Below are 208180 nucleotides of genomic sequence, written 5' to 3'. Positions count from 1 at the left end.
TTAAAAATCGGGATTTTAAAATATGAGTTTATTAGGATAGAGCAGGAATTTGTGATAAACTACTTTCAGACCACTGAAGATGGGAAGAAACTTCCCAGCAGCAGGTTCACTTGCAACTGCAGCTTTGGGTAAGGGGTTTCTTTAGGAAGGTCTTGCTGGCCAGAGTTTACAGCAAGGCAGTGGAATACAGGGATCACAGGCTGATCTGGCATTACATTCCCTGTCCTCCTCAAAGGTGCTGTAAGAAAATGTAGCAGAACAGGATATGCTATTTAAACTCACAGCAGTAGCAGCAATAAAATGTTTAAAAGTCCCCACGAACCAGCTTCTTAATATCCTGTCAATGCCTTTTGTTGTCTCACAGCCCTGCTGTAACCGAAGGGAGCACTCAGAGAGATGTGGATTTCCACAGCAAGGCCGGCCAAAGGCGTGTTCTCCCCCGGCCAAACCCCACCTCCTCCTTGCAGTTCATCACCCCCCAGCTGTGCTGATACAGCACTTTATTATTGACATCATTTTCAGACATTCCCTTCAGGAATGCAGGTGAGGGCTCAGCCCCACACTCCTGGTGGCCAAGCGAGGCGGGTGGGATGGGATGGGATGGGATGGGATGGGATGGGATGGGATGGGATGGGATGGGATGGGATGGGATGGGATGGGATGGGGTGGGATGATGGGATGGGATGGGATGGGATGGGATGGGATGGGATGAGATGCAGGGATGGGATGGGATGGGATGCAGGGATGGGATGGGATGGGATGGGATGGGATGGGATGGGATGGGATGGGATGGGATGGGACAGGATGGGATGGGATGGGACGGGATGGGATGGGGTGGGGTGGGATGCAGGGATGGGATGGGACGGGATGGGATGGGATGGGATGGGATGCAGGGATGGGATGGGATGGGATGCAGGGATGGGATGGGATGGGATGGGATGCAGGGATGGGATGGGATGGGATGGGATGGGATGGGATGGGATGCAGGGATGGGATGGGATGGGATGCAGGGATGGGATGGGATGGGATGGGATGGGATGGGATGGGATGGGATGGGATGGGACGGGATGGGATGGGATGGGATGGGACGGGATGGGATGGGATGCAGGGATGGAATGGGATGGGATGGGATGGGATGGGATGCAGGGATGGGATGGGATGGGATGCAGGGATGGGACGGGATGGGATGGGATGGGATGGGACGGGATGGGATGGGATGCAGGGATGGAATGGGATGGGATGGGATGGGACGGGATGGGATGGGACGGGATGGGATGGGATGGGATGGGATGGGATGGGATGGGATGGGATGGGACAGGATGGGATGCAGGGATGGGATGGGACAGGATGGGATGCAGGGCTGGGATGGGATGGGACAGGATGGGATGGGATGGGATGCAGGGATGGAATGGGATGGGATGGGATGGGATGGGATGGGATGGGATGGGATGGGATGGGATGGGATGCAGGGATGGGATGGGATGGGATGGGATGCAGGGATGGGATGGGATGGGACGGGATGGGATGGGATGGGATGGGATGCAGGGATGGGATGGGATGGGATGGGATGCAGGGATGGGATGGGATGGGATGCAGGGATGGGACGGGATGGGATGGGATGGGATGGGACGGGATGGGATGGGATGCAGGGATGGGATGGGATGGGATGGGATGCAGGGATGGGATGGGACAGGATGGGATGCAGGGCTGGGATGGGATGGGACAGGATGGGATGGGATGGGACAGGATGGGATGCAGGGATGGGATGGGACAGGATGGGACAGGATGGGATGGGATGGGATGGGATGGGATGGGATGGGATGGGATGGGATGGGATGGGATGGGATGGGATGGGATGGGATGGGATGGGATGTGCAGCTGGGACTCCTCAGGCTGGGCTTGCTGCTGTGCCAGGCTGCTGTGCAGTGACCCAGGTCTCACTGTGAGCAGCCTGGTGTCCTGCTCACTGCATGGGAAGGAGTGTGTGTGCTTTCCCAAGGAGCTGGGTGCATAGTGAATTCCCGAGGTTACTGGTGGCACAGCACTCCTTGGGAGAATGTGCTAATTTGAATGTTTGCCTCACAGTATGTAGGAGTTGGAGTCAATGCTGGGAAATGTAAAACTTGTGACACACTGTGATAATGGGGGCATTTAACACAGACCATTGAGAAATCATAGTGAGGGGAATCAAACAAGAAAAACTATGTGAGGAGACTTTTCATGAGTTTTTATTTTCCTTTTGTTCTTCTTTAGAGGGTGAATGGATGGGAATGCTGGCTCAATTTATGGCTTGTAAGATACAATTTTAACAGTGATCTTACTAAAAGATTGTTGAACCTCATTTTGCCTGAGTAACCAAAAATTGACTTCCATTTGCATGCTTGTGCAGAAGTTTGTGCTAGGTAGAAGCAGAGCATTTATGGTCTCCAGATGGCAGCTGTTTTGATATATGAAGGTCACATCTTTTTAGATCCATTTGTTTTGTATCCATAGACAAACTGGTTGAGATTTGGGGCTGCTTGGAATCAGAATGAATGGATAATGAATAATGGAACCTCAGTTTCCATGCAGGAAAAGTAGTCTGTGAGCTACTATGGATACACCTGTTGATCAACAGATTGGCCAATGCCAGCAAGCACTTTTTAAATCAGGAAAACAAAGGCATACCTGGGGACACATGCTATTAAAATTACTATCAAAGGGAGAAAGGAAGTAACTTCACAAGGAGAATACTGATAAATTTATTCTTCCCAACAAAAACTGTGGAGATAAGCCCCTTAACAACTTTCTTTTTCTGCTTCTCTTTGTATTAATTTTCTCTTTCTTAGTTGAAAATTTAGGGGAACATTTAATCTCTTACAAATTATATAGAATTGTATGCCTATTTGTCTAGTTCCTTTCATCAGCAAGGGTAGAAAGAACTTTTTGTCAGTTATGTCATTAATCCTGGGCTTCTAGGCTTGATTTGACTATTGTGAATAGAGTAACTTCCAGAATCTGTTTGAAAATGTGCATATCCATGCTTTTTTTGAGCAGAAAAGTTGCTCACCATTCTGACAAATGGTGTGCCTAACACCCAGCTTCAATCTCACAGGTGGAACATGGGGACCTAAAATGACAGAATCAAAGCCCAGGAAAAAAGAGCAGAACAAGGCTGGATTCTCAGAACTGACTAACGATAAGAGGGGCCTAGAAGAAGATCTGGCTTTCAGCTAGCTTTGTGTGCCTAACCTCTGAAGATTTAGAAACATTTAAGATGTCTCAAACCTGAGCCAAAATTATCTTCAGTCTGAAGTTTGCTCATTGACTGCTCTCTTCTCTTTGGGCTGGTGCCTTCATTTGTCCCACAGGTCCTCTCACAATGCATTTCCCCGTCGTGCCTGTGGTCCTTTCATCTCGCCTCATTTCCTGAGAGCGCTTAACTGCTTGGTATTCCTTTCTTTCTCCTAATTTGAGAGTTCAAAGTATGGATTTGTAGCAAATTATTCCTGATGAGTGGTTTCATTAAAAGAACAGAAGGGAAAATTTTCTGAAAACTTTCTCTGCTGAAAAGGGGAGGGATAGGGAAATAAAGTACAGCCTCACACAATGCTGAGAACTTCCCAGAACTGTAATGCATTGTTTTCTGTACAGTTAAGTGCATGGACATGCTGCTGCACCTTGTCTTTGCTGAAATTAAGATGAGCTCTACTACTAAACACAGTGCCCTTCCCTTTTCACAGAGGGGATTTTCCAGGGGTAACAGTGGTTCACTACAAATGGGACAATTTCTCCACAAAGATCATAGACATAGAGCCAGAATTTTAGTGCATCTCAAGCCTAGGAGATTCATTAAGAGATTATTTGTACAAGAAAATGTAATATTTTAATGCATTTTAGTTGTTGAGCATAAGGTACAGTTTCTTCCAAGACAACTGGGGAATTGTAGCTGTACACCAATCAATAAACACAGTGGGACTTCCTCAGCCTGTGATGCCATCAGCCATTATCCTGATGAAAAACATGTATTCTTGTGATTTTCAAATTATGATTTAGAGAGGGTCAGGTTAATTCTACTGTATCAAGAAGGTAAGAGTAAACTGGGAGACCCTGGGGTGTATAAAGCTTAGAAGAAAGGAGAGAACCTATCTGTCACTGGGTCAGCCTCTCAGAGGTCTGTTAATAATGGATTTTCATGAGTTAACCTTCTATCCTGTCCTTTTCAAAATGCTGTCATGTAACATGAGTTATGTGCTACCAGATAATTTTCCTAAAGTGGTTGCAGTGCACACCAGAGATAGTTGTGCTCTTTGTCTGGACTATCATTTTAGAACACACTTTAACTACATCTTCTGTAGGATATAGCCACTCTGGGGATCTTTTAGAGGCACAATTCACGGCAGTCAAACCATTTCTGATGTGTAGTCATGCAAAGTGAAATAAAACAAGGTGAGACTGAAGGCGTCAGTCGACTTTAAATGTATCCGAATCCTTTCTCCCAGGAGAAGGCAAAAGGCAGTGGCTCTGACCTTGCTGTGGCTTGTACAACACTTACAACGCTGATTAACACTTGTTCACGTTCTGCCTGATTTCAGTGGAAATTCCACGGGGCTTCTGGGGATTCTGGAAGCGCCAGATGAGGAATTCATGGAGGGTTACCCGCTACAAGGAAAGCACAGCAGGCTCAGGCAGCATTGCCTCAGCACAGGAGCACAGCAGGAGCCAGCCTGGCTTTGGCTACAGCCCTGTGCTTTGTACTCCCCTGAAGGGCACAGTAGGCACCTGAACCCTTTGGGGCCAAGCAGGGCCTGATTCTGGTTTCCCATATTTTGCAAAAGTCCTCAAGAAATGGAAATTAGGCAATGGAGGCAGCACGAGCTCAGCACCCCAGCCCAGCACCAAGAGCCTGGGCAGGTTCTTGAGGTGTTTTCCCATCTAACCCTGGAATGTGATGCACTTTAGGCTGGAGACAGGCGCCCTGCTGCTCCACCCAGGGAGATTTTCCAGCATGCAAAAGTGCCTAATGAGCTCTGGAGCCCAGGACGAAGGTGCTCACTGAATTAAATCATCTTTGGGACTATGCAGTGTAGAGAGTAAATACTGTACATCACCATCTGAGAGGCTGGCTCCTAACTTCAATTTAATCCCTATTTAGACTGCTTGAGTCTTTATGTTCTCATCCATAAAATGGATTTAACAGCATTTTCCTGCCTTTCAAGGCAGCTGGGTAAGCACGCAAAGATATGTGCCTTAGCACTAATGAGCTCTTATGAGTACTGTAAATGAGAATCATCTAGATTAAAATGATACAGGGGCTTTTCTTTATTTTGCTGAAAATAACTGAATCTCTAAGGTCACTTATGAGTTTTTTTTTTTCTGTGGAAATCTTTAAATTTTGTGTAGGAAAGAGGAGGGCCAGAATCTATCAAATATAAAGGTGCATGCATAAATATGCATAAAGCAGTCCAGCATGAAAATGTTGGAAGTACTGTATAAATTTTTGTTTTGTTTTATTTTATATTTTAATTTTTTCACGGTAAGAAGTGTCTAGCAGAGTCAGCTGCCCTTGGGAGAGATCTGATGCCTGAGATTGCTGTCTTTGGGCTTTGGATTCCAAAGGTGATGGAATAGTTCCACAGAAACAGAAGGTTGAATGAGGGAAGGAAAAAAAAAAAGGATTGTGGTTTGTACACAAATTATTTCATCCAAATCCACCAATTATTACACTATGATATGTGCTTGTAGACTCTGACTAGTGTGAAACATGGCAATATCTACTTTTTGGGCAGAATGTATTTGTTGTTCAGAAGAAGGGGCAAACATGAGTTTGAGCTGCACATGCAGAAGCAGAGGTACAGAGAAACCTTTCACACCTGCTTTGCCTTTTGCCTTTTACTTGTGTGTAGAATTCCTGTACTTGTGAATGGTTAAAGGAATAAATTCTTCATTTGTGGCAGGATTAGAAAGCCCTAACTCCAAGAAAGAAAGGAATATCATGGTGTAAAATGACTTGAAGTTTAAATTGTTGCTTAGGCTTAAATCCAATGGGCTTAATTGCTTGAAATTAGAAAATGAAAATAGTGCTCTCTTTTCTTCCATTGGTTTTTGGTTTGGTTTCTTTTTGTTTTGTTGTTGTTGTTTTGGGGGTTGTTTGTTTTTTCCTCAGGTGTTGGAAACAAGATCTTTTGGAGCATCCTCTGCTATTTATCACAAAACCATCTGCAGAGCTGAAACATGAGATGTGCAAGGCAAAATTAATAAAGATTGTCGTTCTTTCTGGTTTGCCTCTTCCTCCAGGATTTCCGAGGTGCCCTTGCAGCCACACCAACCATGTGTGATTACAGTGAGTATGATTATGTCTGGATGCTTAGCACCAATTTCCAGGCTGAAGACCATGATTTTGTTGTGTATTATTTATAAAGTTCCTGCTAGGCCTAATGCTTGCTTCAGGAGAGATCACTGATGAATATTTGAGCTGAACCTGTCTCATACCACCTAACAACTTTATCAGCACACTGTCCACAGTAATCCTGAACACACTTCCCACCAGGGTAAATTTTAACTGCTCCATTACTTTCTCAGAAAACTGGTCTCCCTTTTTGGTAAATACCTTCTGATACCTTGGACTGAATGTACACCTGAAAAGAGGGTCAGGGTCTCCTGAATGCAGTTGAATGTTGTTTCACCACCAGCATTTCACTCTGGAAACTTTGGACTCTTTTCAGTTTTCCAAGTCAGCAATTGGATCATATTTATTTAGAGCTGGCTGTGCAAATGTATTGATTTGTAGCCTGTTATTGTTTTGTGCCTTGTATTTATGTGGCTCTAATGGACTGAAAGTGTTTCAAAACTGAAGAGGATTAAAATATAGAGCTTTTTCTCTGGGTAAGTGTAGGGAATATTATAACTTGAAATCTGTTATAAAATGTGATTTTACAGCATTTATATACCGTTATTTTAAAGCTAGAGATACTGTGCCATCCAGTAATTGAGTACAAAGCCATGAAAATAGTAGAAAGAAATGAAGGTACAGAGAGGAAACAATGAAGCTGGCAACACAAACCCTTGTCAAATGTGAGGAATGAGCTTTGAAACCAGCTCTGACTTTGCCTCAGCACCACTTGCTTGGTGGAATAATCTCACCCCCCCCAGCCAGATGTCACCATATGGCCAGTGACAACTTTCAATTAAAGGCCTATGGTGTTTATCATCTCCTTTTACATATGGATAAAAAGCAGCTCTGTGACCTGCCCATTGCGCCCAAGAGGAGAGTGCTCCTTCTTTAAAAGATGTGTGTGCCAAGGCTCATTCCCATCTGGGTGCTGTAAGTTCCCGAGCCCAGTTTAGGTGTTTTGAACCTTTGTCCAGGCACTGCCAGCTCTGAATGGAGCCTGCATCTCCAGCAGTCCCTGGGTACTGAGGGTGGGCTTTGGGGAAGCTTAGGGCTCAAGTCAGTGCTGAAAATGTCACTGTGCTCTTGATTTGAGCCTCAGAGCTGCTTTGGCTGCCCACTTCTGCAAGGGGCATTGTCAGAGCATGGCCACACAAATGTGAATGTTGTGTCATGCATCTCAACTACAGAGCAAGGAGCCCTCTCATTGTGAGAGCACCACTCACACTTATCAAGGGGTCCTGGCACCCTTCACAATGAGGGATAGATGTTAATGATCCAATCAGCTGCTCATCCTTGAGATTGCATAATGATTATCCAACAAATTTGATGATTGGAGTTACTATGTGTTTTAAGCTAACTTTAATGCATGGCTGGGCTTTCCCAGTAATCCTACACAGTATCCAAGGCACCATTCAGCGGCTTCTTGCAAATCCCTGCAAAGCAATTACTGTCCTTTCTACATATTCAGGAATTGTCAGTTTCAGGTGCAATTAAAGTAAAATTGCTTTCAGTAGGTACTTGACTATGATGACTTTTGCTGGTCATAATTCTCTCTGCACTATGTTGCTTCTTCAGATAAAAATTATATTTCTCTTGTGCCCTGGAATCTCAAGCTCATTTTTGACCCAAAGTATCCTCAGAGAGTTGTAAAACTAAGATGTTATAACTACACATTACCTAGTAATGAACATTGTGAGAGTCAGGCCAGGAAGATGAAGACAAGAGGTATGAATTAATGTTTTAATAATCTTCCTCAGATCGGTTCAAGTCATACAGGCAAGGATCCCAGTAAGTGCTGCTGAGCAATGCAGCTGCTCCAGTGTGCTCTGATATTGCTGTGTAACTCTCCCAGGAGATGGTGCTCAGTGTCTGCAGAGACAGATGGTCACCCAGCCACCAACAGAGCTTTGACCTTGTCCCAGCACCATGGTGCAACTGTGCACTTTGGACAGAGCTGCTGCTTGCAGTGGCACAGCTTTTGCTGGAGGCATAGGAAACTCATTAATTTGTTTTTACTTCTTTTTAATCCTAGGTTAGGCAAGACATCATTTTTTACTGGTCCAGGGCATCCACCATTTTTATAGTGGGAAGCAAAGAGCTGCTCCATTTCAGACTAGCGCAAGGTTTGAATCGAAACACAGCTGTGAATCATGCCTCTTGGTTCTGCAGGGCTGGGACAGGAAACCTGTGGAAGCAGTGTCTCCCACTGCACCGTGCTGGTGCTCCTTCCCCAGCACAGGAGCCAACCAGCAGGAGACATTTTGCAGACCTGCACAGTGCCAGCCTTCCCACACACCCGTGTGCGCTGCCAGGCCACATCTGCTGGGATCTGTCCATGGTTGAAATAACCACAGCAGTGTCTTGTTCTTGCATTTTAGAATACAAAGAATTTCCAAAGACAAGGCAAAACCTCTGTTTTAACATCTCAAAGCAGAAGCCCCAAACACTACAGAGCTATATCCTAAAGAAATAGGTTTAATAGGTTAAGAGGCTGTCTTCTGGCACTGTGCAAGGTGTTGGGTTTGCCTGAATCATTCCTTGAACACAGCTTTTCTCTGAGAAAAAAAAAACCTTGTCTGGCTTTAAAGATTTTGTTCAATGGTGGAGAACACAGTACAAATCTTGCTTACTTGTTGCTATGTTTACTTACATTCTCTGTTAAAAATACAACACTTCTCTATGCTGAACTGGTCTAGATTTAACAGCCAGCCAGCCTTGTTAAAGCTTTGTCTATGGATGGAAAACTTTCTAGTTGTTTTCTAATTTTCTGTTCCTTGTTAAGTTCCCACAGTCAGTGTTCATGACAGTACACAGTGGGTTTGTGATGAGATTGCACAGTTAGGGATGTGCTATTAGCCATGCTTTTCACAGACACTTAGCATCACCCTTTTGGCTCTTCTTGGAACCATCTCCAATTCTGCAGCACCAGTTTGATAAGATTTACTGAAAAAGGACAGTACAGACCCAGATGGCTTCCCACCCAGTGCATATTCAGAAGTGGCAACACCTCCATGTGTGTTACTATAAATACAGCAACAAACACTTAAAATGATTTAATCTGATATTTTTAAGTACCTGTCTGCTGTGAGATGGGTGCAGTGCCACAGAGGTAGTGCTCAGAAAAGCCAGTATGCCTGAGCTGACCCTATTCCTCCATTTGGTTGGTCCAGAAAACATGGTTCAGTACAAAAGGGAGTACATTTGCAGTCACTGTGCCAGATACAGCTTTCTCAGATAGCAGTGAACCAAAAAATTGGGAACAGGGGGAAGTTATTAGAGAAACTGTTAGCAGTGCAGCCTCCTTTGTTTTCTTTAATACACCCTCTTGATCTGTTCTGTGCTCAGAGCCACCTTGCAGTTTGTCAGGCAGCACAAGTGCAGCTCCTGGTTGTTGGGTGTTTAGAAGAGTCAGTTAACCAATAAAACCCTGGGCCAAGCTCCCAACGAGCATCTGGCTCTGCTTGTCTGGATGTGTCTGTGAGTAATGCCAAGCTACAGGAAAGCCAAGCCAGTATTCAGACATCAGTTTTTTGGAAATGGGAATTGTTGTGTTATTTATCTTCTGTATTAATGGAGAGGGCCTGGCTTTTGTTTTTTAACCTTGTTGTTTCAATGCCAGAACTGTAGAAATATAACCCAAGTTAAAACAATAGCTCTTAAAAGATGTGATATTTTCTTTCATCCCCTGTTTAGTAAGCAGCCTTGGCAATGTCATTTCATAAAAAGAACTGCAAAGTCACAAGGTCCAGAAATACAATAATTCCAGGAATGACAAAAAAAATGACCTGCTTTGTCTTTTTATTGACTAAAACTGTGGTGAAAAAGGCCATTCTGCATCCTCAGCTGTAACTAGTTAATTACTTTCTGTTGTTTTTTGTAGATGTTTCTAACCAACATTAAGTAAAATGTACATTGTGGAGCAAACCATCCATACAGTATATGCCATAATTACTGTTTAGCAATTTCACACTAGCAAAAATTTATTAAAACTTCACGACTCATTAATAGTAAGTGATCATAATCGCTTAATAGAAAAGGAAACTCAGCTAATGATAGAAGTGCTGATTAATGTTTTTGACCTTAAAACAGGAAGTCAAGTGAAATTAATGTCACTGGGTGTTGAAAGTTAAGTTATTGTCAGGTGTAGATAGCCTCTAATCAAAAGAGAAATCCCACAGCTTCACAAATTTGGTGTTCTTCATTGCTTTTTCTATAATCTGTGGCATTTCAAAAAATCTCACTGCCACATTTCAAGTAGCACAATTGACCCATCTATTACTAAAGTCAGTTTAAAAAAGGAAGTTACACACATACACACACACACACATATATATATATAGCCACTTCAGAATGAGATCTTACAGAAATACTTAACACACTGACCATACTTAACCAAGCAGTATTAATGTAGCTATTTATCTCTTTATTTTGGCCAAGAGTATTCCTTCTATGAGCTCAGGTTAAATATTTTTGAAGAGAATAACAGCCCAGCTGACCAGTGAGTTGCCCCATCACACATCAGCTGCTTGGGTGCCGCTGGAGCTGACAGGAGGGCTGTCCTTGCAGCCAGCTGTGTGCCTGGGAAGCATCTCAGCTTTGCATCTGGCTGCTCCTGATGCCCACTGGGGCTGCTGCAAGTGGTGGCATTTGGGATGCAGCAGGCACAGGACTGCACCAGTGGCCAGCCCCAGGCCAGGTTAATGTGGCAGTGGAATATCTGTGCAAGGGTCCCAATCCCTGAGGCAACTCAGGTACTGGGTTGTAAATGGAAATGACTTCTACTTCAGCTGTAAGTATTATTTTTTATGTGTGCTCTTTTTTCATTTTTCGAAATGAGAGCTTATGTGAAAGCAGGATTCCCCAGGACATGCTTGTTTTTACGTATGTCACAGCCCTGCATGCAACATTTCAAGATGAAGGGTGTGGAGCCTCTCAGACATTGGCCTAATCTGTCCCAGTTTAAAGGCTGAATGGAGGCGCCTCAGCCTTTCCCCTGAGAAGAAATTCTTTCCAGATGCTAACTCAGGTTGTGAGCACTCTAAAACTCAGTTTGAGTAACCTTCCCTAGATTATTCAACAATTCAGCTCCCATGATGGGCAGACAGGGAGGGACAGTTTCTTCCAAGTATGAGCACAAACCTGGCTACTGTTAGTGAGCTTTATGTTCCTTTGACATCAGTCAAAGTCACAGAGGGAAGGACAATCCCTTTCTAATAATGTCACTCAATATTTAGCCTACCTACATTTGTATTAATAATAAAGCCCTCAGGCAGTGGGTTATGTGCAGCCATTGATTTGCTCAAAACAGCACTGAAATATTGACAAATACTGTTTTGGAGACGAATAAAAGCTAAACTGTATTTGTATCCACCAGATTCTGACCTCTGACAAACAAGCAAATGGAACTGCACAGCCAGGTTAATGCTACCTTTGAGCCTCTCCAAACCAGAATGAAGCCAGCAGTGGATTGGTAAATGCAGATTTATTTTTACATTTTTGTTTTTATAATTTATATCTGTGTGTGCACTTTGTGGGAGACTTTCCAACTGCTTCTCTTGAAGATTTTCGTGTTACCATCTCTTTTGAAAGCAAGAGGGATGTGGCACACTTGCAAACCTGCAGATAAATACCATCTGTTTAGTTAACTTCTCTGAGAATATTGTGTATGGAATGTTGTTCTTTTTTAAAAACATATATACAAGAGCAATTCAGAGATTTGAATTGCACGTCCTTCCAAAATAATTGACTACAAGACTTTATTTTATAATGCTACAAAAGATAAATGCATTTTTTATTAAAGACTCTGTAAACTACACTTTCTACCTCAGAGAAAAGATTTTCTATCATCCTCTTTGGGGGAAAAAAACAACAACAACCAATCCAAAAAGCCTTCTGCACAATAACTATGGAGAAACATTTCCCAGTCCCTATTTTGGCTTTTTCCTCACTGTTGCTCTGCAGTTTTCTGTAATTAATACAGATAAAAAATTTTGATGACGCAGAATAAGGGGGCATAATTTGTATTCAGAGCCAAAAAAGACACGCATCTCACCCAAACAACTGATTTATTGTAACCAAAAAAATGTTTCAGGAAATCGTACTTCTGTCTCTGAACACAAACCAGAACTCAGCATGAAGCAGACAATAACAGAGACAGGGTTTTTTGCCAACATGCAGGAGCAGTACAAGCGTCAGGGCAGGCTCATTGCTTGGGCAGAGGGTTTTGGAGAGCCCTAGGAGCATGCCTGGGAAATGGTCAGGATCCCCTCCCAAAATCCCTTCCCTGTGCAGCTTAGAACTCTGCTAAATTAATGGCACACTGGAAATGCATCTCCAAGAAAACTCCAGCTGGGAAGGTGTCAGATTTGCCCCTCTATCCTGTCCATTTTTGTCCATGCCTGCTTTGAAGATGCCAAACTATTCATCTGCTTACCAGGGCGTCATTTAAAATGTCTCTGCCCATTAAACTGAAATTATTTCGTAAAAGCCATGTAAAGTAGATAACCCCACTATCCAGGCATCACTAGACCTTACAAACACACCTAAAGGAAGTCAGCCAAAGTGTGATGAGCACTGTTTTACACATGGCAGTCAGGACAGTGCAGAGAGAACTCAGTTTTTTCTTGAGGATGCTGGTGCCCTCTGTCATGACAGGAGATGAATGCTATGAGGGGTCATTCTTCATAAACAGCATAACCTCCACATGTGGAACAAGGGCAGTGTAATGCAATGTCTGTGCACCTTCTAGGCAGTCCCTTGGCACTAACTTGCCCAGCCTTTGTCCAGGAAAAGTAGCCCTAACTGCCATGATCTGTCAGCCCACAGGGAAATTGCCAAAGGCAGCCTACGTGTGAACAATTAAAAGTAAAAACCCCGCCAGCCCTAGAAACAAAACACAGCCTAAAAATCATACCCACAGATGAGGCACACTGAAGAATCCATCTGGTCGTGCACAGTTGGCTGCTTAGTGATGTCAAAAGCAGCTTGGTTTCATTTGTCCCAGGAGAGGCTGCTCAGCAAGTCTGTCATGGAGCTGTACCTCATGAGTGGAGGCTTCGCTGCTGTTCCTCCATCCTCATCCTCCTTTTTCACCGCTCTGGAGCTGTGGCAGCACAAAGAATGAGGGAAAGGTAGAAGGAAAGTCCCAATGCTAACTCATACTGGCAAACATTTTGATTGCTTTTGTGCACCATGCTCTCCAAACAGGTTTTGAAATGGTTAAATGTTTGGAAGATGGCACTGCAGGAGCTGAAGAACCTGGACCACTTTCTCCACAGGAACTAATAGCAGCAGAATGACTCCTAAATCCAAGAAACCTCAATAGCTGGCCCAGGGAGCCAAGCTGAGTGTTGGATACTGCCAAACAGAATGCGCTGCCTTCCCCTCCCACCTCCTGAAACACAGATCATCTGGGTAGCAAACGGTGCCAGGACAGCTAAACATCTCCTACTTGCATCACCCCTGCAACTCCAGACCCTCCTGGAGCTGCCAAAGCACGATGATGATGATTTAGCTGGAAAAGTGTTTTCGGCCCTTGTGGAGCAGACCTTTAACCTTGGATTTTGTGCATCTCTACCACTCCCATCTCTCCTTCTCGCACCCTGCCCCCAGACCTTGCTTCTCTCTCTGAGTAGCAGCAATTTAAACTCTCTGGTCTTAAAATGGTGGGAGGCTCTGGCCCTCTGCAGAGCAGCAGCTTTTACATGGGTGAGTGTGATTGCTCTTTGCTCATAATATATTCATTTGTTAAATATCAGTTTGGATACGAGTACATGCTGAAATAATTTTCCTGGTTTTCAGTCACCAACATGAGGCAAGGCATCCTGAAAGCTTTGTTCATCTACCTTCCCTTTCCTCTCCCAGCACACTCTGCATTTCCTAAAATATCCTCCCGCTAGAGCTTTTGTCTTCAAAGCCTCTGCAGCTCTTCTGCTGCTGCCATTGTGTGGGAATGGGAGCGAGCCCTTTCTCTCTGGCCTGGCAGGAGGAAGGGCTGGGATGGGTGTGGAGCTGTCTGTGCGTGCCAGAGAGTGAACAAGCATGAATGGGGCCAGCTGGCCCCGCTCCTGCCCGTCCCTCCATCATCTCCATCTGATGCTGCCTGCTCATTGTCATTTTGCAGGCCACATTCACTAACACAAAGAGACTAGGGAGCGAGCAAATGAACAGATATTTAAAGGGGAAAAGCTTTATTTCTTATTTTCTTAGATCATGGTAGACTGCAAAACAACAGGGAAAAATGAGATCAACTTTGTTGTCCTGTTTTTTGCCAGTTAAGCTTCCTTTTTTTTTTTTTTTTAATAATAAATCAGAACAGAAGAAAAACAACCAGGAAATTGTTCTCACAAAAACATGCTTTTTAATAAAAAAAAGAGAAGAATGTTTATTGAGAGGGATTTTTTTCTGGATATGTACAATACTAATGCAGGAGGATTATGCTAACAGAAAACGCCAAACATCATGGATTGACTTCCAAAGTGTGGACAGTCCAAAGAGCAACGTCCTCAGAGCAAGTAATTCAACAGGAACAAGTGAACAGTGGTTTTTGGGGTTTTTTTTACAACAAATTACCAGCCATTATGACTGAGGACCTGACACAGAATAACCTGCAGTGAGATGTACAGAAATCCCTAAGACGACACAGAAGTTGCACAAGAAGGTAACTGTTTGTGTAAGAATTTCCTCCAGAAAATGGAAGCAAGTTCTAGACAGTTTTGGAAAAAGACAAAGAGAAAAAATAGGTGGAAAAAAGTGCAGGAAAATGCTAACATTGGATATCCTCAGATCACAGTGAATGCCAGTCCTCCTTGGTCAAAATGCTACCTGTTACCTTTATCTTCACCTGTAACCTTTATAATAATGATGTAAGAAAAATTATTTTGTGAGCCTTCTCCTGCTATTTCCTTTCTGCTGCAGCTCTCGTCAACTTGTAGCTTACACAAAAAGTGCAAAATTCAACCCACCCTCAAGTGGAAGACACATGCACCTTCCCAGTCAGAGCAGCGCTAATCACAGCTAATCACTTCAGTACTAGGTAATGCTGCACAAAACCTCACACAAACCCTGTCAGGGCAAACTCAGCAGCAATAATTCTGGGGGAGGGAGAACATGGAGATCAATAACTGCCACAAGTCAAGCTTCCCACATGTTGGAGTGCTTTGAAGCAATTTCTCCCACTGACTGCACTTGGGATTTATTTTTTGTTCTTATCCAGAAACAATGTAGGCTACTGGGAAGAGGTAAGAGGTTGATTTTATGCAGCACTTCCCAGAAAAGCAGCAATATAAAAATCAAGACCATATTTTTCTTTGAATTTTTGCCTCTTCTTAGTTTTCTTTTTAAGAAATGTATGACTCATCTCAGTCTGGGTTGTGCACTCCTGACTGCCAGACACAATCCCCTTGTGAGGCTTTGTTCCACCTCTAATAACCCTTGCAAACATTCCTTCTGTCCTAACTTTCACTTAAAGGTTAAAGCCTTTGTCTCACTCCCAAGCAGGCAGAGGATGTCATTGCTAATAACCAGGTCTGGGGATGTGAGAGGGAGATCCTGTGCTCCCAGCATTTAGGTTGCATGCTCCCAAAAGAATTGCTTGACTTCTCAGAAGGGGGAACAGTTTCCATGGGCTAATCCACAAAGTCAAAGAAAAAATCCATGATTTCTCTGTTTTATCCTCAGTGGGACGCACATTTCTCTCTCAGCAGTGTGCTTTCTGCAGTATCTCCTGCTAAAATAAATGGTGGTTCCCTAAACAGTAATTTTTGCATCTTCAGGCTTTCTCCTGTTTCTCCAGCTTCCTTCTGTCATATATATCCTATTCCATATATATCCTATTGCATAAACATTACCATGAGAGGACAATATAGTTTTAATCTTATTTTGAAAATTACTCCAGAGTTTCAGTAGATGTGCTGGCTTCTGTGCTTGGAGGAGTTTACATCTCCCTGTGGCTCACTACATCCGTGGGGTTCAGCCTTTGTAGCATTTAAGCTTTGACCTAAGGACAAGTGCAGAGGCCAAAAATCAACTCCCTACTCAGCTGAGGAGCTGCAGCTAGCAAGCCTGCCATGACTGATTTGTCAGCATGTAGCTCTGACAGGTTTGTTAGTGGGGGATAAACCACCCCAGCTGGACAGGCCTGAGCGACGGAGCACACACAAAGGCTTTGGAGGAAAGAGGTTTGTAAGAAGTCAAATATTTTGGTATTCTGAAAGGAGGAATTTGAGGAAAATTTACCTTAAATCTATGACTTATTTTCTTCTGGATTCTAGGAAGTTCTCCTTTTGGCAGATTAAAAACCAGTGCAAAAGAATGATAATGTTGGAATCACTACCAGCAGGTGAATGGGGGCAAAGATTTGGGTGTTTTAATCTAGGCAACAATTATCTCTAATCCTGTGCATGGCAACAGCTATTGGCACTGAATAAGGTAAAACAATAGAAACTGGTTTAAACTCTGGTTAAATGTGCTCAGAGAACTGCTGTGAATAGTCTAGATAGTAGTAGTTTAGTACCCATTTAGAATATCACAGTCTATCTTGGTAAGAAATGCTACTGAGAAATTTGTTGACTCTGTGCTCCTTTAAAATTCAGGTAATTTTTGGGCCACATCTTGAATTTGTTGCTCATGTTTTTATGAATGATAAAAACCAGATGGAACATGTTGTAGGAGTTGCAGGAATTAGCTTCTGACTATTGAGGAGCCCACATCTAATATGCATCTATTAAGTATAAACATTGCCTGGAGGCAAACATGAGAAGAGAACATGAAGCAAGGTGTATAAAATTCAAGATAATATTGAGTCAAAAATGAGAATTTATCATCCCCCCTGATTTTACCTTAAGAACAGAGCCATCAAAATTTCCCACAGAGAATTCTTACTCTTGTAAGAATTTACTACTTAGTGAGACTTTATCCATTTGACTGAAATTCCAACTGGAAAATACATTAGAAGTATTTAAATATTTCTAATAGCTTGCAAAGAGCTTGAAAGTTTTCAATCCTATTCAGTACCAAACTAAATTTTAAATTCCATCTGGGGAATAACAACATAATGTTTTAGATTATTCAAGTCAAACCAGTGCTAAAGAGATAAAACGGGAACTTTCAATTTTCTCCCTGTTAAAGGTGTTCTTAGTTCAGTGGAGACATATTCCTGATCACATCTTTTTCTTCTCAAAAGTGAAGGCTGTAATTAAAAAAGAAAACCAGAAAATCAGCGCTGAGGCAAATTTATAAACTTGAATACTGTGGAGTTGGACAAAATGACCTTCCAAAGTTAAAGAGAAGCTGAAACAGCCAATAATTGAAATGTCACAGGAGGAACTGGCTGCTGAGAAAAAGCAAATATTTAAAGATGAGAAATATTTAACAAGTCACTGGATTAATTTCTCTGCCAAGTTCATCAGAACCAAATATATTTCTATTTGATGTCAGGGACATCAGGTACAATCTGACTAACCTTATGGGCATAAAACAATCCCAGAGGCCTCCTTAGCCCAGAACAGTTTTAATGCAGAATGCAGAATGCAGAACAGTTTAATGCAGAAAGAAATAATGTCATAAATTGAACATATTTTTCAGTGAGGTAGATGCACCTTGGTATTGAAGACAAAGAAAGTTATAATTGTATGAATAACTGCTTGTGCTTCCATCTTTTACTGCTTGCTCTGAAGGAGCTGCTGCTGCAGCAGAATCCAGCTCTTTTATTAGAACCTAAGTATGAGATACTCCTGTCACTTGACATACATAAGATTTATGTCCCTTCAGGGAGCTGTTCCGAGTTTTGCTCTTCTACTTCACTGGTTTCTCACCATCTTTACTCCATGGAAATATCATAGTCATTAGCCAACAATTGAAAATTTTAATTAACTTGAGATTTCAAGGTGATTCCTGCTTTGTTTTCTTGATCTCCAGCCTCGTGGCACAGGCTTTGCAAACGTAGATACTTTCATGTTTTCAGTCTACCGATTTGAACTGCAACAAATTGTGACCACTCATGTTCAAAAGGCTGGGTCTCTAGAGGGACGTAATTTCACTGGGGGGAAACAAACAAACAAACAAACAAACAAAACCCCAAAAAACAAAAAAAAAAAAAAAACCCACAAAACCTGGGAACAGGTCTCCAGACAAGAGTCTGTCTAGGCATGCTTTGAAATGATTAAGAATTCCAGCTCCTCCTAATTCTTCTTACTGACACGGTAGGAATGAAGCTGCTCAATGGGAAGTGGCCAGTGCCCTGGTGGAGACAGATGGACAGACGGACAGCTGCTGCTCAGGGTCAGCACCTCAGCCCCATCCTCCTGAAGGAGCTGGATCTCAGGGAGCCTGGTCAGTGAAGGAAGGGCTGCACCCCTCACCACTGACCAAGGCCCTGCATGGTCACTCCCTGGGGCTGCCGCCTGCTGGAGGTGCCGCCACCCACGCTGGGACAAGGAAACCCTCAGCTGCTGCTATTCCTGCTATTATCCGTGCAAATATCTGAAAGGTTCACCTTCAGGAACAGCTTGTGGAATGAAGAGTTACGCTGACTACTGCAAAACCTCAGCCATGCATTTCAGTTCAGTCTCAATTTTACCTCTGTGTGCACTACTTTCAAAAAGAAGCATAAACACGCTGTTAATAATACTGATGACAGTGTCTGTTCCAGTACAAGATGATTTGGATGTGTTTATGGTAGCCCATGGTTTAATTTACACACAACTGAACTGGTGAGATTTACAACTGGAACAGTAGATCATCTCTAGGTACCTCTTTATTTGGACAGTCCCTATATTACTGTTATATGGATAAAATTAATCTTTTAAAGGGCTGTATAAAGTCCAGGCTAGGCTTGTTCATTAGGCACTCAACACATGATATTTTAGTGACTGAAAGGGGAAAAAAAATTAAACAATTTGCATAATTCAATACTGTAGCATGTGACTTCATAGACAAGGTCACCATGCTAAACTGACATCATCCACACCACATGCAACTTTGAAAAATCCTCCAATATTTGCATGATGATGCCCGTAAAGTGTCAGACTCATAAGGGTATTTTTTACTTTCTGCCTGTTTAATAAGCAATTTAATTTTTTACACTATGACTTCAGTATATTTTTAATTTACAGGACAAAAAGCTTAAGTGCCCTGTTGAGCTTTTTTGGCTACCTGTAAAAACCACCACTTTTTCCTCTACTACATATAAATTTAATTTCCAAAGGAAACTCTCACTGACTCAGATAACCAGCAGGTTTTTTTTGTAATTAGAAGATTAATAGGTTGTTATTTACAGTATAAGTGATCAATAGTTTTTACTCTGGATCAGGCAGTGTTAAAGCTCTAATAATCGGTATTAAATGCAAGAGAGATACTGCAACCAAAGCAAACATTAAAAAATCTTCAAAAAATATATACTATACTGGGAGATTATTAAAATTCCCGATACTGGCTAAAATGTTTAATGTGCTGAATACAAATGGTATTTCAGAGAAAGATTTGTGGATCAAAGATGGATTTAATAATCATAATGTTTAGGAATTTGTTTTGAAAATATTTTTAATTGGATAATGTCAGACTTCTGAATTAAAATGCTGTGTTCATTAGCATTTCAATAGGTTATACTATCAACTCCTTTTGACATAAAAGAATTTGATTCATTTTAAAAATCATGAATCTCATGATCTTTTTTCTGCTGCCACTAGTTTTCAGTAATTTGATTATCTTCTACAAGAAGAGCAACAGGAACCACATGGGCTTTGCTGGTAATGATGGTCTATATATCTCTTCTCCGAAAGCAGCTCTGCTGCCTTTGAAAGTAATTTGCAGTTTCTTATCAACACAGAATTAAAAAGTAATATTGTCTAATTTGTTATGTTCAGTGGCACAGAGTATTGTAGAATTCTATCACATGCAAATCGCTTTGAAACCTGTGTTATGTGACCATAATCAAGAGTACATAAATGAATTTCAAAATTTATGAAAGTGTTTATTATTAGCCAAGAAAAATCTCAAAAGACGAACTCGTCAATAGGTTTAATAGTCTCTTAGCAAGATGTGTATTTTGCACACTCAAACCTCAGTGCAGTTAATAAAATAGTAATTTGTACTTTATAGTTGTATTGCAAATAACTGGTCTGGACATTTCAGTGCAGGACAGGGCATAATTGTGTAAGTCTCAGAGTGAATCTGTACATTCAACATGATGAACTCCTTGCTTGCAGAAGTTATCTTCTACTTCCAAGAGGAACCAAAACTGATTACTGTTGATCACTTAGACATAACTGCTTGTAACAGTCAACAAGCCATCACAGTAAGGTATAAAGACAGCCCTTAGGAGAAATGCTGCCTATCTGATGACATTTAAAGCTTTAAAGGATTCCTTCTAGATACTGCAGGAAATCATCATGAGCCAGCGCAGGCTGCCAGTGCCACTGAGTGGAACCAAGCCATTAAATCATGTCTACTGGTAACACTGCCATCCAAACCATTATATTAATTTATGGATCTGGTCTTGCAAACAGTTCATCGTGTCAGCAATGCCACAGTCTGTGGTAGGAACTACCAGGGTGAGAAAAGCCTATCACATGGGTACATGTGCAGGATGCTGCCTTGCGGTTGGATCAACCATCCTTCTGTGTTGGTTTTAGCAGTTCTAAGAAATAAAAACGGTTTAAATGATATCCTACTACCTCTTGTCCCTCTACAATGTTTTGATAAGAGAAGTAAGGCATGAAGTTCCTGTAGCTGTTTGATTTGACATTATCAGGTATGTATAAACAGATGATGATGTTTTAGCAGAGCAAATAAATTGTATGTCATTTTTTTATTAAACAAAGAGTATAATAACTGGACTATATTATCACAATGGAAGCATAGAAGACCATAGACTGTACAGCTGAAACCCTGTAGCAATATTTGTTCCTCATATTTAAAGAAATGTATCTTTATCAAGCTTTCACAATGGCTGCATCTTGCTAATGTAAAGAATCTTCACTCTTGTTAAGGCTAGATGATTATAATTAAAAGATAAATGTACTGTTAGGAGGTTCTACGCCACACTCTATGAGAATTGAACTGAAAGACATACATTATACCTGTATGTGAATTAGAATGGCTTCTCAGCAGGGAACGCAGAATCACTTACAGTACGTAAACATTTAAAGAGGAAAATGCTAACACACTGAAAGAGTTTAACATCAGTAGCGATTTATCAAATGAAGGAGTTTCATAAAGTCCACTCTCTGGGAGAACATTCACCATTAGACAAAAGCCTGGCATCCTTGATAGTCTGAAGTTCAATCAATTTGAAAACCAAAACCATTCAATGAGATAAACAAGATTTTAAGAAAACCATCATCTTCTTTCTCAGGTAAAAGCCAGAATTAAAATAATAATTATTAAAATAATCCAACCAGGTCGCTTTACAGGCAAATTTACACACTGTCTCTTTAAAACACAGCATGCCCAAAAGCCTTTTGGGTTTGGAATGTAGCACTGCACCAAGTATTTCACAAAGCCTCTAAATATCACAAGAAGCTTTTTTTAGAGAGAAAAAAAAAAAATAAAATTCCAGCTGACTGAGACTGTTCTAGCAGGAGTGCCTCAGCTTAGCTCCCAGACCTGGAATTTCAGATAAACAACAGAGGACAGCAAACAGATTTATTTTTTGGGGGGGATTTTTTTTTTTTTTAACACTTTTGTCCTTTTGTAATGCAGCTACAAGACGACTGATGAGCTTAGGGACAAAGAGAGTGAGAGTGCAAGTGCCATCAGGGTGAGCTGTGTGCTTAGGTAGGAGCTGGTGGGAATGGCCAGGGAATTCTCCGCGGATATGTGACTGGTGGAGACGCCCGCTGTGTTGTCCTTCCCCAGAGCGTTCTGCAAGACACAACACCTTCCTTGGTCACCAGCACAGCATTTGCATGGCAAAGCATTTCAGTTCTACTTCATGAAACTCGTCCTTTGTTTGCCCATGTCCCACCCTCCACTGATACCTGCACATCAATCTCATAAATGGAATGATAAAAAGGGCGTTAAAACAGATGTCGCAATGACAGTATTTTGAAATTAGTTAACACCAGTACTGCACACTTCAAAAAAGAGAAGAATATTTAAATATTCTTACTTTAGCAAAGGTTCCATGCGTAAAAGTACGGAGTTTTGTTTTTAGGGATCTGTGTTTATCATGCCAGTTTATTTTATAACAGCAAAAGCAAGACCCTCTAGAGAAACTGCACCTTCTCTACAGTCAACAGAACAAATTTGTTTGACAAGTTAACAATAACAATAAATAAAATTTAATCCATGGGTGCAGATTATTAAGTAAGTAACCTTGCTAGGTGCAGTGGTGTTTACTATGGGATCTGCCTAAACACGTACCATACAGGTACTGAAATATCAAATCAGCAGAGAACACTTTGAGCCCAGCTCTGAACTTCTAAGTGAGATCATTCTTTAATGCATTACGATATCCAAACACAACAAAACTGACAAGACAAGTGTGAGGTAGCCCATGATAATCCTGACAGACTCAGAATGTCTTTTCTTATGGGGAGGCACCTGTGCTGTGAAATATCCAAGATCCACACTTACCTCATTAAGACAGAGCTCTGTATCTACAGATTCATTGGATTTTCGCTTCTTCTGTGCCTATGAAAAAATACAAATTTTATTCCCAGTACAATTTATACTTCCAGCAGCACAAAGCACTTAGATAAATTTGCATCAGTTGTCATAATCCTATAATCTTGACAACGATTTGCACATTATTAGCAAATAAACTCCAAATGTAACTGCATGTTTTCCAATAACATTCACATTCTCATTTGAATTTAGAGCAAAATTTCCAACAGTCAACTAAGGGTACTTAGTAATTACAATGATGAGTGCCATCAGCTGCAGAGAACATGTTATCTCTTCTATGGCCCCTTAAAAATGCTGCTGGACATTCATGAGAAGAAATGAAATGTGACAGTTAATAATGACCATAATACTACTGCATATTAACAAATAATCTATGATATACCTCATTTTTAGGAAAATATACAACACAGGAGTATTTTATCCTTAATGATGCTTGTAATTTTCCCAAATATTATGATAAAAATATAAATATTATTTTAATATGTGCCATGGTTGCCAGAGAATCTCCTCTACAAAGCTGCAAAAAGAACACTGACTCAAGCAAGAAGCATTTCAGGTGACATCATCCACACTGGAAGCAGCAGCCTGCACTCTGTCCAGCAGCAGGAGGTGTGTAATATTTCCACTCCTCAAGTGAACAAGTCTGGGCTGGGTGTGTTCTGCTTTTCTACAAGGGCAGTTCCAATCCCCAAGGTGCGGAAGGTGCTCTTAATAAACAATGCTGTGGCTGACTTGAGCACTTCAGTGATTCTCAGTATCAGTTCTTTTGTAAATTCCAGAAACAAACCAAGCACCCTTTTATGGCAGGTAACTGAGCTGAAGTAAATCAGTTCTTGTAAGAGAAGACATGGGTTTAGAAAACTCCTGACTGCACTGGGCATGTCTGGTGCCTCCACCTGGAAGTTTAGTGGGACCTACAACTTATTTCCTGCAAAAAAACAAAGGTGTGAATCTCAGAGTGCTGCTTTCATTTTGCAGTGCAGAATCTCACTGGTTTAGGCAGTGATGGCCTGGACTAAAGCAGATGGGAGAAGTGCTGAGCAGTCTGATTTTATGCCCTCAAAAATTCAGTTCCACGTACTGATATTTATTTCATATCTGAGAGCCACTGGTTCTGCCAATGGATACAAAACAGTCTTTGACCTAACTACTGATTTTAGAATTCAAATGAAGGAACTGAAGTTCATATTAGGAAGCACATCCTCTGCTTTTGATGATACATAACGCATTACAGACAACTGAAAAAGTGAAACAGCTGGGATTTAAGAGAAAGCTTAGCTATAGTAATAATACATACTGAATACATGTTGATAGTGTTTGTATATGATAAAATAATAGCTCAATTTACTAACAAACATCCTCTGTAAAATTTCCTTCTCACATACCCTCTCTACTAATTAGCACCATTAAAGTGGTTATGGGAAGCATAAATTTACCTGTCTAAATGGAAAAAGAAATGCCTGGAAGTAAATTTACAACAAAAAGAAGCATCACAGTGAAGCCCTCATGCTGTGTTTGTAGAGGACAGGAAACTTCTTTTAAGGGCAACTGGGTACCTTTCAACTCCTAAATGCTGGCTTCAAGGAGACAGGTAAAGAAGGATAAACTAGATTTAAATCCTGATTTTCCTATGTCCATAAGACCCATACTACCTTGAATTGGAATGTGAGGCTTCAGATAAAGCCTCTGGATCAGAGGTTCAGATCCTGAAGGTGTAGGCTGTAAGGATCATACAAGCCTCTTATTTCTCAGTTGGTCACTTGTTGCTAACTTTCCTATTCCCATGTGTTTGTTTATTTGAAACACTGCTTACACCTGCTGTGGATTGACAGCACTGTGCTAACTACAGGTCTACACCTGGTAGTTGGTCTTAACACCAAAGTCAGAATTTATATGCCTTTTTTACTGTGTTTATCAAATGAGTGAAGAGAAAAACATCATTATTTTTCCTATATGCAGTAAAGTCTTCCTTTACTTCATTCAGCCTGAAAAGAATAAGTGCAGATATCTACCTTTGAGAACACTATTTTAAGGGTAAAATCAACAGCTAAAAAAAAAAATCACCATAAAAGCCCCTTTTCAATCATTTTGATAAACATTGTCTGGTTTTCATTTCGAAGGTGATACTTCTCTTGCATCCATGTACTTATTGGAGACATTGTAACATCAACAACACTTATTCACATGCATCCTCTATTAAAATGTCCTCCTCTCTTAGCACTGAAAAGCAATTTTAATAATCAGACAGGCTTTTCCCTTATCAAAACAGAAAGGACAGTATCTTCTATTTAAAAATACAACAAAAATGCAACCTTTTATTGGGAGGAAGGCAAACAGAAAGAAAAAACTGTCATTCTGAGGATGAGATGAGACATTATATGCCAAGTTTCAAATTGGAAGAGTACATTTTTAGTGTTGAGTTATAAACCTGTGAGAATGGGTTATAATGGAAATACTGGCATAGGCTGCATTACTGGAATACAACAGAGCACCACTAAATCACAAATAATGGGATAAAAACCCAAACCTACTTGTTGAAGAGAGTGCTTTAGTGAATGTCCTTTACTTAAAACCAAAGGGGAAAATTCTTCCTGTCTTGGGCAGAAATAGCTCTACACCAAGCTGAATTCTTTCTTTGTGCTACAGTGAGTGAACACCTTACCAGAGATTAAAAATAAAATCAGAGCTTAGAGGTTATGCTGGTAGCCCTGGTGGAAACAGACCCAGACTGGGAGATGTGGACTTGAATTAAAGAGGATACCCTCTGCAGCCAGATATTTACTTTCTAACATCTTCCACTATCCTAAAAATTTAAACAAGAGAAATGAGTGTCCATCACGTACAGCTGCAGACAATTCTGGAATAACTGCACCACCAGTTAGTTTGGGAATTGAGAGTTGTTCATTATGCAAGATGCCAAAGATTCATTGCCAATCCCATCTCAGGTACCCAGCTTGCCTACCACGCAGGCAAGAAGGTGTTTTCAAATGTTCTGGAAGTACCTAACTCCACAGGAGTAAGGGAGCACACACAAGTGGCTAAGTAGTCTGTATTCAAATTTGTATTCTTTAAAAATTTTAATATACAGCTGTTTATCTGATGATAAACAACTTTATATTAAAATAAATCTATGGGGACTCCATCATTAAATAAAAAAACAAGCAGGGCTGGGCTGATAAAAATGATGATTTTAAAAAAACGGTGAAGGAAAATCAGCTTAAAATAAGTGGCTAACGAAGATGTATGAGTTCTTTTCTACTGAGGAAAAATAGCATTTGCTAATGACTTACTTAATGACACACTGAGCTGTGACATATCTCAGTCTGTAAAACAAAGTTACATAAATGGGCTGACACTTACTCCAGCTTTGCAGGGAATTGTAATTCATTAATGTGAGCTACTCTGGCAAAGCTGCATCCATACAGCCAACAGGCTTGACCTCACTTAAGCTTTTATGTTTTCTAAAAATGAATACCCCCTCTTCCCAGAGAATCTCCTCACTGCAGCAGCACATCTCAAGCAATAGATGGTATTTAGAGATAATTGTATTTAAGCACCTCCTGATGAGCTTCAGTATCATGTCTGCTAGTCACATATAAGCCTTATTTTGATCTCAAAACCCTTAGCTTTCAGTATTAGAACAAAAATACTGGACTTGGTCAGGGGCTGGCAGAGTAACCAACAGTATGTCCAGGAAAAAAACCCAAATCTCATTATGAGAAGCAAAATTTTACTTCTTTCCTAGAAAGAGAGTTACATCAGGATTAGCAAATGACCCACTAGTTTTCTGAAAAGGGAAAGAAATATTGCTTATAGAGACATTTCTCCTTCAGAAGACTCTGTGGACCTCCATGTTTCCTTCTGGTCCTAGATGAGTTTAGTTGTATGCCCCTAATTCTTTTGCCCTGCACCTAATAATTATCATAAGATCCTCCTAAAACAACTCCCTGCCTTCCATCTCCCAAATCCCTCTGGGTCTGCGCTCTGCAGACACTACAGCCCAGAAATGCAATCTTGCAATTATGCATCCAGCTTTGCAAATCCCAGCACTGCATGGTTAATGAAAGCACTAAACACTGCAGCAGTGCCTCACCAGGAGTCACACGCACACTCAGGGCTTGTCACCCAGCAGGATTTTTATATGTTCACTACAGCATCAATTTCTGTTCCCCAAAGCAAGGAAAAGTTCTGACTGGGGATGTCTCCAAATGGAGGTGAGCTTTCATGGGAGGGAGGGAAGGGAAGGAGAGGGATGTACAGGGAGCTGAATGCATTGCTCTGAATGCAAACATGCACAGAGTGAGCACCCAAATTCAGAACCCAGCCCCTTCCTTTACCTATTTATGAGCTTTATGGAACGTATTGCTTGGACAGGGAGAGGCAACAGAAGCATCATAGGTAGGTAGGCTGTTTATTCAGCTAATTTTAATGAGTAAGCCCCTGTCCTCTCCTGAAATCCTGGTTAGTTATGCCAATATTAACAAGCCTTTCTGAAGAAGAGGGACAAATCTCCCAGAATGCATCCTTCAAATGACCACACTTCTAAAGTAGCCATAACAAATGAGTGTTTGTTCTTTTTGTTCTTCTCCCGTGTTGATTAGAGAGATTTACTATGCAACTAACCTGCTTTCCCCAACAGCAGGACACAAACAATAAGCAGAGAAATACACAGACAGTAAAAATGCAATCAGTTTAACTCTTCTGTGCTCACTAAGTGGATGGTTCATCTATCACAAGTGACAACAGTATTTTCTTATTAGCACAGGAGTACTCTGCCACACTGGAATATAATTACTTTGTACGAGAAAGATAAGAAAAGTGTGGGTCAGAGACACAGGCTAGTGAAATAAAGCTCCAATTCAGCACAGGGTAATTCTGAAACCCATACCATCCAGCCAGAGTGCAGAGCTATTTAAGCTATAAAAACAAGCAGCTCTGCACTGTCCTATAACAAAGCAGCCAGATCTTCTGTCTGCTTTGTTTTTGGTTTTTTTTTTCCTCTCTGCTGAATCAACCCTCAAGATACAAGCTCGGGGCATGAAATTATCAGTTGTCATTCTGCATAAAAGCACTGCAGTTCTGTCATGACACTGTGGAGAGAAGAAAGTATCTTCTAGAAACAAGCATCATGAAGACATTACTGGCACTATGCTCCAGAGCTACACAGATAACACCCAGCACAGAAAAGAAGCAAATCACAAGATTTTCAGCTGAGACACATTAAGTTAAGTAAACAAAGCATCCCCTGGTGCCCAAATATGCACTGGGAAAAAACACACTGAGGGGATTTCCAGAGCATTTCCCTTATCCCTCAACATTAATAAATTCTTGCTGGATTTGAGGACTTAAACATGAGAAACAATAAACAGAGAGCAACCTTAAAGCAGGGCAGTTTCTTTTCTGGCCAGGAAAGAGAAGATCTATAGGAATCCTCTGGAAGAGGGGCAAAGGTAGGTCCTTGTTGTGCTAAATCCAGCTCTGCAGTCAGCAGAGAGGGAGAAGCACCCAGTCCCTCTGGACAGGGCCAGGTGGGCTGGGAACAGCATCTCCTGCCCAGACTGCAGAGGAACAACAGCTCAAACCAGCTCTGGTCTCACAGACACTGCAGACCCTTGGGGCTACTGACAGATGCAGATGGAAACACACACAGCAGCAGACACCAGTTCAGAAATCTAAGAAATGGGCAGAAGAGTTGATAAAGTCTGATATGGATAGAGGGAAAACTCCCTTCAACTTCTTCAATTTGCAAATTTTTAGAAAATTTGATTGAAGGGGTAAGAATTGGAAGTAATCATCCCAAAATGGGCTGAAAAGAGTTTGGAAGGAAGGAAAGATGACCTATATTATATTAATTATTACTAGACCATTCCAAGATCCTTATGTTAATAAACATGAGACCTCATTAAGCTCCATCTCTCACTGCACTTATTTGGCTGGGATAACATGACACTGAAATTGCCTAACAGCAATCTTAAAGGTTTTATAAAAAACAGATCCTATCAAAAACACCAAACTGATCAAACAGCTTACAAGGACCAGACATGGAGATCTTCAAATATTTATTTCAAGCAATTAGTTTCCCAGTGAGCACAGCACAAAATATGACACCCAGCCAAGACAACTGAACTGACTTACCTTTCATGGCAGTACAGTAACTTGCTAACAATTTTGTTTTCTTGTTCAGTCATTCATTTAGCTGAGTAAAATTAATTTCTATAGTCCCAGATTCTTCCTTCCTATTTTTAGGGGATATTATGCAATTCTCCTAATATGCTCTTTTTATGGATTTGCTGCAAGCAAATATTTTTGCATTAAGAAAGGCAGAGAAGGGAACAGAATACTAAAAAGCAGAGACTGAATAAGTTTTATTAGGTTAATCTCTCAACATCTCAGGCTGCCTAGGTTGTTGTGTTTTTTCTCTAGTTATAAAACTAAACATCCATGTAATCCAAAGGTGAGTTGTTTTGGATTTTATTACTAAAATGAATTTCTCTAGTGATTCACCACAGAGATCAACCCAGTGCCGTGGACAGCAGGTACTGGTAGCATCTGGCTGCTGCACAGTGAAGAGCACCTGAAGAAAAACAGCAGGAACACAAAGCCATTGTAGTCGCAGTTAGAAGGGGGGAATTTTGAGGGAAGGTAAACTAGAGATCCCACAACACTTCTCCAGGCTGGAGCATGTGGCCCCGCGTGTCTGAATATCAGAACAAAGCTGTTCAGCTTGGCAGCAGGTGAAGTTGCTGCCTCCTGGATTAGCCATGGTGCCCTGGAGTGTGGTGGGAGCAGCCCTGAGCAGCTTTCAGCCAGGGCTACTGCAGGAGCACAGCAGCTCTGTGCTCATGAGCCTTGGGAAGAGGCTCCAAACCCCTGCAGGGCTTCTGCAACACCTCCAGGAGTGCCTGGGCAGGGGCTCCAGAACAGGCAGAATTCCCTGTGCCTGCTGCTGGCTGGAGAGCTTCCCTCCCTGCAATCACACCCCAGGACAGGCTGCAGCCAGGACTCTGCTGAGGGAGCTTCCACAGCCAAGAGCAGAGCTGCAGGAGGGATGCTCAGCAAGGATGCTCAGCGATGGCTCAGCCTTTGAGGCTCCCAGTTGGAGCTGCGGGACGTGAAGGGATGGAGCAAACAAGGGAGGTGAAGGGATGGAGCAAACAAGGCAGGTGAAGGGATGGAGCAAACAAGGGAGGTGAAGGGATGGAGCAAACAAGGCAGGTGAAGGGATGGAGCAAACAAGGCAGGTGAAGGGATGGAGCAAACAAGGGAGGTGAAGGGATGGAGCAAACAAGGCAGGTGAAGGGATGGAGCAAACAAGGCAGGTGAAGGGATGGAGCAAACAAGGCAGGTGAAGGGATGGAGCAAACAAGGGAGGTGAAGGGATGGAGCAAACAAGGTCAGGCACTGCCTCTGTGCCCTGGCAGGAGCAGGGCTGCTGCTCTGGGGTTCTGCAGCTGGAAGGGAAGATCGGGCAAGCTTGCCTGAACACCAGGCTGAGCCTCAGCACGACAGGAAGCTTCCCTTCGTGCCATGCCAAGCCTGAGCAGCCAGCATTACTGCTGCTTTTCTGAGCACTGCCCTCACTCATAAATTTTAAAAGGGAAGGCAAGGGAATGACCATGAGCATCTGCTTTTTGTTAAGTGCATCAAAATGTTCAGGACTTTCTGTTAACAATACGTGTGTGCACGTGTGCATTGTGAGTACTGGCATGGTTACACACACACAGAGACAAAAAACACTGAAAGCCTTAAAAGGGTGAAAACACTTCAGGTAAAGAGTGACTCTTCCTGCAGTTACAGAGAGGCAAAGGCTACAATGAAGTAACAGTGAAGAAGCCTTGCACAAAAAGGTAAAATAAACCAGTTATCTGAGCACCCACCGTGCTGTGTCCATCCCTCCCTCCCTTTGTTTAGTTTGCACATTTCAAGCCCAACATATGAATTCCCACAGTTATGTGGTGGTGCACCCAAGTCCCACTAAATCACAGCATGATTCAGAGGGTAGTTCTTTTCTTTTAAAATAATCCACTCTTGAACAGCTGTGATTTGGATTAATTAGCGAATTTTGCATTTTTGGCACTATCTGCTCTCCAGAAGTGCCACTGAAATAAAAAATTAAAGCATTCACTCTCTTCTCTAATCCTGTAGCTGAATTTTGCAGGTGCACAGATGCATCCTTAGAACTGGCAGGGCTGCAACTGTAGTGAACTTGCTGCAGTACTTGTCTCAGTTCCTTTCTAGCACTGACAATACTATTTAGAATAAAAATATGTAATTCTTTTTTTAATTGTGGAATCAAATCTAGCAAGGCGAGTATTTTAAAAAAAACCCAGGTTATGGTGTATTGTGGCTTTGATAGGTAGCTATTCCTCAAGAATTTAGCTAGAACCATACACATAACATGAAAATTTTACCCAAATAATTAATGTTTTAGATCTTTTTTAATATGAAATATAAGACAACTTCAAGCATAGCTGCTAGCAATGTCTATGACAACCTATTTTTATTTTCATTAGAATAAAACCCTTCAGACGTCTGCAGAAAGGTGTTCAAATTCACTACTATCATCCCTGTTTAATAATTCTGGAGGCATTTTAATTTCTAAAAAAAAAGTGAATTAGTATCATACAATTTGGATTACTAGCATTTTATTTTCTAAGCCAAGCGTGTTTTTCAACAGATTTAAGTCATGACTGAAAAAAAAAAATCCAACTGGTCTCATTCACAGATCTCCATTAGCTAAGCTAGACCTTCGTTTGTCCTGTCAGCTTCCTAAATGTTATTAAAAGGCCCCTGCAAAATGGATCTTAAAACTCAATACTTGTGAAAGACTTTGATGGAGCATCCAACATTCATTCTCCCCCTGCTGAAGTGAGGGAAAGAAAAATCACCCCTTCTCAGAAATACTATCAGTGAAACCCTGACAGTAATTCTCTTTAATGGGTTATCCTACAGTGGACCATACTTTAATGGATGGTATTAGAGTGGCCTTCCTCATATCCCTGATTTACACATGAATGATGCTCTCACAAACAGCCACACTGTAATTAATGAGCTATTCAGAAAAGCACAGAAACTCCTGTAAGAGATCTCTGCAGAACCTTGGCATTGTTTGAAAGGTGCCTTATTTTTACTGCCCACCACACCAACAGGAATTTCTCCACTTGCCAGGCAGTACCAACTGGAAATCAAAAGCAACTTCCTAATTTCATCTGCATATCTGGCCTGAAATTTGAAAAGTAAGAAGCACAGAGGATTTTTTTCCATCACTGAAAAAATTTTCTTACACACAAAAAAGTAGTGTGAATGTTAGATGTTTAACAATTATAACCCCACTAAAACAAAACTGTGCCTATAATGACCAGATTATGCAAATGATTACCAGATTATGTAAAATTGTATTCACGGGATATAATCCTTCTTTGTTTCATCACACAAGTTCTTCACAGAAGGCTCAAGTTTTTGTTTACATTTAATAAACTGGAAAATAAAAACAGATGAATGCTAATAATGTCAGTAATGCAGATCAACATCACTTGGGGTATATTTTGAAACGTTTCCATACTAAGCTGGAAGTAGCTTTAGAAGCTTAGTTGTGACTAGTCTGCCTACTTTTTGAAGAATTAAATTGTGGTAGACTGGATAGTTCAGGGGATTATTAATGGGACATACAGACTGAAATTCCAAGGTAGCTTGTTTAATCTAGCTCAGGTCAATACTGACAAGCAGTTTGGAAATAAGGAGGTGGTTCTGAAGCACTTCTTCTCTAAACAGGACAGGTTCAATGCACAAAAGTGGCACTAATTTGCACCTCAGGCAGTGCACCTCATTAGAGACTGGGGAATTAATGGGGTATAGGTTTATAATATCACAAAGCATGCAGAATGTTTTCCTATGCCCTTCATTTCTTTTCTGTGAGATGAGCTGCTGTGTCAAAAAGGGACAGTCCCACTCTAGCCTCAGATTTTTCTAAATTTGCTACAAACACTACAAGAAAAATCTTGAAGGTGCCTTGTGCTACCAAATTTTAATATCCTTTGGTGGAATGCAAGAGATAGAGATTATATGATTTCACCTAGAAAAACATTTTAGGAATGCTGTCTGAAGAGAATCTCAACTGATGATTGTTGGCAGCAAATATTTCCCTGAATGTATAATGGTTTTATTAATAGTTCTGGACAGAGCTAAAGTAGAAAACAGAGCAAGTGAGGGGTGGTTTTTTGTGATCTACCTACTGAGATGCATCTAATACCTCACTAGCATCAGCTTTGTCTTCCTAGCAAGTTTCAGTGACAATACAAGCATTAAGAAAAAGTACACCGGTGCGTGTGTCAACCACAGCAGCAGTCTGGCTTCTTGTGTTACTCCTACCTACAGATCAGAGGGTGGAAAGTCACAGGATGCCAGCACTGCTGGAAACAAGGGATGGGTGTGATGCAGACAGTACCTTCTGTACATTCACATTTGCTGCTGTATCTGGACACCAGTGCTGATTCTGCACCCTTGAGCTGTCCCAGTCAGAAGTGAATCAAGTGGGCTGAAATGCCACGTTCAGTGGCCAAGACAGGCCAAGGCTCTCTAGTGACTGAGAGCAGCATCCTCAGGAGGGATTTGGGCTATCTGTGCTGCTCCCATTCAGTGGCTGCAGCACACATGCCACGGCTGAGCTGCTGGGCACAGATGGATGGAGCTCACTCCAGCAGGCTCTGCACAGAACAAGGGGCAGCAGATGATGAGCAGGGGCCTGCAGAGCACATGTGAGCAGATGTGTCTCGCTGGCATGGACATGATGCGGAGCTGAAGCTTTGCCATTTGCTCTCTCTAAATGTCCATGGAACACCAGGGTCCAGTCCCCTGTTACAGGGACAGAAGCCAGGCCAACTGGCATTTAAGGGACTGTGCCTGTGACAGGGACCCTCTTCAGCTCCCAGAGAGCAAAGCTCTCTCTCTCACTGAGGGCACTTTCCAAAGAGCTGCACTGGCACTAAATATAACATGAGCCACCAGCCTGAAGGTGAAAAGCCTCTGCCTAATTAATTATTCCTAAGTATTCTCATTAAGCTGTTCTCTGGGTATACACAGACTGTGTTTTTTATCTAAACCTGTTTAGTTGTGCCTATAAAAATCTGAATTTCTTCTCTGCATATGCCCATGACTGAGTCCTTAGGAGTAATCAGGAAACCTTAATCAAAATTAACAGGAACTCTTGATGAGAGCAGGATTCTGCAAACAGTTACAAGAATTTCTCAAAGTTCAAAACCAATATGAAAAAAGGGATAATTATTTTCCACTGCATTTGCATTTGGATTCTGAAACTGTATACAAGCAGCTAGATCTCTGCAGGAACAGACCCCAAAATTCACCCTGAGGACCAGACAATGGCAGTGCATATGTGACTGAGGTGTGCAGAACAGCAACACAGAAATCACCACAGACCAGGCAAGATACATGCAACTGTTAATGTACTACTTTTCCTACTGCAGGTAAGCCTTCATAAAAACCATACTGAATACCATCAGAACATTTCTGATCAAATCATCTTTTTTACATTTGTGAAGGCACAAATTTAGGAACGAGTTTTCACAGATTCTGGTAACTGCTTTGCTTTTGTCTGTGCACACCTGATTTATACACCCATTTATCCAACTCTGCACAAATTAGGTACTTAGGGCTGCAGGCAGCTTTTTAGAGCCTGCCTGGTACATGCCCTACCTGCCGCACATATAAAAAATTCAAATGCACACATTTCAAATCTGAGGATGAATTCAGAACATCCAAATGTTTAGGGTCATGTGGTAATGCGTAACTTGCCTTGAATCAGAGGTGTCTTGAGGCTTCTGAAAATGTCAGTCTGGAAAACTATAGCACCATGTAATGCAGTATTTAATAAATTACTGCCTGAATTCCTGATTCTGTTTTAAGAAAGACATGAGGGAGGATAATCCTATAATTCTTTAGGAAGCATGCTGAGTGAACCTATGAAAAATATTCTGTGTTATGCACACCAGTCTGTTTCCCCGTGACTCACAAACAGAGCTAAACACGCAGGAGGGCTTAACCTGAGGTGGGATTATTGGGCCAAGTTCACTGATTGGAACAGGATTTGGTGTGAAATAGTCAGGCTCTCCTCCAAAGTACTGACTAAAATAAACATTTTGCACTCCTATTGATTTTGACAGCAAGGAGCTCAAATGGGTGACAGTGTCTCATGTTCTGGAACTCAACAGCAAATTGAAAAATGCTGTAGAGTAGGTGGTTTGATGCAACATAAAGATCTATTATTTAGGCAAAACAGCTGATTAGGAGTCATGGGCATAAAAAAGAGGAGATAAAGGGTGTGATTTATTCCCAGTATTCGATTAGTAATGTACAGTGAAGACTGGAAGTAAAATGGGCAGAAAGGGTAAAAGCAGAACAAAAATTTCTCTTCAGCTGTTTTGTTGTAATTAATTATTTTTTATTAAGAGTATAGATTAGTCAATTTTGTTAAAAGATTGTGTTTAATTTTCTGTCCTATAAACTTGGTTTGATTACTTGAAAAATTAATGAATGCTATAGAAAAGGTTCCAAATTTTAGCTCTTCAACATTGTACTATTTTTGCAGCTATGCTGTCTCCTCAGCAATGTATGGGTTAGAATGATTACTTATTATTGCACTAAAATTTCCACTGGTGGTAACACAGAATAAACTATTCCTAAAAAGTCTTCTTTATTATTCCTGAAATTATTTTGATCATATCTGCCACATGGCAACTGAGAGTCTGGGTAGTTTATTTTTTAAGAATGTTAAGTCTCTGGGTTACACAGAAATATCAAAGAATGGTGTGCATACATGTAAGGGGTAATGGATAATTACAATGTACACTTAAGGATAATTGCAATATACACAACGGTGGAGTTATTCCCTTTTTACAAGTGTATAAACAAAAGCAGAATTTGATTAGGTCGTGTGATTGCCTCTTTAAAATCAAATTACTTTATATGCATAAACATACTTCAGGTGCTTGGGTTTGCTGTTGGCAGAGGAAGGCAATGCATCCTCCTTAATCAAGGATAAGGAAGCAGGGTTGATTCAGACATTTCACCCAAATCAGAATGCAAACTTACTCCAATCCCAGCTGCACCCCAGTGTGGCCACAACCCCCTGTGCCCTTCTCCACTGTGTCCCTTCCCCTAGGGCAGCCCAGCCCAGCATAGAGACTACTGCAGGGTTACACAGCCTCAACACCCTTCCAGCTCAGTCTGGCACAGATTTTGGTGGATTTTTTTCCCCTGAATCTGCATTTAGCCATTAAATCATGAAAGGAAATACAGAAAAATAATATAAATAAGTTTCATAGCGAATTAAGTCTATGAGGCAGCTGAGTGTCCAAACATTACAGAATGGATCTGCAAGAAGAGAGGATAAAACAACCCAAACCACAAGGAAAACAAACAAATAAACACCACACAAAACAAAAAACAACAAAACAAACAAATCAAACAAACTAACAAAAACAGACAGGAAAAGGATCTAATGAAGACTAATGGCTAACTGGAAGTGAGGTTTCAGATGTTTCAGGTGAGCATAAGACCATGAATTCCAATCGACACTTTTCTGTAGGTTTACACAAACTGTGACCAACCACTTGTCCTAAGAAAGAGCACAGGTTTGCTGTGCTGTAGGAAACAGATAGCTCATCTATAGAAACAACGTTCTGATCACCAAGACAGTGTCCAGTAGTGTCTGTAAGGCTTCAAGAGCCACCAAGGGTGACAGTAAATGAGAAAATTACAGCACAATGTGAATGTAGTTCTCATCTGTGAGCTCTTCTCTACCCACTCACATACCCAGGAGTCACAGAAATCTCAGGGAAAAACACTTTTGGGAAAAAACTCTGGGGCAGGCAGCCCCACACCCCTGTTCCAGGATCCAGGAACATTTCTCCCACTTCTGGGGATTTCAGGGAACCAGAGACAAGGCAAACCCCTTGACCCTGCACCAGGATTGTGCACAACTCATCAGGTCCCTCTGTTAGTGAGCCTTCCCCTCCAGGGAATGAGGAGTTTGTACAACAAATTGCTGCCCTGCTCCCCTAAATTCTCACCCCCTCTGCACCATCCCCCTCGAAGAGAGAGAAAGCAGGTAATTCATAAAACTCTGCATCTGTGACTAAAATCCTCCATTACCCAGAATTATTCAGCCTCCACACTGTCATTTGTCCTAAGCCATCATACTACAAAACAAAATTGTCAATACCACTTCAATGAAAGTGTTTAGAAGTACATTTCAATTACAGAAGTCTTGTGAGATCCTTCTGCTTACCTAGGAAAGAACAATTATTTGCAAAAATGGCAGAACTGATAAAGATTTTATGTGTAAATTTTGATCAATTCTGGCAACTGCCGAGCTATTTTCATACCTTAGCAAGAAACATCTCTCTATTGACAACTGTATTCATTATCTCATATATTTGTATCTGATAAAGCCTTTTACTTTGGTTTTCCTCATGAATCTTTGTGGATACATTTTTCTGAGGATAACCTAATGCATTAAAATAGTTTATAATAGTGAAGTATTTACTGGTTCTGAATCACTCAAATACACTATGTGGTTTTCAGAACAAGTAGAGGCTATAAGGTGATAGTTGCACTGAAGTTAACAGCAATTAATTGGGTTTTTAAGGCCAAGACTACTTTTTCATTAGGAGTTTCTGGGATAACTAGTATGATTTTGGTGTATAATAAGGACTGCTTGAGAGCTATTTCTGTAGGAAAAAAAAAAAAAAAGAATTCAAGATTTCAAGGCTTCTACTCTTGATTTCTGTTCCATTAAAAACCTGGTGGAAAAATTCCTTTTGCCTACTCTTGCTTGGGAACAGGGTCAGCCTGCTGGCATAACCAGAGCTTCTTTCACTCCAGCAAGCAGAGATGGGAGCAGAGCCATGACTAAAACCTAATATTTGCTAATAGCAAACAATATGTCTTAAACAAAGCACTTTGTCAGGTCCCATAAAGGCACAATATATTCTGAACTCTACTTCCAAAGACAATATGATTAAACATGTACCATCACAATGCAATGACCTAGAATTTTTACTGGTGGTAGTTATGCCTTAAAATTAATTTATAATACTGTACTCCTTTTTATGGCTGTTTTTTGCAGACTGTAGTGAGCTATCTGTTTTAAAAGGGAAATACCTGATGGACTAGGGATTTGATTGAGAACTAGAGTTGGCTGACATTAGGAATACCGTCAATATGATGAAGAATCACATAAAGTAATAACAAGGGCTATGAATAGTCTGATTTGGCTTATCTGATGAGATCCAATTTTCAGATTCTGGTTTATTCTAGTACTTTGTATTTCTGTTGTATTCTTCTAAGAGGATACTCATGTATAACACAGAAACAACTGTAGCTTAGGGGAACACTGCAAATGCAAATCTGGTTTTAGTAGCAATAATTTCCAAAATTCTTTCTGGGGATTAAAACTATAATCTCTCAAAAAAATTTTCAATTTTCTGTAGAAGTGTGCAGTGCATTTTCACAAAGCTGTATTTTTTAAAGTCGTTAAATTGGTTTTTAGTAACCTCACACTCATTTTCAATTGAACAATTATTAAACTATAAAACAAAATTGCACAATTCCTAAAAATGTAGTCTGGAGTTTTACAGTCTGCTATAAAGTGCTGTATTATTATAATACACTAAAGACGCTCAGACTATTAAAACTTTTTTTTTTAAATGAACCATAAAATATTTTATCATTGATGAAATAGTTCTGGAGTATTATGCTCTTCAGCAGTATACATGCACAATATTTTGGTCTCATGAAAAGCATGCTAATCAGAAACCCACAGTTTAAACTGTAATTCTAATATGCAACATAAACCATGTCACTGTCTTTCAGGAAGAGTTTATTACATCCAACTTCAAGCATTAAAAATCAGAGTATTGATCATTAAATATAAGGTCCAGTCTTACAGAGAGATCTCCATGCCAAAGAGACTGAGTGTTAAGCACTGGTGATAACAACAGAGATGTGATTACTTTCCTGTTGTAAAGCTTTAGCCTTTATTTCACTCCACAAATCATAACTGATCTTGTAAGGGGGCCTGATGTTCAACTCAGAAGTTCAACCATGCCGGGTAAATGAGAACAATTTTTTCCTGACTACTGATGGCTGATGTCTCACAGCAGCACTGATGTGTCTGAGCTGTTGGGTTGGATCCTTGGCCACATCCCCTCACTGCTCCTCTCTGCTCAAAAGGGAGGCAAAGGACTCCCCTGCACTTAGACATTCATCAGCTGTATGAAGCACATCTTTAACTTCAGCAGGATTTCAGCAAACTTGAAAACAACCTATCTTGTGTGGTCCTGCAATTCTTTGGCAAAGAGGGTGAAAAGCTCAGTCTTGCTCTGAGTGGGAGCACCCACACGACCATACCATGAACACACAACCATGTGCATGCACATTTGTCACTGTCATATTTTCTGAAAAATTTCTTTGCCCAGGATTTTGCTCCTGGGAAGCTGCGAAGCCTCAGAGAAAAATGAAAACAATAATTATCTGATTTGCTTCTCCTGTGTTTTGCTACTTTGGAATGTGTTTGGACATTGTTTACCAATGGGTGATTTTGTTTCATTGGTTTCTGCTGTGAATTGTTTTTACTTAATGACCAATCAATGCCAAGCTGCGTCAAGGCTTTGGAAAGAGTAATGAGTTTTCTTTAGTATCTTTCTAGCCTTCTGTCTGTATCCTTTTTGTATTCTTTAGTATAGTTTAGTTTAGTATTCTTTACTATAATATAGATCATAAAATAATAAATTAGCCTTCTAAGAGCATGGAGTCAGATGCATCACTCCTTCCTGCCATGGGGCACCCCACAAACACAACACACATTCCCTGCAAACCAGCCTGTGGCACTGGGATCCACGGCAAGGCAGCTGGGCTGGGGCTGCTTTCCTGCCAGGAAACACCAGGATTTCCACACAGACTGAAAACCCCAACGTGTCTCCACAATGTTCCCCTCACCTCCTCTGGATCTGGCAAGAGTCATGCAGTAAACGACCACAGTCTCAGGGAATTGTACATCCACACTTTCTGAGCACCCACTCCAGCATGGTGCTGAAGAAAACAAGGATTAACCTCCCTGAAACCAATGAAATCAATGGACAAAGCAGTATCTGTTGTGGCAAAACAGAACTTCATTTAGTGCTCCCTGAATTAGAAGTGTAAGATTAAAGATGAAACTTTAAGTTAGCCCTGGCTGTCAGATCTTAATCTGTATACACAAAGCACTCAAGACTTCTTTAGGTACAAGGGACTTGCCACTAAAGCAAATTAAAGACATTGCTTTTTTTACAGAAAAGCTGCCAATAAGTGTTCTCTAAATCACTCTTACCAGCAGGCTGACCCCATTATGTCAGCTAATCCTGGAAATACTGGAGGTAGATTTAAATCTTTTCATAGAAAACATTAGGTCTTTTTTTTTTTTTCTTATTTCTTTTGGTTCTGGCACAGCACTGGGAGTTTTATATTGTTGTCCATCTTTTGCCCCAGACTGTGTCTTTCTGTGTAGTTGGCATGCCCAGAGGAAGAGGTCCAAGCAGGACGTTCCCAAGGGATGGAGCAGGCAGGGCATTTGGAAAAATCGGCGCTTGAGTATCACAAAAAGTTCACAGGTTGTGTGAGGGATGGGGGAAAGAGGGTGCCAGGTGTATGGGTGAGTTAACAGTGGTGCTCAGGGGATAACAAGCTTTGTCTCCACCCCAGTGCTCCATCTCAGCAGCTGTGCCATTCCCTCACCCACACACTGCCTGTGCTTCCAGCTCATGCTCACCCACCACCCAATTACCAGCCCCTGGAGATCCACACCTGCTGTGTCCTGATCCTCAGAATGCTGCACTGGAGCTTTTAACCCTCTCCAAACATCTACACAATGCTTTGAATAATGGCATTTAGCACCTGGGAAGCAACATTGAGCAGTTAGAGAGGGTACTTAACCCACCAGATGAGCAGCTCCCTGCACAGTGCTGCAGGTCTGCACAGACAGATCTACAGGGCAAAAGCAGAGTCATTTTCAGTCTCAGTCACACTCAATTCCTGCTCTCCTCAGAGCAATGTGAGCCTTCTCTCCTGTTTTTGTCCTAGGATTCACCATTAGAAGTATTTTTTTTTTAATCACAAGTAGTACACACAAATTTGTGGAAGAGCAGCTTGCTTTATGGCCCACATCTGCTAAAAACACCCACTAATCTTGCATGCCAATAGAAAGAATTGATATATTTAAGTATCCAGATTTCTCTTTCCCAATGTTCCTCACAAGATGTTTGATATTTTCAATTTCTATCTCATAGTTTTTAAATTTTGCTGCTGAGAGCACAACAACATCTACATACTGGACTTGTCTTCAGTCCAAAGGGTCATGGATCTCAATTACATCTCCCCGTTGCTACATGCTTCAAAAGCACAAAAATCTTAATTTCTCTTTGAATGCTGGCTATCCAAAGCAAAAGCAAGACATAATAAATATGAAAAAACAAAGTATAGAGCTAGCTAGCAAGACTTTGATGCATATATTTACTTAAATGTCCTTAAACATCTTGACTTCTACAATTTTTGTCTTTTCCAAAACATCCTTTAAAATATTATAAAAACCCAGTGTGGGAGTCTGAGTTTTTTATTTATCTCTGCAATGACCCCGGAGCAACTGGTCCAGTCTATCACTTGAGGTTCATTTCATTATCATCCTTCAGTGCTACCCATCTCTCCTAAATGGAAAGGCAGCATTTTTTTGAAGAATACATGGTGTGAGTACACATCCAAACTCATTCTTTTGTCCCTTTCAAATAATCCAACACGATGGTTCAGGCAGAGGGGGTAGAACATGAGACTGGAAGACCAGAACCATTTTTTGACTGGCATGCTGAATGCAAGTTATGACTGAAAATGAAAGATTAACATATATGTTAGTTAAATAGAAAACATCAGAGTGAAGCCACCAGGAAAATAAACTATAGGGTTGGCAATTACTTAGTAAAATCTGCCTGTATAAGGAACATGCTGCTGGGATTCATCTTCCTTTTTGTTCACAATACTTTATGTCATTTTTATATGGTGCTGAGGATTCTTTGCAAGATGTCAAGCACTTCAAATATACTTAAATTTAGCATTTCATATAAACCTAGCTACTATTTACTGTGTTTAGCAAATTCTGTTAGAAGTCAGGTTCGTAAAAAGAGTTTAAAGGATTCTTGGATAAATCAAGCATCTTCCTGGCAAAGATAGAATGCTGATTTAATTGAGGGAAAGAAAAAAAAAGAGTATCTCAAACAATCCATGCATATGTAAACATATAGCAAGCAGATATCAGAAATGAACATTTTGCTGTATCAATCTGAAATAAGACAATACCCCATAATAGAATGAATTGCAAATTCTCATAGCAATGGTAAGTTCAAATGAAGAACAACTTCTAAGCAGCATCACTTAAATAAACATTATTTTAAATTCCAAATCTTCAACAGGTTTTTTGAAGTAAATACTGAGTACAGGTAAACAAAATTATCTCATATTTTCTTCAAGCATCCACCACCTTTCAGATTCCCAGGTTTGCTTGTGCAGGGGAACACAGCACAGCAACAAAACCAGCGGTGCACTCCTGCTCCTCACATGACCATTCTGAACAATTCATAGAGAAATGTATCAAAAATTGCTCAGTCAGTGGTGCTCCTGGCAGATTGGGTTAGTGCCCTGTATTCTCCAGCCCCGGGAGGTTGGTATTGCTCATTTCTGTGCCATATTACATTAATCAATCACTTCCTGCGCTTTCTTCCCTTGCTGTATTTCTTTCACTGGCAATTTATACTAATCAATCACTTCCTGCTCTTTCTTCCTTGGCTGTATTTTTTAACCCACTAACTAGAATATGCAGCCCTGTTGCATCTCAATGACCAGTTCCTTAGCCCTCCTCTGCCATTGTCGTTTTGTGCTGAGACTGGTGCTTGTAATTTGACTTTTCACAGCGTTCAGGCTATACTGCCTTTTAGAAACCTTTCAGCTCAGCTGCTAAGCACATAAAAAAGCTTTTGGCTGCACTAGTTCATGTTTTGAAAACACTACAAAGGCATATTTTCATGGGAGGAGAGACTTGGAATGAATACCCTTCTCCAAGTGCAATATGAATACCAGTTCTTTTATAAAATTTGCATTAGGGTTTAAGTCTCACATGCAAAGTGGCACCATACTGTCCAAAAAACATAGGTTTCTTTTTAAAAAAATTGTGGGCTTGTTTTGGCTCTGTTTTTAAGTTACTTTTTGAAAAATGCATTAAAATATTAGAGCTTTATTCTTTGTGTTTCAGTTCTGACAGAAGGAAGTGGTAGGCATAGAATATTGTGCTTCACAGGAATAAAACTGCTTGGTTCACATAACTTCAGTGACATTTTAGTGCAGACTTTATCTACAGTTTCTACCAAACACCCGAGATCATTTATTTAAAGGAACCTTATTTCCCTACCAACCTTTATTTCTTGTGCCAAGTACTTTGGCGGGGGGGTACCCTTGAAGTTATTGCACAGCTTTAAACCAGAGCTGATAAACTCATGTGGGATGTCACTTCAAAATGCCACAGTAACAGGAGGAAGGACAGGGAAGAATTTAAGTAATTTTCAAAACACAAGAACATCTATTCAGGCCTAAGGAACATTTGCAAATTCAAGTGAATCCAATGGGATTTGTGATCACTTGCCATTTCTTCAGTTCTTTATTTATTATGTGTACTTTGGTAGCATCTGGAGGCCTGACTCTACAGGGGGCTGTACAAACACTGAAGGAAAATGTGATCTCTCCCATAACACAACTTTTTAATATAACATGAAGTGACTCAATATCCCATCAAGGTCCTGTTCTAAATGCAAGATATTCCAAGTTTCAGGTTTAAAAGACTGTTTCTTTCAGCATATCCTATTTGTTTAAATGACTATTGCAAATAGCAATATATGCCTCCAACTGTCTCTTTTATCAATAACTTACAAAGCTTAAATAATAATGAATGCATCGATGCGAAAAAAAGAATTAAAACAGAAGGGCCTAAACTCAGCACCCTCTATCATTAACCCCCTGTACTTTGTGACTCTGAAATGTCCCTCATGTTGATACAGATACAATTTTCCAATGCAAAATAGATGCAGGAACTGGAAAAGGATGAAGGAGAGAGAGCGGTGCAGGAAAAAATTAAGAAGCAAAACATACTTCTCAGAAGTAAAATATTTCTGGTTCAGTGGACATGGAACTATTTAATATTAGGAAAACAAAGTGGTTTTTTTTATAGGAAGTGAAAAATCAATGCTTTAACAGTGAAATCCAGAGACACAGAAAAAATTATCTTAATACCAGCTGAGACCTTAAAGCTTGGACACTTATATTTGTGTCACATAGCAATTTTCCTTCTGTAAAGACAAAAATAAACAGGACAAGCTGATCTATCCCTGCTTGACCTAATTTTGTATTTAAACCACCAGAAATTTTTACAGCCCGATTCCAATCCGGTCTAAGGATGTTTTCATTTTACATTTCCTACTGACTTCTTCCTGCCTTGATTCTGCTTGTCTTCTCCTGCCCAAGTCCTTCAGTCTTTCAAAGAGCTGCAAAAACTGTCTTCAGCAAGTGGTGAGCCTCTAAATCCAGGATCAATGATCCACTATCAATAGCCTAATTTAAGTGTCAAAGAAAGTCACTGCAGCCATTGCCCAAAATCACATCATGACCTCAACCTCAGTTCAGCAGAGTGCCAGATTCAAAAGTTTATCTTTGTCCAGCTTCTTCAACGCGTAGGCTGCAGCACCATATGTTCTATAATATCCAGACCTACTCAGCCAAAAAACCTTCTTGAGTTTAATACCAATAACATAAGAAAGAAGGCAGCAGGACATGCTAGCTCACATTAAGGGTTCTCTCTGAATTAGGAGTACTCAAGGGATTAATTTAATCTGACACATGCTGGCAGGATTTGGAGAGTGCCACATTCATATTCAAACCTGTGATAAGAAATTAAATACCATCCCCTGTTTCTGAGACAGAGAGGCAATAAAGTCCACTTTGAGACATGCAAGTTCCTGATTTAAAATAAGAGTGTCTGACAGCTCACAACATATGCAGCTTGCAGCTACACCATGGGAATAAACAGATATTCCAGTTTAGGCAGGCATCTAGTTAGGCAGTGTGAGACTCCTCGACAGGTGCCTATGAAAAACTTTCATTTATGCACAACAAGAAGTACAAAACCCTCTTACCTGCAGGTTTGCACATGCTGGTGAATCATTGTGGGAGGGTATTTCGTTGTTGGTGGTCTCTGACCCTGTGTTTCTCAGTCTGGAAGCTGTCGTGGTTGTGGCTGTAGTGGTCTGTACTGGTAAGATTGGCTGCCAGACATTCACATCAGTGCCATTGCCAAAGGCCTGAATTGCATTTTCTGTGAAAATAAATTACAGGCAATTTTCTATTTCTAGAAAAAAAAAAAAAAAAAAAAAAAGGCAAAAGGCAGAACTGAGTTGTTTTTTATTGCTGTTATTATTATTATTACATTTTAAATGTGTATTTGTAGAAACTCGATTTTATGCTGAGAAATTTGTCTTATATTTGAACCTATCAGAAACATGAATGGAAAATCTGGGGGGGTCACATAATTATTTGGTGCAGCCTCTTCTTTGTAATGTTTCCAGTAATTCTTGACAGAAGTTTTAAGATTTACCATAATCATATTTGTTACCATTCCAAAGACTCAAAAATTTACTTTCAACATTTAAAATACAGTTTGAATGTCATGTCCTAATTCAGGCAAGTGAAGCTACAGAGCAAACTAAAAACAGAGAACTGGATAAATATTTATTTCTACAGCTTGTTGTAGTAAAACTAATATGCCTATAACTACAAAATAGTTTAACTAAGGCAATCTTTTCCTTACCATTTTCAATCAAAATCTGCATAATTGGGTGAGGAAAACATGGTTAAACTAAAACTTTAGAATATAAAAGTTAAAAAGCTTATCACAGTTTCACAGGATTAAAGAGTGTGTTTATAGCAAGAGTAAATTGGTTGGAGTTTTTTTTTATAAACAAATAGAAAAACAGTTCTTAATCAGGTCTTTGGGGATTCAACAAGGATTTGGGGATTTCTTATTTCAAATTCTTTGTACAAGAAATCAAACAATTTCACTGGGGACTAATATGTGGAAGTTATTAACACTTCTTCTCAGTGCCATTCCTTGCCTTATAAAATAATTTACATGTAATTTTCTTCTGAAAAAGATGTATTTTATTCTGATATTAGTTCTCAGAACTTCAAGATGCAAAGAGAAGAACTTGTAAAAAGCACCAGAATGAGCTGCATTAATGGAGACAAAGTGGGAAGAGGGATATGATAAGTTTTCTTGTGTTTCCATGAATAAGGCAATAGAAAAAGCAGTATTCCCTAAAATCACAGTAACTCTTTGTTTCCACTGTTGCAAGAATGGCCACAGAAATACCTGCAAGCTTTCCAGTTTTCAAAGTAACAAGTGGCCTTTACAATTAGTCTTCAGTTATTTCATACAATCATACTTGATGATCCTTATGACTCTCTTCCAACTTGAAATATTTTATGATTCTATGACAGAATCACAGAATTGTTTGGGTTTAAGGAACCTTTCAAGGTCTTCTAGTCCAGCCCCACTGCAATGAGCAGCTTCAACTAGATCATTGTTGTAAATGCTCCAAATAACAGGTTTGTTTTCCATTTTCAAGGGGAAATATATTGAAAAACAGACTAGCAAGAAATTCCTAGTTTCTTCCTACTGTGGAAAAAGAAGTTATTGCGTTGTATAAAAGAAGTGGGAAGGATTTTAATGACATATTCTCCAGGCAGTGGAAGGCTCACTAATGAAAATAAGAATTTTTAAAAATTTCTATTCTATGTGAAAGGCAAAACTTTGTAGAAAATCCAGAAACACCTTTAATTTCTCCCTGAAGAAGACATTACCTTGCAGCTAGGATGACATAATTTGTCTCCCAGTAACCTCCAATGTCTTTGATTTGTCTTCATTAAAGCTTTTGTACTGATGGCAAAAAAAAGGACAAGGAATCGCTCTGTCTTTATGTTCCAAAAGGAACCTGCAACACTCTAGAAATTAATGCATTCACAAATGAATAAAATCTGAGCTGCTGCAATAGATATAAATGGCAACTGCCATTAGGCCTGAAGGTCTGATGGCATATTGTTAAATTTTACCCCTCATAAAGTTTGAACTCTTTTCTCTTTTTCTTTTGTTAAATGAACTTGAGTAATTGATTCATTCTTCCGAAGCTTAATAAATAGTGTATCCCAGAGCAACTCAGGTTTCTATGCACAGAGCTCCCTGTGCCTTCACTGCAATTCTCCTCTTGAGAAGCTACCAGTGGGAATTTTCAGTCCCTCAAGTAAAATACTGAGCCCTGCCCCAGCATCAGCTCAAGTCTGTAGGGCTGGATGGGTCACTCTGGACCACTGAGATCATTTACTGTGTTGGAGAGGAGCAATAATATCTGCTTCTTTGCATAAGCTGATGAACTATGACTTTTAAAACTACTTTCGCCCTCAAAACTCCTTCTGGAAGCCTATTTCTTAACTTTGGCCTGATGGTTAAATTTTTCCCATTTCAAGCCTAAATATGTATGGCCAATATCTCCCTTTTTGATCTTATGCCAACATTGTCCTGCAGGTGAAGTAATCCCTTCTCCTCCTTGGGTTTGCCCTGCTAATGCAATTTCAGAGGACAATCATGTATCCTTTCAAGTTCTGTTCTGCTAGGCTAGGGAAGCCAAGCTCTTTTGGTCTCCTCATTTATCTGAAATTAAAACTCTGATGCACACTCCACATCATCCAATTATGCTGCTCCAGGCAGACAGGAAATTTGAAAAGAGAACCTGCCAAAATTGACTCCACTGAGCCATTCTGAAATTTATAACAGTCCCTAATTTGGAAGTGAATCCGACAGAAAAAAAAAAAAAATCAATAATTTAACAAAATCTTTACAATAGTTTCTATCCAGGCTTGTGTTAAAACCAGGCATCTGAGATCCAATATCCTAAAAAAAATGAAGTTGGCTGTAAATTGCAAGTACAATCCAATTTATACTTACTCACGGCAAATCCTTCATATCCTAAACTACAAGTCTTTTTTATATGAAGTTATTAAATTATACAGAAACTCCTCAGGTGCTGCAATTCCATAGTAAAGATGCTGCCTGACTGTTAGGCTCCAAATATGACCTGTGATGTAAACATATTTCAATATCATACAACTTGGGGTTTTGGTATTATTTTTCCAAGATCTCCTCATGTTTGAAATCATGGCCACAAACCACAGCATCAGGCATATTTGCTCATTCTTTTAATTTTTACACCTACAACAAAACCCCGCTCGACAAAGTGCAAAGTGACGGCCTCGATGCGTCGTAACACGCTTAAGCAGCAAAGGAATTCCAGAAAACACTCTGCAAACACACTGAAAGACACCTAATTTTGTACTCACTAAGGCATGTGTTGTCCTGGAAGAAATTGAGAAATTTCTTGCACTCCTCCTCGTCGTTGCCGCTGTTGCTGCAGTCGCACCACGGGGCCACGCTGAGGCTGCTGGAGTCAATGTAGTTCGGGGTCATGACGGTGCCTGGCACAGAGTGAAGCACAGCACTGTCAGCAACCTCTGCACTGGGTCAGGGTACCAGCTGTGGGTTTCTCTGGGTCTGGACTGAAGGCACTTGAGAGGGTAGTTCATGTTCAGACTCAAATGTTTATTATTTGTTATCAGTAAAACAGTCTCACTACTGTGAGTTAGCAGCTTTTCTTTAGAAGGCACAAAATGGCCAACAATCTCTTGTTACAAGGTCTTTTAAGACTAAACTATCCAATTAAGAACTGACACCTAGATTATTTTCCCTTTTAACCCAATAATTGATCCCACAGAGCTGAGATGGGGACTTTTCTGCCCAATTACAGAGTGCCACCCAAACCCATGAAGAAGGAAGGAGCACGAAGAAGAAACCCAGGACAACACCCTGTGCCCTTCATCTCCCTTCCATCCACAACATACTAAAAATCCCAAAACCTAAATTCCTCACCAAGTGATACACCTACACTGCTCCCTATAATCTATTGCACACTTTTGTGGATTCTAGTCTATCTTGCTAGGAAATTTTCTCCATGAATGGTGGTCAAAGTCAGTGCTCCCCTGGGGGTCAGGGCACCCCAGAGCAGACAGGGAAATATTCCCGCTGCTCTGGGTTTCACAGCACTGGAACATTCCTTCCACCCTAAGATGGCAAACAACCCTTGGGAAGTCATGCATTTGGGGCTGGATTCACCACACAGACCCACAGCAGGGCTCTGACCCACACATTTGACAGCTCCTGGCTCCTCAGCCTCTGACACCCAGCCCTGTGCTGCACTTCACACCCTCTGCTGTTTGACTGCAATCACTTTAGGGGCTGTAACATGATTCACACATTGAAGACACATTTCTTCCCTCCAAAAAGGATTCCCACAGAGAGCTGCATCTGCAGAACTGACAGGTAGAAAACCGTGGCAGAGGGAGGGACGGGCTGGGAGAAGGTGAGCTCCTCTTTGAAAGGCTCTGCTGCCAAATCAAACACATGTGGACTGTCCTTAGAGCTGCACTTAAAAATCTTCTAGGGTTTTCCTTTCTCACCTGTGTTTTTTCTCATTTTAATTCTAACTGCAAATAAATGGCTAAAATGGTACCAGACCTGTGCTTCCTCCTTGACTCTGCAGCCAGACTGGAAAAACACTTTTGAAATGCATGAGTAAGGAGAATGCTGGTGATGCTGAGGGGAGCCCTGGCACATCCTGGAGCAGTGTTAACCCAGGACGCTCATGAGGGACCTGCCAGCAGAGTGGGTTAGGGTGATAACAAAGCAAAAATCAGCATGCATGAAAAGGTACAGCAGATTCTTTGCTGGTAATAAATTATTATTAATCTTGCTGTTTCACTACTTCTTCAGAGAAGTGGTTATTTCCTAAAAATTGTCAGCAACTTTCCAACCACAGGGCCATTCTAACTCTGTTACAAACTCTTGGGTAAATATTCTTCCATTTATATGCCAGTGAAATACAACCAAAAATTAAATTAAATTAAATTAAACCAAAGCAGGCATTTTGTGTCCTGAAAGATGTACAGCAAGCGCTCATCACTCATCTGGGTCAGGGAACCTCTGTATGATGAGCACTTGCTGAAGCCAGTAGTGTCACTGAATGCATTACCCCAGCAGGTCAGATATTTCAAACTGTCCTAAGAATTGAGAAGTTTCAATCTTTATTTTATTTGTCTGACCAAAACAGAAAAATTAAATAAAAAGGGGAAGGTATTCCAGACCTGAACAGCTGCCAGCTGCTTCAGGGAACATGTTCCTCACTGGATAATTTGCAATCCTAGGACAGGTCATATATTGTGAGGAAATGTGATCACATCTCCTCAAAACTGACATCAAAGTAGTCATTAAGAAGATGGAATAGATGAAGGACAAATGTTAGAGACCCAGAGTGTACACGAGGAGAGAAAATTTGGTCCACAGGTCCAGGGTCCAACAGTCTGCAATAACAGACGGGAAAGGGCTATCAAACATAAGCTAAAAAAAGGAACATTAGAAATAGCACAAATCACAGAGTGATGTCTAATAGCCTTTCAGTCACCAGGCAGTGCTGGGAAATGAACAAATCAACATGCAAACTGCCTCATATGTGACATGGGAGACAAAGGACAACAGGCACTAGGGCTGGCCTGGGGAAGGCAGTAATGGATGGATGGATGGGAAAATGAATGTGGTCCCTTTGTGAGATTCACAAAAAGCATCTTTTCTCTCGTTTTGGGATGTTCTTAAATTTGACTACAATCCCATACCTTTGGCTTCCTGCAGCTTTTAACAGATAGTTGCACTAATAATTGCTTGAATCCTACATGAGATTGGTACATGAGTAAACAGCATGGTTCAAAATTCATTAAGTGGAAATAGAGAATTTAGTAAAATAGGCAAATTTAATTTGCATTGTTAATGAAAACTGGACAGTAGATAAATAAGAAGAGGGATTATGTTAAATTAAAATAAAACACATTAAAATGTCTCTCCCTCATCCATGTGGTGGTTCAGAACATTATTTCAGCCTTGCAACATGATCTGAAAAGAAGTGTGAGAAAGAGAAAATCAAGAGGATTTTGCAAATGGAAAGAAAATAGTAGGCTGAAAAAAATTCTAATTAGCAAATGCTTAGTGAAGGGTTGAAAAAACAAAAAGGTACTGAGGAAATTAAAAAGGTCACTGAGGTAAGACTTTCTTATCACAAAGAGGTAACAAGGTAATTAAAATGGGTTAAGACAGGGGTTAAAAGTGTAACAGATACCAAGGTACAATTAGGGTTGATGAATACAGGAAAGACAGGACAAGGAAAGTGTGTACACAGCACACAAACTGTGCATCCAGCAAAAACAGAGTGGCTGAAAGAGCAGCTAGTAGAAAATCAGTCTGTCATTTAAACCTGGGGGCAGATGTGAAGCCAAGCAGATTATATGCTTGCTTTCCTGGGGTGGATTTCCTTTTTTCCCTGTGACGTGTGTGCCTTTCCCTTCCCCCACTCTCCACTAGCTGGCATCTTGGAAATCCTGCTGACGGACACTAAGGGATCAGAGAAACCATGGTCAAACAGGACATGATTGGTTTTCTGAGCTCTAGGTGTCAAACAGCTCTGGGATGTCTCAAAGGTCAGCAGTGAGACCTCCACAATTTAGACAAAAGCAGAGCTGGCCTCCACACAGCCCAGACATTGCCCAAATTAGGGTGAATTAGCAAGGAGATGGATGGTGAGTCCAGGAGAAGGGACAATGGGCTGAAGTTTCTTTGGCCTAAAGCAAGTCCAGCTTATTCACATAAACTCTCATGGAATTCCTGGGAATAACAGGGAACTTGGATGGATTTTGCTCAAGACAAGGGAAAATGTGTCAGAAAGCAAATGCTAAAGCAGATCTTGAAGTTAGCACTTAGAGCAAATCTTAATTCATATGGGAGTGCAGAAGGTTCCAGATGGCTTAGCCAGGCTGTAACCAAAGCACTGACTCAAATGTGGCTAATCACAGTCTCCTTTTACATTGATTATTTTTTATATTTTTCTGATAAATAAAAAAATATATTAACTTATCCCTATACTACAACAAGGAGCCCAAAGCAATGAATTGAGTTTTTCAACTTCCTGTAAAGTGCACACATCTTTAAAATTATATACATAGCACCCTGATGCAAATATTCAAGCAGCTTCTACAGACTATTCTCCATTTTGTTAATAAAGCACCTCATACAAAAGCTGTGACTGGCTCTATTTCCATTTAGAGTCATTAATTTTAGGTGGGATTCCACTAATTTCAGTGAAGTCAACCCTCATTTACATCCCTGTATTTGAGGAAAGATTCACATTCACTGTAACTTCCATAGAGAAGCTTCAGTTTCCTGATCAAACTCTGTGGAGGTGCAATTTTTGCTCCATTTAATGAAATGGCTAAATGAAATAATATTTTATTTTAATGAACAATAGTTTATCTTAATTAAATTGAGATCCTGAAGGTCTGATGGACGAATGGATCTGCAGCATCTTCTTACCCACAGTCTAACTCTTCTTCTTGTGTTCTGTATCTATTACTCAGACATTTGAAAGATTGTACTGCTGATTTCTGCCTTACTCTACTTTCACAGCAGATTCATATCAGAAGCAGGAATTTACTGCTTCAGCACAAAAAACGTTTTGGTAATTTCTTGATTTAGCAGAATTATTACTAAGAAGCAAAAACTCTCATAATACCAGTCAGTTCCTCCTTTGCAAGTCTCCAGGGGGCAGCAGGAAGGAAGAAAAATGTGCATTTTTCCCTTTGAAAAGCAGATCTCCTTTTGATTTGAACTCCTTAGGCCCCCATTCCACATTTCTGATGTGTGATGGCGTTTTGCAGCATGGTCACCCCCAGTAACACAAGAACACCTCACCAAGAGGAACTGGGTCATTTTGGGGATTAAACTGAAAAATGAAACCAACAAAATGGCCAGCAAAACTCTCAGGGTCCAGCAAGAACTTGGCAAGAACTTAGCCAGAAGTATCTGTGAGTAGCAGTTACTCCTTGCCAGCAGCCAGACTTCTTAATCTCATTGACAAGATCACATTTCAAGGCTATTCAATTCTCCGTTTCAGAGTCAAATGACAGTCTGTCATAACTGCTCAGATGTTATAGCCTTTGCATACTGTCTTAATCTCTTCAGTGGTAGAAGAATATCCTTTGAAGCCATCACATCTCATTTTCCCCATTGCCACATGGGCTTACCTCACTTGTTAGCTGCTAGAGTAATAAGAATGGTAACAAGAAGCCACTGAAGATAGCTTTCAGTCATTTTTCAGCAAACCCAACCTATTCTAGAAATATTTTCATTTCGATCTTATCTCCAGAGACATTTATTTAACAGCAGGATCAGCTTCAGGGCCTCAGCTGGCACCCTCATGCCCAACAGAAGGGGATATTGCTGCACTGCAGCAGGTGCAGGCTGCAAGCTTAAAACCATTTTATCTGGTGGCCTTTCAAATTTATTTGTTTCAGAGTTTTGACACTCACTTATTATTTATTGCCCAACTATGATATTTCTACCACACATTCAGCTTCTTGACATGATCTCTTTCTTTCAGGAATCAAATGCTGAGGGTAGCATGTGGAATCTGGCTTCCATAAAGGCATCCTTGTGCTTGCTGACACTCAGGAAGGTGACAACAAACAAAAATAACTACGCTGGGGAGGGAAGAGGATTTCAGATTTGGTCTCAGCTCATCTCACTGACAGGCATCTCTGAAAACACTTAAGAGTGGACAGAAGGGTATCATGGAAAGAATAGCTGCTGGAATTGATAAAAGGCTGGATTGATCTATTGTTTCATATCTCATATTCAGGTACCTTTCTCTGAAGGTGTTTACCCAAACTTGTGATGACAGCTGTAATATCAACCAAGCTGCACTTCCACTTGTTAAATTCCTACTCTTCACTCCTGTCTACATTCAACCCTCTAAATAAGCTTTACCTTTTAAGCTTGCATTTATTTCAAATTCAAGCACCTTTCTCCCCTTACCTTCCATCCTTAATTTTCTTGCCATGTACAAGCTTACCCCAAGAATCTCTGTAAGGCAAAGCAGGGCTGCTCCATGCAGGTGCAGAAACTGGCCTGGTGTCATATCATACATTATTATATTCCAGCTTTTATTTCGCACAGGCCTTCCAAATGCAGTTTGGGGTTTTTTTCTCATGAGCAAGCCCCCACCCTTCCCTGCCCTCTTACCAATGAGCCCCGAGTAAGCGAGCAGGCAGTCAGCATAGTTCTCCTTCAGACAGCCACTAACAGAGCGTGACTCGGGCTGGCAGTTTGTGAAGAAATCTGCAAGGCGAGATCTGCAACGGGAAGAAAAATGTGTATCTTTAAAAGTCAAGCCTGAAGGCATTCTTACCTTTTACACACTCTGTTTTTTGGACAAGGCTTAATATTCTTTAACTTAAATGCATATTGGACACATTTCAGCTATTGAGAGTCTCTTTCTAAGACACATCTCTTTCCAGAATCTGTTTTTGAAGTCAGAACAAAAAAGCGTAACAAAACAGTAAAAAAGGAACAGAACAACAGGGAAATGCCTGCCCTTGACTAAAAGAAATGCTCTGCATTTTCATGCCAAGAAAAAAAGACAAAGACTGATTTTATCATATGAGGAGTCATTTTGCCTGGATCTGAACTCTAACTGGAGTCTTTTATTCAGAGCACAGTTTCTGCTGTTTTACTGATTACACAAAGCTGCATGTTTGTGCTCACGGAGCAAGCAAGGCTCTTCCTGCAGGCCTGGAAGCAGGACCTGCTTTGGTGGAGTTCCACGTTCCCAGAGTGGGCTCACCCTGCCCTGGCCTGGCCTGCAGCAGGCAGGACCAGCTGGCACAGGCCCCTCACGCCCAGAGCCACAGAGATCTGTTTGTTCTTGTAAAACCTGCATTTATCCAAACTCCAGAGTACTGGCTCCAGGGCTGAGGTGAAAGCAAAGTGTGCTCTGCATGGAGTTCTGCTGCTGAGTGGCCACTTTATCCTCACTCACCTCAGCCAGCCCACGGCCAAGGAGGGGAGAGCACTGATCCCATGCAGGAGGTGCTTTAAGACCAGGAGTGAAGCTGTATTATGATCAATTGATCACTACCCTGTTGAAAATTAAAAGGACCAACAGGATCTCTTCTAAATTTGTGGTTTAAAGACCACATAATGCTCCCATTCAGGTCTCTAAAATTTGCAAGGCATTGATGAGGTGGGTCAAGGTCACGCATCCTACAGTCACTCCCCTGCCCATCTTAGCCTTATAATCCTGGAGTAATGACTTTTGTTTATTCACAAAGTTTTATTTATTCTTTCATCTATGAAGAAAAATCACCTCCCTACTTCAATCTTCTCTTCTGTGAAATAGGTATAAAAATGTTCTTTTGCATCTGACAACCCACAGTAATGTCTCAGGATAAGATGCTTAATCTTTGCAAAGCCCTCTCAAAATCAGAATAGTACGATCTGTGAATTTTCATTACTGCTCCAGCATTATGCAGATTTGCAATATAAATGCTCTTTTTCACTTTTGCAGCAACCTCACAAAAGTTAGCAGAAACAAGTGATTTGCAAGTGATTTACTTTATTTGTTTACATGCTCCAGAGACTAATTATCTTTGTTTGCTTTATTGTTTTACCTACCCCAGAATGGGACTGGATACACATCATTAATTGGCCTGAAAGTAACGATGGGCAAACATCAAAAGGTTCAGAGGCTTAGTTTGAGAAAGCATCCTATAAATAAACTCCATGCAACCTATACCTGAATTTATGAGAGCTGTTCTCATGGCCTTATTTTAGTTCCATCTCTCTCTAATTCTACTGACACCAGCAAACCCATGGTTGCCTTCAAGCCACAGTCAACCCTAAGCTTTTCACTCCCTCTCTTGCCTTATTTAACCACTTAACCTTGAGATGGAAATTTGTACCTAGTTGCCTTTATTAGCTTTAAGAAGTCAACCTCTCTAGCAAACATTCATATATACATACATACATATACACACATATATATGTGTGTGTGTGTGTATGTGTGTGTACACACACACACACACACACACACACACACATACATATATTTATATAAACACACACATATATATATATTTCTAAATTTACATGAAATTCCTACTTAGCTGGTGAATAAATACTGTACCTGCCAGGAGACAGGCTGAGAGGAAATGGGTCTCAATATATGAAAAGAGATAAACGGCAGCGCCATGAAGAAAATCTGGGAAAGGAAACCCTCTGTCACTGCAGTGATTCCTCTCCCAGTCAGTAATTAAGATAGTGGCTCAAATCCAGCTTTTGGATCAATTGGGAACAAAGAGAGTTGACAGTTTCCAAGGATTTTTCTAATTCTACTAATACCTGGATGAAGTCAGGTTTAGAACAGAATAGAGCCTATTACATCTATCTAGTATGAAAAACCTCTGCCATGGTAGAAAGGGCAAGCCTTCTGCATAGTAGCTCCTCAGATCTAAATTTCATTATTTATGTGACCACAAATAAATCTTTTTGGCAATGGATTATACAATCGGCATCTTGGTAATCCTGAAAACACTTCTTGCAATCATTTCATCCTTCTTGAATGTCCAGTTCTCCCTTAGGTTATTAGGTGCACTGGTCCAGAGATCATTTAATACATTCCTCTTCTCTAAATGTTTTTAAGGACTGATAACCATGGAATAAACCCAGTCATTTACTACTTAGCCTGCCTAAAGAACTTATTTGTTGAATACCCAAAAGGAGGCTAAAGACAGCTCTGCTGATCTCTTTTGCATACACCTTGATTTCCATGTGAATTTCTGAAGAACTTTTGTGGTCATAAAAAGTAATGATGTGACAACATTGCACATTTAAGTTTTCATAAGTGAAACACAGTTCAGAGCATTGCTGGACATTCTCACACAACCCTTCCCTAGCCAGTCATCCAAACTTCACACAACCCAAGCTCTCACCCTCTCCTGGGCTGTTAACTACACCTAATACTTATGAGGATTCATTTGCACTGGAGATGAATTTAAGGCCAGAAATAAAAGCAGAGACCTCCATCTGCCATAAAATACTGCAATACTTTCAGTGAAGATCTGCTGATTAACACCCACTGAAGATCTACCCCCAAACACTTCCAGCAGACTGGCAGTGATGGAAGTGTGCCCATCAGTGAGCACCAAAACAGTGGTACTGCTATTTATCCAGAGAGAAAGACAAATTAGCCTAATGAGAACCATTAATCCTAAAGGATTGCACATGAATATTAAGAAGTGTTTGGGTAAAAGAGACAATTCTTTTACGGATGCAGAACCAGAGCAATCTGATAATAGCAGTCCTATCAAAAAATAAGCACTGTGTTGAATTAGTGCTCCTTCAGCAGGAGACAACCTGTAGGTGGCAACTTCAGAGCTCCTAACCTATGACTGAGCAGTTTTGTTACCCAGAGAACAAACAGAATTTGCCACATGTACCTTCAAATGTGCACAGTTTTACATGTGTGGTGTACACAGATGTATCTGTCACTGCTGGAGAGAGACAGTTTTATATTGTTCATACCATGTAACAGGACCACATCTAAAAGGAACTATTAATTTATTTTTCTGACACAAAATCCTCATTGTGTACAGCCACATCTATTATGTGATCTCTTTTCTTTGCATAAATAAATGGTACTGCTCAGAAATCTTCCTCCCAGGAAGAGGAAAAAACAAAACAACAACAAAAAGTCATCTCTTTGTAGGGCAAAAACCCCACAAATTAAATTAGTCTTATCTTACCCCTGGAAAACCTGAAGATGTTCTGGGAAGCTTATTTTAAATATTTTGTATACCACTAGCTGGAAAAGTAAGAATAATCCCATCAGCAAATTCAAAGAAAATCTGCTCAAACAACAAACAGCCTTTCTGAAAAGAAGAGAAAAAATCCCAAACCTGCTATTCTCTAATGCTTTGTATTAGAACCAGTAAAATAATTTGTAACAGTTAAAAATACAAAGGAAGCAAAGTTAATTTGCTCTCCTTATGATAGTGGCTCTTCAAATACTCAGTTGGATAATTCAAAACTTTCACATTTGCTTACAAATAAGCTTTTTTAATAGCACTATTGTATTGAATCTGCATATAATTTTTGAAGCAATTTAGTTTTATATTAGCAAAACCCGTTGCATAGGCAACATTGATTAAGTTTTCACTACTTTTTGTTCTCAAGGTTCTGCAAAAGTTCTTTGATGTCCTGAAGTTATCTTTGATATTTATCAGTTCTCCCTCTTTAAGGTTGGTCAATTCTGCTTTAGCATTGGTGCAATATTTAAGAGTATGATAAGAACTGTGAAGTTGCAGAAAGTTTTTAAAATTTTTAGTTTGGATCTGGTGCAAATTAATGACCTACCAGAAAGCAACACTCTGAACCAGATTCCTCCTCAAGAAGCACCAACCTCACTGGGGTGGCAGGGGTTGATTTCTCTTCTTTTTTTCTCTCTGACTGTATTGTTGGTATACAAGGGCTGAGCCCTGAGGAGAAAAACCTCTCTCCTGGTGATGTTCACACCAAGCAAGACACTGAACTCAGGCCTCCTGCTGCTGCCCACACACAGGTTGTGATGTCCAAGTGAATGGTTACAGCCACCTGCCCTGTTAGGAATGCAGAGAGCTCCCGTGCCCACCTCAGGGATGTCAGGTGAGCTCTGGACATGCTCACTGCCACCTCTCCTTGCACTGCTGCTGGTGTTTGGGCACCTATTTATAGCAGTAACATAAAGAGAAGGTAAATGCCAGAGCTGAGAGGCTGAGGTGACTACACTAATTAGTCAGAGCTGCTCGAGCGTCTAGACACCATTTGGCAGTGCAGTCACGTAAGGGAAGTGCTGCATCAATATTCAAAACAGAAAAGAGGTATAAATCTCACACTGAAAAAAGCCAGACTAAGTCAATGAATGTGTGTCATGGTGATGAATGGCACCATTACAGAAAAAAACAACAAGTCAAAATACTTGTTCTTCTTTCGTGGGGGTCAACTGCAGTGTCCTGCTCTGGCTACAAGTCACTCCCCTATAGCTGGAGTGGTGCTGCTCCTCCTGGGATGCAAGAGCTGGTTACAAGGGTTGGTACGTGGCCAAACTAATGGCTTCATTGTTGGAGGAGCATTTCATTTTCTCTTTCTTTCATAAACAGTGAGAAAATGAGGCAAAGGCCACATAAGCAACTCTATCAAGCAGGGGGATGAAAAAAGCCTCAGAAGAACTCCATAACGAGAGATTACTCTCTCTGCACATAGTAAAGTAGTTTTGACCCATCTTTTTTTCATTAAAGAACACTAGAGCTGTGCAATAATAATAAATCTTACACCTCCTTAGCTATCTAAACACACTGTTGAGTACCTGTGAGCAACTACAAATTTTAACATTTTTATTTAAGAGGTCACTTTCCCATGTATTTATTAAACAGCAACCCCACTAAATTTTTCCAGTGCAAAGGCTGGTTTGTGTTTGGCTGCTACCCTCCTTCTCAAACAATGACAGAGCCCAGGCCCTGAGTCACTGATGCTCCTGTCCTGCCCAGCCATGGGCCCCAGGGAGCCAGCTCTGCCCACGGGCTGATGTCCCATCCTGTCCCCAGGGAGATGTCCCACTCCCAAGCTGGGCTGATGAGATGAACCCAACCTAAAAGGTTCTGTCCTGCTTGTCCCTGGAGCCCCCAGGAAGTCCCCATCCCATGCTGAATCCTGACATCCAGCTCAGCCTTTGTACCTTCTGGGGAGTGGGAAGGTTAAAAAAGTAAATTTCTCCTGGCAAACCATTTGCCTCCCAAGACCTGAGTACTGAAGGCAGTTTCTCTCACATGAGCTGATCCAAATCTTTTCCAACACTGGCAGAAACCATCACAGGATTTTAGATCCCAAATACCAGCTACTAACTGAAATAAGCTGATTTTTATCTGGTTTTGCTGCTGTTTTGTTATTTTAAATGTCTGGAAGCCTAAACCCAAGCAAATATTTGATTCTGGGTTCAGCTTGCCTCTCAAAACTGTGTTGTACATCTGGAAGCAAAACATGGACAATGCCCAATTACAGAGAGGCAGCCTGTTTGGACTGTGGGATAACCAGACTCAGGAACAAACACCAGGGACCACCCAAGACTCACTGAGATGCCGTCCAGCAGCAGCAGGGCTCGCTCAGAGCATCAGGCACAGGCACAAAGCCACCAGGGCTGGTCCCCCCAGGGGAGCACCCACACTCCTCCCAGCTCTCTGCCCCTACCATGTCCCCTCCACATTTGCCAGCATTTATGTCACTGCTCAGGGTTTTTGTTTACCAGGGGCCTCCTGGACATTCAACGCCCCAGAAAACGGAGATCTAACTCTTCGAAATTCAGTCATGCAAAATGAAAAGCATTTCCACCTATGCATGTCTGTATTTTAAAATTAAAAGTACAAACATTGTATTCTTTCTATTCTTCTATTAGATAATCAATACCCTACATTCATGTTCCTTTACTACACTTTGTGGAAAGCAAAATAAAATAAGTTCTATACCATTTTCTGTTAATATTGTCCTTTCCCTTTGCTCCTATCATCTGGTGGAGACCAGTTAGATCTTTTTACACAGTATCTGCTACAGAAAATCAAAAGAACTTAACAAAACACTAATGCCATAGTTTATCAATGTTAATTAAATCCTCTAAGCGACTCAAGATCATGCATGAGAGTAATTTTAATTTAATATATTAGGTCTCCTTTGGGTTTAAGGGAAACTACTAAGCTCAAATGTGATTCTAAACAAGTATGATTTATTTGAAATTGAGTTATATAAATATTTATATACTACTGACCTTTTGTGTAATAAAACCGATTTTGAAAAATATGGTGAAAATCTTGGGCACAAGGTAATGCAATAAGGAATTAGAACAGTGATTCTCAGATGCTGTGACACAAAACAGAATTTTCTCTTTCTGTTTGCAAAAAAAAAAAAATTACCTCACATCATTTTTTAGAGGCCTGTTGGAGAGAACATCTGGAAAACATTCCACAGGAAATCAAACCTATATTAAATATGTTTTGCAGGGCTCTGTTTCCTTGCATCGACCTTAAGCATTCATAATGCGTTTCTGTCTTCCCAGCTGCAAAGAAAACACTTCTGTCAGAGCCCTCTACAGAATGACAGGCTGAATTGTCAGCCAGTGATTTTATCAGGGGATGCTGCTAAGATTTCTATTTAGTCTACCTGTGTCTGTACCAAAGCTTTCCAATAACATGAACAAACCCACCAGCTGCTTTCCAGCTATCATGTTGTTTGTTTAATTTCCTTTATGCTGTTTAATTTGAAGCTTCTAAATAAAAATGACTGGCGTTTTTAAAGATGCCCAAGCCTCAGTGTCTCCTGACAGGATGTTACTCAGGAAAGAACTGCTTTATGGGGAGAGCTGTTCTCACTTCATTAGCTGGGCGAGCAGAATAGTCTGAATTACAGGCTGCTAACCTAAGAAAATCACTGTCACTCTCAAGAAGCAAGCCAAGGAAAAGCAGTGCCACTGCAAGTCCTTGAGCGTGGCATGGACGCCTCAGTGTTTATGAATAACTATACTGTGAGTGCACACTGAAAGGATGTGCTCCCAAGTACCTGAGAAAGACATCCATGGCAATAATGTTCCCTGCAACCACTTGAATAAACCATAATAGACTGTTACTAGCTCAAGCATGAAACTGGTGGGAGTTTGGAGATGGAAAATAATCTAAAAAGTACAATACAAGTTCTCTCCTCACCAGAAAAGTTTCTGTTGGTAGATGTAGCGGAACATCAGGTTTCCTGGGGTTATGCAGGGATGCTCTTTGCCTCTGAAATCTCTCAGTGGTGTGTGTGGTGACATTCCTGAAGGAAACAACTCTGTGTCCCCCTGTCAGAGGGGTGGATCAGGGAGAGAAAGAGTGCCCAGAGTGTCCCTGCACTCAGCTGAGCAGGGACTGTGGGCAGCCAGCATGGCTGAAACCCATCCTGGAGCTACTCTAAATACTGCTCTGCTCTTGGAGTAAGACAACAAATATGAAATCAGAAATACAGAAGATAAAAGCAGAGTAGAGTCTTTTTTATGTGCATCCATTTTTTCATGCACAAAACAGCCCCACCAAACAGCAAGTCAAGAAGTTCTGGCAGCAGCAAGCCAAGAGAGCATTGAGCTTATTCAACATGTTTTACTTGCTTTTAGAAGTAATATGGGTATATAATGATAGTACAGGAACACTGATTTGTAGTGTAAAATTGCAAAACAAACCATTTTTATCAGTACTGGATTAAGAACTTTTTTTTTTTTACTCCACTCAAAAAAACATGAACACACAAGGCAGATAAAAAAAGTGAGGCCAGGAGTTGACAGCCTGTGATACACCCAGACATATACAGAGGTTGTTCTGAAACAAACTGTTCATTCTGAAAAATATTTTGCAATGCTGCATGATGGCCAGTTACTGAGATGCACTTCCAGCCCTTCATAATGACTAATTGGCAAAGGGAGCATCATAACTGAGAGGACAACCACTGTGACTTATGCTTGAACTGGAACAAAAGAAAGTGAACTAAATATTCAAATAATAATATTCAAATAAAGCTTGAATTTCACAGATTCTTAGTAGTATGTGCTTTACAATAAAAAAGCCTCCTTTAATGGTTTACAGAATGTGCATGGAAAAAAATTAATGTAACACAAACATCTTTTGATGTAAGGTCATATCTCAATAACCTTAGACAAGGGTCACAGTCAGCTCACTCAGAAAATCTATCATCAACAGTAAACACACACCAGAAACACACCCCTTCTGTGTCACTTGTTTTAAAGCCAGCAGATCATTAAAGCATAGGAAACAAGCACAGGAAACAACCAGCACCTCTGCTGAGAAGTCTTTGCAGGCACTGCCACATTTACATCTCGCTTCCACTTAGAGGAGTTACGCCACTAACACTGTAGTGATTATTAACATAATTAAAGCAATGTAATTTCTATTCAGTAAACATGAGAATGCTCAAATTTGAAGATATGCATGTGGCTGTCACTTGCTCTGTTGAGAAACAAAGTTTTATTTTTAGCTCCAGTGCTTACATTTTCTTGCAGCTATTTTAACAGATGAACTGTCACCAGAAATATTCTCTCACTGGGCCCTGATGTAGAATGATATAAATAACCTTTACAAAGTCCAGCATAACGGAATGGTAAAATCAGTTTACATTCTCCTAATTAGCACTGCCTGAAGATTTACCTACACAGAACAGGAAGAGCCAAAATCACCCCTGGAATAAATCCACTGAAGTCACTGATGTCAGAGGAAGTACACTGGGAATGGACTTGATAGAATAGATCTGTTATTTACATTAAACACAGAGCAGCTTCTTGCCTGTAGCATATACATGGCTTGAGGTAAATGAAAAAAGCATTTTGATTTATTAAAGAAAATGCTATTGTATGATATATACACCCTTTCTTGCCTCAGAAACAGCAAGTTAGCCAAATGTGTCTGGGTGTACATGACAGATCTTCTCTACACTTTTCTACATCTAATAGATCAGGGGGTAGAAACTACTCATCAAACCAGTGGATGCTAAACTCCTTTCTACAGAAGTCTCTCAACTAACAACACAAAAAGTCAGCAGTAGCAGTACTCCTGGTGGAACCCCATCCAGCAAAGCAATTAAGTGCTTGCATAACTGTAAGGACATGAGTAGCTTCAAATTTAGATCTCTATTAAAATTTAATGCCAAATTTAACTGTCTTGGATTTCAAGATTTTTGACTAAACACGTGCGAAACTGCTTAATTAGCATAAGTAGTTTAATCTCTCCCCCCTGCCCCGATAAACGAACAAAACAAAATGGCCCTGCTGTAACCCCCACCCTGGCTCATGTTCCTAAGTCTGTAGTCTTCTTATTTCTTAAATTATACAGGAAGCTTTTCTTTTCCACTTAAATTAATAAAATAAGGGTTTTCACACAAAATGAACACTCAGGGGAGTGCTCCTTATTGTTCTCCACAGCTACCTGAGGAGGCTGTAGCAAGGTCTTGTTCCAAGTAACAAGTGACAGGGTGAGATGAAATGGCCTCACGTTGTGCCAGAGAAGGTTTAGATTGGGTATGAGGAAAATCTTCTTCACAGAATGAGTTTTCAAGCCTTGGAACAGCTGCCAAGGGAAGTGGTGGAGCCACCATGCCTTGGAAATGGTTAATAGACCTGTAGATGTGGCACTTGGGGACATGGTTTATGCTGGGCTTGGCAGTGTTGGGTTTATGGCTGGACTTGATGCTCTTAATGGTTTTCTCCAACCTAAACAATTCTCTGAAGGATTTAGATACAAGTGCCCCAAGTTTTTGGAGCTGAAATGGCCACAAGTACCTCACTCAGCTCACTGAGTCATTTTCCTAGAAAGAGACTGACATGGAAGCAGGGTATCTAAATAGAGCCAATAAAACCTGAATCACTGACATCCAAGTTTATTTTCTGATTGTTGCATGCTCAGACACACACTCTTTATTCCACTCCTTCAGCCCTGCAGAGAGGTAATATGGAATATTCAGTGCCACAGGTTATTTTTAACCTGATCAGCAGAGGATCTACCAGACTGCAGGGAGGCTGCCTGGAGAGTTTGAGCTTGCCTGACAAGGGACCTCAGCGTAAAATCCTGTCTAGTTACTGCTTCTTGGAGCATGAACTCTCTTCACTGCTACAGCACAAAGCCAAGCAAAGTTGGGTGCACGACTGAAGCTGAGCCGTTTTTCTAATTACTGCATCCTCGTGTCTCTCCTGCTTTTGGAGGAATGTCAATCACCCAGCCAGCTTTTAATCTGCAAGCCCCTCCTAGGCTGACCAGAGAGAGAATAAATGAGGGCCAGCCAAGCAGATCTGGGCACTGCAGAATGAGATCCATGCACACTTCAGAAGGGACAAAGCAGTCTTGTTTTGCAGGATGTTTGGATTTTTCTGATTCCAAAGGGATTTATGGATACCTTATAAGGAGGAACTGCTTGATTCATTTTGAGTTTTATTCAGATGGAAGAAATTTGGAGTTACCTTTGTTTCTGAGGGGGAAGGGACAGCAATATTATGTCTATTTGCTCTGCTAACAGAAGACATCAAAGTAATGAATCATGTAAAGAAAGGGAAGAAAATAATACAATACTGCAGTATTTTCTATCTTTACTTTGCCTTTCTTGAAAGGTTTTCGCTTATTTTGCAGAGACTGCATTAATATTTTTTTCCAGGCTAGCAGTTCCACACACACATATTCTACAACGCCATCAAGTTTCCCCTGCAGAATACTCCAGCTTCTTTCCCACCTCCCCTCAGACCCCATTTTCTTGAATTTTCTGAACTGTCACCATGCCTCACTATTAGTTCATTAAAATTAATGAACACCTGTTTTGTCTTTCCTTTTCCACTTAAATAACTAAACCTCCAGAAACACAGACATATATGCATACATTTACATGCCTGTATATACATATATGTATAAAAATCACTCTCCAAATTCAGGCTGTGTGAGGTGAGCTTGTGGGCATGGGCCAAAAAGCAGATTTACAATATTTTCTGCACCACTTAGTACTCTAGAGACACAGGAACTCTCCTGAGTGCAGGTGCAGAGAGTTCAGGCTCACCCTACTGCACTGCAAGCATCCTACACCTTCTGCAGGGTGAATCAGGTTTTGCACCCAGTCCCTGACTCAGTCTCCAAACACACAATGCAGGCACACCCTGCACTTCTCTAGAAATCAAGAGTGTCCTTTTCTTCATGTCCTTAACAGCATTACACAAACTACACTGTGGCCCTGGTTCTGCATAACCACAGCAAAGGAGCTGCCAGAGTGCCCCAAGTGCCAAATCGATATAAATGCCCCAGAGGGACTCAGACCCAGTTCTGTTATCCCAAAGTGAGCAATGCTACTGTGTCCTTCATAAAAACACCCACCAAGTGCCCTTTTAACATGCAAAACCAGAGCCAGGCTGAGAGTGAGCGCTCAGGCTTTTATCTGACCAGCTGAATTGTCACCAAGATCAGCTCCAAGGCTCAGAAAGGGAGGCAGCACCTCTGTTTTCCCTCTCATTTGCTGAATTACAGATGATCACTGGACCGTGGCAGGATACTGAGGGAGGAAAAGCACAACATGCAGAGAAGCAGGTGAGGAGAGGAGGCACCCTAAGTGGCTGTAATGGAATTCAAACGTGTCACAGAGGCGCTGAAAGTCAGATAATTGCAGCAAGATCTGGGAAGAGGAGATGAAAGGAGACTAAGCAAGGGGACGAGGTAGGAGGGGCAAAAGCAATGGGAAAAAAGTGAGAAAAATGAAGGAGAAGTATAAGGAATAGAAAATGTGAAGAAAAGGGCAAATTTCTTTTTCACCTCTTCCATCTCCTCCTGCACATCCATCCAGTGCACTGCTCCCTGTTAATCCTGGAACTGAGGACTGTTCCCTCCTGGAGCAATTCTGAAGCAGGACAAAAAGGGTTGCCTGCACATCTATAACATCTCACCACACACCTGTCTGTAGTGCAGAAGCACAAGGGTGCAGACAGGGTTTGCACTCAGCAGTAGCTTCTGCTGCAGGAGCAGTGCACAGGACTCACAGAGCGGCCACTTTCACCAACAGGTCCCAGGTGTAAAGCACCTGCAGATTTTCACATGCCTCACACAAAAGGAGCACAGTCACAGTAACTCCCTCTCCACAGTAAATTACCATTAAAAGTGTTCAATAGAGTATCACAAAGGAAAATTATTTCCTTGGCAAGTTTCTGATGTTTTTAGGAAGCGCAGCAAGCAGATGAGCTTCTGTTCTAACATTTCCAGTGGATGAATTCTTCTCTGCACTGACAACAATGTTTGCATATCCCCACAGAATGCTCTGGTACCTGCAGATCAGACATCCTGCATGCAGAGCTGAATGGGTGGCTGCAACAAAATTAAGATTGGATAGGACAGGTAACCAAAAACTGGTCAACAAGTAAGAACACACCAATGAAAGCACATTTATAAAGATTTGACTCTCTGAACACACAGTGCTGGAAACATTTCTCACTGTATTTTCAAGGAGATGACCCAGGTACTAGAACCTAATTGAATATTTCATTATTATCCTTCCCCTACCCCACATGAAGAAGTTATTTAAACATGTTAAGCATATTTTCCTATTTTTTTCTAGTGTCAAACAGCTGCAGAGAGCAATATGTACCTTTTTCAGAATTAAGGCAAAAAAATTAAGAAGACAACTGTCTTCTGAAATTAGTTAAGAACTACTTTAGGGCTATTTGAGCTTCAAAATGGACCTCAATGATCTGACCAGTCATTTGGAGTATAATTATTGTGAAGGACAAGAAACATGCTCCCAACAGTTTCTTTTATTAGGAAAAAGATGCTGCCCTTCTTTTCTGATCTTTGCAGCACATGAATGGATTGACAGCATTATTTCAATAAATAATGTGTCTGTATCATTATCATTCTGGTCAGTGTCTTCTAAACATATCCAAGAAAAAATCCCAAGTATGCAAATTCAAGACACAGGTTATTAAAAAGACCAAACTAATGACTCACGCTTTCATTACTCAAGCAAAATGGTATTTGCAGTACTGTCAAATGTGATAGTGGCAAATATGAAGCACCCTGCCCTGCATTTACAGCAGGATGATATTCTTAAAACATGCCAGTCAGCTTTCTGAAGAGTAATTGTCAGCTGAAGTGATCAGATCACAAAGTTCTTTAGAGGTTTTTGCTATTCCAGGACATCACTGGTGAAAGTTTTTGATGGGACACTGACTTTTCTTAGAAGATTTGTTTATGCTCACAACAGAAAAGAACTCTAATGGCTTCTTCTTTGGTTTCTTTTTTTGCTTTTCTCCTCACTGAGCATTGACAGACATGCCTGAGAGACTACAATTGTTTCAAAGCTGGATAAGGACGGGGTACAAGAAGAGGCAGCAAACAAATGACAATGAAAGTGAACCATTCAGCATTCTGATGAAGTTGAAAATTAGGACTGTTTACATAAGTCAGAACTTATTTGCATTTCCTGACATTTCAGGTCTCTTTATCCCTCGATTGAGAATTTCTTATGTAACAGATTAATGAATTGAATAAAGAAATAATAAAAAAGCAAAGCAAAGCATCCTGCCATGTTAGTGGTGCCTGTGGTTTGGCCACATTGTTTCCCTGCTCTTAACTCTGCTTCAAGAACAGATTTGGTGATATGTACACCAGCATAAAGCTTTTAAAGAGTGTTCAAAACTGAATGTTTAAATACTTTACACAGTCCCAGCTGATGTTTTATACAGAGTACAGGCAGATTCAAATCTTGCATTTCTGAGTAAGCAGCATTCATAAACCATTTTATGAACATATTTTCAGAAAACCTTTAGAACCTGCACCCCTTGTTCATAATACCCCTAGTATTACAAAAAGGCTTTAATAGGTGTAATAGGCATGCAAATAATAGTTTCTAAATTACCTGGTTTCACAGTAGGCAGACCATATATTCAAATTATTCTGCCATTTAGATACTCTCTCTGATTTCAAAATGAAATAGAAGTTATCAGAGTCAGAATCACACACCTACTGACTACTGCTTTTAGTTATTCTAAACATATCTGGAATTACTATAAGGACTGATATTCATCAGTGCCCGAAGTTACAACAGCAAGGACATCTCCCATTTCTTTCCTGCCCTGCCCAAGTCCCTGTTTTCCTGCAGGACAAGGGGAACAAATCTCACCAATTTCCTCTAAGTGCACAAGTCACAGAGACAAAATGTCTTTCATTGCCTGATAGGCTGGGACAGCTTTGGTGCCAATTCCTCCTCTCCATGACAGCAGGGAGGGAAGGTATCAAACCACCAGCAGTTTAGAGAGCCCAGGAGGCTGTAACACAACGTGAGGGGACTCTCAGACAGGCACCAAGCTGGATTTACCTCCACAGGACTTAAATGAGTCTGCCCACACTGAGCCTGCCCTACATCTTGCAGGGATTTGCCCACCCATTCCCTTTACCAGTGCTGCTCCTCACCCTCACAGCCAGGTCTCACTGAGCCTTGGAAGAGCCAAAACTTTTTAATTTTGATGTTCTAAAGCAAAGGAAGCCACTATTCATTTACAAATAAATCCATTTTCATATCAGTGCTGGCTGCAACTTCAGGCAGAGATTTTACCAAGCTTTCCCCAGCAATGTTGCAATGGAGAAAGAGCAACACCAGACTCATGAAGTTAAATTAAACAAAATGCCATAAAAAACTTAACTGCTGAGACAACATTAGATCAAAGCTGACCAAAGAAAAACACAGCCATGAGAGAAGTAATAGCATTAATTTAACAAGTTAATTCCAGAATACTATAACCCAAATAACAGGGAGAAGTCTCTCTATAAAATCATCTCTCCAATTTCACTGGCAGTTTGGCAGAAAACACAGTAAATTCTACTAATTAATAGGACCTGTGTATAGGGAAGGCAACACATAGAAGCAAAAATATACTAATGGAGCAACATGGAAATAAAAAATTAATTGTTCCAAGGCTACACATACTCAGCTTTCATAACCTGCAGCAGCATCAGCAATCAAGGTGCTGAATGCAAGTCAGACTGCTCTGATTTACGTCTGCTCCTGTTGTGGCCAGCAGGAAATGTGTCTCCAGATTCCCCCAAAGCCATGGAGGACAGGACACTGCTCACCTCTGAACAACACTCAGGCACTGAAGTGCTACCGCAAAAAGCTTCAAACCAGCAGTGGAAATCTCATAAACAAACCTCAAAGTAAGTATTTTACCAAGCATAAGTAAGCACTTATTAAGATTTAGATCTTATCTTCAGTGTCCTTGACATTTTACAATAGTGTTTATCTCCCTTGTTTGCTAATTCACAGAATTGGATAATCTACAAGAAATTTACACATTAGAAACGAGCAGGATTCATTCTCAGGCACGACTTCATAAATATGACATTAGCACAACAATGCTCTAATATAAACATACACAATGCTAAGTAGGAGCAAAGCATTTCCTGAGAGCAGAGGAGGCCCATCTGCCACTGAGTAAGCTCTGTGTGAGAACCTGCAGGGACCCCAGGAGGGGAAAGGACCCAGCTTGTCCCGTGGAGCAGGGCTCTGCACTGCCAGAACACCCAGGGAAAGAGGCTGGGAATCAGGTCAGTGAATCAATGACCCCCCAGTTGTATTAGCCCAGCACTCTGCTCAGGGCAGGGGAGATGAGACAATTTCAAAGCTAAACAGCTCTATGAAGACGGTGGGATTCTGTCTACAATGTGGACTCCTTTTTTTCCCAATGAATTAAAAACACGTGAGTAGTATGTGCATTGTGACTATTTATAAAGTCCAACATGAAGCTTGTATTCCCAATTATTAGTACTCACGTGGGCAATGAAAATAAATCCCATTGTAATAAAAATTCTATTTTTACCTGGTCACTAATGGGACATAAAAATTATACTGAGACATTATTTCATAGAGACACACAATGTTTCCAACAAAAACCTGTAAAAATTAAACTGGGGGTTTAAAGACTCCTCCATAAAGCGAGGGAGTAGCTGTGACCACTTTTGGAGAAGGCACACACTGTAAGCAAATGAGGGCTTTTGTTACTCTGTTAAGGATGTCAGAGGCATTTGCTTTTTTCCCCTGACTCATCCCTTTCCTTCGTGGGCACTCCGACCCTTAGCCCTGGCAAATCCATCAGCACCACCAAGTTCTCCCTGGTACCTCATTAATCACTCCCCTGCCGCGCGCCACCTTACCTGCAGATGTAATTCTTCTTGCAGGATTCTTGCAAATTCAGGCAGTTTGGCTTCTCCCTGTCCTCATAGGAGCACACGGGAACGATGGTCTGGCGCCTCCTCTCCGTGCAGGCCACGTCTCGGCAGGAGCAGAAGAGCATCCCGTAGCTGTGCTTCGGAGGCACCTTGTCGAAGAACAGCCGCAGCGCCTTGTGGCATTTCCTCTTGTTGCAGATCTCGTTGGACGTGCTGCTGGTGCAGGGGGTGATGTAAGCAGATCTGAACCTCTTGCAGGTGTCATTTAGGTTGCAAGCTTTGGCTGCATCCAAGCAATTGTTCCCCTTTGAGAGTACTGGCTCCACTGGAAAAAGCAACACAACAGCAGTGAGAAAGGCGTCGCGTTTGCACTTCGCGGTTATTTCACTGTTAACGAGACCCTCAATACATTTACTTGTTGCATACAAAGCTTTCAGTACCAGGAACGGGGACCAGTCCTTCTGGTTCTTGGGGTAATGGTTGAACAAATGAACAAGAGCATGGGCATGTTGTGAGGGCAGAATAAATGACACTCTGGGCAAGCTTTACTTCATCCTCTTCACAGCAGACATGCAGGGTGAGTACTGGGTTAAGACCTGGTCTCACTAAACAGCTCTTTCTCAAAAAGCACACATCAGGCATATGAACACAGTGAGAACATGGCCTTCTAACTCTGGTCTTGTAAAGCTCTGGCATTTCCCAGTTCTTTCCCTTGAATAAGGTCAATGACATGCCGTGCCTACCCCAGGTGACATCATCTAAAATTAATCCGTGTACAGTGCACAAAGTAAAGAAGACATGCCCTGTGCTACATTTTTTGAGGTCTGAGGACAGCCCACCCAAACAGGAAGAAAATCAGGTGCAGCCTCATGTCTGGGAGCTCTCTAAGGCCACCCACAAGTTCCATACTTAGGTAAAATATGGTTATAAGATCTATAAATGCCACCTGAAAACCCTGGAAAATTTATGAACTTTACAAGGTTTGAAGAAATCGGCATAAAATTAAAAGTGACTGTGAAAGAAACATTTTAAAACAAGGATGTCCCTTTCTCACACACATACACACTACAAGAAATTATAGTAAAAATTAAACTCAGATATAAGTTAAGGCTATAATTACACATTTAATTTCTCAATACATTACCCAGATATTAAAACCTAATAGATGGTTTGCTTGAAAACTAAGGCAACTGGCATCAGATTGCAAAATTCAATTAAGAATAATTGTAATGCTGCTTTGGATGTTAGGAATGCCAACATCAGAGATCCAAGAAAATACATTAATTTCCCACTGCTACAGAATTTGCAAGCTGAACAAAACATTTTGCAAATATCTGAAATCTGCTGTAACCTCTTGGGGGGACTGGCCAAAGATAAAACATTCTAAATTATCTAAAGCTCTAAATTGGTCTTACAGAAAGCTTTATTTCCCTAGATCTTTCACCTTTACCCAGAAACTCAGCCCAGGGTCCTCCTACAACTCACTGCCACTCATCTTTTTCTCTTTTTCCTCAGCAGTAAAGTATGGAGCAGCGTGGCTGAGATGCTGCACTGAGGTGCTGCATTTGTTGGAACACACTGCGCCCAAGATGGGCCTTGGCTCCTTGCACACACTTCCCATTATTCAAACAGATCACCTGCAAGTGTCCCATGCATCTTACCTACCCCAAAATAACACAGAGCTAAGGAGCATTAGATTTGTGTTTCACTCTAGCAACGTGCTGTTACTGTGTTCAGTGTGTTTGTACATTTAACTTTTGTAATTTAACAACCACACTCCAAGTCCTTCCCAGTCTCAGCTGCTTGCACAACAAAATGGCAACTTTTGCATCTTATCTTCATAAATTACAAAACTGTAAATATGCAACATTTGACTATAAATTAAGAGCCCAGCATTTCTTTTAATAGCAGCCTATAACAGATTATGCAACACCAGATGCAGAAGAGACACCCAAAACACAACCCTCTCATAAAATTATAACATTTTTATATAAAATGTTGTACTACATTAGCATACAACTATAATATTAACTATGAACTCTCAAAGTTTTTTTTTATACAGTATATAGAATTATATGTTTAGTACAAATATAATTACTATGTAATCTGCAGGGCATATAATTATGCAATATATGAATAGTATATGCTAATTACTATGTGATTGCAGAGTAATTACATGGTTATTTGTGCCTGGGAGTCAACTGCTGAATTCCAGTATTTAAAACAAAATTCTGTGGAACAGCTCCGAATGGGGTACTGCAATATGAACAGACTTCAGCTTACAGTATTCATATATGCTGCTACAGAATTAAAAAGCACTGTGAATACAAGCATCTCAAAAATCAGAAGGGACAGGTTAATCAATCTTTTTTAAAAGGCAGAACGTAAGCCAAGTCACTGACAGTGCAAACAGCAGTGAGAGTTATCTTGGGTGAAAGTTGAATTAGGTGCAAAGTCTTCAGAAACTATAGTTATGCATATTCATACCTGTCATTCAATTTATATCTGCCCAACACTCGCATTTCTCTACACATCAACTCTGAATACAGACTGGTTTGGGGGGTTTTGCTTTTTAAACCAGCCCTGGCTGTATTGTGCCCCTTGCCTTTTCTATTTTGATATATATGTCTCTAACTATTGTTTCTGGCATACTTGTAACATTATACAAATTATTTTTATCTTTTAAAAGCAAGAATAAATGTAGAAGAGGTGCATCGACTGCATCTGAATTAAACCAGATTGTCTAAACCAACTCTTCTCATTAATACCAACTTCTCTTAAGCTTTTAAATCACATTTGAATGAAGAATTGACAGTCTACAACATATTTAATGCTTTATTTCTATTGCAAAAAAGCAGAATTATTCCCAAGTCCTGGGGTAACTACAAACAGTTAACAACACTGGGAGTGTTCCTGAGGATTACTTATGCAGCAGTAATTTATAAGGTCAAAATTTCACCCAGCTTCTGTTCTGCACAGCTTAAATTATTAAGACAGGCAGGAGTTTGGCTCTTACCAGGTACTGACTACTTTAAAAGCAAATGGATCTTATCCAGAGCTACTTTTCATGCCAGAATCCTTTGAGAAAGGTTTGTGTAAGGAGATCTTTTTTCAGTTCTGCCCTCTCTTGGGGCATTAGGATACGGATTGGGGGCAGTCAGCGCAGGAGCCTGAGACCAGTCAAGATTTCTCTGCACCACCATTTCCCAGCTCAGAGCTTCCTCTCTCCCAAACCCACTTTGCCTGGCCCATTCTGGAAATCTCTGCCAAACCACAGAGCCCTCCACTCGTGCCAAACCAGCAGAGAACCTGTGGGCAGTCACTTCACAGGAGGATGAGTGGTGCCTGCTGGCTGTGAGCGAGGCGCTGGGTCCTGTCTGCAGCACAGGGCCAGGAGAGCTGAGCTGGAGGCACCAGGACGCTGCTGCTGCCTCCCAGCAGGAGCCTCCATCAGCACTGGGGATGCTGCCCTGATGGGGGCAGGCAGAGGGATGGCAGAGCCCAGCAGAGCCAGGAGCTGAGCCTTGGTGGGACAGCAGCAGCGTTGGGATGCCCAAACCCCCTGTCCCAGCAGGCAGCTCACACAAACTGGGGCAGGACCAGCGGGCACTGACACTGACCTGCCTTCAGCTGCACCCCCAGCCCTCCTACTGCACATGGAGCACATGTGGCACCTTTTCTGACCAATTCTACTGGTGAAAAAGCTGGCCTTGGACTGCAGTGCAACCACTTTGATGTTTGCCACCTCCTGCATCATTCCATCCTGGCCCAACACTGCAAGAGCTGCAGCAGTCCTGGACTCCATCTCCCACAGACCACAGAAAAAAAGAGAGCCAAAAAGCCTCATCTTTTATCCAGAGGTGCTCCTCAAGTCTTAACAAGGCGTCCTCTACCCTGTTTGATCTTCCTCATGCTTCACCCTCTTTCACAGCCTCTTCATCTTTTATTTTCCTGGCACCTCCATTTCTATTTCATTTCTACCTCCTGTCTCGCAGACATCTTTTTATGAAAAATCCTTTCCTTTGGATTTTTTCTTCCTGAGAAGCTGAGAGGCCTCAGGAACAAAATGTAAACAATGATTTTCTGCTGCTGTGGAATGCAACAGGTGGATCTTTGATTGGCCCATCTTGGATGTTTATAATTAATGGTCAATCACAGCCCAGCAGGCTTGGACAGAGTCTGAGACAGCTGCCTTTGTTATAATTCTTTCCTTTTCTATTCTATTCTTCGCTAGCCTTCTGATGAAACTTTTTCTTCTATTCTTTTAGTATAGTTTTAATGTAATATATATCATAAAATAATAAATCAAGCCTTCTGAAACATGGAGTCAGATCCTTGTCTCTTCCCTCAACATAAGACCCCTGTGAACACCATCTCACTCCTGTGTCTCCTCAACTCCTGCTAACCAACCCCATGATACTCAAAAAAGGATTCTCAATGGGTACTGGGAGATTCTTAATTCTGCTCCCACCAGACAGAAGGAGCACAAGGAATATTAGTTGTTCTGTAAGACTCTTATTAAGCAGCAAAATGGACGTTTAGTTTTCAATTTTCTTACAGCATATAAAAACCAATTTACTGAGGTTGTCATTAAAATTACCATTACTTTTTGGAAGTAATTAGCATTAGTAGGTTTTCTAGTGGATATAGTGAAGGGAATGCTGTAAAGAGAGCAATAAATGCTAATGTGATGGAAGGCAAAATTGCAAAGTGATAGAGGTGACCACATGGATATGGGCCTACTCCAACACAGGTGCAGAATATGGCATACAGGAACCAAAACCTGACCAAAATTAAGAAGAGGGCCTTGATCCCACTTAAACAAAAATACTGCCGTGGGGTTCACCAAAGTACTTTGGCTTTGTAAGAAGAGCAGATTAAAAAGTAAGGAAAGCATAGGAAAAATTGTTATCTGGGTTAAAATAAACTACTGTTTTCCTCAATACACTATTTCTAATCCCAAATGGAAGAAAAAAAAAGTCATCCCCAAAAATCCTGAGACTGATAGTGTTATTCTGAAGTTCTCTTCTGCTTAGCATTTACTAAACAGCTGGCCTAATTCAAACCTTTTCCATAATCTTAAAAAGCAGGTGACTTAGTTTTTAAATTAAAGCTAATATATTATCAGCTGTGACCAGAGCTTTCAGAATACTACCACTAGGTGACAAAGATGAGACTGCTGCCTGTGAAAGGTACAACCAAAGCTACAGCAGCAGAAAGATCTATACAGAAAAAAACCTGCCCAAAATGAGACTTCAGCTTCCAAAAACCAAAGCTGTAACATTTTACATTCCTGGTAAGTCATTAAGTTGTTGATCACACAAATTGCCTAGATCTCTAGAATTCTCTTCTGAATAACCCCATAAACTTACTGGAGGAGGTAAACAGTGTCTCTTGTCCAAGCCATTTAGAGATTGGGAACAATCGCTTAGCATGAACCAACAGGCATGATTTGGAAGAGTTCGTCTACCATGTTATGTTTGGAAGTGTTCAGCTGCTGTGTTATGCACAACTGCTGTGTCTGAAGCCTTTCCCAACACACCCTGGCCTTTGTTTCTGCGAGACTCCACTGGTGAATCATCAGCTGGGATCCTGCAGACTTTGGTTCAACGCCTTCCGTGGAATGAGAGACTCAGAAACACTGTTCTCATTTCCCAGAAGGGCTCTCAAACCATCTCACTTCAGAGCGTTCTCAACAAGGAAATGGCGCATATTGCAAAACAAAGAGGGAGCAAGATGCTTCAGCCCAAGAATGAGAGCTCTCACTGGGAGGCAGACTGCTGGCTGCTGGCCTGCGCCCAGGAAGGAGAGTTTCGTCTCTTACAGGAGCAACGACTGGAAACCTTCCCTGAAGAAGACTCTACAAGCCTGCAGAGGCATGATCCCACTTGCACTCCCTACTTCTAATCCCTTCCAAAAATCCATAACCCTTTCTATAGCACACCCCCTTGCCTTCCTTCCAGACCAAGGTACTGCCAAACCCCCAGGAAGGGTACCCTCCCAGGCTTTCTGAAATCCTGCAGAGATGAGCAGAGAGCAAAGACACTTGCTCAAGGACTGTTCTGATCCCTTCCTTAGTGGCTGAAGCACCAGGACCCCTTGTGCTGGGTGCCCATGACATTTCTGTCTGCTCCCAGGAGCACACCCTGACTGCTGTGTGGGCAGATGCTCAGTCTGGCTCCTCCAGCCCAAAGCCTTCCAACAAAGCTCACCTTCTGTATTTCCAGACACCTTTCACCAGACCAGGTTGCTCAAACTTCATCCAACCTGGCCTTGAATATTTCCAGGCATTGGCAATCTGCAGACTGTTCCAGTGCCTTGCCACCCTCACAGTAAAGAGTTTCTTTTTCCTTTTGTTATTTGTTTGCTTGTTGTTAAAACTGTTTTCTCTGTGTATCTTATAAAGATTCTGAGCTTCCTCTAAGGATTTTAGGTATCACCTCAAAGAAGAAGCTTCTAACTTTCAGGTGGATACATTTATCTCTTGATCTGTCCTGGAAGTTTAATTCTACTAATGGGGCCACATTCTCTAAATGCTGCATTTTTTATTGCCCAAGTTCACCACTTGATCTGGGCTCTAATACTCGACAGAGCTCTTGCCTATATTTTGACTTAGATTCTGCTTTAGTTAACCGTTACCTACTGCATTTCACAGACACTGCAAATAAAGGTTGCAGTGAAACTGCAATTCGTAAGCTGCACATGTATTGATTAAAAAGAGGAAAATTATATCTTACTATTTCCTTTAACACTTAAATTCTTTACTGGGGAGGAATGGAGAAAAGCTGAGCAGAAAACTCCAAGGTGGCTGAGCCCTGTGGGTTAGCTGAGGGACAACTGCTCAAATTACAACTTATGTAAGAGGAAAGTCTTATAAACCCACAGTGATCTGCTTTAAATTTTAGTTCCACAAGGGCAGAGATGGAGAGGAAACCTTGCTCCCCAGTGTTAACATACACTGCTGAAATTCTGTCCTCACTCACAAATACCCTGATCTATCACCTTTCATTTCTGTTACAAATCTCATGAAAGGTTATGCCAGGGTCCCTAATTTTCCACATGGCACTGAGGACAGCAGTTCTACATTACATTTATGCTAGCGCAGTCATTTTGCTCACTGCAGCTATTCTGAATTTTCAATAATTTAAGTTATGAATTTGGCTCTTTAAAGCTACCATTACTTCTGTCCAAAGTATCTCACTTAGGAGGCAGAACCACATTAATAAAGCCAGAGACTTGCTAAACAAAGAAACTACAGTTGTTGCATCTGATCCAGCCACTGTTTCTCACATTACTGCACCAATGATTTCAGTTCTACCCTAAAGAGTTTTAGGGTGTAAAGATCATTTTAACCTATCTACACTACACTAACACCAGGGATGGATTATGCATGACTGGGGCCATGTACAGCATACAATTTTTTTTTGTGAGGGATTCAGTCATTCCACACACAATTCATGCTCTGTGCTGAGTGAGAGGCTGGGTTTGTGATGTGGAAGGCTATCAGCACAGTTTCAGCTGAGTTCTTCTAATTAATTTCCCCTTAAAAATAGAGTGCAAACGTGTTACTGCATATGCTCTCGTCTTCTACAGTTCAGTATTTTATTATTAGCTAAATACTAAGTCAACAGAATTAGGAAAGAACCAGAAGACACAGAAATAGAGAATAAACCTGTGAAAACATTCAAACCTACACGGTTGCCATGAGAAGTGATTTACTGCTCACAAGTTCTCAAGACACAGTGAGGGACTGTTTTGCCAAAGTCATGCCAATTTACAGGGCAACTTTCAGCATTTCTTTTTATTACTACAGAATTGAATTCACAACTTGTTTCCTCTTTTCCTCAGACTTGATTAATTACCATGTTAACATAACTACTATTCTCCTGCTTATAATGGGCTCCCTCTAAAGTGCTGCCCCAGCAAAATAAGCCAGGAGAAAGCTTTGAGCTCTTTGCTCTAGCACTGCAATCCTTTCTAATCTCACTATTTTTCAAATTTATGTTCCATTCCAATAAAGCTTGTGTGAATATCACAGCAAATCAGATAATACAAGGTTATGACCCTTGTAATTGATCCTTCAAGGTTCTTTTTGCCTTTTTTTTCCAGTTGACGTGGTAAAACCCACATTTAGCTGTGCTTGTTGACACTTGAGAATTCACTTTGTTGGTCATATACTCTGTTTCAGAGAGATCACATTACATAATGATGTATTTCTAGTGCCTCATTTCTTCTATACCTACAAGCCCATTAAGCTGTAAGCAAACCTCCCATGGGGCTGTAAGACTGCAAGTATCAAGGGGGCAATGCTCCCATCCTGTTCAGAGGGAGCATGGCTGGAAGAGTGTATTATGTGGGGACACAGGGTTAAACATTAGCTACTACTTAAATAATTTCAAATAAATAAAAGCAGTTTAAAATAAAAAGTTAAATTTCCATTTATAGAAAAATACAAATTTAAATGAACACAGACCATGTATCCCAGCAGTAGGAATCAGTTTTCTGGAGCAATGGTTTCTGTATCACATGACCACTGGAATAAAGTGATTAATTGGACTGTCTCAGTAAATGCAATCATTACACTTTTAATTAACCTTTTCAACCTCTTACACCTTTTCGTTTTGTTATGCATTAGATTTTTACAGTTTTCCAGTTATTATGCCTGACTACACTTAAAACAATATGGAGCTCAGTTAGAAAGATAAGAAAAACAATTGAAACAGCTCTTACTGCTCGTAACAAGAAAATACCACTGATAGTGTCATCATCAGAGCAGTCATAAATCAGGTGGAGGACAGACATTCTGAACTCTGTGGCTGCGTTCCCACCTAATTTTTGTTTTGGCAGCACACTGTTATTTAATGACTCTGGCTACCAGGAAACTAGCTTTTGAAAATCCTTCCTCAACCTAGTTATAATTACTCCATATAAATCATACAATGATCAATTATAATAATCTTAGCTTCATCCATTATTTAAACTTAGAGTTTGAATCTACACAGCAGGAGTGCAGGAAATTCCAAAGTCCCTTCTCTGCTCGCTCACAACTGCTTTACTCCTGAAGCCTTGCCAGCCACAGCAAAGGGGCCAGATATGCTCTTATCTATGACATCCAAACCTGAAACAACCACAGATTCCAGACAAGCAATGATTTCTGGCTTGGTCTTTGGCTTGGCTTTTTCTAACCACACTATCCTACACTTGGTGAAACTAAATTCAACATGAGATTTTGCTTTCTTTACATTGGTGGACCAGAATCAGAGGAGTTCTGCAATTACATGTACTGACTGCACAAAATATTCTTACTTTGAAATGGCCTAGGTCTTCCTCACATGGATGCATACAGACACATTTGTACACACATATATATGTACAAGAATGTTTCAGTACTATTTGGTTTCATGTGTCATTTCACAAGAGCTTGAGAAAAAATCCAAATGTTTGTGTCTCATTTAAGGCTGATCCTAAGATACTTGAACTCAGTGTAATATAAACATTAAGTCTGATGGAAGGAGGAAAAAAAACTTAAGAAGAAACAAACTTTCATGAAGGATCAAGCAAAACGTCCAAACCTTCTTTCTGAAAAACTTCAGAACTTTAACTGGATTTTGAAATACTAACAAGAATTTTTAGAACTATTTAATAAACTGGCTATATGGTTTTGATCTTGCAAAATATTACCGAATTGTTACTAATTTTCTGCATCTTGTCCTAATTCAGTCTCAGCCATACTATTTGCTATGAATGCAAAGACAGTGCCTGTTTTGAGGTTCAACATTTTTTCATTTCCAACACATATTTTAATGTTTCAACTACATGCCAAGAATTTCTTCACCAATAGAGGTATACTTTTATGTACCTCTCAGCTAAGTCTGCCCAAAGCCCCCCAGATTTTGCAGCATTTAGGCTGAAGCAGAGAAAGGAGATGACAAGGAAGGAAACCTTGTCAGGGCAGAAAGGAAATTCTAGAAATACAAGGTCATACATGTGATAAAGCAAGTATTCATATCTGATATCAGAATCACATGGTTTTTCAGTAACTCCACAGCCTCTCTGAACAGCTATTCAGTATTCCCAATGCATCCCATTAAAATTTTTTCATGGTATGTTATCAAGCACTTTCTGCAACATAATTCCCCTGTTTTCTTCCTAAATTTACTCTTTTCCTCTTAACAATGGCTTTTTAATTTCTTGAAGACTCTCATTCTCCCATTTCGTGTCTTTTAAGTTAGTACCCCTCATATTCTTTCTTCACAACCCAAACACATTTTCTGGAAATCCAAACTCGTTCTATTGATTCGCAGATTTGGGAAAGAAAAAAAACAAAACAAGAGGTTGCAAAAAAAAACCAAAAAAAAAACAACAACAACAAAAAAAAACCACCCCAAATCATTGACCAAGAATTTCTGTACAAGTTGTACGCAGGAGATTGCTACAGACAGACAAAACCTGTTAATTCAAGAGTTGCTGAAGCATAGCTTACTCCAGCCTCGAGCAATAGCAGTGTAGGTAGGGATGGTTTGCACACATTGACTGCCTGCTGCAGGAGTATATATTAGCTTATCTTTGACAGCAGCTTGCTCTTGATGGCTATAACCTGAAAAAAAAAAGTCAAAGTATATAAAACCTTAGTAGAAAAAGTATCCTGCTTATTCTGCAGTGTCCCTCTTTCAGAAGGAAACTGAGAAAGGACAGTGGGCTGGAGAGGTGACTGTGAACCCAGTCTGACAAGAGCAGCTGATGGGATAACTCAGAGAACACTTACAGGCTGAGAAAGGGAAAGATCTGTCCAGAATAACAAGAGGAAATCTCCACTGTTCCCAGATGGGAGAATCACAGATGTCTCACTGGTCATGACAAAAGTCCACCAGCACAAGAGAGAGAAGAGGCTAAAGCCCAGTGAAAGCAGCAGTGACAGACACAGGGCAGATGCTCAGCTAGTGACAGCAGCAGCAGCAGGGGTGGGGCAGAGGGTGCCATCATGGCATGGAGAGAGCAATAGAGACAGAGAACAGTAAAACCCACAGCAGCTGGGGAGGCACCGGCTCAGCCCCCCTTCCCCTGCTGCCAGTGAAAACCATTCGGGGCAATTATCTGGCCCATCGACCAAACAATGTGAGCCTCATTCCATTAATCCACCACCAGCTGCTCCTCTTTTCCCTATCAGTTGGTCCCAGTGAAATCCTGTTGAATACAAATAAATTCACCACAGTGTGAAGAGGACAGCAGTGCTAACTTTTTGTTGATGGATTTGGTTATGTGAGTTTCAGTCACTCCATCTGAGGTCCCACTCTGAGCCCAGAGCCAGTGACAGGGAGACGTGTGCACTGGGGCAGGTGTACCTAATGGATCAAGGGAAACAAGATACTTTGGAAATAAGTCACTTCAATGATACTGCCCTGGAGAGTTAATAATGGTTATGATGGTCCCCATCCTACTGTGCGCCCAGAAGATAAACCAGTACAAAAGGAAGGTATCAGCTGTGTATATGTCACTTACCTACAGTGCAACTGGGGGTTTGTTAACCTGAGATCATTATGATATTTATAGATTACACCACACTAACAATTAGACCACTGCCTACTGTCTCATCTAAATCACCTGTTACTTTCATTTATGCCACGTCCAACACGTGCCAATAGACAAAAAACTCATTTTTGTTTCATCTTCAGTGTTCTTGGCTTACCACTGTTCCCCACAGATCCCCCTCCTGAACTAGTCTGGTTACCTTTCCTTAGCTCTCATAAATGGCCAACACTTCTTTTTTTTCCAAATGTAAAAATGTGTTTCTTTCTGAAAAAAGGCAAAGAGGAAATAAAATTATTTTGACTTGCTAACTATGTTTAACAGCATTTGTGTCTATTTTTTGAGATGCTGCCCCTACACTGAACACAATATTTTGACTTCCATTTACTTAAAAAAACTCTGAATCCAGATTTTATGCCCAAATTTATCTTGTCTTTGAAACCCATTTAAATCTACTAAGCATTTGATTGAGTACTGTAGTGACCTGGGCATCAGCTAATGCTCTCCTTAGCTCCATTTTTAACTCTCAAATACATACAGAATATATTGGGTTTTATTTGGTATATACATTTGCAAATATGTTAATGCACAGGTACACAAGACACACAGTTGGAAGAGAAAAGCAGTGTTATAACAAAATTGATTATTTTGGTGTTCAAATACTTAAGTCAAATGAATGTCTTCCTAATTAGCGAGGAGTGAGCCTCACTAAGTAGAATGACAACACTATTTACATTTAAATAGACTATTTTATTCAGAGTCACTTCACACACATGCACACCACTGAAATGCAGCCAATTCTGCAGTGGAGAATAATAATTATAAAGCACCAGCAGCACTGTCCAAGAGACACTGGAGGGACATGGATAAGAGATGAATCAAGAGTTTATAATGCTCCTGTAATCAAAATTACAACACTTTTTTAAAAATTCTTTTTTTCAACATTCATACTCCTGCCTGATCAGGTAAAAAGTGTTACTGCTGCCAGGAATTCCTATCTCGAGATTGAGATCCCAACTCACATCCTGCTAGGATGCTTGCACAGTATTGACTAAAATGGATGGGTTTGAAATAGTAATTGACTAGTGATGTATGGCTTCCAAATAGGCAAATTATGTTGAACATGTCTGGGTAAGTGAAGAACCCATTTCAAGACAACATTAGTATTAACACTGTTGATGTTTTAACACATTCCCTCCCTGCGGGTGCAGCCAGCGCAGTGCTGCAGAGGCAGCAGCAGCAGCAGTGCAGCTCCCAGGAGCTGAGCAGTGCCACACAGGACACTGCCCACTGGTCACTCTGTGATGTGGGGACATGGGGACTGCAGCTCTGCCCCTCCTTGCCCAAACACAGCTCTGGCTCATGACTGCAGCTCTGCCTGAGTCACTGGGGCTGTGGGTGCAGAACCTCTGCATCGCTAATTGCTGCCTGCAAACCTCAATGCTTCGCAAACTGAGCAGAAAACTTTGGTAACCTTCAGCTTCCCAGTCTTGTCCTGCTCTCTCTTGAAGGATTGATTCAGGAACTCTGCTAGGAAAATGCTGAGAGATAGCTGAACTGCTTAGAGTCAGTGTCCCTCACAAACAGGCCGATGAGGAGTTTCTTAGCCCTGTTGGAGACTGGAGATCAACACCATTCCACACATATTTGCTCTTTGTTTTTATATACTCGTTTCTTCATCCTCATCTAAAACACAAATGGATTTGCTCATATACCTGATTAGTGTCAACAGCATTATTTTATTTCTGAATACACTTAAAAATGCATATTTCAGTTAAAAATAGTACTCATGTTAAAGCCTGAGAGCTTAACTAAACCTGCATCTTGAAGCTAGTGACGTTCTAATACTGCTGCCATGCGTTAGAGAGACATAAAATAACAGAGCCCCAATTCCAGAAAAAGCACTATATATGGAAGCACTGAGGAGAGAACAGAATCTCAAAATTCATTACACACTGGGTACACACACATTTCTCAATCAGCAGCAGCTCCTGCTCTACCACTGGGAAAACTTTCACACGTCCAACTAAGTGCACGTCCAATACAATGGCACAGCTCCCTCTGTACTTCAAGAGCATAAGAAAGAATGATTAAGAATGCTATTGAAATCAACACCAAAACTTCAAATAAAATGAATCATGATTAGCTGTTGAAACTAGAATGATGTAGAAAAGCCAAATATCCACAATACAGCAGGGCACCAGTAAATAAATAAAGCACAAAAGTCCCACATATTTGACATTTGAAGAACAAAACTATCCATCAATGTCCTGGCACAGATCGATCAAACAGAATGCTGCTGACGAAAATCTAATAGTATGATGGTAATAATGTAGCCATAAAGCCTCTGCTCTGTAATTGACTGCTTCCACTTCAAGCTAACATGTCTAAAAGAGTGACTAATGTTCACCTAAAGATTTCACTTGCGTTGAATGACAATCAGCTACACCTCGTGCTATTCTCCATAGATTGCTTGTGCTGGGTAATTGCTGAGGGAGAGGAGCCAGAGAGGAAATAGTCTTCTTAACTAAGGAAATTTATGTGAAGAATGGTATGATAATCTCAAAGGAAGAGATAGTTTCCCATCTGATTTTACAGTACAACACAATACTCCAGCCATAGCATTCCTTTCCTAAAGCAGGAGCATCAGTGCGACTCCATAAACAGGGCACAGTAGGTTTTTTATATTTAAAATAGGTATTTAATCTTTCAACAAGATATAAAAAATACAATTTTTGCTCCCCAAAATTACAGCCTAAATTCTTTGAATAAAGAACACATTTCTAAGAGGCCACAGATAGACTGTATGCTTTGGTCAGAATTTCCATTTCACTGAAAGTCAATACAGTTAATTAGCATTATAAACCAAACAGAACCATACCCTTCAATGACATGTCTTTATAGCTTACTTCTGTGATCCTACAGACCAGACTATTTTACAAATAATCTGAATTAATACACAGTTTATGTAGTTTCAGTTCAGGAGACTAAGATGAAATTAAGCACATTTTTGTACATTCCTACAAAAAACCTGAAAACCTAAAGAAACGGTTTGGTAGGTTTTCCTAATTTTTTGAGGCCGGAATGAGAAATTTAAACATCCTTTCTAAGTTTCATTGAAGATAAAAATAATTAAAATGTTTGGAACTCTTTAATGGACCATGATTGCTCTGTCGCCTTTGATATATACTTAAAGGCAATTGGCTAGTCTTAGTGATGTATTTTTAAAGAGCTACCTATTGATTAATAATGTTTCAGTATTAATATAACCACTTTGTGTGGATCAAGAAACATCAATAGCAGAAACCCATATTTATCCACAAATTAACTGGATATAGATCTGTTGCTTTAAGCAAAATGGGGTGTATTCACTCATTATTTTACAAGAGCAATGAGTAAGAGTGAGGATTAAAGCAAAATTTGGGTTTGTATTTCAGCTGCACACAATAGATAAAGTTCATTTCTTCCTGCTCTCGCAGAATGAATGAAAAAAGGACATAAAAGCAGAAACTTCCAACTGCAGGAATTGGTGACACTGTAGTTTTGTACTTTTGGGCCTCCAGGTCAAATGCTGGACAAAATGAAATGTGCAGTACTGACAGAGGTGGATTTTTTTTTTAATCCAGTTAAAAATGGATTAAACCAGTAAATGATCTTGTAATTGACCCCTATAACCAGGTCTCTTACAGCCCCACTCATCTCACTGTCACCCAGTAGGTTCCATAAGGACTCAGAGGTTTGCTGATTTATAGAGATATTTGAAAAGAATGCCCTGGCCAGTGCTGAAGAGCCATCACAGAATTATAAAAACCTGCATCAGTTGATTAGCATAGGAAATGGCAGAAAAAGAGAGTGCTGTGCCTTCCTACCACAAACAAGAATAAATAAATTAGGGAATGGTTCATTGTCAAGTATCTTACCAAGCAGGTCAAAACTTGTGCACTGAAATTTTAGGCAGATCAGGCAAGTTCAGGTCTGAGAGCTGTAATGACTATTGAGTACATCGTACTGTGTGGCAAGCCAAAATAAGTCCATCCTTTTCAAACCATCTGTCCCAGTCTCCCAGTGGTTACAGCCTCCACAATATTCCATACAGTGTCTAGTTATCTTTAAAGTTAGATTTCTTTTCTCTAATATCTAACCTAAACACCTCATACAATTCAGAACAAATGACAATTACCCTGTCACAGAGGATATTACACTGCTTTGACATTTGTTCTTAATGAATCCACACTGACCCTCCTGATCACCTTACGTCCCCCTAGATACTTTTAAATCATTTTTTTTAATATCCTATTCTATCATGCTTCCAAGCACTGGGAACTGGATCATAATTCTCTGGGCTTTTTTTCTAGGTCTCTTTTATTGATAGTCTGTATGTATATATACTTTTTTTGGTTTTTTGTTTTTTTTTTTTTTTTTAATAAAGTAAGTTCTATGTTAGTTTTTCACTAGCCCCCTTGGGCTTCTTTTTCCTTCCATGAATTCTCAAATTGCTAATGGCTCAGTGACAGCTTCAGTTTATTAAGTAGACTAAAAATAATTTAATCAGGCAATAAGAAGGAGAAAACCCTCACGTTTCTTGAGTGTTCTTCTTCTTTTCCATTGAGGACACACTTTTAACTTGAAATTAAAAATGAATTTTTTTTTATGCTACATCTTGTGATGACATACCACATGTTACAGGTCAAACAACTTAAAACTACCTTCCTAAATTGCTTGCTTAGCTATGTTGTATAGGTTTAGATGGCCTTTCATCAATACAGAAAGCAGTTCTCATGGACAAAAATCTGTCTTTTCACCTCCAATACACACATGTCACCAGGGGAAACACAAAGATGGGAGTGAGGCCTAGAGGGATTGGCAGACTCTGTCTGTTTGGGGTGATTTTGCTACTCTGGAGAAGGAAAAAAATCTTTCACCCCAACTGAGAAGTTAAAGCAGATTTCTGGTAGCTCTGTCTCACCACTGAAGCATTCTGGTAAATCAGGCCTTTATTATCATAAAGTTGGCCAAAACTTCTTTGGTGATGTCTTTTTTAGAAACAAACAAAAATGTTTGTGAGACATTTCTCTTTCATGAGCTTTTCCTTCATGTCAACAAGACCCTTCCATGGATCTTCTAGCGTGCACTCACACTTCCAGAGCCTGAAAGCCCCAAGCTCTGAGCAAAGTGTCCTTATTTAGAAGAGATCACAAAGCCACTGTTTTAGGACAATCCCAGTATCCTGACAGCCCTCTTAAACATGGACATGACCACCAGAAGCAATAAAATCAGGACCTCTTGAATCTCAAATGCAGGAAACTGCTAGCTTGCTTTCCCATTTTCCTGAGCAGGAAGCTCTTTATCTCTCTCTATTTCTCTCCTGGTCACCACAGCTGAGCTGGGACAGCAGTGGCTGAGGCTCCTGCTGTAGAGAACATGATGCAGCCAAAGAAACACCAAATCCAGGTAGAGACAGAATAATGAGAAGAAAAACAGCACAAAGCAAACCCCTCACTGCCCACAGCAAAGCGGGTGCCTGAGTCAGGATCCCCAGTGCTACACAGCTGTGGGTCCAGCAAGGGAAGGATTTCTAAAATCCGTATTTGACAGTCAGATCAGCAAGGGGCTTTTTCACAGCATCTGTCCCCAGCAATGACAGTCTGCTGAGCCTGACAAATAGGGGCTGTTTTATCTGTTCAGGAAAGCAGTGAAAACTGGACTAGAAGCGCTGGTCAGCTCCCCAAAGCCCTACCCCCACAGAGCTGCCAGGCAGCCAGAGCCTGGGGAGCTCCAGACCCACTCTCCTACCATTTCCCATTCATCTATAAAATCGCAGGAAGCCAGTGAAGGGACAGTGCCAGGAGCATCAGTTTCCATTTCTGAAGGGCTCCTGGAAGAAATGTCAGTCTGCTCAGTCTTCATTCCCTGAGTTGGAGGGAGCTGAAAAGAGATGGAACCAGGGAATACTGCACGAAATGTAATCTGTGACCCTCGGATGAGGGCCACAGCCATTAAATGATCCCCTGAGTGTGAAACTCTGCAAAGCCTGGCTACAGACACAGGAGATCTAGGTCCTGGATGAAGCACTTTTTCCATCCCTAATCAGTAATTCTTTTCAAGGCAAATTAATGTAGACTAGTATGATAGAATGGCCATTAGAAGAGTTTTCTCGTCTGAGTTTGGAGAAGCTTAGAATAAGCTCTAGACCAGGCTATCAACTCCACACCTGCCATTCCCATTTCACAGCAGGATCCCTCAGGCTTCTGAAGCAGCAGGAATAGGAATGAGACAGTAAAGGAAGGAGTAAAGGAAGCACAATTTATCACAAACAACAATTTACTGAGAATTTGAATACCCTAAAGTTGCAGCAACTGCAGAAACAGCACAAGGATTAGCTGCTTCAACAAACATACAATTTGCATAAATATTCCCATTGTTATTTGCTTCCTAATGATAATTCTAAGGTAATTTTTTCATTTTCTTAAAAAAATTAAATAATCAACTTTTACAGTTTGTCTTTATCCAAACAGATCTCCAAAATTCATTAATGATTGGACTGCTTCTGAAGAAGTTTTATATGTATGAAAAGCTTGCTGCAAATTAAGTTGTGAAGAAGTAACACAGCACTATAACAAAGTTTGACATTTCCCTGCCTTCTTTTAATCAGCCCCACATGATGCTTTACATTTTGTTATGATGTGTTCATGCAGTGCTGAATCTCAAATAAGAATGACCCACCCAAATTCCCAACAAGTTAAGCAGATGCACAAAAAGCAATTCAGAAACAAGCAGCAACGCTAAGAAAAAAAGCCATTAAACATGAAGAGAAAGCTTTTACCAGGGCACAGGAATAGGTCAAGTTGTGCAAAAAGGAAATATAAGGAGCACTTTAATGGCCTTAAATGCATCAGTAATTTTACAGCATTTGCTTTCTTTTTCTTTGTTTTTTTTTTCTTTTTTTTTATAGTGAAAGGATGCACTCAATTCCTAAAAGCTACTATATTTAACTGGAAAAATGAGTGACCACTGTTTACTACTACAAAATCCATGTACTCGGCGCGCAGCAAAAAATAAAAAAGTACTTACTTCAAGTCAAGCAGCTAAAAGGGTTTCCTATATTTCAAATACATATTTTTCTGAAATTTCATCCAAGATTCCACACTGTCATTTTTGAGAAATTACAGCAAATTACTAAGGATCTCTATCCATGGTTGAAAATATTTTTTGTATAACAATGAAGTCATTACTCTTTTTATTCCTGTAAATTCCATGAGAGCAAGAAACAGAAACACAATAAAAAATCTCTTTCATAACAGTTGATTAGAAAATATGGCCTGCAGAAGTCTAGCTCTCTTTGCACTTCGCACATTAAGAATCCAAATACATTACCAAAGCTGGGATTTTAACCCCCCACAGCTTTAGCACAAAGAAGCACATTAATAAGATACAATTTAGATTTGCATTTTTTAATAAGCAAGGGGATCAAAGAAAATATGAATGCTGAAGGGATGTTAACTCATGCGCAAATTCAAACATCAAGGTATACTACAGATTGAAGACACATTGGCATTAAAGCGAATGCAGTAAGGCTTTCCAAAAGTTGTGGTGAACAAAATGAACTCTTTTTGAATTGTCTGCAGGCACCCAGTGAGTCTAGGAGAGGAGCAGATACATTGAATTTGCACCAAATATTTTGTGTATTTGATTCTGAATATGGCAATTGTTGATAGCAAATTAGCTGGGATCATGGAGGACCAGCAATGAAAGGATTCCTCTTTCTAATAACCAGTACTGTTCTCATTAAAGACTCTGGGCTGTTTCTACATGAAGATTTGAGTATTTTAACACTCATGTACTGTCATGCAGACAGCAGGATGGCTCCTCTCACTGAGGTGGCCACACTGCTGTAGTTTATTGGGTATAACCATCAGTCTCGGCAGCCTGAGCACCATGGACTGCTACAAAACTAACTTTGCTGAGGCCTTGCATTAAGAAAGGCTCTGTCTGCACTTGGAGGAGGCTGAGATACCTCCCTGCCAGCAGAATGCAAACCAGCACCAACATTTCAGCTGTTCCTACCCACCCAGGGCAGCTGACAGGTACATAAAGGGACACAGAGTTGTTGAAAAGGGCACCAAGGAAACAAGAGGGAAACAGCCTTGACAGGCTAATGACAAACATTCTTTTCTGTAAAACTGTTTTACATTTTTTGAAGAATTGAGTTCATAAGCTAAAGCTGCCTCCAGGCGTGACCAGCATTTACTCATCAGATCTCCACAGGCCTCAATGACCTTGGCAGTCTTACAAGGATCATATTTTCACATGGATGAACTGTTCCTGAACAATTTCTCCAAACAGGATTTCTATCAATGTCAGGCAAACCTCTCTTTTCATTCTACTTCCCTTTCCTTGATTAAGCATATCTACAGTGGACATTAAAGAGAAGAGAACAAGTGTTCACCAGCATGCAGATTCAGTAAAATTAAATCAATCAATCACAGAACTAAAGCAGTGTCTGCAGTTATCACACTCTTCACTGCAGTTATCACATCCTCACCGTTGCACACTCTGTCCCTCTGCCCATCCTGGTGATTTACTCTGGAACTTCATCAGGACAGGGTTTATCTTGCAGCAGCCTTGTTCCCAAACAGCTCTTGAGCATTATGTAATAAACATGATTCATATGTGGATCATCTCCATCACTCTCACAAACAGTGACAGAAGATAATACCTTCTGAAGGAATCACTTTCAACACTTCACTGTCAGCATGCAGCAAGGCCCTATGCTTATTTTAAACATCCAGCCCAGGAGTTTCCCAAGAATTTTGAGGGGAAAAATGCTTGATGTACTTGGTGTATACAGTGAACTATTCTCTGCTTGCAATTAGACTCAAAAATTCAGAGTAACTCTGTTTTTTTAAGAGATGTCAAGTTCTGTCTCATTTCATAGACTTTTCCTATCTTTAGAAAAGACCAACACAGAACAAGGAATCTAATTTACAGCTCCTTAAGCATCAGACTGAGAAAATGAGGATGGTGTTTATTCTTTGTCAGTATAAGCAATGCATAACAGAAATCTGTATTTTAAACAGAGAAAGAAGTCTGTTCTAGTGCCCATGGAAAAGCCTCTATTCAAACACAAATACTGAATTTATAAGCAGAATTCCAGAATTAGTTCTTAATTAGCATTGTCTACACCTGTATGAACAGCAAATTGATTTGATCCCATGTCACATACACACCCATCTTGCTCCAGTGAGTTCAATGGAGAGGAAGAAAGTAAAAAAATGTCCTGAAAAGCAGCTTTTATTGGTTGCTGTCAGGCAGGGATAGATGGACAGCTGCTCTGATTCACTGCAGAAATCTTTCTATTCGTAAATCCCTAACACATGCATAAATCATAAGAGGCTCAATGGAGCAATTACTCTGTATCTAAACAATTTTTTTTCTTTTTAGTGGAAAATAAACTTAGACAAAACCATCACCAGAAAAACTTGTAAAAACCTGCCCTAATGATTGCTATTTCCAATAATATATTTATTAGATCATGTTTTCAGTCGTATAAATACAGTAACAATAGACAAATTTTCCACTTTGAAAGAGATAAATAAGTTAAATTTCTCAAATCAACAACAGGTCAGCTGGTGCTGTGTGAAAATTTTAAAGCCTGGCTGCCGGACTGTGAGATGTCATGGGTATCTCAGCTCTGGTATCACATGGCACAGCAATCATCTGGACAGAAACTTGTATCACTCACTGGGACAGACCTGTCAAGATTTACAGACTTGGTAAAAACAAACAACTATAAAAATCAACTTGGGTTTATGAATTTGGCCCATAGAAAGTAAGAAATATACATTTATGCAAATCAGTTTCCAGTACAATAGCTGAAAACAAGCAGGACAATTTTAAAAAGTTGTGTTTGATCTAGTAGTGTTAGATATATTCTAAATATTTTGTGGTATGGACAGTTACATGTCTAATTCATGAATTGCTCCATTTAGCTGTTGAAACAATATTGCAAATTAATGTCAGATCTTAACAAAAGCTGGTTTAGCTCAGCCAAATGGGAAAACAAAAAAATGCCATAAAATTATAATTTTTTTGTAAAGCACTATCACTAGATATAGAACATAAATACTGAATTGTTAACTAACTAGAATAACAAAAGCATCCTTTTAATGAAGGTAATTTATCATGACAATGTCAATGTGATTCATGTAATGGGGCCACATGTCCAAAAAAAGGAAATTACAGGTCATTAGGGTAAATTAAAATTATGCAGTGGATTTGAATGATATTCTTCATTTTGCTAGGAATTTCTCAAAATTTTCTTATAATATCTTAAGTTTTCCTTTAAAATATCATACCATTCTTCTAGACTCCAACCAGCTTTAGCCTGGAAAGTGACAAGCATGAGTTGTAAGGCTTTGTCCCATTATGTAACATCTGTATCAATAAGAAAATGAATGAAAAACCCTCATGAATCTACTATAAAAAACACCCTTCTTTTTGTTAATATAACTATACACACAAGTCCCTTTTTTTACCATGGAGTCTTAGTAAACATACAGATGGGTAAATTTTGTGCCTTGGAGATACAAACAAAAAATGACAAGCAAGACAAGGCACAAGAGTTTAGAGGACAAAAAAAGAAGATTTTGTAGGCAGAGGAGGGAGCTTAGGGACAGTAAAATATAAAAGAACAAAATCAGAACACCATACAAAAATGTGATTTATCCTAAGGTCTTAGTTAACATTGCAAATAAACAGACCTAGGCATTGTCCCAAGCCTTAAAATAATGTCCTAAATATTAGAAGAATTATTTTTTGTGGATCCCCAAATCCAAATTCTAATAAAGCTTTTAAGGTAACTTTATGCATTGCTAAGACAACTCTTTCATGCATTTTAGTCAAGAATTTCCAACCAGTCTTGAATGATGTCTGAAGTAATTTTGAAACTTATATTTTCATCCAGTTGGTAATTAATCAGTCAAAGCCATGTCTCCAGTCTGACAGTTTCCAGTAATATTTACAGAGGAAGCCAAGGTTAAATTTTTTCAAATGTGGACAGTTCAAATTAAGCCTTATCCCACTGAAGTCTTTTCTTCTTAAAATGGCCATGAGGCTGAACACTTCACTTGCCAGTGGTGAAAGCATAAACTATTACACAACGTCATACAGCATGGCGAAGACTACTTTTAAGCCTACTTTACTGTAAGAGCTGTTATTTTAACTGGGCTATAAATCAATGCCCGTTGTACAGTTTTAAAAAATACACATACTGTCTTTAAACCACTGTACATTTAGAAATTTCAGAGTGGTATGGACCACTAGGCATTTAGCTATACACAGATTTATGCTATTCTTATGCCTACTGTTTTTAATTAATGACTATTTTAACATGTTCTCTTTGAAAGCACAAAGGCAGATGTCAATAACAACCATGAATGATTAATTCTGTTACAGGATCCTAATTTACTAAGCAGGTAACATGAATGTGTGTAAGTTGAGTCTTAAGAATATTATGAATGTTAATAGATGGCCAGGTCACTGTCTGCTTTAATTTGATAAACATGGTGATGGTTTTCATTATTAAAATGTGGTTCCCTGAAGTATAGATTTAAAAAGATGAAAGAATAAAGCAAAGAGAGATTGATGAGATTCAGCTTCGTGCTGCACTGCATAGAAGCAATCTCAATGGCATGTAATCCAGGACTGCTTCAGAAAAAACAGATGAAATATTTGAGTAGAACAGGTCTCAGTAAGGTGAACTCCTCCTCCCAGGTGTGCACTGCAGTGAGAACTCCAGGCAGGAGGGAGTGGGGTGCAGGACATCCACAGGAGAGGGTGTGAAGCCAAACTGCAGCAACAGGTTAATGACAGAGACTGGCAGAGCCCCGTATGGTGGCATCAGCTCTGCTCTGTGGGTCTTTAATTATTAGCTGCAGCACCTAGGGAACAGTCAGTGCCCCAATCAACCTGAGACAGATAGTGCATGCTAAGTGAAACATGGCCTCAACAGAACAAAGATATGTAACATTCATTAGCATCCAGGAATGTTATTCCACTGTCTTGGACGCTGTAACAATTCATAAGGAGCTAATCAGATTCCTATTTGCCATTAATATTCTTCTATGGAACTACTATTTAAAAACTCTCTTTGTATGCTCTTCAGTATTCCAGCTTGGAATGACATGTTACTTTCAAGAACAGTCTTTCAAACAAACCTACTCTGAGAACTAAGGCAAACCACTTTGTGGCTGAGATATGACACAAGATATTTCCATCCATGATCAGAACTCATGGCTACAAAGCTGCCCTTTTTTTGAGATTATTCAGTAAATGATCCTTGTACTTGGAATGAAAAAACAACCAACCAACTAACCCCCAAAACTCTACCGACCAAAACTGCATGTTTTTACCAAAACGACATTTAACAGATCATGTCCTTGCTGTGCATAAATGCATCAATATATGAAGACATCCACACAGACATACACTGGGTATCCAGTGGAATGTGAAACTCAACACACTGCTCCAGTAGCATTTTGTAACCAAGCTTAAGTGCAGAGAGACTTTACACTGTTCAGCTGCTACAGAAAGTGAGTTGATAATGCTGTTCCTCCACTCCCTCATGAGAATGTAAGTACCAAAGCACAGCAGTCTCTGCTGTAATGTGGAGTACAGAGGGAGACTGAGAGACAATTGGAGGGAGAGCGTGAAAAATGGCAGAGGGCACTTAGTAATGAATAAAGAAAAAAAAAAAAAAAACCAACGCTGCTAATTTCCCAAGGGTTGGGTATATTTAACTGTCACATCTGGAACCCATGTTTAAGTGTCATTAAGGGAGCTGGTTTTCAAAGAAGGTTATAAACTGAAGTGTTCTGAAATCACTCTGCAGCACTGTTTACACAGCAGAGTGGCTGCAGGTTTTACAGCTGTGAGCTGGATCCCGACAGCCACAGGAACCAGAAACCCCACAGGGATGCTCACACTGATGTTCTCCCTGCCTCAAAAAGGGATGCTCACAAAAGCAAAGCAGCTTAACACCAGCCAAGGAGTTTGCAAGTCTCAGACACAGCTCTAGAGCTATTAGAACAGCCTCTCCTGGGCCAAAACCCCCACCTCAAAGCGCTGCTTTAGAGTTTCTCATCATGGTAACTGCACTTCAGGCAAGGGAGTGGCTGAAAGAGGCACAAAGGACAACAGGAGGAGTTTTAGTGATGTGACACTTGAAACACACTTCACATACAAAACAGTCTGTTTTCAGAGGTCTACCAAAATGCAGGTCTCAGTTTATTTAAGAAACGTTTTACTCCAAAAAAAATCTTTTAAAGGCATTCGAGGTTACTGGGAAGTCTGAATTGGTACAAGGCCTCAAGACTCAACCTTTATTCATCTGTGCACTTCACACTGATTTCAAAAGCCCCCAAAACAAACAAACAAGCAAGCCTCAGTAGGATTTTGCTTTTTGGAAAGGTCAAAAGCTCTTTGATTACTGACAGCATTGGTGAAGTGGTCTGGACTGCCAGTGTGAACATCTTTAGCATTATGGTAAAGATGAAAAGATAGAGAGCGGCAGACAAGGTACAAACAAAGACACTGAATTTCTTTTGCATATGTGAGTTCTGCATGTGCTAGTTTGCTCTGAGCTACGTTAGGTCATCCTGTGTGACACACATTTGATTTGATATAGGATTTAGAAGGACACACCTATCAAAGTGTGTTTATAAACTGCCTGCAGAATTAGTCAACTGAATTTTGCCTACATTTGAGGTGGATGTGGGATGTTTATTCCTAGACCCAAAGTCTAACCTAAGTCAATGAATGCTACTGGATTCTTTTTTTTTTTTTTTTTTTTTTTTGGAGAAACAACTGGTGTTCATTGCATTGCCACCATATTTATCACAGTTTTGTCTGAAAATGCCACTTGGATATTAAGATTATTCACATAATACAATGCAATGTATTTGCTTAATTACTGCTTTTAAATTGTAACATGTCAGAGAAAACAAGATGAATTAAACCCCAAAATGAATTGATCTGTTTACATGTGTACACAGGAACACTGGAACGAATGACATTGCCATTACAAAACAACATTTACGCCTGAGTAAATGAGGTGCTGCACTCTGTTGGAAGAACAACTGTATCTTGGAGAGCACTGTTTAAAACAGCAGCACATTGTGTTTATAGAAATTCATACTTTCATTTCCATCTAGCAGTGAATGGATCTGTACCAGCCCATTTTTACCTGATGGAAAGGTGCTCCCAGTAACACCTACAGGCTTTCATCTGTTTAGAAACTTCTTTTGCATCATTGTCTTCAGAAAGGGGACAAACAAAAACAAAAGTATAAGGACTTGAAGGGATTACTCCTGTATAAGGGTAGTTTAACATACACTCCCATCTTCCTTTGATGTGGTATCCTAGTCTGGATTGTGTCCATGCACCCAAGGACCCACAAACCCTTTTCCCTGTGGTACTTCAAGAATGAGGTACCACACACAGCCACGTTGGAGCTGAATTTCTCAGGCTGCAAGAAGAAACCATGTCCTGCAGGTGATGTCTGATGGGTGAGGGCAATCTGTCCCATTTTAATTTAGTTGACATATCAGGTTAGATTTTTAATTCTGTGTTTATCTGCAGACAAAAGACTACATTCTTAAAAACAAGCCTGAATTGTTCAAGTGAAACAGAGATCGAAATGCTAATTGAGTCTTCTCCCAGAAAGGTTTTGCTTAGATCTGTGAGAATACAAAAGGCCAGTTAATCGAAATATATGCAGTAAATTTTGTTTATTCAGTTCAAATCATATAGATAGGTTAATTAAAAATTCACAAAGGATTTCTTTTCTCTGTATCAAGCCTAAGGGTTCTTAGTGTTGTGTTTAAACAGGTGCATATAAGAGCAATGAATATTATATGGATCCTGAAAAAGGAATTTTAAAAGAAAATCAATATCCCAGGCAAGAGAATAAATGGAATTTATCACTTGTGCATGCAAATGAGAGGGTAGTTGGATAAGAGCTAATGCAAATTTCTAATTCCTTTTGTAGTGCAGTCCATTCCGAGATTTCCCATTTCAGCAGCTCTAATGAGCTGATAAAGATCTGTATCATGATGTGCTGGGTTTGGCTCCAGAACACAAGAGAGCATGTGAGAGGTTGAGCATCTCTCCCAGGGTGCAGAGAGGCCACATTGCCAGGGGCAGGAGGCCAAGGGACAAACAGAGCCAGACTCAATCCCTACTGAGCCCAGAGAACAAATAAGGCACTGCCAAGGAACAGGTAAATTCGGGCAAATTCCTTTTGGAATTCATCTGGGATAACAGAACAGCCCAGTCTGGAAGTGACCCCGAAGGACCATCTGGTCCAACCTTCCTTAAGCACACAGGGACTGCAGCGAGTGTCACAAAGGGACTGACTGTGCCTTCCAGAGGTGCTGCAGGTCTGACACTGAGGCCAGCTCCAGGGGAACCCAGGATTTTCACACTCTGAAAACACCTTTTAAAGGCAGGTAAGTATTCTTCTTATTTGAGATGTGTGGCTGTAAGCAATTTCCTTTTCTTATGTCCAGATCCAAAGCACATAGGCTCCCAAGAGGATGAAACAGTGGGGCTGGAACTCAACTTGCAGGTAGTTTCTTTGACTGAAGCTCTGGAGTTTTAAGCTGATTCTCACCCAAGCCAAGAATATTACAGATTTTATCAGTAAAAACACTGATGTGCCATTGACTTATATTTTCTATTGTCCCACTGCCTTAAAAGGCCATTTAATACTCATATTGTTTAACTGAAGACAGGAAACACTTCTAGCTCGAAAACTTGAAAGAAACAGCTCTGTCCTCCAGAGAAGGAGAGAAAATTCAGCTCTAATCACCAGAAGGCTGGTGGTCAACCAGTTTTTGGCTGAGAGATGACATATTTCCATCCATGAGGGGGAAATTTCCACCCCTGACAAGGATCTCTGCAGAGACAAATGCAGACAGCAGGACACAGCTCACAAATGGAACATCAAAGTGTCTCCAGTGGGAACCACCCTAAGCAAGGGGCACAATGTCAATTTTTAACTGACCTTGTTAAAGTTTCAACATCCGTGCCCTGGCATTCTGCATTCCTGATAAAAGTAACTTTCAAGAATGGAAAAAGGATGGCCTCAAATGCATTTACAAAGGAGATAAACTTTGAAGAACCAAGTTTTTTGGGATGGAGTAACAGAGGAGAGGTGATGAAAGCAGTAAATGTGTAAACATATGCTGACCTAGCACAGAAACAAATGGAAAGGAACAGGTGATAATGGATCACACAATATGAGTAATTTAGAAAAGTATTCAAATAATATGCAGAAGCACTGCCTAGAAGATACCTAAAAATATTACATGACCATTTTGTTCACATAGCACGAAAATATGGTTTATGGAAGATGTCAGAAATTTTCAAATCACACCATTTTTTCCTCACCTTTTTTTACAAGTACGAAATTTTACTCTATAGCACCCACTTTTTACAATTTCTCTGGACACCATAACAATATTTTAAAAATCAAGCAAGAACAATTAATATCTCAGCAAGCACAGACAATTCTGCTACTACAGGCTGAGCTGGAAGCTCTCTTTTGCCAGAGGGGAATTGCAGCCATTAATTCTTCCAAAATACAAACTTTAACAAAAATTAAGAGCAAAATGGTATAGCAGGTTACCTTATGTCATATTTCTCAAAAAAAAGCAGTTTTTTCTAGAGATACTCTACAAACCAAGCTCATCTTGAGTTAGTGGTAGCTGGGGAAATATGACAACTCTGAAAACCACTTTGTTCTGAGGAGGAACTGAAATGCCTGTCTTCACAAACACAGGCTTGACTCATTTGTCCACTCTTTCCCAGCCCTTTAGTTACAACAATAGCCTCCCAAAAGCAAAGTAAATGCAGAATTGCCTTTCTGAAGCAGCTGGGGTGGAGATGTTTGACCCAAATCAAAACCCCAACCCCAAAAATAATAGAGGAAAGCATACAACCACCTCTCAGCTGTTGCTTACAGCTTTTAACTTGGAAAAAAACCCCTAAAATTGACAACACTCCTGTCACAACATGGATGCTATTAAGAACTATGCAGGGCTGCTGCAAAGCTTTCAGAAGTCATGCCATTTTCATGCTGCTGTAAACCACGGAATCTCAGAACTGAAGCACAGGTTAGCACCAGCTTCACTTTTTAAAGGAAAAAAAGTGCAGAATTGGAGCCAGAGGAGTCTGCAGTAACTGGGACCCCTCCTTTCTAGCTCCACAAAATAAAGCAAGATTGAACATTAAACAGTAGAGGGGTTGTGATCTTTACCCAGTCCAGAAGGGCTGAGGAAAGGCAGAAGTGTGAAGGCAGAGAAACAACTGGAGAAGGACATTTCACCTTCCATTTCAGGAGCGAGTATGCAAATCTGACAATACAGACAGAAGAAAGTGCAAAGAAGCAAAGAGCTGCCAAAAGAGGTGTAATCTTTTAGAGATTAACACTTAGAAGTTTGTGTCAAATCTAGGCTTAGAGGGAGCTCATAAACAAAAGCTGCATAAGTTACAGATGCAAAAAGGAAAATTACATCCCCTCTGAGGGGCTGTCAGGTCAAACTTTCAGCCCTTGGTTTCTTTTTCAACTTCAAATGCAGTTCTCTCCCAGCAGACACCTAGAACCAGTTTTCCAGCGAACTTTGAAGCACATCTGTGCTGGCTTTTAGCTGGAAACTAAGTACTTAATCCAGAATTACCAAATTCCAGACCCCTGCTACTAAAGAGAGCCACAAAGTCCATAAGCACTTTATTTACAGCCCCAAAGCTTTCCAGTGTTTGAGGTTAGACCTTGGGCTTTTGGTCATGGCCAGACTGCCTCTCTCATTCCAAGTTCAATCTCTGCACTCGCCCATAACCTCAGTGCTAATGGGCAAAGCAGCTTTCCATTTAGTTGATAACAACGTCCCTCAAGATCCACAAAGGAAATGTTCTCTCTCTCAGACCTAAGAAGCTTAAAGTCTACTGGAATTTATTTGAACTTGCTTAATAAACTGTGCACTGTTAAAATGTGGTCATTTTAACACGGCACCGGGACGGGAAATGAGACAGTGACAGTCATCCAATTCAATTATTTCTGTTAAATGCAAAAGCAATTCTTGGAGCAGAACTGGAACTGTATTCCACTTCCCCAGGAGAAGGCTGACCACTACATTAGAGAATCATTATAACTCTTACATCCTCTCATCTTCTTTTTGTCTAGTCCTTATGTGGACATAGGGCCTCATTAATTTTGCTGTCCTGACGTAATATCAGTGTCCAAATATGTTTATGCAGTTTCCAAGTAAGGGGGAAAAAATAATAATAAAAAAAAAAATTAAAAAGGAAGATACTTGAACCTAGCAAAACTACCCTCCCCCTCAAGTTCTTGAACTGTATCAGTCACAGCACTGTCTCAACACTTGGGGGCACAAGAAAATCCTGATTAAATGCAGAGGGCTTGGAAGAAATCCAAAACACCAAACCCCAAGCTTAGTTTAAAAGTACCTGCTATTGTGTAGGACTTATTCTCAGTGCTATGCAATCTTAAACTAAAATAAAGACAGAATTGTACACTGCTTGTTCCAAAGAACAGACCTTATTTTTTGAGTACGAATTGTATGTGACTTTAATAGTATGAATTCTGTCAAGTTGTCCATAGAATAAATTTGCACACAGTTCAACATAACATGTGCACATTAAATAGGATTTGGCATTAAAAGACCCAACATTGAATGGAAATCGAAAATAAATGCCCACATTCTCCCCAGAAGACTATTCACCCCAAGGCCTTAGGCATTAATTTAAGTGAATGAGGAAGCCACTAGGGCAGCTGTCGGTAGCTTATTTGATTTGTGAATAAACAATGGCTTCATTTTAAATGCTATTTACTCCTACCACATACTAATGTCAGAATCGAAAACACAAAAAAGAACCGACTATTCAAAACCACACATTTTTAAGAAATCTGCAAAATTCTTCATTTCAACATGGCAGGAAAATAAAATTATAAGAACTTCTGCTGCATTACTAATTTTAACTGCTGCTAATGCTAAGAAAGCCTGAGATTGTATCTTATACTTAATTGATATTGTGCATTTGGCTGTATATTAATGAGAACTTAGGGTATCATAGGTCATTCCAATAAAATCTTTGGGCTTGTCAGCTTGAATTATGTATCTTTACATCTGCAGAAAACAGTGGCAACATGATAATTACAGCAGTTGATACATGTTGTTATAAGTTGTTAGTACAATCAGGTACATCATGTCCAAAGCGCAGATGCCAATCCAGTCTGGCACTAATAATCCATCAAACAGATTATTAATTAAGAACAGTTTCTATGCAAAGAGGAGCATTTAGCTGCACAATGAATTTTCAGACTGGAGCACAGCAATTTCTTCCTGATATTATGAAGACTTAATTACAACACAAAACCATCTCCCTGGCACTCCAAGATGAAAATGAAGACCTTTACCCTATACATCCATATAAACAATGCTGAAATTTATGTGTAGGTGTGCCTGTGGGTTTTCAGATAATTACACACAGAACGTCATTCAACTTGTTAGGTTTCATCTAAAACATCCTCATATTACCAGGATTCTTGTTTGTATGTAGCTTTTGTCCTGGGCAGGGTTCAGAAAGAAGCTGCCTACAAAGATGCAGCTCTATCCAGCCCTTCTCCAGCAGAACATCCATGCCAAACACTTTCGGTTTCCATCCAAGTTTCTAATTTAAAAGACAACAAAGCCCAGCTGCCCCTTCCTACACTCAATTTCTATTTCACATATAGACATCTTGTCCAGTGATCAGACTCTTGCTTGACATGTAATAGAGGCATGGGAGTCTAAGAAAAGACAAGGAATTTACATAAAAGGAAAGGAACTGTTCCAAACAATAAGCAAATTGTATCTGTTCATGAATGCAAAATCTGACTACAAAGCAAACCGAGTGCACAAGTTAAATATGCCTTTGTGCAACTGGCACTTACAACAGCTGATAACCCAGGACAAAGCTGTCACTGAAAGCACTGCACAGACAACCTATGGATAAATCGTTCCTGAACAATTTCTCTAATATACATTAAGCACTAAAAGGCTCGTTTTACACACATAGCCCATTCAAGTTCAGCCTTCTTGGTTTTCTTGGTAAATATGAATATCCAGGCTAGCAATGAAAAAGGAAGTCCCACTGAGCAGTTCCCATGCTGATCTCTGCTTCTAAGATGCAAACCTAGAAAAACTGCACTGAGATCCAAAAGGTGCTCTGAATTTACAATCTGTAATAGCAGAAAAAATGCCATTGCCTCCAAAGGCCTGAGCCCCCACACTTACTACATAGGAACAAACATTTTTACATTACTCATTTAAATTCATCCAAGCTGTCCAGCACAAAGTATTGGGGTCTAGAGAAAGAAAAAACCCACAAAGACAAATTGCAGGTACTGGTGTCCATGTGCAATGAACCAGCCCAGCAGCTCAGGGTATTTCCAGGCACAAGTCAGCTGTGCAGCACATGTGGAGGGAGGGAATCCAGCACTTCCCAGTGGCTGCTGTGCAAGGCTGTACCAGGCCTCATGTGCACACCAGTTCCAGCTGGGCTGCCAGATGTCTGAGATTTATGGACATATGGCGGTCCACAATGCAGCATCTAAACTTTTAGGACTTCCACAAAACCCAGAGTAATCTTTTAAACCGCTGAAATCTATATGAACAATACCTCTGTGTGCAAAACAGAGTATGTCCAGGAGCATGCAGATGACTGGTGCCTGACATGGATTAATGGCCCAAACTATCTGCAATCTTATATCCACTGGAAAGTCATGAACCCCACTATTTTTTCTTTCTGAGTTATGAAGCAGAGCTCAGCAGGCTGTAAAATGTTGTATTTGATATATTAACAGTGTATTGGCTGTAAGCATGTTTTCTTCCTCAGGTATTGCTCACGTGTTTCCACGTTACGTCCTACATGGGTGTAACCATGATATTTTCTGAAAAATCCTTTCCTTAGGATTTTTTCTCCTGATAATCTGAGAGGCCTCAGGAACAAAATGTAAACAATGGTTATCTGCTGCTGTGGAATGCAACAGGTGGGTCTGTGATTGGTCTCATGTGGTTGTTTCTAATGAATGGCCCATCACAGTCAGCTGGCTTGGACTCTCTGTCCAAGACACAAGCTTTTCTTATAATTCCTTCCTTTTCTATTCTTAGCTAGCCTTCTGATGAAATCCTTTCTTCTATTCTTTTAGCATAGTTTAAATATAATATATATCATAAAATAACAAATCAGCCTTCTGAAACATGGAGTCAGATCCTCATCTCTTCCCTCATCCTAAGTCCCCTGTAAACACGGTCACACATGGACTGATATTTAGGCAAAGGAGGTGCAAAGGAGCCCCTTTTGAGCAGAGAGCTGGTGTATTACAGGCAATAAGTTGTTGCATCTACAGCAAAAGATGAAAACAAGGAAAGAAGGTGGAGTGAGCTGCTTGGAAAATGTGCCTCTCATCTATGGCCTCAGACTTACCCCTGCATTCACACTGCACAATGTTTCAGCACATTGCTGGTGAGCCCCATCCCTGTCTGGGGGCACCCTCTGGGGAGCAGCATCAGGGCAGGGCAAATTGCATCTGTCCTTAACTTTTGAACCACAGCTTTCAGGGCCAGGCTGCAGAGAAACACAGTCCACAGCTGGGGGAGGAGTTTCTGGCCGCTAATAGGACTTACCAGAATGATGCTTCTAAAGCATCTGTGTTTTCATTTCCTATTTTGGTTCAAGTGTTTAAGAAAAAGCATTCTGCTTCTGGGTTCTTGGATTCCAAACATTAAGCACATTAATTCACTGAGTCTGTATTTGAGTACCTAAACAGAGCTGGCCTGTTTCTCAGTATCATCAAAGCTGTACACTTTCAACCAGTGCTTTTTAAGTTCAACTCTTCTTTCCCAGCCTTCAAAAATTATTCATCATTTTCCTTGCATAAAGAATGCTCAGATTAATAAGACAAGGAAGAAATGCCCTTGTAAAAGAAAAAAGAGGGATGAACATAAAGACACCACACTCACTCAGACCCTAACAACAGACCTTTTCATTAATTATCTTCCTAATGATGCATTCTCAAACAATACTGCAAAATTTCCTTCGCAAATTGAGCTGCTCACTGGGGAAAGAGTGTATTTTATCTTGTTCCCTCAAGAACTCTGAAGCCATCTTCCTCATATTTATATTCTAATCTTTCTATGCTCACTTGTAAAAGCTGATAATTAGGAAAGCCTCTTTGATGGCCAGAAGCTGCACACTATTACTGTGTGCATGGTAACAGCATGAATCACTGGCTGCACTAATCCTGTAAGAGTGTTAAAGGTCCCATGTGACACTTACCCTGAATGCTAAACCTGTCCTATATTATGCTATTTCACACTAATCCTGAGAAAATTAATGTTAATTTATCATGAAAAAAAGGTTAATTATACATTTACTTCTGATTTAGCCACATTACACCAGACTCACAAATAATACTGGGGCCTTTTGGTTTTTGTTCTTTTCTTTCTTTTTATGGAAGTTTTCTCTTTCAGCCTGCAATCAGGAACTATATCCCAAAATCATACCAGGTTGGGAGGCAGTGTTGCAGAGGCAGGACAACGTCAAGACCCACTGGGAATTCGAATGATCCCTCTGATTCAGATTGTAGAAAGTTTAGCTTTTGTTCTTTAAGCAAAACTTGCAAACAGTATCTGATTCATTGTTTCTGCTGGCGGTTTTCAAGTATACATTGAATGCCAACTCTGGTTCAGAAAACAGATTCAAGTTATTTAATTGCCTATTCATTGCTTATTAAAGTAATAACTTTTAGAATAAAATTTGCTCCTTTAAGAAATACTTCACTGTAATTAAACCACAGCATTTACTTGAAAATCAAAAACCCCAACAAAGACATCCTACATTTTGAATGATTTATTAATATGAGTAGACTCTAATCCTTAAGTACAATCCTGGCATTTTACCCAAAGTCCTGCAATAGCTGCATTACACATTACTATACAAACCAACTTTGAGAGATTGCCAGGAGACACTACCAGTAGCTACTCCATTGCTTCCAGACAGAAACCCACAAGAAAAGCAATAATGTACATCACTACCATTTCTGTTACAGAAGTTAAAACTTAATTGATCATAAATGGGAGAAGTCAGACAGACATAAAGTATGTCATTTACATATATCTCAGTGTTCTCTCTGGGAAACCTGAACTTCTCCTACACCACTATTTATAATTAAATGCACACTTTTACCAGCAGAATGTGGATGGAGTAAAATGAGTATTACCAAAACAGCATTTACATTTTTCCTTATTTTTATATTAGATATGCTATCATAACGGGTGGTGAAAAACCATTTCAAATTCAGCTGCTTTTCAGAAAATTTATAACAACCAATTAAAGACAGGGTCTATCCCATTTCCTGGGTCTTCCAATAGCCTTTTGAAACCATTTCTCTGCTTAATATCCTATAAATTTTTCTTAGAAACATTCTTCAGTGTCTATGATAGAAAAACTGTGCTGAAAATCAATAGTCTCCATACTTATTTGCCTGCAATACGTTATATATCAAAATCCTGTTTTATAGAAGTCTAAAATGAGCTAAAAGAGATTCAATTTTAAGATTCACAATTCAAACTAATAGTTTTTAATTTAAGAAAATATCTGACACTGTGAATAGGCAAACAAATGGATTAGATTCTCTGGTTTTATTCCTTAGGCCATAAGTGTTAATCTCTCAGCAGAACCAACATAACACACCACTATAGATTATCAAAAGTGACTATGGCTGCCATGAATTATTCATTTGAAAAGTTATGCACCAGTGATAATATGAATTATATTTGAAAAATATTCACATAACATTTTAATAAGCTTTAAAAATTATTTCTTTCCCAATGTTTAAACTAAAAATAATATTTAGTATCTCAGAAGGAATTATGGATTTACTGGATGTGCTCAGCAGTCCTCCCATAAGGTATCTAAGACTAAGGGTAACTGATCGTGTAAAAGCTCTTTAAGATGTGCTTGCTCCACAAATTAAAGGTAATACATGTCTATTTCTCTCAAAGGCCTCTAATCAAATTATCTCCGTGCATGTAAATAGCTGGTCCTGTTGAAATATATTTATAAGACACTCTAAAATTGAAATCAGTAAGGTTTCCATTTCTGTATTTGATTTGAGGCCGAGCAATGCAGCACCTCCTCTCTCCTACTTTAGATGTCCACTGTAAGAGCTGACACATCCAAGTTGGGTTTTTTTCCTCCTTCTGCTTCCATTGATCTCCAGTGGAAAATCTCCTCCTCCCTGAGCCTCCTGTCTCAGCAGGTTCACCTGCCCTCAGCCTCCAGCACCATTCTGACACTGATGAATCACCCATCTCCACTCGCATCTCTCATTTCCCCTGTGTTGCAGGCTATCTCCCTTCTCTGCCTGCTTCTCAAACACACAATTTTGATGTCAAAGTCAGCCTCCTGAAAATTGAACTTCTTATCTTTCCTTCCAATACTCCCCTCCTTGCCACTGCTGCTGACAACATCACAACCTTCCTCGATTCTCGAGATTTCAAATTTCATGGCCCATTCAACACTTTCCTCCATCCCTTGATCACAGCTCAAACTGTCACTGTACTCCTCTGTGATATCTCCAATATGCACTCTGTCCTCTCCAATCCTTCCTCTAAAATACTTGTCCAAGGTTTTGCATCACTTACAGCAAATTCCAGTTCAAGGTCTTATTCCCAATGCCCCAATACATCTAAAATATAGCTGCTAAAATAATGACCCTTCTTGCCTGCACTGATCATTGTAACTGGCCACTGACCATGACTTTTAATGGTCACCCTTAAAACAAGAGTTACATAAAGTTAACCATTACTTTCTACATTAGGCTCAAGGTTCTGACTCTTCCAAGGTTTAGTTCATCTTCCCTCTTACTTAATTTTTCTACACTTTCATTTTCTTTTCCTCTTTCCTACAAATCCATTTACTCTTCCTTCTTGTTTTTCCCAAGGGCTCTTGCATGCCACCACAACACTGAATATACAAAATATATTTGTTTTTTTTCCTTCCAAAACACAACTCTGTGTTATGCTTTCTCAGGTTATCACTTCTAAAAATACTTCCTTCAACCTGAAGTTAGCCACTGGAACATAATCCTTGCATTTATTCTGAAAAAGGAAGTAAGCACCTTAACTCAGCCAATTCTTATTCTGTCCACAACAGTTTTGCCTGGAGTTCTTTTCCTTTACAACATATAAGCAAATCATTCCACGAGAGAGACACCTTCAAAGGGTTTTTTAAAAAACCCGCAACCAGACACAAAAAAACCACTCACAACCTTCCCCACCTAAACAGAAATAATCAGTTTAATTCACTGTGTATCTCATTGAAAAATCAATGCTTACTAACAACTAGAAATCAATATTTCTTCAGATAAATCATGAGATGGTAACATGCAAAGCAAAATTTGAATCAATTATTCAAATAGAGGCTACTTTAAAGTAAAATTATTTAAGCCAAGATTGATTAGTTAAATTAATCCACTCTGTCCCAATATATTACCAAAGCAGGTTACTTCACCTACACAACACTGTACACATTCAAAGTCCTTTTCATGAACTTGCACACACAGTTTGTCCTGGAGGAAAGCTGAATTTATTTTATTCCCATCAAGCAGACTGATAAACTGAGGCAGAGAGAGCAGTCAATGGATCAGTGGCACATCCAAAGCTTTGAACTCAGCTCTGCCCTCCCTGAAGAACAAGGCTGATGGTCACCAGCTGAGCCCCCTCAAAGATTCTGTCTTTGGTTTGCACCTCTGAACATTGAAACTGAGCCAAAAATTAAAGCTGTGAAACCTGAACAAAGACTACAGGAATGGGCCAACTTCACTGTCATGTAGCCAATATTTCAGACCAGTTATTCGAGTATGGATATACAACAGTTCCAGAAACAGAGTTCCATGCAAAACATTCTCAAAAATGACATGCTTCTTCCCCAAAAAAGTTCAACTCCAAAATTTTGCAAGATGATAGAAAATACGTAAAAATAATTTTTACTACACTGGTCAAAATTTCTTTTTGACACCACAAATGCAAGTAAGGCAATAAAACCCAAAGTGTACTGCCCTGCAAGTAACACTTTTACTATTTCATTATTTCGTAGGTACAACCCCAAATTTTAATACTACAAACATTTAATTCAAAGGTTTTTCTGGCTATGAGGACTCTATTGGGCACTAAAGCAAGAAGAAAAACAGATCTAAACTAAAAGTGCAATGAAGTGATTATGATGGTTATGAATCAGCCTTCCATTATTGAGCCACTTTAGCAGCATGTAATAGATTCTGATTAAGCTCTTTAAGCTGAATTACATTGTACTATTAGAAGACTACTCAATTAGTATTTTTCAAGGCCCAGAAGCTAATTTTGCCAGCATCACTAATTTTTACCAAGGTCTGATCAGACCTCACCCCAGTGTGCTCAGCAGGAGCAATGAGCCAACTCCAGCTGTACCAGACCTGCTATTAAAAACCTCATCAAAGCTCAGAGCTCTGTCACTCTGGGGAAGCCTCACCCCAGGTCACAGGCAGGATTTCCAAGATTCCCCATGGGCATACAGACATCACCTGCTTGTAAGAGACAATTCACAGACTGGATTTTGCCATTTCAGAAGCCCTGTACTACTGTAGGGCTGTTAGGTGCCACTACAAACGTTCAGAAGCCAAAACAAGAATAACTCAAGTTTTCTAAGCAGTTTATAGGTGCTCCTGGCAATGCAAGGTGTAATCACAGCATACTGCTGCTCCCTGACTGCACAATAGATTTTGAAACACTGCAATCATTCATGTTCCTGTTGTAAGACACAGTATTACCTCCTGTTTTCACCGTATAAGAAGGACTATTCACATCTACCAAAAATGGCAAGAGCTGCAAAAAAGAAATAAAAATAAAAGGGGAAAAAACCAAAGCAGCACTGCCACAGCTCCATCTACAGAAATCCTGTGTAGGAATTGACTTTGTCCACCTTAGAGACAGCAAACAGCTCCCTCTGACCTATGGGTCATATTAAAATCTGAGAGAAAAAGAAGTTTCTTTTATGAAACTCTTGAGAAGTTATCTCACTCTAACACTGTCACTTAATTTAAAACCCAATGATTTTCATCCTAGTAAACATTGAGAATTCTTAGTGTAGGTATTTCATTAATAAAAACAAGCACATTTTCCACAGCATGCTTCAAAAAGCTACTTCTTGTATTGAGAATCATGTAGCAAAGACAGCACAAGTTTAGCATTCAAGAAAGGTTTTGCTCCAAGTTGCCAGATGTACTTCTGCAGTCTGGATTATTTCACATGCCAGTGAGGCTCCATGGCTCCAAATTCCAAATTTAATTCAAATGTTTGCACACTGAATGCAATGTAGACACAGGCAATCTAAACCAAGAGGTCTCTCAGATAAATGGATGAAGCAGTGCACAGTCATGTGCCAATTCATGTGAGACAGATCATAAAATCCCTTAGCCTTGTAATAAATGGGGCTCCTCAAGGAGGTCTCTCTACACAGATTACCCATAATCATCTCTGAAAACATACTGAGGAGAGTTTACTTTTCCAATCTACTCAACCATCATCTATTTCAGATAGCACTGTAGTTATTGTTCATGAATTGTACTAAGTAGAGCCTTTGGAGCCAGGTTCTTCCGTTGGATGGCTTAACTTTGCTGCTATCTTTTTTTTTTTCATTTTGTCTCTGAGAAAAGTTCATTTTAGTTTTTAATTATTATTAGTAATTGATAAAATATGTTTCAGCATCTCCTTTGGTTTACAGCATTTTCTTTCCTGGGCTTTTGTTTCACATGGAGCAATAAGTAGCAGGTGCATTTTCTCACAGTCCATAAATATTTATGGCTTGTGAATAACAAAGTGCACAGGGTTTAAAAAAAATCCTCTGTCGTATTTTACACACAACAAGCGGAAAAGGAAATTTCCCCTCCAGAGCCCATGTGTGGGAGTGAATATTTTGGCACTGTGTGTCAAGGAACCACCTGAGACCAAGGGTTCTGTCCATATTCTTACAGCCATCCAATTATTCATTTATATATGTATGCATGTAAGTCCATGACATCATGCACCTTTAATACATTTCCTATTAATTCAGGCAGCTGCTCTTTACATTAAGTTAAGAAATCCCACCAGCCTGGAGACAGTAGGAATCGAGAGCAGATGAGCATGCTGTCCTGGGGATTTCTGAAGTCTTACACTTTTATTTCAATATTTTAAATTTCCATTTAAAAAGAATGGAAAATAGTTAAGTTTACATAATAAACCCCAATTTTATTTTTGATTTAGTGCCAGCTAAAATTTGTAGAGTCCCCAGATATTCCCAGTTAAACAGTGGCTGGAATACACCTCAGGTATTCTGCACTTCTGTAGCACTGAGGCTGTCTCTCTCTCATCGAGAGCTTTCTAAATGTGTATCATCCTCTGTGGGGTAAACCAGTGATAAAGGAGCCTTTGGAAATAGTGCAACCTACTCCCTGGAGGTGTTACCAGTAATTAATGTGAAGTTACCACTGAGCAATGTGCACACTTTCACTAAGGACTATCTGTGAGCTTCCAAACAGCCTCTGGAGTTGCTGGTGCACTGCAATATCCTAATGTGGGCTCCATATAAACAGGCTGCTTCAAAGAGAAATGGCTACAGTGAGCAGACTGAAAAACAGAGTCAACAAATTTTTTAAAGGCTATTGTTTATAAATCTGAATATATGTAAATATCCCCAATCAGCTCTGCATTGTCCTCTCCTCAGCATGGAGGGCTTTATGTGACTTTACCAGATAAATGGTTTTATCTTCATTTACAGAGTTATCTAATTGTCACTTGGGTTTTTGTCTTGTCTAGACTACAGACATGGAGATCTTCACCACCAGCATTTTTAGTGGAAAAACAAGGCTGAGTCACCCACAAAATGTTCAGCACTGTCCACTACTCTCTGAAGGAAAATGGAAATTCTTCCACCTACTCCAACTGAAGACCACAGGTGGGTCATTAAAATCTGGATATCACTGACACAGAGCTGCTGGAATGTTTACAGTAGCTTTGATTTAAATGTGACTATTTTAATAACAGTTTAGTCAAGATTCTGCTCTTTATATAAAAATTATTATAAGGAACAGGATAAGCTTCTAAGCACAAAATAAAAATAGTCTCATGCAATGTGCCTGACCCTAAACCTGTCCATATGGATGCCCTGTCCTTCCTTTGATGCTCAGTGGAAATGCAGTTACAGAGCCAGCGAGGAGCGCCAGGCACAAAGTGCTGCTGCACATAAAACACACCCTGGAGAACAGAGCAGCTGTGCCCTCAGAAAAGGTCTGCACAGACACCCTTTTGATCTGCGAAAAGGACACTAAAAGAGATTGTCATCTCTCAGGACTGTCCACCTTGTTTGTAGCCCAGGCTCACAGCAATTTAATGATTCCAAAACTCTCTTTGCTCATTCTGCCTAATGCATGAACAGCTATGAGCTCAGAGAGACCTGTCTGTCAAAAAGTCACCAGCAAATGGCTTTCCACTGACCTTTAAGCAGGTTTAAGTACAAACAAGACAAGAAAACAAGAAAATTTTTGTTTCTAACATGCATGCTACCAAACTGAAAACTAATTACATTAAACAGTACATGGAGGAGGCTGCTTTGCAGATGCATTACCTCAAGAGTAACCCCTCCCATCTGCCTACTGGATAAAAATACATGTGTGCAATTTTAAGTATAAAAACCCTTCATATCATAATATTTTAAAAATTGTACGTAGACATCTTGGAGTGTCCAACTATGTTTGTACTCCAGGACAGATGAAATGTGGTATGTGATGATACCCTCACCCCCCCCCCAATATCAAAATAGCAACAGGGAGAAAAAGTGTTATTCATATACAGACAGTGACAGTTTCTAATTATCGATGCATCACTAAGCAAGGTTTTGCTAACAGCTAGATGAGCTATTGCACTTCCAAAATGAGGGCACGTGGCATATCTGATTAATTTTACTTATGCCTGTGATATTATGTAATTCTAGAAGGTTGGTATGTCTTTATCTTTTGGAAAAATGTGCCACTTAAAGGCATTAAATACCATATTGTTTTCAACCCAATTATGTTTTGTTTTCATCATGCAAATGGAAAAAATGCTGAGTGGTCATTTCAAGTCCTATATATTATCATAATTAATTGAGAGGTAGCTTCTGCTACTGCTAGTCAAATACAGAACATAAATTAAAAATTCTTGGCAAAAGAAGGTAGAGTATTCCAAGAAATCTGCTTTTTGCGAACTAATGAAACAATTTTTAACAATTTTTATTACAAGCATCTGTGAGCTCCCACCAGGCAGGAGCAGCAGAATTGTTTCTGCTAATATTGCTCAGTTCCAAGCTAATGTCCCCTAAAGCTGTTAGGCTGAATGCCAAGAGAAGATATATCCACAAAGGGACCTGACCCTTACCCCTGCAACTAATAAGGTCTCCTGGAAGTTTTAACTTAATAGTCTATGTGAGATTCTTATTAGTGAAACTTTGCCTTTTTTTCCCAGCCATATTTAGTGAATTATACACTTCAGACAGTAGAAATCATAGAATCATTTAGGCAGGAGAAAACCTCTCAGATCACGGAGTCCAACCACTAAACCAGCATTGCCAAGTCCACCACTAAACCACATCCCCAAATGCCACATCCACATGGCTTTTGAATCCTTCCAGGGCTTACAACCCAGCAGGTGAAGAAATTTTCCTGAATATCTGGTCTAAACCTCCCCCAGGGCAACTTGATGCTGTTTCCTCTTGTCCTGTCACTGCTTTTTGGAGAAGGAGCTGAACCCCACCTGGCTACAACCTCCTGTCAGGTGGTTGTACAGAGGGACAAGGTCCCCCTGAGCCTCCTCTCCTCCTGGACAAACACCCCCAGCTCCCTCAGCCACTCCTCATCAGACTCACCACGTACAAAAACCAAACACTGGCATGAAAGAAACTCATGGAAAATTCTCCAGCTACAGAACATCTGAAGTCTCTTAAATAAAGGACGTCAATATCCACATTTCTCTTTTCCTTTCTGTTTTTACTAAACATGCTTTTACTTCTCTCCTTACCAAATCTCAGAAGGTCACCTCTTGAGCACTTGTGTGCCTGTGAACACTGTTCTTAATTTCTGTGCTCCCACACTTCAGATACATGGCAGAATCTTTCTGTAAGCCATTAGATAACATAAGGTCTCAGTCACTGGAATACCTCCTTTGTTCATGTGCTGCGAATTTGTTTGGGGTTTTTTTGGTTTTTATTTACCTCATTGCTTGAAAGGTTCTAGCAGCAGAGGCCAATGCTCTGACCCTTATCAATGCCCCTTTTCTTGACACAATTTTGTACTTCCACTACTCCAACCACAAAAAATGCTGGACAAAACGGCATCTGTACCCTTAGCAAGTGAACCAACTGACTGAAAATATTTGACTTTACAGTGGATAATGTATGTGTAGCTGAGTCTCTGAAAACTGGAAACTAAAGAGGAAATGAAGCCAAAGAAACCACAGAGGTCAAGACTTCTAGAGAAATCCATATTTAAATACTTAAGCAAATAGTTGGTTCTTCTACAACAACTCTGACCTATACTTAAAATGAAGGTAATTACAAGTTTCTGGTTGCTCAGTTAATAGATGAATGCAGAACAGAATCTGGGGTGGTGACTCTGAGGCCAATATCCTATGTGTGGAAAAGCACTTCCTAACCAGGAATCATTTAATGCATGAGTGACAGTTCCTCTCACAGGAAGAGAGAGGTTTAGAAAGAAAAAAAGAAGAGGAAAAAACCCAATAGGAAAAGGAGCTGAACATATCAGCTGCCTGAGCCACTGTGATGTGACAACAATTTCCAGGAGTGGATCATTTTCTAACATAAAGCATTATTTGTGGGTAAGATTATTTCCTCTGAATTCTGTCTCCAAGAAGGTCTGCAAGAAAAACTCCTTGTCCCACTGTGCAATAAAAGGATGGAGCAGCACAGCCCTCTCTGAAGTTGCTCTTTGTACCGTGCTGTAGTGCAGAATACCTTGCACAGGACAAGGGTATTCATCAAGAGTTTGAAAATGATGGTTTTCAGAGCTGGGGAGTAACTCAAAACTGCATTTTCAGTATGTGAAAATGCAAAAGACTTACAACAAAGTGTATCACCATGGATTTCATAAGTATGGGACAACAGAATGTTGTGCAAATACCTGCTTATCTCCACCTCAAAGTTATTACTGTGTTTACTGATAGAGAGATGCAAATCACATGGGAAGACAAAATTGATTTTATGAATTTAATTCAAAATATATCTTCCAACTAGTTAAATATGGCAAGTATACTTCTAGAGATTAAATTAAATGTGCACCTGCAGTTCTAAATTATTTTGTTTGCTGGCAGTTTAGGTGTGCAAGATCTAGAAAAGTGGGCATAGACAATCTGTGAGGCTCTATACCTTGCCAGAGCTGAACAGGCTTATTCATGACTTGATCCTGAATAAAATCTAAATTCAGGCTTAATTTAAGGTATCATTTATGTTCTATGTTTCTTTTTAAAGAAAAGCTCTCAGCCCACACTAAAGAATTAAGAGATATGCATAAAACAACCACAAAAACAGTTTTATAGAAGGCAGTAACATTAACACCTGAGTCTCTGCACAAGGCTGCATGTGAATTTTAAAACAAACCAAACTACTAAAGAGGAAACAGCTTGGATATAATGAAGTACAATTTATTTTTGTAATGATCTGATTCCAACACTAAACATTCCCAAAGCTACAAATGTCAAGTAGGCACCTAAGTCATCTGTGAGATTTCTGATTTTCACTCCCCTAATTTAACTGAGAAGAAAACAAAGGAAGATGTGACTATTTCACTTTTGCTACATCCTCATGAACACAGATCTGATAGAACAATGGGAATGTTGGGATTTAAAGCTTGTTCTCCTCCCATACAGTAAGAGAACAAGTGCTCTGTGCTCAGTTTGGCATAAATGAAATAATTTCTGGATAGTCGCCAGTGCTAAGGTTAAAATGCAGGATTACAACGCTTCCATGATGACAGCCTACAGGGAGACATTTGTTGAAAATTGCTTTACCTATCATTCAGTCAGCAGAAAGAAGGGGGGAAAAAAAGCTTTGCAGTACTAGTTACATTAGGGGTATGTTGAGTCTTTATCTATAAATGATACAAATTGTAAGGTTATAAAGCCCCCATACAGGTGCAATCAACATAAAAGCCTAGCATTTCTCCTCGTTTCTTTTGTATCACAAAGCTCTATATATTTTCACCATATGCCATTCCAGTAAGTGTGTGTAATTATAAAGGAAGCATGACCTAAGATTTAGATTCAAGTTTCAAAAATTAAATTGATTTTTTTTTTGACAACAGGCATTAAAGTTTTCACCGGCTCCACTGAGAACAAGCAGAAGTCTTAAATCCTGCAGCATCACGTAGAACAACGTGTTTTAACCATACTCTTTTACTCTGCAGGAAATGACAACTTAGGCAGTGCAATACTACTAAATTGTAGTATTTTAACTGCACTATACATGTCTGCCTTTGAAAGTCCACTGAATACATGAAAGTCTTCTACAACAGTTTGAAAGAAATAAGAATAAAGAACTAAGTCTCAAATTTTCAAAGAGGTCCATACAAACTGTAATTTGGCTCTCATCTAAATTAATAGGATTCAGTCAGCTGCTTTTCATAATATTGCTTCTAACACACAGGCCTACGTAGTCAGAAGGTTTTTCCAGTATGGTTAAAAAATTAATATTCATATTCTACAACAGCTTTTATCTTTATGTTATCTGTTACTGACAAAGAGAAATTAGAATTCTGATCTGTATTTTGGTATCGCTAAGTGATTCAAGAATATATAATTTGCAGTTTCCTTTTTAAACAATTAGCAGATCTGCAGGTGAAACTGGATTTGAAGTGATTCTAACCTGTTATCAATGGGCAAAACTTTATGTATATACTGTATCAAAACATGGTTCATTTTGCAGCTTTTCATATTCTTCTGGACCACTTCTAAGGCAAAAAATGTGTGGTTTTACAATGATTTCAATAATCCAGTTGTTTACTTGTATCCATAACACATGGAAAGAAAGCCTCTGCAGTTGAGTGCTATCACTGGGGACCCAAAGTGTGCGTTGATTTTTTTGTGTTTCTTTTTTTCTTTTAATTTACTTCCTACCTCTTTCTCAAGAAATTACTATTTTTCCTAGAAAAATGAGTGCAGACAGTCTAATGATGAATTCCTAAGCCCACAGAGAATTCATAGCTCTGTCACCAGCTCCCCTCTCTCAAAGGATTACTTAGAGAGATTCTCTCCAAGACCTGACTACAGTAAAGTAAAGCAGTAAAAAGTGTTATTTGGTATGAATAAAGGATTACTTTATATTAGATGGATTCATCCTTGTGACAACTGGGTAAGTGTTCAGTGTAACTCATCTAAAGCCAACAGAAAAACTATTTAGCACTTCTAGCATAAATTGGTCTCTTAAGCCAAATTATACTTGTGCATGTCGTATTTCAAATAAAGGGAAAGACAAAAATGGTTGTCTGATGCTGGTCTCAAGTTAATATCTGCTCACATGGTGCAAGAGAGAGTCTGGCTCTGTGGTAGCACACACCATAAATTTCCCTGTAAGAAACAGGAATCTCTAATAATGTTGGTTTTTTTTACACCACTGGTACAAACTACACTTGGCAGTTAAAGCAATGAGTTTTCTTATTACATACTTATGGAAAACAAATGGTAAGGCAACTTGGTAGAATTATTGCAATTTGAAAATAATTATTTTTCACAAGACTTTTGGGTTCTACTGAAACCTCCCATTGTTATGAATCCATACTTTCTGTACTCATAATTATGAAAAAAACCACACCCAAACCCTGCTTCTGCCATTCAAAAAATATTGGTATGGGTTATATTTGAGTTCAAATAATATTCAAGTGTTTCTATCCCTAATTCATTTGTATACCAAAGTCCAAATTCAGCATACTACACATAGATAAATATATGGTGGTGTTTTATTTACATTTACACAAAGTGATGTTGATCCTAAATTTGACCTCTCCTATCATACCAATCAGCCAGTGACTGTCAGCCTTTTTTACTTTCCTAAAAGCCAGGAAAAATCCCCAAATGTCAAATCAGTGCCACCATCCACAAGCTGACTAGAAATGGATACAGAGATAGAGGCAGAAAGGCTACATGATACTGACAAATTAAATCAAAGGGAAAAAACAACCCTAACATTTTATGTAGAAGAGAAAATTCTAAAATTAGTTTTGTACAAATAAACCCTGACTTGACAAGAAGTCAGGCAAATCTAGCTATAGTGGGTGACGTGCAGCCATGACAAAACTCCAGCTAAGAAGTTTATTTAAAGAGAAGTGAAAATATTTCTTTTTTTTTTTTTTTTCATTTGAGCATCATACAAATACAAGTGAGAACAACCTATTGGGCCTCGGGGAGAATCATTCCTACTGCTCTGTATGGCTGTTAACTCCTTTGCATGGATATCATCACCTCCTTCCACTCAGAAATGTCTTTTTCCATAATCTATTTTCCAGTTGGCTAACCTGATTTGGGTAATACCACTAATAGAAAAACCCAAAAAAAGCTGGATATGTCCAGTTTTTTCGTCAGTTTGGGTATGCAAGCTTTTATTTTAGAAGGAGTACTGAGAAAGAAAAATGTGATGGAAGGAGAATGGTAAGTAATGGGCAAAAGCAGGACTGTGGCGCCAGGAAGGTGCAAAAATAAAGGAGGGAAACAACTGCTGTCAGTCAGCTTGAAGAACAGAGTTGCAGAATTATCAGATGTGACATCAGGATATTGTTGATATTAACCAAGAAATTTTATACAGAGAGGCTGTTAGGTCGGAGAGCCCAGAGCTCCTCCCCTGAGGAGGCAAAGCTCAGTGCAGGGATTAGGGAGGCTTCACTCAGCTTATTTAATGTCACACAGGGGGTGGAACAGCTGTGGAGCCATGACATAGCTATGCCTGCTATGTGGAGGCTGTGCTGGGGCACTGGCCAGGGATTTGTAATGCTTGTGGGCTCCCCCACTGCCACTGCCAACCTTCTCAGCATCCTCAGCACAGCACTGGGAAAAGAGCTCCCTGGAAGTCACCAGCTCTCTGCTGCCTGCACCTATCCCATACGTCCAAACGCTGCAGCTGTGATGCCTTCCATACTTTCAACACTTGCACTCCAAGGGGAAGAGAGACTGGATTTGGTACAAAGGATGTTACATCTATATGCTTTTAGAAGGATGAAGTAGATATCAATTTCACTCTGACCCACAATGTCATAAAAGCTGTCACCAGAAGATATTAAAGCCAGCCACATGTAGGGCAACTGGAAATGGAAAACCCCAAATCCGCCAACTGCTGCACACATATTTAGTCCTTTTTTGATTTTCTGTGTTGTGCTGCTGTAGTGGAGAAAGCACCTCCAGATGGATACAGGCTTTGCTCACATGTACACACATGTACAGAGCCAAGCAGCCTCCCAATTTAGGCTACTACATATCTATTATTACACTTCAGAAAACACACTCTGGATATATTTCACACTGGTCTAAAACCAGAGAAGGGCAACAAGGAATGGTGTCAAAACCCAACAGCCCTTCCTCAGTGAATGCAAAATGGCATCTCTAACAAATGCAACTCTAAAACTTACGGTCCACTGGCCCCAGCATTTAAAAACCAATGGCAGGGAGTTTGAGAAGGATATGGATCATGAAAGGATCTCTGTGACAGCTTGGCAGAATTTCTAAACTGAAGAGACACTGGGATGTTATTTATATTCTAGAGTGAAACACACACAAACACACAATTACAAGTAAATACTCTACAGACACCATACTTAATATAAAAATGAAGGTAAATCACTGGTAGGATAAAAATAAGCAGCAGGGGAAAAAGGGAATTCACTTACATTTTACTACTCAAATAAATACCAATGAAATAAAGTGAGTGGAGTAAAGAAAAAATACTCCCTTTTCCAGATCCTTCAGGCCTTGTCTCAGCAAGTGCTTCCACCCCCTGTAAAGGGAACTAAGCATACACAGACTCCCCTCTCATAATGACAGCAGTAGTAGGAGACAAGACAACCCCAAGCACAGGGGCTCTCAGGGAGAAAATCATGGATCTGCTGTATGAAAAAAAGAAAAACCAAAGTAATCACTGATATTTTCCAGGCAGGCTAAGAGATACAGCTACAGCTGTAAGCAGAATTTCAATGAAACAACAACAAACATTATTCAACGTCTTGCTCCTCCAGCAGCGCACAGCGCGAACCCGCCAAATCCATCCCTTTTCCACAGCAGAAGCTGCTCTGGGGGTGCTTTTGGCCCAGGCAGGGCTCCTCTGCAGAGTGCTCAGCACCAAGCACAGCAGCGAAGCGAGGAGCAGAGGGTACCAGGTGGCAGCAGGCTGCCCGACAGCGAGGGGAGCGCCGATGCCAAGCGCCGCGCGCGCGCCCGGTCTAGCGGCCGACGGAGAGGCATCAGCAGCAGCCTCACAGCCTGCCCAGCCACAACGCTGGCCAGAGGGCCAGGGCTGGTTACAGCAGCTGCGAAGGAGTGTGTGGAAAGGGGAAATAAAAATGGGGAAACATGGAAGGCCTCGCCAGCCAAAAGAGATAAACACACACACACACACACACGACACACAAGTAATCGCTGCGGCTTCACAGCCCGCTGGAAAGCGGTGCCGGGGCTGTGGTTTCTGGGTCTTTCTGTCATATTGGTAATACTCAGAAATGGGCATAATGGAAAAGATTAATTTCAGAGGATTTCTTAAGTTTGCAGTATTAACTGGGGCGAGAAGAACGAAAAAGCCCTCACAAAGGACTACTGTAGGACTTATGCAAATATTTCCATCTGGGTTTAGAATAAAAATCAAAGCCCTGAACCAACCAGCAGACAGTTTCATGCACTGCTAATGAAGAGAGAATTCAATTCTCCTGTTTGCTGAAATGAATATTGAACTTGTATCTTAATGTTTTACGAGAATACGGTATGTGTGTCAAAACAGGAGTTTCACAGACAATTTCAGGAGCACTGGCAGCTTCTCTTAATGTTTAAGGGCTGGACCACAGCTTCAGACTCAGATGTGAGTAAAGGACATTGAGCAGCCATTCCTCTACCTTGTAATAGCTGAAATTCATACAGTAGCAGACGAGATGGTTGGGTCCTAGTCTGCCCTTGGCAGGCCCCCTTCCCTACTAAATGGATGATACACACATACAGAATGGGACACATTTCACAGCAGCACAAGTTAACCTAGATGCTAACACATGCTCTGGCACCTGAACCTGCCAGCTATTTTCCTCAGAAAAAGGATGAGGAAGAAGCTGAGCTGCATGGACCCCTTCCAGCACCTGGGGAGAGTGACAAAGGGCCAAGTTCCCATCACTGGGCAGCAATGGATGAGCGGGAGCATGTTGCTCCTGCAGCAGCCTGGAAGCAGACAGCAAGGGCAGGATTAGAAAAAGGAGGGGAAAAAATCTGTTGTTCCACAATGGTGATAGAACAACCAGAAAGAAAAAAAAAATGGAAGGATGATAGATGACTCATAAAAGTGTGAGACTGGTGCCAAAAGCAGCAGATTTGGCAGCGATGCAGGACATGCTGCCTCAGGAGAGTTGAGCTCCAGTTCTTGCTGCAGTGGGGGAGCGAGACGCATGAGCTCCCATCCAGGGCAGGCTCCTTCCCTGCCTCAGGCTCTGCCCCATCACCCTGAGCTGCTCCCTGCAGCACCAGGGAGATGCCACCAGCCTGCCTTCCCCTCCCTGCAGCACCAGGGAGATGCCACCAGCCTGCCTTCCCTGCTCCCTGCAGCACCAGGGATGGCACCAGCCTGCCTTCCTCTCCCTGCTCCCTGCAGCACCAGGGGGATGCCACCAGCCTGCCTTCCTCTCCCTGCTCCCTGCAGCACCAGGGGGATGCCACCAGCCTGCCTTCCCTGCTCCCTGCAGCACCAGGGATGCCACCAGCCTGCCTTCCTCTCCCTGCTCCCTGCAGCACCAGGGGGATGCCACCAGCCTGCCTTCCTCTCCCTGCTCCCTGCAGCACCAGGGGGATGCCACCAGCCTGCCTTCCTCTCCCTGCAGCACCAGGGGGATGCCACCAGCCTGCCTTCCCCTCCCTGCTCCCACTGCTACACAACACTTCCAGCAACAATTTGACAGTAAATTAATACATGGATTCCTACACCGCTAAGCCTGAAATGGTTTATAAATTCCATTTTTTTCCCCCTTGTCACATAATTAAAACTCTGCTTTCCTTCCACCTTCCTTCCACTAAAATCTTTTGCCATAAATTTTGTCATTTGTGGCATGTGAACTTGGGGTGGTTTTGTCTCCCCTACTGTGCCCCATAACTGTTCAATATAGATCAGACAGGCATTTGGGAAATAAAGGAGATCTGAAAAACGAGGGGAGCTGAACTCTTGGAGAGATGCCAAAAAAAACCTCAAGACAAAATTAAGGCCGTAAATACGTATTGATTACTCAGGGGAAGCTTTTTACAATGTTTTATCAAAGGTTACCTGCTCCCAATCCTTTATATTCTAAACTCTGATACTGCTGAACCACAGAGTGCCTCAGCATCTGTCCACTCCTTAAATATAAGATTACAGAATGACTCTCGCTTGCCATAGGCAGGTAAACAACTCAAGATATTGCTTTGCTTCAGATGCACATATGTTGACTGCAAGAGTCACTCACAACTTTCTCAATCCTTCTTCCACCCATAAATGCAGGTTACTGAAGCAGTGACACATTGGGAGACCCCAGAGTATCTGGTTCCATATCTGTTACATGTTTGGAACAGGATAATAATAAAAATGTTCATTCATTTCAAAACACATTTTACTATCTTTTTGTAACATTCACTGCTTTGGCTACAGAGCTTCAGGAAATGCAGCAGAAGTAACATTTCCTGCTTGCATTTGAGGGCATAACTTTCCTCAGAGCCTCTTGAAGCATAGAAAGCTAATGATTTCCTCCTGGTATTCTGAAAAGGTGTTTTAAGGTAAAAAAAGGCACCCAAGTGGGTTGATTCTTCTGTATAAGTCTAGGGGTATGAGGAAGAAACCTCCAGGGAGTCAAGGGCAAGAGAAGTTTCACACAGCTTCCAGATTCAGGGAAAGCACAAGTCCACTTGGACTCCTTCATCCACTTGATGGCTGTTGTATAAAAGGATATTAACAAAAAGTTCAGTTTACACATGTATTTATGGGGTCTTCCACAGACTTCTGGCAACAGTGCCTAATTGGAGATTCCTCACTGGCACTGGGAACACCCCCTCCACAGCTGGATTCCTGTTTCACACTCACATTAAAGCAGAAACCAAACCAAGTCACCAACACAGAGAGCTCTGAATTCAGCAGAATTTTGACGTTTTGAAGGCTCAGCCACTGCCTTGCCTCTGAAGTAAGAATGAAGCAGCTGCTGCAGCTGGAAGTGGCACATGCTCACCGTTTTTAGGGAACATGAACACTGATGTCGCTGTTCAGCAGGCTAAAGTCACCTTTTGTGTTGTTAAATTTTTGGTACTTCCATCTGGAGCCAAAGAAATCTCTTCGAAGTGGCCTTCATGCTCTGGGCTTTCTAGCTCTGGGAAGCTCCAAAACAAACATCCTACAGGCCCAAGCAAAGCAATACATAACTCCAGCAATTATGCACATGTTGACAAAGACAGGAAATTTTCAAAATCATCAAGTTTCTCAAAAAGCAGTAATCATGGGCCTGGCTACGGCCCTTTCATTAAAACACAACTCCACCACTCTTCCTTGCTTTCCTGATATTTCTTCTCAGAATTAAGCTGTCACTACATAAAAATTTTTGATTTTATGTGATACTGCCAAACATCCAGCACACAACTGTGAAATGTGTCATTCAGAAAGCAATTGTATTTATAACTTTTCAATTACACCTGCTGAACCTAACACCAGCTTTATTTGGGTAGTTTTTTCAATGTTCTAAGCAAAGATTGAATTAAAATAGTGAGAGTAATAAACTGTACATCAAGCCAAACAACTCTTAACTGCCTTGCATCCCAAAAGAGAAGAAAACCATGACAGAATTTCTATGCTTTTATATAGCACTGCCTTGCACAGAGTAAAAATTTTTAGAATGTTTTCCTTAGTGTTTGTAGTGTTTCTTCCAATAGGAAAATTGCTGTCAGATAATCATGGGAGAACGTAACAGTATAACAACTGTTCCAGTGTTTAAAAAAATGATTCTGACTTTCCAATTATGAGAAATTTTCAGAAGATTATGCTTAACAGCACATCATGTTACTGACTGGCAACTCCTTCCAAGAGAATGGCTAATTGTACAAAGTATGGCAAGCTATTTAGTAATAAACCTTAATTTATTCTTTGCACTTCAGTGGTGCTCACAAATTACGCACTTAGATTTTATCATCGTATGTGATAAATCTGTCTTGTGTTTTGCACACAGAAAGACTTTCACAGTACAAACAGATACTGTGGTAACATAAAAAGTACAGTCTACCCTCCTGCTTATGGTTATTTCTAATTTATGAAACACGTAATAGTCAAAGTTGACTAGATGGCTCAAGCCAATTAGAAATAGTCCCAACAGATAAGCATTTCCACAACAGATATTTCATTAAAAAACAAGCCTCATCCCCTTTTCAGTTTTGTTTGTTCAACCTCAACTAACTGTAACCTCTAATGCACCTCACAGGATGTTGGGTTCCATACATTAAACAGAAACTCTCTGTTGGTAAAAAAGTTACTACATAGCCCCTGGAAATAAAAAATGTGCAGCCAACAAACAGTAAGCACCTTCTTTCCCATGCCACATGCCCCCAGTAATCACTGATACATCCTGACTTTCAAGAGACAGACAGACAACTGTGTAAATAAACAGACTCTTATGAACTGCACTTTGATAGCCATATAAATGAAGAGGACTTTCACTACTTAATTAATCCAATTAACGTACCGGCTTCCCAAATCTTTGGGAAAACATCAACATGCCTACAGCTATCCGTTCCCAAAAGCTGGTATTTCATTTATTAATCTTAAAAGGATGTCAGAAAGGGATGTCACGGATCTGCAGTCTTCACCACTTGCTTGGTGGATCAGTCCTTGGCACCACAGCACAGCCCCTTCCTTGAGGGGTCTATCAAACACAGCAGATCAGGGGGAAGAGGAGAACCGTGGGCCATCCCAATCTTCCCTGTGCCTCTTGCAACGTCCTTGGAACGCACAATGGAAAACACTCAGGCCCAATCTGATTTGATAAAATGTTTTCTGCCCATTGTGCACAGGGACTCCATAAAGCAGAAGGCAGCAGAGACTATGACTCATGAATTGTGAATGAGAATTCTGATCCTCCCCTCTGTGGATGGCAGGACTTGCAGTCACTTTCAGCCACGAAGAACTGGCCTTCTATTGCAATCTGTTATTCATACACAGAGTGAAGCCATATAACAGCATAATGAGATCTGTATATTACACCCAGATACCATTTAGGAAAAGCAGTTTTCCCTTATTTAACAAACGCAGTATACACATATTCTCAAATGCTGTTGATTGTTTGTTCATAAAAATCAGAGAGAAACTCAGCTTGGAAGGACTCTTGAGGTTTGGATACAAAGCACTGCTAAAAGCAGGATCAGCTGCAGTATCAAACCAAGTGGCTCAGGGCTTATCCAAATATTTTGAAACTTCCAAGGAAGGAGCGTGGACTTCAGTATGTACATTTTATAATCAGTTTACAGGGATATAAATTAATGCACATTAATTTATATCCCTGCATCTGGCTATTTATATGTTTATACCTATGCATCTAGCTCAGCAAACACACTGCCAGGGGGCAGCCAGGAGATATGCTGGGCAAAACAGCCAAGGATACAAATTTAGTCCTTTGTCCACATTTCCTTCTTAATGGCCAAGTGCACCTTCCATCTCTGGGAGATGCTGCCTTGCATGCTCTGTGAGCACTAAAAGTTGCCTCAATCTTCTGTGCAAAGGTGACACTGGCTGTAGATTGTCATGGCCCACTCCTCAAAACCCAAAAATGCCTTTAAAAACATCAAAGGAACAATTCACTCTACAAAAGCACATTTCTGCTTTTACAAAAACATCCCTCTATTCACAAGAACACCCCAAAATGTTAACTGTGACCAAATAAAAGGAGGCTTAGACAAGAATAATCCTGAGCACAGCTTTTCTCTCAGGATCTCTCTGTAAGTGGGCACTGAAATAACCCCAATCCATAAAATTTTATCCTATGTTCTCATGCAATAATAATATCAATGGAACTAATAAATCAGGATTCATTTGTCCAAAGATCCATTATTGTATCAATAAAGTGACTGGTCTCAAACAAAGAAGACAGTACAAAAGCATGAGCACAAGCTTTTTGCATGTTGAATAAAGCTTCTGAAAATGGTTTTCTCTGAAACAAATGCTAGCAATGTGAAATTTGATGACCTTAGCAGCAAGAAATCATAGGTAACTCTATGTGGAACATGAACTCTAGGCATAGGGATATGGGTCTTTTGAAGACAAAATATCCTTTCCTGGACTCTTTCCCAAGTTGCTGTAGAGAAGTTGTTTCAAGAATTCTATCTTTATATATGTCCAGCAAACCACAGACAGCTGTCTACAACACTGTTACAGAATTTCTTTAGGTTTTGTGGGGTTTTTCTAGGCTTGTTTTTTTTTTAATATCTGTTTTAAATTTCCATTGTCTGTTTCAGATATATTTTGTCAGCATAAGTTTACAAGTTTTTCATATTTCCATTCTCTGCAAGAGCTTTCACTCTCACACCCTCACATTTCGCCTCCGGTAATTAATTTTCACTCCCACCCAAGATCTACTAATTTCTATAATGATCAAGAGAATACCCAAACACTGCAACTGCTTTCTTAAGAAAATTGAGATTTACCGTGACAAAATCTCAGAGGTCATTCATGTTTGGGAACAGAGATGCAGTTCTCAATGAACTACACCTCCTCTGTCCAACTGCAAGGCCTAAAAACCCAGCCTAGATCTGGTTTTCTCTGTCCTGTACATGAATCCTCACAGTGCAGCTCAGAAGAGAAGACACATGATTTCAAGCAATTTGGACAAAGAGAAAATGCTACTCTCCAATTTTGAGAAAATTTCAGTAAATTGAGTTGTACATTTGGATACCAAACTCTCTGCCACACAATCCAAGAATCTGGAGCAGGAAGGGGAAGAGCTCTGCTGGACAGGAACACAAAGTTGGTTTTTTTGTGTGTCAGATGAGTTTGATCAGATGAAGTACGAGACTTCCTTGCTGAAGGAGTTATCTCCTCCTTCCATTCTGCAACCAAGCAAAGCTCAAACTTCTGCCCTGTACAGAGGGGTACATAAAATGGAAAAGGAAGAAAACTTTCCTCTTTCTCCAAACTGATGTGAATCCCAAACCAAGCTTTCTCCCTGCACTTAATCATTTCCAAGAATTGCCCTATTTTGAGTTTGCACGTATTACACAGTTCCACATGCTCTTTTACAGGATCTGTGCACTTCATGCCATGCTTTGTTGCCTCTACCACAAAATTATTCTCATTCTCCTTTTATCTAAGTCAGAGTTTAATCACATTTGCAAAGTAAGCAAGCATTAAGCTGTATCCCTGGGTGAGTTTCTAATGCTAACAGCATGCAACAAAAGGAGAATCCCATCACTTTATTGATTGTCTCCACACAAAAGCCAAAACCTGATTTAGCATGAATGGAAGCATTTCTTCTGTTTAAAGGCTACATCAGAATGAATGCTTGTACTGCTTCTGTACAGGATCTGGAGAAAAGAGGATCACATTGCTCAACAGTACAAAGTTAAACACAATACACATTAAATCTACTTCAGATGTTCCCCAAAACTGGCTAATTATTTGACTGCAATGTGGGAAATCATCTAAAAAGGTACAAAACGGGATGATAAACCATCTTCCAAAATAAACTACACTCATTAGAATGTTAATTTGGTTAGTCCACTTAGGATGCTGTATCACAGAGTGCAGAGCTATAAAAGCTGTAACTTCAGATAAAAAAACCCAAGCAAACCACTTTTCTTAGAATAAACCAAAAGGTATTTCTAAAATAGTAGCATAAGAGCATCAGCCTAATGCTTATTTTACACTTGGATGCTTTCTAATATGCAGACAACCTCAGTGTGAGAATTAGTGTAGTTCACAAAACTAATTAAGAAGATAGGATATAAAATCGAGACATTATAAACATTTTAGGCAACTGATCAAGCTTCTTCATCTTTTCTTAATAGGTCTGTTCAACTATTTTTCCACCCACACAATCATTCCGAAGAAAGATTATGGAACAGGACACATTTAGAAACAAAATAAAATAAAAACATGAACCCCAAAAGACAACCACGTTTTCAGTTCATTTTAGAAAACAAGATTCAGAGGGAAATAATACAAGATGACACAACAGAGGAAAGATCATCCTTTTGCAAATGATTTCACTATGATTTTCTGAAGTTCATGACAGAAATCAGCTGTATTAAAAGGAATTCATCGGTGATATAATTTAGGGATGAGAGATAAGGGGCTGTGAACAAGGGGGAGAAATAATTTCACATAGAGGCATGGGTGATCACAATACTTAACACTATCTCACAAAAAGTGATTAGCACGTTTTATCTCTGTTGCAGACACCCAATTCCTGCCTGCCCTGTCGCCTCCTACTGCCCCAGCAGCAGCAGCAAGCCAGGCAGTGTGGCTGCAGAGGTGGCCAGCCCAGATGTGCTGCAGAGGTGGCCAGCCCAGACAGATGTGCTGAAGGCATCCTGCCTGTCCCACCCCACTGCCTGCACCCTGCTCTGCTCACAACGTGCCTGTGGCAGCTGCTTATAGATCTGTAGATGGATATAGATAAGGGGTATGTATAAATACACACACACACACAGAGTGGAGTGGGGGAGAGAGACTGAGGAAGCTCTGTGTGCAGAATTACTGAATACAGCACTCCACAAAGTCAGAACAAGCTCTTCCCATACACACAGAGCGTGTTACAAAACACTTCCCAGCTTCGCTGCAATTGGGAGACCAGGAGAAGAATCTCTGGTCCCCAATGTAGGATACAAAACTCTGCCAGCTTTCAAAGAAGGCCTAAACACACTTAAAAACATTGCTCAGGATGTGTCCTCTGTACAAAAATAAATCATTAAGTAACCTTGTTCTTTTTCATATCTTATTTGGGAGAAATCACAGATATTTTCATGCGCCTTTCTTTCGGCACAGAATCTGTTTAAAAGAAGAAAGGATGAAGTTGGACATCTCAATGTGGATCAATGCAAAAGAAGAGTATCAGTGCTCAATATCATCTTACAGCCTCACTACTGGCCAAGCACTCTGCCCAGCATTTAAAGCCCTTACTGAGGGTATTCAACCCCAGGAGCAGTGTGATTTCTTCACAAGGACACAGAGAAGCAAAGTCAGGACTTTTTACAAGGCCATGCAGTGATAGCACAAGAGGGAATGGCTTCAAACTGACAGAGGGCAGGTTCAGATGGGGCATCAGAAAGAAATTCTTTACTGTGAGGATGGGAAGGGCCTGGCACAGGTTGTACAGAGGAGCTGTGGCTGCTCCATCCCTGGAATTGTTCAAGGCCAGGCTGGATGGGGCTCTGAGCAAGCTGGGATAGTGGAAGGTGTCCCTGCCCATGGCAAGGGCCTGGAACAAGATGAGCTTTAAGGTCCAACCATTCTGTGGTTCTTCCTCTGGGCATTCAAGTCTTCTTTAGTCTCATGGAAACCAATTATGACAGCACTGCTCATTTATTCCCTGCTGAATTATCATGTGTTTTGATGCATGTTGTTAACAGATTTGCCTTTTTTTTTTTTTTTTTTTTTTACTTTTGAACTCCTTTCATTTTTTATGATGAGGAACAAGCCTCTACCTGCCGTTTGCTCTGCTTTGGCATCTCTTCTGTCTCCAAGTATCCTGTACAATTGAAGATGTTTTCCATTATCTCAGCCTAGTGCTGTCAGGACTCATTTTCTAGACATTTTGCTAGCATCCCTTGCAATTCACAAGCTTCAGAATATCAGACCTAGATCACTTCCCATTTTCAATACGATGCAATATACAATACATACACAGTTTCATCTTTTCCTTCTTCAAATCTTTATAGTATGATTCTCTATTTCAAGAGCCATAAATGCTAGCTGTGCTCTGAAAGAAATGTGGAGAAAACATATGACCAAAAAGAAATTCCACATACACTTGCTTATGTTGAATGATTGCTTTTTGTGGCAATGCTTTATAGCTATGATCTTATAACAGATTATATACATGTAAAAACAGAGTAGTAAAAATAGCAGTGAACTAGTAATACATTTACAACTTTTATGGAAGGCTTTCATTGCTATGGATCATACAAAATTTACAAGACAGCCCTATTTAGTGGTGGTGTTTTTAAATGAATACATTGGAGTGCAATGCTCTTTTCTGTTCATAAACTATAATCCAAATTCTGAACCAGGCATATTATTATTAGAATTATGAGTATACCACAATTTATATCTATTTAGAATTTCTGAAATTGAATTACTTTTTAATTACAATACATGCAATTCAGGCATAAGGAATTCAAGTATTATTAAACTCTCTGGGCTATAAAAATATATTAAACTCCATCCCTCTAGCAGCTACTGATGACTTATCTGAGTCTAGCAAAGCAATATATATTACTTTTCTTCCCAAATACCTTGGCAAGGTCACTTGTTTGAGAGTTAAATGTAAATTACTTGTATTACAGCAGTATCCTCAAAAGTTTTTCATTTTGTGCATTAGCTCTCCCTCATTCCATCTGTGCTATTTTAGGAGTATGAAGTCTGAACTGATTGTTTTCATAAAAAGACATGTTAGGGCAGCACTGAGACAACAATCTGGAAAGTGAGTTTCCCTTAATACTCCCAATATTAATCCTTCTTCACCCTTGCCCTACAGGACTCAGTATTTATGAACAGTTAATCTTCCTTTGCTCCCCATGGCCCCTGTTCTTCTCATCTCCCAAGGTCACTGCATTTCTGGCCTGGCCACACATCCCTTCTTGACCCATCTGGTTTTGTGTCACCAACAAATTTGATCGTGGTTGAAACTGCATCAAAGGAACACCCAACAAAGAAGATGTGAAGCAGCTGCAGATCAGACAGAAAGGCAATAGTTTACAGTTTCCATCATGAAAAGGGTTTCTGTAAATGCAGCTCTCCAGAAGAGCCAAACACTCTTGAGAACCAGGACAAAGTTCACATGTATAACAGATGCAGCGCACCAGCATGGCCTGTCATGAAATTTTTCTCCAAAAAGGCTTGTATTGTGAGTGAGATCTTTCCCAAAGTCATGCCACTGAAAAAGAAACTGCTTCATTAAATAATAAACAATGTTGTGACATCTCCTATGACGACAAAAACACATGCAAAAAAGCCACAACCAATACAAATATGCATTTATAAAAAGACCATCTTCCTGAAGCACCCTGTTGTTTAAAACAGATATTCCATTTCTTTCTCCAAAACCACAGGCCAGGGGAAATACTTCTGCAGCACAGCTGATATGTCCCAAAACAACAATGGATTCAAGTAGCTAAACTTCACAGATGGGTTTTTTTCTAATTTTCTTTCAGCTGTATTTACAAGACAGCTGGTAACTAAATCACATCTATATATTCCCTATGGAGAATACATTAGTTATTTCAGAGGTCCTAGTTAGTGTATGCAGCAAGTTAGCCCTCAAATCAAATAGGATGGCAACCAAAACTGCACATCCTGTCTTACCCAGCATTTAGTTCAACACACTATTTATTTAAAAATAAATCTAGAAGACAGCAATCATCACTGTAATAAACTGGCACCAAAATATTGCATATTCAGGATCTCTAGATGCGAAATGCAATAAAAGCTTAGACAGTGATTCTGTTCCTAGTATTGAGTCCTTATTGTCATGCTCTGGCCCAAATCAATACCCAGAAAGTTTTACTGGTGTAAATGGTAACAGTGTTGATAATGATTTTATACTTATCTTTCACATTTCCTTCAGAAAAATTCTCAGTATTTTACCAAGCGCACACACATTTAATGGAAGAATCAGTTTATACATCAGATACCCAAGCATTTTTCAAGTGGATGCAGGTGACATAGTCCTGCTACACAGCCACAGGTCTAAAATTCAGACAGCTGCATGAAATGGAAGTTGAAGATCCCAAAAGACAGAATAAAACCCACACAACTTCATTTGGATGAGACACCACATCAAAGATTTCACAGAGCAGAGAAATACAAATTGATGGTGACTTTAGGAAGTTTAGCAGAACCAGTGAGTAGCTAATTTTTTTTTCTTCTGTTGAGCAAATTCTCTGTTCAGTGCTACCACAAGATGCAGATGGTTTCATCAAGTCTGTGGGAAGATGATCCCCACAATGTTTAATGAGACCAGCTTTGTTTTCCACACATACACTATCACAGCTCTTCCTGGGCAAGGAAATACCAAAGACAGCAGCAACAAAAGCTAAATGCTAAGAAATCCCTTCACCCCCATCTGTCCCAACCACTGGCACCTCAGCCAGGAGTTAGGATTCAGTGAGTTTTCCTCGCCTCTTTCTTTCCCATTCTTAGATGTTTACATCCTAAAACAGATTCTCCTTCTAAATCTGGAAACTTAAGGATTACTTAGTAACAGTAATAATGGCATTAAACTCATAATACGGCCAGTCCACTCCCTCGGGGATTTTAATGCAGTTCTCATAAGCCTCCAAACACAAACACCAAAATGTGCTGGCCCTGGAAACAAAACAGAAGGAAAGAACAGGAATGCAAATAATGCATGTGCCCTTCCTTTGTTTCATCTGTTTTCCAGTCTATGCAAAAGAAACATTTTTTTGTGTTGAAGTGTTTAAAAAATAACACAGACATTAATTTTTTTAAACTTGGAAACATTTCTATTTTTGTCTAATCCAGCCAGAAGTAAATACTGAACATGGCCATTTTACAAACCTTTCAAAGCTGTTCTTTATTCCTGAAAGCAGTATGTTTTCCAAATCCTAGAAACTATAACATGCTCAATTTGTCCACATCAGTTACATTGCATGGCTTTATGTGGCAAGGCGTGAGACAATGTGCTCAACTACACAGCAAGCAAAATAATAAATGCTTGACAGAAATGGAACTTCTCCAAAGGCCTACAAAATGATTTCTGAAGTTTTTTGGCTATAAACAAAGACAGCTCTGAAGTCACCAGACAATGACTGAGAAGATCTGGTACTTTGAAAGGAGAAGGGTTTTTGAGTATCATAAATCTGATACAGTCTATAGCAGTGATTACACAAAGTAATAAGCATTGAGCACACTATTGATGAGTTTTATTTAGCTTAATATGGAAGCAAACCTCCTTTGAAACAATGCAAAATACTTGAAAGCTCAATAGTATTGGCAAAAATATAATAATAATTAAAAGTCAGCAGAGGAAGGAAATGCAATTGCCAGGTACCTGAGAAAAAAAAACACGGTGATGTTTTTTGAGTTATGCTTGGGAAGTTTGATCTGTGTCAAGCCTGGACATAACCAGAGGTGCAGGGGACTGTGCAGTGACAGCCAGAGCTGGGGCAGGTTCACTGCAGACTGTGAGCTATGGGGGAAACACTGACAGCTCCTCCTCCTCACAATTAATCACTCAGGTCAGCATTTCATGAAGAATCCTCATCCCACGTGAGGCACCTTTCCTTAGCCAATGGGCTGACCACTGGAATCAGTGCCCACTGCTAGAGGGCAATTCCTACAGTCTGCATACACCATCAACTGTGGCATACACAGCAAATATAACCTTGAAACAGGGCTGTGCACGCTGCTCATGGCACTGTTTGAAACAATTCCTAAACAACCAGGGTGCTTCTTTTCAATTAGATCCTGTAAGGGGCTACATTTAACTGCTCTCAGCCCCTTTATTAAATATAAGTCCTGGGCACCACAGGGTGTGTCTATACAGCTCAAATATACATTGAGGAACTCATTAGCATTTTTTCCAACTCAAATTAATTAGCCCTACTGAAAAGATGCATTTTTTCCCACAGCTTGTGATTCAAGTCTGACTTCCGACTGCAATTTCAGTTAGAGTTGAATAAACAATAATAGGATGCTATAGGCCAGTAAACTTTTTTCCAACACACTTTTTTTAACAGAGAATTATTTTATTTAGACTCTAAATGGTAATTAACTTAGGAGTACACTCAGCAGTTGTAAAATTCATGCTGTTCTGCACTTGTAGAGGTACAAAAGGTCCCTTGTTTGCAGTACTATGCTGGTCAATTCCTGTGGTAGAGCTGTTGATTCTCTGCATGAGTTTTCTCAGATAATACATAGCCTTTTAAATATTGGTGCACAGGGTATTCAGAAAGCATATATTTTCCAAAGCTGGGCAAAGAAAGCTCATTGACTTTGATAATTGTTCAATGTTTGATTTAAACGTTGTAATTTAAATTCAGCATTTAAAAATAACCAAAGATTTATGCTACATATTTTTCAATTATGAAGGCAGGTTTTATAATTATAAGAATGACTGGTATCAGAGAGAAATATATTAAAAATAGCATTTATAAACCAGAAATTTGAGGTACCTAAAAAGCATATTTGGGATAAATACACTCAAATTTTGCTTTAGCATGTCAAAAATAATATTGTACTTCAGCTGACTAAAGCATCTTGAACTGAAACAGCCATAGGAGAGCTGTCTTAATTTTCCTTTGGGTGTGTGCCAGCACAAAGCCAGGCAAGAGTGACTTCTAAGCTGCAGTGTTTTCAGAGTGGTGGCATGAAAAGTGCCAACACTATCAATTAAACAAAGATGGGAATACTGCTCTCCCAGAGCATCAGCTCTGGATCTAGCAGCTGCTTGCTTTACAAATATGAGCAGCTTGTTCTGTTTCAGAGCCTTCTAACTTTCATAAAGTAGATGGTTTTACAAACAGGACAAGATGTTTCTGAGGTTCTGGTAATGAAGGAAAATACATCTGCTGTATTGCTGATTGCTGAGCTATAAACTGAGTTTTCCACATAAATAATCCCCTCCATCTGTAGCATGAAGTTTAGGTGAAAAACATAAGGCTACCAATTCTGCTCTGTAAAATTCAGGCACTGCATTTATAAATGAATTTCATGCAAGGTCTCAGTTCTGTTTGTTCCTGACAGAACAAGGCATATAGCTTTTATACCATAACTGTCTAAAGCTTGCTTGCTCTCCTGAAATGAGCACCAATTTTAAGAGTCAGATGATGATCACAGCAGTGCTTAAAATGCCCACAAGATGCATGACAAGCATCACAAACAGGACACTGAAGTGCTCCATTAAAACCTGTCTTGGGTCTAAAAGGGTCTTTGAGATTTGACCAATACGAGACAGATCATGAAGTGAAGTATTGAGCAGTGGCACACATGTGTTACTATCAGGTGAACCTTTATCAGTGTAAGGGAGAGCATGGAGCATCCTACACATTGTAAATAACTACAGAGCTTTTAAGTTCAAGAGCTGCCCACATGGAAAATCTCCTCTACTTGGAAGGAATTTTCCTGCCTCTGCATGATGCACTCTCCTTATCAGGTTGCTTAAAGTAGTCATAATGTGAGAATAATTATCAAGAACAAGTCCTGTTTTGTGGAAGGTATCTCCTAAGATTATCTGTCAGAGGCATCAGACTACTGTATAAAAGCCTGTATAAAAACTCTTGAGAGGTTTTAATCCATATTTTTCATGAGTAATGAAAAATAACATCTGGAATTAGACCAAAGGCTGAAAAAGTATTTCTTTAAATGTTACACACAGCTTAGATATATATTATAGAAGGCAAACACAATCCTCTTTCCTCACATAACTTAAGAGGGAAGGTAATAGCTGCGTCCCTTTTTATGTGTGAATAAAGCAGGCACAACACACATACAGAACTCCAAAAGATGCAATTAATCAAAACATCTCAAGGTCACACAGACAAGCTGTTTTCAATCTAGAATAAAGAAAGCTACATCATTGTTGAGACTGGATATATCCTGCAGTTTGCTTGGGAAAGCTCCATGTGATCCTAGCAAAAAAATTTTGCCCAAGGAAGGACTAAAAATCTGATCCAGTGAAGCTGATTTTGATTCAACTCTGATGGAAAACAACTGGAGACTCAATGGTAGCAGAGGGCCTACAGTGCTCATAATGAGACCCTGATAACAGAATGTAAATGGTATCCTGTGACTAAAAGCAAGAGAAAACACTGCAGCAGCTAACTATAAAACATATTTGTCATAATTTAACGCTATGGCTATGGGTTCTCCAGCTTAAAACAAATTCTTTCCAGATGAAACAGCAAAATAATACAAAATGTATTTTGCTCCAGTGTTCCACCATACATGAATAGAAAAACAACGAGAAGCCAATTTCACAGTGGCTGATGCTATCCTCACAAATAAAATATAATCTGTAATTAAAAGAAGTAATTGGCACACTACTTAATTACTGCAAAATACATTCTTCAAGTAACAATGTGACCTGATGAAATAAGCAGGTTTTAACATGCAAACATCACTTTTCTCCCTCTGCCAAGTGTCCTTAAGAATCATTATTTAGCTTGCAAAAGAGCTGCTACAATTTGACTGGTGTTGATATAACCTGGTTTCTCCTTAATGTGTCTCCAAGATTCCCATTAGCAGCCAACTGACAATGAGTGAAAACAACAAACAGAAAAACATTTATATTCCATTACACATCAGGAGTGATTGTATAAAGATGTAACACAATACCAGAGTTTGTGGAATTCTGCCAGGTGAGAAAGCAAAGTGGTCATTTCCTTCTCTCCAACACCAAACACAGGCACTACACATCCTCCTCCAGGAATATGTTGGCAGTTTTCAAGTTTTGGTACTCAGTGGAGTAGGTTTTTGATACAAATGAAAGGAGAGTGAAAACATACAGGATTTTCTATTTGAAGATGTATTTCATACTACCTGAAGTTCTCCAGTTCAGAGTTTGACACATTTTAGTTCTATTCACACGCAAGATGTTGTCTTCTTCCCTTCTACTTGCCTGCCTCATTCCAGATGTTACTTCTCTAAAATTGTATTTCAGTTGATTATTCAACATTTACTTGTCACCAGTGCAGAAAAGAAACTGCCAAAAATGCAGGTATTTAAATTCTAAGTACAGCATAAAAATTAATGCTGTATGACAGTCATCACAGGATACATCCTCTAAACAACAAAAGGCAGATTTTCCTTATGAAGCAAATCCAACTTGCTTCTTCCATGTTTGTTTTATTAAATAAAACTGTGGCATGGCTGTCTATCTGAAGTACAATTCACTTTATTAACTCTAATAAAATAAATGGCCTCTGAATGCCATATCTGAGATGGGACTCGTGCATTTTTGTTTCTTTCCAACTCATGTCCTTGAGCTGATTCCACTGTGAGGCATCAAATACAGACAGAAGAATTGGGGCAAGATTAAGCAAGTTTGGGAACAGTTTATTAACTGTGATATGGGTTAAAAGAGCAACACACTGCTTTGAGAATATTTGGCCTTATGATGGTAGTGCCTTTAAACATATGCTGACCTAAAATCCTATGGTTTAAGGGCACCATGTTGAATTACAAACAGAAAGGTTTGGCTCTTCCCAAATTGCACACTGCTGGCCAGCTCTGGGAACAGAAATGTTCACACATCTGCACAGTACAAACTGCCACCAGTGAAGGTTTTGAAAACTTCTAACAGGAATTAAATGCAGTCTCACAAAACAACCAACAGAGAGTACAGTCAGGAAATTAGGATAACTGCATTTTTTCCAATGGAAAAGAGCTATTTCTGGGGAAATGTCTGGAAGTTTACACAAATGAGCCTCCTAACCTTCCTCTCAGTAAACCTGCTGTTGAATGATTTATGAAAAGAAACTTCCCAGTCAGCAAGGCCCAGAATTCAAGATGTGTTTCTACCTTAACTTTCCCTGCCATGCACATATTAGTCAGATTTTAACTACATCAATAAAGGTGACCTTAGTCACTGGTACAGCATTTCACAAAATATTCTGAGTTGCAAGGGACCCAAGAGCATGAAGTCTGATTCTTAAGTGAATGGCCCATACAGAGATCAAATCCACAACCTTTGGTGTTGCTAACACCATGCTCTGACCCACTGAGCTAAAATCAGGGTCACTGGTTCATGAGAATGGCCTCAAGTTGTGTCAGGGGAGGTTTAGGTGGGGTATTGGAAAAAGGTTCTTGCCCCAGAGGGTGGTTGGGCATTGAACAGGCTCCCCAGGGCAGTGGACACAGCACCAAGCCTGACAGAGCAAGAATTATCTGTACAACACTCCTGGGCACACGGTGGGATCCTTGGGCTTGTCCTGTGCAGGGTCAGGAACTGGACTCAATGACCCCTGTGGGCCCCTTCCAACTCTGCAGATCCTGTGATACCTCATCCTGGAAAAGGGGTGTTTGAATTCCATTTCAAGCCAGCATCAGAAAGGAACTTGTACAGGAGAGAAAAAGCTAAAGCTTTAACTCTGCTGACCTCTAAGTTCTTGTGTCTGCCAAATATACATTAGCTCTGCTTTTACATTTAATATGAAAAAAACTGGAGTCCTGTCAGCACCTACTCACTCAAGTCTTAAAACAACTAAGGATGAAACAGTCCAGAGAATGAACTCAGCCACATTCTCTGCAAACCTCACAGCTTCTCAAGCTGCTGCTGGGTGCAAAGAGAAACAACCTGGGTATATAATGTGAAATGGACAAACACTTCCTTTGACAATTAAAATGAGCATGGTCTTCCACAGCAAATACCAGCACAGCCCCCTACACACCTTTCAGGTGAACTCAATCATTTCAGACAGATCGGGGATGCTTCAAACCATACAGAAATGTGAACAGCAGGAGTCCCCCAGTGGTAAAAATACTTTAAAGAAACCTTTTCTTCCTCCCAAATACCACTTTGTTCAGCACTTTGGGCAGCTAGCCAAAACCTTGTCTCTGAAAGCAGCTGTAGAGTGATTTAGAGATGTATTTTAATACTTTTACCACTCTTTAAAAATCAACAAAATAATACATTTATTACACCTTAATAGTACACATCTGAGAAGTTAACACCATTAAAAAAAAACCCTTTCTAGCTTTCCTGCTGTCATATAATAAATCATTCAAAATATGCACAGTAATTTCTAGAATTTTATTAAAATACTTGGCTGCAATTGGATCATTTCACACAACAGAAAGTCATTACCAAGAATTAGACCACTGCACTCAGCTACAATCTGGGGAAAAGCTGATTTGTAAAGTAATACTCTGAAGTACCAACATTTTCTGAGTTTGAGCATTTTTCAAATATTAGAAAGACCTTCAAAATTCTGAAAGGCACGAGGAAGGATAAGTTCTAAACCTTAATTCTCGCTGACACGCTCCTTGACAGTGTGATCTTGTTCAACACGGAGCATTTGTGCTCAGGAACATTATGAATTGTCACCCTAATCTATTGGCAACACTTTTCCACAGAAGAAGAACAACCTGCTCAGGAGACAGAGGAGCCATCTATCTGCTGCAAGCACTTTGCCCATCTCCCATTCTGACAGCTGCAGTGGGCAGCAGCTCTGCTCACCACAGCTCCAGAATTACCTACTGCATTTCTCAGGCTGGCCGAAGACAGGAACGAGACACTTTGAGTACACTACAAGCCTGAATATTGACTCTTACAATGCAGTCCTTCAATTAGCAGGCATCGCTGCTCAAGGGGAGCAAACTGTTGGCTCTACATTATTCTTTTTACAACGGAATAATTCATTCTGTAACTTGTAAATCACATTTCTCCTCACAGTCTACAACAGATATTGCATACCGCCCGAATTACAGAAATCAGTGATGTTTTTTTTTCCGAAGATCTTACTAGAAACAGCTCTAGAGAAAACATTTGAGATCAATTACTCCTGCCTCCTGTTAGTGTCCTAGCTATAGTCACTTATTGATTACCTTTTAAGCATGATTTTAATTTTATTATGTCTATGTAGGATTAAATACGTATTTAAAACACTGAGTTACAAAAAATAATTATTAAATTCAGTATATACAGTTGTAATGCTACAAACACAACTTTGAAAGGCAAAACAGCATCAGGTTTCCTGTTTTCTTAGCCTGACAAAGTGCTGATATCGAGAAGATTCTTATGGTGACATTTTCCTCCTTAAAGCAGGACCAAAAGTTTGCAACATTTAAATCCTTGACTTAACGCCACAGGAAGGAGAGAAATCTCTTTTTAATAATCTGAGGGGTTTATAAGCTTACTTGCAATTAGCATAAATGAAAGCTACTATCAGAGTGTGTAATTACTGCCCAGCAATGCAGTACCTAAGCCCAGAAATGACAGCTCCACAAGTGCACCCATTCTGTGCCCTGCTAAGTGAGTGATTTACAGCAGGTAAGAGCAGGGCAGAGTGGCTGCCTGCAGTGGTGTCACAACAAGCCACCTGCCTTCAGAAATACCCCTGTGACATCTGGGATACTCAAATGCCAACACGTTTTCAATAAATAAATAAAAACATTAAGCTCAAGTTATTCACTGTTTGTAGTTATGCCATTAAGGATGTCTTTAATATATTGACAGCCTCACCTCTGAGTCACCAGCTCAAACACAGAGGGAAATTACTTGAGAGGACTTTCACAGCTGCATGGGGAGCTACACACAACAAGCTGGGGAGGAAGGGCAACGTTCAGGGAGAGAGAACAAAGCTACAGAAATCCTTTTAGTAATTGGCACCTCCTGCAAGGAGGAGAACTGAGCAAGGGATGGAAAATGAACTGCTTTCCTTTTCCAGGGCTCCCTGCTCTGCCACACTGGCCATGCAGGACTGACAAGCCCCATTTGCAGAGAGCTAAGGCATGTGGCACTGTTTTTCTTCAAATAGGAAAATACTAAATTTATTCTCATTTATGCTTTTGAATCTTCTCACAGCTCTCAGAGAAAGGTCAAGGGCATGCAGATAAGATATTTTTAGTTATACAGCAGAAATGTATTAAAAAACTAAGTGCAGCCTCAAGTCAGATTCAAATAGTTCCTTATTTATCAAATTCAAAAACACTGTACGTCTTTCTCTCTAAACATTAACACAGCTAGAGTTAATAAATTTACTTTCTACCCAACCCAAAAAGAGCTGTCTAGGTATTTTTAAAATGTGCAAAAATTAAAAAAAAACACCCAAACACATCATCAAACACTGTGTTCAACAATTCTCACAGCAATTTATAGACAAGATTTATACACTAACACACCACATTTCTTTGCAAGTCTTCTTTAATTTTCTCTTGCAAAGGTGGGATGTTTGGCAAGGGGAAGAGACATCTCACACATCAGCAGCCTTGGGGAATGTTTGCTTAGAAACACACACAGTTTGACCTCTCAGAGGATCAAATCAGTTTACTTCATCAGGTCATGAGTGTTATCAACCACTGCAAGTTTGTGTCTCTATTTCACTGTTTAGGAGACTAAAATTAAGTAATAGCTTACGAGAGAAAGAACTGACACCATTTCTCAGTCTATATGGGTTGATTTTAAAGCTGTAATTTTCAAGACTTTTTTTTTATGAGAACACTATAGGCAGTTCTTACCCATGCAATCCTTTAAAGAAATCTGACAAGCAAATTCATCAATTTCTAATAGAATTTCAAATACAGCTGACACCTTGCTGTCTTCAATCATGTCTTGTTTCATAACTGTGTATGTGGAGAAAAGACATGTCTGTCTAGGGCCTAATGGATAACATGATGTACATTCCCGTGGCAATAGAAAATGAACAACAATAAAAATTATAATTTACTTTGCTGTCAGGTGCTGCTCCTGTAGGTGTGAAGGAAAGCAAGTAAAGCTGCAGGGACTGAGTTTTGATCTGGTATTGTATTTAAATATTCTGTAGTTGAGATTTAATTGCACCTAATCTGCTCAATAAAATCATATTTACTGTTATTAATATCCCAGACTTATGTTATTATATAATCCTAACCTATTTTTTTATACAGAAATTTTAATCTGCTGCTTAAGCATTCATTAATGCAAAGCCACTGCTGTGGAGAATACATTCCACTCTATTTGCGAGAGGCAAGAATTCTTTGGAGCTACTACCAAATGCTAGTGTTGTCTTACTTAACTTTGTTTATGGCCTTGTGACAACAAACATCAGCAAAACTTAATCATTAATCCTAAAAATATTCCATCTGGAAAAGAAGATGACTCTACAAAGTGCAGAGTCATTTGTAAACACAATGTGGTATCATCCAAACAGTCAAATGCAATACATGTGTTCATATATAACAGCTTTTGGATGGCTCCTTTCTTTCCTGCTTCATTTCTAAATCTGAATAAATAATCTGCATGCCAGCTAACCTAAATGATGAGTTATTTCCCATTCAGAGAATCCTGAGATGCTCAATTATCTCACACAACTGCCACCCATCAACTGCACTTAATTGCCTCTATGTTTCAAGTCCACTGCATGTTTATTTATATCACTTGCATGACAGACTAGATGTTTTATGAGACCAGAATAAGATGAGATATGTCACAGCCTAATGCTTAGAGATATGACAGGAGCTGTATTTGCTTTTTTTAATCATATTTTTTCAAGGAAATCTAAGTAAATTAAATACCAGTCTCTATCTTCTTTACACCTTGCAGCTCCCAGCGATTTCTTAACCCATAGAATATACTTGAACAAATCTGACAGAGCAATGAATATGAAGTTCTTACAAATGTTATGAAAAAAACAACCGATTTTTAGACCTGAGTAGACCTGATAAGGCAGGCATGGCTCTGGCTCTGCACCATCCCAAGAGGGAGTGGGGACCCAGAGTCCTCCAGCACAGGTGAAACACCCAGGCAGCTGCTGCCCTGCAGGGCAGAGACGGGGGACAGAGCTGAGGACCAGGGGAGGGACAGAGGAACAAGCTTGCTTGGTGACAACCGTGTCACAAAAGGGATGGGGAAAGTGCAGCCAGATTGCTGAGGGGCAGCAAAGTGGAAAGCAGAGCTGCAGTAACAGAGAAAGAAACCCCTGGAGCCCTGCAGCTGGAGGGGATTGGGTGGGGAAGTTACAAAGAGAGAGGAAAGCCCACAATCCAAGAAGGGAAGGCAGTGCATGGAAAAGGTACATCCAGGCAGGAGAGAGCTGGGGCTCTCAGCTCAGGGCAGCAGCAGGGCTTAACATGAGCCAGGGCTAAACCCAAGAAACACCTGCACTGGGATGGAGGCTGTGGGGCTGGGGAGCAGGAAGAATCCTTGTGCTGTCTCCAGCAGAGAAAGAACAAGGAAACAGCCATTTCTGGGTTTAGTACTGAATTTAGGGTGCAGCATTTAAAAGGAAGAGCATGGAAGTTTTTAACACTTCTGAACCTCATCAGCTGCATGACAAAATGCTAATGGGAAGATGCTTTTTATGGACATCAGGAAGTGATAAAATCATATAACCACTGAATGCAGAAATTCATCTTTATTTATGGGCTTCTATTCAAATTGTTTGATACCTTCAAGTCTCTTTACAACCTATCATTTCTGCAAATTTCTATGCAGCAAGAGCTATCTCTATGCCATTACACTTTGTGTCATGCCTCTCTCATGTTAAATTTCAAGCTGAGTGCAGATCGTACAGGACAATAGCCTGACACTTGGAAAAATTGTCAAAGCATCGCAGCAACTAAAGAACAGTTCCAAAAATAACTTAATTGTGGTAATGCTGTAACTATACTGACAGCATTATTGCTGCATTAGTTTCATCCATGGAAAATGCAAGAATATAAAAATAATACCAAAAATAACATAAATTACAGAATTACATTTCATGAACAAAACCAGTCACATTTCTAAAAATCAAAGCTGTAAACACATTCCTTTCTAAGGTTAAAACAATATAATGTGCAAGTTAAAATAAAAAATGTTAGATACTTATCATAAATAAGTATCTGCCTTGCAATCCAGAAATCATTATTTCATCACACACAAGCATTTTACTCTTAGCATTTTAACATACTGTCAACTCCTGACAGAAGGCATTGACTTCTCCAAGATTGTCAAAGATATCTCTGAGAGTCCAATACAAATAGGGTTATTAAAAAAAAAAGTTTAAAAATATCTTCAAATGTAAAGAGCCAGCGTGCAGAACACCTGCCATAAACTGCACCTTGCTGTGCCATCAAGAGACAGAAAGCTGCAGGATGCTGTTCTTTTGGTTTCACCAGGGAAAACTGCTTTCACACAAGGCATTTTGGAAGCCCTGCAAGGAAGGCTGCCATAGAAATCTGCCCACTCAGTGCAGCCCTCTCTTCCACCCTCACACCACCTTCATCACTGAACCAGTGCCAGCAGTGGGGTCACCACACGAACCAAGCAGCTTCTGCTCACTCTCACCATACAGCTGCTCCATCAGCAGGCTCAGTGTGTGCCACCCCTCACCCTGAGACACAGCAGTCTGCAGACACCTGACAGAACAGGGAACCCAGCCAGCTCTGTGTGTCTGAGGTGCTCAGCAGCCCCTGCCTGCTCCTGCTCACTGCACCCCTGGAGTGCTGCTGCCTCTCTCGACAGATATAACCTCATTCTGCTTCCCTCCTCAGCAACCTGATCTCTCCTCACAATCCCACCAACACCACTGGCAGCTCCTCTGCCCTTTGCTCCTCTTTCAGAGAAACTCAAGTGCCACTTAAGTGAACCAGAAAGCTGGCCTGTTCTTGGCCAGCAAGAATACAGTTTGCTGCCAAAAAATATATCTACATATATGTTCATTTAATGTCTGACCCACCACACCATAAGTGAGGCTTTCCTGCAAAGATGCAGATTAAGGGATAGCAGTTCCATTCTCCAAGGATGTTACTCTAGAAAAGATGTGATTTACTGCATACATTATATAGAGTTGGTAATAAGGTAGGTACTTTATGAACAAACAGCCATGCTTGTTCAACCAGCTATACCCAAACATTTCCCTTTGAGGCCTCAGGAAAATACTGCCCAACACTGAGTTTCCTTCAAGACTCCTAACTATTCCCTTACTACTCCTGGCATTAAAGGAGAGGCAGAATATTCATGCATAAATGCTTTGTGCTCAATCAGGTATTTCCTCCTTCCATGGAATGGATTTCATCTTGTATCCCATGTTAAAACAAGTTGACAAAGCCTGTCTAGACTAACAGGACAAGCAGAAACAATACATTTGCTCAAAGCTGTGCATTTTAAACACTTGAGGAACCAAGACCTTATCTTCTGTTTTACAGCTCTTCAAAGAAATTAGCAAAAAGGTTCCAATAATCTGACCAAGGAACTGAAAGTATTTACATATTCCTATTTTCAAGGCCTGCTGAAGGTAAAAAGTGAAGGCACTGCCTTTATAGGCCAGCCAATCAGTTACTTCAGCAAGGTACTTAATTCCCCTCTCATAATCAAATCTAGCTTCAAGAAATGCAGAAAACAGGATATTCAAAGAGTTCCTGCAAGCCAGCAGTCACCAAAGTGATTTTCTTTTGTGTGAAGTCCAATCTGATTATAAAAATGCAGAAGTGGAAATCAGGAACTGGTATCTATGCACCCTGATAACTTGTTATCTGCCTGGAACTCAGCCTAGTTGCCTCTGCAAAGAAAATCTGCACTCAGAAATGTCAAACAACACAAACATTGTACATGCTTAGATTTATTTTTGTCAAACTATTTTCATTCCCTTAAACACAGCTAAAATAGGTGCCTGGTTTGTCTGTTAGTTTGTCTTCTTGTAACAGGACCAAATTCTCACTGAGGAAAAACAGACAGACTGGTTTTGTGTAAAACCAGTATTAAATATTGGTTCAAGGGCTATTATTTTAAAATACAGTTATGTGTGTAACAATGTAGGCTAAATATAAGAAGTTTTTACTTTTCTATTATCAGAGAGCTTGACCTCGTATCAGAAAACCAGAACTAAGCCAAAAAAAATACAACAGGAAACAGAATGCATCATAATGAAATAAAATTTTGATATGTTATGCTTACTTCAGTGGGAACAGAATCAGATTGCAGGACTCCTATTAGCCTAACAAGATCTGGTTTATTGTTTGTGAACTCGAGTGTATGCACAAGGTAACTAACATGAGGTAACTCAACTTTTTAAACTCAGCAGTAATGATATGGGGGGTAAGAGCTAATAAAAGCATCGCAGACAGTCAACAGAAACCAACATTTTTAAATTAAAAATATTTTAAAACTGCCTTTGTAGAAAAGTGGCAGCTCCTATAATCTTACAGAAATTTCATAAAAAGACATAGTGTTAAATTAGAAAAATATATGGCATTTGAAATGCATGCAGATTTAGGAACAGAAACAGGATTAGAGGCCTCAGGCAACAGGAATTGGAGATGTCATACAGTATTAATTCATGGGAAAAGCCACTAATTCACATGGTACAAACCCCAAAAGGAAAAACCAGTGAATCTCTTGGCTAGCACAGAGATTCTAACTTATCTTTTTGATAAACAATATTAAAAAGGCCACACATGGATTCTACAAATGAAAAGTCATTTACCAGGTAGGAAAAAAAGAAGTAAATAATAATTAAAGTGTCAGGGACTTGTTACCCAGAACACAGCTCTCACATCAGATCAAGAATTCCAAAAATGAACAGGGAAACCCTCCATTCTTGATTAAAAGAATTTTGGGGGTAATGAAAGTTTTGGGGATATAAATTCACTATGACACAGCTTGCTCTAATTCAACAGAATAGCAGGAGGAGAAGATACAAGGAGAAGCACACAGAGAAGGAAACTCTGTTTCTCTGCATTGTGGGGATTCAGATTGAAAAGCCCCAACATTCCTCCTCCACCTCTGCTGATGGACACTTTCCCAAGGAAACACCAGCAGTTCATTGTCAGTGATGTCCCTACCCCAGCCCTGAGAAGAAAAATATAATGGGGAGGGGGCAAATAGGTGCTATCAATACTCAGAGCAAGTTTTATGCTGGGGGGAGGGAAAACACTTACATCCTCAGTAAGGTGTTTTGCACACTGGATTCATTCTTTCCCCACAATCGACTTAGTGATTTGTGAATAAATTATACAAGATGCCTAAAAGACTTTGAAAAACTCAAAGGAAGTTAGGAAAACCATTGATCAAAACCTAGTCTCCTGAGCAAGGGAGAGATGCTAGAGGGAGACCCAGAGCCATCCTTGTGCATCCCACAGCCACCAGCACACACACACACACTCACTCCTGGGATCCCAGCACTGCTGACTGTAGAGTCTCAACTTTTTCCACACAATAAAAAGCCACCTTACTGACCATAACTGCTCCTGTCTGCACTTACAGCTTATTCAGTGGGCAAACCAAAGCTGGTACCTTCCTGTGCTGAGCTCTAACAGGGAACGATACACTCCAGGAAGAAGCTCAACATGCTGTGCTGCCTACTGAATTCTTGGTTTTAATTTAGAAGTTTACTATAACAAATACAAGATATATTTAGAAAAGGGTGTAAGCTTCCACATATCTTCTACAGCAAAAGATTCCCAAATTTTTTAGATCAGACAGCCTCTCATGAGAACAGCAGAACCAGAACACTCCTTTGGCTCATCTGATTGTGTGTCATTTTCTTTCTCTGATCTGCTAATGACGCAAAAGGAACTTTGCAAAACCAGTTTACTACACTAAGAATAGTGGCAAAATAATTAATTTCTACCAGTCCTGTGCTTTAGCAATAGAAACAAGGCCTAACTAGCAGCATGTAACCAACCAATTCTCCACAGATTAACAGCAAACACTCTGTGTTCTAACAAATGTTCTGATTCATGCAGCCTGTTCTTTTAAGATTATTTCTAAACATAATGGATGTAAAAGAAAGAAGATTCACAAAGCTGAACAATGGGATAATAAGCCTATGAACAACTGGGCAACTCAGAAGTGAATCCATGGGAGGAGAGGATTTTGTCACCCTAAATGCATTGATCTAAATAGCCAACTCTTTTTAACACTGAGAATTCTATTTACACCACTTCACAGACATGGCTTAAGGCATTTTATTCAGATGGAGTGGCTCTCCCTTTTCTGTTGAAGTGAATGAGACATTTCAGAAACATTACTTTGTTAAATATTTCTGCAGATATGTACAGCTACATTTTTTATGCAAGATATTTTCTTACAAGGTGCCTGAACTGACCACTATACTGTATCACCTAATATAAAAATAATAACATATCTTCCAGTGGCAAAGCTGAATGTCAACTGCAGTTCAAATTTAAGATGCAAAATGTTCTCCAGGTAGTAAAAAGCCACAGATAAGCTTTGAGAAGTTACTAATTCAAGCATCACCCCTTAATGTAGTGTGAAACTCAATTCTGAAATCCAATCAACAGATTTTGCATTTACTGTAGTGGTGACAGAAGTCAATGGCCTTAAAATGTTTTCACCTCTCAAAAGTTGCAAAGGTTCAAGCAGAAATGTCTGTTTAAGCAAAATCTTTACATCATAATAGCTAACCCAAATCTGTTACCCTCCAAAACTAACACACAAGTCTTCAGCAATTTCAAGAGCTGCTTAACAGGAAGAAATTCACACCCTTGAGGCAGAACCACCACATCTGACATGGTAGTTAAAAAAACATTCAAACCTAGATATGCCCAAAACAAAAAAACAAGACAACCCAGTCTTTCAACTAGGAAGACTCGATCTTAGTAACAGGTTTAGCCATATATTCCTGATTTTTCTCCTAAACCAACATATTGATGCTTGAATTGAAGAGAATGTGGTGTCCTGTCTCCGTAGGGAAAGCAATTTTGAACATCAGAAGAGAATTACATCAACTTTAACTGGTTTTAAAAATTGTCCTTCATTTTGTAGGCTTATGTACACTACAAAAATGTACATATCTGACACAAAACAGTCATCTCAGGCAATGATTGCCCCTTTTACATAGCACGAAAGAAAACTACTGTGATTTTCTACGCTACCACAAAAATAAATACAAAAGGTGGCAAAGACAATACCTTTGATATAAGTCCAAGTAATACGGGACCACAGAATGGGTTTTGTGGTATGAAAGAGTTAATTGCTGCTTTTAATTACACAAAACTAATGGGAGTGAACACTGCAGCAACATCTATAAACACAATGACCACATTAGCAGAACACCAGTTATGAAACCCCTGCCAACACTACTTGTACAGGGATTGTTTTGTTTGTTTTAATCAAATTTTATGAAGTTCTGCTGTATTTGCAGAGCTCTGCAAAAAACCTGTAAGGCTAAGGAGCTTTAAAGAATGTAATGCAATAGTAACCATGACAATAAGAAAAATTCTTTTGCTAATCTTTTTCTTTCAGCTGACAATACTTTCAAATACTGTTTTTTTTACTCTAGATGACAACTTTTGTTTGTTCCTCACTATGAATTCTAGGCCTGCCATCCTTGTAAACCTGAAATTTTTGACCAAGGGAGCAGCAATTTGGGGTGAACTGAAAACATGGAATGAGTTCTAACTGTGATAAAATGGACATCATCTGTAGGCAACTATATCTTACTTCATTGTTATTCTGAATAGGTGCATAAAAATTACATTTTTAAGGTAATTATTCTGCAAGTAAATGGGGAACCGAAAAAAAAAAAAAAAAAAAAAAAAAAACAACAGAAAGGCAGAATGCAGATAGGATATTCCTCTGGAGATCACAAAACTGCTGAGATATGTTAGAATCTGGCCCCAGGCAGGCAAAGAAGACAGCCCAGAACTCCTCTGCACTGATTTTGTCTTGGTTTTATATTAAGTTGGAGTTTTAAGCAATAAAAAATAAAAGAAATAAAGATTTTTCAGACATTTATCTTTGCTCTCTACCATTTCTCCAACAGGCTTGCTCACCAAACAGGACAAGACAATGCTTTCATCAAAAGATGTATGGGATAAGTCACATATTGAAAAGTGACTAAAGGGACGATTTTCAAAGGCATTAAGATACCTATAGATGCATTAAGCACTTAAAATTTTCAAAACTGCCTGGGCATCCAACGCCTATTTAAATCACTTAGTCCTTTTTGAAAATCCCAATGGGCGGTTATCTACATTTTATGTGTCTATATGCCTTTGAAAATCTGTACCATTAAATACTTAACAACCTAAGTACCCCTGGCTTTTAATGGGACTTTGAGTCCTAAAAAGTGTAAGTACATCTGAAAATTGGTCAAGCCACTCTCTTTGGTCTTTTCCCCCCCTTTCTTTTAAAGAGGCATCTCCTAATGCTCATCCATATCATGTCATTTAAGCAGAGCTTCAGCACTGTCCAACTTAATACACTGAGTTGTGCACATTGGTATGTTTTATGGAGCTAAACAAATAAAAATCCAGAGTACAGACTGCATCCTCAGAAAAGACTTTTTGAAGCTCCTAAAAAGAAATAAAATTCCAATCTGTAACCCCAGTGAATGCTCCCAAAAAAACACGTTTTCAGTAAATGTGACCTCACATGAGAACAGCTTAGGCTGGTAAAGAACCAACACCATTGTTTAATACCCATGCAACATATTCAAAATAGCACAAAAAAGTTCTAAAAGGCAGCCACACAGCAACAAGAAAAAAACAGAAAAAGGAGGAAGTCGTGAATAGGCTCTTTAAAAAGACAGTAGTTCCAGAAAAGAAGACAAGCTTTAATTCTGAATTTTCTTTTTTTAAAAAACTGTATGAAACTATAAAGCATTCCCTTATGCAAGCATTTGAAAGATCTATCTTCTGATCTTCTGTAATGTCAATAGGAGGTAACTTGCACTGACCAAATTCCCAAAAAGGAACTGATTTGTAAATTAGGAACGCAGGGAATCAGATTGCCACCTACAGGAAAATTTAGCATTTATTGTCAAGAATGACTCAAAAAGAATACAAATTGCCATCCTGCCAAGCATTCTTTCATTTCAAAACCAATTAGTCTTTTCTTTTGTGCAACTATATAATGAGCTTCCTAAAACCAGGAAGCCATTATAATTTCTTTTTATTTATGAGTACGGCTTGAAAGTTCCATAATTCAATTACAAAATCACGTGTCAAGTAAAGAATTTTAAGTCTGCTTACCTGATACCATTGGTGCTAGCCTGAATATGTCTGATAGTCTGCTGTTAACTGGCTCATAAGGGGAATCTTCAAGCAAGTCATTTCCTAAGGACAAAAAAATATTTGGATATTTTACTTACACGTTAATTCAGGATAAGATATTTTTGTTTATGTTTACTCCATAACAGTGAAAAGTACTCCCCTTTAATCCTTTTAAAAAGTTTATATGGCTACTTCTTCTCAAATAATTACCTCTAAAAACACCTGAAAGAAGCTAATTATTTATCCCTGTCACTTGAGCTCTTCTCTCCCTCCTCCCTGGGTAAGGTCATAATTTGCAGACAGCCTGTGACATCACAGGGACTGTCCCATCTCATGCCAGCAGGAGAGAAGCTGTAGCAAGGATGCTCCTCTTCATTCACCATAACAGCAGAGCTCTTTTTTAGAGAAGCTCAGCTAATAGCCAAAAACTAGCATCTCTGGTACGAAACACTGTTGACAAGATGCTGCTGAAGAGAAACTTTTTATGATGTAGAAAAAGTCTGTTATTACCTTTCGCAAAAAAATATATATGGACTCATTAAAACATACAGATAAATTAACAGAAAGGGATTCTTTCCCTTTTTGCAGAAGCAACTTAAAAAAAAAGTTAAAAGGGGAGCACACTGAGGTGAGAGATTGCACCTTCAACTCCAGGGCCACAACAAGACAGGACTAAAAATGATGTGTCTCATATGAAGACCTGACTGTGAGAGACATCAAATGTCTCAGACTAAGAGAAATCTGCCTTATGAATATGAGTAACAGAGCAGTCCTGAGTCAATCACTGCCGTATCTCTTCTAAGTGGCCCATCTACATGCTGTAGGAACCATAAACTTTGGGGCTTTTTCTGCCTCTGGGACTACTGCTAGTAAATACAGGAAAGGAAAACATTAACTTTCACTTAAAACCATCTTCTCTTCGCATTATATTTAACTTTCAGCAAAAAGGCTAAGAAACTAGTCCCAGTGTCCTGTTAGGTGAGTCCTAACTACGGAGTTTTAACATGATTAGGAGAATGTCTCCAAAATTACTGTTTTTGTGATGCTCGTGCCCCTATCTTTGGCTGCGGTTTAGGCAGGTCACTGGGTCCCTGGAGGAAGCTCTGGCTGTGCCTCTGGCAGCCCGGCAGCGGAGCCGCAGCTGCGCGGGGCTCCAGGGGCGGCAGCTGCGGGCACGGCCAGAGCCTCGGGGGCACGGCCAGAGCTGTGGGCACGGCCAGAGCCTCGGGGGCACGGCCAGAGCCTCGGGGGCACAGCCAGAGCCTCGGGGGCACGGCCAGAGCTGTGGGCACGGCCAGAGCCGCGGGGGCACGGCCAGAGCCTCGGGGGCACGGCCAGAGCCTCGGGGGCACGGCCAGAGCCTCGGGGGCACGGCCAGAGCTGTGGGCACGGCCAGAACCTCGGGGGCACGGCCAGAGCTGTGGGCACGGCCAGAGCCGCGGGGGCACGGCCAGAGCCGCGGGGGCACGGCCAGAGCCTCGGGGGCACGGCCAGAGCCTCGGGGGCACGGCCAGAGCCGCGGGGGCACGGCCAGAGCCGCGGGGGCACGGCCCCAGAGCCGCGGGGGCACGGCCCCAGAGCCTCGGGCTCGGAGCCCGGCCGAGCCTCGGGGGCAGCCGCACACCCGCACCCTGCGCTGGGGGCTCTGCGTTCGCTGGGGGCTGTGCGTTCGCCACGTACCCTGCAAGCTCTGGTACATGCTCCAGTAAATGCGCAGGCAGTTCTTCTCCTTCTTCATGCCCCTCTTGCAGCGGCAGTTGTACAGGGATTTCTGCTTGAGAGCTTCCATGGCGCTCCTGCATTCGTCCTTGGCCTCCAGGCCCGTGGCCCGGCTGAAGTTGCTCTCTTTGCCGGCTACACACTGCCTCAGTGTCCTGAATTTAGTACTACAGCTCTGCTCCTTCAGACACTGATCGCTGGCTTTCACGCAGTCCAGGCGCTCCCCTCCAGGCAGCCCGCTCACTTCTGCGGACAAAAGTACATCTATGGAGAGCAGACACAAAGCGACCCGCGCTCTTTCGGGGAGCAGGGTGCCCGGAACCCCAGATCCTGAGCAGCACCCGGGAGGCACGGGGCACCTCCTCACGCTGCACATGCGGCCAACCCCGGGGGCAGCACCTTGCAAACCTCCTGGCTCCATGCTACGCCTTAGGAAAAAGCACACAGGGTTTCCATGGGCTTAGATCCACTTTTCGGGGAGTCCAAGGAAACAGTATTTTTTAACCCTAACGGCTGATGTATGAGGAAACAGAAAAATGAAAGAAACCCCGGAGGGATTAATGTGCTTGATAAAACAAGCATTTGTTATTCCATAGATCCATTTTGGCGAAACAAATCAGCTTTCCATTCCAGGGTTTAACTAAGGGGTTAAATATTCAGCCTCACTTTCCACAAGAGCTTTGCTGTAATTTCACTTACATCCAGGAACAGCCCGCTCAGAGAGATAAGTATCCTCACTGATTGATATTAGCCTGTCTTTGCGTCAGTCACTTTTTAAAGGCTGTGCACATTTTTGCTTGTTCTATATGCATAAAGGTAGAATTTGTTACTTCTCCCCCTCCCCACTTCTCTCCACGTATGATGCTTTTGCAGGAGAACAAAGCAAATTGCATTAACTCTCTCCTCTCCATCGTGCCCCCGTCATGCTCCCTCAGACACATGCGGATGGAAACGCAAACCTCTCCTGTGGAAAGGAAACCAGTTTGGGCTGCAAACCACTACCAGTCGGGCAGGTTGCCAGGTTCAGGTGAAGATGTAATCCTTCAGCTGGTCTTGTCATCCCCCACCCTCCCCAGGCAGCCTTATTTTATTTAAATGAAAAGTTTCCCTGTAACTTGCGAGAACCCAATTTAACAAGAGGCTAAACAGGCAAGTACCGAAGTCTGTAACCTACAGAGATTTTATGTAGACCGGGCTAACTGATGTGAGGCAGAGCCATTAAAACTACTGGAAACTTCACTGTTCTGCCTAAACAATAGACTGACAAGCATCAGGCTCCCGGTCCCATAAACCCTATGCCTTGCTTTATGAAGCGATGTGCAGACCGAAATCAGGCACCAGCAACTTACCCACTAAGGGTAAAGCGAAGTACACGAGAACGAGAAACATCTTGCTGTCTTCGGATGGTTTCCCCAAACGACTTGATGTGTCACAACAAAGATGATCAGCATGTAGATATTCCAATACCGCCGAGGTCTAAAGGCTCCAAGTTCAGATCCATTGAATTCAAGGGGGAAGAAAAAAAAAAAGCCACCAAGCAAAAAAACCCCACAACCGCCTCTCCTCTTCACCGCTACCACCACCGGCGGCAGGAGCAGCGACGCAAACGCTGAGCTTTTCCCTTAGATTTCAGGTCTGAGCAACCTGCAGGCACAAGCGCTGACTCCAGTGCGGGAGCGAGAGGCGCACGCACGGTTTATGTGTGTGTGTCGGTGATGTGTGTGAGTGAGCGAGCGAGCGGCGGCGGGGCAGGAGCGCCGGTCGCCTCCTTGGGTGGGCAGCGCCTGTTCCCAGGGAGGGACCGAGAGGCACGGGGGGCGGGAGGGGGTGCACACACCAGACCCGCAGCGCCCGCCCGCCCCCGGCCGCGCAGCCGGGGCCAGCCGCTGGTGTCAGTCCCGCTGGCAGCGCCTCTGACAGCCCGGAGCCGCGGCTTCCCGAGCCCCTCCCGGGGCAATTCGCCTCTTCACCCCCCCGACCGCAACTTTATTGACGCGGGGGCCGGGGCGGTGCGCGGGGCGCGCAGGCTGCGCGGAGCGCTCGCCGCCGGGGCGGAGCGGGGGTGGCCGCGCTGCCGGCAGCCAAACTTTGCCAGGGAAAACTGGGACGGGCGGGAGGCGCGGCCGCTCCGGTTCCGCCGAGTTCCCCCTCGGCCCCGGCGCTCCCCGGCGGGCGCGGATCCCAGCGGGCGCCGCCGGCACCGGGCGAGCCGGGGAGAGGCGGCGGCCCCGCGGGGATGGGATGCTCCGCTCCGCTCCCCTCAGCTCCCCGCCCTCCGTCCGCGGGGCTCGGCGGTCGCGGCCTCCCCCTGCCGGCCCCGCCGCCCGCGGGGGAAGTCCGGGGCGTCCCGCAGGGCCCCGGGAGCACCGCCCGTCCTTCCCCGCCCCGCGTCCCTGCGGTGCGCGCTGCGCTCCGGCCCGCGGCCGGGGCCGAGCGCTGTGTATCGGCTTCCACTTGGCTCCTGAATAAACAAAGCGAACATATGTCCCATATTCGTGACAGATGGTTCAAACAGAGAACTATTTAGTGGTTTTCCCACAGTTGCTACTATGTACCACTCCCCCGAAACCCAACAAAATGCAATTAGCCTAAAATAGCTTCAGCTTCCAGATTTCCTTATTTTCATGTGTGGAAAATTTGATTCAGGTGTTTTAATGTTCTGGCCGCGATCAAATGTGTTAAGTTGTTTTGGGGTTATTTTTTTCTATTTTTAAAAGAAGTCAGCGTATATGTTCCTTGGCAGTTTTGTCAACCAGCTATTTGGCCCATTCGACTCAAGGAATTTGCTTCTCCTTGCAATAAATTTTGCCTAAAGGAGTTTGAGTCGCCTCATGAGATGGGAGATGATCAGGCTGGCCACTTTTATAGCAAAAACTGGATGGCAGATGGAGCTAAACTGTTGAAAGGTACTTCAAAACACTTATTTAAAAGCCTAGCATATGCCAGGATATACTGAGAGTACAACATTCATAGAACCCAAATGGAAAGGGCTTATTTTTGTTTGCTTTGCTGTTCGTTTTTTTTTTTTCCCTCTCTTGCCACTTTTTCTAAACAGATGGATTTTCATTATACCCCAAAAAAAAAAAGAGCCCCAAAACCCATGACCCTCAATAAAAATAAAACAAACAAAATCCAACAGAACCCAAAAAAACCTGTGTAAAGTACTGGTTCTCTCAGCTAAAGTATAATAGTGATATCAAGTTGAAACTGATTAAGTCCCAAGTTTTGTGATTTGGTTGTTTAATGTGAAGAGTCATATACTATAATATGGTCACGAAGTCTATTATCTGCTGCACATACAAGGATGTAACTGGAGGAACAAAGACAATGACCAGATTTCTGGAGTATTTCAGGGTAATTAGAAGGTGCTAAGCTGGTGATAGCATTGACGATTGGAGACAGCTTCAGCTTTTCAAATCGCTGGTATTTAATGAAACAAGTTGGTCTTCTAAACACTTCAATAGAAATTGAGCTGAGTGATACAGAGAGATGATTACTTCTTCACTGGTAATTTTGACATCATTATGGCACACAGATAAGCTCTGTATAGAAGTTATCTGTGTATCTAACACAAAGGTAGCATAATTCTCCTGCCATTTAGAAGCCTAAGTCAAGAATAGCTACAAGATTCACAGCAGAGTATAGCAACTAAGAATCAGACTGAAATCCAGGCCACTTTTTACAAAACCATTCATGTCCTGAATACATACAAACACACATACATATATTTGGCATTTAAAAAAGCAACACATTGTAAATCTCTGCATTAGTAACTACTTTTGCTGCTATAAAACACAGCTTTTGTGGGGTGTTTCCAGTAAAACTGAACTCGCATTTTAAGTGTTAAAAGTTGAATAAAATGTCGCTGACAGTTCAGAAATAACAAAAACAGCTGGAAAACATGCATCCAAAACTCCTGAATACTATCTAAACACTCATCTTGCCAGTATTTTGACTCATCTCTGGAAAACTACCACCCAAAGTGAAAAAAGGTTAAAAGGTTTTAATCGAGGAAAAAAGTTTAAGATGCAACCATGTTTAAAGGTCAAGATCCAAGAAGAAAGTCCATGCTGCATACAGTTGCTCAGAATATCCAACTGCTACACACTCCTTAACCAGGACAGTAGGTGGGAGACAGCTCCTTACCAACCACAAGGACATTTTTCCATAGCAGATATTATTTTTTTTAATTTTTCTCTTTCATATATGGAATTATTTATAAATTTCTGTTGCACACAAAACTCCAGAAGCCACTCTATGGCTGGAGTCATAATCCTTTGGGTCTTTGCACGGTGTTTTCCAACTGCCTTTTACTTGCCCTGGGGTAAAATTAAGTCATTGAATGTTTTGCTGTTGATTTCAGTCAAACCAAGGTCTGGTCTGCCTTACAATTTGTATCTGTCAATCACTCAACTCATGAATCTCTTCAGATAAAAGAAAAGTAAGAGTAAGCCACACAGCAGTACTTAATGCAAATACTTTAAAGATATTTAAGCTTTTTAAAATATTCTGCTGGTCAAGTTTTATAAAAACGTTTCAGAACAATTAACATAACATACATAAGGTGCAGCTGGTGAGGACAAACACTTCATCACAGGAAGGATGATGACACAATCACCCCTGCATTATTGTTTAAAGGCCATTACAGTAAAATAATGTGGAAGGCAGAACCAAATACTCCAAGCTAGTTGCTGCCAGCATTAACTGCCAGTAATTCAGTCTTTATGCAGTTGTAGTTACTGGTTTCTTCCTAGTTGGAAGCTGTGATACTTCATTGGAAACTTTTCACAAAGAAAAGGCAAAGAAATGTGGATAGTAGTGTTCTTTGACACTAAGACTTGAGTAAAATTAGTGCTTCAAACCCTTTTCTTTCTAAGTAGGTTGAGGTAAGTGTAACCCCTAACACTGGGTAGTTTTAAGCTTCCTGTCACCTTGCAGCCTGGGCCCAAATGCTCTGAATGCAACAACAGCAGTCTGTATCCATCCAGGATACAGCTGGATGGATACCCCAGGATACAGCATCCACCTGCTCCTGGAGGCCAGGCATGCACAGCAAAATCAGAACTTTGCTGCATTCTGTCCTTCTGCCTCCTCCTCTGCATGTGAACCAATGACAGCAAACTCTTCAGAGGTTCCCATGCAGAGGTGCCTCCCTCAAAGGCAGTTCCACCTGCAGTGTTGGAGCATTGTGTTGGGTTGGTCTGGCTGGCAGCAGCTCAGATGACAACATACCCCTGAGCTGACGAAGAATTAATCCATTGCCTGGCCCAGGGTTAGCCTCCAGATTCCCTTTGCCATCTCTGCCACAGACCTCCTTTTAAAGAGTGAACCCTGCAAGAAAATATTGGAGTTGGAGCCACTGAGCCCAGGGAACATTACACAGAATTATCTGCAGTGCTGCTAGGTATGTGAAGGGAAAGTATGCTGAGAATAAGAACAGGGCCATGAACTTTAAATACGATTCTTAGGGGAGTGAAGAGGTGAAGCAAAGCTAAAGTTGAACTAATGAGTCAGATCCAGCAGGTGGGGGAGAGCAAGCTAGTGATGGGAAAAAGTCTCTGTGCTGTGGGAGCACAAAAAGTAGTGTTTACACAGGAGGCTTTCTTCAATAATGAGAAAGGGAGAATAGAGAAGTTAGAGAATTACTAGGGACTGGGGGAACAGTCTGAACTGCATTTTTTGTCTTACATTTATCTGCTTACCATGAAGTCAAAGTGCCTTTTGGTGGGAATAAGGCAAGAAGGATTTGCTCAAGGCATTAAAGTTTTGTAAAGGGCAGATTAAATAACAGCGCTCCAAAAATCAATTTTGAGGGGCTTATGAAACCTTGAATGGGCTTTTGCAGCACAAAAGCAAGATTGAGTTTTTACTGAACCTGTCATTTATTTGGGTTTAGAGCTTTCAGTAAGTATCAGAAAAAAAAACATAAAACAAAAGCAAAGTAAGCAATGAGCATTCACACAGAAGTCAAATAAAAAACACGTGGAGGTGCGATCCAGATTACTAAGTGACTTAATTGATGCAAAAGTATAAGAAAAGAAAGTCAAGGTTTCATGTCTGCCATCCCCCATCCCCTTTCCCTGAGCTTTAATCAGACCTGGTAGTGAATTCTCACAGCTCTTCTTGTCCAGGAAGTTTTTCCTAAACTCTTTCTTCCCTGTTCTCATCAAAAGTTGTGCTGATATACTATCAAGCCACCTGGAAGGAGGGGAAAAAAAAAAAAGAAGAAAAGAAAGGAATAAAAATAAAGCAAATAAAGCTACAAAATTCAGTAGAATAGGTACAGAAACACCAAAAAAGTACAATGCAAGTCAGAGTTTGCAGTTAGAAACACAACACACATGTTACCCCTGAAAACATGAAAATGCTGATGGAACTGCAGCTATTTGTGAAGGTATCTGATAGAAATGATTCCGTTTAACTTTAAGTGGTGATCTAAAGGCATAGGCTCTGATATTTGCCCACACTGGTAAGAAAAGGGTTGTTAGGAAAAGCCATCCCTGGATTTGGGATTTTTACTTTAAAAATAGGGTAATACTTCCCCCTAGCCGCTGGTGGGGACAGTGCAGGCTGGCGTGGACAGGGATTCTGCCTCGCAGAAAACAAGGCACAGAATTCCATGGCACAGGAGGATCCAGCAGCACGGAGACTCGATGTGATGCATTACGTAAAAGCATAAAAGATTACCAAAAAATTAAATATAATCTGTTAAGTAGTAGTAATTCAAGTGCCCAGGGAATCTAGAGCAATACAATTCAGATGCTACAACAGCATCATTTGAAACTTCAGCTTGTGGATCAGTTGGTCAGAGCACAGTGCTTATAAGGCCAGGGTTGTGGGTTTGATCCCACATGGACCATTCATTTAAAAGCTGACTCAGTGATCCTCCTCGATCCCTTCCAACTCAGAATATTCCATGTGATTCTGTGAAACGCATCACCAGCATCAACCTTTAGCATCCCCTGGACATTGACAACCAATGTGATTAAACCAAGGCCACATTATGGTTTGGTAACTTGGAACCTTCCTTTTGTCTTAAAAATTCCAGTGATTACTGGAATTATACAGCTTGGGCTAGTGTAATCTATTCGATCCTGAGCCACAGGACAGGTAACCCTACCTTATACTACATAAAATGTCTTTACATTAATGAACCTATGTCATGGTTTTTGCAGAAAAACTAGAGCTAGGAAATTACTTATCCTGATTGTCTATTGCTGTAAGAATATCTGATCCACACTGCTTTAAAAACATAACTACATGAGCATTTCAGACCATTGAAATCAGATGCTTGATCTGAGAAAATCCATGTTAAAATCTGAATGTTGGTATCTTGTATTTGCATACTGCTTCACTTACACGTGGATTCATTTTCCTCCCATTTTTAATTGAAAGTGATGAAAATTCTGTGTATAAAATGGTGTGTAAATGTGGTGAGATTTTCTGTTCAAACACGCACAGCTCTAGTGGTGGGTATTCAGCTTTCACTGTTCATGCTACACTAGATACACACACACTAACAGAGCAAAGCAAATTAAATCAGAGAGGAACATTTTCCTTTCACTTACTGTACATATCTTCTTCTAAACTGTGGAACCAAATTTGCCCTGACACCTGCCCTGTGTAGGGAAGTCAAAAAAATATGTATGGAGGTTAAAGCCATTTTAGAATTTAGTGACCAAAGGCAAAATTATCATCTTGGATTGTCAAAGCCGTATTTTCTGTACGTTTGCTAGAATAGCCCTGACGAGTGAAATAAATTTTTCTCCTGATGGTATCACCAAAACTGTAATTTTATTGGAAGTTTCTCTAAAGGTTAGTGACTCTGTCAGTGTTAATTTCTGTAATCTCTGTTTCATCAGTCTTCCTCTGAGGTAAGGAATTTTGGGGACAAAAAGTCACAAGATATTTATATTGGAGGTGAAAGGATATCAAGGAAAAATGGAAGTGGAAGAAACTAGTGCTGTGAATGCCATGAGAATTTTACTGAGAAACCAAAACTGACTATTCTCAGATACCTGCAGTCACCTGCATGTCACAGTATCTCTACCTTTAAAAGAGCAGCAATATTGGGGGGGTTATTGTTTGCTTTGTGGGGCTTTTTTTTTTTGTGGGGAAGGTGGAGGGGTTTGTGCCTTGTTGGGATTTAAGGAGGGGTTGTGTGTTTTTATAAGTTGCTTTTTGGGTTTAGCTTGTGGTGGATTTTTTTTTACTTGGGGTGGATGGGAAGAGGTATTTGTTGGTTTGTTTACTCAGTTTTAAGAATAGCTGCAAAAGCTTCAGAAAAAAATGAAAAAGATCAGAATTTGAACTCAGAGGTTTAATCATAAAAGGTATTGAATGAGTATGGCATGAAAAGGCAATATTTCTTGAATCAGGAACATCTCCTTAATTAACACTTTTTTTTTGTTTTTAATATAGTTTAGGAAGAACCTTATGATGAGATAATTCTCCTTTAATCCAATTGATTATCAGATGGGAATAGTGTTGAAAATCAAGACCTGTTTGTTCTATTTGAATGCCCCATAATCCCATTACTTGGCTTCTCTGCTACTGCTGCAGAATTCTGAAGGAGCAGTGCACACACCAGAGCAGTGAACATGACAGACTCTGAAAACCAGAGTCCCAGCTGATGGTATTTGCAGTTTCTTCCCTTTTCTGTGAGCACTCATTGGATGAATACAGCTCTGTCTGTTCAGGGAGTTTCCCTGGTTTCATCATGTGATGCGCAGTTAAATCTACAGCACTTGTTTTGGATGGATGGAGTTACCTGCTGGGAGCACCAATAAAGAAAGCATTTTTGCATGTCTGCATCTGTCCTGCAGTTTCAATGGCAGGCATAATTCATGTGAAAAACATCAAGGCAGACTTTTAAATTTGGTCCAGAAAGTCATTTACATGTATTCTGAATATCCCAGAATAAAGTGTATCCTAACTCAGCAGTAAAAGTAACCATGTGTGAAGGACTCCACACTCTGTCTGTCCCTCTGTGAGGAATATGGATGTGGAATTACCATTTTCTCCACACCCAATCCATGCCTGAGAAACATTTCTAAAGGCCATATTTGTGAACTCAGCAATGGCTGTAGACAGGAGCATTTGAGATGTGTAACTTACTTTATAAATGGCTAAAATACTAGGAATATTCAGCCCCAAGTAAGGAAAAGGAATAAGTTTCTGATTAACTCATTTTCATAGGAATTTCTGAGTTATTAATTTATGAAAGAAGAAAAAACTGTTTGCAGACAAAATGTTAAGATAAAATGTAAATACTTTACAGTAAATTTAAAGCTGTAACAAATTACCTATATGCTCACAGTGTGACCCCTCCAAGTTTTTGACTTGTTTAATTATTCAGTAGAACACTATTTATAACAAAATAATGCAAACTTGTTTAAACATGTACAATGATGGCACCTTGCCAGTATGAAATGTAAGCATGATGTTCACAGAATTGCAAAAAGCCAAAGCAATTGAGATTAATATCATGGTTTCTGAATTTGATTATATTATAATCTTTATGACTGGAGCTAGTCAGAAATTTTTTGATTTTTTTCTTTAATTCTTCTTATTCTTAGAATATTTTCAATATGGTAAAAAAAATTGAGATAATAGTTGTCACTTTGTCACTATCTACAAGTTCCATGTCATCATCAAAGCCATGCTCTTTCCTATGATTTTTGAATTTGCCCATTTTTTGCAGAGATTCAATAAAGATCCAGGTAATATTTCAAATATCAAAATTATATTATTTCTAGAATTAAAAAGAATTTGACATGTTTACGTGCTTTTTGACACTTGTCCATACCCATCTTTAATCTACTGTAAACAGATTGAATTAAAGTGATATGCCAACCCTAAAATACAAATAGCACAAGTTTCAAAATTATTGATTTTTGACAGTGCTTGCAGGCATTAAGCAATACTTTTTCAGACATTTAAAATAGCTCGCTTCAGCACACAGACACTGTATTGAAGAAAAGCTGAAAATTTACTGACTGCTCAGTCAATATTAATTTAAAATTGAGGTTTAGATCTTTGCTAAAAGTGAAAAAAAAACCATTTAAAACTCCTTTTATCCCATGGGATACCCTCTTCCTCAACTCAAATCACCATATTCTTACCATATTTCAAGGTCTCAATCCAACAGTTTTGCAGAGGAATCCAGTATCTTGTAATTACAACGAGCAGTGAAATACTGTGCTGACTCCTTGGAGTTAGACATAGTAGAGTTTGCTTTCCGTCTTGTGGGTGGACTTGTAAATTCAGCCCCACTCAGGTTTCCTTGAAAGGGAGGTGACCAAACACTTTGCTGCTCCATCTGAGGTGATCTGGGACACTGGTGCAGCACACAAGTAAAATCTCACAAAGGTAAGAGACTTCTGCCAACAGAGGCTGGGGTCTGCTTAGCAGCAGGACTTTGTGGGTATCAGGAAACAAAGGCTTGAAAGCACTGATGTTTGTATCACAGTTTTCCTGAGGAATAAAAGGAGAATAAATGTTTGATGACAATAATTTAGACAACAACAAAAAAGAGGTTAGGGCATGTAGGAGAGAAGTATTATGGTATCTAAAATGCTTAAAATGAAGCTGCCTTCAAATATCCTGTGTTTCTGACTAAAACTTAAAACAAGCCAACTTAAAATGACCATCCTGGTTTAGGCCATGTAGAGTTAGTAGTTACAGCGCTGAGTTTGGATTTAGGATGAGAGTAACATTTATAACACACTGATGTTCAGTTGATGCTGAGCAGTGCTTACACCATACAAGGAATTTTTTTCTGTACCCCATCAGTGAGGAGGCTGGGGGTGCACAAGGAGCTGGGAAGGGTCAGAGCCAGGACAGCTGACCCCAACTGACCACAGGGATATTCTGTACCATGGCCCATCATATAAATTTGGGGGATAGCTGGCTGGGGACTGCTGCTGAGGAACAGGCTGAGCAGAATTCTGTCTGTGGCAAGCAATTGTTTTTCATTTGCATCCCTTATTTTTTGGGGTGGTTATTTATCTCTTTCTGTTATTTTCCTTTTCATTCCAATTTATTATTCTGATATTAGTTTTTAAACTGTTCTTTCTCAACCCACACTTTTCTGACTTTCACCTTTCCAATTCTCTCATCCCATTGAGGAAGCAGCTGTGTGGTGCTTGGTTGCTGGCTGGGGTTAAACCACAACAATGACTCAACAAAAGTTTTCTGCTTGAATTTAATCACACAATTTATTGGGGTGGGGGGAGAAGCTAATTTCAACTGGATTTATGTATCAAAGATGATAATGAAAGGAGTTTAGTTTTATTTTACTGCTGCTCCAGATGGTACTCAAAAGGGACTGAGAAGTGTGGGAAAAACCATTCTCTGTCTATGAGGGGTTGAATTTGGAAAGTTCTGTATTCCAGGCAATTGCCAAATATTTCTTACAAGGTTCCATGGCTTGTAACTCTGGGCTCCTCAGAGACAACAGTATGAAGAACAAAGAAAAACTAATTTGGTGATTTTGCAGTTTGCATCACTAGCAGACAACTGAGCATTTGTTTAATTCACAGAAAATTACACAAGAGGATTTTGGAGGACTGGCAGGTTTAGAGACATGAATTTTCTATAGATGTCTCAGGCCTAAAGGTAAGGTGAGTTAAGGATAACTTACCTTCCAGTTAATATCTATATATAATATTAATATTTATAATGCCTTTATAAGGTTTTTATAATTTGTCTTAAAAGATCGTTTACCAAAACAAGACACAAAAAAACAGATACATACTTGATTTGACCTGACTTATGAATCTGCTATTTTCTTTGACAAGAAATGTGAGAGAGAAAGACTGAGTAGCAGTAGATTATACTGTCATTTAGTAACCTGTGCTTTAAAAAAAAGGCAAGAAAAAAAACCCTCTTAAACTTCAACCTCCCAGATTGCAAGAGATAAACCTCATCTCAGAACTGACACTGTAGAGGTTATGAAAAATGAACTGCATTATTTCAAAGTACACTTATTCAGAATACAAGAAGCAGTATGGAGATAAACCAAGTATCTTGTTTTTATTAGTTAGCAAGAAAGATGTCAACCCAACCACTACAAGCATAGATATGGATGTCAATAATAAACACTGAATTACTCAGTAGATTTTTTTATACAATTATGTCCTACGTGGCCTATAGTAGGAGGACCCATATTTGTATAAAAAGCAATCTTTAGAATTACATATTATAAATACAGTACATTTACACCCCATCTGATTGTATCCACTTACCTATGACAGGTGAGTTAGGAGCCTAATTGCTGTAGGGCCCCTACACATTTAATGAGATAAAGCACTACCATTTTCCAAGCATTTCTTTCCAGGCAGCAGTTTTTATGCCTTTTTAGACAGTTTATGTTAGAGAGGAATACAATACCCTCCATAACCCCAACCACTATGATTTAGAGAATAAATACTTCCTAATCTCAGTCAGGTGATCAATTTAATCCTGATCATAGGTTACAGGTAGGTTAAATCCAGTTAACACCTGACTTCCTAAAGAATTGCTCCATTTTTGCCTGCTTCTAATCTTAATATTTAAGAAAGAGCAGTCCCTTTCTCCTATACTTTGCACCAAGAAGGAACATAAAAGTCCTGGGGAAGGTAAAATAGAAGGGCTGGCATGTGGGCCAGTTAGAAACATTTCTTTTTAGGGACTGTGTAAAGAAAGTACACAAACGAGTTTCCAATTAAGCTTCCCTGGCAATGTCAGTAGGTATCCAAAGTTTTATATCCCAAACTTTATATTCTGACACATGATCTCTTCACCATGTCACACATACCCTTTATTAATTTATAAATTTCCATCTGGAAGTAGTTCAAGTCCCTGCCTCTGTGACCTTGTCTGTAAGCAGTTCCAGAGCTTTGCACAGATTGCCAAGAACCTTCTTTTAAATTTCTCATTTATTCATAATTGTTTGTAAGTATCTGATCTTGAAATAGTGTTATCCTTTAACACAAAAGTCGTCTTGCCTCACATCTACCCCCACACATACTTATAAAGAAAACCATATGCCCTTTCGAGCTTTGTTTTGCCAGATAAGCTATTTCCATCTCAGCTGCAAAAACAGGTACTGCTTTCCCCAAACCAGCCCACTCTGCACCTGCTGTGCATCAATGTGGGTCATGAGAACTGTAAACAATATTCTGAGTTGTCTTACCAGTGCCTTGTAAAGCAAAATTAACACTTTGTTAACAGCCTTCACTGAAGATTCTTCATCCAATATTCCCTGAAACTGCTGCATGGCCATGACACAACCGTGGCTCGTGGTCACACCACAGCTGATTAATGCATTAAACCTCCTCCCCTCGCTATTGACACCAATTATCAGGACACCAGGTTATGCTAGAAGAACATGACATTAATTCCCAAGAACCTCCCTCTAGTTGCTGAACTATTAGATTTCCATTTTGTCAGTCCTTGAGGTCATTTATTTTTTTCTGATAGACTAGTCATTCCAATTTTGTGTCATCTCTTAATGCCATATCCATTCTCCTTCCTTCACCAAGCTCAAAAATACTACTTAAATCAGTGCCAAGATCAATCCCAGAGGAATTCTACTAGTAAACTCCTTTCATTTTGATATCTTCATTTTTAACAGAACCACATTTTAATATAACCCTTCACTCAGATCCTCTTCCACCTTCACTGCCTTCATTAAAGCCCATCTTTTCCACTCTCAGTAACTTCTACACCAAACAATATAATGCCTTATTTCGATCAAGGTAGATTAGGTCTACTGCATTACTCTTCTCTGGGACAATTATCTTATCAAATAAAGATATTAAGTTAGTCTGATACAATCCTTCCTTGATAAGATCATGTTGTAGTTTTTCCCACTTTCCATTTACTTCTAGGTTCTTGATAATTTTTTTTTTCATTCAAAATCTACTCCCTAAGACCTTGCTTGGTATTGAGGTCAAACCATCACACCTGCATTTTCTTTGACCACCTCTTTTCCTTTTCATGAATATGGGGAATAGCATTATCAGTCTTTAGTTGTATTGAGATAGCCCTGAATTGAGCAGATATGCATAAAATCCCAACAAATGCATTCAGGGCAAATCAGCATTACAGGATTCTTCCAATGCCCTGAAATAGGCGTTGTTTAGCCCTCTCCATTTTTTGGCAGTAAATAGGCTGTGTTCAGCTGATAGCTCATTTGGGGAAAATTCCATTGTTCTGTGTACCTTAAACACCTTATTTTTTCTTTTTTTCTTTTTTTCTTTTTTTTTTTTTTTTTTTGCAGCACTGGGAGATCTAACAGCATTCACAACAACAATTGCTTTCAAACTGGCATTTAGGACAACTTATTTACTTTAGCAGTGGAAGAGCAGGGTTAAAAACATCATCAACAGTAGTCTCGATATGATAGATATTTTCAAAGAAAGAGGAATAGGCCAAAACATGCATGAAAACACATATGAAAGCAGTGTGTGTTATTCATTTTTATAAACTCTGCTGTCTCAACTATGGATATTAATTTTGTATTCAAAGAATTGACTTAATGCGGATATTTTAAATATTCTGATTTATTTTTCAAAATGAGAAAAGTGTAATTATTTTTAAAGGAGTAACATTGTTGCCACTTATTCCAATTCACTTTCCTTCTGTTATCTTCTTTCTCAAAAGACAAGCTGTAAAAAGACAAACCCAGCAGAATTATTTATATACTTTCCACACAATCTGTGAATGGACATGTTTAATGCTTCTGGAAAGAAGTGACTGTAATACAATGCAAATTATTAATTTATGAATGTGGCACAATTGATAATACATGCCTACAGCAGCTGTGACTTTCTACTCTGCTTGAATGGAATGCTTTTATTATCCTGCCTATGCTCTGAGTCCTGGCAGATGTATGCAGATGTGTGCCATGGAGCCTTTGAAAATTTCAGGATTAAAGGTGGCTAATCTTCCAGAAGCTTCAATGGGAAAGAATATGGAAGGGATAGAAACCAAACTCTGGGTTCTCTTTTTTTTATGCCACCTTTAAAAAAGATGAAATTACAGCATAACACCAGGATCAATAGGCAGTAAAGTTTATGTAGTGTTATTTATCATTGTTAAGTCTTTATTAAATATGTACCTTCTGCCTGCAAAGGGCTGTGCAGAATGAAGAGGGCCCAGTTTTATAGAGATACAGTTATAAGACTGGATTTTACAAAGCAGCTTGTAAAACCTGCAGGTAGAACATACATTTTCCACAATACCCTCAAGGAAAGAAGTATTCTGAAAACTGCTCAGGATATTTTGAGGCAGTAGGACAATGACTTTTTTTTTTTTTAATTTTAGAATAAATGATTAGAATTGAATCTTCCTTAGAAAACAGTTTGTCACTAAAAATACCATCTGGCCCTATTTTGAGAAGAGGTTTTATGAGACCATGCAGCTTCCATGCAACAAGTTTCCAGATCCAGGGTCTATGTTTTAGTCAAACTGAGACAGCCCTTCCTCAAACTTTCTTGGTCTGGGCATTTGCATGGAATATGGAATAATTTCTGCTGCTGCCTAGTTCAGCTCATGGGCCTGTATCCAATGCTTCTGAATGTCTAAGGAAGTTGTCATGTGTTTAAGAAAGAACACAGATGGAACCACAAAATTCATCTTATGAAAAAACTATTAGCAGAGAAGCCTAAAAGTGTAATGGACAACTCTTGGTTTCATGAGAGAGTTATTCTCATTGTGCAAGAAATTGATTTGGCTTTAATGCATACAGTGGAAGGATAAAAGTTATCTAACTTCATACTAAATAACACTCCTGTTATGAATAAAGACAATAAAGCCATTTCATTTCAGTCATCTGCACATACTCTTTTTCTTACAAGTGCAGCATCAAGTAGCAATAGAGCTTTAAGAACAATTTTTTTTAAAAATCTGAAATATATTAGAAGAAATAATGACTGCTGCTCACCTGATAATTTAGCAGGATTATATGTGAACTTCTGAGAACTGACTGAAATGAAAAAAAAATCTTTGATTAGCTAATTATAAAACTATTACTTTCTCCTTTGGTGTTTATTAATATTTTTCTATGATTAAGGTAAAATTTATATGACACAAAGCAGTTGGCATACTGGCATTATATGCTTATAGGAAACAAACTGTAATTAATCAGTTAAAACAGAGTATTTTCAACAGACTGTTTAATGCATTTCAATCCAAGATTACTTTTTTACATGAAGGTCCCAGTCCTCAAAGTGTTTCTTTAACAGCCCTTTTTTCAGAGGATTTAATGCTACCACCCATCTTCTTACAGGATGTTACAACATAATGGATAATTTATTTACATTTCTGCTGATACCAAATTTAAAAAACCCTCTTTTATAAATGGAAGATACAAACAATTCCAATGTAAGAAGTATTTATTCACTGTTTGTCTTGTAGCTTCCCTTGGGTGCCAACTTAGGGGCAACCAGTATTGATGTAAAGCAAACTACAAAAATCTCCCATATAAAGAATTAAGAAAATTTACTATGAAAATGCAAATTCAAGGATGTGTTTTGTACTGTGATAGGGACTCCAGATCTGAAATTTTTTTCTTCATTAGGAAAGTTACTACACTTATGCCAAGATAAATAAAAGCTCTGATATATGTTTCAAAATGAGAGCCGCATTTGTTGCTTATCCAAACAGCAGAGTAATAACAGAATAGCAGAGTATAAAAGTTTTAGGATAGACTCCCTGACCCAGTAAAAGAAACAACTGAAATGTATTTAAGACTCTAAACCACAGCAGAGGAACAATGCAGATCCCTATATAACAGCACAGCTACCAATCAGCAAAGTAAGCAGGTGGTGTGTTCTCTGACCAAAGAAAATGGAAAACTTAGATTTAAACCCATAAAAGAATAATCTTTGCTTTAGTAAGTTGAAGGGATCCAGTGAAGCCGTTCCAGATGGAATTAAACAAAATCTTGGATGTAAGACTCAAACAGAGATATCACAATGCAAATAGCAGGCTTTGTCCTTATAAAGAACATCTGTTGTGAAGTTGTTTACATTCCTACCAAAGTGGAAAAGGGTATCACTAATTCTCCATTGCAGCCAGGCATGTAATGGGGGAGTACAAAGTTACTGCTTAATATTTTTTAATAAACACACAGAGCTTTTCACTAACTCACAGGTTTTTTACCTGAAAAAGTAAATAGGGATTTGGGGCAAAGAGAAATATTCTCATTTTTCATGATACTAATTTTCATGTAATTTTCCAGGGATTTATTTCCCAATTTTCCATTATTTTAAATTTTATTCCGTGAATTTTGTAGTCCATTTTCCTCCTGTTATGAGGAGGAAACAGGATGTCTACTCATGCCTGCCTTGCTGAGCATTCTTCTAGAAATGGAGAGCTTCCAGCCTGTGGATCAGCAGTGTGCTCTCACTCTTCCAGAGATAAAAACTAGATTGTTCTTAGCCTGAGTTCCTCAGGAAATTTGAGATGGCCCATAAATTATAGGTTTTTACTGCATTTTACTGTTTCCCTTTTCTGTTATCCTGTTGTAGGTTTTCAGAAGTAGTTGAGGTAGTTCAGGAGCCAGCAAGAGCTCACAAAATGTTCTTGATTGAAAACACTTTATTTGATGCCACCAAGTTACACTGCTTGCTGTATTTTAACAATTTCAACAAAGTTTTAAATAATAGAGTTAAAGCCTTGCTGTTTAGAAGTGGCATTATAAAATTAATTTTTAATAAGTCTGTGATTTTTTAATGCTGATTGATGATAATTACTAGGTTTCTCACTGTTTGTGGTTTCTCTCCAGTAGAATTGCTGCTCAGCATTACATTCCAAGTGGTTAGAGCTCTCATATACATTTTTGTTTTTAACATATAAACACATGCATATATATAGGCTATTTCCTGTAATGCAAATGCAAAATGCAAAATGACAGCTGTGAATTTGTGCCACAGAACAATTTGACTTTATTCCTTCATGTGAGGTAGACAAAAGTGCTTGCCAAATACAAAGACCACCAAGAGCAAAGGAAGACCAGAGAGATGTAGGTTGGTAAGGTTTACTATAAATAAAGCCATTCAAAAGTAAGCAGTGTAGTTTGTATATGGAAAAAATAATACTGACAGTGCCTAAGACCAAAAGACAAAATTTATTTGTAACTATAATCCTACAATTTCTAGTTCTTATTATGTATTTCTTATGATGAAGACCATATTGTATCATCTGACTTTTACCCTGCCACTTCTTTACTTTTGCCTCTATTTTTTAGCTTTTAAAAAAACAATTTATGAAACAATCTGAGTGTATATGATTTAGAAACAGGTTACAGTAATAATTTTATAGTGACTTGAAATTACAAGCAAAATCTTTCTTTTCTTCTTCTTACACAAACAAGAGAAGAAACTTGTAGAAGAAACTTTACTATTAGCAAGCAGCCTGATTACAAAGGGCAATTAGTAATTTTGAAGAACACTAAAAAGACATGACTTGATTACAGCACAGTGATTAAGATACAGATATAGATTAAGATTAGGATGTACTGATATGACCAACAGAATGAAATTAAAGTCACCTTTCTAGCAGCTAGTGATCTACCAAAGATCTTATGCTTTGCAGAAGTTGGAGTTGAGGGAAGGTAATGCACATTTTACTTCTATCCTGAAACATTCAGGTTCATGCCCTTTCCATGGGAGACAGCAACTGCCCACCTTTGATCCTGGACCTGATCCTGGTTCTGAAACTACTGGTACAGGTTTCACATGTGTGGTTCAATTTACATAATCCTGAGTTACTATTGTGAGTAATTTACCCTATAAAAATCAAGCACATGGCAAATAGCTGCAGGAGCCAAAAAGCTGTGAATCTTAATGTCAAATACTTATCCCACTGATTTTTTTTTCTGAAGGAAACTCTTAGAGAACTGTTAATCGTGCTGAATGGTCATTCTCAGACAGTGAGAAGTGCAGTTGGAGTCAGACTCCTCTTTCTGGGGAGAACAGCTCCTTTGCCATAATTAGAGTTGCTGAAGCACCCTCCACACAACACAGTAGTTCCTTTAATAAGTGACACTGAACTCTATCCCAGCCTACAGCAGCCTTCTCAGCTTCAAACACAAAAGCAGTCAAGTCTCAAAAACTTCAAAGAAAGCTTTTCATTTTATTTTCTCCTTGATCCACTGATAGAGCAGTTCATTTTCTTGAATTTTATAAAATGACTTTTCACTCATCAGACCTGTGTAACAAATCACTGTCTCAATCACCAAATGTTCCCGTTTGACTCATCTGCTTTTCCTTTGGCCTTTGGGTAGGAAGATTCACTTCTGAAACATTTTCTAAATTCACTTTGGTGAACTCTTCCCCCTCAGTTGCACTTTGTGCCATTTTAAAAAAATAATTGCATTTCCTGCAACATAATGTGCTAGTTTCAGGCTTTTAAATTTCATCAGAACCCACATTTTCTTTCTTAGAGCAATGTCTTTCCTTTAAAAAAACCATCATTTTCTAACACACTACCAGCTGTAACATGGTGCCTTTTAAGCAGTAAAAGCTATAAGATTTTTCCAGAATTCTACTGCTTTCTGCTAACTTAGAACAGGCTTTTCATTAATGATACATTTGTACTCTCATGTATATTGTTTTAGTTTTTGATGGTCAAAGATTTTCTAATTTCTGAACTTGCTGCTGCAGTCTATGCTAAGACAGTTTCTCCTCTGAGCAAAACAATAACACAGGACTGTCAATAATCCTAATATTTTTCAGTGTTAAAAAGGCTGTAAATCTATAAAGTTTCATTCCTCCAGGCTTTTTCTGCCTCAAAGCAAATAGGCAAACTTCGCATAGTTATTCTCCACCGGGAATGCAGTCAATCCTTCCCAAGATGTAAAAGCAAACCCTGTAATGTGAATTATATTTTCAACCAGGTGCTTACATTTCCAGGTGTACCATCCAGTAACATAAAAACCAGAACTTTGCAGGAATTCAGAGCATTGTAAATTTTTACACAATTATGCTCCAGAAGAGCATAAAATGGGCTGTGTTGTGATCTTTGCTTATTGGGACTAACTGGAATAGAAGCACTGCCAATTTTATGCTCTTGAAATGAGAGACTCAGCCAAGATCAGTCTGATTACTGTAAGTTCCACAGAGTCAACTTGACCATGTTCTCCTGTGTGACAGCAGTTTTTATTTCCTTAATTTCTCAGGCTAGAAATTAGTCTTCAAAAGATTAGTAAATCTGAGCAGATGTAACATTTAGGAAGGGTGGTGGTCACTGCATAGAAAAAGAAAGCAGCAGAGAAAAAACAGCTTCTGGATGATGGAAAACCAGTAACGAGCACATGGTCCTAGAGAATTAAAAAAGTCAGAGCTGTTTGACTAAAACCCCACAGTTGCTTAGTCAGAACCAGCTTGACAGATGTGCCCATGTTTGACATGATTCAGTGTCATCTATCTTATTCCTTACCAAACATCTTCAGCTCCTACCGTGCTGCCTCCCTGCCTGCGTGTTCCCATTCCCTGTTTTCCATGTGGGCTCTGCCACCCAGTCACCCACATTCCCCTCTGCTTGAGGCTTGCTCTTGCCACCATTTCTGCAAAAAAAGGTGGCAAACCCACACCTCCCTCTCCATCCCTGTGTCCCCTCAGCTGTGTCCCCAGACCTCTGTCCCAAGCCCAGGTAGGCCAAGGCCTGAGGGCAGCGCTGTGGGGACCCTCCCGGAGCCCTCACAAAGAGCTCGGCCCTCACAGCCCACAGAGGAGAAGGCAGGAATGAACCTGAACGCTTTGTTCCAGCAAATACAGTTCACTGAGAAGCAGGCGAGGGAGAAGAGGAGCTTCATCCAACAAGGTTGCCCTCATGGGCGCCATCCCCATTTCCACAGGGGTGTCCTGATGGGACTCGTGCCAGGGAAAGCTTGGCAGAGCCAGCGTGGCTGGTTCTTGCCACCAGCACGTTTCTGTAAGGAGGTAACAGCTGAGTATTTACAAACTGAGCGCGTACTCTTACGGGTTTTTGTTGTCTTGCAGCTAAATGCGACATAAATAGAAGTTATGAAAAAATTACCCAAATAAAAGAAGAGCTGAGCGCTGCAAAAATTAACTTAGAAACCAAGGTGAGCAGGCATATTTATAGTGTACATAATAATGAAATACGTTATGTTTACAAATACACAACCCGTTCTTTCAGGAATAAGCACTTTCGAGGAGTGTGCTTCACCTGCCGAGTAACACAGCATGGAGGAAAACTGCACTGGGCCTTTCTGAATTAAAAATGTGTCCATCAACATCCTTCCTCCCACAGACCTCACCCTTGGGGCTGTATCAGGGCAGGCTGACTTTTGGGGCCATACCCTGTTTCAACATCCTGCAGCTTGTTACAGCACTTTCCTCCAGAAAAGAACAGATGCAGAACACATCCCTTGGTTGCCCAATGCCATTTATTAATGGCCTTTCACAGAAAATATATGGAAACATTCCCTGTATTTATTTCACAGGATCTTGAGTCATATACTGAAGATCTTTCTGTGAACTTACAGTTAAGGCTTACAAACCCTAAGTGTTTTTCTAGGAAGGCCAAAGACAGAGGAAAGTTTCTGAATCTATTTAGTGATTTTATTAATCTCTCCATTTAATTGAATTGCAGATGTATTTTCAGATTAAGCCACTGATTTCGCAGAGTTTTTCACCAACAACACCTGTGGTTGCAAATTATTTAAAAATCCATTTGCTTGTGTCTGAAAATTAAGTCTAAATCCCCTCCCCTGTGCTCTTAAGTGTCTGTGCTGACAGAATGTGTGTTCACAACAGGAAAGCATGTGGAGCCTCCTTTGAAGTCAGAGCTGTTGGATCCTATCATTTAAATAAACAACTTTGAGAACCTTTGGGAGATTGCCTCATCTAGTTGTGAAAATAAATGTTTGGGGGATGACTTTCATCCTTCCTACAACATCCTTTCTAAAACAGTCTCTTCTGCCTTCTGTAACAGACTATATATATATATATTTATCAACATTGCTAAGAAGGGATCAGAATAGAAGTAATTTACAAATATTTACTAGTTGCAAATTGAGACTATAATCATGCAGGCAGTTATCCAGACACTCACATTTATGCATGCCACAATCTCAGAGCCCAAAGGTGCTTTAAAATAGTAACTTATTTATCCAACACAGATTATATCTGGATGTTGCTTGTTAGGTGAAGTCCTCAGTAGTCTTACTCATAAGTTTATTTATGAACATCACAATTTTATGTTTATATTACTAATTTGTTATTGATGCATTGTGATTTATAATCAAGGTTTATGTGGTAGGTACAGAAGGTCCTGAGAGTAGAGCCATTATTGTAAATGACTAATGGGAAGAGCTGAAGAACTATTTCTAATTAAATTTTATGTGCTTCACTGACCAGTATTAATGATATTCTCACTGATGTCCACAAAAATACATTTTACTTGCTTGCCTAGTCTGACGTTGATTCATTTATAGATGGGAAATGATACAGAAAATAGTGGAATAGAAAAATGCATTTCAATCAGACTGTATTTAGGTTTAAAGATTACATAGTTATTGACATTATTTAAAATAATTTATTTTTCACTACAGGAATTAGCTTTACATATGTCTGCAAGAGTTCATGTAATTCAAATAATATTAAATAATGCTGTTCAGCAAATGCTGTTCAATTTATCCCACACCAAATAAGTGGAGTTCCTTACAAGCACACATATCCCACCATGTGCATGCTCAGCAGCTGATGCCTGAGCAAGGTACTGAGACTGAGTTCAGAAGTTTTTTGACATCTATTTCACAGACACTGCCTGTGGCCAATCAAAGAGTCCTAGGAAATGCAATTTTTCTCTCTCTTCTCTAAAACCAGGTACCATGTAATTAGAACCCAAATTACAGCATTTTGCTGTTTGTAGCTCAATGACTTCTTTAAAAAATTGATTGCAAATGCATAGATAAATTTTGGCATCTTGGAGAAACTACATTAAAGCTAGTTATGTACAGTATTGCAAATACAGTGATGTAAGACCACCTACTCTCTTTGAATTCATATGTGAAATAAATTCTGAGCCAAGCATGACCTGACCTTAGCATTCTGGACTTATTGGGCATGAGGAAAAAATCTAGTCCTTTCCTTTCCAACTCTCACATTGCAGTTTTGGGCATTTCATTACACTGTCTTTCTATTTTGATCAGATGCACTTCATCTGTGCCCTCTCCACAATCATGTGCATTATTTAACTTTAAAATATTTACATTTTTACCACTGTAATACCACTCTTATTCGGCTTTTTCTGCTTCTACACACACAAACACTTGTGAATCAGCCTGACTGCTCAATTTAGTTCCTGATACTTACCCTGTGCCTTTACTCTCTGTGGGCAAATCTTAACTTTGCTTTCCCTATTCATTGCTCTGAGTCAAGAGAACTTGACACTCCATCAAATAAATGATTCTCCTCCTTTAAGACTCTACAACACTTAGATGCTTCCTATTTTTTATTGTTATAGTTTATTCCACCACATATCTGCACTTTGGTTGGATGATGATACAGTAGATGTGCTAGAAAAATGAGAAGCCTTCAGCAAATTTTGAAAATGCAGGGTTGAACAGCATACCTGCATATCAGATAAACTAATGGTTGAAAGTAATAAAACTCTAAATAAACATAGGTGCAAAATTGAGGTTTAGGGCTTGGGGGATTTATGATCAAACTGTCAATAGCCAGTGAGTTAATTCCCATCACCCTTCCTCAGCTAAAAATTCCAGAAACTGTGCTCAGAAAAATATCCCACTCTTCTTTGCATACTCCATAGTAACACTGCAGAGTGGATGACGTGTACAGCCATTCTGCCAAAACCCAGAATAATCAGATATTATTCTGATATTATTGTCTCATTTGGTTCATGAGGAGCTTTACACTGTGAAATGGAGATCAGTGAATTATGTTGGCTAAAGGATCCCATGTGGTCAATATTTTTCCTGAAAAAAAATTTCTTCTAAACCTAGATGATTTTAAAATGCCATTTTAGATAGACAGAGCACTACTAAATGAATCTTTCAAAGAAAGGAGGCTTCTCAAAATCTTAGCAGAATACTGAAAGGTTATTGAGGGAAAAAAGGAGCTGTTATGCTTTTGTCAGTCCAGCAGCTGTGCTAGCTCTTTTTAAACTGGATCAAGATCCTTGTGTACAATTTCAGAGCATATGAAACAATTAAACAATAACTTTATAATTTTTTTTCCCTTTTGGAAGGTTCAGCATCTGTCTGTAAAGCAGTTCAATGTAGAAATTCTGAAGAAACGTGAAGACAGCTTACAAAAACAAAAAGCTGAACTTATTAATCAAAGAACCAGTCTTCTTAAAATCATGGTATGTTTCCAGCTGTGATACTCACACAGCTCTTTTCTACTGTACAATACCAATCAGCTTTAAAATTTGAAAATCTGGAAAAGCTAATGTGTTGATCAGGAAATTTTTATTGGTTTTTTATATTAGTATATGTAACCACATAAGCTTAGATAAATTCTCACATTTTATTTAAACCATGATCTAAGATAGTGTATGCTGAATTTTATCTCCAAAGCTGATTTTATATTCTTGACTTAATTTTTTAATGTTTGCTGTTGTGTGAGTGAACTCCAATTCTGACAGATTATTTCCTTTGTAAAAATAAGCTATGGAAGCCTCGCCTTAAATTGGATTGCCTCATCCACAGTAAAAAATATTGAAAAGGATCAAAGGAAAACCCCAGGGAGGCCCACACCACATTTTAGCAAATGTGGACAGTTTAGCAATCCTGACATGGCACACAATCTCTTTGATGCCAGACACACCTCACCACCTCTTCAAAGGTAGCTACTTACAACAAGTTTTCCAGTTCTCTCAGATGCTAACCTGAATATTGCCTTCCTCTTACTTTGTTGAGGCTTCTTGGATCTGTACATATGAAGAAATGCCACAGAGGAGCAGTCTTTACTGCATCTGTATTTGCTCTTTAAATCAGCAGAGCTAAATTTTAAACATTCAGTACAAAGCACCAGTATTAAACCTAAATCTTTAGGCAGATATCTTTTTAACTTTAGTCATAGTTCTGCATCACCCACAGTATTCCCAGTATATGTGTGAAGCTTGATATATAAGTTAGCTTTTCTTTTTTCCTGTACATAGGGGTAATTTAATTCTATTTAATTTAGCCATCAATTAAGACTTCTTAGAAGAAATTTAATATAACCTTACTCTTTTGAATATTTTTCCCCAGAAAATTGATCTCTGATTTTCTATCAGCAATAGCATTCTTGGTAGTTATAAAAGGAGTTAAAGTGCATCTACATTCTGCAGAGGGTTAAACAACACTTCTATTTAGTTAAATAACAAGCTGGAAAACAAGATCTGCCATACTATGCTAGTGACTTTAAACAGAATTTTTGAATTTCAATATGAATTGAACTGAAAATCTGCAGGTTCAAGTCTATAACATAATGTAGTAATTTTTTTAAATGCTGTTATCAAGAATAGACTTCATTTTTGCAGGGAAAACATAAGTTTAAAACAACTGGCATAATGATAGAGCTGTAGCTTATTTTCATGGTCTTATAAGAAAAATTAAATATTTTCTTTACTTTTGCATTTTAAAATTTTATTTACTTTCCTACTACAAATTAAAGGATAAAAAGCAACAGTGTGTCTCAATCTGCCTAGCTTAACAAAGACTTTCACTTTTTTCACTTGAATATTCAGCCTTCCCTTTCTATCTCAGGCAGATGCAAAGAGAAAAATTACTGAAGAGGAAGATAATTTTACCAGAGAAATAACAGAGTTTAACAATGAATATGGACTAACAAGTAATAGGGATCTTCTTATTAAAAAGAAAGTCAAGACTGAAATAAATGATTTAGAGAATGAGGCAGCTCTGTTGAAAAATGGTAAGTCTTATATAAAACCAGTTTATCTTGGATTAACACAAATCGATAAAATACAGCTGTTTAGCACTGAACTGAAAGTGTGGTCTGACATACCAAGCAGAATTAAAGGCTCTTCTGTTCCCTATCCTCTTCAGCCTTTCTGATGTGAGGACTGTGAGGAGAAGGAGCCAACCCAAAGGGGCAGCTCCCAGTGTCTAATTCAGCCAGCACAGAGCTCACAGTCATCCACAGCCACTGAATTAGGATTAGAATCACCTGAGGTTCAGCATTTCCTTATCTTCAAAAGAATTGTATACACAGATGCCCTGTAGGATTGGTTCTTCACTGGCACAGTGTAGCTTGATTTTCAGTTAAGGTACAGAGTAAGGGATCTCTCAGAGCACAGGGTCACACTGCAGGGCAGCCCTTCCACAAGGAATTCGGGGTCGTCATGGATCACAGGCTGAACATGAGTCAACGACATCAGAATGCCAACACCACACTGAGACACAAACAGAATCCTGACCTCTAACACATGAAAATAATTCCTCACTCTATTTGAGGCAGTTAAGCTCTGAACTGGAGTGCTGTGCATCTCATTTTGATCTTAAACTTCAAAAAAAAAAAAGTATGGACCAGCTGCTGAGAATCCACATAGGATCAGGAGAGTGATCAGAGTTCTGGAGCACATGAGAAGGAAGAAAATGAAAGAATTGTGGCTATTTAAGCTATTAAGGAAAAGACTGATGAAAGATGAGTATCAGTCTTCAGACTGTATAAGCATCCTGTAGAAAGGAAATAAATATATTTTCTATACCTGTAGTAAACTGAATAAAAAGTAACAAGTGTAAAGCACAATAAGGGAGAGTGTCTGACAGCTTAAGAATCTTTCTAAGAACAGTGGACAACTGAAGCTCTCTGCCTTAAAAGATTCCATTACCAAAAGAATTAGGAGTGCCCATTACCAAAGGTTATCAAAAAAAGGTCAAACCAGCATTTTTCAGAAACAAGAGGTTCAGCTGATCCTGCCTTCAGGAGAAGAATGCAGTAGATGACCCCTCAAAGTCCATTCCAGCCTCATGATCTGCCAAGCAACAGCACTTTCAATTCCCCATATCTGCTATAAAGATACTGAAAAATGACTGTCCACTGGAGCTTGCACTTGGTAACACCTTCTTTCTTATTTCCTGTGGCTAAGATACTAATCTACAACTGAAAAGTCTGCATTTGGTGTCAAGTGCCACTTTTAGCATTTAATTTTTTACATATTCAGGCAGAGCTGGGCAGTTAAATGATCAGTAGTACCTGGAGGGTGACCAAAATTCTTCTCTCAGTTGCCATCTCAGTTCCATCATTTAATGGCACCTTTCTTGAGGCACAACTTGTCTTTTTGCTTGCTACACTCCTGGGCACACTGACAACTCTGAAGTGAAAAGTTTAAGCAACTCATAACAAGGAAGTTATGTGAGGACCTCCAATTGGTAGAAAAACAATCACAATTAATTCCAGATGCTGTCTAATAGTAAGGTTCAAATATATATAACACCAAAAATACTAAGAAGAGGTTTTTTTTCAGCCCTGCTGAGAGATGTCTGTTCTCCACTTATTCAATCAGTCATCTTCCTTTCTTTATAGCTGAATTAACTGAAAAGCAAAACATTCTTTTTATGCCCAGACAACAAAATATGCTGAACAGCTCAATAACATTAAAAAAACAATTTTCTTTCATAGCTATGAATGCATTATATGACATAATTTCCTGTGAACTGTGTTATATATGAATTATTTTAGTTTATTGTGGTTTTATATTTAAGGTTCTTTTGACTAGCTGAAGATTGGTAGAAGTAGTTAAGAATATTTAAGATTGTATCATGAATGCTAAAACTGCAATGCATTTTAATTTAAAATGTATTTTTTCTTAGAAATGGAGTCAATGGAACATAAAAATGTTCAGTTAAATGCACTCCAGCTGCAGAAGAATGAATTAAAGCAGGATTTATTTACTCTCCAAAGTGAGCTCAAAGGTGTGCCTGATAACTATTTCTTGTGATAATTATTTCTGGCTTGACAAATGCTTTTGAAAAATGTTTTCTGTCAATTTTCTTAAGCAAAAGGAATTGTAGTAACAATATTTTAATTTCTTTTTACAATACGTAATACATCATTTTAAAACATGATTAAAACAAATATTATGGCTTTCAATGCAATTTAATTTAAATGTCATTGATACTGAGGTCCAGAGATCTGCTGAATCATGAGCTGTAAATATGAAAGAAAGTTTTGCTTTTGCTGGTAAGTCATATACTTAAATGTAGAATTTAATGTTTCAAAGAACTTAAAGTCAACATCAACATTGCTTAAAATCTTCTGTGTCAAGGGTGATCACAGCAATGGGGAGTATTTTGAAATCTGAATTAAAATAATGTAAATGAATGCTTCATCTATTTTTTTAACCAATATCTAAGTAAGGTGTCACAGTAAGAGCTAAGAAAAGCAGTAAATATGGTCCTAAATTGTTTGGGAAAAGAGTGAAATTTTCTAGATTGCAATATGTGATTACAATAATAAAAAAAAATTAATTTTCTTTATTTAGATGCCTTTACCCTTCAAAAAGTTTCATGAAGAAATATTAGAAAATATAAATTTAGAATAGTGAGTAGAAGGTTTTTGAATATGGATGATTAATATATATTTATAGGGTAATTCTGATTTCATGTTTAGACCTTGAGAAAGTAATCAGGGAAGCAGAAAGAACGACAAAAGATTTAGAAGCAGAAAAAGTCCAAGTCACTGAAAAACCTCAGACTGATCCTGAATGTTTAAGGTAAAAGCCTCACATTAATTAGTTCTTATTTAATTTTAGGAGTGTAACTGCAGTTTAGTCCTGATAACTATTTTACCTTCCATGTACAACATTCCTTCTGAAATCAGCAGAACCATTCATTTTTTCTTAGTCAGCCCCAAGTCCTGTTGTTGATTGCAGCATTTCACCCTCACATCCACACCCCAATGAACTCAAAGCTGCAAGTGTTAGCAGGGGTGTCAGTCAAACCCAGAGCAAGAACAAACTGCAGCTGCTGGGGTGGAGCATCAGTTCCTGAGCTCCTGCAGGAATGGTGGTGGTGCACAAAGCGCTGAGGAACTGCCCCGTGCCAAACTGATTTCTGCTGCCTGGCTGTGCAGAGCCCATGGCAATGGACTGGGCTGGCCTCAGTAACCCCCCCTTGGGTAGCTGGGGCCTCTGTTGGAGAAAATAAATGCAGATTTGTTTTCTCTATGTTCTCTGCTATCTAGTTTGCCTTCTAATTAAGCTGGTTTAAAACAAATTTTGAAGACTTAACCAAGACAGAAGGGAAGACCTGGCACAGTCTCCCTTAACAGTGAAGTTTTCTTTTCAGGAACTGAGTGGTGACACTTCATTTCTTGTCAGTTTGCTTAAGTGAAACATTAGGTTTTCACTTCACAGAAAATAATTTCTTTTTTTTTTTTTTAAATCTCTGAATGCAGAAAGCCCCATATCACTGAATTGACCACCTTTTTCCTATTTTATCATATTCCAGAAGGAAGTGCCTGGGAATATTTAAAAATAATTAATAGGCAATGCAAAGGAACTCCTCCTTCTAAAGCTAGACCAAGATTCTCTAACAAAAATTAAGGCAATCACAACTTATAATACCATCACAGGGTTTTGCCTATATATCCCTAAGCTTTTGACAAAAATAAATAAATGTAGTGGGGATTTTTTTTATCTGAAAACTTTCAGTGGAAAGTTATAACTTTGCAGAGAACCCTGAGCAATTTTCTGAAAGACGATTTGGTAATGACCCATTTTTTGCTGAATATTGGTTTTGAAAGAAAATGATATATCAGCCCTATTACTAACTCTCTTCAACCTCTTGCATGGTGTTGAGACATGGCCAAAATCCCCTCAGCATAAAAATTAATTAGCTCACAATCCTGCATACAGTAGCAAAAAATTTGCATCCAACATATACAGAGAAGACACCGTGTAAATAATAATAACAGTAACAATTCTCCAGGACAGCACATTATATTTCACTCCTGTACATTATTCATTCAATCATGATATATTGGGGTTGTGATACACGAGGCTGTCAGCTTCCTTCCAACTAACATACTTCCCTTGGAATAGTTTACTGCCATGATGCCACTGAATATCTAAATTTTTGTAATTAATTTTCTAGAGCAGGTTTCCTGTGTGCAGAAGTAGCCAGCATTATCATGCTTTTAATCCCCAGCTCTGCCACTGAGATCCTAAGGATCAGTCAAATCCATGTGTGTCTTTCTAGGCAGTAAAATTAACTCACAGCTCTTCAGAATGACACTTTGGCTTTCTCTGGGTGAAAAACTGGATAAAACACATTAAATTCTATTAACTGCAAAATCAGCAAGTGTCATTTACAACCAAGGCAAGAAGGATGATGAGATTTTCTTATTTCATGAAATGCCTCCTTTTATGGTAGAGATAAGCTAACATTATTTGATAATTGCATGTAGTGCAAAAAATAAAGTGCTCCTATGCTATTACCACTATCACAAAATGCAAGCCCTTCTTGAAGTCTAGTAATATACTGAACATATTTTCTTAAAATTGGAACATTTTTTTCATTTCAGATACTGGAAAAAGTTTAAGACAGATTTGCCTAAATCATATTTTTATCTTGCACTTGCTTTTGATCAGAAAAGCTCAATGCTTCATAGAGAGAGATAGCCCTGAAAAAGTTAACTCAGATGCCAGAAGCAATGGAGCTGTGCTGCTGTATTTCCATGTCAGCACTAATAGATTCTGCTTTTCAGTGGAGCCAAGCAGACAATCCTCATTTGTCTGCCTCTCTATGTCACTGCTTTAGAGCCACCCCAAACTTTATCAGACTCATACAACTCTAGCAGTTGTTTAGGTATTTTTTTTTTTTTTTATTTAACAAAGCCTACTCATCACTTCTTGGTTTGGACTACTGAATTAAGAGAATGAAAGGGGATTTAAAGTATTAGACACTGTAAATTGTGCAGCATATAAATAGTCCCCTGGAGGGTATCTGATCACTCTCTGGTACCTCTGTTATCATCCAGAGGATGGAGCCAGAATCTGCACAGTGCTGCACACTAAGACAACTAAAGGCAAAAAGCAGAAGTTGAAACAAGAAGATTTAGAGTAAGTTTGAGGGAAAAGCATTTTTATCATAAGGAGGCACAGTTTGCTTAGGGAGGTTGCATAGTTTTCATCCTTGGAGGTTCTCCTTCTTGAGACACACTCATATACTTGTGTATCTTAACAGGAGTCAATTTTGGTCATATTAAAATCAATGTGATTGAACCTTCTGTGTCTGAGAAACAACTCTTTTTAGCCTAACAAGATCAGGTTTTTATCCCCATACAGAGTTTATTGCAAGAATAGAATTCTAGTTTTTCACTGAAAATCATTTTTATTACACATAAAGATAATATTTTGACACATGTAATGTGGATCAGAAATACTTCTTTTTCCCCTATGAAATAGCACAGAATCTGATTTTATTTTTTACAGAGCTGGAAACCACACCACACTAAGTGGTAAAAATACCTTTTTTTTTTTTGATGCTTCCTTAGAACAAACATGAGAGACAGTCAGCATCAATAACCTGATATATGTAGCTCCCAGATCACCCTGCAAGTCTGTTACTGTATTACATCCCTAGTCCCAGCTTAAAAATCAATATCAAAAGTAGCTGGCAAGGCAAGAATCTTCATTGCAATTAAGTATATATCTAAAAGTAAATTGCATTTCAGCTGAACAGCGTAGCCAGCTAATTCAAATTACAGCAATTCATCTTTGATCTGAGAAAAATGCCCCATACCACGTCTGCAGTTTCATAAAATTTCTCTGAAATCCATCAAAGAATTGCAAAGGGTCACAAGAGGCACACACCAGTAATTCCAGCAGCTGTTGGAGCTGCTGTAGAGGCTTGTCCTGATCCACACTGGATGCAGAAAAAAATCCAACCAGAACTGGAATGTTAAGCACAGATGTAATTAGCAGGCACCTTGGAAAATGCAAGTCTCATGATACAAGTGCATAACTCAGAGAAATTTTTAAGAAAATAGGGCTTTTTCTTTTTTTCTTTTTCTTTTTTTTTTTTTTTTTTTGTGTTGGATTTTTTTGGTTTTGGGTTTTGTTTTTTTTTTTTTTTTTTCCCTAAAGAGAGCTGCAATTAAGATCAAAAGCCTTGTTTTAATCATCTGTTCTGCCAATGCCATCCTCAAACACAAAACAGCAGGAAAGAACTTTGGCATCAGCTCTCTGGAGTCCCATTTCCCTGGCAGGTAGCAAGTAACATCACTTAAGTGGAACAATGCAGGAGTCAAACAGAGACTAACTGATACCAGTAAATTCCTAACTATGGCATTTCATTGTTATATTCATTGTAATTACTCTATCAATTATTTATCCTCTTTCACATTTTAATTTTAAATTTTTGTGTTGCCTTAAGTAAAACAGCCTAGAAATAATTCTAGTTGAAGTTCATTTAGACTAAAATCAGAGCATTTCTACCTAAAATAGATGTCTTTCAACCTATTTAAAAGGTAGAATAAGGATAAAATTCTTCTTTGAAACCTGAATTTCTCTTCTAATTCAGAAAATAAGTAGCAGAAACGAAATGCATGAAATCTGCTTACTTTGTAAATAGTTCACAGCTTTGTATACATGTCTAAATCCTAAAAATATAGTATTCCTTTTTATTCTTCATAATCCAGAAAAAGAAACTCTATTACCAAAATTAGGAAGGAAAAAGTAATTTCTTTCATACAAATCATACAGGAAATATATTCTTTAGAGCTCAACAAATTGTTCATGCAAACAACAGACTGCCTAAGCCCCATGCAATCTTCTGGTGGGTTAAATTTTTTTTTGCAATTTAATTTGATGTTAAATTTTATAATCAGAAAATATCAGTCTCTGGAGTAATATATGTGGTTCAAAATGAGTTTTTCAATGGCAATCTCCTCATTGATTTTTTGAGCTTTTCTTTTTAATAGCAGTGCCTAGTGGAACTATTATAGCTTGAATTATGTTAAAATAGCTTTCCATTATGAATTGTAGAATGGATTTACAAAAAGCAGATCAAATCTGACTAATGATGCCTTTCTTTGATAAGATAACAGATAGATTAGACAAAGAAAATTCCAATGCCATCCACCTAGACATTTATAAAGTATTTGATGCTGTCCCATATGGAAAAATACTAGTTAACCTAGGGAAGACATATTAAAAAAATTAAGTAAAGAAATGAGTAATAGTAACAACAGTCATAGGTCTGCAATTTAAAATTCTGGAACTCAAAGGGAACAACAGTCACAGTTGGTCTTGCTTAATGTTTTAATTAATGTCTTTAGAATACAAAGTGTTTCAAGACAACACTTTGTTAATTAAACTCTACACCTTGCAGAAGAGTCACTAAAAAAAGGAGGAATATGATTGTATAGAGTGTAAGTTTATCTACTTATAACAATTAGGGACTTCTATAACAGGTAGCTGAAAGCAGAGAGGTCTGAGCATACTGTGTGTGCAAAATACAGCTATAAACATCAAAAGAAAATATAGCTGTGCACGAGATAAAAGAAAGAGTTATTTCCAAAAAAATACCAGGAGGGTGTAAAAATACTTTGTACACATCTCTCACCTACTTGTCAAGAAAGATTCATTCAACCTGGAAGATGAGCAGAGCATGGACAGCCCATAAAGCAGAATGAAACAAGGACAATTCTAAATCCCTTTTACCTCTGAGTCTTTTATACACATGAAGAAAGCAGTACATAACAGAGACATTAACTTCAGCAATAAAGTAGCCGTATTAATATACTCAGATTAAAATCTAATTTTCTTTGTCCAATAGAAAAATCAAGATAATTGAACTAGAAGAACCATTGAACCCCTATTTACTTTCCCTGCTTTTCAATAAGAATCTTATTGACCCTTAGAAACACATTTCATTTCACATCTCACATACATGCTAGTGTATGTCTTTCCTGTGTAGCTCATTTTTACAGTTCCAATGAAAAATAATCCACACAACTTTGGTTTGCTGTCTGCACAAAAGCAAATCTCATCCTAGATGTGCAATTTAATTTAGTGTGCCTTAACCTTTCCATGTTTATTCACCTATTATTATATATTCCTTAAATATGTCTTGTGATGGTTTATGTATTCAGAAAATACCACCACACTTTTCAAGACCTCTGACTACTCTTATCAATAGTTGCCTGACAGCATTCACAAAATGCAAGCTTTAATAATTGGTAACTATGTATTTTACACTTAACATTTTATCCAGGACAGCAAAAGCAGAAAATTTCTTATTTTACTTAAAATAGATAATTTTCTTTTTATTTGCATTTGATTTCCATTGTTATGTTGTCTAGTACCTTCTTTGTGTTCATGTTTCATCTTCCTGCTAGACTTTATTATTACTATTAGATCACTTGCTTAATTTTATTATCCTTCTGCTCCATCAAGCACAGACTTTTATATTTAATTGTGTAACTCATGTACTTGACTTTATATTTTGGGATGCTGTATTCCATTTAGGACTTGTTTTTTCTCTTCCTCAATCAATTGATAATAGTCTGAAATTTATTGACTTCTCCAACTGTATAAATAGCATATTCTGTTTAGTAGTGTCAGCAAATTGTAAATACCAGCCAAATCTTGCTCTCACTGTAGAAACATACACAGTATTTAAACCCAGTCTTGAACTGACAGAATTACCTCAATGTCTTGCCTCTACTTGAGCTTGAGACAATAAACTTAAGTCTTCAAAACTTTTCTTCAGTCCCAATAAAATCCTAAAATGTTGATAAATGTATCTCCTGATGTTCACAATGAAATCCCAGAAAATCAAGATATGCACTCTCAAGTTATATATAGCTTCTTAAAGAATTTAATTTTGTACCATGGATTCCATGCCCTGTATATCAGTGTCAAGCAATTCTGTTTTATAACATACCACAATGTTTTCCCTCCAATTTATGATTAAAAAATAAAATGGTGGACATAAACAAGGCAAAGACAAAAAGGAGACTATGGAAAACATTTGTACTTGTGTCAGCTAAACATAACTGAGAGATAGTCTGTTCCTCCTGCAATTCCAACAACAATTAGGTAGGGTCTTTCAGCCCCACAAAAAAAAATAATAAATCACATATTAGCCCTACTTTCTACAGAAATTATTTCCCCTTTAAGACCTCTTTACAGAAAATGATTCTTGGAATGCAAGTTTTGGAGACTAAAGTCTTGATCCAGTAATTTGAATCTGTAGATGATTTGTAGAGAGACCTGTTTGACAATAACATTATTTTCTTCATAGTTCAATTTATAATACCAGCATGTATTGATTTCAAATTATTTTTCCTCTTTGCCACGTGCATATAGAGCTGAAATTCAAGAAGAATGTGTATCAACCACAAATGCCAATGACATTTAATAGCTGGGCTCATTTCAGAGCTGCAAAATCGATCATCTTCAGTGATCTCCTCCTTCTTCATCTCTGTCACTTCTAGCATTCACGACTAATGGAAAATGGGCCATTGATAGCAGAGCTCGGTCTGGGACAAGCTAGCATCCAAAAAATGCTGATGTTGTTTTCCCACCTACTTGATTTAAGGCTAGGTTTAGCTATTGCAAATGTGGCATTTCAGCTCCAGCTGTTCATTACAGCCTGTGATACTGTGACTTGCCAAGACACTGTTAGTCCAGTGCAATGACTTATTTTAAAGCTCTATTTTATTGTCAGCAAGGAGAACAAAATGCTAAAAATAAACCAAAACCAAAGGACATGGGGAGCCAAATGCTAATGTGATTTTTCAGATTATTTTTCCCAAGAGATCTGCCTTTTTTCATAGTCATAAAAAGGGTATAATTGTCAAATTAATCCTTGTTCTAGCACAAGTTACATCTTTTTCCATTTTCAAAGGTGACAGAAAACCTGCCTTCCATCGAGACAGTATAGTTTCATGAATAATTGGTTTGCACATTCAATCTGATAATGGAAAGATGAATATGAATATCCTGCTTATCTTAAATGTAAAATGAAAAAATGAATCTGCTTTCAGGTTAAACATTTTTTTTAATAGTTCCATTGTCTCACATTCCTTCTGGTAAAACTTCATCATTTATTCAGTAACTCAGGCGTCTCCAATGCATTAATTTTGTAGACTGTAACCTAACAGACAGCTCTTATTTTGTGAGTATATTATTCCTGGCACATACTGTAATTATCTAGCTTCTAAATAAGAAAGAAGGAAGACCTGAAAGCAGAATCAATTGATTAATGTAAGAATTAAACACCACATTTGAATGAATGTCTTGTACCACCACTACCCGATGCTATGTAAGGAATTGTGCTGTCACTAGTGTTAAAAGTCTTATAAAATATTTGAAATAAAATTTTAATTCCATACACAAAATGTTAGTTTCAAAGCATATCATCAACAGAAATTAATTCACAATCCCAATACACAAATAAGCAACTCCTACTGCTGATCTTCTGCTCGTTCTATCCCTAATGTGGACCTAGCATGGACTGGAATCATTCCTAGCTAACAAGTAACAAACAGGCTGTGCATCAGTTTTACAGTGTGACACACAATGGGACAGCATTTTCTCTGAGACCAGGACACTCTGTCTTTTCCTAAAATAAATTAAACTAAGTAGGGCTTTTGTTTGTCCCAAGCAAATTAGGGTTCTAATATCACACCAGCAGACAAAACAGAGAGAAAAAAATGCAGAGACAAGGCAATGAAGTTAAGCAGATTTAATCAAGATCACAAGCTGATCCTAGACCTTGAAGTGAACTTCTCTCAATGAAATGAACTGAAAACTAACAATGTTTTCAATAAACTGAAAATTTAATTTCTTGAAGCAAGTTTAAAATTCCCTGTTTGATTCCTGTAAGTGTTATAAGAAATATTTCTGAAAGAAGAGACATTTACTCCTTTATAATGCAAGGACATAGAGCTCATGCTTTTTCCATATTGATGGTAAGATATTTGCATCTTCCACAGGAACAGCAAAATTAACTTCCAGTCCAGTCTTAGTCTGTTATTCTAAAGCTGCACAGGGACTAAGCTATTCCTCTATTTAAATATACACCTTTTAATAAAGCCATTTTTGTGTAGAAAACCAACTCTCTTTGCACTAGGGACAGCTAAAGAGGTACATCTCTATAGCAAGGTCAAATAATTTATTGTCTATTATAGTATATAAAAGCAAAAATAGTTGCTACCTTCTGTTTCAACTTCAGAAGAAACAAGGTCTTGCTCTAATGCATTGATTTGTCTATTTCATGACAAGCAGAATATTTTCAGTCTGTTTGTATGTTCCAGAACATTCAGACTGTTTCCTGAAACTGTATTAAAGGTAAACAACTTTATCTTTGTCATTATACTTTTCTTCTGACAGCCATGAAAAGACCCAGTATAATCTCATCACCTTGTATTTATCAGACTACTGAAAGCTCTGCCAGAGATTTCTCTGGGCCTACCAAGTATTAATTTAAACCACTCCAGTCATTGATGTGCAGAGCTGAGGTATCTCCTTTTAGCAGGACTAAACTATCTTTTAAATGGAGAAATATCTATATTAAAAGTAATCCTTACTGTAGAAAAGTTGGAGAACTCCTGGCTGAGAGCACTGGGAAACAGTAAGTGCTGAGGAATAGTGGGAGCAGGGGGGAGAGAAGAGGAACAAAAGCTGTGGAGTTTCTGGGGGGGTGTGGAGCAATTCTAGCACAGGGGCAGCACAGCACCCATCTAATCCAAAATTCTATCCACAGCAGAGGCTACAAGAAGATACCCAGGTGAGATAAGAACAGCAACATATGGTACTTTCTAAGTATCACCATTGCAATTCATGTGTTTAAATAAGGAACGTGATGACTAGTGAGGCCATATATCTTTCACATTTTATGGAAACAACACAGTCCAGAAATCTGCCTAACTAGCAAACTTAAATCCTGACCAGGGAAATAGATCAATGAGGCTTTTCTCACACAAGTCAAATTGAGAATTGGGACCAAAGCTGAAAAAAAAGTTACCCAGTAACAGTTGTCTGACCTGAAAATTTATTTGCTTTTGGACACAGACTTAAGAAAGAGTTGGAAAAATGCAAAGATGATAGTTGGGAAAGTGTCTGTGAGACTCTTCAAGCAGAAATTGAAATTCTGCAAATGGTATGCCATTTTCATTATATATTTTAAGTGTTTGATAATTTTAGTTTTAAAAGTGTCCTTTAGGATGATTGGCAGTGGTTTTAGATAAGGAGTTTTTTTATGCTGTGCACATGCTTAGATACCCTCTTGATGCAGACATGCTCCAATATTCATTTGTTTCAGCTTATTTCCAAATATCCAGGAATAGAACTTCTATAGAAAAGGAAAGCACAAAGAAGAATTTAAAGATATGCTTTTAGCACAAGAAAGATGTACTGGGGGGGACTTATATAAATTGTTACTTTATTGAAAGCTGCAAAAGATTATGCATTTAGGAGCTAAATTAACCTTTACTTCCAGCTGCCAGTTAAATGGAAGATGGGAGTATGGAGAAATAAGATGATAATAACATCCTTTCAACGAGTATTTTATTTTGTCCACTCACAAATTCCTTACAAAAACTTACTAAAACATGTTTTTCTCTGAATGCCAATCCTAACTTCAAATTTCTTGATTGTCAGTCTGTGTCACAAGACAAAGAGAAAAAATATTTTTAAGTCCCTTTTGAGAAACAAAGTTTTAAAGGTTCATTTTAGAGCCCCTGACTGAGCTGTACAAAGACACAGCTGCCACAACCATCAAGCAGAACAACAGTCCTGAGAAATTTGCATTACTCGCTCTTATAATCAGTTTCAAGTTTCTGTTGAAGTAATGTAACTTACTTGTACTTTGTTATTTTTTTTTCATTAGTTTTTCAGAAAGGAAAATAAAACACCTCAATGTTTAAAAATTTCTTTGTGAAAAAGTACTATACTCAAAATATTTCATTTTCTACAATTCCATTCTTTTTCTTTTCCAGAATTTATCACAAAAGAAGTCTTCAGAGAAATGAAAGATATGTGGCATATAATATGGAGTGTCGCAGAAGCAAGTCTGAGAATTTTTAATTGTTTTACTCAGGTTCTCTCAGATTTGCTTCTATTTTCTGTTTGATTAATTCACACTTTGTATCTGCCTTTACTTTTCAGTAAAATAAAATTTGATTCATTTAAAAGTGAGGGAAGGTTTGTGTTTTATGTCCACATTCAATAGCTGTCCCTCCTTAGGTTCCTCTTTGTGGCCCATGGATCACAGTACCTGGTAAACTACACCTAAAGCTCAGTTCCTACATTACTAGCTCTATTCTTTAGGTACTATTTTTCTCATGAATGGTCTCCTATTTTTAAAGGTTGTGACATGGTCTTATTTGAGAGGAAGACTGCTATTACCATCAATAACTCTTAACAGGAGCTCTGACTATTTCATTTACTCCTCAACAACGTAATTCTGTAATGAACTCCCTGAAATAGCTCAGCTCCAGCAACACAGCTTGACAGTCCAGAAAGGTTTGCAGACCTACTGAGCTCTAGGTGCCTCCAATGGTGGTAAGACAGTCCATTACTTGGCACTTGCCTTCTGATAACACAAAAAAAAATTTTCTCCCCCTCCCACAACCCACAAAATACTGGGTGCTTAATTTCAGCACCTGAGAGCAGATAAATCCTTATTCTAAATGAAAAGGCCACATTCCTAGAGGATTGGTGCAGAATTTGGGTGGAATCAGAATATTCACTCCAGCATGTAGGATGTATAATGTAACAGCAGTTCCCAGCCCCACACTGGGAACTGACTTTTTCACTCAGGTGCTTACAGTAAAACCATGTAAGAGCATTCACTCTGCTCAGCCTCAGTCCTCTCTGTGGCCATGGGCTCATCACATCCCACTGCATGTGCAAGTATTTCTCAATGCTTCCCACCTGGGTATGGGATGGATAATTGCTCTTTGCTGGTTTTTCTACACCCTGACCCCTCCAAGCTACAGTGAGTGTCTGTCACACATAAAACTGCAAAAGATGTTTTATTAAGAAGGGAGGAATAAATCACTTTTGGAAGCTGACCAAATTCTGCCTTAGATGGAGAAAGCTTTTCCTCTTGAGATATAGCTGCAGTTTGAAGTTTGGCAAGGTTTGATCTGCAGCACTGGTATCAAAGAGCCTTCTGATCCACTGGGTTAGCTAGCATAATTCCAAGTGGTTGGAATCATCATTCTTAATAACCAGTACTGTTGAAGCTGACATCCCTATAAGACTTTTTTTTTGTCTCTTCCCTAAGAGAGAAGCTGTTAGGATTGCTTGATTTTAAACAGCTTAGTCCTGCAGACTTCTGACTTCCAAAGTTAGGCAACTGCTGCTTGTGGGTTTTCATCAAATCCAAAATAATATCAAAACATCTGCAGACAGCTAAAGCAGTGCTAGTTCTGAGTTTAATTGATGAAACATAAATCTGGGATTTGCTAGAATGGCTAAGTTTATCTTGATCATTATTTCTTCATCTAAAAAAACTTGCTTATGTTAAGTGTATTTGGCAGTTAACCAGGAAAACCTTCTTTTTAAACTTTGTGCTTGTCTACTTATAGTTGCTTTTATTTATGAAAAGCCTGGAATTTCTTTTGAAATGGTCTCATACACAGCTCTTTGGTCCATATAGATTAAATATTCAGATAGGACATGAAACAGAACTTCCTGGCTTACCTCAAATGTATATTTGCAATTTTGTGGAATGAGCAATGGTATCCAATAACTACCAATTTATACTGTAGATTAATGCCCCTGTATCACCTAAAAAATAATCTGGAAAAAAATATGGTAAGCTCTTTTGAGAGACTTCAGATTCCAGCAAACCAGCTGAAAGTTCCATTTTTTGTGTGTGCATGAAAGTCTGTGAAAGTCAGACTTCTTGATTATTGTAGTGGGATTACAGCATAAATATAGCAACATTTGTAATAACCCAAATGGCTAAAGCTTTCAGAATCAATATAAGAAAAAAACCCCAAGAATAAAGATCACCAAAAAAAAGAAAAGTGAAACAGAAATCAATACAAATCCTATTGGGCTAAACAAATCCCTCAACAGCTCTGGAAAAAAGTATGCCAGACTTACCCAGTCGTTGCAAGGTGAATGTAAGGCATACTAATTTTTCCAAGTATAAAAATACATTTGTCACCACTGTCTTAGAAGTAATGTAATTTTGGACAAACTCAGTACTTCTGTTTTTAAAACTCAAAATAAAAAATGAGTAAAAATTTGTGTTCTGTGGATTTTTTTTAATTGTCAAACTGAGTATGAGTAATCTTTTAAATAATGAATGCAAAAGAACTAAATCTTTTGTTAGGCTTAATAAATACAAAAAAAAGAAAGAAAAGAATTGCTGGGTTGCCATGAAAACACACAGACTTATTATGAATAAGTGAATTCTTTCAGAGATGACATAATAAAAATATCTTTTTAAGTGCAGGTTGCATATTATATGGATGTAGTTGTTCCTTTTTATAACCAAAAAGAAGATGAATTGCAGACGAAGAAATACTTGGAAAAGTTAATGAGAAAGAGGAAGATAGTACAAGCAAAATGTATTTTTATTTATTATTATTCCAGAGGTGGAAAAAAAGGCTTTGGGAAAACTGGCTATGCTTCTGTGTTGGACCTGGGAACAGTTGCTTCTTAGGATCAACAGATAAACAGTCTCTCATTTGTGAAGAGAGACAGAGAAATACTTTATTTACTTATTAAAAGCTCTGACAAGCATCAAGTCCTACCTCCTCCACAAAAAGTGTTTTAAGTGCAGTTTCAGCTCTGCCGTGCTCCTGTGTACCTGGGACACAGCTGGCCAGCCTGGTTTTGTCACCAAATCACAGCTCCCAGCCATGCTTTGTGCAAGGCCTTCCCTGCCTAATGCAAACAGGTTCTGCAAAGGAAAAGCCAGGATCCATTTGAAAAAACAGAGCAGGATAATCATCAGGCCAGGCCATGGACATGAGACAGCTTGGGAAAAATCATGGGACTTTGCAAAAGAGCTTTCCAGCCAGGATGAGTAAGGACCAAACTGAGGGCCCTAAAGAGGCATCTGTTGAACCCTAAATTTACAAGATCACAGCTTTAAGACTTTGGAAGTATAGCAAGGACAATTCAGGAGCCAAAGAAACTGAGTTACACAATGACAACGTCGTGGTCAGAAACCCCACTGAGGAGCAGAAGACCCAAGAACCTGCACTCCCAGAGCCAGGACACAGAACACAAACCATATGGCTTAACTGTGTAAAAGCTGCCCCCATGACCTAATGTTATTTCTCCAGAGGTGAAGCTACTCTTAAAGCAAGGAACACCTACAACAAGGGGGGAAAATAACCCAGGCAAATAAAAGGAATTAAAATGCAATTATTTTGTATCTTATTGAAGAATGATTTAAGCTATTACAGTTTCATGTTACTTTATTCATTATTATGAACATTTCAAAGACTAACAAGAAAACCACTACAATACCTGACCACAGAATGAAATTACAGTTAGCTAATGCAACAGTGCCCACACAAATTATCTCTAATTGGTTGACATTAATATGATTGAGCTCCTGATAGAGCCAAATTAATGTCATAAAATGAAGAACGGCAAGAAAAAAAACTCATAAAAAAGAGTATCTGTAACTGAATGACAGAATGAGTTAATGAGAAATTTTTCTTTTGTATGACAAGGGGAAAAATACATCAACTGAGCCCCCATATTCTTCTTCAGCTGACCCAGCTTATGGGGTCCTCAGTCACAGAGGGAGCTGACAGTCTCCAGCTACAGGGCTGGTTGTCTGCTTTGAGCTTGACAGTTTTGCAGTTGACTAATCTAAAAATATTGAACACCAAGATCTGTGTGGACCTGTTCAGGTGCTTTCTGCTCTGATATCCCAGCATCCACCTGAGTGATTTTGGATGAAACTGTGGGTATCTCTCTATATTGTCATGCTGCTCCATGTTTAACCTCATCCCAGCTCAGCTCAGGTGCAGAGGGAGTCAGCTGGCTTACACAAGTAATTTTCTGTTTGATAGTGCTTTGTAACCCAAAAAAGGATTTCACCACTGACTGAGCTGGAGAAAGAGACAGGGGCCTTATAAAAAAAATCTCCAGGTGGTTTCCATGAAAATGATGGCAGGCTTAGCAGCTATGCTACACACCCATTTTCAAGGATGACCATGCAATAAACAAATACTGGCTAAAGAGGACCAGCAAAATAGTTCCAGTTCTGTCAAGTTAAATGTGGCACTACAGAGGAGTAACTGGGTAACAGATCAATGATTCAATCAGACAGATCAACAGATCCAATGCCTAATAACCTACCTCTTGCTTGTCAATGGAGTATTTAAGCAAGTAGTAGCTCTGCTTCTTTTATTGATTGCAGCTGATGTGTACTGCTTACGTATTGTAGTGACAGCCCCACCTTCCAAATTCCCATCATTCTTATGTTTCTGCTTAGGATTTGTCAGCCCCCCCATCCAAATGGCTTCTGCAATTATTTGCTTGTTCAGTTTGTGAATTTTTGGGGCTGAGTTGATCAAGTTTCTAGATGCATTTTTTAATATTCTATACCAGGCTGCTGTTAGTAGCCCTTTGTGTAGCAAAGCATCTGTATTCTGGGCTGAAAAACAATTATATTTACTAATACCTGCTTCTGCAGAAGGACAGTTTTCACCTGGCTCACAAGTAAAGCTCCTAAAGCCCAAACTGTCACAAACACTTAGAGACTCTGAGTTCCAAGGAGGGGACATGCCAGCTCCCATTCTCTGAAGGGCCAAACTCAAGGCACATCCAGACATTTACAGTCACCTCGAGTCACCCCACTGATATTTGTAGGGCTTGAATGTCTTTTCAGCATGAGACTGCCATCAGAAGAAGGTTCATATTTCTTCTAAATTTTGACTAAAATTTTATCAGAGAACATAATACTCTATCACTTTGAATTTTAAAACATTATGCTATATATCCTCTAAATTTCTTCAACCAGACCTACACATTAATTCCCTTATTTTATCCATTTTACCATTCCTGTTGTCATTCCCACAAGCCAGTCACCCTGAATAGCTGGGGATCTTAAAAATTTCTGGGAAAATGTGAAATAAGAGCTGATTTCTTTCTTCCCACTTAATGCCTTGAGTACTTAAAGGTAACATCTATTTGTTTGGAAGAAACAGCTTCAAAGTGATCAATTTTACCTGTAAATAATTTATTATATAGATGAAATCCCAGAAAAGAGTTTTTATGAGTACACAGCATATTTCTTGTGTCTTACTGGAACAGTAATTCCTGTTATTGTGCATTAACAGAATTTGAGGCAGTTTTGATGCCATGTCCTAGTGAAAAGAACCCATAGCCTCTATTTCACTTTCAAATAGAGAATTGCTCTTATTAATTCAACTAAATTTACTCTAGCAGGAAGACAACAATGCCTAGCCAGAAATCCATGTTCTAAGGAGGATTTAATACAATTTGGTATAGATTAAGCTCCCTTAAACAAAGCCTCCAAACATTTAAGTGCATAAAGATAATGCAGATAATCACAAAATAAACAGTGAACAGTATATTATGTACAGTAAAGAGAAAAAAAGAAAACTCCTCTCACGTAAAATCAGAATTTTATGGCTCTTAGATTCTTCATACCGTGGTTCATAAATTCCTTTTAGCAGTGATTAAAATAGTTGGCTAATGAGGCTATTGGTCAAAGTGAGAATTGTAAAGGGATGCTTCAGTGCCATCTAGTGGGTTTATCATGTTAATAAAAAAAGTTCCCTCTTGTATGACAATTTTTATTTCATAATCATAATCAGAAAACAACTTTTGCTACTGCTCAATGCTTCCTTTTTCTTCAGTTTTGTACATAATGATGTTGGACATATTACCATTAAAATATTTGTGTTTATTACTCCTAAGGCCATTCTGTTTCTGTGCAAAAATAAATACCATGCAGGGTGGGAGTATTCTGAGCTATATTGTGTGCAGGGAGGAGGCATCACACATTGAGTCCAAGACCAATCATCAGCCTAGTGAGGCAGCCCTCCATCCTTTGGAAAGAAACAGCTTCAGCTTGAAGATTCCAAGAGTGGGGAAGTATCAGACCTGTTCTGCTGACTAATTGGCATCTTGATCTTCATCTAACTGAGAGTTTGAATGTGTTTGCTGGAGCTTCTCACCCTTGCTTTTCCTTATATTTTCTTCTTTGAGGTAAAAGAGCCTTTTAATATATTTTCCATGTGTTACTACTTCTGTGCTACAATCAAGACTTATCTTTTCAGAGTCCTTTTTGATGTGCTTAACAAATGGCATTCATCCTGTCCTTCACAGTAAGGCTTTTTTCCCCCAGCATTCAGATAATCTTTGTGGCTTTCTTTTTACACCTTCTCCATTTCTTCCACTGTCAGAAACACTTGACACCTGACTTGTAAGCAATATTCTAGTACTGGCTTCATCAGGGCTTATATAAACAAAAAAATTATCTCCCTACTCCTACACACTGCCTTCCTGAATAGATTTACAAATTCACATTAATCCTGTTTGCCTCACACATCACATTAGAAGTGTGTGTTGACTCAGTTGTTCAAGATGATTTATAAGCACTTTTCAAAGTTGCTGTTTTCAAGGATACCATCCTCCCCTCCATAGTTAGAAATTTGATTATTTTTCAGACATTCAATTCAGTACACGAATACATAAAAAGAGAGTTAATTGCATGGGTTCATTCTCTTTACCAAACTATCCATGTTACTCTGTGCAACTTCAGCATCAATATTTGTCATGCTGTCAACCTCTGTGTCATCTGCATATTTTATCTGTGGTGATTTTATATCTAAATCAGGTTATGCATAAAACTAGCATCACTTTCCTTTGAGCATTTATCTTTGGAAGACACAGTTTTAAACAGCCTCACTGAAGGATTATTTCTCACTGGCATTATTTTTCTAACCCATCAGTTTCAGACTGTAGGTGCTACAGTGGCAGCTATTTTAAATGAACAGCAGCATATTGTGCTTGCTCAATGTCCTCTAGTAGTTAAAGCATACAATATCAGCATGTATGATTACATCTGTAATCTCTCAAAGACCTGAATCAAGCCTATAAATTGTATTCCTATAGTTCAAATCTTTGTCACCAAAGTCCTCTGCCCTTCTCCACTATTTCAGCTAGATCATATCAGGTTATCTACAAGTCCTTTTTAAATGCTCATAAGTTATTCATGCCTCTGCAAGTTCCTCAGCACTCCAAAATTCATCTCAAATGCTGTTGGTGTACATGAAGTGCCCCAGCCAAATGTGTTTTCTTAATGGACTTTCAGGTGTGAATAATCCAGATTTGATCATTTAAGAGAAATCATCCCAAGCAGATGCTAAACTTCCTCCTTACATATTAATGAATTCAGTAGAATTTATGCATTAGCACATTTTGTTCCAAACACAAGAAAGGAAAAATATACTGAAGCTCTTTGCCCTTTTTGCATTCTTCTAATTAGCTGGAACACAAATCTCTCTGAGGAGTCCACTTGAAACTTGTTTGGGAGCATGGCCCAACAGCTCAAAGAAAATTCACCTGAGCTCTATGGCCATCAATCACAAACTTTCACTCCTTTAAAGCCCCCATGGTTAACCCCTGGCACACCTGCTTGCCATGGAAGCATGCGAGGGAAAACAAAATCAGAGATAGCACATTACAGAAAGAGCCACTGCTGGCGTGGTGGGCAAACCACAGCTGATGTTTCCCTTAGAAACATTCACTCTGTCAGAAATGGTCGATACAGCTTCTAGTGATATACTTGCAATACTACAGCTTAAAATTATTAAATAAACTGATTTCATTCTGCTCATATTTGAGCCCCTTCCAGTCGTGCTAAAACCCAAGGAATTATCCATCAAGTAGCAATTTGTCCCTTTAAGCCTGTGGCCTAAGCTTTGAACATTTAGCTTTGCATGGAGGTAAGGATCCCTTTGCCCAAATCACACTGGAATTCCAGATTAGTGAATTTCCTCAGCTATTTATGTGCTTATGGGGAGATTGATGCTTCTGGTCTCCATAGATCTGACTTTCAAATGAAAGGGATACAAAAGAGGGAGGTCTGAAAAAAAGACTTGCTTATTGAATTAAAGTGTATGTAGCTCCCTTAGAGTTTAGTTAGTCCGGAACTTACTGTGAACAGATTTGTTTTAATTATTTATATGAAATAAATATATATTCTATATTTCTGAGCAAGGACAAATACAGCTAGTATTAAAGAAAGCGTTGTTCTGAAAGTTCTGCTGAACACTAATTCTCTATATTTTATTTCTCTTATATTCTCTATATTTTTCCTATTGATAAAGCATTAAGTAATGCTGGGGAATTAAACATAAAAATAAAATATTAATTTTTATAGCTTCTTTTTAAAAAGTAATCATATCCAATTGTGATACAAAATAATTCATTGAGACAAATGAGGATTCCAATATAAAGAAAACTCAATCACCAAAGTCCCTTGTAAATGGACAATAGGCTTGTCTGTTCTTTTAACATTATTATTATTTTATGTATTATTACATTGCCGTAGCAAGGAGCAACATTATTTTTTGCCCTTAAGAATTTCATTTAAATAATTCCTTTATCATTTGAGAATTTCCATTGGACATAGCTTTTAAAATTATATATTATTTCATGAAAGAAATAGAATAGCACCAAAGTAATAGGTACACACTAGGAATTAGCAACATTAGCTGGGTAATCCATATTGTTCTTTGTTAAAACCAGAATGCTAATTCTTGTGAACTTAGAGATTTACTGGAGGTTTACATACCACAGCACATGAGATCAAGGCAATCTACCCTCCTTTTCCAAATCACACTTCAAATATTAACAGGGTATTTGTACAAAGCAACCCCTGTTCATTCATATAAACCCACAGCTGCATAATTCAGCAGGGGTGTAGGCGTGTACTGTTGTGGTACAGAATGATTACTGTCTTAAAATTACTATATACATGAGAGAAAATAGGCAGATAAAGCATGGAAGTCAGGGTACTATTTACAGAGGACTTACAGGAAGAAAATTCAATGTGTTCTGTGTCTGTTTCTTTCATTAAAATAAAGTTAATGTTACAGTCAATAAATCCCTCAGATAGATTAATTACTCACAAGAGTCTATAAATAAGAAAGGCAGCAGACAGAATAATGCTGCTGCACTGGAACAGGAATTGCACTAGGTGGTAGTGTGAACTTGCTCCTCATGAGAAAGTGGCCGAGGATTAACAGTGATGGTTGGGATGCTCATTGAAAAAATCTGCTGCTTTCTACCACCACACATACTTTACCTGGGAGACATTACTAAGCTAAATGGGGTAGCAAATATCAAGAAATTGAGAGACTTTTCAGAATGAACTTTCAAAAAACTCGCACAACTTCACCTTGTCTCATATTCATGCCTAGACCTCTATAACCAAACACATACCATATAGCTTATTGCTTCCTTAATGGTTACAAAAAGGAGACCAAAACAACAGGTTCTGTTCTTTTTTTCAAACCCTCAATCATTTTTTTACTCCCTCAGAAAGACATTTTCAATCTGAGTTTTCTCATTTTGATCACTAATTCTAGGGATTGTTTTCCTGTTTGTCTGCCTTATGTACCTGTATCATCAGTACCATCTTTCAGGTGCTCCTCCAAGTTTTTCCAACTTGTCAGCTAGAGACCATCACCAAGTTCAGAAGAACGCACTAGATTGTGAAAATCCAATGATTTTCAAAAACTCATGGTCACCAAATGGCTCAAATTTACCTCTGTGATGGTGGTTCAGTTCCAGCAACTCCTTACAGCACTTCTCTTGAAAGCTCAGAGACTTTTCAGCTAAAATACTCCATTAGAGCTCACTGCAAGCATTGGTATTTATTTATGGCACCTGGAAGTGAACAGGTGTCTCATGGCACAGACAAATTACAGAGCCTCAGAGAAGAGCTAAAAATCCCATTTCAGGCCCAGCAGGAAGAGCAAGAGCCTGATGAAGGCAGGAGCAAGGATCACCTGCAGTGAGGCTGCAGCTGCCCTGGGAAGAGCTGAGGGCATTCTTGTGATGCTCAGCACAGGAACACAAGCTCAGGAATGTTTTGCAGGTGATGTGTAGGAAGGAGAGAAGAGGTGAGAGCAAGCTGGGCTCAAGTTGTAGGACTAGGAGTGGCTTAGGAGGAGAATGTGCATCCACCAGAGGAGAGGGGAACAAACAAACCAAGGCTGGCATTATTGGCTCAGCAGGGATTGGGGCGGTGCAAAGAGCACAACAAAGTTGTGAAACTAAATAAAGAGTTCTGTTAATTCACTTCCCTGAGGTAACCTAGCATTAAAAAATAAAAAGCATCAATAAAAAAATCCAAATTACTTGGCTTTCACTGAAGGATATGTAGGAGTATCAGCTGTTATCTACTTCTCTGTACACTCAGAAATTTTAACTCTGTCTCCTGGCTCTAATTATGCTATGACCAGCGAAAGCACTCATTTAATCAGTGTATATTCCTTCTATTTTATAACACAAAATAGCACAAATTTAAAAAAAATAAAGTGTAGTGTGTATAATCATTCTCAAGTCTCCAGAGAAACTACCTCAACTACTAGGCTACTTTCAAAAAGTAACAAATTTAAATTACTGTGAAATCCTTTTAACATAGCTATCTCCAACTGTAGCTTCAATGCAATTATTTGAACTAAATGTTCAGTTTTGTGCTTCTCAGAAGATATTCAAGAAAATATAATATAGGACATCAGATATATTCAAATATTCTATTACTCCATGTCTGGTTTATTCCTGTGGAATTGAATGTACATAAATAGATCTTTTATACCCTTCAAGGATTCAAATAACATAAATTGCAACTCTCTGCCTGACAGAAGATCCTGGAATATGCCAACTGTGTGGATACCCTTTAGGAATGCACTGATACACCCTTATATCCTAAACTCTAATAAAAACATGCAGCTGACATTGTACATGTATGGTTGCATGCAAATACTGCCATCCACTCACCAAAACTCCCAGATTTTATTTTGTTCATGGTGCTTCAGTAGAATGTGAGCTCTACTGAGCAGCACCAAGATATTTTCAAGCAGTATCTGATTCACTACTGGAAAAGTAGTTTCTCACTGTGATTCCTGCAAGGAAATAAGTCATCATGTTTTTATTCACTCATGGAGGGCAGGAAGATGCAGGTCATCGAATATAAGAAAATTCAACCAGCTCTAACATTTAATAAATAAAACACAGATATGAACTAGAATAAACTTCACAGAAGGAATGTCATGAAGCAGTAAATATGAAAGGACAAAAATATCAGAATAGTTGTCATGTCTGCTTCTTTTAAATCCTTCTAAGGGATGCTGCAGCATGGTTTTACCTGGAGAATGCCATTAACTCCTGGCAGCTGTGGGGAGGCAGCAATGACTGCTGCCAGCTGTCTCAGTCTTTGCTTGTTCATCTCTGTCAGGCTCTGCTGCCTCCAGCCCTCCTGCTCCTTCCAGCTGCTCCTCATCAGGACCAGGATCAGGATCAGGATCAGGATCAGGACCAGGACCAGGATCATCCCCTTTTGTCTCCCTGTCCCTCTGGGTATTGCAGTGATGCCTCTGTCAGTAAGGGTGATGGAAATGACTCTGAAGTGGAGTTAAAAGGTGCATGCAAAACTGCCCTCAATTTCACAACCCTCTCTATTAACTTCTGAGCATTTTTGTGCTGCGTAACATATCTGCATTTGATCCTGTCCTGAGTAATAAAATGCTTGCACTGTTCAGGTGCTTTACAACCGTAACCATACTTATTAGCTTCATGGGAAACTCCAAGCACATTTGAGACCCAGATGTTAAAGTTCAATTCAAGAGTTTCATTCTCTGATTAATACATGCCTGTTATAATCTTTTATCATTTCTAAACTGTCATGGTGTGTTGCAGTACTTCAAGACCTTAGATAAGTTTGGAGATTAATAACTGATAATAAAATCTACTTGGAATTTATTTGAAGTAGATATTTTAAAGTCTTTTCCCTTTAGGCAGGTGGTGAATTGATGTGGCAATGCCAGGGTTAGTAAAGTGATACTTCTGTGGCAGTCACAGCATCTGAGCCCCATGGAGTGCCTTCATGTCCCAGGTGGGGATCTCTGAGCTAATGCAAACTCCAGAGGGAAGAATTGCTCACTTTGTTGTTCTTGCTCTAATTTAAGATTAGCTGCAAGTATCTTGACATGATTCTTGTGCAGTGCCTGGCATTTTGCATTCCTGGTTCGTGCAAGGCTTCCCAGGAACACTGATAATGCAAATTGGTGGTAGAAGTAGAACATGCTCTGTGTGCTATCATCTCACACACTTCATTTATCCTACCCTGAACATCACCAGATGCCCTTTGATCTGAACACAAGAAATGACACCAAGTTTGCCCTACACCAAAGCAAGAGTGTTTTCAGTTTATCTCTTGATCTACTGTACAACAGGAAATGTAACCAGAAAAGTGATGTTCCTAGGAATTTACTTTCAATTCTACTGATAAAATGCCTGCATATATCAGTCTAATGGGATTAACTAATGAGACAAGCTGATAATTAATGTGTTGTTTAGAGGCTATGCTATTTCTAGGCAGTAATGAACTGCTCAGCAATGCAATTTAGGCTGGGGTTTTTTCATTTAGGTTGAAGGGCTGGGGAGGGGTGGTGCCCCACACAGCTCCCTGTCCCAGCTGAGTGCAGAGTGAAGGGGGTGGTGCAGGTTGGGTCTCACCCCTTGTACAATGAGAGCTTTGTCAGGGCACAGACCCCAGCCTGAGAACCAGAAAATGTTCCTTCCTGGGGCTGATGGAGTAGATGAATCACCAGACATAATTAGGAACCAGAGTGTCTCTGCAAATCAACTGAAAACAGAGGTGGACAGAGATTCTGGTATTTACACATCCACACCTGGCTGATTGTGGAAGGACACTTCAGCTATTCAGGGAACCCTCCAATAACATGAGACCCTGATTCTTTTTACAAAGTAATCATTTTTTAAGATATGTTATCATTCCTTATCAATTCTCTAGATATATATATTGCATCAGTTTGAGACTTATGAACATTTATGGCCCAGAAAGGCAGAACTCAGGGCTTGTTCCCTCTCCCAGTTCAGTAACTGAGATGGCCCCTCCCCTGCTGCTCACCGTCCTGAGGTTGTTCATTGCTGTACTTTTTCTTTATGAATAGGGTAGGGGGAATGAATCATTAATGAAATAAATAATTTTATCTTATAATGGGATACCAAACATGCCATGACTTTTTGGCCTTTGTGAATGACAATCTTGCAAGTGCTCCTTGCAGATGGGGAGGGCTGTAATTGCTTCTATTTGAGACCCAGAGCTCCCTGTAATCAGCACTTACACAATGGAAAAGGAGGATTGTGCAAATCTTGAAAACACATACCTAACTCACACTCTGTCTATGGATTCTGTGCTTGTCTGAAGACAGTTCTCTCTTTTATCACTTGAACAACTTAATTTCAATGGCATTAAAAAGTATGCCCAGTAAATATCTGACGATCATACAGACTCACAGAGCGCAGCAAACGAGTTAAAAAGCACCCATGTAGACAGTGCATAAGAAGTAATAATTTAGTTTATTAAATATCTACTGTCTATAGAGTATTGCTGCAGGATAAAAGAAAAGCTTTAACATGAAATCTTTCTGGTATAAAGGGAGAAAAGCAGAGAAAATTTCTAAAGGCCGAACCAAAGAATCCTGAACTGACATTTTTACTGTATTTAAGATTTCATGCCAGTGAATGCACTTCTAGTTATTTTAAAAGCAGTGTTATACTAAAAAGGCCTTTATGTTCCATCTTGCCTTTATTCTGTGTTATAAATTGCAAATTAAATGAAGTATTAGCTTATGCCATCTGGTAAATTTTCTATTTTAAAGCAAATAGGGAATTATTACTTAAAGAAGAGACATCAAGTACATAAAGAACAATCCCTTTGATGTGTTTTCAAGGCTGGCAGGAAGTTTTTCAGAGAAAAAAAGAGCTGGTTTTCTCAGAATCAACCCATCAAACAGCCTCAACTGAGATTAGGATGGCCTTTGATTTCTTGTCCAAATCCTGCATCTTTTTGGGCCAGGCTGTGATGCCCAGGCTCATATCTGGAGGCAGTGGCACAAACTGTCTGCAGACCCCTTACTTTTTATTACTTCTGATGCAGGCTCTGACTGCTTTTCATATAGCCAGTAGCCCCCAGGATTTTGGCAACCCCTGGCTCCCAAGTCCTGGCTAACATTTGGGATGTTCTCATTCCAAATCAGTGTTCAAGGCTCCCCGTGTCATTTGACAGCCCAGGTGTCATTGGACTCTCACCTCTGGTAACTGTCAAGAATTCTAGCTTTGATCATTAGGTGTTTTTCATTAATCTCAACAAAATTAAACTGCAGTCTAGCTGGTAGAAAAACAGATGATAGTTGCTTAAAACACTTACATACATTGTGCATAACTGGTGTTGCAAATTCCCAAATAATCAGTACTTCCTCCTTTGCACACAGCAGCATTGCTGAAATCACTTCATGGTTACCAACTCCACAGCATGTCACATTGTTGTTATAATGCACTTTAGGAGGGTGATGTAATTTCTTTTCATAAGATGTAAGTGTTGAATAATCCCAAAACAGGCACAGCTCCTTGAAAAATCAAGGCCTGCATGCTGCAATCACCCACAAGTGATGTGTTCACAAACAACCCAACTGGTTTTCAGAGGCAGGAAGCTCACACAAAAACCAGCCCTAAAGCTTTTCACTCTCCAGTTGTTCACCCTTAGCATTTAGTGCCTGTCCAGTTCCAGATCACTGAAATATCCCTGAAATCTGACAGCTTTTTCAGGCATTTGCATGCACTCAGGTTCAGCTATACACACCTTGAAACAGCTGCATAACCCTGGAAGCAATACTGCAGTGCAGCCTTGTACCCTTGCTTGTTGAAAACAATGACAATCACTTCAGCTCACTTAAAAAGAGGCTGGGTTGGACTCACATTGTGAAACACTCCAGTTAAACTTATTAAGTCTAATTGGTGTGGTAATGTTGAGTGCTGTGCTGGTTACAACATCCCACTCCCACATTCCTTAGGCTTAAATGACTTCATGCTTTGCAGCCCTGCCTCATAACTCTTATTTAGGGAAGCCCTTTAAAAACCTTTCACTGTTCCTCATGATTGATATCTTCAATTCTTTTTAAAAAGAAATGTTTCTTAACTTCAAAGCCAAAAGGCTTAAAATCAAAATGATGATGCTCAATTTTTCTGAAGTCATTTTGAACGTGATTTAATTGGCCTGCAAAATAAGTGGATGTCATCCTGCAGCTTTTCATTAATTTATTTACAAAGAGGCTATAAACTAGATACTTTTCATTACATTATTTACAGAAAGATGCTATAAACTAGATACTTTTCAACAGTCTACCCTGTATTAGCTGGCCTCTCTCAAATGAGTTTTGCAAGACCTTCCAAAAATAGCAGAGGGCAAAGGTAGTGCTTCATTGAAACCAACCTGCTGGATTTAATTCCAGTAGTGGCCAACAAATTCATAAAATTCTGATAGTTTTCTCAAAGCATACTAAAAACTCAAGTTGCCTGAAGAAACAGTACTCAGAAGGAAAATAAAGAAGCCCTCCTGCTTACAGTCAGCCTTGTTGCTCTTACCAGCAAATATGACAAAAGAGTGTTCCCTGTGCAAGCCATCCTTTTGTGCAGGGAGTGGCAAAGCCAGTGAGAGGCACCAAGCAGACTTTGGGAACCATCCATGGGCTGCTTCTCCTCATGCCAGCATTTCCAGGAGTTTTCTGAGGAACAAATCTCTAAATCACAGCTCCAAACTGAACCCTCCTTGCCAGGGACGACACCAGTGGGGCACACACACAAACCTGTGGTCACAAGGGGAGAGGCCACCACAAAACAACACAAGGTTTTATGAAGGCAACACAGGTGTTGCCACGCCACAAGCACTTAAGAATATATTTATACTGGTACAAACATAACAGTGTTGGAAATGGGATTGTGATGGAACAGAGCCAGCACCTGCAAAATGACAATTAAACCCAAAAACACCAGGCCCCATATCCAAGGTCTGATATGGAACCATCTGAGGTTTTTCTTATGTGTTTCCATTTAATAGTGACTAACAGGTTGTATAAATTAATGTAATTTCTTATTTTCATTTTTTGCACTGTAATTTAGCAATTTGCACCCCAAAAAGTTAAATCAATGCACATAGTGCCCATAGGGCTTAAAATAATCTTGCTGCAGATTTAAAATTTTCTGTTTATATCATATTCCTTAGGTCCCTATTTTGAACTTTTTAATTTTAATAATATTGCCCTCAGAACATGCACTGAACACCAGAGTGTTTTATCACAGAAAATGATGACCAGGTAATTCACCTGGAATTCTCTTTGATGAAAACTAAGGCTGGTATAAATATATAATTTATAATACATATAAATATATGATAACTGCTGGAATAAATATATTTTCTTCATTAAGATACAAACTTCAGATCTTACCCCATGTAAATCAGAAGAACACTTGGGCTTACATGAAAGTTACAAATAAATCGTGCAACAACTGTTAGTTTAGATGGGATTAAAATACAAAGTAAATGGAACTTAACATTTGGTACTCTTTCTTTAGCTAAGAAGTATTTTATTTTATGAGTCATCCCATTGGGATTGCCATCAATAAAAGTATTAGAAGTCGGATCATAAGAATGGCACAGCAGATATAAATAACAATCCCTTTATATCTTTTTCAGCAGCCAAGCAGGCTGGAATGAATAGAAAAATAGTTGCTGGAATTTAAGATTTTTTAAATTCA

The 208180-nt window shown here is 39.6% G+C and overlaps 2 protein-coding genes and 1 long non-coding RNA gene across 3 annotated transcripts; 1 reads left to right on the top strand and 2 right to left on the bottom strand.

Annotated features, from left to right (window-relative positions):
* Positions 1-14709: 14709 nt before the first annotated feature.
* Positions 14710-154154, bottom strand: GFRA1 (GDNF family receptor alpha 1). The gene is given in 10 exon segments (XM_063163137.1): positions 14710-22234; positions 22949-23005; positions 45274-45452; positions 48527-48661; positions 54360-54469; positions 70898-71237; positions 150638-150721; positions 152339-152623; positions 153727-153775; positions 153778-154154. Coding segments are annotated over 10 exon segments (1452 nt in total). The 5' UTR covers positions 153829-154154; the 3' UTR covers positions 14710-22072.
* Positions 154155-162506: 8352 nt separating this feature from the next.
* LOC134421638 (uncharacterized) lies at positions 162507-181247 on the bottom strand. Its single transcript, XR_010028640.1, has 3 exons — positions 181155-181247; positions 168309-168350; positions 162507-162853 (listed from the first exon to the last, which is right to left on the bottom strand). It is a non-coding gene; the product is annotated as an uncharacterized LOC134421638 (long non-coding RNA).
* Positions 173113-191349, top strand: CCDC172 (coiled-coil domain containing 172). The gene is made up of 8 exons (XM_063162821.1): positions 173113-173191; positions 173371-173456; positions 176606-176722; positions 178110-178275; positions 180177-180278; positions 180976-181078; positions 190391-190478; positions 191317-191349. The coding sequence occupies exons 1-8, from the start codon at positions 173113-173115 to the stop codon at positions 191347-191349; spliced, it is 774 nt and encodes a 257-aa protein (XP_063018891.1).
* Positions 191350-208180: the final 16831 nt, after the last annotated feature.

Source organism: Melospiza melodia, chromosome 9, assembly GCF_035770615.1.
Source record: "Melospiza melodia melodia isolate bMelMel2 chromosome 9, bMelMel2.pri, whole genome shotgun sequence".
NCBI classification, from domain to species: domain Eukaryota; kingdom Metazoa; phylum Chordata; class Aves; order Passeriformes; family Passerellidae; genus Melospiza; species Melospiza melodia.
This window is presented reverse-complemented; position numbering and strand designations above follow the sequence as displayed.

Bases quoted from the DNA above. Each gene is read 5' to 3' on its own strand.
- CCDC172 (XM_063162821.1), top strand. From the start codon at position 173,113: ATGAACCTGAACGCTTTGTTCCAGCAAATACAGTTCACTGAGAAGCAG. The intron at 178,276-180,176 runs GTAAGTCTTATA...ATTTTTTCTTAG, and splicing joins GGCAGCTCTGTTGAAAAATG to AAATGGAGTCAATGGAACAT. The intron at 190,479-191,316 runs GTATGCCATTTT...TTTCTTTTCCAG, and splicing joins AAATTGAAATTCTGCAAATG to AATTTATCACAAAAGAAGTC.